Below are 265,563 nucleotides of genomic sequence, written 5' to 3'. Positions count from 1 at the left end.
AATAACTCATCTGACATAACTTTAATTAATACAAAACTCGAAAAAATCCACCACTGGTTAAACAATAACCGACTTGCATTAAACATCAATAAATCCAATATGTTGCTCTTTCCCTGGAAAGATAATCCTAAACTTATCCTACCAATCTCTATTAATGGGCTTCCTTTACAAGTTGTACAAAAAACCAAAATACTCGGAGTAATTTTGGATTACAAACTCTCCTTTCATGACCATATCAGTAGCGTCATTAAGTCCTCATTCTTTAGACTTAGACAAATACGTTCTATCTCACAATTACTCAGTACCGACTCTCTGAAAATTCTCATTCATTCTCTCGTTATTTCGAAATTAGATTACTGCAACGCTTTGTTTAAGGGAATAGCACAAAAAGAAATTAAACGTCTACAGATTATACAAAACACAGCCATTAGGCTTATTTCAAAAGCTAAAAAATTCGAGCATATAACTCCTCTTCTTAAGGAAGCCCATTGGCTTCCAGTGGCCCACAGAATAATATACAAACTTAGCTTACTCACATTTAAATCTCTTCTTTTCAAAACTCCGGCTTTTATTCATAAATTATTAATCCCTTACTCTTCTAATAGAACTTTAAGATCAGATGAACAGCATTTATTAACGATCCCCTCGCTAAAAATAATAAATTCGCGCCGGCAGTATATCTTTTCAGTCACAGCGCCCCAAACCTGGAATTCTCTCCCCAGTTATCTACGAGAAGAAATCAACTTAGAAAAATTCAAAAGTAAACTGAAAACTTTCCTTTTTAACGATGCCTTCGCAATTTAACACTATTGATTTCTTTTAATAATATTTTATAAGTCTTGGAAATAACCTTTTCTTTTCTCCACAACCTTTATTTAATCATCTTTATTTTTATCCCTTCCATATGTGTTTTCCATTTTTGTCTCCCACTCTGCTATAATATATTGTAATTTCTTCCCCCACCTATCCCTTCGTTTCCAGTTCGTGTTGTAATTGTTTGTGTCCCGTTAGCCCTTATCTATTTTAAAATTTCTTTTATATTGTAATTTTAATTACGTGTAAATCGCTTTGAATAATGACAAAGCGATTAATCAAATACATATTAAACTTGAAACTTGAAACTTGTCATACTGGGACAGACTGAAGGTCCATCAAGCCCAATATCCTATTTCCAACAGTGGTCAACCCAGGTCTCAAGTAGTAAACCAGATTTTATGCTGCTTATCCTAGAAATAAGCATGGATTTCCCAAAGTCACCTCAATAATAGCCTATGGACTTCTCTTTTAGGAAATTATCCAAGCCTCTTTTAAACTCCGCTAAACTAACTGATTTCACCACATTCTCCAGCAATGAATTCCAGAGTTTAATTATATGTGTGAAGAAATATTTTCTCGGGTTTGTTTTAAATGTACTATAAGAATAGCCTTTCTGGGTTAGACCAATGGTTTATCAAGCCCGGTAGCCCATTCTCATGATGGCCAATCAAGGTCCCTAGAACCTGGCCAAAACCCAAGGAGTAGCAACATTCCATGCTACTAATCCAGGGCAAGCAGTGGCTTCCCCCATGTCTTTCTCAATAACAGACTATGGACTATTTAGTAGCTTCATTGCATGCCCCCTAGTCCTAGTATTTTTGGAAAGAGTGAACAAACAGTTCACATTTACCCTTTCCACTCCACTCTGTATTTTATAGACCTTTATCATATCTCCAACTGAACCATCTCTTCTTCAAGCTGAAGAGCCTTAGCCTTTCCTTATAGGGAAGTCATCCCAAACCTTTTATCATTTTCATCACCTTTCTCTGTTGTGGTGTGGGTTGGACTTGAGGAAGGTAAGGAAAGAGAATTACTTATTGCCAATGTGCTATTTAGAGTCGGAGAGGAAAATCACTTGCCTTAGTACATATTGGGGGGAGTAGAAGCATAATCCTCAGTAATTGGGAAGAAAAACACTGCCACTGTGCCATAGAATAGCCTCTTATAGGGATGGGCAGCAGGAGCCATTATTAATTTTTTTAAAAAGCTGTTTGTAAAAGGTAATAATAATAATAATTTATTCTTATATACCGCCAGACCATGAATGGTTCTAGGAGGCGGTTCACAGCAAATAAGGCTGAACATCCAAGCATCCAGGGCTCAGTGCTTGGACCCGTGCTCTTTAACATCTTTATAAATGATCTGGACATAGGTACGACGAGTGAGGTGATTAAATTTGCAGACGATACAAAGTTATTCAGCGAAGTGAAGATGCAGGGGGATTGCGAAGATCTGCAATGCAACATAATCAGGCTCGAGGAATGGGCATCGACATGGCAGATGAGGTTCAGTGTGGATAAGTGTAAAGTGATGCATGTCGGTAACAAAAATCTCATGCACAAATACAGGATGTCCAGGGCGGTACTTGGAGAGACCTCCCAGGAAAGGTACTTGGGAGTTCTGATCGACAAGTCGATGAAGCCGTCCACGCAATGTACGACAGCGGCAAAAAGGGCAAACAGAATGCTAGGAATGATAAAGAAGGGGATCACGAACAGATCAGAGAAGGTTATCATGCCGCTGTACCGGGCCATGGTGCGCTCTCACCTGGAGTACTGCGTCCAGCACTGGTCGTCGTACATGAAGAAGGACACGGTACTACTCAAAAAGGTCCAGAGAAGAGCGACTAAGATGGTTAAGGGGTTGGAGGAGCTGCCGTCAGTGGTGAGCAAGGGGGGAGCAGGGGGGTGGTCCGCCCCGGGTGCAAGCCCTGAGGGGGTGCTCCCTGTCTGGTCCCACCCCCCCCGACGTCCGGGTCTCCTGTCTGGCGTCCGTATTTCCCCCCCCCCCCGCGCACCATTTACCTAGAGAAGCAGCCTGCAGCAAGATCGCAATGCCAGTGATCTTTGCGCTGCTTCGGCGCTGTTTCCTCCGCCGCGGTCTCACCCCTCCTCTGACAGGCTGCTTCTCTAGGTAAATGGTGCGGGGAGGCCAGGGGGATGAGCGGTCCTTCGAGGTGGCGGGGGGGTGGGCGAGCGGTCCTTCGAGGTGGGGGTTGAGTGGTTCTTCGGGGTGAGGGTGGGGCAGCAGGCCTTCAGGGTGGGGTGGGCAGGCAGGCCTTCAGGGGGGAGACAGGCCTTCAGGGGGGACAAGCCTTCAAGGGAGAGACAGGCCTTTAAGGGGGGACAGACCTTCAAGGGGGACAGGCCTTCAAGGGGGGGGGACAGGCCTTCAAGGGGGACAAGCAGGCAGGCCTTCAAGGGGGACAAGCAGGCAGGCCTTCAAGGGGGGGACAGGCCTTCAAGGGGGGGGCAGACCGGGGGGATGCAGACCTGTAAGGGGGGACAGGCTTTCAGGGGAGGGGGGCCTGGTGTAGAAGTACACAGAGGGAAGGGGGGTTCAAAAAGACGCGCATATGCTGGACTTTGGGTGGGTAGAAATAATGGGTCTGAAAATAGAGGAAAGGGAGAGAGATTGATGGACCATGGGTTTTAGGGAGGGAAGGAACAGAAAAGGAGAGAAATTGGCCACAAGGGATGGTGTGGAGGGGGGGGATAGAGATACTGGATAGGAGGGTAGTTGGGAAAAGAAAGGGAGAGATGTGGACCCTGGGGTGGTGGGGAAGGAGGGAGAGATGCTGGATGAAAGGGTAGTTAAGAAAAGGTTGATCTGTGGAGGGAGACGAAAAAAAGGAAAGATGCCAGACATCCGGAGGAGGGAAGGGAAAAGGAAGGGGAGGACAGAGATGGCAGATGGATGGTTAGCATGCAGAAAGAAGAAAGAAGGAGACCCTGGCAAGTTATCAGAAGACAACCAGAGCCTTGGACCAACAAGATTTGAAAAATAACCAGACAACAAAAGGTAGTAAAACTAATTTTATTTTCTGTTTTGTGATTACGATATGTCAGATTTGAAATGTGTATCCTGCCAGAGCTGGTGTTAGACTGCAAACGTGAGCTAGGATTTAACAGAGAGAGGAAAAGTCCTTTTTGTTTCTTTATTTTATTTACACTACAGCGCCAGTGTGGTTAGCAGAAGCTAAGGGGTGTGTGTGAAAAGCTATAAAATAAACCCACCAGGATGTTTAAAAAAATACACCCAATTGGGCAGGAAAATCAAATCAAAAAACCAATTCATTAGGCTGAATCGAATCGAAAATTTTTTTCCTGAATCGGGCAGCACTAGTTTGCGCTACTATCTTAGACTTTAGGACCTGGGATTGGGGAGAGATGGCATTCTCAGTACTTTATAATGCAAGTGAAACGAGGATTTGGTCAGACTTTTGAAGGGTCTGCAGAAGAAAAATATTGTATAGGTCGGGGACATGAGACAGCAGGAAATGGGAACTTTTCTTCCTTCTATTTTTGTGAGTGGAAAGGCTGAGGATATCAGAGAGTTCAGTTAAAATATGTGCTTTATAAGAAAAAATAATATGTTTTATAAAGATTATAAGCATTGCTGGCCTACCCGGTGAGGTGTTCCTAGTGGTGTTGGTGGTGGCAGCGTGTCAATGTGTTGAGAGGAAGAGGTGGTCTGGGAAATTCTGCTGAGCAAACTCCGGGCCCATTTCCACCACCCAGTTAGTCCACTCCACTCAACTGGTTCACACACTGAGTGGGTCTTTGGGTGTTGTGCCTGGGTAGTTGTTTTGGGATCTCTTCCAGTGGTTTGTCAGTATCTCCTTCTGGTCCAAGGAAGGAAACTTTGTTAACCTTAGCATTGACCTTCAGAATATGTTTGTAACAGCGCTGCTTGTGTGGCATTAGGCTATGTAGTGATCGAAAGAAAAAACAAGACCTTTGCACATTTTTGCACTATATGGTAGGTGTATGAGGAGATTCACATTTCCTGCACAGCTAAGTCCATGTGAAGTTACCTTGTGCTGTATTTGACATCTAGCAAGGTCTCTGTTTGGAAGGAAAGATCTAAGCTTAAAAATGAAGTGGCCAGAAGTTATGGTAAAAGCAGATAGCGTAGCTGGTTTTAAGAAAGATTTGGACAAATTCCTGGAGGAAAAGTCCATAGTCTGTTATTAAGACATGGGGGAAGTGTCTGCTTGCCCTGGATCGGTAGCATGGAATGTTGCTACTCTTTGGGTTTTGACCAGGTACTAGTGACCTGGATTGGCTACCATGAGAATGGGCTACTGGGCATGATGGACCTTTGGTCTGACCCAGTTAGGCTATTCTTATGTTATGTTCTCATCTGTAGGGGCCTTTGTTTTCACTTCTTATTTTAATGTATTTTTTTTCTGGGAACTTATCAGTGTTTTTTATAATGGGAACAAAAATGGAAGAGAATTAATGTGTGTGGAATGGGGGGGGGGTAACAAATTTCTTCAGCTAAATAATTCAATCCACCTCAACCAGACATAGAACTCGCGCACCATTCACACATCCTCCAACCAAAAACGTCAAAAAAAGAAAAAAACTGTTCGACAACCTCCTAGCCATTCGAGCTGCAACACTCGACCCCCAACTCTACAACCTATTGACCTCGACCACAGACTACAAAACCTTCAAAAAAGAAATAAAAACCCTTCTATTCAAATAACACATAAAATCGAACTAGCACAATCAGAACTGTCCCAAGCATCACCTGCAACTACTCCATATGTACTTCTGATGTCATGACAATTCAGACATAATTTATGTTATGTTATGTTTGGAATAATGGTTACATATATGAGGTTCAATAAAATAAAATTTTCACTGCCTGTTTCTATTCTGACCATTTATTCCGTTTCATGGTCATTACAAAAATATTTTTTTACATGGAGGGTGTCACAAAATGATGGGCCCCGGGTGCCACATACCATAGGTACGCCACTGGCTGCCGTACAGCAAAAGATTAGAGAAACTGGGCCTCTTCTCCCTCGAACAGAGGAGATTGAGAGGGGACATGATCGAAACATTCAAGGTACTGAAGGGGATAGACTTAGTAGATAAGGGCAGGTTGTTCACCCTCTCCAAGGTAGGGAGAACGAGAGGGCACTCTCTAAAGCTGAAAGGGGATAGATTCCGTACAAACGTAAGGAAGTTCTTCTTCACCCAGAGAGTAGTAGAAAGCTGGAATGCTCTTCCGAAGGCTGTTATAGGGGAAAGCATCTTCCAGGGATTCAAGACAAAGTTAGACAAGTTCCTGCTGAACAAGAACGGGCGCTGGTAGGGCTAGTCTCAGTTAGGGTGCTGATTTTTGACCAGAGGGCCATGACGTGAGCGGACTGCTGGGCATGATGGACCACTGGTCTGACCCAGCAGCGGCAATTGTTATGTTCTTATGTTCAAAAAGATACATCAATTTCTAGAATGTAAGGCAATGTAAACAATTTCCATATACTTTGTGACTTGCTGGAGCATACAACTCCAAGCAACTGGGGCCCCAGTGCTAGGGTTACCAGAAGTCTGGATTTCCCTGGACATGTCCTCTTTTTCAAGGAGATGTCCGGGGGACTGGATGGCTTTTCAAAACCTGGCACTTTGTCATTGCATCACGTCCATGCATGCACAGATGCCGTCTGGGGGCGGGGCTGGGTTGGCAGAACAGATGGAACTGGGCGGGCCTGGGGCATGGCCATAGGTCTGGATTTTCCATATCCAGTGCTCAAAAGCTTTCCATGCTGGCAAGACTTGTTAATTTCAGTATACAAAAACCCGAGCAGAAGAACAGTTAGTAAATCACCAAACAGATTCTTCAATAGACCAAAAGGTATAAATGTTATCTCTGGGAGAAAGAATCACAACGCCTATTTGGCAATTGCCCCAAAGAATATGCGATGATTACGACTGGTGCAAAATGCAGCAATTAAACTGATTTTCGGACTGAAGAAGTCCGATCACGATTGAGTTGCGTGTGAAGTTTAAGTTTGGTTGTTTTTGCTTTAAGGCACTATTCGGTCTAGCCCCTAAATATATAACTGACCTTTTCTCTTTCTCAGCCAACAGACATAAGAGAAGCTCACACTTGAAGCTTGTTTCTCCACCGGTTAGAGGATGTAAACTTAAAAGACATCATCAACACCTTCTCTCACATCAGGCAGCATTATGGGGTAAAGACCTAGATCAATTGCTTACGCTTACTATGTATGGGAAATTTAGCAAACGCCTAAAAACATATCTGTACCTGAAGTATTTAGGCAGCTGACCTGTACAATTCTTACTCCAAAATAACTGTTAATCAATACCTGTTAATCACTAGCTCTTAACTCTGTTTATTCCACTCAAGTTGTACCATCTTTTAATCATTGTAAACCGCAAAGAACCTCACGGTCCTGCGGTATATAAACTATTATTATTATTATTAATAATGGAGTGAAGGAGTGGCTTAGTGGTTAGGAATGCAGCCTCAGCACCCTGAGGTTGCAGGTTTAAATCCAGCACTGCTCCTTGTGACCCTGGGCAAGTCACTTAAACACTCCATTGCCCCAGGTATGATAGTCAGATTGACCAGGACAGAAATGGAGACAGCAGTGACATGCAGTGAGGGCTTTCAGGGGATTCAGTGATTCCCCAGCTATACAGCCCTGCTTTTTTTTTGTTTACTTTTTGCTTCAAGCAGTTTGATTTGTTGAGTAGGCAGTCTGTTCAACCAGTCAAACTGCACCAAACAAACAAAAAAAGTAGGGCTCATGGGCTGAGGATTCTCCAAATCCCCCTGAAGGGCCAGATAGTACAGATCTGAATTTGATTGGCTGAGCAGCATCTGCCTGTTGCTTGCTCAACCAATAAAATTCAGAGCAGTACCCTCAGGACCTTTAGGGGGTGGGGCAAATCCTCTAAAGGCCCTGACAACATGCCACTAGAAGATATACTTAAGTACCTGAATGTATACCACTTAAATTATAAGCAGTGTATAAATAACAAAAAATATACTGTATATAAATAAATATACTCTCTTTCTCTCTCTCTCTCTCTCTCTCTCTCTATATATATATATATTTATATAAATATACAGTTCTCCCCCGATATTTGCGGGGGTTCCGTTCCAGGAACCCCGCGAATATAGAAAAACCGCAAATACGGTTTTTAGGTAAGGGAGACAGGAGAGGGCAGCCAGAGTGCCGGCAAGTGAAGGAAATCACTCGCTGTATGCTCCAACCGCCTCTTCCTGTACTAAAGTCGGGCCTCACCAATCAGGAGCTGCTTCGACATGCAGCTCCTGATTGGTGAGGCCCGACTGTAGTACAGGAAGAGGCAGTCAGAGCATACAGCGAGTGATTTCCTTTACTCGCTGGCGCTCTGGCTGCCCTCTCCTGCCTCTCCAGCTGCCCTCCCCTTCGTGGTCAGAAAATACTGCGAATGACCGGGACCACAAAGCCATAAGCTATCAAGTGCACTCTCCTACTTAAGAGTCAGCTCTAATGCTTGAAAATAGCCTAGATACTGTTAGTGGCTCCTTTTTGCCACTATTTTAAATGCCATCATTGAATTACACATGTGTGTCAATTAGTGCATTTTAACCACAACAACGAAAAAAGAAAATGTGATATGTGCTCCCAAAGAAAACACAGACATGAAATCAGAGGGTAGACAATGAGAAAAACAATGAAAATCTTCAACTTATCACATAAAGAAACGTGAAAATGAATGTCGTACAGGTCGATTCTATTGAGCTCAGTTTGCATTCAATACGGCACTCCCATATCATCTAATAATAACTATTGTATTTTCTGAGGGTTTATAAGCACAAACAACCATTATTAAATACTGGCTCAGCACACCTTAGCATCCTTTGCAGAACTGTCTCTTTTATGGACTGAATTCTCTAAATGGCAGCCGAAAATCTGTGCCAATTAAAAAATGTGCTAATAATTGTATAAATGGCGCTCAAAGAAAGGCGCTATTTCTAGAATAGAACTGCGCTTGGCTGTAGGTGCCAGGATATATGCCAACTAGAACCTGGTGTAAGTTCTCATTCCTAAATTAGGTGTGGATTCCAGTTCTGTAGCAGCGCGCATAAATTACTGAAATGTCCCTGGTCCGCCCATGACCCTCCCTTGGCCATGCCTCCTTTTTGGAACCATGCGTAAAATTTGACAGGTGAATTCCAGCACCTAAAAATAGGTGTGTAGATTTTAATTGAGTGCACTTAATTATCGGCACCCAATTATCAGCACTAATTGGCTTGATCAATTAAATTGCATGCACACCCAAATTTCCATTTGCCTTTTTTAGCATCATTTATAGAATAGGTCACATGCGTGCAAACCTTGTGGAATGGTGAGAAAAGCTAGTGCCATTATACATCATGAAACAGTGGTTATACAGTAAAATGTAACCACTGGTGGACCAGGTACCTATTATGTTTATATGTGGATATCTCTGAAAGTTTTTCTTAAATGTTTATTACCATTTAAAAAAAAATCTAATTATAATATATGCTTGATTCTTTCTACAATGGTGTAACACTGGCATCTCTTTCATAGGGAATTTTTTTTACCATAATGTATCACACAAACACAAGGATGGATGACTGGCTGCATTCAACAGCTAAAATGTTCCTTCACTGTAGATATAGAAGGGCAAATTTTGCAGAAGACGCACAAAAATCCTATAGCGAACATGGCTTTTTTCAAAACTGCAAGACGTCTATCTTGTTTTTTTTGTTTTTTTTTTCAAAAATGGCCATTTTTCAGATGTGTGACTCTCTTTTTGAACCATTTTCAGAAAAAGAAAGAAAACCCAACAAAAAACGTCCAAAGGAAAAATGCACAAAACAAGCCATTGGGATGTAGGAAGGGCCAGCATTTTTAGTAAACTGGCCACACAGACATCCCAACAGAGCAGTGGGGCACTGCAGTGAACTTCATGTAAAAGGCCCAGGTACACATCTCACCATGACTTCCTTATATTGTGTGGTGAGTCCTCCAAAACCCACCCACAACCAACTGGACCCAACTGTACACCACAATAGCCCTTATTGCTGCAAGTGTCACCTATATAATGGTCCAGTAGGTTTTGGTGGGTTCACATGCTCTACCCCAAGTGTAGTAGTTAGAATGGGATATGGGCCTGGGTCCCTGTACTGACCACCAGGCTAAGCCAGAGATCTGCTTGCTGAAGCTGCCATTACATCTGAAGCTCTCATGCAGGTGGGTATGTACTATTTCATTTACATTTTTGGGAGTAGGAGGGGGGGGGGGGTCAGTGAACACTGGAGGAGAGTGTGTGTGTGTGTGGGGGGGGGGATGCCTACAACCCTCCAGTGGTCATTTGGTCAATTTGGGTACCTTTTTGGCACTTATTCGTTGTTAAAACAGATTTAGTCCCAAATGTCCAAACTGTGCCCTGGACATATCTAATATAATAAAATGCTAAGCCGCGCATGCGCACTCCCATCGCGTGGGTCCGTTTTCCGTGAGCTGTAGCGACCCATAGGAAGTGCGCATGCGCGGCTTACAGTTCTTTGAAAGACGCAGCGGTGGCTACTCTCACGATCCCTGCTTGCATCGGACTTTCGACGCAGGTGGGGATCATGAGAGGAGCCACCGCCACGTCTTTCAACTAAAAAAAAAAAATACGGCAAGGCGGATGTCGGCCCCCGCAGCTGTCGGCGGCTGCAGACCGCGGCACCTGTAGCCCGCCGCGGCCAAGCATGGAGATGGGCCGAAGTTTTTTTCAACTTCTCAAAGACGCTGCAGCGGCTCCTCTCACGAGCCGCTCCTGCGTCGGAGAAGGCGACGATCATGAGAGGAGCCGCAGGGAAGTTACACTGCTGGGGGCTCGGGCTGTTAGGTCCGTGCAGGCTCCTCTCGCGGTAAATAGAGGGAGAGGGAATGCTGCGGCTGCTGGACAGGGAAGTAGGGAAGGAGATAGGAAGAAAGACACAGGGGCAGGGAGAGAGACAGAAAGACAGACAGACAAAGAGGGCCAGGGAGGGAGAGAGACAGAAAGAAAGACAGCGGGAGGAAGAGAGACAGAAAGAAAAAGACAGGGGCATGGAGAGAAACAGAAAGAAAGACAGACATATATTCTACCACCAGGGGGAGGAAGGGAGACAGAAAGAAAAGAAGAAAGACACAGGGACAGGGAGAGACACAGAAAGACAGACAGACAAAGGGGGCCAGGGACAGAGACAAACAGAAAGAAAGACAGCAGGACAGAGAGAGAGAGAGAGAGAGAGATGGAAATAAAGACAGACAGACAGACATATATTCTAGCACCCGTTAATGTAATGGGCTAAAATACTAGTAGTATAATGTTCAATTATGGTAGAAAAATGTCCAGCTCATAAGCCTGCCCTAGTCCCGCCCAAACAATGCCTCTAGCCAGTGGTGTATTAAAGGGAGTATGGGGGCGTGGTCTGCCTTGGGTGCAGTCTTCCTAAGAGTGTGGCACCCCTTCTTCTCTCTGTCTCCCGCTCCCCTCCTTGCCCCTTGCCTTCCCCCATACCTGTTTTTACTTCCCTGGTGTGAGGTTGCTGCCCGCATCGGCATCAGTGCTCTCTCTCTATCACTTCTAGCACCCACGCCTAAGAAGTGCGGTCAAAAGGCGAGCCGACATCGACATGGGCATGCGGCTGATGCTGAAGAAGTTAAAAAGGTACGAGAGAAGGCAAGGGGGCACACGCGGAGCAGGGGGGTGAGGAGGGGCACCATTGCCCTGGGTGCAGCTCTTACTACTGCCTCTAACACACCCCTTAAGATTCAGATGAACTGTGGATGAGCAGCATAAAAATCTGTCTAGAAAATAGGTTTCAAAAATAGCAAATTGGAAGGGTTTGGCATCCATCTGCCCCATTATGCCATCTTTTGGGTGTTTGTCTTTTTTTTTTAAACGAGTCCCACATTGATGAGAGAGGAACTGAACCAAAAACAGGATGTCAGCCCTTGAAAAGCAAAGCATTCAGTTTTACTGGTTGGAAAATGTTGATATAAATACAGTTGGTGGTTAGGTGGGATTGCAAAGATTAGATTTAGTAATACCTATTGGAGTTTGAACACATTTAATACTACTGAACAAATAGGTCAGCTTCTTTTTGGAAATGACTTTTGATTCTAGCCACCCCCATAACTTCCCTGAGTCTTACTGTTCTTTTATTCTGGCAGTGATCATGCTTTACATGTATTCACGTGATGTCTGCATGGTGCTCTGATGAAGATCTATTTTGCATCTGTCTGTGCTGTATTCATGCTTTGTGTGTATCTGCATCACCTGCACTAGGACCTCCCAACCACAATTTATTTAAACTTTTATAACCATTGGAATGGTTTAACAGATGAAATTTACAAAACAAAACTCCTGTTAACTTATTTTATTACATTTGATTGATAAGTGAGTTTAAGTTTAAAAATGAAATGGTGGGGGTTTTTTTTTTTCTTTTTTCACATTACTCTGACTAGCCAGGATCTCCAGTCCTTTACAAACCACAGTGTCCGTGCCTCTCCTTCCTTTTAAGGTGGTCAAAAATAGGAGTGAGATGTTGCCCCTTCTTGATGCTGGTAGTAATGTTCAGGCCCAGATTTCAGCAAAAGCACTTGTCTTTGCTGCCAAAGTTTTGAAGGCACCATTCAATCTCCCCCATAACTGTTATTCACTGTTGCAGTTTTTCCCTTTCAGGTGGAGGGGATATGGGGGGGGGAGAGAGAGCCTGGAGAAAGAGGCATAGCCACTAGTTTCTGCGTTGCACTGCCTGATCCAACCTCACCCTTTTTCCTTGGGTCCCAAAGTAGAGAATGACACGGTGACAAAATTCATCACCGTTCCCGTCCCCGCAGATAACCGTGGGAAATAATCCCATGTCATTTTCTAGTGTCTATTTCAACCTCGGTCCTTCTACACCAGCATTCTTCAAAGCAAAGCTTGCGGGTCAGTGGTTGTGGCCATTCATACTCTGATTCTTCCCTCTCTCCTTAAAGAATGACATGAAGATGGTTTCCCGCGGTTATCCGCGGGGATGGGAACGGTGATGAATTTTGTCACCGTGTCATTCTCTAAGCACATGTAAGGAGAAACAGTAGAAGAGGGACTGAAACAGACAGAATTCAGTCTGCATTTTTATAACCTCAGGAGTTGGGACTCAGCCGAGTGCAGAGGAGGGAAACATTTTTGGTACCCAAGTCAGGAGAGCTGCAGATATGCCAAGTTGCCCAGTTCCAGGCTGGAGATTTTGGTACAGTCCAGGATTTCTGACCATGCCATACTGGTGCATTATGAGACCCACACCATTGAATTTAGTGGGCAGGATCAGGCACTACAAATCCCACACTGCCTTGGACTGGCCCCAAATCTCCAGCCTGGAATTTGGTAGCTTGGTATCTCAGGAGCTGCGATTGATTTATGGGGCATGGGAAGGAAGGAGTACACTAGGCAAGGTAAGAACTTTGGGGTTAGGATTATCAGACATCTGGATTTACACAGACATGTCCTCTTTTTTAGAGGACATGTCCGGGCCTCTGGACGTCTTTTCAAAACCCGGCACTTTGTCCGGGTTTTGAAAAGTTTCCATCTTGGGACCGCATCGGGAGAGCATCTGCGCATGGGTGGATGGAACGTGGTGATGTCACATGCATGCGTGTGTGCATGTGATGTCATCGCATCACACCTGCACATGCGCAGATGCCCTCCTGATGCAGATCTGAGCATGAGAACAGGTTGAAGAGGTGGAACGGGGCAGACCATGGGTCCAGATTGTACAATAGTAAAAAACTGGTAACCCTATTTGGGATCAGTCCTGAAAAAGGGGAAAGTGTTGGTAGTGTTGGGAAGGGGGAAGAAGGGGAGAAACTGTGGCCTACTAGGGTTACAATATGGATCTAGAGCAGACATGGGCAACTCCGGTCCTCAAGGGCCGGAATCCAATCAGGTTTTCAGGATTTCCCCAATAAATATGCATAAACAAAATACCCAAATAAGAGCTTTATTTCACACTACTTCTTATGCTTATAAGTAATTCAGCATTTATTATAATAATATAGCACCATCAAAACCTTTAAAACATATTATAACATCATTTCATATTAAACATACAAGAGTGAAGCCCTCCCAATCTATCCGACACATAGAAAAAGTTAATTTCAATAAAACACTGTATTCAGTGCCTCATCTTCTTATCTTTATCAGTTCTCAATTGTTTATCTTCTGCATGCTGTTGTTTACTGGATTTGTCTCCACTTTCATTCAATCAAACTTGATCTTGATCTAAAATGTTTTCAAAGATCAAGTTTGATTGAATGAAGGGATGAACTTTTCATGACTTTTAACTTTTTCTATGTGTCGGATAGATTGGGAGGGCTTCACTGTTGGGGAGAACAATTGTGTGTATGTTCATAGTAACATAGTAGATGACGGCAGATAAAGACCCGAATGGTCCATCCAGTCTGCCCAACCTGATTCAATTTAAATTTTTTTTTTTTTTCTTCTTAGCTATTTCTGGGCAAGAATCCAAAGCTTTACCCAGTACTGGGCTTGGGTTTCAACTGCCAAAATCTCTGTTAAGACTTACTCCAGCCCATCTACACCCTCCCAGCCATTGAAGCCCTCCCCAGCCCATCCTCCACCAAACGGCCATACACAGACACAGACCGTGCAAGTCTGCCCAGTAACTGGCCTAGTTCAATATTTAATATTATTTTCTGATTCTAAATCTTCTGTGTTCATCCCACGCTTCTTTGAACTCAGTCACAATTTTACTCACCACCACCTCTCTCGGGAGCGCATTCCAGGCATCCACTACCCTCTCCGTAAAGTAGAATTTCCTAATTTCAGTATGAAATGATGTTATAATATGTTTTAAAGGTTTTGATGGTGCTATATTATTATAATAAATGATGAATTACTTATAAGCATAAGAAGTAGTGTGAAATATAGCTCTTATTGGGGTATTTTGTTTATGTAATAAGTAGCGCTATTAAAAAGTCTTATAAGTCCCAGTGGGTTAATTAACAATGAATATGCATGAGATCTATTTGCATGCACTGCTTTCAATGCATATTCACTGGGGAAATCCTGAAAACCCCATTGGATTCTGGCCCTCAAGGGTGGATTACGACATTCGGGTTTTACTGTCATTGCTTTCAATGGAAGTAAAACCCAGATGCTTCAATCTGTCATTCTTATTGTGATGTTACTCTCCCCACCCTCAAACACATGTTTTCTCAGTAACAAGAAGCCCTTGTGGAAAAGAAGTTGGGGTTGCTATAAGACCTTTGAGCATGATAGCAGAGTTCTCAAAAGAGTGGACTATGGCAATGATACCTCAACCCAGTCCTTGGGACATACCCAGCCAGTGGGGGGTTTCAGGATAACCACAGTGAATATTATATGAGTTGCATGTACTGCTTCCCTGATATGCAAATTTAGCTTATGCATATGCATTGTGAATATCCCTACAACCTAACTGGTGAGGATTGGGTTGAGAAGCACTGGACTATGGTGACAGATACACGCTCCAGATTAGTCAGGTTTTTAAAGATGTCCACAATTTATGCAAATAGATCTAAAGCATATTAAATGAAGCAGTGCATGCAAATCAATCTCAGTGTATTCATTGTAACAATCATGAAAATCCGTCTGGGTTTTGGCCCTCAAAGACTGGGGTTCCTGCCCTATCAAAGTGATGGACTTGTTCTAATTTCCACATGAAAAGCAGGAACCAGAAGTCCATCTATGCACTGGAAGCAAAACATGTTCTGGATCATCCCGTTAAACTATTTGGTATCCCATATATACACAGACATACGCACTATTTCCCCCCCCCCCCCCCATTGTCAGAGTTTTTTAAAAGCTTAAAATTGCTGGCTGAATTAGTCCCCAATATTCAGATTTGGACCAAGTCCAGGCACCAGCACTGAATATTGAGGGCTAAGTGTAGGCGGACAGGCTGCAGAGCTTATGTGGGCTTGGCCAATATTCAGCCAGACCGGCATAAGCAAGTGATGAGGGCCCTGACTGAATATCGGGTCAGGACCTATATAACTGTTAAAAAAAAGACAATTCATCCCCATAGGGCTTCTCTAATACCCCCTACCCCAGGGGTGTTAAAGTCCCTCCTCGAGGGCCGCAAACTAGTTGGGTTTTCAGGATTTCCCCAATGAATATGCATGAGATCTATTTGCATGCACTGCTTTCATTGTATGCTAATAGATCTCATGCATATTCATTGGGGAAATCCTGAAAACCTGACTGGATTGCGGCCCTTGAGGAGGGACTTTGATACCCCTACCCCCATGATGTACTAAGTCCCTCCCCCTCCCCCAGGCCTACCTGTTTACCTGGTGGTTCATCAGCGTCTTTGGGGCAGGAGCATAGCCCCCTTTCTCCTCCCCCTTTGTGGTTGCCTTTCAAAATGGTGAACATTGTGGGGAGGGGATGTGGGTTCATTTGGAGAGGGAGAAGGGGGTTACTGGAGAGGACCTATGGGGATTGGGAGATGTTTCTTTAAAAAAAAAAAAAGTGGATCCGATATTCAGTGCCAGCACTCGCATAGCTGAGTGGCTTAATTTAGGACAGCTTTTGAGCACTGAATATGCCAACACCTGCATAACTCTGGGCTCCTTCCCTGTGTCACCCCCAGCACAGCCCCTGCCCTGCCCACTTTTTAGTTAGGCGGTCTGTGGAAATATGCAGTGGCACTCTCCAGTTAACTGCCGCTAAATATCCCCATTTAGGCAGCGGGAAGTGATTTAAGCATGGAGGAGAAGCTCTTGCCCGTTTAAATCACTTTGAATATCAGACCTTATAAATTTATTCAGCTTAGTCATGCTTCGTTATTGATTATTAGCAGAGCAAGGTCAGGCGTGGGAGCTAGAAATTTGGAAACTCAAACACAAAGACTCATACTCTGAACTTTGGAATCTTAACCAGCAAAGCTAGTGTGAAAAGTCAAGCATGCCTGAGCCAGACAGAGAGGGCAGAGAGGGAGCAGGGTCTATTGCTTCCACATGGGAGCAGCTATGATAGATCTCCTATTCTAGTGATACCCAAGAAAAGCCTACTCCAAGGTGCTCTGAAAGCAGAAACAATTGATCATATGTAGTTTTAGATAGTGTGATGTTCCCTCTTTTCACAACTCTAGCAATCAGCCTTTACTAGCATTACCCTGCCCTCAGGAACAATGCTGGGCATTAGCAAAGCCTCCAAAATCCTGGGAGTCATACTTAATTCCACCTCTCCTATGAACCCCAAGTCTCCAACTTAAGAAAAATAATCTACCAGAGCATGAGACTACAAAGACTAATCAGGCCTTTCTTCCATGAGCAGCATTTCACTGTTCTGGTAGAAATGCTAATACTTTCTCAATTAGATTACTGCAACTCTCTCTATGCAGACTTAAATGCTACATTCACCTGGAAACTGCACATGGCACAAAATACTGCAATAAGACTAATTTTCAAACTGCATAAATTTGAGCCAATCTCTTCTTACTTTAGAAGACTACACTGGCTACCCATCAATGCAGGTGTCACCTTTAAACTATCAAGCATATTGTTTCATATCCTACATGCTAATTTTGCTGAGCCCCTCATAAACGTTTTCTCCAATTCCTGGTAGATCTCAACTAGAAATCTCAAGAAACTTTTACTGATTCTTCCTTCACCCAAAAACTTGGAATGACCTCCCAACAACCATCAAGACTTAACCCAACTAGCTTAGATCTCGAAAAAAAAATAAAAACCCTACTCTTTGACACAACAAACACCATTGACACATGAAAAAGATACCTGAAAACAAAGAACTTCATACCATCCCGCAGCCATATACAGCCTGACTCAATCACCAAACATTTTTTCTTAATGCTCCATTTCCTATCACTCTGAAAACAAACCATGAAGTGTGTCTACTGTCTCTGCTATATTCCCCTCTATAACAGTCTTAACTCCACCTTTGTCTATAACCCATGTTGACTTCTGCCTCATTCTTGTACATTTCCTAAACACACAGTAAGTTATTTAGGCATAGTATGACCCAGAAATCCTAGATAATATTGCTCCCAGTTTCTGTCCTTGAAGTGAGATGGAATTTTTTTGTGGTGTATGAACTTAAAGTCCAGGGCTATCTGCCTTTCTTTGAGACAGGGAAGGATGAACCTCCTTCAACCTGAGTCAGGTGAGATATTAGAGTAGATCCAATTTTACTTTCACCTTTGACTTTGTTTCAATCTGACTCCAGCATTTTTCTGTGTATTCCTTTCCCCTCAAATATCTGAATTTACTCTAATTTGTTCAGATTTGTGCAAATGTTTTAAAACTTTTAAAGCATCAAGAGAATATTTCCAGTCTGTGCTGGCTGGAAAGTAACCAAGTCAGACGCACAGGGAGATCTAGATCAAGCAATGAATAGCTCAGATTTATCTAACCCAATTCCTGACCTCTTATCCAGCTTCATTTTCAGGATATCCACAATTGCTATATATGAGAAGGTTGTATGTAAATATAGTTTCTGCAGATTTATTATGGATATCCTGGTTCAGAAGAGCAAGTGTGGGAAGACCAACCTAACTTTCATAGGCCAAAACACACACCAGCTCTGCACAGACTCTGGTTTGATTCAAGCAGTTCCCTCCTCCTGCCAGGCACTCACATAACCCATAATTAGTCTAAGCCCCAGTGCACCAGTTTGAGATAATTCCAGTTATTATCAGGTAGTGGAATTGCTGATCCTTTGTTCTTTAGGAAATTTGTGACTTTAGCAATGGACATCAGGAGTTGAGTTCATACTATATATAAGAAAATTTTGATGTTTTACAATTTGGATGGCATCATAGCTTTTCAAGAAAGGGGGATTTGACACAATTTTTTCTACTACAGTTAATGTATTTTGTTGGCATGGACTACCTATAATGTCCACTGTGGCTTACCTCTACTGTTGATGGATGGGGCTTTTGAAACAGCATTGGATCTTCTGTCCCACTGGATTCTTGAATTGAAGGTATCGTATCAGACACAGTGCTACCACCCTCCTCATCCTCCCAGCTTACAGAATCCTGGGGGGAGTGCTGCCGTAATGGAATTAAATTCACAAAGGTGGTGTCAGACTTGAAAGGGCGAGGGATCTTGCGTTGCTTGGTCCCATAGCGATTCCCATAGTAAACAAGTATGGGTTCCCTCCAGTGTTCTTGGAGTGAGCGGTTAACCTGGTAAGGTGGGATGTGGAGATAGGCATGATCAGGATAAGCAGAAGAATTCTCCATGGATGTTGAGGGTTGATGACCTCTCACCATGGCCCCTTCCCCCCACAAGTTCATACTGACTTCCTTCATTGGTTCTTCAATGGTTAAATCATCCATTTGGTCAATGGTCCTTTGTACAGAGATCACAGTAGGAATAGCCTGCCCTTTCTCATCCTTGAAGCGGTCCTGTCCTTCCTGATTATAGTAACTTTCACCTATGATGTTGTAGTACTGGGCACCCTCCATGATCCTGTTGTCCCTTATGCAGTCATGGATACATTGTAGCGACTGCTGATAGTACTTGGTGGGCTCATAGTTCATCTTCAGCTGCTGCATAGAAATGAAGGGATGCTTCATAGCAGCATTGGGGTTGATCCTCTCATGGGAGTCCCATGTCAACATCCTCTTGATCAGTTCTACCATGTTCTTTAAATCATAGTACTCAGCCATGACTTCATTGTCTGGGAAGACAGATCTATTGTTGTTCACAAACTCAATCTGGTCTAGGCACTTGAGGATGTACTTCCTTCTCTCCAGGGGCTTCACCTTGGTTTCAACTTGGTACTCTGCCATTGATTTCAGTTGCCACTGATGCACAAGCTGAGGGTGTGGGTTCCTCTTGAAGAAGTGGTGGGTTTTGCTGGCTGCATTCAGGAGTTGGATTTTGGGCATTCCTTGAGTCTCACAGATGTATCTGATTTGATCATATTCATTACTTCCTGGGTAAAGGGGCCACCCAAGCTGCAGCTCAGCCATCACGCAGCCCAGAGACCACATGTCCACCTTCTCACAGAAAGGCAAACCAAGCAGGATCTCGGGGGATCTGTAGAAACGTGACTGGATGTAGGGCTCCTTGACAAAACGTACTTCATTGAAAATGCTGGCAGATCCAAAGTCAATGACCTTAACTCTGAAAGGAAACTTGGTTTGGTTGACGATCATTATGTTTTCTGGCTTCAGGTCAGCATGGATAATGGACAGCTCCTTCAGTTTAGACAAAGCCTTTAGCACCTGGGTGGTAATAGTCCTAATGTGCCTAATGGGAAGGGGAGAGAAATTGTTCTCCTTTTGATACTCAAATAAATTTTCTTCCAGGAGCTCAAAAACCAGGTAGAACTTGGTTTCATCATGGAAGAACTCATAAAACTGGACAATATGGGACTCCTCGGGATCTATCCCTTGCATGGCTTTCAACAGCTTCAGTTCATTCTTGATGATCCTGCTCCGGTAAGCATCATTTTTGAGGATTTTGATGGCTACCATTTCACCACTACCTCTTTTCCAGCTTTTAGCAACTTCTCCAAAAGTGCCTTTCCCCAGGACTTCAATAACATCATAGCAGTCTGTTTCTGATTGGAGGATCTCCATTTTCACCTGATCTCTTATGGATCTTTATAAGGAGCCCCACCCCCACCCCCCACCGGGAAATTAAATTGCCAAGTGGTTTTAAGGAAGTGTGATCTTATCTGATAGACAAAGATTCTGTGCGTCTATAGAACTATGGATTATGTAATAATTGGTAAAATTCCACTGTTTCCAAGCTGGGAGGATTCTATTATGGATGCCAGATATCCTGTTAACTTCTTTCCCACCACCCAACATAGGTAGTAAAGGCAAGTAACAGTATACTTTCTTTATAATTCAGAGAGTTTCACTGATGGAGATCACAGGCGAGTGAACTGATTGTACTTTCTTGTATGATTCAAGCTTTTTCATCTTATCAGTTTCCACAGGACAACTGAGTTGAGTCCACAGGGCCAAGTTTTGAGCCTATGAACTGCAAGTTTATACAAAATATATAGCTTAACAATTTTATATAGCTTAACATAGCTGCCTTTTTCCATGTCCCTAAAACTTTTCCTCTGTTTCCCTCTTTTTCTGTGTCTCCGTTGTGCTTATCTTTATCTTTCACACTTTTCTCTCTCTCCAATTTATCATTCTTGATTATCCATAGGATTTACAAAAGTGCCTTTATAAAAAGCATAAACGTCTCTCTTTTTTTTTTCTTATTATTATTTGTAGATAATAAACCTTGATAACACTACTCTTTTATTTATTTGGTTTTATATCCCATCCTCTCAGGAGAGCTCAGAACGGTAAAACATAACATGATAAACATGGTATGGTGAGACATAGAATGACAAACATAGTATAAGTGTGGCTAACACAGCATGGCAACCATAGTTTTATATATACAGCATAGCATGGCAAACATAGCATGGAAGACATAGTAGAGAAGTGTGGCTAACTTAAGATAATTCTACAGCTGGGTTTATGAAGGAGCACAGGACCAGAGAAGCTGAGGTTCAAATACCACAGCAGCTCCTTGTGATTTGAGTAAGTCAATTAACTCTCCATAGCCTCAGGTAGAAATGTGGACGGTAAGCCCTCTGGGGAAAAGAAAAGACTGTTCCAACTGAAGGTTGCGCCTCCTCTCTTATATGTACAAAATGCAGGGAAGCAAGTAATATATTTTCACTTGATTTCTGGCTATGTAATGCTATTCAATGCTTCTGGACAAGCATTCTTTCATTATTATTCAGAATTTTAAAAAGAACACTCATAGCCTCTCCTATGGGCTTATTATTTGGCAAATTAGATCTTTATGGGTCTGTCGGGAGGTGGAGGTCATACTTTATTGGGTAAGATGAGTAGAGTTGGGAAAAATCATGTGTGCTTCAATACTGGCTTCTAGAAACACCACCCTCATTGGCTTTATGCTTATGCTATTGGAAGCTCGTGATGCTGGTCTTCCGGAGAAAAGGAAGAAACAATTTTGGATGATTTATGAACCTTGTATACAAAATCTGTCCCCCAAAGTGAGAAGCCTGGTATGAAATATTTTAGCTTTATAGTGCTACGGAATATATCATCCAAGTACAACTTGTAGAGAAGCAGGGAGGTTTACTGGGGGGTGGGGGGGGGGGGGGAGATCACAGAAAGGAGAGGGTAGTGGAATTTCCCCTTTGTTTTTGATAAGATTGCGGGAGGATATGAGAACTAAGGCCTCTTGCAAAATCTTATTATCTCTTGTACAATTTGTACAATGGAGATGGAGGAAAAATTTGATACTTTCACTTGAGAATTCAATGGCACTCTTTTGCTTTTATTCCCATTTGTATTATTCCATTTGCAAATAAAACAGAGTTAAACATAAGACTTTTCCAACTGTATTTGAATGTAACTTATATTGAGCTACTGTTTAAAAGGTATGTCAAATCCAAATTTCCCAACCCTCAATCACTCAAGAACATTTGGGTAAATGATGTAGGTTAGTGGTTCTAAAACCTGTCCTGGGGGAGCAAGAGCCCATCACTCAGGTTTTCAGGATATGCTCAATGAATGTGCATGAGACATAGATGTATGTGATAGAGAAGCAATGTATGCTAATGCATATTTATGGTCAATATCCTGAAAACCTAATTGGATGGTATTGTCCCAGGGCACTGAGTATGTTAAGGATAGCTTAGATCAGGGTTTCCCAAACCTGACCTAGGGACCCTACACCTATGTAGGTTTTCAGGAGGGTCTAGGATGATACATTGCAGTCGTTTAAGAGCAGCCAGTACAGCGTGGCCCTTTCGTTGCAGGTCTGTTCAGCGCTGCTCTTTAATCATGGGACTGTTCAGTGTGACCTGGGTCTCCAGCATCAGCACTCCCCGATGCAGTATGCGGCCATTATGCCCTCCAATTAGCACACCCGATGTCTGTGATGCATGTGGTGCCATGCCCCCCTCCCCCATTTGTATTTATCTGTGGTGTATGTAATGGGGGCAATGTCTCTCAAGCTCCCTCATTAGCACTCATCCGTTTTCCATACAGGGTCTGGTTTGCTGGAATGCTCTTCCTTTGGAGTTAAGGCAGGCTCCTACTTTGATTCAGTTCAGGAAAGGTGTGAAAACAGACTTATTTTGCACGTCGATTTATGAGGTTATAAATTTGCCTGAGGTGGGTTTAAAAAAAAATAAATTTATTATCCAGTTTTTATGATGTTTTCAATTTGTTGATTTTGTTATATAGATTTTGTACTTTCTTGTGATGTTGTCTTGTTTTGTTTTATGATTATGTATGTACTTTTGGAACCCGCTCAGCATTGTTGGATTTGCAGGATATAAATATTTTAAATAAATAAATAAATAAAGATGTGGTAGGAGGGATATTGCCCCCCAACAACCCTCCATCAGCACTCCACCATGATTAGGCAATACCCCTAACACTCCTGATCCAGTACTCCACCTTGATTCGGCAATGCCCGCCGACACATCAGCACTCCACCTCGATCGAGCATGAAGGGCAGTGCTCAACAGTCCCGCGATGAAAGGGCCATGCTGAATGGTCCCAGTCCGTTCAGGATATCCATAATGAATATGCATTTAATACATATAACTAGACAGGTTTTTTATTTAAATATACTGTATTTTTATTACATAACACAAATCTTAACATTATATTATGCATTAAACATAAATGAATCCATATTGCACTTCCAGTTACTAAAATCTGTATTATCCCACAATACAGTGGAAGAAAACCTGGAGCTTGTACTCAGTCCATTCACAAGCCTTTTCTGATGAAAATAAAGCTGTTCCACATCATAGTCTGTGTATTATTTCATTTATCCAGTATTCTCCAACGTTCCAACAAACGTGTATTGATTCTTAGACAATACTGTTATAATACCTTCTCAGAAAACATAAGAACATAAGCAGTGCCTCTGCTGGGTCAGACCAGAGGTCCATCATGCCCAGCAGTCTGCTCACGCGGAGGCCCATCAGATCTAGGACCTGTATAGTAATTCTCTATCTATACCCTTCTATCCCCTTTTCCTTCAGGAAATTGTCTAATCCCTTCTTGAACCCCCATACCGTACTCTGTCCTATCACATCCTCTGGAAGCGCATTCCAGGTGTCCACCACCCTCTGGGTAAAGAAGAACTGACTAGCATTGGTTCTGAATCTGTCCCCTCTTAACTTTTCCGAATGCCCTCTTGTTCATGTAGTTTTCAAAAGTTTGAAGAATCTGTCCCTCTCCACTTTCTCTATGCCCTTCGTGATCTTGTAAGTCTCTATCATGTCCCTTCTAAGTCTCCGCTTTTCTAGGGAAAAAAGCCCCAGTTTCTCTAATCTTTCAGCATATGAAAGGATTTCCATACCTTTTATCAATCGTGCCGCTCTTTTCTGAACCCTCTTGAGTATTGCCATATCCTTCTTAAGGTACGGCGACCAATATTGGACGCAGTACTCCAGATGTGAGTGCACCATCGCCCGATACAACGGCAGGATAACTTCTTTCGTTCTGGTTGTAATACCTTTCTTGATAGTACCTAGCATTCTATTTGCCTTCTTAAAGGCCACTGCGCACTGTGCTGATGGCTTCATTGCCTTGTCCACTATTACCCCCAAGTCCTTTTCTTGGGTACTTTCACCCATTACCAGCCCTCCCATCGTATAGCTGTACCTAGGGTTTCTGTTTCCTACATGCAAGACTTTACATTTCTCTACATTAAACTTCATCTGCCATCTCGTCGCCCACTCTCCTAGTTTGTTCAGGTCCTTTTGTAAATCTTCGCAGTCCTCTTTAGTCCTAACTCCACTAAATAGTTTGGTGTCGTCTGCGAATTTTATTATTTCACACTTCGTCCCTGTTTCTAGATCATTTATAAATACATTGAACAGCAGCGGTCCGAACACCACTCGTGACCCTCCTCCAGTCCGATTAGTGGCTTGTGAATGGATTGAATACAGATTTTAGTAACTGGAAGTGCAATATAGATTCATTTATGTTTAATGTATAATATAATGTTAAGATTTGTGTTATTTAATAAAAATACAGTATATTTAAATAAAAAACCTGTCTAGTTATATTATGGGGTCATTTTACAAAGGTGCGCTAGGATTTTTAGTGGAATAGCGCGCGCTAAAATGCTAGCGTGCTAGCCGCTACCGCCTCCTCTTGAGCAGGCGGTAGTTTTTTGGGTAGCATGCGCTATAGCGTGCGCTAATCCGCGTGTTAAAGCCCTAATGCACCTTTGTAAAAGGAGCCCTATATGTATTAAATACTTTTTGAGATAGGTAATTTGATTAATTGTACACTGCTTTGTAGTAATGAATAAGCATGAGAGATTTGGTTACACTGAGACCCAGTACTTGCAGGTTTCTGTTACAAAATGTTTGGGGTGTTTTTTTAACTCAGCAAATAAGTAAAGGGCAGTGGCAAAGGGTGTATGAAATTAACATTAATAAAAAAGAAATAAGCATTTTTACACGAGTGTCTTTAGTACACCATTTATTCTTAATAAATGTTTGAAAAAAAATAAAAAGAAATGAAAATTTTTTAAAAAAATACAAGATAAGTCCATTGCTTGTTATTTAGACAGGATTACATTCTGTCTTATGGCTTTGTTATTAAATATCCAAAAATAGAACAGGAACAACCAATATCAAAACTACCCAGTATGCTCAAAAAATCCAGAAATAGTCCCCATTAAGGGTAGAAAACATTGTTACAAAAGTAATACTCAAAAATATAAAGGGTTATAACACACATATATCATATGGCAAACTAAATAAACCATCTCTGATGATCGAACACTTAAAAAGAGAACCAGGAGAGAATCATCAGACCTGAATAATATAAAGGATCATTAGGCTATTTCAGGTCTGTAGATTCAAGTATTTAATCATCTCAAGCTCTCTTGAGGCCCTTAATCCAAGTATTATTTTTGTAACAATGTTTTCTACCCTATATTGTAATGTGGACTTTGTTATTAAATATGGCACGCATATGAACTTCCTCCTTAGACAGGGATCACTGAATTTCAACTAAGTCTACAACAAGTTTCCATAATCAAAACCTCTTTTCCTTCCCTGGCATCTCTTATGCCACAGGATTTTTTTTTTTTAATGCATGTAAAACTAATACATACTTCCGATTGAATTGTGATTTATTATAAACATCTAACATGGGCATTTGGATGATGAGTACCCTAGCAGAGTTCGCCTTATATTTGTCTATTGCAATCATATTTTATTTATTTGAGATATGCTGTATCCTACCCTCAATGAACATTTACTAGGATCACACTCCTAGGTGAGATCCTACAGCCACAGGATGACCAAATGGTGATAGGACATCAGAAGGGGAATGACCCAGCCCTGGTTTGAACAACCCTCCTGCTGGAATTTAAATGTCAAATCAAATTAAAGAAAATTATGGCTTCCTTTAAGAAAATTAGTAGCCACATCCCAAGCATACTATGGTATAAAGCCAAACCTGTGAGCTCATCCAGCACCTGCTGATCATCCTTTTCATGTATTCCTCCTTCTGCTATTATGGGCCATAAAAAATTATATGCACTATAAACATTAAATTACATTTTATTATTTATTGAAAGCTTCTATACCACTAGGGAGTCAATTCAGAGTGGTTTACATGAGCTTCTGTAATGATGTTACAATACAGAGTTAGAGTGGCTTCTGTAATGATGTTACAATACATTTACATATCTTTTACATTAGTCTATGATTGTGTATACATTTTAGCCGTGGATGCATACATCTGAATAGAAAAAAAAAAATCAACTGCATTGTCTTGTCCATATCAACATCATGCCAGTACCAACCCTAAAACAGAGCCAGGTTTTGGTTGGCCCAAGCATCAAGCTTGTTTGCAAATTATTTCAACTGTGAGTGACATCAAGGCCATGACAAACCAACCAGATGCCAACAAATCTATTGCCTTTTTTCTTTCCTGCAAGATTCTTAGTCAATATGGCCGCTCCCTATGCAGTAGGAGCAGCTGCAGTTTGAAAAATGGCCAAAGAAACTAAACTATAAGATTTATTTAATTTTGTAAATTGATCTGATGTTTTTCCTTCAAGGAACGGTATATTGAGTCTAATAAATCATAAACCATATTCACTCGCACAAGAGTAGGCAATAGGATTAATTCTCGCCAGGTGTGCTACAATATTATAGTTTATTTAACAACAGTTTGATGTAAAAAGAAACCAAGTTTTATAGTGCTAGATTGCTCCACACATGAAGCTACCAGGACATCCCAAATCCTGCTGTTTTTTAGCCTCAGGGCAGGGTTCAGCTGATCCTAATCTGAAATTCCAGCCACTACCAATATAAAAAAACAGCAAAACCATGGGCCAACAAAGCAGCCCTCTTAAAGCATCTTGATTTCCCCTCAATTCTGGGTAGGGTGTTTTATTTATTACAGCGCAGACTCATCTGATTCTGGTCTCTTCCCCGGTACATGTAGGGACTTATGGTTCCCTGTGTTTCATCAGGCAAAAATCAGAAATCTACCTTCAGGTAACATTGGAACTGGATCTGCCTGTCCAGCAGAAATTCAGTCAGCCAGTCATTTGGTTCTAAACATGCTGATTTAAAGTCTCTGCTTCTTATAAGGAAACCAAAAATTACAAGTCCTTCTTGTGCTTTCCCATTGTTTAATTTGAGTTTTGCTTGGCTTTGGAATAAATCTCAGACTGCCACGTTTACTCCATTAAGGGCACAATAGACAGTATTCATCCACGTGGCATTGTGCCATCAGTCCATGGGTGCCTGACACAAGAATTTGGAAAGCAGGTATGAAGCAAACATCCATTGAACACCTCCCACATAAACCCTCCTCTTGCTTCCCACCCCTAATCAGAAAAAAAGACAATGTTGACATTTCTATAGTGGTCAGTGTGTTTTGGAAAAGATGCCTTTGTTTTATCCCTGATCTGTTAATGACATGGAATACTGAACAGCCTTGGGTGTGGCGAACACAGCTGAACCAAAGGAAAAATATGTAACGCTAACAAAGAGTTTCAAAGGCAAACAAGCAAATTGAAATAAGCTTTCTAATTTCTCTTTGACCTTTTTTTTCAGATTCTTTAATGTTGCTGCCTTCCGGAATGAGGATTTTGGTAGAAGAGTAACCTAATTGTTAAAGCAGTGGGTTGAAAACCAAGGAAGTCCAGTTCCGATCTCACTGCAGCTGCTTATGATCTTGGGCAAGTCACTTAACCCTCTCCTTTGCCTCAGGAAATTTAGGGACCAATATTCAGTGCTACTTAACCAGGTAGGCAAAACACTAGAAACAAGGTGGTAAGTTGCAGTAAAATGCAGCAAATAAAATCTAGAGCATCTTTTTAGGAGCATCCTGTACTTTACGCTGGGTTTTTAGCATGGGCCAGAGAGGAAATGCTCCAACACTCATAGGAATACTATGAGTGTCGGAGCATTTACCTCACTGGCCCGTGCAAAAAATCTCTAGCGCCGTTTAGTAAAAGTAACCCTTAGCTTGTCTGCTGTGCTCTGGCTTGTGCAATCTAACATAGAGCAGAGAGGATCGAGAACAGAATCACAGTAAAATTAACAATCGCTACACAAGCTGGTCATATTCCACTTGTGTGCTATGTGTATCCAGGAAATACAGCAGAGTACATGATCCATACAGTTTTCTTTTAAGCACATGTAAATAAAAGCAGGTAATTCAACAAATCCAAAATTATTTAAAAAAAATAAGTATAGTGTAAGTCAGCTAGTTATTCACATCATTTCTTTTTGGGGAATCTGGAAACGGGTGCTTAAAAAAAATACACTGTTCACCAAAAATTCAAAGGGCCCTTTACAGCTGTAAGTATTAAGATTAAAATTTATGAAAGAAATTTGACAGTGTTTATCACTTGTTTCTGGTGCCAGTGCTTCACTTAAGCCACACTTGCCAAAGCTCTTGTCTGTTTCATAGGCATAAATGTGACAATGATACGAGTGCCTCCCTTATAAAAAAAACATACTTCAGATGGAAGGAAAATGAGAAAGGGATACCTCTGTCTTCATGCCACCTCCTTTCCAGGCTAAACTGAAGGCTACCAAAGTTTGGTACCAATACTTAGCCAAAATAGTTTGGAGAAAAATCATCCAGTGATGGCAGGGCAGTTACTTTCTGTGACACGGTTTTAAAGTCTTTCAGAAGGCCCTCAGATAGAAGTAGATTTTTCAGTCACTGTTTCTGTCTTATATATTCTCAGGATGCTCCCTCCCTCCTTCTCAGTGATTTGCTCTTCAAAGGCATGTTCTTCTGTTGTAAACCCTACTTGGGGAACACTGATCATGAAACCACCTGAAGGCCTTTCCTCCTCCAGCTCTTGAAAGCAGCCTCTCTTTTCTTGTTCCTCTTGCTCATTCCTTATCTCCAGCTTCCCTTTAGATTTGGGGCTCAGTGATAACTTGGGTAGTTTGAATTTGGCTGACTTGTCTTTGCCCTCTATTTCACTTTGGCCAACACCCTTGACTTTGGTGACTTCCCTGCTAGTTCCAGACTCCAAAGGGATTCCACTATTGTCTACTGTGTATTCCCCTTTGGATTTGCTGGGGATAAACCCAAGGGATATCTTAGGTCTTCCTATCTTGTTGTCTCCATCCCCTCCTTTCTCCAATGAGGCCATTTCAGTTCTTGCGGATGATGCTACCAGATTTCCAGATGCATCCAACTCTTCACCCTTCTCTGCCTTCTTTTTGAAATTGGAGAAAGTTAATTTGGGGGCCTTAAATTTTGGGGCTTTGAAGGTACTAAAAAAAGCTTCATCTTCTGTTTTGACCAGGTTTTGACTCATTTCAGTATCTGCCTCTTTGGTTTTGTAAGGAGAAGAGAACTCTACATTGGGAAGCTTGAGTTTCCCAAGTTTCACTTTGCTATCCTGAAATGATGAGTCATGTTCTCCATTGATTTGTGTAGAAGAACTAGAGGGACCAGTGCCGTTCACATTTATATCAAGGGATTCTGGTTTGGAAGTGGAGAAACCCAACTTTGGAAGTTTTAATTTTGACACTTTCCCCTTGTCATCAGGGCTTAATTCTGCATTGCCCTCTTCTTTGAGAGAGACGTCATACTCGCCATTTACATGAGTGCCTTTTGGCTTGGATCGAGATATGCCAAATGATGGCTTCATCTTTATCTTTGGCATTTTTATTTTAACTTCTGAGATATGCACCTCACCTTCCACAGAACCTGCTGCAACATCACCGTCAGGCTCTAGAAGACCAGAAGAGGCTTCTGCTCCCTTCTTCTTGGGTTTTGCCAGAACAAACATTGCTTTCTTCACTTTGGGTACCTTTGATTTTCCTTCTTGGTTTTTGATTTCATGCTTGGCACTGACAGTCTTTAAAACATGATCACCATGAGCTGTGGCTTCAGCCACTTTAGTCTCCACACTGAATACTGGTGATGAAATATCTAGGTCAACTTCAGGCAAGTCAATTTCTAAATTTGGCATCTTAACTTTATATTGTTGCCCCATCTCATCACTAGGAACTTCTTCTTGATGATCTTTGCCAGCCACTTTAACTTTTCCACTCACTTTAGATATTTCTGATTCACTGGAAACTCTGGCATCAAACTTGGCCCCATCCACTGAATATTCCGCTTCAGTTTTCATTTTAGGGGCGGAGATTTCTATGTCTGGCATTTTCAATAAAGGTGCCTTTACCTTCAGATTTTCCATATGAAATTCCTTTTTACTCTCCAGAGCTACTCCCATGTCATCGTCTGTCTTATCCTTCCATCCTGAAATCCCAATGGCAGGCATTTTTATTTTAGGCATTTTCAGCTTTGCATCAGGCACTCCTACAGCCACCCCTAGATCCTCACCACTTGCTGATTTCTCCAGTTCCACCTTGAGACCCCTGAACTTAGCATCTGAACCATAACTAGTTTTAGCTTGGCCTCTTTCCAAAGCTACCTCATCCTCTCCTCCCTCACCTGCTGAAAACCCAATATCAGGAACGGAAATTTGGGGTAGTTTTAATTTGAATTCGCTCTCACCTGTGATTGAACGAAGAGGCTGCATACCTGCTTCCACATCCCTGGCATCTACACTGCCCCTTGAAATGCCAAATGTGGGCATTTTTATTTTAAATTTTCTGCTCTCACCATGAGCTTCTACTTCATGTGGTTTCGCATCGGCTGCTACTAAAACATTAGCTTCATCTTCCATGCCCAACAGAACATCCTCTTCCACTGTTTCTTTGGAAGAACCAATCTGAAGCTTAGGCATTTTTATTTTAATGCCTTTTATTCCCCCTTCAGCACTTGGTGCTTCAAATCTTCCTTCCACCTTGGAAGGTTTAATGTCCATTCTTTCTGTTTTGGGGAGATCCAAGTTGATATCTCCTTCCACACCTTTCACTTGCAAACTAGGAAGACCAAATTTGGGCATTTTAATTTTGTGCATCTTAAGTTCGAGCTCAGGCTCTTCAATGTTTGGGCCACTCTTTTCAATTTGTTGTGTCTTCATATGAACATCTGGTCTGCCATAATCAGTATCAAGTGAAAGGTCTTTTTCTGTGCCTAGGCTAATGTCCAGTTCTATGTCAGGAGCTCTGAGTTTAGGAGTAGATATCTTGGGTAACTGCACTGATGGTAGTGAAAATTTACCCTCCATATCCTCCCCTTTAAATCCTAACCCTTCTAATCCTATCTCTCTTTCTGCAAATGGTAAATCTGAATCTGATGTCCTGACTATAGGCAAAGAAATGTCAAGTTTAGGCATCCTAATTTTAGCTCCTTTCAAAGCTTCATCTGTGTCTTCAGTTCCATACAAGGGCCCTTTAATATCCAAAGATATCTTTGGACCTGTCATAGCAATGGCAGGGGTTTTAATCTTTTTGCCACTCACTTCCATCTTAGCTTCTTGGTCCTTAAGTTTTAACTTTGGCAGTTCCACTTCTGGCATCTTGAGTTTCATGTCTGACCTGCTTGAATCGATCTTATCCCCAACTCCAACCTCCATTAAAGTGTCCGCTTTAGTTTGGGGCAAGCTGATGTCGAGTTCCACCCTTGGGGAAGAGAGGTTAATGGAAGGCATGTGGGGAATTTGTAAGTCTCCTCCAGTGCCTTTAATGTCTCCAGCAGACATATCTGCTATTGATTTTGGCACTGAAACTGCACTACCTAGCTGAACACTTGGCACAGATATCTGTAGTGAAGGCACTGTGTGGGGTGCAGAAACTTCTAATGCTGGTATATCAACTTTGCCTGCTTTTATTTTCCCTTGGAACTTCTCTAGCTCCCCTTCAATCTTAGGCATAGAAATGTCAGTCCCTAAATCAATATGGGCATCTTTCATTCCAAACTTGGGCAATGCAACAGTAGGAATTTTTATTTGAACGTCTGGCTCCCGGATATCCACATCAGCATCCACTTTCACTCCATCTTCATAAACTTTGTCCTTAGTTGAGGGCATTTTAAACTTTGGCATTTTAATGAAGGGTGTCTTAAGTTTTCTATCTGGACTTTCAGAACTCACCTCTGCTCCTTCTCTATTTACTGTCACATCAATTGATGGAACACTAATGCCAGTGTCTACTCTACGTACAGAAACATCAACATCCTTCTTTGACATTCCAAATGAAGGCATCTTAAATTTTGGCATCTTCATTTTAACCTCTTTACCTTTGGCTTTGCCATCTATTAGGCTAACATCAAGGTCTCTGGAGTCAGCTTCAAGACTACCTCCTTTCTTGGGTGAAGTAACTCTGGCAGATGTATGAAGACCTTCCAGATCTATTGCTAGTTCATTCTCCTTACTCCGTGTCCCAGATTTTAGCAATGAAAACTTTGGCATTTTTAGCTTCACATCTGGAATCTCAATGTTTATTTCAGATGGTTTGTCAATAACAGCCCTGGGCAAGTCTTTATCTCCAACTGCTGAAATATCTATCTTGTTGATTGGCTGGCTAATGTCTATCTCAGCTTTGGGTGCTGAGATGTCAACTTTGGGAAGTATAACTGCTGGGAGTGCTGCTTTTGCATTAGATAAATCTATTTCTATGGGAGATCCTGCCACTTCAATCTTTCCTTTAGGTGCCTTCACCTCTGGTCTAGAAATAACTACTGCACCCTCTGAGTCAGTCTCATGCTTAGTTTTGGGGAGAGATATTCCAAACTTTGACATTTTTAATTTTGGCCCTTTTATCACACTATCAGCACCATCTGCTTCTACTTCCACATCCAAGTTTTTTGTTTTAGGTCCAGAAATTCCAAATTTGGGGAGCAAAAACTTTGGTGTTTTCCACTTGGCCTCAGCATCTACTTTCCCTGATAGTTTTCCAGAATCTAGGGGTGCATGGGCATCAATATCAACATCTGGAACCTTAGGTGCAGAAATGTCAACAGAAGGAAGTTGAACAGTAGGTAGTTTGGCTTCCAAGCTTGATGCTAAATTAGGGGTTTCTAACTCAACTTGAGTAATCACATTATTTATTTTGGCCTTTAGTTCCTGCCCACTTATTGTTCTTTCTTCTTTACCTATGAGCTCTTTTTTCCCTACTGTACTAACTGGCTTAGGCATGGAGATCTTTAGACCCTTGCCAGTCATATCTGGAGCTTGAGCATCTGTTCTCGTAAGATGTGTCTCAATATGTGGTGCCTTGACATCAACCATAAGCCTTGGAGATGGCACGTCAATTTCAAAGTCCATGTCCTTCCCACTAAGTTTTGGGAGAGGTATTTTTGGCATCTTCAGTTTTACATTAGGCTCCTCAAAACCAGAAGCAAAGACTTCAGTTTTTGGCAGGTTAAGATCAACTTCAACTTTGGGTAATCCAACTTCAAGGGAAGGCATCTTGGCAGAAGGAAGATTCAACTTCGTTTCAGAGCTTTCCAGTTCCAATTTAGGCCCTTTTACATTATCGTCGCCTTTGGGGATTCTTATATCAACTGCTGGTTTCCCCACAGAAATTTCCAACTCAGTTTTTTGTGAGACATCTGGTTCAACAGGTTTCCTTCCAGGCAAAGAAAGAGCTATCTTTGGGACAGATATTTTACCATCTTTTAGATCCAGATCCCCTCCTTTAAGTTCCATTTCTAGTTTTGATAATGCAGCTTTGGGAGGAGACACTTGGATATCTAGATCAGGCTTCTCTGCTTTGACTGAGATGTCAACTTCAGGCAGAGACACTTTGGGCATCTTTAATTTATAGTCTGAACTTTCAACACCTCCTGTTTCAGGTGTTTTAATATCCCCAGCAAATGCAGGTCCTGAAATCTCTAGTTTGGCCTGTGGTAATTGAACATCTGGTACTTTGGGGATAGAAATATCAATTGATGGCATTTTAACTTCTGGAAATTGTAATTCCCCTTTGGTACTGACTTCAGGTTTTTCTGTCTTTACATCCACCTTAGGTATGGGCACATCATGCTTATCTTTGGTTAACAAGATGCCAAAGGATGGCAGTTTAATCTTGGGACCTTTTGCTTTGACACCAGGGCTTTCAATTTTATCATCTTTGATTTCAGTCTGGGAAACTTTTACCTGCCCCTGAACCTTAGGAGGCACCAAATGAGCATTCACATTGTTTTCTTTGTCTTTGGTTCCAAATTTTGGGAGCTTTATTTTTGGCATTTTCATAGTCACATCGGGAATTTCAATGTTGGCTTCAGGAGGGTATCCAACAATATCCTTGGAGATCTGACTACTGACTTCCATCTGTCCCTTAGGGATTGTTATGTCAAAATCTGCTGAAGGTATTGCTATGTCAAAAGAAGGCATTTTGAGTCCAGGCTTGTATTTTCCATCTGGGCTTTTAACATGCAACTTGGCCTGGTCCAGTGAAACATCCATCTCTCCTTCTGCTTTGTCTTTGGATAGTGAAATTCCAATATCTGGGGTCTTCATTTTGGGGAATTTTAACTTTACTTCTGGACTCTCCATTTTAACTTCTCCTAAAGCCTGAGGTCGAGGTACATCCAAATTAATATCAGGTACTTGGGCAGAGATGTCTAATGTTGGCATTTGCATTTTAAAACCTTCCCCTTTCAAGCTGGTGCCTGGAGCTTCCAAACCTGCTTTCATTTCAGTGTCTCCTTCAATTTTTGGCAAACTTATATCAACATCTACTTTTGGAATGTTGATATCAACAGATGGAAGTTGTATTCCAGGTTTGGGTAACCCTTCAAAGCCACCTACTTCTATGTTACTGTCTATTTCAGATCTGCTTATTTCCCTTTCTATTTTTGGTACAGAAATGTGAACTTTGGGAATTTGGTCTATCTTTAGCATGCTTTCTGGGCCCTCCACTTCAACATCAGCCATATTTTTGCCATCCATCCTTGGTTTCAGTACAGTGCCTTCTGCCTTCCGTGTTGTAAGTGATAAATCAAATTCAACTTCAGGGGGCTTGAACTTAACATCCTTTTGAATTTCTGTGCCCATCTCAGGAACAGAAACTTCCACTTTTCTCTTTGCCAATGTCACATCCACTTTGGGCTTCTTGGTTCTTGGAAATATTCCAAATTTGGGAGTTTTAATTTTAGCCTTTTCTTCAGCCTCAGGAACTTGTATTTCCAGACTAACTTCTGGCTCATGAACCTCCACATTAAGGCTTTTCACAGCTGCTGCTTCTTTCACTCTCAGCCGTGGTAACTTCAACTTCATGTGTTTCTTTTCTGTTGCAGAGAGACCTACTGAGGGATCTAGACCTTCCACTGTAGCTCCCGCTCCTGCCTCACCTTTAGCTTTCATGAGTTTGGGGAACCATGGTAGAGCAAACTCAACGTCAACTGGTGGAATTTCCATCATACCAGGGGAGATCTCTACATTTAAGTCTTTTCTGCTTTCAAGAGACCCTTCTCGTGAAATATCTCCAGGGCTTTTCACCTCCTTTTTTTTCTTTTTCGAAGGTTTGAGACTTTGGATAGTCTGAAAATAGACCAAAAAGTAACTTAGTCTTGCCAATGTCACAGAAATATAAGAAACAAGTATCAAATGTTCATAACTTATGTCCTCTGTGTCCCCTAAAGAAACAGCCACCCAAAAGGCTAGTACAGTAGAAGATTCTCTGTTAACTGGAACTCAAGCAACCAGAAAAAAAAAAAAATCAAAGAAATACTGTAATACTTTAAATGACAATAAAATCCATTTCTGGCAGACATTTAAGTGTAAACTTGGCATGCCACATCTGAGTACACCTATGCTTTCCCTACTACGTGTCCAGTAGTTTTTCTGGAACAGTTTATGATATGGTATGACATAATATGGGGTATAGTATTATATACCTAGTAAAATACATAGTAAATGACGGCAGATAAAGACCTGAATGGTCCATCTAGTCTGCCCATTAGTTATTCTCATTATAAATACATGATTAAATTAACTTTTCTCTTCTTTTATATATCTGGGCCATAGACTAAAGTCCACCTGGTATTGTCCTAGGTTCCTGGGCCTATTTTTAATAGTAACTCTCAAGTAACCAGAAACTACATTTATCAAGCATCTATTAATTCCCATGGGTGCCGGTTAACTGAGAGTCTACTGTAATTTCATTTGTATCTCTAGCTATATCTACACATGCAGATATGTTCATATTTTCTTAGTTGCTATGTGGATTTAGAACAGTGGTTCTCCTCCAGTGCGCTGGGACACACTGATGCATCTCCAAAAAGTAGGAAGTGTGTCACAAAAATATTTGTTGTAGAAAGCAAGTCTGTGTTTCCTTAACAACCATCAATGCCTGAAATCTTGAGAGTCAAGTTCTTGAAATCCACATAATTGGTCCCTATTTCCGCTTCCCCTCTACCTTCAACAATAATTGCTGCCTCCAGCCCCAACTAAAAATGTTGCAGGTCTGCTGTCCATAGATTATGTTAGCTGTATAGAGGGTATTTTGATAGTACATCTAACTCTGACTTTGGACGTATCGCACAAGAAGTCCAAATACTGGGGCAGGGAAACATCCATTTTTTTAAACTGCTAGATGTCCAAATAAAAAAAAAAAAAGGAAGACCTATTTGGATGTCTTGTCCCTTAGGACATCTAACTTTTTTGACCATTTTCAAATACAAAAACATCCATATTCAAAACGTTCAAATTAAGCCCATTTTGATGTGGGAGGGGCCATCATCTTAATGGACTGGCCATGCAGACATCCCAACAGAGCAGTGAGGCACCTTAGAGAGCTATGCTGTGAACTTCACATAAAGGGTGCCAGGTACATATTTCACCAGAACCCCCTTTTTAGTGTATGGTGAGCCCTCCAAAACTCCTCCAAAACCTTCAGTATCCATCTGTCTACCATCCCAATAGCCCTTATGGTTGCAGGTGGCACCTATGGCAGTACAGCAGGTTTTGGGTGGGTTTTGTAGGGCTCATACTTTCCACCATTAATGTAGTGGCTAGCGTGGCTTATGGGACTTGCTACTGCTCTCTATGGTTCACTAGCCTACCCACCAGGCTATTTAAGACACCTGTGTGTACGTCTACTAGGCTTTGCTATACCAGGTGCTGTTGTTCTGGAGACAGGTATGTACTTTTGTATTCTGATCTTTGTGGGGTATGAAGGGGGTCATTGAGCACTGGGGAAATGTGTGTGGGTCTTTACTTTACCTCCGCAGTGGTTTTCTGGTCACTTTGGGTACCTATTTAAAACTTATACCCTTTTAAAACAGGTCTAATTCAAAATGTATAAGTTCTATCCAGGACATCTGCCAAAACATTTGATAATCCCTGCAGGAAGTCTAAGTCTAAACCTGCCCAGAGCTTTCCCAAACACCACCCATAACACTCCTACCAACACGCCCCTTTGAGCTCCGGACACACAGCAGGTGAAACGTTTCACGAGACGGCCAGGAAAAGGGTTTTGATTATCAGCACATGGACATTCTGTCAATTAGGACATCCAAGTGGCAATTTAGGTGAGGTTTTGAAAATATGGATGTTTTGTGAGCCCCATAGTTTCTGAGTAGCATATTTGCAGGTTTTCGTGTTGCTTCATGGTATCTGGCAGTGGAGAGGTTTTGTGTCGCTGTTACTTAGATTACACTAGAATTTGAGTATATATTTGTTTTGTTGTGTGGAAAGATAGAAATCTGAGACTGATGTGTTACCGTATATACTCAAATATAAGTCGAGAACCCCATTTCTCCCCCCCCAAAAAAAAGGAGGAAAAATGACAAATATAAGTCGGGTAGCTTAATATTCAAGTGCCCTGCCCTTCCCTCCATCCCCTGTCAGGCTCTGCACCCAGCCCCCTTCCCTCCCTCCACTGTAAGGCTCTGCACCCAGCCCCCTTCCTTCACTTCCTCTCCTGTCAGACTCTGCACCCAGCCCCCCTCCCTCCCAGGCTCTGCACCCTGTCCCCCCTCCCTGCCCTGTCTGTCATACCTCCTCTGCCGATCCCTGGTGGTCCAGAAGTGAAATGGGTAGGAGCAAGCTTTCTGTGCTCCTGTCCCACTGCTAACCGAGTCAGTCAGTGGCTGCTTTGAGTTCTGGTTTCTTCAGCTGCTGAGCGGCACCGAGCAAGAGTGAGCTTTGGCACTGCTGCTCGGCAGTGAGCCAGTCAGGGAGCTGCTCAGTGCCAAGCAGCAGTGCCAAAGCGCGCTCCTGCTCAGTGCCCACTCAGTGGCTGAAGAAACCAGAACTCACGGGGGAAGGGGTAAAACGCGGACCTCACGGACCTGACGGACCTCGCGGATCTAAACCCGTACGGCCTTAAAAATCTGAGGTCCGTGTCGGTCCGTGTCCGTGGCGCTTGTAGTTTCTGTCGCTGACAGACCTTGATGAGATTTTTGCACTGACGGATCCATCTCAGCATAGGGAGGGAAAAGTGTTAGGATCCGTCAGCGCTAAAATCTCTTTGAGGTCTGTCAGAGCCAGAGACTAGTGCTGGAGTTTGGAGACTTGTTTTCCTTAACGCACGTCCAAAACCTATGTCCCCGCTCTCTTGGCTTCTGCTCTGCCGCTCCAGCACTAGTCTCTGGCTCTGACAGACCTCAAAGAGATTTTAGCGCTGACGGATCCTAACACTTTTCCCTCCCTATGCTGAGACGGATCCGTCAGTGCAAAAATCTCATCAAGGTCTGTCAGCGACAGAAACTACAAGCGCCACGGACACGGACCTCAGATTTTTAAGGCCGTACGGGTTTAGATCCGCGAGGTCCGTCAGGTCCATGAGATCCGCGTTTTACCCCTTCCCAACTCACGGCAGTCACCAACCTGGAAGCCACTGTCACGTCTGATAATAGGTATGGAAAACCTGTCATATTCTGAGAGATTGGAGAAGCTGGGTCTCTTTTCCCTGGAGAAGAGGAGACTTAGAGGGGATATGATAGAGACTTACAAGATCATGAAGGGCATAGAGAGAGTAGAGAGGGACAGATTCTTCAAACTTTCGAAAAATAAGAGAACAAGAGGGCATTCGGAAAAGTTGAAAGGGGACAGATTCAAAACAAATGCTAGGAAGTTCTTCTTTACCCAATGTGTGGTGGACACCTGGAATGCGCTTCCAGAGGACGTTATAAGGCAGAGTACGGTACTGGGGTTCAAGAAAGGATTGGACAAATTCCTACTGGAAATGGGGATAGAGGGGTATAGATAGAAGATTACTGCACAGGTCCTGGACCTGTTGGGCCACCGCGTGAGCGGACTGCTGGGCACGATGGACCTCGGGTCTGACCCAGCAGAGGCATTTCTTATGTTCTTATGTTATGTTCCTGCCCACTGCACCTCTGGACCACCAGGGATTGGCAGAGGAGGTATGATAGACAGGGCAAGAATGGGTGCAGAGTGCAGTGCCTGGTGGCGGCCTGCAATAAGTCTGAGAGGGAGGCGCTGGCCCGAATATAAACTGGGACCCCAAAATCCCAGTCTATATTCGAGTATATACAGCACATGCATCTTTTTGATACTGGATAGGCAAATTCATGCTAAACTTACAGTTAAATAATGAAATATTTAGGTGTGCTTTGTTTAGCTGTGAATTTTACCCCCTCTTCTACAAAGCCATGCAGTAATGGCCCCGAAGCCCATAGAGATTTAAAGGGCTTCGGGGCTGTTGCCACGCGGCTTTGTAGAAGAGGGGGTTAGTGTTCGGTATGTCACATACATGAACCGTTTCTATCAGATGTGTCACAACAGAAGAAAGGTTGGGAACCACTGACATACAGCATGAAACTCAAGATGTGTTCTCGACTCACACTGACTGAGCTCAGATCACTAAAGCACATCCAGAGCTCTGTATTCCACTTTCATTCTCCAGTAATTAGGCATTTAATTTTATAAGGAGCCGAGAACACAAGTAAACAGGGGTATTTCAATCATTGAGAAATGTAACCGAGCACATATATTACTGAACAGTGACAAAGTAAGTGCATTGTTTAAATGATGTGCACTTTCACTGTGGCATGCATATGGACAGTTAGAGCACTGTGAGAAAGTATGTAAATTAATTATGAAGTATGAATATTTGTGCATTTACAGCAGCTCTAGGGATGGTGCAAACAATCATGGCTTAAATGAAGGCTCAATTTTGGCCATTTATGCTATTTTTCTTCATAAAAGTGAGAGAGAGAGAAAGTGTGTGTGTGTGTGTATGAAGCTTGAACAAGCTAGCCCTCAGGTTGCCATCTCTTTTGAGACAAAGGTGATGAGCCCTTTCTATGCAAAGGAGCCCTGCATATGAAGGCAGATTAAGGCACTGCAGCATGCAACTCTCCAGAAAGTCATGGAGTTCTGATTCTGTCATAGACTCAGCGCCACCGGATCTTGCTGGAGGAGGGGAGTTGAAGGGAGGGAGAGAGAAGGGGAAAAAGAGAAAAGCACCTGTGGGAGGAGGGGTTGGAGGAAGGGAGAGAGGGAGAAGCACCCACGGGGGAGATTGGAGGGAAGGAGACAGAAAGAGAAGCATCTGGGGGGGGGTGAAGGCAGGATGGAGCGGGGTTGGAGAGGGGCGAGGGCAGAGCTGGGGTGAGGGCACGGTCATGTGTCCTCTTTTTTTCACTTCTTAAATATGGTAACCCTACGCTAACGCCAACCAAACAGTGGCTCAAAACAGATAACAAAATAAAAAGAGGAAAGGGAAAACAACAATTCTGGAGAGAAATTAAAGAAGAAATGTTCTAAACAGATAACTTTTCAAGTTTTTACGGAAAAAGTAGAGAAGCTCGTAAATCAAGAGACATAAAATGCAGATTTTCATAACAAACTGGCAAGAAATAAAAGTGTACCATTTTTGGCATTTTGGCTTTGGGTCCTTTAAGTTCAAGACCACCAACCCGAGGCGAAACACTGATATCCGAGGCTTGGACTGTCCTCTTGAGGCAGAAGGAGACTTTGTGAGCTTCCGCACACTGCAGCAACTTCAACGCATCCTCACACTTCACGTTCTCAAAATACACTCTGGCACTCAGCAGCTGATCCCCTGTAACGGTGTAACAGAAGCTCAGAAGGACAGACCTTAAACATTTCAAACTGCACCTTTCATTCCAGAGGAATCCAAACTATATAACAAATAACCATTTTCTCCAGAATAAAACTCTGCCTGGCTGTTCGTTTAAAACTATGCAACTCAGACCATAAGAAGTGGTGATATGCCTCAGACTTTAGAGCAGTGTCCCCAATTAAGGGTTTTCTAAACTTGCCACGCTCATAATGACATCATAGGCTACCAACCACCTTCCTACTCCAGAGGAAAACACAAGGTCTAATAATTTTAGTGCTTGAAGTGTATGAGATTTTCCAGTGAGAAGAGGAAAAGACAGGGCCAATGCTCGGAACTCCGGCGTTTTAAGGAACAGCACCAGAAAGTACCACCAGAGCGGCGCTGAAAAAACTTCCCGGTTCTTAATGCTAATAGCATGCAAATGATATGTTCGCTACTAACATTGACAACTGGGAATTTAAGAGGAAGAAGCGTGCATAGTGCATGCACACAGTGGTGTAGAAAGTGGGGGGCGGTCCACCCTGGGCACCGTCTTGGTGGGGGCATCAGCACTTGTCCTCCTCCCCCTGCTTCTTCTGTCTTGGTGGGGGCACCGGCACCCACCCTCCCCCTGCTCCTTCAAGTTTAATAAAATTTGATATACCGCTTAAAAATTGTCTAAGCGGTGTACCTTACATTTAAAAAATAAAAATATAAAAACTTTGGGGGTATATAATTAAGACAAGAACCAGAACAAGATGCACTGAAACAAGTAGGAGAGGGGGATAGAACTACAGTCGTAATAGAAAAGAAAGGCAGAGATGGGCGACACAATAGGGAGGGGAAGCTATGCTCTTCCTTATTTAGTTTTTGAGGGGAGTTGGTGGTCTAGGAGGGACAGGATATCACGTGTCGTAAGCGTCCCTAAATAAAAAAGTTTTAAAGTTTGTTTTATCTGTTTTCTTCCTCTCTTAAGTAGAGTGGTAGTACTCCCTTTAATCTAGCTCCAGGCTGGGGGTTTGGAGCCCAGTTGGCGTGGGAGAGTCTAGGGTGCGTGAGAGGATTTTTTTTCCCTTTTTCTTCTCTTTCTCCTTATCTGTGGTTTGGTTGGTTGGCCTTCCTTGTAGGTCACCCTTCCTAGTTGTGCGTGTAGAGGGGGGGGTCTTTATTCTTTTGCAGTGGGCTATAAGAGTCCAAGTCTACTGCAACGTGGTTTACGCTTTGTTTCTGCATCTGGGGAGAGGGGTGATGGGTGGGGCGTGGCTGGGGGGATTGAGGCTGTTGTTTTGTATCAGGGTTTCTTTTGTTGTCGGTCCAAAATTGATTGTAATTTGTTGGTTGGATTTTATTATTGAAAAATAAAAATTTTTTACACATAAGTAGAGTGGTAGTGAGTTCCAGGGTGTGGGTGCGGTAACAGGTGCGGCCCTCCCCCACCCACTACCGCACGCGCGCGCCCCTTTCCTTCCCTCGTGCATCTTTAATGTTCACAGTGCGAGCAGCAACCCCAACCTGCTGCTTGCGCCAGCGTCGGCTCGTCCTCTGACATCACAACCTGGACCCGCACCTAGGAAGTAGCGTCGGAGGAAGACTGGGGACATTAAAGAGGTGCGGAAAAGGGGAAGTACGTGACAAGAGGGGGGGGCAGGGAAGGAGCCGATGGAGGTGTTGGGGGGCGAAGAAGGCAGGGGAGGGGCACCACCACCACCACCCTGGGCGCCGTTCATCCTCACTACCCCACTGCATGGACAGAAGAATTTTGTGTAACGTTTGTGGGCATGCTTGGCGGAAGAACTTATGCAGTTGGCCACCAACTCCTCACTCTCTGCCACAGTGCAAATGGAATTGTTCCACGCAGAGGGGGGATTTTGTGATCAACCTCGTGTTCCCGGTGGACTGAGGAAGGGGTGGAAAAGGGACTTCGGCTGCAGACGGGTCGTTTGGCACCTCCCACCTGTAGCCAGCAGCATCAACAACAACACTGGCTGTGGCTATTACACTTCAACGCCAGTGGTAAGTTTTCTACATCAGGGGGCAGGGATTTTGTGCACTCTTCCTCTGGGCATTGGGATGGAATGCCTAATGGATCTCTTTTACATCCATATGGCTACATTTAAATATGATTCGCAGTAATTTTGGGTGGGTGAGTTGTTTCCTGCGTTACTGCCCTCTGAACATTGAGCATAGCTTAATGCTTTGTGCTAGTCCGGCGCTAATTGGCTCTAGCGCCTGCGTTAGATAACGAACACCGGCCTGACAGAGAATAACAAAAATAGTTAGGGCTAGTGAGGCAGAAATATAGGGTGATAAACTCGCTTTTTCAAAAGTCTGACAGTGAGTGGAGAGCAGAACCAGATTTCAGCTTTCAGTTATCAACATTCACTGTTAAGAGCTCCAAAATCCATCACTCTTCTTCCCACTGGAGAATACTACAGACTGCTTAGATACAAACTTCTTTTTAATTGTATTTTTGGGCCTAGCAGTTTCCTCCTGCTGTATTTGGCCTTTTAGCTCAATCAGAACCAGCCTCCAGTTTTGTAACTTTCCCTAGGTGAATCCTTCCCTGGGGAGGCACACAATAATTCTCTGGCAAATGTACACCTTACTTCCAGCCAGAAGGTATCACCATTGAGCGATGTTTGGGGCTTCCTTCTTCCAGAAGCCTTGGACACTGCTACTGCTGTATCCCATGGCTTCAGAGGTTCAGAAATCAAAAGTCAGACCTAGGAATCAAACATAGGTCTTTGGTATGATACTGCACAGTGTTTGCTATTATATTTCGGGCTATAAATGGATATTCACAGAGAAAATAGCAGATGTCCTCACAAAAGAAGCACTTTGTCCACCTACTTGTACCTGCTTATTGTGCTGTCACAGATCCAGGTCTTATTTGATCTGTGACATTTTCCTCCATCTTTCTGCCACTGAGTTTCTGTCTCTGTGTATGCTTGGATTCTGCCGTTGTTTTGGTTCCTCTAAGGATTACCAGATTTGTTTGTGCAAAAAAGAGGCCACTTGGCCCTTCCCCGTCCCGCCTCCAGCCCCACCTGTTCCACCACCACCTCAGCCCCTTTCTGCTCTACTTCCAACCACACTCCATTCTGCCTCCCAGCTCCGTCCCACACAAAGCTCATTTCTTGTTCCCTGAGTCTGGGCTGTGTCTGGAGGCGGGCATCCGAGCATGCACAGATGTGATGCTGGGTTTTGGATATCCGTCTGGGCACCTAAAAAGAGGACATCTTGTAACCCTACTCTAACTTATTCTAGAAGTCTGTTCTATAAGTGCACCAACCTCTCAGTGAAAAAGCATTTTATTTACACTGATTTATTAATTGCTTCTTATTTCTCCTTGAAGAGATTTATAACATTCAATAAAATATCTGAAATACAGATAATCCCAACATAAAAAATGTTCATATGTACATCAAATAATATCTCCTATCATTGCTTTCCTATATACCTATTTCTACAACCATATAGATGAAATTTACAGTGGACAAATGCAAAGTGATGCACATTTGGAAGAATAATCCAAATCATAGTTACCTGATTCTAAAGTTCACCTTAGGATTCAGCACATAAGAAAGAGATCTATGTGCTATTGTAGAGAGAAGGCGTTCGACAAGGTCCCGCATGAACGACTACTTCGAAAAATTGCGAGCCATGGAATCGAGGGTAAAATACTCATATGGATTAAAAACTGGTTGGCGGATAGGAAACAGAGAGTGGGGTAAATGGACAATACTCAGACTGGAAAAGCGTCTCTTCAACATATTTATAAACGACCTGGAAATTGGTACGACGAGTGAGGTGATTAAATTTGCAGACGATACAAAGTTATTCACAGTAGTAAAGACACAGAAGGATTGCGAAGACCTGCAATGTGACATAAACACGCTCGAGAAATGGGCTGCGACATGGCAAATGAGGTTTAACGTGTACAAGTGTAAGGTGATGCATATCGGTAACAAAAATCTTATACACGAATACAGGATGTCCGGTGCAGTACTCGGAGAGACCACCCAGGAAAGAGACTTGGGAATACTGGTAGACAAGTCAATGAAGCTGTCCATGCAATGTGTGGTGGCGGCGAAAAGGGCAAACAGAATGCTAGGAATGATTAAGAAGGGGATCACAAACAGATCGGAGGTTATCATGCCACTGTACCGGGTCATGGTATGCACCCACCTGGAATACTGCATCCAGCACTGGTCACTGTACATGAAGAAGGACATAGTACTACTCGAAAGGGTCCAGAGAAGAGTGACTAAAATGGTTAAGGGGTTGGAGGAGTTACCATACAGTAAGAGATTAGAGAAACTGGGCCTCTTGTCCCTTGAAAAGAGGAGAATGAGAGGGGACATGATCGAAACATTCAAGATAAAGACAAGTTGTTCACCCTCTCCAAGGCAGAGAGAATGAGAGGGCACTCTCTAAAGTTAGAAGGAGATAGATTCCGTACAAATGTAAGGAAGTTCTTCTTCACCCAGAGAGTGGTAGAAATCTGGTACGCTCTTCCGGAGGCTGTTATAGGGGTAAACACCCTCCAGGGATTCAAGACAAAGTTAGACAAGTTCCTGCTGAACCAGAACGTACGCAGGTAAGGCTAGACTCAGTTAGGACACTGGTCTTTGACCTTAGGGCCGCCGCAGGAGCGGACCTCTGGGCACGATGGACCACTGGTCTGACCCAGCAATTCTTATATTCTTATACTAAAATCACTAATACCCTAAATCTCTCACTCAAACACTATAGGGGTCTTTTACTAAGGCACACTATCCATTTTAGTGTGCGTTAAATGCTAACGCACCCTTTATATTCTATGGGCGCTAAATCGATTTGCGCTCGCTAAATCAGCTAGTGTGCCTTAGTAAAAGACCCCTTATACCAATACAATCTAAGAACCTCCATTCTATTTTCTATTATCCAAACCATAATTCTGACCGCCTCAAACTACTTAAAGTAGTATTTTAATTCAGTAATTCAAAATAGTATAAGTCGCCTTGAACCTGTTTAGGCATAGCGTGACTCAAATACCAGATTAGATTAGATTAGTATTGTGTTCAGTTCTGGTCGCTGTATCTCAAAAAAAAGATATAGGCCCTCTTCTATCAAACTGTGATCGTTTTTAGCGAGATGAGCCGCGCTGAATGGCCCGCGCTGCTCCCGACGCTCATAGAGTTCCTATGAGCGTCGGGAGCAGAGTGGGCCATTCAGCGCGGCTCCCTGCGCTAAAAAATTGCTATCGCTGTTTGATAGAAGAGGCCCATAGTGGAATTAGAAAATGTTCAAAGAAGAGTGACCACAATGATAAAAGGGATGAACTCTTCAAGTATGAAATTTACAAAATTCGGAGTGGTGTAGAACAGTTAAAAGTGAATCGATTTTTTACTCTTTCAAAAAGAACACTCAATGAACACTCAATGAAATTACATGGAATTACTTTTAAAACAACTAAAAGGAAATTTTTTGTCACTCAAAGAATAGTTATACACTGGAACTCATTGCCATTGATCACTACTCCCTGTCGCCTTCCACTCAACCAGTTCTTGACCCAGCCTGTCACTTTGGGACCCATCCCGAGGGCACTCAGTTTATTTATTAGACGTCTGTGTGGAACACTGTCAAAGGCTTTGCTAAAATCTAAATACACCACATCTAGCTCACATCCTCTATCCAATTCTCTGGTCACCCAGTAAAAGGAATTGATCAGATTTGTCTGACAAGACCTACCTCTAGTGAATCCATGTTGTCTCTGGTCCTGTAATCCACAGGTTTCCAGAAACTTGACCATTCTCTGTTTTAAAAGTGTTTCCACAAATTTGGTCTTGATAAATCACAAAATTATGAATGGTTACAACTGAAACAGGCCATTCAGGCAGGGTTCCCTGAATGGAAAAATCTTAATAATCAATATAGTTTAGAGCAGTGTTCTTCAACCTTTTTACACCCGTGAACCGGCAGAAAAAAAAGAATTATTTTGTGGACCGGCAAACTACTAGGACTAAAATTTAAAAAACCCATTTCCGCCCCATCTCCGCGAGCTCAGTCCCCACAAATCATCTGATCCCATCCACACAAGCCTCAGTTATGATTTTATATTGAATGTATTTTATTAAAGTATAAAAAGAAACAATATTCTGTATAATTGTCATTTTATAAATACAAATAATTCAGAGCAGGATCAACAAAACCCCTGTTTCCCCTCCTCTTCACATATATCCCCTCTACTATCAAGAAAACTGAACAAGCCAAATTATTACAGAATGCTACACAGAAATATTATGCTAACAGAATACTGCAGTCACACATGACAGGAATAGTTTTAGGGGAGTGCAACTAGGGCAACTGCCCCCTGGTCAGAGAGCGCCCTAAGCCAGCTGGAAGCTAAAGAAGCACTGCCTGGGTTTTGCAGTCCCCAGTTATGTCTAACACCAGCTCTAGCAGGATATATATTTCAAATCTGATATATTCTAATCACAAAATAGAAATGGAATTATTTTTTTCTACCTTTTGTCTTCTCTGGTTTCTGCTTTCAATCTTCTTTTCACTCTCTTCCTTCCAGCGTCTGCCCTCTCTGTCTCTTCAATCCAGCATCTGCCCCTTCCATCCACTGTCTGTCCTCTCCCCCTTCCATATGGTATCTGTCTTCTTTCTATGCCCCTCTCCCCTTTCCATCCAGCTTGTGCCCCCTCTCTCCTTTTTACATGATTCATTCCAGCTTCACTGCTCTTCATTTTTATCTCTCCTACACCAGATCTATCATCGTTGTCCCTCTCTGCTTATTTTTCTGCTGACCCCTTCCTATCATCAATCTCTCTACTTTCTCATGCCTGTGTCTCCCCTTCCCCTCCTCTAATCTCTCTGCCAGCTGTTTCCTTCCTTTTTTCATTCTCCCTTCCCTTCTCCTCCTGTCCAGCAGTAACTCTCTTCCCTTTCTCCCCTCCCAGCAGCATCTCTCCTTATCCCTCTCCAGTAGCAGCTGTCCCTTTTTTTCCTTGCCCAGGAGCTTCCCAGATTCCTTTCCCTCCTCCCCTCCCAGAAGCATCTCTCCTTCTCCTTCTCCCTCTGCAGTAGCAGCTGTCCCTTTTTTTTCCTTGCCCAGCAGCTTCCCAGATCCCTTTCCCTCCTCCCTTCTCAGAAGCATCTCTCCTTCTCCTTTTCCCTCTCCAGTAGCAGCTGTCCCTTTTTTCCTTGCCCAGCAGCTTCCCAGATTCCTTTCTCTCCTCCCCTCCCAGAAGCATCTCTCCTTCTCCTTCTCCCTCTGCAGTAGCAGCTGTCCCTTTTTTTTCCTTGCCCAGCAGCTTCCCAGATCCCTTTCCCTCCTCCCCTCCCAGAAGCATCTCTCCTTCTCCCTCTCCAGTAGCAGCTGTCCCTTTTTCCCCCCTGCCCAGCAGCTTCCCAGACTCTGATAGTGGTTTTCTCCCCTCCCAACAGCTCTTCTTACTTCCCAGCACAGCGATTCACGAAGGCAGCCTCGGGTCCTTTGTTGTGTCGCGCCGCCTCTGAGGAAAGAGGAAGTTGCATCATCAGAGGCAGCCGCGACTCAGCAAAAGCCCCGAGGCTGCCTTCGTGAATCGCTGCGCTGGGAAGTAAAGGAGAGCTGCAGAGAGGGGAGAAAGCCACTGTCGGAGGCTCCCCAAGATCTCTCCGTCCCAGCGCAGACTTCGGATGTTGATCTTTCCGGCCCTGCGCGGACCGGCAGGAAGTTGAAGTCAGTCGGTCTTGCCGGCCCTGTGCGGACCGGCAAAAATTTCCTGCGGACCGACACCGGTCCGCGGACCGGCGGTTGAAGAACTGTGGTTTAGAGTTTTTATGCTTTCAGACGGACTTCCAGGGACACCAGGCTGCGCAGTGGTACAAATTAATATCTGGATTCATGAATAAAAAACCAAAGACAGGTCTTAGAGACATTTGGAGCATTGAGATTAAGCATCAAATTTCTGCTTCTCAATGGCCATGTATTTGGTCTTGGAGGATGAGATGTACAATGTCTGCATCTATGAGACAAACACGGTTCTTCCTGTTGCATCGAGCATTCTGGACCCCTGTTCGTTTAAAAAAATTGGATAGCTCTAAGTCTGATAGATGTTGGCATTGTCATCTTGAAGTAGGGACTTTAGACCATTTATTATTCTATTGTCCATTTATTATTGAATTTTGGAAATCAATTTGGAGTCAAATAAATTGTTTATTAAAAAATCATGTGGCATTATCCTATGATACAATATTATTTGGCATTGAGATGAGAGCTAAGAGTCAAATATCCTCTACAAATAATAAATTATTGCTCATACAACAAATAACACTTAATTGGAAAAGTTGGAATAGATTGAACTTTAGTTTTTGGTGGAATTCAGTATGCTGTATTTATAAAATGGAAAGAACATTAGCCATTCAAAAAGGGAACTTTAATAAATTTCAGGATGTGTGGAGGCCATTATCAGATTATTGTAAAGAATGAGTATATATTTTTCTTCCCTGATTAGTACAAATGGAAATTGGGCGGGTGGGGGGGGGTATTTATTATTGGAAAATGTTTTTATGAAATATAAAAGGATGGGAGGGAAGGGGATAAATTTAATTTGATAAGATTAATTGTAGAATTTCAAGTGATATATCTATGTTAAAATGTTAATACCAATGTTGATGTACTTGATGTAAGTTATAAAATGAATAAAGAATTATTTAAAAAAAAAAGTGTTTCCATTAATTTGCTTACCACAGAAGTCTGACTTACCGACTTGTAATTCCCTACTTCTTCCTTACTTCCACTTTTGTGGAGAGGGACCACATCTGCCCTTCTCCAGTACCACTCCCAACTCTAGAGACTCGTTGAAAAGGTCAGTCAGCGGAGCTACCAGAACTTCCCTAAGTTCCTTCAGCACCCTCGGATGTACATCACTTTGTCTACCTTTATTTTAGTTAACTCCTAACGAACACAATCCTCTGAAAATCGATCAGGGTCTATTACTCCTCCATCCCTATTCACGTTTGTCTTCTGCGGTCCAACTCCCAGCGCTTCAGCCGTGAACACAGAACAGAAATATTTGTTAAGCAATTTGGCTTTTTCTTTATCAGCTTCTATATATTCCTCCCCTTCACCTTTGAGTTTCACAATGCTACTTTTGCACTTCTTCCTATCACTAATATATCTAAAAAAATGTTTTGTCTCCCCGTTTTACCGTGTCAGCTATTTTTTCTTCTATTTGCATCACCTCATCTATTGCTGACACCAACAATATTTCAGTATTACAAAGGGGCTCATTTTCAATACAGAAACATTTCCAAAAACTGGCATAAAGGGGCAGCTAGACATTTTTACTTGCCAAACCTTTTCAATTTACTATTTTCAAAACAGATTTATATGCTAAACTAAACTAAAGCTTAACTTTGTATACCGAGTCATCATTCTGAGATGGCTCGACTCGATTTACAGCAATTAAATAAACAGGGAATGATCTACAAATGATAAATAGAAGATATTAGCAAAATTTCAAAATAATTAATTTTCAAAATGTTTGGCAAATAGAGTAGTTTTTAAATATTTACGGAATGTCTGGGGGAGGGGATTGTTTTGTGCATATATATAAGAAATGTGTTGTTGCCTTTTGTCTATTTTGTTGGCACTTCTTTGAAAACTTTGATAAATATATTTAAACATAAAGATTTATGGAAAAATTGAAACGAACTGGAACTCCTTAAAAAAAAAAAAAAAGGGGGAGATCATTCCAGAATTGGGATAATTTAAAAACCAAAGATTGACTGAAGATCTTGACTCCTTTAAGTCTCAAGGGGGGGTGTTAGAGGTATGGTGTGGGCAGGACTTAAGCCCTTGACATTTTCTAAAATGTTTGATTATGGCAGAAAAACGTCCAGGGATATACCACTGAGTGATGTAAACATGACCTCCCAACAATCCCCCAGTGGTCACTGACCTCCTCCCACCTCTCAAAGATATCAATGAAACAGTACATACCAGCCTGTATAATAGTTTCAGATGTTTTGGCCAGTCCTAGTAGAGCAGCGAGCAGGTCTCTGAAGTAGCCTAGTGGGTGATGTAGTCAACCGCAGAGATGGGGATTCGGGTCCACACCCCACTCTAACTACTACACTTGAGGTAGAGAATGTGAGCCTACCAAAATCCACCCAAAACCTACTGTATCCACCTGTACACCACACCAATAGCCCTTATGCCTGCAGGTGTCACCTATATGTAGCTACAGTAGGTTTTGGGTGGGTTTTGGAGGGCTCATCATATACTCTAAGGGGGTTATGGTGAAATGTATATCTGGGCCTTTTTATGTGAAGTTCACTGCAGTGCCCCCTGAGGTGCCCCACTGCTCTACCAGGATATCTGTGTGGCCAGTCTACTAAAACTGTTGGCCCCCTCCTATATCCCAATGGCTTCTTTTAAGCATATTTTTTTTGGACGTGGATTTTTATTTTCCAAAAATGTTTCCGAAAGATAAATGCACCTTTGAAAAATATCCTTTTTTTTTTTTTTGGGGGGGGGGGGGGATATTCATATGTACTTTATTGGAAAGAGCAAATAGAAAGATATTTTAAGAGTTAGCATTGGGCCCCTTCTTTTTGCCAAAGGTTGGAACCACATTGACAAAGTGAGGTTGTACTGCATGCGCCGCTTGGCACACCCCGTCTTTTTTTTCTTCTTCTCTTGCTTGGCAACTTTGGGAGTTTGACCTCTGACTTTCCCAGCACGGGCTAAAGACCCATGAACTTTACCTCCCAGTATACGGCCAGCACCTTCCAGGGTGGCTAGGGTGCTGATGCCACATTGCTCAAGAGTTGCCTTATCTTCTACGGGTGTTCCGCCCAGCAACAGCACCTGGTCTTCAGCAGCAAGGCCCTCAAGAGACTCAACGCAAGCCTTTAACTGGGCTACAGTTTCCTGTCCAGACACCTCAAGGGTGTGCAGGCTCTGTGCATGCACACATAGCTGCATGGTTTTCACAGCTCTGCTGATTATTTAGTTTGAGACGGAAAAGATGGTCTCCTCCCCTCATGATGTGAAGGTTTCGTAACCCAATACCGCCAGCACCATGAGAAAAGAAGAATTCCTCCTATACTGTTCTAAAAGCAAGATAAACATTTTACAGTTTTGAAAATGGGCATGTTTGGTACTGGATTTTGTGTGCCTTCTGCAAAACGTCCATTCGGATTTGGACGTCGTATTGAAAACGCCCCTCCATGTGCCCCTAAAACCTGACTGACTTCACAATTTTTTTGTAAGTTTTATTAGATTTTTTTTTAAAAAAAGAAACATCTATACATTTTGTTTTCCCCCATATGAGAGTGATCTTAACTTGTCATGATCACTATGGACTGAAATAGATATCTGTCCATATGTTTCTTACCCATACCAATGCAAAAAGACAATCTCGGGGAAACTATAATAAGGCAATGGTGAAAGATGAAATCCAGGGTGCCTCAAAGCAAGGCTGGAACACGTCCTTCCGTGTTCACAGCATCATGTGACCTCTGAAAACTCCATTTTTATCCCCTCCATATCTTCCCTTCTCCTAAAACTATCCAATCAATTAGATATTCTCATATGCATAAGATGTTATCCTCATAAGAGGTAGCAAATTCCTCAGCCTATAACCCCTTTTCATCCTTATTTTAACTCATCAATCCTCTCCTATTTTCTCACAAGCTTTTTCAGCTTCCTACAATGACCTTAGTATCCTTGGGCTTCTAATTCTATGGAAAATGCTAGTTTCTGGCCCTCGGTTGAGGCCTGTCATATATTTTGAATGTTTCATGTCTCTCCTTTCTTAGAACAGACTTTTAGTTCTTCAGTAATCTGGGATCTAGCCCATCAGGTCGTATAGCCTGGTCTATTTTCAGATGTATCCCTATAAATATTCTCACCCCAATCTCTTATGTTTTTTCCTTTGGTCAATCACCCTCTGAACATGGAAACAGAGAGGCAAACAATCTGTTTTACTACTTGGGATCCAGCTAGGTACTTGGGATCAGGGTTGGCCACTATTGGAAACATGATATTGGGCTTAATGGACCTTCAGTCTGTCCCAGTATGAAAGGTCTTATGTTCTTAAGTGAGCCAAGTATAGGATAATCAAGCCATTGTGACATCACTGATGAGGTTGGCTCTTAGGAATTGTTGGAATGAGGCATTATGACATCACATTATCAGCTCTGGAATGTTGTTACTCTTTGGGTTTCTTTCAGGTACTTGGGACCAGGGTTGGCCACTGTTGGAAACAGAATACTGGGCTTGATGGAACTTCGGTCTGTCCCAGTATGGCAGTTCTTATTTTCGTATGTTCTAAACTTTCCAAAGATGCCTATTCTAGCTCCGAAAATTAAGTAGGCTGTGCAATGAATTCAAGAAAGCTTGGGATAAGAACACGAGATCTCTAAGAGGGAGGAAAGGATAGCAGATGGTATGGATGGGCAGACTAGACAGGCCATCTGGTCTTTATCTGCCTTCATTTTTCTTAGCTTCTATGTAATGTGCACGTTAAAAGCCTTTGGGAATGTTAATTTTTAATTATATTAATTTTTTCAATACTATTCTCCCAAGGGAGCTCAGAACGGTCTACATTAATTTATTCGGGTACTCAAGCATTTTTCCCTATCTGTCCCGGTGGACTCACAATCTCTCTAATGTACTTGGGGCAATGGGGGATTAAGTGACTTATCCAGGGTCACAAGGAGCAGCGTGGGTTTGAACCCACAACCTCAGGGTGCTAAGGCTGTAGCTTTAACCACTGTGCCACACTCTAATACATTGTGCAATATGTTATGCTATGTTAATCAGGTTTTCTCTTCTGCCTTTACCCTGTGGCAAAGTAAGGGGGGAGCGCCAACACCCATCCTCCTCTCCGCCCCCCTGCTCCTTCCCTGCCCTCCACTACCCCACATTGTGACGCTTCCTTTCCCCCGTACCTCTTTAACGTTTGTGACATGAGCCACAATCCCAGCCTGCTGCTCATGCCAGCGGCGGCTCTTCTTCTGACATCACTTTCTGGACCCACACCTAGGAAGTGACGTTAGAGGAAAAGCCAACTCTGGTTGGGGTTGCTGCTCGCGCTACGAACATTAAAGAGGTCTGGGGAAGGGGTGCATGCACGCATCATGAGGGGGCGGGGTAGGAGCGGTGGGGTTGGGGGAGGGGCACCCCCGACCCGGGCTCCTCTCGCCCTCACTACATTACTGCCTTTACCTATTCAGTTCAATGTTGGATTATGTACATTACAAGAGGTTGGGTCAGTTACCTAGGAAGTTACAATGGACTGTTTGACATGGACATTTAATAGTTGCTAGAACAGGTAGATCAGTACAGTTAGGTCATAGTTACAAATACATAGTTACAATTTCAAGTAGGTCATCATTGGCTCATCATTATGCCCCAGGAGTTGCATTAGACAGTTTAGAAATGGGCTTTTACAATTATCATTTCAGTTACATCAGGGTTAGCTCTCTGTCTTGGTATAGAAATGCTTTTAAAAGTTTTCTAAATGTGACATAGTGGTCACATGATCGTAGTGGTTCCAGCGTTGTACTAATTGATATTGGATGGATAAGGTAATTTTCCTGGTAGACTTTATACTGTTGCATGTTGGGAATTTTAAGTGGAAAAGATTTCTGGTGGAATATCTGTTAGACTGCAGGGATCTCAAAGTCCCTCCTTGAGGGCCGCAATCCAGTCGGGTTTTCAGGATTTCCCCAATGAATATGCACTGAAAGCAGTGCATGCACATAGATCTCATGCATATTCATTGCGGAAATCCTGAAAACCCGACTGGATTGCGGCCCTCAAGGAGGACTTTGAGACCCCAGTGTTAGAGGCACCCAGGAGTAGGTTGGCCAACTCTGGTAGGTAGTTAGAGGATTGACTGTCAGGATCTTAAAGGCAGTGGTGCCTAATTTAAAAAATAACAATTGTTCATTTTCAGATCATTCAGTTTTAATGACTGGCTCACTTTCTTCTTTTAAGAGGATTGATTTGGACAAATGTGGATGCCAGTTTGAAGGGTACCCTGCACGCTGCTGGTTATTTTTTGTTTTTGAGTGTTTCACTCCCGTTCCCCCATTTTCTTTGGAATGTGTATGACGTATTAATTCTCCTCCCCTTTTACTAAACCACAATAGTGGTTATTAGTGCACGGAGCCATACTGAATGCTCCGCGCTGCTCTTGACGCTCATAAGAACTCTATGAGCGTCGGAAGCAGCGCGGCGCGTTCAGCGCGGATCCCTGCACTAATAACTGCTATCGAGGTTTAGTAAAAGGTGGAGGTCTATTTGTATAGGATACATTTATAAACACATGATAATTGAAGTACATTCCCTTTGTGGCAACAATTTGTACCTCCCTGAAGAAGCCAACTGTGAACATGGTACATGTCAAGAGCTGCATATTATAATAATAATAATAACTTTATTTTTCTATACCGCCATAATCTTGCGACTTCTAGGCGGTTCACAATGAAGAAAAGCTGTACAAGCAGCGAATTACAGAGTATAGGTAGATAAGAGAACATTGAATGGTCAGTGAATTACAAGATGAGTTACAAGGTCAGTGAATTACAAGGTTTACAATGAAGTAAAGCTGGACAATCAGCGAATTACAGAGTAAAAATAGATAAGAGAACATTGAGCAGTCTGTGAGTTACAAGGTGCAAAATGGTTAGAAGAAAAATATACATAGTTTATTGAAAAGAATTAACTTATTTTCATATTACATTAAAAATGATCGGGCACCAGCGGGAAGCTGGGTCCGATTGAGAGGAGGACGTAATGGCAGACAGAGAATAAAGGGTTCCTATTATGAAGAATGAAGGAATTCGGGTGAGGTGTGGTAGCTTTGATTGTGGGGAAAAAAGTCTGGCTAGGGTATGAATTTCTTAAACAAGGTGGTTTTTAATTCTTTCCAAAAGACACTGTGGGTCAATCTAGCGACATCAATGAAGTAGCCTAGCCAAGTTTGCTGTCTACCAGCTTGAATGTTCTGTCTAGGAAGGTTCGAGATCTGCAGCCTGTGATTTTCGGGTATGAAAAGAGGTTGCGGTTTCTGGTAGACCTAGTGGAGGAGTAGAATTCGAAGTGAAGTAGCAGGTAGTTGGGGGCCATTCCAGATTAGTTTGTAGTAAAAGCAGGAGAATTTGAATAGAATTTGTGCCTCAATTGGTAGCCAGTGCAACAGTTTGTAGATGGGACTAACATGATCACTTTTCTTTAGTCCGAATATTAAGCGGAAGGCCATGTTTTGAACTATTCTCAATTTTCTCACGTTTTTTTTTAGGTATCCCCAAGTAAATAATGTTACAGTAGTGCAGGGAGGATAGAATCAATGACTGTACCAGTATTCTGAAGGATAGAAGGTCGAAGTATTTTTTTATGGTTTTCAGTTTCCAAAGAGTGAAGAAGCATTTTTTTTGTCACCGAATTTATGTGATCGGTCAAGGTCAAGTGGGTATCCAAGGTGACTCCCAGTATTTTTATAGTTTTTAGTATTGGGTGGTCGTGACCGTTTACATGTATTGTAGTTGTAGTGATTTTTTCATTTGGGCTTGCCAGGAAAATTTTAGTCTTTTCTGAGTTTAGTTTCATTCTGCAAATGACAAGATCTATAATATTTTTTGAAAATTAAGAAAAACTATTTTTCCAATGATGCAATAGAGGTTTGTCTAAGATGAAGTCACAGCATAACTAAATTGGTCATATATGAGCCCACAGAATTTTTATAAACATATTCAATTTAAGAATTATTTTGTACTGAATTGTAAAGAATTTTTTTTTTGGGGGGGGGGGACATGCAATTGAAATATACATTTTAAACAAATACAGTATTCTCTTTGTTAAGTAGAACTCAAGCAACCAGAACTCTCAAGCAACCAGCAAAAAAAATCTAAGAAATACTGTAATACTTTAAATAAAAGTAAAAATAAAATCAATTTCTGGCAAAAATTTAAGTGTAAACTTGGCACGCCACACCTGAGTAGGCCCACACTTTGCCTACCACATGTCCGGTATTTATTCATTCATTCATTTTTCTATACCATTTTCCCAAGGGAGCTCAGAACAGTTTACATGAATTTATTCAGGTACTCAAATATGTTTCCCTGTCTGTCCTGGCGGGCTCACAATCTAATGTACCTGGGGCAATGGGGAGATTAAGTGACTTGCCAAGGTCACAAGGAGCAGTGCGGGTTTGAACCCACAACTGCAGGATGCTGAGGCTGTAGCTTTAACCACTGCACACTGGTATGGCATAGTATGGGATATAGTATTAGTTGGGCTTATTTTTAATAGCAACTCTCAAGCAATCAGAAACTATATTTATTCAGCATCTATCAATCCCCATGGGTGCCGGTTAACTGAGAGTCTACTGTAATAAAGTTCCTTTTATTCAGGCTTTATTTTGTCCCTTTAGAGCAGGGGTCTCAAAGTCCCTCCTTGAGGGCCGCAATCCAGTCGGGTTTTCAGGATTTCCGCATTGAATATGCATGAGATCTATGTGCATGCACTGCTTTCAATGCATATTCATTGGGGAAATCCTGAAAACCCGACAGGATTGCGGCCCTCATGGAGGGACTTTGAGATCCCTGCTTTAGAGATATTAAGCTTTCTTGCTTAGTGAAATTGTTGTGTAATAGTATGTTAGCCAGATATCTTAATACTGCTGCTACACAGGGATGTGGGTTTGCGTCACTGTTCAGATCTTCTATTCCCCAGTTCCCTCTATGTCGGTGTGTCTCAAACTGTGTGCCACGGCACAGTGGTGTGTCCCAAAGAAACTCTGGGTGTGCCATGAGAGATACCAGAATTTTACTTTATTTTTAAAAATTTCCTTCATAAGTATACACCAGAATACTGTAGATGACATGCACATCGCGTTCACAAGAGTCAATGTTATGAGCATCTGTGTTCGTAAGGATACAACCACCCAGAACAAGCATCATTCTTTGATGTGACTGGTCCTTGTAAACTAACAGAAAGTAATTTTATTTTTAATTTTCCATGCAGTAGTTATCCTAATTTGAGCAACAAAGCAATCTAGACTTTGTAGCCATTTGGATCTTCTTATCTTTGCGAAATCGGATTTTCAGCCCTGACAGAAATTAAATTGAAAAAAAAAGAGAACGACTGCAGATGGCAGATGATGAAATGTGCATTTGCTTGTCGACTATTGAGCCGTGTTTTGAGCTAATTTGCACTCAAAAACAAGCATATCCATCGCATTGACTAGCAATTCTATTCTATCTACTTTAGTTTCACCGTTGTCACAGTTACCCATACATAGCTTAAAGAACTTTAAATAAATAGCTCAGAAATTTAATTTTTTCTTGGTTTTCCAATTTTATTATTTCAATTATAATGTATTGCAAAAAATATTTGCTCTGTTTAGTTTGCCGGAGCTAAAAAAGGCTGAGAGACACTGTTCAAAGTTGAGAGGGAATCCATCTACAGTCCTGCCAGTGGAGGGTGCTGTTTACACATTTTCAATAGTGAGGAACAGGCAAACTGCAAAATTCCAAGAAACCTTCCTGCCCCTAGCAATTGAAAATATGATAGTGAAACTCCACGTCCCACTGATAGAACTGCAGTTGGAAGATTCTCATTAAATTTAGAGGGAACAGAGCTGGCTGCAGCTGTGGAACAGAGGTGGGCACTAGAGAGTTGTGCGGGGACAGAAATCCCACCCATCCCCGCGAAGAATCCCCTCCATCCCCACCCATCCCTATAAACTACAGAAATAGTTATTTCATTTAATTATGCTACTGAATTAAAGGCTCTGGTAGAAACCCATTTACAAATACGCAAAAAGACTTTATTAATTTGGAAATATTAATTGGGAAGAATACATACTTTGTAAACGGGTTTCTACCAGAGCCTCTAATGTTTATAAATTTTTATCAACACAACTAATATACTACTTTATCCTAAAGCAAAAAAAAAACAAAAAAAAGAAATAGAATTTTTTCCCTACCTTTGTTGCCTGGTTTCTGCTTTACTCATGTTCTCATTCAATTCCTTCCATCCACTATCTCTCTTCTCTCTGCGTCTTCCATTTGCTCTGTTACTGTGCCTCTCCCTTTCTCTCCCCTTCCAAATTGGTCTGGCACCCATCTTCTTCCCTCCGCTCCCCCCATAGTCTGGCATCTCTGTCTTCTTCCCTGCCAGCGTCTTCTCCCCACTCTCTCTTCCCCATTTCCTTTCAGCGTCCTTCTCCCCTCATCTTCTCCATGTCCTGTCAGCCTCCTTCTCCCCCCTCTGTCTTCCCCATGTGCTTTCAGTGTCCTTCTCCCCCCTCTGTCTTTCCCATGTGCTTTCAGTGTCCTTCTCCCCCTCTGTCTTCCCCATGTCCTTTCAGCGTCCTTCTCTCTCCCTCTTCTTCCCCATGTCCTTTCAGCATCCTTCTCCCCCCGTCTTCCCCATGTCCTTTCAACGTCCTTCTCCCCCTCCGTCTTCCCCATGTCCTTTCAACGTCCTTCTCCCCCTCCGTCTTCCCCATGTCCTTTCAGCGTCCTTCTTCCCCCCCCGTCTTCCCCATGTCCTTTCAGCGTCCTTCTCCACCCCTTTGTCTTCCCCAGTGCTTTCAGCGTCCTTCTCCCCCCTCAGTTTTACCTTAAGCGTCTTTTCCTCTCCACTCCACCTTTCCTCCCTTTCTCCCTCCCTGCCCCTTACCTTTGTGGTGCTTCCCTGCCCGACTGACAACAGAACAGGCCCGGTCTGACAAACCTCCCTGCCCTGTAGCCGCGAATCTAAATTACCTTCTTACAGCAGCTGGAGTATTGAAGCTGCTGTAAGAAAGTAATTTAGATTTGCGGCTACAGGGCAGGGAGGTTTGTCGGACCGGGCCTGTTGCCAGTTGGTCGGAGGAAGCGCCACAAAGGTAAGGGGACCTGGCCGGCTGTGCACCCCCCTCCCTATGGCTGCACCCGGGGCGGACCGCCCTCCCCGCTCCCCCTTGGTACGCCACTACCGATCGCAGCACACAGCCAATCGGAACGGAAGCCCTCCCTCTGATGTCAGCACTGACATCTTGGAAGACTTCCGTTCCGATCGGCTGTGTGCTGCGGCAGGGCAGGTAGGGAGAAGACGAGCCTCGCATCTAACCCCGCAGGAATCCCGCGACCATCGGGAGCGTCCCCACGGATTCCCCGCGACCCTAGGGCGCGTCCCCATGGGATCCCCGCGACCCGTAGGGGGAACCCGTGGGATCCCCGTCATCCCCGTTCCCATGCAGCTCTCTAGTGTGCATGGGGTTAGGCACAACGGAAAACCCACAGTGCAGTGTTTTTGACAAAACAGTCAATAATAACCATGGGGATGGGAGAGGATGGATCAGAAGTGAATGGGGATGGGATGTGGTGTAACGAGGGTGAGAGGTGCCCGATGAAGTGGCACCCCTCCCCTCCCTCTTTTCCACCCCACTCTCATCCACTCCTTTCCTGCCCCCTCCTGCCATGCACATGCGCCCCTTCCCTTCCCCGTACCTCTTTCAATGCTCCCAGCGCAAGCAGCAACCCCAACCTACTTTTCGCGCTAGCGTTTGCTCTTCCTCTGATGCCACTTCCTAGGCACGGGTCCAGGAAGTGACATCGGAGGAAGAGCCAACGCTGGCATGAGTAGCAGTTTGGGGATTGCTGCTCACACTGCGAAAATTAAAGAGGTACGAGGGAAGGGAAGCAGCGCGCACACGCGTGGTAGTAGAGACGTGGTGAGGAAGGAGCCATTGGGGATGGGAACCAACTGATTTGTTCCCTTGCACACCCTGACTCAGAATCTTGAAACACTAACACCTCAGCTTGGAGCTCCTGCTACCAGAACATCATCAGAATCCCCCTCTTTTGATTTAGTGCATGCTAAATATTAGCGTAAGCTAAACGCTAATGAGTCCATTATATTCTATGGATGCGTTAGCATTTAGCGCGCGTTAAATCGGCTTGGGCGTCTTGGTAAAAGGACCCCAATGTTCTTTGTCAGCTGTGGGACAAACAGTCAAGGACTGTACAATGGGACTGAGCTCTTTCGTTATAGATAGTTTATTATTTTTACATATTAACAATAAGAATGTTTTTCTTGCATATTTAACAAAGTAATGCCTATTGTTTTGTCTTAAATTTTAACAAGTTGTATCATATATTTTATGTATCATTTAAATCTATAAGATCTTTTACATGTGGGTTGGGTATGGGAAAGAAAATTGTAGGGATGGTGAAGAGATGGTACCAATCTGATAGGGATGCAGGTGAGGACAAAAAGATTTGACTGGGGAGATGGGGACCAGATGCCAAAAAAAAATTTTTTAAAAAAATATATATATATAAATAAATAAATACAGAGAAACTAATGAGAAAAAAAAATCAAGAAAATCAAAAAATAATTCCCACTATTATCGCATGTGGTGAACTGGGCATCTGTGATGTAAACAAATTTGTAAAGAAAAGGTGCGAACCATTGTAGCAAAATGTTGTATATGAGAATGCTCCCATTCATCACTAGCCAAAAAAATCCTTAACCCATATTGCAGCTGTCCAGGTCTTGCTGCATCTGGGTAGGTAGAACCGACGTTTCAGCCATCATGCTGTGGCTTTTTTCAGGGTGTGCTGTGAGGGCTGCAGTTTGTCTTTATATAAAGTGGGTCCTCAAACCTGATTGGCTGAGGCTTGAGGTGACTGAAGCAGACACAGCAAGACTTGGACAACTGCAGCAATCATGATGCCAGCCATGGAAGCCTATGAGAACATATAACCCAGCTTTAAAGGGAGATCATCTTTAAAATTTCAAATCTGTGACTAACAGACTTTCCCGTCAAAATTCAAATTTGTGACCAACGGACTTTCCTGCCTCAGTTACCTCAAGCCCCAGCCAATCATGTTTGAGAAGCACAATGGTTGAAACGTTGGTTCTACCTACCCAGACGCGGTGAGACCCGGACAACTGCCACAATCATGAACCTATGTTCAAAAATGTCAAACCATTGATTCATCTAATGCAGAAATATTAGTTCAACACATGAAGTAATTAGTAAAACCAGTTAGAATATAATATCAAGCGAATGTGATGTCACATTTGTAAGGACATTTGCTTTGATATTCTATTCTATCTGGTCTTACTGATTATTTTATGTGCTGAACTGATAATTCTGCATTAGATAAATCAATGGTTTTGATACTGAAGATGCTTGAACATTTTTGAACACTGTGAATATAGGTTGAGTTTTTTTGACCAGTGATGAATGGGAGCATTCCTGTTCCATGCTTACATATATTAATTGTATCTGTATCTGCTGATTGTACCCATTCGCTGATTGTCCAGCCCTTCTTTATTGTAAACCGCCTCGAACTATTATGGCTTTGGCGGCAGTGTTCCCGCTAAGGTGCGCTGGCCTGCGCGCGCGCACAAAATATTACATCGCAGCGCAAAGTTTCTCTTCACAGCGCACACACGCGTCGCAAAGGTAAGGGGAGGTAAGGTAAGGGGACGCATTGGGGGGATTGCACTTCCCCACAATTGCCATGCTTCGGTTCCTCTTCTTCCTTCCTTCCTCCCCCCCCCCTCCCCGCGGGACCCTGCGGCACCATCAACTCTTACTCCCTCTAATGTCGGCCCTGCAGCTCCAGACTTCCTCGCACCTTCTCCCCTCCCCCTTTGGATCGCTATTATTTTAAATGTTATAGCCGCGGAGCTGTATCCATCAGTGGAGATGTCTAACCTCGGCCTGCCCCGGAACTCTTACTGCAACAGTGACTTCCTGTTCCTGCCTAGACGGGCGGCTGCTGCAGTAAGAGTTCCGGGGCAGGCCGAGGTTAGACATCTCCACTGATGGATACAGCTCCGCGGCTATAACATTTAAAATAATAGCGATCCAAAGGGGGAGGGGAGAAGGTGCGAGGAAGTCTGGAGCTGCAGGGCCGACATTAGAGGGAGTAAGAGTTGATGGTGCCGCAGGGTCCCGCGGGGGGGGGGGAGGAAGGAAGGAAGAAGAGGAACCGAAGCATGGCAATTGTGGGGAAGTGCAGAGCTGCAGGGAAGAGTGTTGCGGTACCCAGCTGGAGGGAGAAGGAAGATGAGGGAGGGAATTAAAGGAGATGCCAGGGCTTGGAGCATAGGAGGAAGGTATGCCAGTCTAAGGGAAAAGGAAGGGGGAGATGTGAGAGCATGGAGGGGGAACGAAAGATGGAAGAAAAGGAAAGGAGAGAGATGCCAGAGAATCAGGGAAGGGGAGATACCAGACTATGAGGAGAGGTGTGGGAGAGGGAAGGCGAGGAGAGAGATGCCAGACCAATGGGGTGAAAGGAGAGATGGAAGGGGGAGGCATACAGTTTCTGGAAGGGGCATAGAAGGAGAGAAGATGCCATATAGGGGAAGAGAGACGGCAGACAGTGAATGGAAGGAAGAGAGTTACAAGAAGATGAGGAAAGGAGAAACCACAGAAGACAAAGGTAGAAAAAAATTTCTATTTATTTATTGCTTTAGGAGACATGTGTCACTGTTTCTGTGAAGCATTGTATGCAGAGTCCAGCTTCTTGCTGGTTCAATTTAACCTTTGTCTATGTATTTTTATTTTATCCCCCCTTTTACAAAACTGTGAAGCGTTTTTAGCACCAGCCTTGGTGTTAGCAGCTCTGATGCTCAGAATTTTATGAGCATCAGAGCTGTTACCTCCGTAGCTAAAATCCACACTACAGTTTTGTAAAAGAGGGAGGGGTTAGTTTGTGATTACATATTCCTTACTAGGCGAAGGTGTTTTCTGTGTTCTGTGTGTTCGAAAGACATGGTTTTCTGTTAGGATTGACGGTGTAGGATTGATCTGTGCTGGTCTGGCTTGTTTAGTTTTACAATGGGTGTATTGATGTACTGCTCACTGCAATATGTAAGATGCTGCCTTTTCCTAGGTACTCATGTGTGACGTGTGGTTTGTTACTAAAAATCATGTTTTTCTTACAGATGGGGGGGGGTGCCAAAAAATGATGGGCCCCGGATGTTACATATGCTAGGTACGCCACTGTATGTAAAGATACCAGAAAGCTGGCGTAGCAAAAACTTCTAAGTTTTGAGTATTTAACCCTCCCACAATCTCACGGGCACTCGTTTCAAGTTTATTGAGATTTTGATTTAAACGCAATATCAAATATTTTCAATGCGTATAACAAAAATAAATTTGGGGAAATAAATAAAACCATTTGAACCAGTGTTCCCGCTAAGCTGCGCTGGCGTGCGCTGGCGCACAAAATATTACATCGCAGCGCACACGTTTCTCGTCACAGCGCACGATCGGAAGAGGCGTACGGCAGATGGCAGGGCGGCGAGAGGAGAATCGGGCGAGTTGGCTCATAACTTGCTGGCGCCCGATATTTTTGGCTCACGGTGAAAAAAGTTTGCTCACAACACCCGCCCGCTTAGAGGGAACACTGTTTGGCGGTATATATAAGAAATAAAATTATTATTATTATTATTAGTCTTCATGCAATGGTGACATCTAGAGGCTTAACTTAGTGTCCACAATTCCAGGACACTAAAGGATGTCCTCTTATGTGGCCTCTGGCTGAATTTATATGTACTCAAAACATTAAAAGAAGGCCAACAGTAAAGCAAAAAGGTCCCAACTTGCTCATAAATAGAGATGAAGACTCTATATCTCAAGTGCCCGAAACCAATAACCAGAGCAAATCATAGTTATTAGGCTTATACCAGTGAGCAGTAAATGAATAGTATACGTATTAACTTATGCTGTATGGTACTTAGCTCGGGTCAAATGTCACGCCCGGCTTTCCTCAGATCAGAAAATCAAAGATGCCTTATAGTACCATCGTACCGTGAAATAATTCATGAACACATTAGAGCCCTAACTTTTCCCCCATCTCTGGAATGGTATACCGTTAACAAATAGACTGTTAGGGAATTTAGATAAATTTAAAACAGATTTTAAAACATTTCTTTTTTTCTGACCTATATGAGAATGATTAACAGCAGACTGGTATGGAGAGAACACTGTAGATATTAGAAATCCACCCCCTCCCTTTTTACTAAACCACAATAGTGGTTATTAGCATAGGGAGCCACGCTGAATGCTCCGCGCTGCTCCCGACGCTCCAAGGAACTCTATGAGGACATGTCCAGTGGTCTGGATGGCTTTTCAAAACCTGGCACTTTGTCTGGGTTTTAAAAAGCTTCCAACAAATCTCCATTGGGCAGGACAGCAGTAGGCAATGGAGGGCAGGGCTGAGGCGGGACTGGGGCATAATGGGGTAGGGATGGGTGGAACTGGGCGGATCTAGGGGGTCCGGATTTTCCGTTTGGAAAATCTGGTAACCCTAAACAACAGCACAGAAAAATAAGCAATGCTCAAAGGAAATGATATGCAAATAATATACGCTAACGAACCAAAAACAAGGAAAGAAATGTGCCTGGCACAGGTGCACAAGGGTAGGGTTACCAAATTTTAGGCCCGTAAAATCCGGGCACGTTGCTCCACCCCCAGGCTCGCCCAGTTCTACCCAGCTCTGTCTTGTTCCACCCATGTCACACCCCATTTCACCCAGCTCCTCAACCCCAGAACCTCTTCTCCTCGAGCTCATTGCCATGTTTGGAGGGCCTCCGAGCATGTGCAGGTGTGACACTATGACATCACATGCATGCATGTGACATCGCCGCATTGCATCTGCGCATGGGCAGATGCCTTCCCAATGCGGCCATGAACTTGAAACTTTTCAAAACTAAACTAAACTAAACCTTCACGTTTATATACCGCATCATCTCCATTGATGTGGAGCTTGGCACGGTTTACAAGAACTTAAAATATAGGAAGAGAAGGAAAAAAAAAAGGTTTACATGAACTTATATATAGAAGAGAAGAGTAAGGGGGGATAGAATGACATTTTAGTGAAAAGCCACGTTTTCAGTTGCTTGTGGAATAATTGGAGGGAGCCCAGGTTCCGCAGCAGGGTAGTAAGGTCATTCCAAAGACCTGTGATTCTGAAGAGAAGGGATTTTCCCAGTTTGCCTGCATAGCGAATACCGTGTAGAGAGGGGAAGGATAGTTTATACCTTTGGGCGGGTCTGGTAGAGTCAGGACTCGAGGAGTTATAAAATAGTGGGATTAAAGGTGGAAGGATGCCGTGAATGATCTTAAAAGCCAGGCAGGAGCATTTGAAGTGCTCCTGGAAATCACTGGGAGCCAGTGAAGTTTGGCTAGGAGTGGGGAGACCGAGCTCAACAAACGTGGAGAAGATGCGGTATACAAACCTAAAGATTAGATTAGATTAGATTATTCTGGATTAGCTGGAGTCTTTGCAGACTTTTTTTTGATAGGCTTAAGTAGATGGCATTGCAGTAGTCTAGTGTGGAGAGGATGATGGATTGGACAAGGACGGCGAAATGTTGTTGGGTTTTGAAAAGCTGTCCGGACGCCTCAACAGTCCTCTAAAAAGAGGACATATCCGAGTAAATTTGGACATCTGGTAACCAGTGTTCCCGCTAAGCTGCGCTGGGGTGCGCTCACGCACAAAATATTACCTCGCAGCGCACAAGTTTCTCGTCACAGCGCACACAGTGTAGAGCACAGTTCTTCAACCGCCGGTCCGCAAACAAAATCTTGCCGGTCCGCGAAGGATTCGGTCCCCGCCGCAACGAAAGGCCGGCGTCAGCTGACTTGCAACTTCCTGTTGCAGTCGCTGTGCCGGGACTCCTGCCTTCGCCGGGACTCCTGCCTTCCACCGCGTTTGCCTCCTGCCTTGTCTCCGCACCTCCAGACCAGCAGCGGCAGCTGTGTATGCTTTTAACTTCGGCACAGAGCTGCCCCTAATCAATAGTTTAGCGCGGTTTCATAAGGCAGCCTCGGGGCCTTTGCTAGGCCGGCCCACATCGCATCATCGAAGCGGGCCGGCTATCAAAGGCCCCGAGGCTGCCTCATGAAACCGCGCTAAACTATTGATTAGGGGCAGCTCTGTGCCGAAGTTAAAAGCATACAGAGCTGCCGCTGCTGGTCTGAACTCTTGGGCCGCTGAAGGAGGGCAAAAAGCAGCTGTCCTGGAGGTTTCCCTTCCTCTCGCCTTTACAGGTTCTTTTTTTCCACCTTTTTTTTTTTTCCTTCAAACGGCAACGGGCCCCAGCATCGACATCAATCAAGTAAGTTCCACTGTCAATCAAGCGGTTCTGCTCGGCCAAAGCTTCCCCTGTGACATGAGCCACCCTCAGGGGAAAGAAAGTGACCCACAAAGGTGAGGGGAAGGGGGGCAGATGATGGAAGTTGGGGGGGGGGAGAGAGAGAGAGAGAGAGAGAAGGGGCAGATGATGGAATGGAGGAGATGAGAGAGAGAGAGAAGGGGACAGATGATGGAAGTGAGAAGAAGGGAGAGAGAGCAGAAGGCAGATGGATGTCAGTTGAGAAGGGAGAGCAGATGCTGAATGGAAGTGGGTAAAGAACACATACTGGATGGAAGGAGGAGATAAATAAAGGGGGAAGAAAATAGTAAGATAATGGAGGGGTGAGGGAAAGGGGTGACAAGCTGTGTGTAGACACAGTGAAAAGAGGGAAACGGGACTAAATAGTAAGAAAGAATTTAATTTAGATGGAGGCAGAAAATAGAGAAGGAAGACCAGAGAAGAAAAGGGAAGAGAGAGCAGAGAATGATCAGATCTGAGTGGAGGAAATGAGAAGAGAGATATGCTAAAAACCACAGGGGGGAGGGAAGGATAGAGATGCCAGACCATGAGGGGAACAGAAGGAAGATGATGGATGCTAGACCAAATTGGGGGGTGGGGGGGGGCAGGAGGAGAGATGGCAGGGAAAGACAGACAGTGAATGGAAGGGGCAGATGCTGGACTGAAGAGACAGAGAAGGTTATCATGCTGCTGTACCGGGCCATGGTACGCCCTCACCTGGAGTACTGCGTCCAGCACTGGTACTTTAAGAAGGACACGGTACTACTCGAAAGGATCCAGAGAAGAGCAACTAAAATGGTTAAGGGGCTGGAGGAGTTGCCGTACAGCGAAAGATTAGAGAAACTGGGCCTCTTCTCCCTTGAGCAGAGGAGATTGAGAGGGGACATGATAGAAACATTCAAGGTACTGAAGGGAATAGACTTAGTAGCTAAGGCAGGGAGAACGAGAGGGCACTCTCTAAAGTTGAAAGGGGATAGATTCCATACAAACGTAAGGAAGTTCTGTGGTAGAAAGCAACATATTTATTTGGCTCATAACTTGCTGGCGCCCGATATTTTTAGCTCACAGTGAAAAAAGTTTGCTCACAACACCCGCCCGCTTAGAGGGAACACTGCTGGTAACCCTACACAAGGGTTTTGCATCAAGTGTGGCTCTTGTGTGCATATCCCTACAAACCTGGAAATGCAAGCACACATCAGCGCAGTTCTGCGTTTTAAAAATATAAGACTTTCAAAAATTGTTTGCATTTAAATTTTTCGAAAGGCTCATATTTATGTGCAGAAAAATAGGCACCAATGTGTGCTTTCACTTTTGGTTTTCCTCAGACTTGGTTATGTTTGTTTCTCACTATCAGCATTTAACAGTTGCATTGGCTTCCTTCGGCTTGCAAAAGACACAACCCACAATTTAATGTGAGAAATTGACAAAAAATTTCCTGAAAACCTTCTATGCTGTCCCTGACCTGTGAGCTGATGCTCAAAGGTTTGTGGTAGAATCGTCATTGGTTCTTTACTCATTAAAATCATTGCCGCCATCTTAGTCTGGAAAGGGAGTAGGCTGGATAGTGTCGGCAATGCTGGTAAGAGATGTTGGTTTTAAAGTATAAAACTTGTTTGAAGGGGTTTAAGTTGTAGGGATATTAATATATTATCTCTTTGTAGGGAAGAGTCCTTGAAAAAGCATTTAGCGAAACATGTTGGCTATGACTTCCCAGATTACAAATTGCTAAGCTAAGTAATTTAAGTATATTTTTGAAAAGTTATTGAAATGTTGGAAATATAAAAGAAATATATGAATATCGAAAGAAAAATTTAATGAGTAAAGAACCAATGACAATTAGACACGTGGAAGGGCATAATAAAAAAAAACGTCTAAGTCCCCTTTTGGCCTAAGGCCGTAAATGTTGAAAGCAGAAGCAGGGAAAATGTCCATTATCAAAAAAACGTCCAAAAGGAGGTTTTTTTTTGATAATGGCCTGCCTCTACATTCAGCTGTTTAAACGCCCAGACCACCACTATGTCTAAACTTATACCATATAATCAACCTAAAAAAAGCCTAAGCCCCGAACGTCCAAAACAAGGGCTTTTAGGTGAAGGAGGAGCCAGTTCTTCGCCTAAAAGCTGGATTCTGTAACCGGTTACAGAATCCACCACCACCACCACGACATCAGGGCAAGAGGGAGCCCAAGCCCTCTTGCCCCGTGGCACCCAAACCTTCCCCGACTTGATGAGGCAAGAGGGAGCCCAAGCCCTCTTGCCCCGCGATTCCCAAACCCCCCCCGGGCCGAATCCGTTGGGGCCAGGAGGGAGCCCAAGCCCTCCTAGCCTAGCGATCTCCCCCCCACCACACGATCCAGCCAGGAGGGAGCCCAAGCCCTCCTGGCCCGGTGATCTGCCCCCTCCCCCCTCAACCACACAATCCGGCCAGGAGGGAGCCCAAGTCCTCCTGGCCTGGTGATCTCCCCCCCTCCCCCTCCCAACCACACAATCCGGCCAGGAGGGAGCCCAAGTCCTCCTGGCCCGTGACCCCCTCTAATCCCCACCCCCCACTTAAATACAGGCAGGAGGGATCCCAGGCCCTCCTGCCCTCGACGCAACTCCCCCCAACGATCGCTCCCCCAAACCCCCAACTGGCCCCCCCCCACCGACCCCCCTGCTGACCTCACGACCCCCCACCCCCACCCCCCTTCCCCGTACCTCAAAAAATGTTGGCCGGACGTACGGGTGCCAAGCCCACCCGTCCGGCAGGCCAGCCAGCGCAGGAATGGAGCCGGATTGGCCCTGGCGGCTCAAACACCGCCCACAGGTGGGGCCTGAGGCACCTGGGCCAACCAGAATAGGCCCGGGAGCCTTAGGCTCCTCCTGTGGGCGGGGTCTTAAGCACATGGGCCGGGTTGGGTCCATGTGCCTAAGGCCCCGCTTGGCACCCGTCCGTCCAACATTTTTTGAGGTTCGGGGAAGGGGGTGGGGGTAGGAGGGGTCGTGAGGTCGGCGGGGGGTTGGTCGGTGGGGGGGGCGGTCAGGGGTTCGGGGGAGGTCATTGGGAGGGTTGCGTCGAGGGCAGGAGGGCGTGGGATCCCTCCTGGCTGTATTTTAGTGGGGGGTGGGGGTTAGAGGGGGTCGCAGGCCAGTAGGGCTTGGGCTCCCTCCTGGCCGGATTGTGTGGTGGGAGGGAGGGGGGATATCGCCGGGCCAGGAGGGCTTGGGCTCCCTCCTGGCCCCAATGGATTCGGCCCGGGGGGGGTTTGGGGATCGCGGGGCAAGAGGGCTTGGGCTCTCCATCGAGTCGGAGAAGATTGGGGTGCTGCAGGGCAAGAGGGCTTGGGCAACCTCTCGCCCCGTTCGTACTCGGCGGGGCCAGGAGGGCTTGGGCTCTCTCCTGGCTCGATTGGAGGGGTGGATCACTGCAGGAGAGATGGGTAATCTCTCCTGCCGCTTTAGCGATCCCAAGTGCCGCGTTTGGTGGCACTTGGTGGTATCGCTATTGCGGCAGGGGAGATGACCTATCTCTCCTGCCCCGATGGTTATGGTGGGGGGGTAGGTAGGTTGCCGTGCCACTGAGCTGATCATGCCAGCCGCCATCAGCTCAGCAGCCCCTTTTTCGGCACTTATACCTGTTTTGACTTGGTCTAAGTCAAAACGTATAAGTGCCGACTAGGCAACCTGTCAAATGTTTTGGTTATACGTGTTGTACGCCTAGGTGTAGGTCGGCCCACCTCCCGCCCACCGCCCTTTCCCCTCTTCTAAAAATGCCTCTTTTCTCTCTGTGCTTTTAGAGGCAGGGGAAAGGTTTTAGATAAGTCTAAAACCAGCTTTGATTATGGGTAATTGGACGATCAGGCTTTTTGATCGTCCAAGTAGCCATTTAGGCCACTTTTTAGACGTTTTTTATTTTTTATTATGAGCTTAGGGCAATGAAGGTTTGACCCCGGAGTGGTGTCACTGAGGTTCTATAGTTGGAAAAAAAATACTTGGGATGATTTCATGGAATTACTGTTTAAATACCTCTGTGGCATAAATGCACAGGAGGTGAGTCTCTTAATTGAAAGGAAACTCCAGGATGAGGGGGCATAGGATGGCACAATTTATTCTATCCTGCCGATTGTAAAAATCCTGGGAATCTATTTTGATCATAGATTCTCTTTTGATTTCCACATTAATTACTCTAGAAACTAAGAACAATTAAGTTGTATTTTGACTTTTTTTTTCATTTAGATTGCTGGTTCAATCTCTTATCTGGGTAACAAGAAAGCTGGACTTGGGAGAGTCCCTGGACGTCGTGTACTTGGACTTCAGTAAAGCTTTTGATAGCGTCCCCTACCACAGGTTATTAAGCAAGAAGAATTCAATGGGATTAGGTGTAACACTAACTGCATGGGTCAATGACTGGCTAAGTGGTAGACTTCAGAGGGTGTTGATTAACGGTACCCTCTCAAAAACGTCGGAGGTGACCAGTGGAGTGCCGCAGGGCTCGGTCCTGGGTCCGATCCTTTTCAACATATTCATAGGTGACCTGACTCAGGGGCTTCAAGGTAAAATAACATTATTCGCTGACGATGACAAATTATGTAACACTGTAAATAAAAGTGTTTTGTCTGACAGCATGAAACAGGATCTGCTTTTACTGGAACATTGGTCCTCGATCTGGCAGCTGGGCTTCAATGCAAGAAAATGCAAGGTCATGCACCATGGCAACAATAATCCGTGCAGAACGTATACACTGAATGGTGAGACCTTGGCTAGGACTGCAGCAGAACGGGATTTAGGGGTGATCGTTAGTGAAGACATGAAAACTGCCAATCAAGTGGAGAAGGCTTCATCCAAGGCTAGACAAATGCTGGGTTGTATCCGTAGAAGTTTTGTTAGCCGGAAGTCGGAGGTCATAATGTCACTGTACAGAACCATGGTGAGACCTCATCTGGAGTACTGTGTACAATTCTGGAGGCCACATTACCGTAAGGATGTGCTGAGAGTAGAGTCGGTTCAGCGAATGGCCACCAGGATGGTCTCGGGGCTCAAGGATCTCTCATACGAGGAAAGGCTGAACAAATTGCGGCTATACTCTCTCGAAGAACGTAGGGAGAGGGGAGACATGATTGAGGCATTTAAGTATACCACTGGTCGTATCGAGGTGGAAGATGATATTTTCTTTCTCAAGAGTCCCTCAGCCACAAGAGGGCATATGCTTAAACTCAGGGGCAGGAAGTTTCATGGCGACATCAGGAAGTATTTCTTCACAGAAAGAGTGGTTGACCATTGGAACAAGCTCCCAGTGCAAGTGATCGCGACCAGCAGTGTGCGAGATTTCAAGAAAAAGTGGGATGCCCACGTCGGATCTCTACGAGGGTAGTGTAAAGGGGATGCCATCAGAGTGTGTCCCCTAGGAGGGTAGTTGGGGGGAGGGTTAATAGAGTGGGCAGACTTGATGGGTTATGGCCCTTTTCTGCCATCATTTTCTATGTTTCTACATTGGATTATTGTAATATGCGCTATCTTTCAATATCCAAGAAAAATCTAAAAAGGTTGCAGATTATTCAGAACATTGCTGTGTGTTTGATTTTTAGACTGAAAAGATCTGATCACATGACACGGTATTACCATAAACTGCACTTGTTGCCAATAGAGGCAAGAGTGATTTTTAAGTTCGGCTGTATCTGTTTCAAGGCTCTCAGTGGGTTATTACCCAGTTATCTCATGGATCATTTTAAATTTGCCAATAGAGAACATTACGCGATCTTCGGCTCTGATTTTCCTTCTGTAAAAGGATGTGTGTATAAACGCTTCTTTAGTAAGATCTTGGCGTATCAGGCAGCACTATGAGATAAACAAATTAGTATGCATCTTTCTATCTCTACTTCTTATTTGGCATTAAAAAAATCTATGAAGACAGATTTGGTAAATGTTTTAATTAATTAATTGTGTTTATACCGTGTATATTTGTATTTTAATTTTTGTTAACCGCAAGGTAGCAGCGGTTTATAAGAAATTTTGTTATGCTATGTTTAATAGGACAGGCTCAGAAATAACCTGAAGTACTTCTGCAAGGAAAGGGTGGTGAATCTGTGGAACAACCTCTCAGTGGAGGTGGTGAAGGCGGTGAAGGCAAAGACTGTAGCTGAGTTCAAGAAAATTTGGGACAAGTACCATAGCATCTCTAAGGGAGAGGAAGGGATAGTAGTAGATAGTAACATAGTAACATAGTAGATGACGGCAGATAAAGACCCGAATGGTCCATCCAGTCTGCCCAACCTGATTCAATTTAAATTTTTTTTTTTTTTCTTCTTAGCTATTTCTGGGCGAGAATCCAAAGCTTTACCCGGTACTGTGCTTGGGTTCCAACTGCCGAAATCTCTGTTAAGACTTACTCCAGCCCATCTACACCCTCCCAGCCATTGAAGCCCTCCCCTGCCCATCCTCCTCCAAACGGCCATACATAGACGCAGACCATACAAGTCTGCCCAGTAACTGGCCTAGTTCAATCTTTAATATTATTTTCTGATTCTAAATCTTCTGTGTTCATCCCACGCTTCTTTGAACTCAGTCACAGTTTTACTCTCCACCACCTCTCTCGGGAGAGCATTCCAGGCATCCACCACCCTCTCCGTAAAGTATGAATGGTCTGGATAGGCCATACGGTCGTTATCTAATGCCATTTTTCTCGTATGTTTCTAAGCATAACGGAGGCAATTCAATAGGGCGGCTCCATTTAGGCGTCCCAATAACACAGAATATCACTGGTCAATATTTAAACCAATTTAACTGGCCAGAAACGGCTACTGACCGGTTAACCCTTTAATTGGCAGATGGTGAAACGGCCGCTTTACGTAACCTGACGTTGAACGAGAGCAACAGTGCCAAGGTAAACAGGCATTTGGAGATGCAGATCTCTCATAAGAGCCATAGAAACGCATGTTGCTTTTGAGCAACAATGCCAAATAAAGGGTGAAATTGCTTGTTTTAGGGCTATCTACTCATTTTTAGCCCTCGAGTGAAATCTGGCTATTCTGAGAACGGAGTCAGCACTCGGCCGGTTAAGTGCCAATATCCCGCACTTAACTAGCCAGGGTAACCACATAAATGGAACTGCACAAAACACAGTCCTATTTTTAGATCGCAACCCGTGGCCGGTTAAGTTCCGCATAAATCAGTATTCAGTGCTCAAGCCCAGATATGGCCTGGCGCTGCATATCAGGGAATAACATTGCTGCCGGCTGAATATTTACCCCTTAGTGTAAGTTTAGGTGTCCTCTACTGACCTGGTATAATTCAGGGGGGCCAATATTCAGACCCTGGGAGGCAGCCCAGCTAAGTCCCACAGTCAGTGGTGAGCCCGAATACTCAATGCCAGGTCAATTCCGGTGACCAGCACTGAATATCTGGGGGGGAGGGGGAGGAGAGTTGGCCAGCACAAGTTTAACCAGCTAAATCAATATTCAGCGCTGGCTAGTTAAGTTAATAGTGGCCAAAGATAGGGTGCTATTTATGCGGCCCAATTTGGCTACTGAACTTGGCTGGCAGGGGGGGGGGCAAAATACCCCAGGCGCTGCCTTGGTGAGGGCCAGCACCTTTCCGCCCCCCTGCGATGCTCGCACCCTCTTTTCCTTACCTCCCCTCCCCCTCGGTACCTCTTTAAATCTTCACCAGCGCAAGCAACTTCTCTAGCCTGGCTCCCCTCTGAAGTCACTTCTGGGTTGTGGGGCCAGAAAGTGACATTAGAGCAGTGGTCTCAAACTCGCAGCCGCTAGGTACTATTTTGAGGCCTTCGGTATGTTTATCGTAATCACAAAAGTAAAATAAAACTGTTTCTTAAGACTTAGCCAAAAGGAAAAATTTATAAACTATAAAGAGTTTTACCTCATGCAAAATAATCATTTCTTTAATAAGACATTAACTATTTTTTTCTGAGGCTCTCCAAGTACCTACAAATCCAAAATGTGGCCCCGCAAAGGGTTTGAGTTTGAGACCACTGCATTAGAGGAAAAGCCAATGCCGGCACAAGCAGCTGGCTGGAGAAGTTGCTCGCGCTGGTGAAGATTTAAAGAGGTACAATGGGGCAGAGAGAAGGGTGTAGAGGGTGCCAGAGCCCTGGGCACCTCCTACCCTTGCTACGCCACTGGCAGTGAGCACTCAATATTGGCAGTTATTGCAAGATATAGCTGACTAGGTTTTAGCCACAAACTGTGAATAGTCAGCAGAGATAACCGGCTATCTCATGCTGAATATCTGTGGTTAGCCAGTTAAATACTATTTAACCAGTCAGCAGCCATTTCTGGCCATTTCAATAGCTTTGAATTTCGGGGGGGGAGGGGGGGAGGTGCCTAAATGTGGGAGGTATAGGGGCAATGTCACTCATTCGCCAAAGTGTGCACTTGGGGGGGAGGATTTATGAGCATGAGCTAAGATGGGTTATTGTACTGCTAACCTGGGTTATTAGTAACTAGGGGGTCCTTTTACAAAGGCACGTTAACCGATTTAGCGTGCACTAAATCGGTTAACGCGCCTTAGTAAAAGGACCCCCTAGGTCTCATTGTTAAAATAATAATAAAAATAATAATCAGTTTATATCCCGCAAGGCCGTAAAGTTCTATGCGGTTTACAATAGTTTTTTTAAAAAAACCCAATACAAGAAGTTGAATAGAACTAAAAAAGTTAAAAGCCAATAATTAGAGACACTTAAAATGATCAAAATAGTGCATAATAAAATTTTTACGAATTAGCTGCTTAAATACTTTGAAAAAATATGTTTTTAGATGTCTCCTAAATTCTCCAATAAGTGTCAGTAAGCAAAAGCAATTGTCCCCAAAGTCCCTCCCTGAGGGCGGAATCCAGTCGGGTTTTCAGGATTTCCCCAATGAATATGCATTGAAAGCAGCGCATTCACATAGATCTCATGCATATTCATTGGAGAAATCCTGAAAACCCGACTGGATTCGGCCCTCAAGGAAGGACTTTGGGAACCCCTGTTCTAAATCCTTACCCCATAACGCTGCTTGAAATGAAAAAAGATTTTGATGATGTATTTTTTAAGTTTACATCCTCTAACAGGTGGAAAAACAAAATTCAGATGTGAGTTTCTCTTATGTCTGCTGGTTGCAAAAGAGAAAAGCTCAATTATATATTTGAGAAATAATGATAACACCCACAAAGAAGTGTACACACTAACTGAACTGGGATGAATAATTCTTTATTCTGTAAGAGACTCGACACTGCCAGTGTTTCGGCTCTTGGTCTGCCTCAGGGGTCTTTTTAATTGTCTGTCATACGATTTCCTTATCAAAAATAATTGTCCCAATATTGAATTAGACTGGCATTCAGCACTAAGGGCTCCTTTTACGAAGGTGCGCTAGCATTTTTAGTGCACATGCACAAAAAACTATCGCCTGCTTACAAGAAGGCGGTAGTGACTAGCGCGTGCACTAAAACCGCTAGCACACCTTTGTAAAAGGCGCCTTAAGCTTTCTTCTAAGAAGAATTATTCATTCCAGTTCTTTTGGCGTGTACATGTCTTTGTGGGTGTTATTGACTTTTTGTGTATTTTGATCCCTTTCTTTGTGTTGTACTTGAAATAATGGAAACCCGTGTTTATAATTTCCCCCCTAAAAGTCAGTATTCTATTGTGCAAAGTTGGTGCATAAATGCAACATCAGTGGAGCAGCCACTGGTGGGCTTAGGTAAGCCCAGGCCCACCCAACAGCGGAACGCTGTGCAGTAGCTGGTGGGGATCCCCAAGCCCTGCCAGCTGACAATCTCCCCACAGGTACCCAGAAACTCCTGTAGGCAGCTGCTTCCTGAGCTGCCGATGCCAGCACTCTGCTCATGCCAGCAGCAGCTGCAGTTCAGGAAGCAGCTGCCAACTGCTGAGCTGTGCACAGGAGTTTCTGGGCACCTTTGGGGAGATCTTCAGCTGGCAGGGCTTGTGGATTCCTGCCAGCTCAGGTGTGTGTGTATGTAGGGGGAAGAGGACAGCTAGTGCCCACCATTTCCCCCTTAAGTCCACCCAAAATCTCTGGCTATGGTGTCGAGTGACATGTTATACAAAGGTCCTTCAAATGGAATTTTCAGTAAGTACTATGCTCAGTGACACACACAGTATAATTTAGTACCCCTAGTACTCAGGTTGTAAGCTCTCTGGGGCAGGAAAAAAACCTACTGTACCAGAAATGTAACTCACATTGAGCTGCTAATGAAAAGATGTGAGCTAAATCCAAATGTATAGAAATAAGGGAAAACCCTGTCATAGATCAGAGGAGACTATAAATTCAAGTTCATTTTAATATACCAGAAATCCATCTACAAACTAAGCGGTTTTTAAAGTCAGATAATAAGTGTAGGCTATACTGATTGAGCTGGAGGAAACTGCATGGAAATGCGCTCAAAACATGGTGCAGGGCGTGAAATGAATACAGTATTGTATTAAACCAAAGACATAAGTCTAGGCTGAAATGGGCCGCCTACCTTCCTGCAGGCTCAGGGATTTGGCAGCCAGTGAATCCTTGGATAGGTCTTTGATAAAAATGCCTTTTCTTCCGCCGCCCTCCACATTGATCCCACTGACTCCAGCTTCCGCTTCCGTCTCCACAATGACCTCCACCATCTCCGACTTCTTCTTTTCCTCCTGGGAAGTCCAAAAAGGAGCAGTTTAGCCATTGAATGGAGAGCTTAAGAGGCAGCCGGTTAAGAGTTTCAGGCTAAATAACCAACTTGGATTGGATTATGAAGAAGAACTCTCTTTTTTTTTTAACTATGAAATTTTATTGAAAAGAACTTTCTAACTGAAAAGGGCAGTCAAGAGCTGGAAAGACTTACCAGAGGGATTTGTAATTGGGCCTTTCCAAGAGCAGGTCAGATACACATCAGTCTAGGATGGTTTAGGGCAGTGGTCTCAAACTCAAACCCTTTGCAGGGCCACATTTTAGATTTGTAGGTACTTGGAGGGTCTCAGGAAAAAATAGTTAATGTCTTAATAAAGAAATGACAATTTTGCATGAGGTAAACCTCTTTATAGTTTGTAAATCTTTCCTTTTGGCTAAGTCTTAATAATAATATTGTAATTTATAGTTAAAGAGACATATGATCACGCAACTGTTTTATTTTACCTGGGCCACAAGTTTGAGACGGTTCATAGACAAAAGACAAAGGCGCGCGCCGACAACTGAGCTCAAGATGGAAGTGCGCGCCGAAGAAAAAGAGTGTTTTTAGAGGCTCCGACGGGGGTTTTTGTTGGGGAACCCCCTCCCCCACTTTACTTAATACAGATCGCGGCGGCGTTGTGGGGGGTTTGGGGGGTTGTAACCGCCCTCATTATACTGGAAACTTAACTGTTTCCCTGTTTTTTAGGGAAAAAGTGAAGTTTTCAGTAAAAACCCTCCACAACGCCCCCACAACGCAGCACGATCTGTATAAAGTAAAGTGGGGGAGTTACCACCCATACCCCCCGTCGGAGCCCTTTAAAACAGTCATTTTCTTCGGCGCGCACCTCCACGTTGCGCTCAGTTGTCTGCGTGCGCCTTTGTCCCAGCACGCTTTTGACCTGACATCGTTTGAGACCACTGGTTTAGGTAGAGCAGACCCTGCCTGTAGTCAGGAAGGATGGATTAGAGGAGCCATGCGGTTTTTCTGGAATACCAAATGACCCCTTCCAGCCTTGCATTTCTCTGATTCTACTGCAGGTGGCCTGTGGAGATCCCTCCTAGTTGTTTTATTAGAAATACTTGAAGATGCATTGCAAATGCTCTGCTTGGGGAACAGGAATTTCCAAATATTCACCTCAACCAATTCAGAAAGAACCAGGTGAAAAGAACCACAAACAGCATATAAATATAAATTATAGCTTGTCCCAGCTATATTCTAATTACAAAATACAGCAGTTAGAATTTTATGTAATGCTAGAAGATTTGATCATGCAAAGCCTCTACTGAAACAATTACACTGGCTTCTGGTACATTATATATATACAGGATGTAGAATATGTATAAAGTATATACTGTATATAAAAGATTTTTGTGTGTGTATATATGTACTGTTTGTATATATTTACCGTGTTTTTTTTGTTTGTGTATATATATCATGTTTCCCCAAAAATAAGACTTACGCCGAAAATAAGCCCTAGCGTGATTTTCGAGGTAAGTCTTAATATAAGCCCTACCCCCGAAAATAAGCCCTTGTTGCCGGCAGCAGGACTTCCCCCGCCTCTCCACCTGCCACCGCGTATCCCCCCCCCTGACTCTTCCATCTCTCCCTCGCCAACCGCAAGACCGAAATACCTTGTAAGAAACGCAACATCAGCAGCAATCTAGTCAGGCTGCTTTGCGGTTGTTCCTCTGCTGCATCACTGATGATGTCATCAGCAATGTGGCACATGAACGCCCCGACGAGAGAAGGCTGTGAAGCATGAAGCAGCCTGTCTTAGATTGCCACCGACGTTGCGTTTGTTACATGGTGTTTTGGTCTCGTGGTTGGCAGGGGAAAGATGGAAGGGTCAGCGGGGGGGAGGGGGGGTGCGGAGGGGGGGTGAACACGCGGGGGGATGGGGAGGGGGGATAGAAGCTACAAGGGTTCTACTGCGCAAGTGATGGGAGGGAGAGATAGAAAGATACTGCACAAGGGATGGGTGAAAGGGGAGGAAAGATGCACATGTGGGAGACAGAAAGGAAATAGGAAGAATTGGGGTGGAGGAGAGGAAGGCAGAGATGATCATTGTACATGAAAAAAAATAAGCCGTACCCCAAAAATAAGACCTAGTGCCTTTTAGGGGCCCAAAATTAATATAAGACAGTGCCTTATTTTCGGGGAAATACGGTATATATACACACACACAAAAAAAATCTGTATATAAAAGACTCATTCCCACAGGAATCAAGCAGAGGATTGTGACTCCCATGGAGAAATAATTAAAGTCAAACCTCTGGAAGTCTAGTTGCCTAATAAGAGATGTGATCTCAGATCTGATTATTTGATTGCTCTGTGTTCATAATATTTACATTGTTTGATTCTTATCATTTGTTTTATGTTTATGTTTTATTTTGATTTTTAATGCAATGTTTACATTGTAATTTGCTTTCAGCAAAGAAAAGGAAAGATAGGAGATTCATTCAGATAAAAAACACCTACAGACAGACAGAAGCAAATATTTAGCATTTCCAAACCCCACACTATCATAACTAGGGAAAGGCTCAGAAATAAACTGAAGTACTGCAAGGAAAGGGTGGTGAATCTGTGGAACAACCTCTCAGTGGAGGTGGTGAAGGCAAAGACTGTAGCTGAGTTCAAGAAAATTTGGGAGAAGTACCATAGCATCTCTAAGGAAGAGGAAGGGATAGTAGTAGATGGCATGAATGGTCTGGATAGGCCATACGGTCGTTATCTAATGCCATTTTTCTCATATGTTTCTAAGCATAACGGGGGCAATTCAATAGGGCGGCTCCATTTAGGCGTCCCAATAACACAGAATATTACTGGTCAATATTTAAACCAATTTAACTGGCCAGAAACGGCCGCTTTACATAACTTGACGTTGAACGAGAGGAACAATGCCAAATAAAGGGTGAAATTGCTTGTTTTAGGGCTATCTACTCATTTTTAGCCCTCAAGTGAAATCTGGCTATTCTGAGAACGGAGTCAGCATTCGGCCGGTTAAGTGCCAATATCCCGCACTTAACTAGCCAGGGTAACCACATAAATGGAACTGCACAAAACACAGTCCTATTTTTAGATCGCAACCCGTGGCCGGTTAAGTTCCGAATAAATCAGTATTCAGTGCTCAAGCCCAGATATGGCCTGGCGCTGAATATCGGTGAATAACATTGCTGCCGGCTGAATATTTACCCCTTAGTGTACGTTTAGGTGTCCTCCACTGACCTGGTATAATTCAGGGGGGCCGATATTCAGACCCTGGGAGGCAGCCCAGCTAAGTCCCACAGTCAGTGGTGAGCCCGAATACTCAATGCCAGGTCAATTCCGGTGACCAGCACTGAATATCTGGGGGGGAGGGGGAGGAGAGTTGTCCAGCACAAGTTTAACCAGCTAAATCAATATTCAGCGCTGGCTAGTTAAGTTAATAGTGGCCAAAGATAGGATGCTATTTATGCGGCCCAATTTGGCTGCTGAACTTGGCTGGCAGGGGGGGGGGGCAAAATACCCCAGGCGCTGCCTTGGTGAGGGCCAGCACCTCTCCGCCCCCCTGCGATGCTCGCACCCTCTTTTCCTTACCTCCCCTCCCCCTCGGTACCTCTTTAAATCTTCACCAGCGCAAGCAACTTCTCTGGCCTGGCTCCCCTCTGAAGTCACTTCTGGGTTGTGGGGCCAGGAAGTGATATTAGAGCAGTGGTTTGATTCTTTTCATTTGTTTTATGTTTATGTTTTATTTTGAGACCACGATGGGAGCTCACGGCAGTCATTTCCTCTTGGCGATCTACACGGGGCAGGAGCGTAGGAAGTTCGTTCCTGCCCCAAAAGCCAGCTAGACCAGTGGTTCCCAACCCTGTCCTGGAAGACCACCAGGCCAATCGGGTTTTCAAGCTAGCCCTAATAAATATGCATGAAAGAAATTAGCATATAATGGAACTGACAGGCATGCAAATCTTCTCCATGCATATTCATTAGGGCTATCCTGAAAACCTGATTGGCCTGGTGGTCTTCCAGGACAGGGTTGGGAACCACTGGTCTAGCTGGCTTTTGGGGCAGGAGCGAACTTCCTACGCTCCTGCCCCGTGTAGATCGCCAATAGGAAATGACTGCAGTGAGCTCCCATCGTGGTCTCAAAAAATGTTTGTACAGAATCTATCCCCTTTCAATTTTGGAGAGTGCCCTCTCGTTCTCCCTACTTTAGTACACAATTAACAGTGGTCTGTAAGTTACATATGTAAATGTTGGAGCTGCCCATGCCCCTCCCCCATGGATACCCCCTACATTTATGCACATAAGTTGCAGAACACTGCTGAATGCGCGGCTAGCGTTATCCGCTGGATTCCATATGTGGTGCTCAAAACTGCACGCACAAGTTTGGGCCTGAGCCCAGTTTGCACATGCATTTAATTAGTGAGCCAATTAGCGCCTATAATTGGGAGCTGACTTTGGAATTTCAGGAAGGCCGTGAAAACCCTCCTCTTTAATAACCCAGCGCCTTAAAGTCATTCACCCTGAAATGCCACCCAGTCAACGCACCTATATCACTTAATCTCACCAGATGCTACTTAGTACATATGTTTTATTGTCACGTCTATATTGTAATTTATGTAAACTGTCATTTCTGCTCTGTCTGGATTATTATGGATGTACTTTGTAACCCGTTCTGGGCTCCTTTGGGAGGACGGGCTAAAAATCAAATAAATAAATAAATAAATAAATTGTCTGCACTAATTGGGAACAATTTGGATTTGCTTGCGCATTTTGCTAGGGGCTATTACCAGATTTTCCTTTGGGAAAATCCGTACCCATGGCCACGCCCCCAGGCCTGCCCAGTTCTGCCTTTCCTGCCCTGCCCCCAGATGGCATCCGCACATGTGCAGACTTTAAAACCTTCAAAAGAAAAACAAAAACCCTACTATTCAAAAAAAAGACATTAAACACAACCAGACTTGACCCAAGCACCACCTGCAACACTCCCTGATCCTTACCATCTTAGTAAATTTCAAGACTACTTCTTATGTATCTCCAAAAGACCTAATACCTCATATGTAATATGTAATGCTGTAATAATGTAATCCATCTTGAACCACAAGGTAATGATGGAATAGAAATCACTAATGAAATGTAATAATGCAATGACATCACATGCATGTGATGTCACCATGTTGCATCCACGCATGCGTGGATACCCCTTCCTGATGCGATTATGTCGGGAAGCTTTTCAAAACCTGGACAAAGTGCCAGGTTTTGAAAATCCATCCGGAACCCCCCCCCTCCCCCCCGGACATGATTTTAAAAGGAGGACATGTCTGGGAAAATCCGGATGTCTGATAACCCTAACTCTACTTATTATTATCACAGCTCTTATGGATAAATACTAATAAATATAATATTATTTTTATAGTGAAGTGTTCAGACCAATACCCGTGAATTCTGTGTTCTCACCGAACTGGGGTACTTTGGGACCATCATAACACTTCTCTTGTCCCTTTGCCAGCCTCCTTTATATATTTATATCTCTTTCAATGAATCTTATAGTTTATACTTATATAGAACATCAAAATACACTTATCTTGATGATTACTTCTTAAGGTCTGGCCTCTTTCTCCTTAGTATCCAGCTTCGGTGAGATTAAAGTGCTTTATTCTTAAAGTGCTTGTGCAAATAGTGCTTAAAATTGAACTAAAGCCCGGCCCCCCGACTCGAGTTTCGGGTCCTTCGTCAGGAGGGGTCCCTGTTAAAAACACAAGTTTAATTAAAACCTAATTAAAACTTATAAATCTACACGGTACTCAATCTATATACATTAATTTGAAATTCTCTTTACTTGTCTCTTGGACTTAACTTGTTAAATTCACACTTTTTAACGTACCTATTCGGCTTACTTCTTCTGGGTGACCTACGAAAAGAACACGCTAAGGATTTACTTTTTGCTTGTCTTTTATATCCTCCATATTGTTTTTTAGTCCCTCCCCCCTATAGTCGCTGAATTCCAACCGGAAGTGACGTATCGATCTTATTCTACGATTACAAATTTAGCCATTCTGTTTCTGAATTAAGACCATATGGATGCATAGTATTTTTATTGAAGATGAGTCGTTGTTCTTTCTGCAGCAAGCTCTTTGTGATATCTCCTTCTTGAATATCTAAATGTATTAAGGCCTATAGTCCAATATTATCCAGCTTTAACAGAAAAACCGAAATTTGCTTTTTCAAGAGCCCAGAACCTGGGGGAAATGTTGAAATACAAGAAGGGTAATAAGAAATTCAAAAACAACTCTTTGCCTCCACATAAACCATGTGGACATTGTCGCTTATGTAAATATGTTCTGCAGCAAACCTTTGTGTTATTTCCAGCCTCCAAAGAAAAATTCGTATTATCAACAGATACGAATTGTGAGTCAAAGGGAGTAGTGTATTACATAGTGTGTCCATGTGGCCTCCCATATATTGGTCAGACCAGTCGAATGATAAAAACAAGAATAATTGAACATCTGAGTAATATTAGAAAAGAAAGAATTACAGCCCCATTAGTAGCCCATTGGCTACAAAAATCGCACTCTCTGGAGGACCTAAAATATACGGTCTTAATACATTTAGATATTCAAGAAGGAGATATCACAAAGAGCTTGCTGCAGAAAGAACAACGACTCATCTTCAATAAAAATACTATGCATCCATATGGTCTTAATTCAGAAACAGAATGGCTAAATTTGTAATCGTAGAATAAGATCGATACGTCACTTCCGGTTGGAATTCAGCGACTATAGGGGGGAGGGACTAAAAAACAATATGGAGGATATAAAAGACAAGCAAAAAGTAAATCCTTAGCGTGTTCTTTTCGTAGGTCACCCAGAAGAAGTAAGCCGAATAGGTACGTTAAAAAGTGTGAATTTAACAAGTTAAGTCCAAGAGACAAGTAAAGAGAATTTCAAATTAATGTATATAGATTGAGTACCGTGTAGATTTATAAGTTTTAATTAGGTTTTAATTAAACTTGTGTTTTTAACAGGGACCCCTCCTGACGAAGGACCCGAAACTCGAGTCGGGGGGCCGGGCTTTAGTTCAATTTTAAGCACTATTTGCACAAGCACTTTAAGAATAAAGCACTTTAATCTCACCGAAGCTGGATACTAAGGAGAAAGAGGCCAGACCTTAAGAAGTAATCATCAAGATAAGTGTATTTTGATGTTCTATATAAGTATACACTATAAGATTCATTGAAAGAGATATAAATATATAAAGGAGGCTGGCAAAGGGACAAGAGAAGTGTTATGATGGTCCCAAAGTACCCCAGTTCGGTGAGAACACAGAATTCACGGGTATTGGTCTGAACACTTCACTATAAAAATAATATTATATTTATTAGTATTTATCCATAAGAGCTGTGATAATAATAAGTAGAGATATATTGATCATCACAGAATAACATTGTATATCTCCCCAAAAGTAGGCAAAAAAATGATAACCCTAACTACCACCCCCAAAAAATATTCAAATTTGATACACTAATTACAACTCCCCATACGGAGGAAGGAAAAGACTTCTAGTGTTCGCAGGAGTCAGGCTATTGAGTGTTTCATGCCGAAGCTCTACTCCACTGAGCCATCATTAAGAAAAACCTTCCTTTGGACATCGCATTACATTTAAACATCTTCCAATGTCCAACATGCTAATGGTTTTTACATCATACGAACAGTTTTTAAAAGTTCTAATTGCGTGTGGAAGATCCAGCTTGATTTGGGTGTCCAACGTTCTACTGGCCTTGCCTGTTTCACCTTTGCTTCGTCAGGCACAGGCACCCTGCTGGAAGACTTGCCAGTTTCTCGAAGCTCAATAACACGAGTTTTGTCACATTTGGATACTAAGAAAAGTGGCCCTGGTCAATGGAGGAAATTCCGAGCGGTTTGGGCTCCGGTCTGGGACAATTTGTCTCCAGGTGCCCGAAGTGCTCTTCTGAATTTCTGACACTGGAGTGCTTGGGGGGTGAGGGGTGGGGTTGGGGGGGTTGGGGGGGTGGGTTATTCTTGGCTTTTGATGAGTATCTTTTGTCTCCGCGCAGAAACCACGCGAAAGACCCTTTTGTCTTGTGTTTTGATTTGTTCCTGGTTCTTTGTATTCAGATTGTGGTTTACTTCTTTGTATTCTTCTTTTCTTAATAAAAGAAAATTTAAACCAAAAAAAAAAAAAATTGTTGTCACCAGTTTCACCTTTGCAAACATTTTGGCTCGGATTCTCGAACTGGTGCCAATATGGGTGGCCGCCTTAAAAGCGGCTGTCGATCGTGTGCCAATCACGCATCAGCACCGGTTTCAGAACTGCGCCAGTGTGAAAGACAGGTGTCAGAATTGTGGGCCAGGATTTTCTGGGTCTACATTTTTGGTGCCTATCTTCGCATGAATCGCACCTCCAAGGGTGCTTTAGGCTGCCTAATACTACTTCTAGGAACGGTGTGCGCTGTCTTGCAGCTGCTTTTGCCATTGCCACCTCTGCTGCAGCGCTGAGAAGGAGTGGCAATGGGAGAGAGGAAAAATTCAGGTTGGGGCTGGGGAAGCTCAGTGGGTGACTTATCCACTTTGGTGAGACCATGGGAGACTTAACTGGCTAAGTGATGACTCCCCCCCCCCTCAATGTAGTTGGTTTCAACTTAGGCATCAACCAGACATTTTCAGTGGCACTATCTAAACTAAACTAAACTAAACTAAACCTTGGGTTTATATACCGCACCATCTCCACGAATGCGGAGCTCGGCAAGGTTTACAGTAAGAAAGACGAGAGAGGAACTACAGTGGAGAGATTAAAGAGTTAGGTGTAAAGGGGGAAGGTGAGAGGCCTAAGAGGGGGGAAGTGTTACAGTTTTGAGAATAGCCAGGTTTTTAGGTGTTTGCGGAAGAGTTGGAGGGAGCTTATATATATATATATATATATATATACATATATACCACTGAATATGCCCAGTTAGCCTCAGATCAGTGAGTTAAGTGGCCATTTCTAGTCATTTACATCACTTTGAATACTGACATCTTAGACTATAAGCCCTCCAGGGACCAGGCAATGCCTACATTACCTGAATGTAACTCACCTTGGAAAGGTGTGAGCTAAATCCAATACAATACCTGTCCATATGTGTCCAATGTACACATATGATCCTGGTCTGTTTGTTGCTTAGATGCAATAATTGGCCCCTTTGCATACCTCACTTATCTTGACCAGTGTCTCCATCATGGCCTCAGCTCCCTTGAAGCAATGTCTGTGATGCGCTCCTTCCCACAGTAACACCTGCTTTTAACCGTGCCTAAAGTTTCTCTTTTTGAGCCTGGGGGTGACAGTGAAAGGAAGACAACATAACATAAAATGGAATTCATGGAACACAGATACCTCGCAGTTCTTTGCGATTTCCAAAAGATGAAAACTGAACATAACAGTGAAGTTACGCAATTAGCAAACTAACAAATTTCACTTTCCAAATTTACTCTACAAAAGTTTTTAATAATCTTCTAACATGCATATAAGAAGAAGAAGTTAAAATTAATGGTTGAAATGTTGAAGCCCATGAGGCAGCTCAATATGAAACTAAACATGTAATAAATGTCTTGTACTTGCATTCCTTGACAGAAGGAAAACCAAAGTAAGAAGCTCCACACAAAGAATGATTCGACAAAGAAAAAGAAAAATGATCATAAAAGTAAGGAGGGACTAACCCAAACATGGCTTTTAGTAATGAATGCAACCCAGTTTGAATACAATTCTCCCTCCGTATTCGCGGTTTCAGCAATCGCGGTTTCAATTATTCACGGTTTTTAGCTTGCTGGCTCCTCCCCCCAAATGACATCAGCTTGCATAGAGAAATCACTGATTACAAGCATTTACAGAGAAAATCACTGATTCCCTGCACTTTCTTCACCGTGTTTTGCCTCTCCTTCAGGAACAGGCCATCATGTTATTCACGATTTCACCATATTCATGATGGTTTTTAATAGAAACAACGAATAGCATATGAAAAAGTTATTTGCGGTTTTTCTGTATTCACGGGTCTGTTAATCCCCTATCACAGCGAATACGGAGGGAGAAGTGTAATACCCTACCTTGGACTGGAAGCCAGTGAAGCTTTTCGTAATATGAAGAAAGACACTCATTTTTTTTTAAATTAAATATCAAGTGTACTGCTGTGTTTTGAATTATCTGCATTTTTTTTGAAAATCTGAGAGGCTGTTAAATATACAACATTGCAATAATTAAAAATGCTGAAAACAAGGGACTATGCTAATATAATTGATAAGAGTAGGAATCAAAATATGAACGTAGTGACTTCAGCTTCCATAACATTGCAAACCCTTTTCATACCACTAGGTTCACTTGAGAGGACATGGATAAGTTCTGGTTTAACTGTACTCCTAAAATGTAGTGGTAGAAACGGAGTAATTAATTTTCAGATTGAAGAAGAGTGATAGGATCACACCTTATTAAAAATATAAAATATACCAGAATTTTTTTAAAGGAGTTCCAGTTCATTCCAATTTTTCCGTAACTCTTTAAAAACTACTCTATTTGCCAAACATTTTGAAAACTAATTCTTTTGAAATTTTGCTATTATCTTCTATTTATCATTTGTAAATCATTCTGTTTATTTAATTGCTTTAAACCGAGTTGAGCCTTCTCAGAATGATGACTCGGTATACAAAGTTAAGCTTTAGTTTAGTTTTAACCTGGGCTTATCAAGCGGTTAAACTATGGAAAACTCTACCTATTCAGATGATTCCATAAATTAACTTTAAGAGTTTTAAAAAAGACATGAAGACCTATTATTTTGAGGAATTTGTACTTACGAAGTTATAATTGTAGGATAACCAATTCACAATTTTTGTATTAACTCATTTGTTTTATGTAAACTGCTGTGAACTTCCTTGAGGTATTGGCGGTATATAAATAAAGATTGTATTGCATTGTATTTAAAGATAGTTTTTCATCTTTAAAATTACTGTTTGAGGCTAAGAAAATTCAAGTTTTTTCTGTTTAGTTTTAATTTAAAATTTATCATCCACTCATCTATGATTAGCAAGATCTTTTCTATCTTTGAAACATTGAATGGAGAAACAGAGGTCAGAGGAAATACCATGGTAATATCAGGGTTTCCCTGGGAGACTCCATATTTCACAGTACATCCCCCAACTTTAACTTGAAAAGTACGAAGTTGTAAAAATTTCCTAAACCAGTGTGTCGCAAACTTTTTAAATTATGGCACACTAATCTCGGAGCTGCAGCTGGAGGGCACCCAGAAATGCTTTGCTTAAGTAATGTATTATTAAACTTATTTTGGCCTTAATATCAACCTGGAGTCCTCTACACCCCAAAAATAAAAGCCCCGTTTACCTATAAACAAACGCCTATGGCACGCCTATGTGACGTCCAAGTCGCATCTACCTAACTCTCATCCACCTAACACCCAAAAGTAGACACATTAGCATGCTCAACGGCATGCAATTCTGTAAATGGATGTCCACATCGAAGCCACTCCCATGCCATGCCTACGTCATGCCCACAACTATTTTTAGGTGCAGCTTTTTCCGATGGATGTCCATGAAATTGTGGACGTCGATTTGTAGAATTGCATCCAGTGTTTGGATGTCAAAGTTCCAATTACTGCTTGTTAAAACTAATAATTGGGCTTATTATCCACTTTATTTGGACACCTAAGTCACTGGACGGTCCACAGTTAGATGCCCTTTACAGAATTTGCCCCTAAATGTGCCATGCTAGGGCTGGATCCTCTACCCCACCAAGAACTACATATGATATCCTTTCAGAGCACCTCTAACCCAGATCAACCCAGGGACTGAATCCAGGTGCTTCTGTGTCTCTGCTACTTTACCGACCTACCAGTCTGGTTCAGCTTTCTTCATCCTGTTTAGTGTGATATTAGAAATAGCAGAGGGTGAAGGACAGATTCAATTCCCAGGTTAGGTCTTCTGTTCCCCAGGCCACTTGGGGATCCTGTGGAAGATGTGCTCACAGTCCCATAGGTGGTGGGAGAGGGGGGAGGAAGAGAGGACCCCAGTTATCATGCGGTAGCTGAATGGGAAGGGAAGTGGCCTAGTGGTTAAAGCAAAGGGCTGAGACTAACAAAGCCAGGGTTCAATCTTCCCTTCTGCCAGTAACAAACACACTTTGGACAACTCATTGTTCTCCATTGCCTCAGGCACCCACAGACTATTAGTTCATCATGGCAGGTATATTCTGTGAATAGGGCTGGCCTTAATCAAGGGTTATGGGGTGGGGGGCTGCAAAGGGCCCTGTACTTCTAGGCACTCCTCCCTTGTATGTCTATATCTCCAACACCCCCTTCCCACTTTAGAACAGTGATTCCTCTGTAGAGGGCTCAAAGCAGCTGCAGCAATTCACAAAGGCCATCTGCTGCCAACCTCAGAGCCTGTTCTCTTCCTTGTGGAAGCAGGCAGTTATTTTATGCATTCATTAATTTGGATTTCACCCACACCTTTTTCAATGGTAGCACCAAGTAAGTTACATTCAGACGCATTATATATTTCTGTCAGAAGGGGGCGGGATGTAAGCAGAGAACATGCTTTGGGGTCGGCAGCAGACAGCCATTGCAGATCACTGCGGCGGCTCTGAGCCCTCTGTGGAGAAATGCTGTTTTATGGTTGGTGGTGGATTCAGAGACAGGGGGATCTATAATATTATTGGAGTTAGACCTATGACTGCAGGAGTTTGAATCAGCTCTGGTATACGGCCCTCAGCTGAAGATCATTGCAGGGCTGGACAATTAAAATGTGATATAGATATATAAATATATAGATAAAACACAGAGATGTCAAGTTACCCAGCTGGAGACCTTATGGCCATTTCTGATTTTGAACTTAAATTCCATTGCAGTGTGGGATTTGTAGTGCCCAATTTTGCCCACTGAAATCAGAGCAGCAGGTCCCATAATGCACCAGCATGGGATAGTCAGAAATCCAGGACTGTCCCAAAAGCTCCATCCTAGAACTGGGTGACTTGGCATCTCTGAGAACAGGGAGGAAAAATCTCCAGGTACTTGTGAATGAAGGCTCCTGCTGCCAGATCCCAGCCTTGGTCCCAGTCGAGCTAGAATCCCAAAGAAACACTAACCCCCCTCTTCTATTAAACTGCGCTAGCAGTTTCTAGCGCAGGGAGCCACACTGAATGGCCTGCGCTGCTCCCGGTGCTCTTAGGAACTCTAGGAGCGTCTGGAGCAGCGCAGGCCATTCAGCGCGGCTCACCATGCTAAAAACTGCTAGCGCAGTTTAATACAAGAGGGCCTAAGTCAAATATTGGACTGGGTCCCAAACCAAAACATTTCCTTTTTTAAAATCTCTTGTGCCTCACTCCTGCCTCATTTCTCCTTGTGATAGGATTAAAGCCTGGAGCTGCTGCCAGTCCTAGAGAGCTCCAGCACAGAAATAGCTGACATCTGTGGCCTTTTTCCTTCAAAGTTTCCTCTCCTGCGTACGCACAGGATGCAGGCTCCCATACACATATTCTACTGCCTAATTTCCTGGCTCCCCCGTTCAGAGTGTGTCAGAGGAAGCGGCCCATCCTTACAGCTCTTTCTGTGCTCCCCTTTGCCGATAAGCGCTGCTGGCTGGGTCTGCTACTCCAAGTGGCTTTCCTCTTCCTTTCTTTCTGCAAATAAAGAAACGCAAATTTATTTATTTATTCATTTTTATAGCCCGTCCTCCCCAGGAGCCCAGAACGGGTTGCAAGGATACATACACAAAGTTTTCAGGAACAGAAATACGTACATTACAGAGTCAATAACATACTACAGGATCAAAACACAAAGCTCTAGAATCAATAACTTACAATTTATAGAGAATGTGACTAAGAACACATGCTTTGCAGAATCTAAGAAAATGAAACCATAGAGTCACGAATGGGTATTAACATATCTGCAGTGAACGGTAGAAGAGCTGGTTCGCAGGCACAGGTGTTCTGGGGTAAAATATGTTGAAGCAAGGTCTGTCAAAGTTTGAGACCAGAATTGATCTGGTCCATGAAAAGACTGCTTCTGGAAGGTCAGTAGGTTATCATTTGCCCTAATGTCAGGAGTGAGTTGATTCCAAAATGAAGGCTATGCTACAAGGCTTCAAAGAGGGTCTGGACAGGTACCTGGAGGACAAAGGGATTGAGGGGTACAGATAGAAGTAGAGGTAGGTATTAGGGATAGGATTAGAGGCAGTTACAAAATTAGTCAGGGACACTGTTCAGGCAATTAGGCCTGATGGGCCACCGCGAGAGCGGACCACTGGGCAGGATGGACCTCTGGTCTGCCCCAGCGGAGGCAACTTCTTATGTTCTTATGTTCTTTAAACAGGGTCTGAATTGAGGGGGATTTCCTCCCCCCTTGCAATGCTTTCCCAGGCCGTGACAATATCTTTCTAATCCACCCAGAGTCCCAAGCTGAAACCCTAATTCAAGGAATGAAAGCAGAGAGTATGGTGTGATCGTAGCCTAAGAAACAGACAAGTCTTGGTTTTAGTTCACTGCATGTACCCATTTCTATTTCAGATTTCCTTAAGAAAATCTCGATAAGGCTGCACATAGGCAGTGCTCTACAATGATAAGTGTTCAAGCACATAAGGTCCCTTCCCAGAAGAGCTTACAAGCTAACCCCAAATTCTATTACTGGCATTCAAAGGTAGGCATGCAATTTGGGCGTAGTTTTAAAATAGGACCAGTTGCACAGTTAACATAATTAACTACCGTATTTTCACGCATATAACGCGCACACGGGTGCAACGTGCACACGGGTATAGCGCGCGGGAACAAGGAATATATGTAAGAAAATTTTGGTATAGCGCGCCCACGCGTATACCGCGCATGCTCCTCATTTTGTTTCCCAGGTTTTCTATTGTAATGCCTATTCTATTGTGATGCGGTGTTTTCTGTCTTGCTGGCGCCCTCCTCCATCTTCCTGCATTGTTCGCTGAAAGCCGCGGGCAGCGGATCCTATGTGCCTCTTGCGGCTGACCCAGAAGTGTTCCTCTGATGTCACGAACGCTTCCCAGCCGCAGGAGGCGCATGGAAGCCGCTACTGCGGCTTTCAGCGAACGCTGCAGGAAGATGGAGGAGGGCACCAGCAAGACAGAAAACAATTGTATAACGCGCTCACGCATATAACGCGCATGGTTATGCGCGGTTTGTAAAATCTTGTATAACGCGCGCGTTATATGCGTGAAAATACGGTAATTGGCAGTAAATGCCAATAATTGATACTAACAAGTGCTAATTAGCAGTTACGTGGGTAACAGATTTATTACGCCCCCTATTCTATAAATTGACTGGTAAAAACCCAATCAAGTACTTCACAAAATATCTCTCAAAAGAGTACTTCAGAAAGGTTGAGGTCCCCTGGAGATATATACCACATATCCAACAATGAATCACTACTACTTAATAAATGAGTGTGTGTATCCTCAGTGTGATTGTTAAGCTATAGTGGCAACTGCTGCAGCAGAAGTCCAAGCTTAAATCAATCGGCAGGTTGTTTTGCAAGCCACGCCCACACCATCACAGGCAAATACATGTGTAAAGTGCAATAACGCAAAAGTGCTTTAAGTGAATTTCATACATATAAATACAGTGCTCCCCTGCGAATTTGCGGTCCCAGTCATTCGTGGTATTTTCTGACCACAAATGACCGGGCTGGAGAGGGCAGCCGGAGCGCCGGCGAGTGAAAGAAATCACTCGCTGTATGCTCCGTCCGCCTCTTCCTGTACTAAAGTTAGGCCTTACCAATCAGGAGCTGCTCCCCATACCCACTCCCCCAAAAAGAGAGCAGCTGTATTCAGAAGGGAGCAGCAAGTCAGAGAGTGGGGGAGATAGTGTAGATCCAGTTTTACAATATCAGTGGTGCAGCTGATGAGAGAAACTCATACTATCCAAACCAAAAAGACCTCAACTATTTGATCAGAAATCTTGGCTCACCAAGACCAGTGCCGAGCTTTTGACGTCTAGTCTCAAGCAGTGGAACTTGATGGATGAAAATGTGCACGTCACAGATCAAAGGAAGCCTCACCAGGCTTTTTCCACCTTCTTCACCCATCGAGATGGATTCTGCTTCTGCCACAATGTGACCAGTCTGAGGCAATTGGAATCGCCTGTAATCCGAAAGAGTGGCATCTCTTCACAGCTCATCCAGGAGCATCAAAGCTGTGCTGCTCCATAATGGGAACAAGTACCCATCTCTTCTATTGGCCTACTCAGTGTGCTTCAAAGAGGATTACAATAACATCAAGACCTTACCAGGCACCTTGAAATATGAAGAGTATAACCGGGAGGTCATCAGAGACTTCAAAATGGTATCATTCCTAATGGGTTTCCAAGGCGGTTTTACCTAGTTTCCCTGCTATCTGTGCCTTTGGGACAGCAAGTACACAAAGGGACACTACCAAAGGCACAGTGGAACAAATTCTCTGTGCAATAGACTCCCACTAGAGGTGGTGAAGATAAAAGACTGTCTGAATGTGAGATCTCTTAGGGAGAGGAGGGGATAGTGGATGCCGCGGATGGGCAGACTGGATGGGCCATTTGGTCTTTATTTGCCATCATGTTTCTATGCAACCACTGGTGGGCCCCTAAAAGGTGCTGATGCCACCACTGCACATCAAATTGAGCTCTAGATAAGGATTCAGCAGTCTTCAAGTACCTTCAAGAATCTTCCCTAATCTATCTGAGGCAAAGATCAAGGCTGGTGTCTTCGTCAGACCACAGTTAAAGAAAATCTTGGAGTGCAAAGAGTTTCCCACGAAGCTAACTAGGAAGGAGAAAGCGGCTTGGAACAGCTTTGTTGCAGTGGTTCGAGGTTTCCTGGGCAATCACAAGGTCAAAAACTACATGAAGATAATTGAGAATCTGGTGAAGAATAACAGTAAAATGGTCTATAGAATGACTCTCAAAGTCCATGCCCTTGATGCTCATCTTGAGACATTCAAGGAGAACATGGGAGTATACTCAGAAAAGCAAGGTGAGCACTTCCACTAGGATATACTGGATTTTGAACACCGCTACCAAGGACAATAAACAAAGAACATGATGGGAGACTACATCTGGGGGCTGATTTGTGAGATTGAGAGGGGACATGATCAAGGTACTGAATGGAATAGACTTAGTAGATAAGAGCAGGTTGTTTACTCTCTCCAAGGTAGGGAGAATGGGCACCCTCTAAAATTGAAAGGGGATAGATTCTGTACGAACATAAGGAAGTTCTTCTTCACCCAGAGAGTGGTGGAAAACTGGAACGCTCTTCCGGTGTGTGTCATAGGGGAAAACACCCTCCAAAGATTCAAGACAAAGTAAGACAAGTTTCTGCTGAACCAGAACGAATGCAGGTAGGGCTAGTCTCAGTTACGGCACTGGTCTTTGACCAGAGGCCGCCACGTGAGCGCACTGCTGGGCACAATGGACCACGGGTCTGACCCAGCAGTGGCAATTCTTATGTTCTTAAGTGACTTACAGTGTAATCGCAAGTCTCAAAAAACTACTCACTTCTAAATCTTCTGTGGTCATCTTTGTATAACTTCAATAGAAATACATGTTAATTGTGATTGATATGTTGCTTTTTATGACTTTATAAGAATGAAAAGATGAAAATTCAGTGTTTTCACATTTTAAATAAGTGCATTGCAAAATCTGAATATCCTGGTCAAAAAAAGCAAATCTTTATGGAAATAACAGACATTTTCTAAAGATTAGCGCACGCTAAATGATAAGGCATCCGTAGAATATCATGAGTGCCTTAGCATTTTAGCGCATGCTAATCTTTAGTAAAGTGTGATAGCGATACTTGAGTCGAGGGGTGCTAAATGGGACAAACGTCAGGATTTTGATAAAGTTCAGGCATGGGATCAGTGGCGTAGTAAGGGGGAGGCAAGGGGCAGTCCTCCCCAGGTGTCATGTTAGAGGGGTGCCAGCCCCCCTCCTCCTCTCCATCCTCTCCGCCTCATCCCACTCCTCCCCTCGCCACACGTGCATCCCCCTTCTCTTCCCCGTAGCTCTAGTTGCTCACTGCTGTGAGCAACAACTTCAACGTGTTCCTCGCGCCCGCGTAAGCTCTCCCGTTGACATCACTTCAGGGTGCCATGCACAGAAAGTGATGTCATGAGGATCATATTGGAGTTGTTACTCACGGCGGTGAACAACTAGAGGTATGGGGGAAAGGAAGGAGGGCATGCATGTGGCAGGGGGAATTGTGAAAGGAGCAGGGGGGTGTGGAGATGAGGGGAGGGGTGCCTCTGCCCCAGGCGCCTCTCACCTTTGCTATGCCACTGCATGGGAGAACCTATAAATTGAATTACTGCCAAGCGAGAAGTCAACAAAGATAAGTGTTGCTTATGCAAAATAGTTTTTAAAAATTTCAAGTACAGTAGACCCCCGCGAATTCACAGTTCATGAATCGTGAAGTTAGTCATTCGCGGTATTTTCTGACTGCCCCTTCCGGACAGAAAATACAGGAAATGACTGAGTCCGCAAATCAGCCTTCTGCACAGCCGTCAATTCCAATCAGCCTTCTGCACAGCTGATTCCTCCTCCTCTCCCCCCCCCCAGTCAGCCAATCAGCCTTCTGCACAGCCAATTCCTCCTCCTCTCCCCCCCGGTCCGCCAATCAGCCTTCTGCACAGCCGATTCCTCCCTCTCTCCTCCGCGTCAGCCAATCAGCCTTCTGCACAGCCGATTCCTCCTCCTTTCCCACCCCCCACCCACCCCCGTCAGCCTTCTGCACAGCCAAACCGCCTGCCAGCCTAAATATTGTTTTTTTAGCACCTGCTGCCACCCCTGCAGCTCTCGCCCGCCTCCAGTCCGCTCCTAAACTGCATTCGTGGTTTTTCTAAATTCGCGGGTGCTCCTGGAACGGAACTCCCGCGAATTTCGGGGGAGTACTGTATTATATTTGTGAACCTGGCGGTTAGGGTCTGTGAGTGTGCTATGTGACAACCTATGCTTTTGAATGTATAAGCACTTCGGTTGGTGGGTACTTCACATGACATTATTTAAATATTTTTGTTAAAATTTTTATAATATATTGCATCTCATGATTATTACCGGCTGCTTTGTCATCTTCCGATTACCCATCCATCTCTCCCTGTTTCTCAACCGAGCCCCACCTCTACCTTTCTCCCTGAGACATCCACAGAAATTGTCTTTATATATTTCACCTATATATTCTGATATTGAAATCTTTTTCTCACACTATCCTGGTCTGAGGAAGGAGGTTTGTCTTCTATAAGCTAGACAAAAATGTATCCAGATGGTGCAATAAAAAGGCTATCGCCTTATTTTCCATTTTTTATTCATCTTTAAAGTGGACTAACACAGCATTGATATTACTTTAGCTATGAAAAACAGGCTTTACAGGTTAATAGATGGGGGAGGGGAAAGGACTTCACTTGTCTCCGAGGACCAGTAATTGTCTGACACTCAAGGGGATGCTGACCTTTCTCCAAGAGCTGAAGGTTCCTGCTCACTGGTACTTCATTTCCTCCGGGTAAAAGGGCTACTTTCCTGCCATTCTTTTTGTGCGCCTGTGAATCAGAAAATAATAAATAGCGTGTCAGGTCATCACTGGAAGGAAATGGTGAGCTGCTGAGGAAGGATGGCGGTCCAGGGCTTCTTCTCCACCGTCGCACAGGCCACCAACAAAAAGAAGGACGGGGCTGGTCCTGGCTCTCTCCAGAATCCGCTCTTATCTTGCACTTACCACCCAAAACAAACTTTCAGGAAAATACTTTACAGCCAAATAAATTCCACTTTGTGGGAAAAGGGTCGCCGCAAACTTCTGCAGTTCAAATGCTTTACAAACATTTTACTTTCCAGATTCATAACGTTATATCTATATCTAGAGAGAACTGCTTTATGCTCCAGCTCAAAACCCTTTGAGGCAAATTTCCCCAAGCAAGGACTAACTTTTAAGCAAATAGCTGCTATTTGTTAGTGTAGGGGGGGGAGGAAGGGGGTGATATACAGCTCAATTGTAAGTTTTTTTCAAGCAGGGACAGTCTTTTATATGTACATGTACAGTGTTGCATATGATTAGTAGCACAATAGCAGTAGTAGAAATAACAGACAACAGTAATACAGTAGACTTTCAGTTAGAGAATGACACGGTGACAAAATTCATCACCGTCCCTGTGGATAACGGCGGGAAACAAACCCGTGTCATTCTTTAGTGTCTATCTCAACCTCAGTCCTTCTACACCAGCATTCTTCAGTGCAAGGCTTGAGGGTCAGTGGCTGAGCCCATTCATACTCTGATTCTTATATGAGCCAATTATAAGATAACTAGTGTTTAAGCCCGTTACATTAACGGGTGCTAGAATATAGCAGCATTTCCCACCCTTCCCTGTGCAACAGCAGCATTTTCTGGCCTTCCCTGTCCAGAAACAGCAATTCCCCCCCCCCCCACACACACTTCCCAGTGCAGAAGCAGCATTTCCCGCCGCCCCCTTCCCAGCCGCCGCGTTTAAATTGAGAGAAAAGCGCTGCACCGCGCTACCACTGGCTTCAGCGTCTTCTATCCACTGCAGCCAACCCTAGCGGAAACAGGAAGTAGTCAGAGAGGGCGGGCCGCAGTGGACAGAAAACGGCAAAGCCAGCGTTAGCGCGGTGCAGCGCTTTTCTCAATTTAAATGCAGGTGAGCCGGCGAGAAGGAGGAGGCTTCGGCGGTGGTGGTTTTGGCGGTGAGTGAGGGCGGGAGGGGGGAGTCGCCGGCTGTGCTTTCCTGATCTGGCCGCCGCATACGCATTCTGACCGCCGCATACGCATTCTGACCATGGACCTACGGATCACAGATCAGGGATCACAGATCACGCAGGTCTGAGTGTGCATGCACGGCTAGCGTTTTATTATATAGGATGAAGCCATTGTGAAATCACTGATAAGCTTGGCTCTTATTGGTGGAATGAGACATTATGACATCACAATATCTGCTCTGGATACCAGAGACTGTCATTCTCTAGTAGGGTACCTCATGTGTAGGGAACTCCGGTCCTCGAGAGCCGTATTCCAGTCGGGTTTTCAGGATTTCCCCAATGAATATGCATTGAAAGCAGTGCATGCAAATAGATCTCATGCATGTTCATTGGGGAAATCCTGAAAACCCGACTGGAGTTCCCTACCCCTGGTCTACCTCAACCTCAGTCCTTCTACACCAGCATTCTTCAATGCAAAGCTTGAAGGTCAGTGGCTTTGCCCATTCATACAGTACTCTAATTCTTATGTGTGCCAAGTATAGGATAATGACGCCATTGTGACATCACTGATGAGTTTGGCACTTAGACATTGGTGGAATGAGACATTATGACATCACAATCTCAGCTCTGGAATGTTGCTACTCTTTGGGTTTCTGCCTAGGACCTGGGTTGGCTGTGCCCATTCATATTCTGATTCTTATGTGAGCCAAGTATAGGATAATAAAGCTATTGTGACATCATTGATATGATTGGTTCTTAGGCATCGGTGGAATGAGGCATTATGACATCACAATATCTGCTCTGGTTACCAGAGACTGTCATTCTCTAGTGTCTATCTCAACCTCAGTCCTTCTACACCAGCATTCTTCAGTGCAAGGCTCATTCATACTCTGATTCTAAACTCTCTCCTTAAATAATGACATGGAGAAGGTTTCCGCGGGGACGGGAATGGTGATGAATTTTGTCACCATGTCATTCTCTACTCTTGGTTAACTGGCACCCATGGGGATTGGTAGATGCCAGATAAATGTAGTTTCTGGTTGCTTGAGAGTTACTATTAAAAATAAGTCTAACTAATACTATACCCCATACTATGCCATACCGTAAACTGTTCCAGACAAACTACCGGACATGTGGCAGGCAAAGCGTGGGCGTACTCATAACAAATCATTTCCATACCCCATCTGTCTTATATTCTGTGCGGTTCACAGTGCTAAGACACTGTACATTCACAGCGATATACAATTTAGCCTATTTAAATACTTTCTCGAATGAGTAGGTCTTTAAAGATTTCCTAAAACTTAGGTACAACTCGGATCTTAGAATCAATGTGCCAAAATTACAATCCCAAAGGGCCGCCTGATAGGACAAAATTCGATTCAAAAATCTTTTATATTGACATCCTTTTACTATGGAAATTCAAATAATTTGGAACCTCGAATGGAACACAATCTGCCTACAAACTGAAAGTGATCAGGAAAATAATTTGGAATGAAACCATTCGTCATCTTATAACATATCAGCCAAACTCAAACAAAATTCTGGCCTCAGCCTGCAACCAACGTAAACGTTGATAATAGTCCAAAATAGAATCAGATTTCTTTAGATTAAATATCAACCTGACAGCTGTGTTTTGGATGATCTGCATCTTCATCTCAGGTGCAATTAAGTTGTGCCCTCAAATTGGGCATGCGCAACTCATAGCACCATACATAGAATTTGGGGGTTAGTGAGTACTTTTACCAGCATGGTTCAAACTGAATATGGTCAAGACTAATCTTCTTTCCTCCTAAACAGTGCCGATGTAAGGGTGAGCAGCGCCCGGGACAGTGGCACCCCTGCCCCCCCTGCTGTGCGTGTCCCGCCCTTCCCTTTCCCCACACCTTTTAAACTTCTTCAGCGTGAGCAGCATACTGTCCATGTTGGTATTGGCTCCCTTTGAGTCACTTCCTGGGTAAGGATCCAGGAAGTGACATCAGAGAGAGCGCCAGAAATGTATGGGGGACAGCAAGGGCCTGCGTGGCAAGGAGAGGAGTGGGGAGTGAGTGGGCTGGCAGGCGAGTGAGCGAGCGAGCGGGGGTGGGGGGGTGCAGAGAGGAGGAGGGGTGCCGCCATGCCCTTAGGAAGACTGTGCCCAGGGCAGACCGTACCCCACACACCCTCTTTACTATGCCACTGCCCCTGAACCCACCTCTCCTCTCCCCCCATTCTCTTTCTGTCTTGTCAGCTCGCAACCTTGGGGTGTTCTTTGGCTTCTCATTATTCTTTCTGTGCACAAATCCAACAGACTCCTAAAGCCTTTTGTTTCTTTCTGTATAATATCACCAAAATCTGACTTTTTCTTTCTGAGGATACTATCAAAACCCTTATCCACACTCTTATCACCTCTCGTCTAGATTACTGCGACTTTCTTCTTACTGGTCTTCCACTAAACCGTCTCTCTCCCCTTCAATCTGTTCAAAATTCTGTTGCACGACTTATATTCCGCCAAGGAATGCTATGCTCACATGACCCCTCTCCAAGTCACTTCCTTGGCTCCCTATTCATTTCTGCATACAGTTCAAACTCCTCTTATTGGCTTATAAGTGCATTCACCCTGCAGCTCCTCAGTCTCTTTCCTCTCTTATTGCTCCTTATACTCTTCCCCGGGAACTCCATTCATCGGGTAAGTCTCTCTTATCTGTACTCTTCTCCTTTACTGCCGCCAGACTCCGTCCCTTCTGTCTTGCTGCACCGCATACCTGGAACAGACTGCTTGAGTCAGTATATCAAGCTCGGTCTCTGGAATATTCAAATCAAGATTAAAAGCCCACTTTTTTGAGGCTGGTTTTAACTCCTAACTGTTACTCACTTGTAAAGTACCCATGTCTGTTTTATCATTCCTCTGTGAAAAATTCCCCAAACCCTATTTGTCCTGTTATTTTGATTAGATCAAGCAGGGATAGTCTCTTACATCTTTTTATTTTTTTAATATCTTTATTCATTTTGAAGCCCAAAATAAGTGCAACAATATTATACAATCATATTACACTATAATAGCACCTAAATTCAATCAAAATTGTAATCCATGACAAATACATATATCACCCCCATCTTCATATTCAAAAATTGCACTCAAATTAAAAATTAAAAATATTTTCCAGCCCCCCCCTCCCACCCACCCACCCTAGACGTGCATGATCAAGGGCCAGATTCAACAATCACTCTTTGCAAAATTTTGTCAATGGCTCCCAAATATCCAGAAACTTCTTATAATGCCCAAAGTTTGCCCAAAGTTTCCCTTTGACGCAGCTTCCTGAATCCGCCTGGGCGCGTCAGAGGGAAGCTTTGGGCAAGCAGCACCACTTGCAAAATTACAGTTCCTGTTGCCTTTCTTACCCGTGCTTGTTTGTCTTACTTTCCGTCGATGGGGGGGGTCTCATTGATGATCGGGGGGGGGCCCGTGTTGATGATCGGGGGGCCCCATGTTGATGATCGATGCTTGAAAAATCTGAGTGAAAGGTGAGTGGTGAGACGGCTCTGGGGTGGAGGGAGCGAGATAAGGGGGCAAGGAAGAGCAGGGCAGTTGATGGATGAGGGAAGAAAGGGGCAGGGCAGGACAGATGATAGAAGTGGGGGGAAGGGAGACAGAAGGGAGCAGGGCAGATGATGGAAGTGGGGAGAACTTGTGCCCAACCCTCACCTCCTCACCACTGCTACTGCTTTCCCGCATGGTGGATGGGGGGAAGAAGATAGTGAAAAGAGGGAAACTGAGGGCTGAATAGTAAGAAAGAATTTAATTTAGACAGAGGCATAAAATAGAGAAGGAAGACCAGAGAAGAAAAGGAAAGGGAAGAGAGAGGAGAGAGATGCCAAAGAATAGGGAAGGACACAGAGATATCACATTCAAGTGAAGGAAATGAGAAGAGAGATGCTAAAAACTACAGGGGGGGGGAGGGAAGCAGAGAGATGCCAGACTATGAGGGGAACAGAGGGAAGGTGATGGATGCCAGACCAAGGGGGGGAAGGGGCAGGAGCAGAGATGGCAGAGGGAGACAAACATTTTCTGGAAGGGGCAGACAGTGGATGGAAGGAAGAGAATGATGAGAAGATGAGGAAAGCAGAAACCAGACAATATAGGTAGAAAAACATTTCTATTTGTTTTATTTATTTATTTTTGCTTTAGGATAATGTATTATTGTAGCTGTGTTGATAATTGTTTATTAATAGAAAATGGAAATAAGATGATACTGTTTATTGAACTAATTTTAATACATTTTTTACAAATTCAGAGACCATAACTCCTTTCCTCAGGTCAGGGATACTGTAACAGCAGTATAGTTTACTGATCTGAAGAAAGAGGTTTTAACCTCTGAAAGCTAAGTAAGAAATGTATTAGTCCAATAAAATGATGGGCACTAAATTTTCTTCCCGCTATGCCCCATGCTTCCTACCCAAATGCAAAATATAAATTGATGGGCTTCCCAAAGCCCTGCCAGCTGAAGATCTCTTCCTCTAGGAAGGAAGGGGAGTTTTGTTCAGAGATGTTTGGAGGTTGCATAGAAGAAAAACTGTACACTGGCACTGGTATGGTAATCTTTGTTTTGAAGTTTAAAATAAAAGAAATAAAGTGGAAATAAAGAAGTAAATACATGGGGCGGGGCATGGTGGGGTGGGGGCGGGGCAAGGGGCCCAGTGTACTTGTGTGCCTAGGGGCCCTCGACGAATTAATCCTGCCCTGGGGAAGGATGGTGTTGAGATGAACATGATTGTTCAATTTCTCAAAAATGTTTTTGCGGGAGGGGGAGCTCTAGGATTCTAAAAGTTAATTCAGAGGGGCACAAAGCTGTAGGTTCATCTAAGGTACCCCACAGGCCCTGGCTCCCTCCAGGTCAAGTGGATGGCAAAATCCACTCTACTTCAAACCCAGCAGCAGAGGTTACTGGCCGGGGTAACATCATTGCAACAGACCTGCTTTTCTGCAAGAAACCTTGGCCAGAGCAAATTGGGATCTTAACCTCAAAATGATTCTTGTACACTGTTTATCATTTCAATAACATATTCTCTTTCTAAAGAAGGAAAAACGAAAAGACTTTTTCCTGGCTGAGGGACAACCTCATTTCTCATCAGTAGAGAGCTGCGGCTGGTGGGTTTAATAGAGCAAAGACCAAAGCATAACACACCACTGAAAGCAACCCACACTAAGAGGAAATTAAAAAAAAAAAAAAAAAAAAAAAATTATTTGGCTTCCTGTCAACTTTAAACACAATTTCATGCTGAAACACATCATTATAATTTATTTATTCAGTTTCCTATACTGTTCTCCCAGGGGAGCTCAGAACTGTTTACATTAATTTATTCAGGTACTTAAGCATTTTTCCCTGTCTGTCCCGGCAGGCTCACAATCGATCTAATATTGCACTTTCTGGTTAGAAGACACATTAATGTTATAGGGAATTTAAGACTTGAAAGTATCCTTTTTTAAACAGAATTTGAAAAAAATCATCATTAAATTTTAAAACAGATGTTAACATTAAAAAATAACAACATAAAAGAGGTTAAAACAACAATTCAGCGTTGAGCATCAAGTAAAAGGTACAGTTAAAGCATTTGATATTAGAGAATGAAACGGTGAGCAAACCCTGAGGGAAGCCGCAGTGGGCCGCGGTTTGCCCGTGGCGCACAGAGACGCTACTGCCCGAATCGCCACAGACACAGGAACAAAACTTTTCACCGCTCGCAGTTGTGTGCTAGGTCAGTTGTACACTAAGGACCTTACACAGGACTTTCCCGCTTGCACAGTCCATTTTTAGCTTGGCTTTCAAAAAAGGCTTTTTTCTGTTTGTTGAATATATGACCATGGGCCACAGGTGCACAGCCAGGGGCATAGCTACCTCTGAGCGAGCCCAGCAAAAAGCTCAGGGATGCCCAGCGCATCCCTGCAATGCCATTGAAAAAAATTACAGCAGGGGCACTTATAGGTAAATTCTATTTAGTCTGCTTAACCCATACATAAGAAGATAAGAACTGCCATCTCCGGATCAGACCTTCGGTCCATCAAGTCCGGCGAACCGCACATGCGGAGGCCCAGCCAGGTGTACACCTGGCGTAATTTTAGTCACCCATATCCCTCTATGCCTCTCGTAAGGAGATGTGCATCTAGTTTGCTTTTAAATCCTAGAACGGTGGATTCCGCAATAACCTCCTCTGGGAGAGCATTCCAGGTGCCCACCACTCGTTGCGTGAAGCAGAACTTCCTGATGTTTGTCCTGGACTTGACCCCCCTTAGCTTCAGTCCATGTCCTCTTGTCCGTGTCACATTGGACATTGTAAATAATTTTTTTGACTGCTCTATTTTGTCGATTCTTTTCAGTATTTTGAAAGTCTCGATCATATCCCCTCGCAGTCTCCTTTTCTCAAGGGAGAACAATCCCAGTCTCTTAAGTCATTCCTCGTATTCCAAGTTCTCCATACCTTTTATTAGCTTCGTTGCTCGTTTCTGCACCCTCTCCAGCAGTTTTATATCCTTCTTTAGGTCGGGAGACCAATGTTGGACGCAGAATTCCAAGTGTGGTCTGACCATTGCCCTATAAAGCGGCATTATGACTTTCTCCGATCTACTCGTGATTCCTTTCTTTATCATGCCTAACATTCTATTTGCTTTCTTTGCCACTGCCGCGCATTGTGCCGACGGTTTCAGGGTCCTGTCTATCAGTACACCCAGGTCCTTTTCTTCTTCGCTCTTACCCAGAGTAGCGGTTTTTACTGCCGGCCTTGGCAGTAACAGCTTTGACAGGAATTCTATGAGTGTCGGAGCTGTTACCGCCGCGACCAGTGCTACAAACGCTAGCGTGGTTTTGTAAAAGGGGGGGAAAGATAGGCAGCTACATTGGTGCACCTAGCCAACGTAAACACCTAACTTAATTGTTTTATAGACTTAATCAGCGCCCAATAATTGACAATTAGCACCTCGCACGTAATTGATGTAAATTGCACTTAACCTAAATTGGTGGGCGCCTACCATTTTGGTGGCTAATGCTGGAAGTGGCGTTGGGCGCCGTAAAGTGCCTATGTAATCACGGATTCATGTCAAAGGGAGGCATCAGAAACGTAGGCCTAGAAAACCCTGGCCTATATTTTCAGTGCCTAGCTTTGCTGGAGGCGCAGTTCTCTAAATTACCCCATCGCACGATTGAGACGTGATTGGCGGCCACCGACAACGGCGCCGTTCAGAGCATCTGGCGGTTAGTGTCTAATCCAGCCCCTATCGCTAGAAAGTAAGTGTTTCTGCAGATCATGAACTGGGGCTTGTGCTGTTCTTCATTCTTTGCATCATACACTCTCTCGAGCCGGGCCTCCCTTCATTCCACAGTCCTGTTGCATCACACGGGGGGAGGGGGAGAAGCAGGGGCAGGCCTGCTTCAAAGCGTGACTGGCTAAATTAAGAAAACTTTCTAAATCATTTGAAGAACCCAATACTGGACAGCCTAGCGATCTACAGAAGCAAAATACACAGCTGCTCCCCTCACTCTTTCAGCCAAAGATTTGCTGGGCACAGGGGCAGGACCAGGGCTATTTTTGGGACGATGCAGGGGAGGTATAGAATACTTTCTCTCTAGTTAAAAAACATGTTCCAACCATGCAGTTAGTAAGGTTTAAATGGGAGGCTCCTTTGTAGCCAGCTACAGACTGGACCCACCATCTCCAATATGTCCATTGGAATAGTAAAGGGGGGAAGCGGGCCGCCCCTGAATGCCATCTTTGCGGGGGGCGCTGGCGCCTCTCTTCCTCTCTGCCCCTGCATACCTCTTTAAATATGGTAGTTGCCAGCACGAGCAGCATCTTCCATTTGCTGCTCGTGCAGGCGTTGGCTTCATGATGATGTCACTCCCCTGTAGTGATAACGCCAACTAACGCGGGATATGGAATGCAGAATAAGCACAGGCCAATCTCAGAATGGGTCAGCTGGTATGGAGACTTTCAGTAATCACACCGGTAGTCTAATTTCCAAAAGTCACAGGCTCTGGGCAGAGTGAAAGTGAAAAATGGTTAAATCATAACTCGCCAATAATTAGAAGTAGTGTTAGTGATATTTAACCATGTCTGCCGGTGACAGAGTTCAAAAAAGCGTGGGATGAACACAGAGGATCTCTAATCAGAAAATAATGGTATTTATTGAAGAACTAAGGCCAGTACTGGGCAGACTTGCACGGTCTTGTCCCATATATGGCCATACAGTTGAGGATGGGCTGGGGAGGGCTTAGACAGCAGCGATGGTTTAGCTGGGCTGAAGTGAGCTTTGATGGAGACTTCAGTAAATGGAAGCTATGCACAGTACCGGGCAGAGCTTTGGGTTTCAGACCCAGAAATAGCTAGGAAAAAGGACAATTTAAATTAAATTATAAAAACATAAGAACATAAGAAGTTGCCTCCGCTGGGTCAGACCAGAGGTCCATCCTGCCCAGCGGTCCGCTCCCGCGGCGACCCATCAGGCCTATCATCTGTGCAGTGGTCCCTGACTATTCCTATAACCTACCTCTACTATCTGTACCCCTCAATTCCCTTATCTTCTAGGAACCTATCCAAACCTTCTTTGAAGCCCTGTAACGTGCTCTGGCCTATCACAGCCTCCGGAAGCGCGTTCCATGTGTCCACCACCCTTTAATTTAAAGAGAGGGTACGGTTGGGACGACTGGACAGACCATTCGGATCTTTATCTGCTGTCATTTAATACGTTAATAGGTTACTACTTCCTGGTTGTGGGACCAGGATATGGCATCAGAAGGGAGCCGAGGCTGGCGTGAGTGGCGGGTGGAAGATGTTCTTTGCGCCAGAGAACATTTCAAGAGGTACACAGGGGCCAAGGCAGCACTCAAACCACGGGGTACATGGCACAGCGATGCCATGGCATCACCACCCCAGATGACAATCTTCCTCGCTACACCACTGATTATGTCCATCCTTTAAATCCCTTTATTCAATATAGACTGCTTGCCTCTAAGTAGTTCTCAGCACAAAATACGTAAAGCACAATAAAACAATGCAACATTGCAGTAAGAGGTAAAAATTAATGATTAATCATAAATTAATTTAAATAGCCAGGACTTACAGGAGTAGATTCAAGAAACAATACCAAAATTTAGGTGCAGTGATGATGTGCACTAAAGCCCCGATTCTATAAATGACGCTTACATTTAGGTGCCTTTATCAGCACGCCTTAGCCGATCTAGGCGCCTAACTAAATTTATCTATTTTTAAAAAATTTATACCACCTAGAATCTAAGAGGTTTCCAATAACAAACATTCCTAAAATAAAACCATGGCAGCGCATAAACATTACATGATCATTGTTTAAAAAGCTTAATTGGCACTAAATAATTGGCAATTAACTCATAACTGAGATTAATTGCACTTAATTGGATGGACAGTTTGGATTTAACAAACTTGGAAAAAACAGAGGCGGAAGTAGTGGCCTCGGCTACACTATTCATTCAGTTAGCATTGGACTCGGATAGAGAATGGTTAAACATCAGGCTAAACTATTTATGAATCAAAAAATTAGAATGTACCCGGATGTGTCAAAAACTACCCAGAAGAAGAGGAAACAATTTTTACTTCTGCGACCCCCAGGTGTTAAAATGAGGGGCTATATTTAGGGTTGCCAGATTTTCCAATTGGAAAATCCGGACCCCCCCTAGACCCGCCCATCCCCATCCTGTAACGCCCTAATCCCGCCCTAGCCCCACCCCCCAATGCCTGCTCTTGTCATGCAGGGAGGAAGTCCACACATGCGCGGACTTCCTCTCTGCCCGACATGATTTGAGGAGGCTTTTCAAAACCCAAAGTGCCGGTTTTGAAAAGCCATCCGGACCCCCGGACATGTCCTCAAAAGGAGGACATGCCCGGGGAAATCCGGACGTCTGGTAACATACTTAGATATCCTTGTAAATGTATGGTTAATCTTCAGGGTGTTAAATATGTCTTTTTTGAAGCCTCACAGTTAATTAAATTTATAGCTGGTAAAGTGGTTGTTTCTGCTAGTACCGCACTAGATTTGCAGGCATATTCTTCGCAAGAGGAAAGCTAGTCCGTTAAGCAGGATTAGCCATCTTTTCTTTTCCTTTAAAATTTAAGCGATGTAATCTCCGTTATTGGTATCACCGCCTCCCTATATAATTGGGGTCTAACTAACAGTGCGAGATAAATAATTTATTTCCTTTAATTTTTAATTCATAACTTTTGTTTTATTTTTTCTATTGGACTGTTAATATTCAGTGATTTATTTGATCATGGAAAAATTTGAAACTTTAATAAAGAAATATATTAAAAGTGTGCTGTTGAAGTTTGCACCTGTTGAACATAGTAACAGAACATGGCTAAACGCTCCAGGCTCCAGGCTTACTGTGACAGCACCAGGGCCATGGTCAAGCCCTGCTATGGCTCACCCCCTCCCGGAGGGAGCAGGATGCAGAAGTGCTGGAGCATGGATCTGGGATGGAAGCCCGATGCTGTGCTAACTTGTTCCAGGTCCAGGTCCAGGAGGAGGTGAGATGGTTGTAGCGGTGGTGGGAGGCCCATCAAGGGGGAGGAAGGAGTAATGAGAACTAGGGAGCGATGGAAGCCCTTGCTCTGAGAATCCCTTTACAGCAGCATCTCGCAAACTTTGCGAAGCCGTGGCCCACTAAACTGGTGGCCACGGCTCGAGGGTATCCAGAAGTGTGCAGATGTCAATGTGATGATGTCATGTGCATACGTGACATCATCACATCGTCGTCCATGCATGCGTGAAGGCCCTACAGATGGGGCCCTGAGCCGCCAGTGGGGAATACTGGAAAGGAAGAGGCGCCGAACGGGAGAAGAGGTGCTGGCGCACTGCCTACAGAATGTGCCCCTTGCCATGAGAGGCATATCCTGTAGGCAGTCAGCCGGCATTTATTCTTCCCGGGTGTCGGGTGGCACACCATTTGCGATACACTGTTCTAGAGGAAGGTCAGTTGCAGGTACCTCTCATCAGTTGGTTGAAGGAAGGAAGGGAGAGCATCGGGTGGTTAGGGGAGAGAATGGGGGAAGAGTATTAAGTGATTGGGTGGGTAATCTCTGGTAGGGGGAAGGCAGTCTCTAGTAAGGCTGGAATAAAGAGAAGGGGGGGAACAAAAAACATAGAGGGAGGAGCTTGTTTTAGTTTGTAAACTACTCTGTAATATATATAATGAAAGGCTGTATGTCAAATTTAATAAACATAATCGAGGAGCAAAGTAATAAGTGCCTGGCTTCCTGTAGATAATTCTGAGGTCCCTCAATATGGCCACAAATAATGAACGTTCCAAAGATAGAAAACACACACTTGCACTGTTGAACTAATCTGGCTTTGCATAGGTAAAAACAACTTTAACCTTATCCGACCTTATCCCTTGAATTTTAATCTCAGACCTAGAAGAAAGTACTAAATCATCTGATTTTATCTCTGGACAAATAAACTACATAGACGCTCTTTGTAGCCACAGCATTTCAGATTTATCCTAACTTCATCTGAGCTGTCACCCTCGGTACAAAAATGTAAATTTAATTTAAATAGTTACAGCCACTTCTATCAAGAAGATTTGAAAAGGACTCTAAAAGATGATCAGTACAAAAACTGCATCTATATAAAATCTACAAAATTGTAAAATATTCAAACTGTACATCAAAATTCTAGCTAACGTTCTCCCAGTTCCTTAATTCTCACAAACATGTAACAGCATTAGACTTGACCTCAAAAACCTTAAGTTGGAAAAACTATGTGAATTGAAGTTTTTCCCATGAATTTGATTGTTCTTGATCAGAAAATAACTGCAGTGCCGTGTAAGGCTTTGTTGCAATGAGTTGAACAGAATCGCAGGCTTTATCCTGACTATCTCAAGAAGTCATTGAATGCTTGAGGGTTTTGAACGCCATTGGTAGATGACTACACCAAAGTATACATGTTTAGCTATGGGTGCCAGACTCATGCCTATGTAGGTGCTTTAGGCCGACGAACACCACTTCGGGCGTGGCTAACGCCAGAAGTGGCGTTAGGCACCCTAAAGCATCTATGTAGGCGTGCATCTACGTAGGCGTGATTCACGACAAAAGACAGGCACCAGAAATATAGGTCTGGAAAATCCTGGCCTACATTTCTGGCACCTACCTTTCGCGGAGGCGTGATTCTCTATAGGGCGCCATTGCGTGATTGACACATGATTGGCGCTGCTGTTATTGGCGCCCTACAGAGAAGCCGGGCCATAATGTTATTCATCTCTTAGAGGTCTTTTTCTAAAGCATATTAAAATAGTCTGCTGCAGAAACACGTTAAAGCATTTTGTGGTACAGTGGTGCCTCACACAACGAACTTAATTCGTTCCAGGAGCAAGTTTGTTATGCGAAAAGTTCGTTATGTGAAACGCGTTTTCCCATAACAATACATGTTAAAAAAATAATTCGTTCTGCAGCATAAAATATGCTAAGATGACATAAAAAAAGATAAATTTGTCAAAATGGTGAAAATGGTGGTCTTGCTGAGGCCAAACTCTTTGACGAGGTCACACTGTTTTACCCCACATTCACTCCTTCTAATTATTTCCCGTTTCATTTCAACAGAAATCACCTTCCTGCTTCATGATATATAAAAAATATTGAGTTTATCTTAAAAGGACGACTGTATACAGTGAGAGAGGGCAGTTAAGCACAGTGACTAACGACTGCCTGCAGTGCCTGCGCGGAAGGATGCAATACATCGGCAGCTCGGGCGACTTTGTTGTGTGAAACGAAGTTCGTTGTGTGAAACGAAGTTCGTTGTGTGAAGTTCGTTGTGTGAAACGAAGTTCGTTGTGTGAAACGAAGTTCGTTGTGTGAAACGAAGTTCGTTGTGTGAAGATCGTTGTGTGAAACGAAGTTCGTTGTGTGAATCAAGACATGAAGTTCGTTGTGTGCAGCGTTCGTTGTGCGAGGCGTTCGTTATGCGAGGCACCACTGTATTTTGCCTGTTTGTCATGTTATGGATTTTCAAAATATTTTTGGGAGGGGGTGTTTAACGGGCATTCCTGTATTTTCCAGCTAGCATGTTATGAATAATATGCACTAAGGCCCTGATTCCATCAATGGTGCCTACCGATGCCTACACTGAGGCACCTATGCGTGATTACCTGCACCTGCCCACAAATTGGGTGTGGTTAGGGGTGGAGTTTGGGCATGGAATGACTTAGACCAGTGTCTCTCAAACGTTTTTAGTTCCGGCACGCTACACGAAGCAAACACTTTTCAAGGCACACTAAATGGAGCAAATGTTTCTCATGGCACATTATAATTGAAATTATAAAATTGCAAAACCAACAAAATATTAAATTTGAGAGTTATTTATTTAAAGTTCTTTAAATTATGTATGGGTAATGTAACAACAGTGAAACTAAAGCAGATAGAATAGAATTGCTAGTCAATGCAATGGAGGTGCTTGTTTTTGAGTGCAAATGAACTCAAAACGTGGCTCGTAGGTCGACAAACAAACACACATTTCATCATCCATAACGTGACCATTTATTTTTTTCATCAAAAGGGGACATCTATTAATTGTCAGTCCCGCCCCCAATCCTGCCCTAGCCCTGCCCCAATCCCACCCTAGCCCCACCCCATCCCACCCCAATTTCTTCCATTCGTTTTTCATGTACACATATCTTATTAATTCATAATGGTAACCATAAAATTTAAAAAAAAACTACAAAGCACACTATACGCAGAGAAAATGTTAATTATCATTTATATTTTGGGGGTTTTCAAAGATGTCAAGGCAAATGACTTTAAAATTTGCAATGTCACCTCAGTAACTATAGAAAAATAGACAAATATAGTGCAAAATATAGACAGCAGATATAAATTCTCAAAACTGACATATTTTGATCACTAAATTGAAAATAAAATCATTTTTCCTACCTTTGCTGTCTGTTGATTTCATGAGTCTGGTTTTCTTTCCTTCTGTCTGTGTATCCTTTCTTTCATTTCTTTCTTTCTGCACTCAGGCCCAACAATTGTCCCTTTCTATTCCCTCCCTCCCTCCTTCCTTCCTTCCTTCCTATGTCCTTAGTGCCCCCAGTGCCTCCTTCCCATGTCCTTAGTGCCCCCAGTGCCTCCTTCGCGTGTCCTTAGTGCCCCCAGTGCCTCTGTCCTGTGTCCTTAGTGCCCCCAGTGCTTCCTTCCTATGTCCATAGTGCTCCCCAGTACCTCTGTCCTGTGTCCATAGTGCCCCCCAGTGCCTCCATCCTGGGTCCTTAGTGCCCCCAGTGCCTCCTTCCCATGTCCTTAGTGCCCCCAGTGCCTCTGTCCCGTGTCCTTAGTGCCCCCAGTGCCTCCTTCCCACGTCCTTAGTGCCTCCTTCCTTAGTGCCCCAGTACCTCCTTCCCATATCCTTAGTGCCCCCAGTTCCTATGTCTTGCCTTCCAGCCTTTATCCCACCCCCTCCCCCAAAGCTAGCCTGCCTGCCTATCTCCTTCCCTCCCTCCCTCCATTGCCTGATTCAATCCCCCCACTGATTCAACCCCCATCCGCCCGCCTGCCCGTCTGTCTGTGTACCACCGCTGCCTGCCAGCCTGCTGTGCCGATTCAAGCTCCAACCCACTGCCGCTGCCGCCCAGGCAGCAATTGGCTGGTCCGGAACTTCCACTCCAATGTCAAAATTGACGTTGGGAAGAAGTCAAGAAGCAGCGGCAGCGGACCAGGGTTTGAATCGGCGCAGCAGGTAGGGAAAGTGATCGCCCATCTTGGTGTCCAAGCGCACAGCTTTGGGACGCTGTCCCTGAAAATGGGACATTTTCGTGTCCTGAAGCGGTGGGTTGGGCAACGGGATGGTCAGTCCAAAATCGGGACTGTCCCGTTGAAAACGGGACGTATGGTCACCTTAATCATCCATCATCTACAGTTGTTCTACAAAAATCATATGCACGAATACAGGATGTTCGGTGCTGTACTCGGAGAGAGCCCCCAGGAAAGAGACTTGGGAGTATTTGTAGACAAGTCAATGAAGCCGTCTGCTCAATGCATGGTGGCGGCAAAAAGCGTGAACAGAATGCAAGGAATGACTAAGAAGGTGATCACAAACAGATCGGAGGTTATCGTGCCACTGTACCGGGCCATGGTAAGCCCCCACCTGGAATACTGCAATCAACACTGGTCGCCGTACATGAAAAAGGACATATTACTACTCGAAAGGGTCCAGAGAAGAGCGACAAAAATGGTTAAGGGACTGGAGGAATTGCCGTACAATGTGAGGCTAGAGAAACTGAGCCTCTTCTCCCTTGAAAAAAGGAGGCAGAGAGGGAACATGATCGAAACATTCAAGATATTGAAGGGAATAGACTTAGTAGAGAAAGAGAGATTGTTCACCCTCCCCAAGGTGGAGAGAATGAGAGGGCACTCGCTAAAGTTAGAAGAGAAAAGATTCCGTACAAACATAAGGAAGTAGTTCTTCACCCAGAGAGTGGTAGAAATCTGGAACGCTCTTCCAGAGGCTGTTATAGGGGAAAGCACCCTTCAGGGATTCAAGAAAAGGTTGGATAAGTTTCTGCTGAACCAGAACGTATGCAGTTAAGGCTAGACTCAAATAGGGCACTGGTCTTTGACCTAAGGGCCGCCGTGTGAGCGGACAGCTAGGCACGATGGACCACTGGTCTGACCCAGCAGTGGCAATTCTTATGTTATCTTTTTTTATTTAATTTCTGTCAGAACTGAAAATCCAAGTTTGCAAAGATAAGATCCAAACAGTAACAAAGCCTTGATTGCTTTGTTGCTCAAATTAGGATAACTACTATATATAAAATAAAGCTAAAATTACTTGCCATTCGTTTTCAAGAACCAATCACATCAAAGAATGATGCTTCTCTGGGGCAGTTGTATCCTTACGCACACAGACGCTCAAAACATTGACAGACTCTTGCGTATGCGACGTACATGTCATCTATTCTAGTGTATATTTATGATGAGAATTAAAAAAAAAAAAATAAAGTAAAATTCTGGAATCTCTCATGGCACACGTTGACTTAGACATTGGTAGGCATCTAAGTTAGGCACCAGTAAATTAGGCCAAACATTTTGATGCCTACTGGTGCCTAAGCTGAGTCAAGTGCCACTAGGTGCGATCCTATAAAAGATGCCTAGTGGTTGATTGACAACCATGCTGAATGGCGCCATTTATATTATAGAATCAAGGCCTAAGTGGATAATGCACAGTTAACATGGGAGTACTCAGCGTCTCCTAAATAGGTCTGTTATGTGCGTCTGTATTCATTTTACAGGTACAGCACACTAATGGGAGAGTGTGGCACAGTGGTTAAAGCTTCAGCCTCAGCACTCTGAGGTTGTGGGTTCAAACCCATGCTGTTCCTTGCGACCCTTAATCCCTCCATTGCCCCATGTACATTAGATAGATTGTGAGCCTGCCAGGACAGACAGGGAAAAATGCTTGAATACCTGAATAAATTCATATAAACTGTTCTGAGCTCCCCTGGGAGAACGGTATAAAAAACTGAATAAATAAATAATGGGAACATTAGTGCATAATCTGTAAATTAAAAAAAGCAGCCCTAAAAAAGGGCTGCATTAAATCTGGGTTAAGCACATGAGAAAGTCCTGCTGGACCTTTATGGGAGGGAGGAGAAGAAGAGAGGCTGGTCATGATGGGGGAGATGCACTACCATTAGTCCCCACTATCCTCTCCCAACTATCATCAGCAGTATGTCTGTTCACAAGCTCCGCGTCACTATCTCCACCAATATGTTCACAAGGTCCCATACTGTATTTTGCATTAGCATTATCCCTTAAAATATCAACAATAACTTCACAAACTCCCCTACCAACATCTACAACCACCATCACCATAAACTCCACTACCAACTCTACATCACCATCATCGCCACCTTCTGCACAAGTTTCACACCAACATCTACACCACCATTAACACCACCATATTGGGAAGAATAATCCAAATCATAGTTACTGTATGCTAGAATCCACCTTGAGGGTCGGTGCTCAAGAAAAAGATCTAGGTATCATCATGGACGATACACTGAAACCTTCTGCCCAATGTGTGGTGGTGGCCAAAAAAGCAAAAAGATGCTAGGAATTATTAGAAAAGGGATGGTACACAAGACAGATACAGACAGATGCCTCTGTATCGCTCCATAGTGCGACCTCACCTTGAGTACTGCATTCAGTTCTGGTCTCCTTATTTCAAAAAAGATATAGCGGCATTAGAAAAGGTTCAAAGAAGAACGACCAAGATAAGAAGAGCGACCAAGATGATAAGAAGAGCGACCATGATGATAAAGGGGATGGAACTCCTCTTGTATGAGGAAATACTAAAGAGGTTAGGGCTCTTCAGCTTGGAAAAGAGATGACTGAGGGGAGATATGATTGAAGCCTACAGAATCCTGAGTGGTGTAGAACAGGTACAAGCGGATCGATTGTTTACTGCATCATGATTTACAAAGACTAGGGGACCCTAAATGAAGTTACAGAGCAATACTTTTAAAACAAGTAGGAGGAAATATTTTTTCACTCAGAGAATAGTTAAGTTCTGGAACACATTGCCAAAGGATGTGGTAAAAGCGGTTAAAGTAGCTGGTTTCAAAAAAGATTTGGACAGGTGCCTGCAGGAAAAGTCCATTGTCTGCTGTTGAGACAAACATGGAAGAAGCCACTTCTTGTCCTGGCTTGGTGGCATGTAATGCTGCTACTATTTGGATTTTTGCCAGGTACTTGTGACTTGGATTGTTCTCTGCAAAGACAAGATGCTGAGCTAGATGGACTATTGGTCTGATCCAGTGAGGCTATTCTTATGTTCTTATGCTCATATGCATAGGCTTCCCTAGTAACATTTACAACCACCCTCTGCATAAGCTCCACTACCAACTGTGCATCACCATTATTGTTAACTTCTGTGTAAGCCCCCAACCATCTACACTACCATTACTACCACCATCTGCATAAGCTTCCCGATCAACTCTACAACCATCATCTGTATAAACTCCACCAATTCTACATCACCAACACCTTCTGCATAAACTCCTTACCAACATCTATAATCACCACCTGCATAAACTCTACATCACCATCATTGCCATCTTCTGAGTAAATTTCTCACCAATATCTATATCACCATTACCACTACCATCTGCATAAGCTCCTTGACCAACATCTACAACCACCATCACTAGCGCCATCTGCATAAACTCCACTACCAAATCTTCATCACCATCACTGCCACCTTCTGCGTAAGTTCCCCACCAGCATCTACAACCATCATCGGCATAAACTCTACTACCAACTCTACATCACCATCATTGCCACTTTCTGTGTAAGCTCCCCTACCAACATTTATACCACTGTCAGCACCATCATCTGCATAAGCTCCCTTATCAGATTTACCCCTTCTATCTCACCAAACTATTACCAGCACAAGTTCCCCCACCTTCATCACCTCCACAATCATCACCACCAGCATCTCCATATTTTCCCCTAACCACCTTCACCTGTCATTTCATTGGAATGAATACCAGGATCTCCATAAGCTCTGCTACCTAAGGGATTCAGAAAGAAGATTTCACAGGCCAGAGAAGCACAGTTTCCACTGTGAGAATTAGAAATAAAAACACAGCAAACAAATAACTTGGCCACCAACACAGCAAACAAATAACTTGGCCACCAGCAAGCACAATGCTCTATCTTGTAGCACTACAGAACTGATGTTTATTTGACCCTCATGAAAAGTTGCTTAGGTTTGCAGTGGAAGGAGATCTGGTGAAAAAGCACAAAATGAAAATACAAAAATGGTTAGATGTTTCAGGCTAAGCGCACAGGGAATGCTGGCAACTATAGAGCAGAAGGAAACAAGCTTGTATTCTTTTATGAAGTTCGCAAAGGGCAAGAGTTTGCCTTTTGCTTTCCACAGCAGGCAGAGCACAGCACAGCTATGCAGCTCCCACACTAACAGATATGTACCCACACACCCAACCTCCCAGAAAAGGTCAGACTTGAATATTCGGCATTCTCGGGTCCAGAGACACAATGGGTCCTGATTCTCACAGCCCCTCAAATGCATTTCTGAAATTCCTAAAAATGTTTCCCCAGCACAGAACAGCTCTCAAACAATGAGGCCTCAGTGGCCATAACCCTCACAATCTATTCCGAAGGTTCTGCAGATCCTTGCAAAAACACGCTCGAGATTTTGATGGCACTGTTGTATATTTTTGTGGAGGGGATGTATGTGTGTTTGTTTTTCCTTTTGCCAGTGTCATGCAAGAGTGGTTCTCAAATCTAAACACGAAGACACGGAGACATCCCCAAATGGGCAAACAAGTCTAATTCTAAGGGTAACAAAATATGCAAATACTCCCAGAAGATATCCAAAGTGACCAGATAACTACTGCAGGGACAAAGTAAAGACCCCCGCACACTCCCCCAGTGATCACTGACCACCTCCCCCCCTCCCCCCCCCCCACACACCGCCATAAAAATCAGAATAAAAAAGTACATACCTGCCTCCAAAACATCAGCATAGGAAAGCTGGCATAGGAAAGCCTAGAAGAGCTGCAAGAGGTGGCTTAAGTAGTCTGGGGGGTGGGCTAGAGAACCATAGAGAGTAGGACACTGACCAATAAGCCACTCTAACTACTGCATTCATGATGGAACATGTGCATCCCCCAAAACCCTACTCTACTGTCATACAGGTGGCACCTGCAGTCATAAGGGCTATTAGGGTATAGTGTGTTTTGGTGGGCTCACCATAACCTATAAGGGAGTTCTGGTGAGATGTTTATGTGGCACCCTTTTTGTGAAGTTCACAGCAGTGCTCTATAAGGTGCCCCAGTGCTCTGTTGCCATGTCTGGGTGGCCAGTCCATCACTTTGCTGATCCCTCCCACGTCCAAAAGGTCTTTTTCTAGCCATTTTGGGCTTGGACGATTTTTGGGGCGAGAATGGGATATAAAGATAGATGACTTAGCAGTCTGGACGATCAAACAGCTGGACGTAGAAGATGATTCTCGAAAAAAAAATATTTTGGACGTATTTTCGAGAATGGACTTTGGACGCTGCTGACTTTGGATGACTAGCGCCTGAGGCCCAAAACGGACTTAGATGTGGGGTGTTTTTTGTTTTTTTTTATTATGCTGCTCCACATGTAAGTTGTTTGCTTACATGGGTTTCTAGGAGTTTGGTGAATATGGAGTGGAGAGATAAGAACATAAGCAATGCCTCTGCTGGGTCAGACCTGAGGTCCATCGTGCCCAGCAGTCCACTTACGCGGCGGCCCAACAGGTCCAGGACCTGTGCAGTAATCCTCTATCCATACCCCTCTATCCCCTTTTCCAGCAGGAAATTGTCCAATCCTTTCTTGAACCCAAGTACCGTACTCTGTTCTATTATGCCCTCGGGAAGCGCATTCCAGGTGTCCACCACACGTTGGGTAAAGAAGAACTTCCTAGCATTCGTTTTGAATCTGTCCCCTTTCAACTTTTCCGAATGCCCTCTTGTTCTTTTATTTTTCGAAAGTTTGAAGAATCTGTCCCTTTCTACTCTCTCTATGCCCTTCATGATCTTGTAAATCTCTATCATATCTCCTCTAAGTCTCCTCTTCTCCAGGGAAAAGAATCCCAGTTTCTCCAATATCTCAGCGTATGAAAGGTTTTCCATACCATCACCCGATACAACGGCAGGATCACTTCTTTCATTCTGGTAGTAATACCCTTCTTGATTATACCTAGCATTCTATTTGCTCTCTTAGCGGCCGCTGCGCACTGTGCCGTCGGCTTCATTGTCATGTCCACCATTACCCCCAAGTCCCTTTCTTGAGTACTCTCATTCAATAACATCCCTCCCATCATATAGTTGTACCTCGGGTTTCTGCTTCCCACATGTAAATACTTTACATTTCTCAATGTTGAACTTCATCTGCCATCTCGTTGCCCATTCCCCTAGTTTGTTCAAGTCCCTTTGCAATTCTTTGCAGTCCTCTTTAGTCCGAGCTCCACTAAATAGTTTGGTGTCATCTGTAAATTTTATTATTTCACACTTCGTCCCTGTTTCTAAATCATTTATGAATATATTAAATAGCAGTGGCCCGAGCACCAAGCCCTGCAGGACACCACTCATGACCCTCCTCCAGTCAGAGTAGTGGCCCTTTACTCCTACCCTCTATTTCCTGCCTGCCAACCAGTTACTGATCTATCTATGTACATCTCCATCCACCCCATGGTTCTTCAGTTTCCGAAGTAGGCATTCTTGTCTGTATTCATTGATTTTGGTATTGATGTGTTATTTTTCTCATTTCTTCCGATAGTTGACCTTGGTTTAGAATGTTATTTAGGAGCTTCGTAATCCATGTAATGATTTCTTCACATGCGGAGCTGAGCTGCAGCTGGAGGGTATCCGAAAATACACAGATGTCGGTGAGATGACATCACACGCATGCTCCTTTTATTAAATGGCGCTAGAGATTTTTAGCGCAGGCCAGCGAGGTAAATGCTCTAGTGCTCCTTAGTAAAACACAGTGATAATCTTTCCTCGTCATCTCCATAGGCAAGTAGTACTTCAGAAAACAATACAGTCCCTTCCAAAGACTTTAACCCCTCCCCCAGTTTTTGGAAAGCTCTCTATGCTACAAGTGTGCTATGTTTGGCCAGGTCATTTGTCCTTAGGTGGATTGAAACATCAACTTTAAAATCCTTACCCTTTTCTCTAATCACATATGATATTTGTTTTTTATTCCTGCTAACCAAGAATCTTGAAAAGCATTTCACCTTGTTTGGACCATGGATTGTGTTCTCAAGTTAATGCCTCTGTAATGGAGTCCCCTACCAATAAGAACTTTAGGGTTACCATATTTGTGAAGACAAAAAAGAGGACACATGACCCTGCTCAAACTCCACCAACAGTCCCACCCACACTGCACCTACAGCCCCACCCATTTCCTTGGTGCCCCTTCCCATTCTCTGTATTCTTTTAGTGCTTTTCTCTTTTTCTCCCTTCCTCCAACCCTCCTCCTCCCCCACTCTCTCTCTCCTTCTAACCCCTCTTTCCTGGGAGTGCTTCTTTTTTTTTCTTACTCTCTCTCTCTCTGTCCTTCCAACCCCCAAACCTCTTCCCCCAGGTGCCCCTCTCTTTTTCTTCCAACCTCTTCTTCTGCTGTTTCGGTCTCTCCCCTCCCATCCAGCACTAACCTACTCCATGCTCTTTTCTCCAGCACTCTCTTCTTTCCATAATGTTTCTTCAGACCTCCTTCCCTCCATGAAGTTTCTCCAACCTCCTCCCTGCCTTCCTCTGATGCTGCTTCCTGTTATGATGACTAAAGTTACTAGGTGTCTGGCAAAACCTGGACATGTCCTCTTTTTAGACAATTTGGCCAGGTTTTGGAAAGCCCCGAGCTTGGACTCCCCCATTTAAAAAAACAAACAAACCATATCGGCACTTGGACAGTCCTCTAAAAAGAGGACATGTCTAGGTTTTCCCGAAAGTCTGGTAACCCTATGTTTTGAGCTGTTTTGTCAGTGTTTTGGAGATATCTTTTGCATAATAAGATATCTGGTATGAGCAAGAGGAATGAGTTGTTGCCAGCAAAGACCTAAACGATTTAAAGATACCTGGGTGTGGGGTCAGAGGAGGAGAGTTGAGTGACCTCTGGGGAGGAGAGGGAGAGATGTGGGGGGTGAGGCAGGGGGGCGGAGTTATTGTGCCCAACCACTTTTGGCTCAGGTCTACCCATAATTGGATGTCTGGCTACACCCTTGCTGCAAATGAGGGCCTTTCTATTCTCCTACCCCGGAAGGATTGTTCCCCTGTTGGCAAGAAGCACTTCTTCTCTGCTGCTTCCTCCATTGCCAGTTTCCTTGTGCAGTCAGAACAATGACGGAATTCAAAAATGGATAAACACAGAGGATCCCTATCAGAAAGAGAATGGAATCAAAACAAAGTTTAAATGACCTCATGGCTGTTCATGTGTTATGATAGGCAGGAATAGTGCTTTGATGGCAACTCAAGAAGTTGGGAAGTGGCCAGAGCCAGGAACACTTTTATGGTCTGTGTCCTGAAAATGGCAAAAGACAGATCAGGATCAAGAATTCGTATTTTATATCATATTCATATCATAGACTATGAGTGTGGGTGCTGTATATCTCAGTAAGGGAGGGGAACACACCTTAAGGTTGATATTAGCAATGTTGTTAGTAATATTGTTGGATTAATCAAGTATTGATAATTAATGTGAATATGCAGGAGCTATTGATAACAAAATCACCCTTTAGACTAGACGTTCTCAACCCAATCCTTCAGACATACCTAGCCAGTCAAGTTTTCAGGTTACCCACAATGAATATGCATGAAATAGATTTGCATAGAACGGAGGTTGTATATACAAATTTATCTTAGGAAGAATAGGAAGTCGCTGCAGAAAGGCAATTTCTGGGGCAGGCTGGCAGCAGAAGGCTCACCTTGTTGCTGCTACTGGCTGCCTGAAGATTAAATTACAGCAGCTGGGCTCAGGAAGGAGATAGGTGGGAGAGTCGGGAGCTAGAGAGATTGTGAAGGGAAGCAGCATCGGAGGTTGGAGGAGGGAAGGGAGGAGAGGGGTTGGAGAAACAGAATGGGGGAGCCAGAGAAACAGTATGAAGAGAGAGAGCGATGGTGGCTGGAGAAACAGTATGGAGGGAAGCTGGAGAAACAGCATAGATGAAGGGAGGAAGGGAAGGAGAAACAGCATGGATGGATGGAAGGAGGGAGAAACAACATGGAGAGGGGCTGGAGAAACAGCATGAAGGGAGGGAGGGCTAGAGAAACAGCATGGAAGGAGGGAGGGCTGGAGAAACAACATGGAGGGAGGGCTGAAGAAAAGAGCTTGGAGTTGGGTAGTGCTGGATGGGAGGGGAGAGACAGAAATAGCAGGAGAGGTGGTTGGAAGGATAGAGAGAGGCACCTGCAATGGGGGGGGGGGGAAGGTTGGAGGTTAGAAGATGAGAGACAGAGAGAGAGAGAAGCACCCACAGGAGAGGGGTGTTGGAAGGAGAGAGAAAGAGAGAGAGAACACCCATGGGGGAGGAGGGTTTGAGGAAGGGAGAGAGAGAAGCACTAAAAGGGTACAGAGGATGAAAATAGGGACCAAAGAAATGGGTGGAGTGTTGGCAGGGCTGTGGTTGGGGTCATGTGTCCTCTTTTTTTAATTTGTCTTCACAAATATGGTAACTCTTCCCAGGTACAAAATAAATATCTATCTAAAATATGTAAACTACTTTGAGTGTAACCACACAGAAAAAGCAGTATAGTGTTCCCCTGCGAATTTGCGGTTCACGGACTCAGTTATTTGCAGTATTTTGTGACTGCCTCTTCCGGTTAGAAAATACAGGGAATGAGTCCTCCTCTCCCCCCCTGGTCAGCCAATCAGCCTTCTGCACAGCTGATTCTGCCTCCTCTCCCTCCTGGTCAGCCAATCAGTCTTCTGCACAGCTGATCCCTCCTCCTCTTCCCCCCTGGTCAGCCAATCAGCCTTCTGCACAGCCGATTCCTCCTCCTCCTCTCCCCTCCGGAGCATACCGGGTATGATTTACTACACCCTGCCTTTTTACAGAACAAACAGGATTTTCTACACAGATCAATAGAATACAGTACTTCAACCAGAAATTAGATACTACATGAGTTTAAGACACCAATATACACCAGAAGTATAATAACAAGAGCCATTTGCTGCTACATCCTGGCAAGGAATGCATCTGGGCAATGGTGTAGCGAGGGTGAGAGGCATCCTCTTCTCTGCTCCTTCCCCGCTCCCTCCTGCCACGTGTGCCCCTCCCTTTCCCGCACCACTTTAATATTCCCAGCGCCAGCAGCAACCCTAACCTGCTGTTCACGCCAGCGTCGGTTCTTCCTCTGACATCACTTCCTAGGCGTGGGTCCAGGAAGTGATGTCAGAGGAAGAGCCGACGCTGGCGTGAGCAGCAGGTTGGGGTTGCTGCTGGCTCCAGGAGCGTTAAAGAGGTACGGGGAGGAAAGGAAGGGGCATGCATGGTAGTGGGGGAGGGGGGAGCGGGGAAAAAGTGGGGGGTGGAGAGGAGGATGGGAGCTGGTGCCCCCACCAAGATGGTACCAGGAGTGGACAGTCCCCCCTCCCTTACTATGCCACTGCAGCTGGGACCAAATTAATGAAATAAAAAAAGCAAATCTATCTGACAGATTTGAGTCACTCATTCAAGGGCAGGCTGATGCAGTCCAGATTTTTACCCTCATTGCATGCAGTGTCGTTCCTCTGCACAAAAAGGGTTGCAGAGCAGAGGCTGCGAACTACAGACCAGTGAGTCTCACATCAATAGTGTGCAAACTCATGGAAACACTACTTAAAGGTAAATTAGAGAAGATTTTGGATGAGGGGAATCTAAGGGATCCCAGTCAACATGGATTCACTAAGGGTAGGTCATGCCAATCCAATCTCATCAGCTTCTTTGATTGGGTAACAGGAAAGCTAGACTCGGGAGAGTCTCTGGACATAGTGTACTTGGATTTCAGTAAAGCTTTGATAGCGTCCCACACCGCAGACTATTAAGCAAGATGAAATCGATGGGGTTAGGTGAGACACTAATTGCATGGGTCAATGATTGGCTGAGTGGAACATAAGAAGCGCCATCTCCGGAACAGACCCTAGGTCCATCAAGTCCGGCGATCCGCACACGCGGAGGCCCCGCCAGGTGTACCCTGGCATAGTTTTGGTCCCCATATCGCTCCAAGCTTCTCGTAAAGAGAAGTGCATCTAGCCTACCCCTACCCATGTCACTCATAAGGAGATGTACATCTAACTTACCCTTAAATCCTAGATCCCTACGAGGGTCGAGTTAAGGAACTAGGTCACTAGCACTCAGACTTAATGGGGTGGGTCAGTAGAGTGGGCAAACTTGATGGGCTATAGCCCTTTTCTGCCGTCATCTTTCTATGTTTCTATGTTTCTATGGGAGTAAAACCAGAACTGGTTCAGATTGTTCCGATGACCTGCAGCTGCCTAATATTTCAAAACATAGAAGCTACAGCTGAAAGCAAGTAAATTGTTAAGAGCGGTGGGGTCATTTAGTCCAGAACGACTGGCAAAACCTTCCAAGGCACAAGATGTGTTTGTAGTCTATTGAGCAGAGACTGGGAATTACACCGAAAGAGCTCCGGGAACATAACACTACAGTAAAACTCCTATCAAAAGCCAAAAAAACATGATTGCATCGTCCCACTTTTAATTTTGGCTCACTGACATTCAAAAATTGTGCTCCTTATGTTTAAAGTTAGGCAAGCTCTCAGAGAAACAGGAGACAATAACTTCCCAAAGAAAGAGCAAAGGTGACTCTGGCGTCCAATCGATTTTATTGTATCACAATTCTCAACACGATCGTGTTTCGGCCCCAACTGAGCTTGCCTCAGGAGTCTAAACAAACATCTATAATAAAATCTGAAAAACTTACATCTCAAAATGATAAAGGACATTTACATAAAAAGAATCCATATATAATTTTTTTAAAAAGCAAAGGGTCATATGTATGGATTCTCCTTTGCTGTTTGTTCTTTCTTAAAGTTAGGCAAGACCATACGTCAGCATTTATAAACACACTACTTATTCCTTATGTTCCTACATGGACACTGTTCTAGCCAACAAAATCTCCTAATTGTACACATCACCTATGATACAATTTATTCATTTCATTTTCTATCCCATTCTCCCCAAAGAGCTCAGAACGGGTTACAGGTAAAACATACATAATGTATAGTTAACAGGTTACAATTTTCTATAGTTACAGTGCAAGACTTTTAATACAAGTTTTTATCCTAATGTGACACATACCGTGATCTAGGACCATTATACATTTCTTTGTAATCCATCGGTCATGGGCAGGGAAGTTAGGCGAAGAGGTATGTTTTTATTGCTTTCCTAAAGTTGAGGAGTCCTTCAAGGGATCTGATCCGCGGGGGTGGGGGGGGGAGGGCACTTAATTCCAGTGGCTCGGTATGAAGTGGGAGCAGGAACGTCGTTTGGTGGTTTGCATTTGAAGGGCACGACCAGGGGGCGTTTTGAGGCGTATGTTATCCTGGGAGCGGAGGGACCTGTTCGGCAAGTACGGAGGAACTTTGGTTGTTATGTAGCCCGGCGCCATGTCGTGCAAGGATTTGAACACTAGCATCAGGCCCTTGAAGATATGTTTGGCTAAAGGCAGTCAGTGAGTCAACAAAGGAGCCTGGGAGACACTACTCGTGAATCTATATTTTCTGTTAACAGCCTCCAGGGGTGTCAAAGTCCCTTATTGAGGGCCGCAATCCAGTTGGATTTTCAGGATTTCCTTGATGAATATGCATGAGATCTATTTGCATGCACTGCTTTCATTGTATGCTAATAGATCTTATGCATATTCATTGGGGAAATCCTGAAAACCCGACTGGATTGCTGCCCTCAAGGACTTGACTTTGACACCTGTGCTTCTATGCTATGGAATGCCCTTGCCATGAAACCTCTCTAGTTAAATTCAAATCCAGCCTCAAAGCCTTTCTATTCAAAGACGCATATGATATGCTATGGAATTGTCTATATTAACCCCTTGCTCTCTTCCCTTATGTTATTTCCCTTTTGCTTCCTTTCCTATCAAGGCATTGTAGTTCCTTCTCACTTCACTCTTTTATTCTGCCTTACTCTGCCATAGGCCATGCCTTAGGCCTTACTCTGCCTTACTGCCTTACTCTGCCATGGGCCAACCGGAATCTTAGGTTGGCCTATGTGCCCAAGGCCCCGCCCATAGGAGGGGCCTTAGATGCCTGGGTCAATCAGGTCTTAGGCCCCTCCCCGGTACATCCCACAATGCACCGGGAAGGGGCAGGCCCGCCTCATTTCGACGGAGGCGGGCCTACTGGACAGATGTGGGAACACCCGGCTGACTAGCCATCATTAAAGATTAGCGGGGGGGAGGTCCGGGGAGGGGGGAGGGGCTTAGGAGGGGTGGTGTCCACACATGGCGGGGTCATAGCGATATCTATGGTGGGGGTTTCCAGCAGGAGAGATTAGGTACCCTCCTGCCTGTTTCGTTTGGGGGAGTGGAGGGTGAGGGTGTTCTGGCAGGAGGGATTGCCACCCTCCTGCCAGTGATCTTCAGGGAAGATAGGGGGTGTTCCGGCAGGAGGGATTGGGCACTTTCCTGCCAGCGATATTCAGGGGGGTGAGGGGTGTTCCGGCAGGAGGGATTGGGCACTTTCCTGCCAGCAATCTTTAGGGGGGTGGGGAGTGTTCCGGGCAGGAGTGATTGGGCATCCCTCCTGACACGTTTATTTGGGGCAGGTGAGGGGGACTGGTGGCCGCAGCTGCGGCCGCTAAACTTATCATAGCAGGGAGATCCCTTGCCACGATAAGCTTAGCGGCTGCATCTATAATAACCCGATTCTCTAACCAGCGTCTGTAACATGGACATCGGTTAGAGCAGTGGTTCCCAACCCTGTCCTGGAGGACCACCAGGCCAGTCAAGTTTTCAGGATAGCCCTAATAAATATGCATGAGAGAGATCTGCATATAATGGAGGTGTCAGGCATGCAAATCTGCTCCATACATATTCATTAGAGCTATCCTGAAAACCCGACTGGCCTAGTGGTCCTCCAGGACAGGATTGGGAACCACCGGGTTAGAGAATCGGGTTTATTTTAGGCGGCCTTAGGCCCAATTCTATATAAGACGCTCATCGGCTTCTGAGACCGGGCATTCTATACAGAATCCGGGCCTTAGTGTCTATCTAAACCTCAGTCCTTCTACACCAGCATTCTTCAATGCAAGGCTTGAGGGTCAGTGGCTGAACCCATTCATACTCTGATTCTTATGTGAGCCAAGTGTAAGATAATGAAGCCATTGTGACATCACTGATAAGCTTGACTCTTATTGGTGGAATGAGACATTATGACATCACAATATCTGCTCTGGATACTAGAGACTGTCATTTTGTAGTGTCTATCTCAACCTCAGTCTTCAATGCAAGGCTTGAGGATCAGTGGCTGTGCCCATTCATACTCTCATTCCTCCCTCTCTCCTTAAAGAATGACACGGGGATGGTGACAAATTCTGTCACTGTGCCATTCTCTAGAAAGGTTCAAGGCTGGCTTGTGCATGAACAGAAAGAAGAAAATGCTACAAGGGTTTGAATGAAGTATCTAATTGGAGCGGCAGAGCATTTTTATGAAGGCAAGGGAAACCAAAGGTGCTGGAACTGTAGTGCATAGCGGGTTATTTATTAGCATCTGTTTATCACCTTTATGAAGGAATTCATTCAAGGAGGTCTACAACAAGAATAAGTCATATAGAAGCAACAGAAAATTACAGCAGTAAACCCTTTATATGGCATAGTATGCTACATTACAATGACAACACAGTACGCAATAAGACATTTTAATAGACAGCACAGGATGTAAGCAATGATGGAACCAATAAGAGAGTAACAGGAGTAAGAAAGTAAGGGGGCTAATTTAAATAATGTTGCACAGGAGGTCAAATAGTTGAGTCATTATTATCTTAGGTAGGATAGAATAAATAAGTCCTGCTATATAGTATCACAGTCTTTGTCACTTCTTGTGGGCATATGACCAGCAAGTTAGTAACTTCTTCCCAGTTGAACAAAAAGTCCTGCTTAAGACCCACTAAAAAACAAAAAACAAAACTCTCCTGCCTGTTTCTATGTCCAGAACAAATTTCATTAGTTTTTTCCAGCATGCATGCTAGCACCATCTTAGGCCAGAACTCTCCTGACATCTGGCTCTTCCTGTCCCTAGAGAATCGTCAGTCTTCCTCTTCCTCCATCAATTTGGGTATTTAGAGTGCAGGGCGTTTTCTCGCTCTCTAGCAATGTAAGGATCACATCCTCTGACCATCAGAGATAAGCCAGGCCTGGCAGCAACACATTCTTCCGGCTGATGACAAACAGGAAAGGGCTGCCCTGGCCCATCTATGTTAAAGCACTGCTGCAAAGATCAGACAACCATAGCATCAATATAGCAAAAATGAACTGAGGGCTGTTAATAGCTGCTTCTGCTGTATTTTGAAAAACATGAACCCAAGAGACCTGGGAAGGAAGTTCTGACTGTGCCCTGGATTCTGCAGTTGACACTCAAAAAGCATTTCTGGATTTGGAGTTCCTGCTGCTGCTGCCATCTGGAAGTACCAGAATGCATCAGGAGAAGAATCGGAAAGCCAGAACCAGTGTAGTCTTCCTCCAGGAACAGCGTTCATTGACAGTTCATTAACTGGGTCACCAACAAATCCCTTGTCAATAGGGAACAGATTGACTCATCCTGTTCCTGCTGACATGGAAGGGTGAAGGGATTTAGATTTGGCAAATGCCTTTTTATAGTTGTACCTCAAAGTGAGTTATGAAAAATTAAAGCAGATATATAGCCTGCTTATCCATGCCATCTACTGCCCCTTCCTTTTCCTTAAAGATCCAACGTACTTGTCCCAAGCTTTCTTGAATTCAGATACAATTTCACGCATTAACCACTCTTTATGTGAAAAAGTATTTTCTGAGGTTACTTCTGAGTCTATCCCCTTTCACCTTCATCCTATCCCACCTCATTCAAAATTTTATTTTCAATTGAGACTCACCTCATGCACATTTATGCCAAGTAGGTATTTAAATATCTCTATCATATCTCCCCTCTCCCGCTTTTCCTCCAATATATACATATTGAGATCTTTAAGTCTGTCTCCATACGCCTTATGACGAAGACCACCAACTATTTTAGTAGCCCTCCTATGGACCAACTCCATCCTTTTTATATCTTTTTGAAGGTGTGGACTCCAGAATTGTACACAATATTCTCAATGTGGTCTTACTAAAGTCTTATACAGGGGTATCATTACCTCTTTTTTCCTTCTGACCATACCTCTCCTTAGGCACCCAAGCCGCCTTCTAGCTTTTGCCATCTACTGATTCTGATCTCTTTCCACATACCCCTCCCAATCTTTGTCCCCACCTGGGAGAGATGATGTTATAGGAATCCATCTTAATATTTCTGCCTGTGCTCATTCAATCCTATACCACTGGTTTTAACCAAGTCCTGATTCTCTTTAGTGCACAAAAGTCCTTCACCCCCCCCCCCAAAATGTACTGTTCCCTCAAGTTTTTTGCAGCCCAAATGCATGACCCTTCAAGCTCAAAATCTTAATCATTTTCCATGTTCTTGATCTTCGTCTTGTTCATGTTCAGTTCTAATCCCATGTTATGACTTTCGGCTTTGACTTTTCTCAGTAGATAACCAGGGCTTAAATTGTGCCACATTAGGGTGGAATGGCATTCTGGCACTTCAAGGATCAAGAAAGGGACATCATTGTTCCACTCCTAAATAGTCAGAACAGAGGTACTTGCCATGTCATTCAGAATTCAGCTGGGTCACACAACAAGTGCAACTTGTTTATGCAGAGGGAGCTAAGCATAACTCTAACCTCCTTCTCCCCTCCTGAGCTAAGCTGACTAGATGCCTGCAGAAAGTCAATACCAAAAGGAACTAATAATCTTGACAGTGAAGCACATCACAACATATTAAATATATATTTTCTAATTTTCCTAAATCTATCTTAAAGTGAGATTTTTAGGATCTTCTGATAGCTACTAGAGTATATTACTCGAACGCAGCTGCACTCTTCATAGATCCACTATTTTTCTCTTTATTTTTAACTTTTGTGTTATATTTAGACATTCATCTTTCCATTCATTTTGAAGGTATTTCGTATACAAGTCTATAACTTATCTTGCACGTAGCTGAGCTAAGACGGCACCATGGAATTGCAGAAAATCAATGGCATATTGTATGCATACATTTTAACAATAAAAGTTATACCCAGATTGCTTAACCCATCTCCCTTGCTTTTTTGTGTGTGTTCTGTTTGCTGCTCTCTCACGAGACAAGTACTCTCTGTTTGCTCTGTATGCATACACCATCACCTGGTCTACTGGCCTATGTATATGGCAACCAAAGGCAGCTGGGCGGCTTGGCCCAGTATGAGAGGAGAAGGTTAGCATACGTTGCTTCATTGAGGCATGCTCTGCCCAGCACAAATTGCACTTGGTGTGTGACCCAGCCAAACAACACTCTGGTGAGTGGCATCACTTGATCCTATGCCAACAGGCAGCAGCTGATGACTCAGTTCAGGCCTGTACAGTTTGCGCTGCTACTGTGGTGTGCTGTGGCCTGGCTCTGGAAACTGGGCAGCCCAAGCTTGATACAATCATATCCAAAAAGTTCCAAAGCTGGATCAGATCCGATCCATCATTCTTCAACAGTCACAACTCAGCAGTGACATATAAAGACATAGAGGGGGAGGAGAATAGGGAGATGGAGGAGATGCTAGACAAGGTGGCAGAGAGACAAGCCTATTGTGGGTGGGAAAGAGGGACAAGGGGGAGAGCCTCACGTGAGAGAGAGAACGAAGGGGTGAGAAGAGGTTAAGTGAATCTGAAGTAGGCATAGAGAGATGGTGTGAAGCATCAGGAGAGGAGGGTCCTAAAGGCACATAGAATATGGAAATGGGACTGGAGAAAAGTTGAAGAGGAGGAATGGGAAGCTGCATAGGGCAGGAAGAAAAAAAAAATGGTATAGATGTAAGGAAGGGTTTAATTACAGAAAAGGAGCTGGGGCTGAGGGAAAGAGTCAGAGAAAGATAGATGAGGGCTTGGGAGGGGTTGAGGACAGAGGATGGAAATGAGCGACTAGGGAGTGAGTGAAAGGCAAAGGGAGAAAAGGCTGAGAAAGAAAGGAGAGAAGATATGGAAAAAATAATTTAGGGGAAGAATTACACTAACTAAGAAAGTGGAAAAGACTCGAACCAACCCAGTTAGAAAAATAAAATGCAAAGACAACAAAGGAAGAAAAGAAAGAAAAAAATGTATTTTATTTTTGGGAACCGGAATGCATCATTTTGGGGAAGTGTACAGACTGCGTTTTACGCAGTGCAGGAAGAAATGCATTTCTCTGTCTCCGGTGTTTGAATGCACGCACACAAAATCTGGCTTCATGACGTTTCCATTTCTGTTTCTAATATGTGGACCCTTATTTAGAATTTAATGAGGGGTTGGGTTCTCTGTGTATAACAGAGATGAAGGATTTTGGTAGTGTGGACCTATAGCAGTTGGCTTGTTCTATTTTTCCAAGAAGCAAGCTGGTGTTAACAGCACTTGATGTGATATTTGTAATGCTGGCATTTAAGTCTTAGTAATTAGTGTTTTTCCGGTATAGCAGGTTTGTTATAAAGGTTCTCTATGTGTGTTTGCCAGATTTTCATTACTGTAATTCTTTTTGTAGCAACTGGATAGGACTTAGGCTTGAGGGGCTTTCTCCTCAAAGCAAAGGGCCAACGGCAATGATGCTGGCGTTTTTTTGCTATTTCAGCTTGTCTGCAGTGTTCTTTACTCACAGGTTTAAAGACAATAGACTGTTTTCAGTCCAATTCTTTATATGTGAGTTTGCAAACCATTGGACCCCCTGAGGAAGGCGTGTTCACCGAAACACAGACTGTGGAGGGTCCGGTTGGATTTTTATCATAGTATTTTTTATCATTGTACTTTTTTAATTGAATTTTCATGGTTTTATATGTCAGTGTTTAATAAATTATCTCCAGAACATCTGTATCCACGGTTTTTGTTTACTGAATATGGGAAGGTAATTTATACTCTCCAGGAGTTCCCTCCAAAATCCATCTCCTCCTCTAGTTAACATACTTCACTCTGATCACATCTATATTCTGGAAAGTACAGGAAAGAGCAAGACCACTGCAGATCTTCTTCCTGACTAAAATTGATGAAACATTGTAGTGAAATTACGTTGATTAAAACCAGTGGTGTAGCTAGGACTGAATGAGCCAGGCAGAAATATTAAAATGGGTCCCTAGAACATCATCTCTTCCAGGTGAGAACAGAGATGGGGAGGGGGGTATAGGGGGAGACCAGGGATTAGTAATGGAAATAAAAAGACAAAACCAAACTGGGAACCACAAGAAGTCAGACTCTGCATGTACAGCAAAGATAGAGTCAGAGAAACTGAAATGTAAGATATCAGAAATGCAGATTTCCCAAAGCTGATATCTGAATTAATAAATTTAGAATAATATTCCTTTTTTAAAACTTTTGTTGTCTGAGCATTTTACTTTTTCCATTTGCTTTGAGCCCAGTGTTCTTTTCTGCTTTTCTCTAGGGTTTTTCCCTAACTTTCTTTCCAAGGTATCCAGTCCATTTGGCATTTCTTCTTTTACCGTATCCACCATCCATATTCCCTGCAGGGCTGGTGTTAGGGGAGAGTAAACAGGGCAACCACAGCTCTGGAGCCCTGTGGGCTGGCATGCCTTCCCTCTTCTTTTGGCGCCAATCCGACATCACCCCCGCCTTCCCCATCCCGCTGACAAACTGACCACAGCAACGATTCTGAAGTGCTGTTTGCGGCCTTCTCCGTGCTTTCCTTCTGCCACAGTCCACCCCCAATGATGCAACTTCCTGTTTAATACTGAGCAAACCACAGCAGAAAGAAAGCATGGAGGAGGCCGCAGGTAGTGCTTCAGAATCACTGCCACCGTCAGTTTGTCAGCGGGACAGGAAGGCAAGGGCGATGTTGGAGTGGCATTGAAAGAAGGGGAAAGGCATGCTGGCCTGAGGAAGTCCTCTGACCAACTGACTTTTAAAAAAGTAGAACAGGGGAGGAGTTTAAAGAAGTGCCAGACTGGGAATGGGAGGAGACCAAATGAAGGGAAAGAACTTGTGGAGCCCGGAAACAGAGGAGATTTAGAAACATAAATGGGAAAAGGTCTGGAGGAAGAGAAGAGAAAAGGAGAGAAGTTGGGCATGGCATGGTATGGAGGGAGCGGGAGATACTTGAAGGGAGGACAGCTGGGAAGAGAAAGGGAGAGATGGTGGACCTAGGAGAGGGAGGGAAAGAAAGATATAGGATGGGAAGGTAAGGTAGTTGGGAAGAGAAAGGGAGAGATGGTAGACCAGGGAGGAAGGGAGGTAGACATATGGGATGGGAGGGCAGTTAAGAAGAGAAAGGGAGAGAAGTTGGACCTGGGGGATGTAAGGAAAGGAGGGAGGGAGGGAGAAATATTAGGTCTGGGGTGAAAAGGAGAGAAAGAGATGCAGCTTCTCTTTTTATGTTCAGCATCAAGAGGGAGGGAAGAAGAATAGAAAAGCAGGAGAAATTATGGGGGAGGAGAGAGAAGGAGAGATGGACCTATGGGAGGGCAGGAGGGAGGAGAGGTGGGATAAGAAAATGCTAGGCTCTAGGCAGGGGATGGTGAGAAAGGGACAAGGAGATATAAACTGACAAGAGTGGAGGGGGATTCTGGAAATGGTGGAGCCACGTGGAAGAGGTCAAAAGGGGAATGACAAGAAGATGAGTAAGACAACAGTGAGAGAAGTGAGTTCAGTGATAAAAATGTGGAAATAGGGAGCAGATAGAAGGAAACAGGAGGTTGAGAAAGGAGTAAGATGGGAAATGAATGAGACAACAGTGAGAGAGAAGTGAGTACAGTGGTAGAAATGTGGTAATAGGGAGCAGACAGAAGGAAACAGGAGGTTGGGAAAGGAGTGAGATGGGAAATAAGTGAGACAACAGTGAGAGATAAGTGAATACAGTGGTAGAAATATGATCATGGGAATAGATAGAGGGTAATAGGGGTCTGGGAATGGAGTGAAATGGGAAATAGGAGAGCTAGAATATGAGAAAGGGAGATGGAAAGTTGGTAGGCAGCTGAAAGTAAAAAGAAGGGTGAAATATAAATGGATGGGGAGGTAAAAAAGGAAAAATCAGTATATCAAAAACAGGTGTAGAGGGAATGAAATAAGACAGGAGAGAGGATAAAAGACATATGGACAGCAACCACTAGAATGAGACTCATCAGAAGACACAGGAAAGCAGAAGTGACAACATGGGTCCAACATGATGGAAAAATAAAATGTCCAGACAACAAAGGTAGAAAAAGTGTTTTATTTTAAATTTATTAACCAGAAAATGTTAGCTTTGGGATATGTTTATGATAGATCTTTGTATTGTGTTCAGTGGTTTCACAAACAGCTGATTGGGGGGAGGAGGGGGAGTGGGCAGTGGCCCTGAGCCCAAATTGGATGAGCACTAAATATTCTCCCTGCCCCTTGCCCAAAATACCAAAGTTGATGGGTAATCCCAAAGCACTGTCAACTGAAGACCTCTTCCTCCAGTCCATTAGCCAGAACTCTCCAAGCTCTGCAGCTGGTGGCAGCTTGAAGACACTTCTGCTAGCTGCAGAGCTTGGAGATTTCTGCTTGCCATACCAGAGGAGGTGGCCTTCAACTGACAGACTTCTTCGGGATCCATACCAGCAATGGAGATGGCTAACTTTAGAAGATCCTGGGCCTAGGACCCCTGTGTAGGGTTACCAGACATCCGGATTTTGAGGACATGTCCAGGGGTCCAGATGGCTTTTCAAAACCCGGCACTTTGTACGAGTTTTGGAAAACCTCCCTCAAAATCACCATAAGGCAGGAGGGCAACGCGATGATGTCACGTGAATGTCGCATCCTCCTGCCTGACCAGAGCAGGCAGCAGGGGGCGGGGATAGGGTGGAATTGGGTGGGCCTGGGAGCAGGCCTAAGGGGTCCGGATTTTCCGAACGGAAAATCTGATAACCCTACCCCTGTGTGTTCAGTACAAGAAGTACAAATCTGTTTTTATTTCTCTTGCCGAGTTTAATTTCTTGGGGTTCCCAGTTCAGTATTTAGTAAAGGTCTGTGTGTGAAGAAGTCATCTAAAGTTGTTTTATGTACGGTAGTAATGCCAGGAGGGGAGATTAGAGGGATGGGGTAGGGAGGAGAAGGGATCAGAAGCCCCTTCCTTAATTTCTGCCCTGGGCCATAGCATGTCTAAAACCAGCCCTGCTTCCCTGTGTGTCTCCCCCCGGTCTCCCTGTTCTGCCCCCATGCTCAGCATCTTCCCTCTCCATATCCATATCCACCTATCATATTCAGCATCTCCCATCTGTGTTCCTATCTTGTCCTGTCCAGCATCACCCTCTATGCCCCTGTCCCTATGCTCCCTCCATGCCCTGCACCTTATACGTACATAAGCATCGCCATACTGTGACAGACCGAAGGTCCATCAAGCCCAGTATCCTGTTTCCAATAGTGGTCAATCCAGGTCATAAGTCCTGGCAGGATCCCAAAAGAGTAAAATAGATTTCATGCTGTCTATCCTAGGAATAAGCAGTAGTTTTTTCAAAGTACACCTTAATAATGATTTATGGACTTTTCTTTTAGGAATCTTTTTAAACCCTGCTATGCTAATGCCTTTTACTACACTCTCTAGCAACAAATTCCAGAGTTTAATTACACATTAAGTGAAGAAATATTTGATTTGATTTGTTTTAAATGTACTACTTAGGAACTTTATTGCATGCCCCTTAGTCCTTGTACTTTTGGAAAGAGTGAGCAAGTGATTTCCTCAGAAGTCATTCATATCAAATGTCTGTTGAAAATCCAGACACATAATATCAACCAGCTCACCTTTATCCACATGTTTATTCATCCCTTTAAAAAAATGTAGTAGATTAGTCAAGATTTCCCTAGACTAAATCCATGTTTGCTTTGTCTCTACCATTTCATCTGGCACTTACATCAAGCTCACCAATCTATAATTTCCTGAGTCACCTCTGGAATACTTTTTTAAAATTGATCATGTTGGCCACCCTCCAATCGTTTGGTATCATGCTTGATTTTAAAGATACACTACAATTATTAATAATAGATCTGAAATTTCAAATTTTAATTTTTCTAGCACTCTGGAATGTATATCAACTGGTCCAGGTGATTTGCCTCATTTTAGTTTGTCATATGGCCCTATTACATCTTCCAGGTTTACGGAGATTTGTTTTAGTTCCTCCAGCTCATCACCATTAAATACTATTTCTGGCATGGGTGTCTCCCCTATCTCTTCCTCAGTGACGACCAAAGGAAAGAATTAATTTAGCCTCTCCACTATGGCCTTGTTCTCTTTGAGTGACCCTTTTACTTCTTAAATCATTAGCAGTTTAAATGATTCTTTTACTGGCTTCTTGCTTTGAATGCACCTAAAAAAAGTTTTTATTATGTGCTTTTGCCTCCAAGAAGGCAAGGTTCTTTTCAAAGTCTCTCTTTGACTTCCTTAACAGTGTTTTGCATTTGACTTGCCATTCTTATGCTGTTTCCTATTATCTCCAGTTTTCTGAAGGGTGTTCTTTTAGATTTGATAGGCTCCTTCAACTCACTTTTTAACTGTGCTGACTATCTGGCCTCCTTTCACCTTTTTAAATCCCCTCTCTCTTTTCTTCCTCTGACACCCCCTACCCCCAGGTCAGCCAATCAGCTAGTGGCTCTGCACGGGCAAGAGTGACCTTCCTTTGCTCCTGCCCATGCAGAGCTTCTAGCTCAGGGGTAGGGAACTCCGGTCCTCGAGAGCCGTATTCCAGTCGGGTTTTCAGGATTTCCCCAATGAATATGCATTGAAAGCAGTGCATGCAAATAGATCTCATGCATATTCATTGGGGAAATTCTAAAAACCCGATTGGAATACGGCTCTTGAGGACCGGAGTTCCCTACCCCTGCTCTAGCTGATTGGCTGCTGCGAGTTCTCGCGGTCCTGCGAGAATTCATGGCAGCCAATTAGTTAGTGATTCTGCACAGGTAGGAATGAAGGAAGGTCGCACCTACTGCGATTTACCGCTGGACCACCTTAAGGTACATGGGGGAGGCAGGAGGGAGATAAAAATAATTATAATCAGGCTGGGACAGGAGGCGGGAGGGATCCCTCCTGTCCCGGCCACCACTGGCCCACCAGGTCTCATAGTAGGCCTGGCAGAGGTCTGCAAACAGGTTCAGGAGGGAGGTGGGTCCGTGCTGACCCAAATATAAACCGAGACCCCCATTTTTGGGCCATTTTTTTGGCCCAAAAATCTCAGTTGTATATTTGAGTATATACGGTACGTAAAGCAGTTGTTTCACCATCTGCCAATTAAAGGGTTAACTGAACATATATGGAAGTTTCAAGTTTTATTTAGACTACCTCGAGAAACTCGATTCTATATAAAGCAGACGCCTAGTCCACAGCGCCTACGCTACAAGCATAAGTAGGCGTGGTTAGGGGGCAGATCATGGGCGGGTTTTGGAGTTAGGCACCTCTCTGTGAACTAAGTGCCATTAGGCCACGATATCGGTGCTTAACTTTAGGCAACGAAAACCTTGGCTTAAATATGGTGCGCCTAAATGTTAGGATGCTGAGCACCGCCTAGGCACGCTTAGGCAGCGCTAAGCGTGATTCTTAAACAGGTGCCTAACTTTTACAGAATCGGTGCTGTCTGATATCGGCACCCAACTTTAGGCAGACTTTACGGTTCATAGACAACAACGCGGAAGACAAAGGCGCGCGCCGACAACTGAACGCAAGACGGAGGCGCGCGCTGAAGAAAATTACTATTTTTAGAGGCTCCGACGGGGGTTTTTGTTGGGGAGCACACCCAGTTTACTTAATACAAATCGCGCCGGCGTTGTGGGGGGTTGTAACCCCCTACATTTTACTGTAAACTTAACTTTTTCCCTAAAAACAGGGAAAAAGTGAAGTTTTCAGTAAAATGTGGGGGGTTACAACCCCCCAAACCCCCCACAACGCCCCCACAACGCAGCGCGATCTGTATTAAGTAAAGTGTGGGGGGGTTTCCCCCCACACTCCCCCGTCGGAGCCCTAAAAACAGTAATTTTCTTCAGCGCGCGCCTCCGCGCTGCGCTCAATTGTCTGCTCGCACCTTTGTCCCGGCGCGCTTTTGACCTGACACCAGACTTTACAGAATCAGGGCCATTGAGGCCATAGGAATAAGTTCACTTCGGGCTCTGGCCCCACCCCTACAGTTCCACTTCCATTTTGTCAACAAATTAAGGTGCCCTTTTACTAAGCTAGGTTAAGCACTAACATGCACTTAATGTGGGAAAAATGGGCAATGCAGGCCACGGTAACGCAGCTGCATTCGTTTTGTCATTAGCAAGTTATGTTTTTTATATTTTGGGGGGGCTGAGGCACAGGGCTGCCAAGGGGGCTGACCTACTCAGCAAAAGATTCAGGGTCGCCCGCAGACCACCCAGCTCCGCCCATTGATCCACCCCTGGCACAGCCTATTGGCGGCCAGAAGGAATTGCCTCCCCATGCCACAGCAACAGGAAAGGCCTTCATTCAGTGGCATGCGGGGAATTCAGGAGATGAGCTAAACCAGGGGTGACCAACCTCGGCCCTCGCCGTCAGATTTTCAGGATTTCCACAATGAATATGCATGAGATCTATTTGCATACAATGGAGGCAGTGGATGCAAATAATCTCATGCATATTCATTGGAGAAATTCTGAAAACCTGACCAGATTGAGGTTCTCAAGGACAGAGGTTGGGATCTCCTGTGCTGAACATTAGTTAACTACGTACCCGTAACCGCGGTAAAGTTGCTCACGGTGCTGAATGATGTCATGTCTTGGTCTCTTTCTGAGAGTCACCTATAACATTTGCTACTTCTCTTTTTGACTTCTGTACTGATGTAAAGAAACTTAAGTTCTGTATCCCTGCCACCTTTCCAAAATCTATCCTTCAGAGTTATTCATTTATTTATTTTTTAAAATTTATGAATCGCTTAAATCCAAGCGATGTACAAAACATTTACATCCACAGTTTCAAGCACAAACAAACATTATAAAATGCAATAAGCAAATAAGTCAGTCTTCCCCATAAAATTTCCTTAATACAGAATTCTTTAAATCTAAAACAAATACCACAAAGTAGAGAATAACATGGTGGCAGTTACCTGCGGGTAGCTGCGGATAACCCGCCGAAATGGGGGGGGGAGGAAGTGCTCACTGCGGGCACGGGGACAAGGCCATCCACCACCCCGTGGAGCGGTAAATGGCCTTGAGGAAGGTGCACGGTCACCGATCGCGTGCGGTGCCCTCCCTCCCTCCAGCCAAATCTATCTCCCTCCCCCTTACCTTCACGGCACTTTAGAAAAGAAACTGAAGCCGGCGAAGCCTGCCTGTGCCGCCCTGCAGCCCTGCAACCTCCGGTTGCATCAGAGAAGAAGTTTCTGCCCACACACACGCGCGACTGCAGGGCGGCACAGGCAGGCTTCGCCGGCTTCATTTTATTTTCTAAAGCACCGCGAAGGTAAGGGAGAGGGAGATAGATTTGCCCGGAGGGAGGGAGGGAGGGAAGGGGTTGCGTGCGTGCGATCAGTGACCGTGCACATTCCCTCCCTTAAGTTTCTTTACACCGCAAAGGTAAGGGGGAGGGAGGGAGATTCTCGGGCCGCTGAAGGGCGGTGTGGTGGCGAGAGGGAAGGATGGATACTGCAGGGATGGGGCGGTGAAGGGGATGGCGGGGACGGGGCGGTGAAGGGGACGGTGGTCTGGTGACGGGGACAGATTTTTTTCCCCGTGTCATTCTCTACCACAGAGTTAGAGAAAGGTGTCCACAACAACTGTGTTTTTAACAATTTCTTGAAAGACGTATGATCTTTGCATAATCTCATTATACCTGGAATTGAATTCCAGAGATTCTTACTGGCAATTGAGAAAGTAGATATTCTAGATTTTAAATAGCAAATCCCATTTTCTTTTAAACTGATGAGCAGCATCCCTCCCTCAGATCTCAAACATCTTGCGGGTTGATATATTTCCCACAAGCTTTGAAAACAAGTAGGAGTGCAATATTTGATGAACAACTGACAGAGCTTTATAGCAAATTCTCTGATGAACAGGAAAACCTGTGGAGAGCTTTTAAGATCGGAGTAATATGGGCAATCCTAGGAATACCCATTATCAATCTAGCCGCTGAATTAATTAGAAGTTGCACAGGGTTGCATGTTTTCTTTGACAATCCAAGATACAAAGAGATTGCAGTAATCAATTCGAGACAGCAATAACTCTTGAACGACAGAGCAAAAATCCACAGGCACGGACTGACACTGTGATGCAGAGCTGCAAATTCCAACAAAAAAATACTTTGAGCAATATAGACTTTGTGATATTTTGAGGCTGAAAAAGCAATTTATTGTGGACCCACAAACAAGAGGCAAAAGCAGAATGCAGCAAACACCTGACCTGCAACAAAATAAAATAAACTTTGCCGTGTCGCCCATTTCTTCTTCAGGTCATACTCCAATGGAACGGACAATAGACAATGTAAAGTCATTGTCACTATGAGGTAAACTGATGGTACAATTCCCTGAAACATCCATGAAAATATCCTTAACACTGGAAACAGAATCAGTCAACAACAATGAAGACCCTGTGGCTTTGGGCTGAACTTATGGTACATCTGCTTTCAACATCTATGAAAATTTCCTTATCGCATGAAACAGAACCAGCGAACACAGTGGCGTAGCAAGAGTGAGTAGCACACGGGGCGGTGGAGCCCCTCCCCGCCCTTTTCTCCACCAAACCTGCCCCGCGCACCCCTTCCCTTCCCCCGTACCACTTTAATTTTTCTGGCACGAGCAGCATCACAAACTTGCTGGGATGTACTGGAAAGGAGGCCTAAGACTATGGGAGGGGCCTTAGGCACCTGGACCAATCAGGGCCTTAGACCCCTGTCTGGTGCATCCCAGGATGCACTGGGAAAGGGAAGGCCCGCCATTGTGAGGAGACAGGCCAGTCGGCAGGAGGAAGTAAGCATCACTCCAGCTGGCTGTACTAGAAAAGGTATGGGGGGAGGTTGTGCTCTGGGGGGTGCTGGCATGGGGGGTACTGACAATTGGGGGTGTTATGAGTTATGCCCCTCTAGTACAGCATTGGCAGGCTACCTCACATCAGTTACAGGATCTACAATTTACAGTACTTGAAGTGGCACACAGTAAAAGAGGGGGCAATTCTCAGGCTTGGCTCTGGAAACATGAGCAAAAGTGGATCTTCCACTGGCAGACAGTAACACCCTCAGGTTTAAACAAAGAAGTGGAGTGGTGGGCGTTCCTCCACTAAGTGATTGACATCTCTTCCAGTGTTTAAATATCGGGCGCTCAGCTGAGCGCTTACGTCACAGGAAACGGAAAATTCAATGATGTAAACCAGGTACCCTACCGACAGCGTCAAGAGTTTGGTAAAGCTATTGCAATAGTTCTCTACAGTTTACAATATATTTGTATTTATCTGCATCATATTTGTTCTTTCATCAGAACAAGTTTTGAACACAACTTTGCTATTCACTGACGTTAATTAGGACAAGCTTTGAATACGAGTTTGCATGCGGGTCTTCTGAGGAAGCCAAGGCGGCTAAACGCGTCAGGACCCAGCAAAACCAACGCTTCCTGTATTCTACAGCTAAGTCTTTTTTTTCAAGTTTATTCACTTTCAAGTTCAGCTATTTTGAAGTTGTTTAAACAAGAGACCAGTAAATATTTTGAGTCAACTACCAACAAGTACTCTAAAAAATCTTCACGGTGCAATGATAGATACCACAAGAGTCTCTATAGGGGTTAAGTCCCCACATTGAGGTCTTGATTTCCATCTAGGAATCTGAGCACCACCTAAGGCTTAAAGATTTTTTTGAAGTAGCATTGTTCCTTTATTAGTTTGTTTCTCGATATGGACATTTAGGAACATTTCTGTTTTTTGAATTTACCCAGTCGTTTATATTGAAATGCAGATATACAGCAGGAAATGCAAAGAATTACTCCCAGAACTATATTTGGATCAAGCTCGGATACATGAATGGTTAAGAAGAAGAAGAAACATAGAAACATGATGGCAGATAAAGGCCAAATGGCCCATCTAGTCTGCCCATCCACAGTAACCATTATCTCTTTCTCTCTCCGAGAGATCCCATGTGCCTGTCCCAGGCCCTTTTGAATTCAGACACAGTCATAGAGAGTGGTAGTTACAGCTCAAGACAACAAAATACAGATGAGATGATTCACAGCGAGCACAGAATAAACTGGCACAATCGACATTTTAGATTATGAAAGAACTAGTCTTTAAGCCCGTTACATTAACGGGTGCTAGAAAGCAGCCCCTTTCCCTCTCCCCCTCCAGTTCCTCCCTGTCTCTCCGTAGCCCCCCTTCTGTCTTCCCCCCCTAAGCAAAATGATCTGCCTCCCAGCACACCCCTCCCCCCCCGAAGCAGCTCCCTTTCCCTCTACCCCTCCAATTCCTCCCTGACAGTGTCTCCGTGGTCCCCCTTCTGTCTCCCCTCCCAAGCAAAGCTGTCTGCCTCCCAGCACACCCCTCCCCCCCAAAGCAGACCCCTTTCCCTCTGGCCCTCCAGTTCCTCCCTGACTGTGTCTCCGTGGCCCCCCCTTCTGTCTCCCCCCCCAAGCAAAGCTGTCTGCCTCCAAACACACCCCTCCCCCAAAGCAGGCCCCTTTCCCTCTCCCGCTCCAGTTCCTCCCTGTCTCTCTGTGGTCCCCCTTCTGTCTCCCCCCCAAGCAAAGCTGTCTGCCTCCAAGCACAGCCCTTCCCCAAAGCAGGCCCCTTTCCCTCTCCAGCTCCAGTTCCTCCCTGTCTCTCCGTGGCCCCCCTTCTGTCTCCCCCCCAAGCAAAGCTGTGTGCCTCCAAGCACACCCTTACCCCAAAGCAGGCCCCTTTCCCTCTTCCTTCTTCCCAGTTCCTCCCTGTCTCTTCGTGGCCCACGCGATTTTCTCTTCTCGCGGTCTGGCCAGCTCCCCTAGTCCCTTGCCACCGCCCCCTTGCCCCCTTCCTTTCCCGCGGTCAACAAACCTCTTGCCTCCAGCAGCCGCAGCAGCACTGTAAACACGTTGCTTCGCGGCCTCTACTGCCCCGATTTGCTCTTCCATGTCCCTGATGACGTCATCAGAGAAACGGAAGAGCAAATAAAGGCAGTAGAGGCCGCGAAGCAGCGTGTTTACAGTGCTGCGGCGGCTGCTGGAGGCAAGAGTTTTGTTGACCGCGGGTAGGGAAGGGAAGGGGGTGGCGGCGGCGGCAAAGATAGCCGGCCAGACCGCGAGAAGGGTAGGCTGAGAGGAACCCGGGACCGTGGCAGAGGCTCGTTGCACAGTGTAAATACAGTTGCTCAGTGTGAGGCTTCCTTCGCTCTTCCGGGTCTGCATTCCGACTCCTCAACGCGCCAGCCTGAGCCGGCATAGGCGGTTGAGGGTGGAAGGTTGTGGTCGGAGTTGCTAGGCTGCAGCGGATGTGTGAGTTGCGAGTGTGGGGCCTGCAGCGGCGCGAGGTGGAGACGGAGAGCAGGCTGTGGTGACGTTGTAGGCGCGCATGCGCACTCGTATTTTCCCGACGGACCAGGGAACACATTTTTTTTAGTGCGCATGCGCGGCCTATCATTTTATTATATTAGAAGAGCTAAAAATGGTTCCTCATCCCTTAGCTTGCTGTGAAGCACTGATGGTAGAAAAAATTTTATATTGAAACTCTGTGAACAGTACAATATTGTGAAAAATGAAGAGGTTATAATCCCCCATTCTGACAGATAAAAAGCTTGATGCAAAAAAAAAAAAAAAAAATCTCCTGGCACAATGAGTATTGGCAGTTAATTTGAGAGACTGAGATCATATTCCACATATCCTAGTTTAAGGGCAAGTTTCATTCCTGTTATGGTATGCATCTCTCCCCTTCTTCAGCATCTCTTCCCTCTTCCTTTCTACCTGACACCTCCCCAAAAACACTCTTCCTCCACAGGAGCCAAAGAAATACAAGCTTTAGGGGGAATGGTGGCACAGTGCCAGCACAGCTGCAAAGGTAGCAGCAGGGTAGCATTTAAAAAACACAGATGTTCAAAGTTCTGCTGCCGATGGCAGCTTTAAAGGGCTTCTCTACCTCTACCTTTGCTGGCCTGCACTGCTGCTCCTGAAGCCTGCTGTCCTAGGCAGATGCTTAGACTGCCTAGCTGTAGGGCCATCCCTAGATACCAAAAGAGATTTTGAGATCCAGTACTGGCTACAGAATCCCTATTTCACTTGCATTCAGACAGTTTGTTGCTTTGTTGGTTATTCTTGAGTTGCTAGGCAGACAGTCAATTTACTGAAAGTGGGTATGAATAACTGTACTTTGGTGTAAATATAGAATCTTGTGTCCATCAACTGAAACAGTTCAGCTAGTGGCCCAATGTGATTGTTTTTAAGGCCAAATGGGATAGACACGTGGGATCTATTCACAGCGAAAGGTAGGGGAGGGTCATTAGGGTGGGCAGACTAGATGGGCCGTGGCCCTTATCTGCCGTCTATTTCTATGTTTCTATGTTTTCCGTCTAACAAATAGTACTTGAACCAGGCATATACTGTGCCACTATTTCCTGTTCCTGTTTCTGCCAGCAATACAAGCATGATATTGTGGCAAAAACACAGAGCAGACCAATGATATCAAAAGACTTCAATTTATTAGATAAACCAAACCTGACATGGCCACGTTTCGCCCTCAGGCTGCGTCAGGGGAAATTTGCTAGAAGGGGGGGGGGGGGAATCACTCCTCCTCCCTTTTGAGGCAAATCACTCTCTCATCCACAAAAACAAGCAGGATTGAAAATCTAAAGAGGCACCTCTTCTTTTTTTTTTAAACAAACTCTTTCACCAAATCAAGCAGGATTCAAAAAGCCAAGTTGGCACCTCTTCTCTTATTGCAAGAACTAGTAGAGCTCTTTAGATTTTTTTGATCCTGCTTGTTTTTGTGGATGAGAGAGTGATTTGCCTCAAAAGGGGGGGGGGGGGGGTGATTTATTTTTTTCCCCTTCTAGCAAATTTCCCCTGACGCAGCCTGAGGGCGAAACGTGGCCACGTCGGGTTTGGTTTATCTAATAAATTGCAGTCTTCTTGATATCATTGGTCTGCTCTCTGTTTCTGCCTGTGAGAATATTCGCAGATCATCTCCTCTTTGTGTTGTGCAGCATGATTTTGCGGTCCACAGTACTAAAGGCTGCAGAGAAATCCAGCAACCTTAATAACAAGGTGGATCCCCTGGCATGGTTTCTATGGAACTCATCAAGCAGGGATACAAGAACTATCTCTGTTCCATGTCAGTCTGGCTTCAGAGCCGGGTATAGATCTAACTAGGTTCTCTTTTCTCTAGCAAATCACTACATTTAATGCAAACTGTCTGATCTCCTAAGTTTTCCAAGAAAAGGAATGTTATGAGATACCAGCTGGTACTTTTCCAACTTGTCCTGGTTAAAGGAACTCTTTTTTTTTTTTTTTTTTTTTTTTTTTTTAGTAGGGGACGCACCACAGACATTTATAGTGGTATTGGCAAAAACAGAGGAATTCCTAATTTTAGAAATGGCCATTTCTAGCCAGCTGGACTCTCTTTCATTGGCAGGGCAGATGTTGGCCTTGGTTGAATGAGTCCCAGATGGCCATGGATGGATGGAAAGGACAAGAAAAATGGGTTCTGTTCATTATATGGCAAAAGGCTCAGTGGAACCGCCTACAGAACCTAATGGACGCCATTAATTTTGTCAGGAAAACAGGTGGCAAAATTATTGCTGCTTCTGTTGTGTTATGATCTATGGCTAACGATTTAGGACCTTTGTGGCCTGCCTCTGAGTACATTTCTGTTTGGTTCAATCCAGAAATCAAAATTCAAGGACTATTAATTGGGCTGAATAGCAATGGAGGGGGATCTGGTTTGTCAATCAATTATATCAGGGTAATCACTTTAAAATATTTGAGGATCTGTGTGCTGACTATCATTTATCTGCTACACAATTTTTTAAATGGTTGTATTTAAAACATTGTTTGGCAAAGCCATTTTACAAAGTTCTCATAAATACCAGGGATGTGGGCTTACAGAATTTTTGTGTAGGTCTCATTAAGCAATTAAAAAGAGCCTCTTCAGTTTAACGAAAAGTTAAATTTAAGAGATTAAAGCAGGGGTGTCCAACCTGCAGCCCAAGGGCCACATGCGGCCCTGTGAAGTATTTTGTGCGGCCCCGGTCAAGGGCGATGCAGTGTTTTCCTCTGCTGCCCCTGGGTGTTTACCATCTTGCCGGCTCCCTCTGTCTTGCTGCAGAGTTTGCGCATTTGTGCAGCCCCAGAAACATTTTTTTCGGCCAATGCGGCCCAGGGAAGCCAAAAGGATTAAAGCATGTATTACTCTACAGCAGTTGTGGGAACATGATTTCCAAATGGAAATCGACGATGTTATATGGACAGTTTTCTGGACAAAGATATGTTGACCTACTCTGTCAGCATAATTAACACAATCTTTAGTCTATGTTGCTCACCGAGCATATTGGACATCTTATAGCAGTAGTCTCAAACTTGCGGGAACACATGCGACCCACCAGGTACTATTTTGAGGCCCTCGGTATGTTTATCATAATCACAAAAGTAAAATAAAACAGTTTCTTGATCCTTTCTTGGGCCTAGCACCTTCCTACCTGCAAACCCACTTCACTCTGCACAACACCACACGAACAACCAGAAACAAAAACATCTTTGCATACCCAAAGATCATATGCTGCAATTACAAATCCTTCCTAGACAGAACCTTCATGTTCCAAGCAAACAGACAGCAATCTTGGCTGGGAAACCACATAAATAAAGCCAGACAGACCTAAAACACATTCCGAAAATCAATTAAAACCGCTCTATTTGACAAATTCCTTGCCTAATCAGATGACCTCTCTCAGGTATTCTTTCCCCTTATAACCCCAATGCATTATGTAACATCTTTCTTCTCTCATGTATTCTTTCCCCTTGTTTCTCCAATTTATTATGTAACATCCTTCTTCTTGCATTTTGTAATTCACTGATTGTCCAGCCTTCTTTCTATGTGAACCGCCTAGAAGTCACTTTGACTATGGCAGTATAGAAAAATAAAGTTACTATTATTATTATTATCATATGTCTCTTTAGCTATAACTTACAATATTAATATTAAAACTCAGCCAAAAGGAAAGATTTATAAACTATAAAGAGTTTACCTCATGCAAAATTGTCATTTCTTTAATAGGACATTAACTATTTTTTCTGAGGCCCTCCAAGTACCTACAAATCCAAAATTGGCCCTGCAAAGGGTTTGAGTTTGAGACCACTGGCTATAGCAGGGGTGTCCGATGTCGGTCCTCGAGGTCCGCAATCCAGTCGGGTTTTCAGGATTTCCCCAATGAATATGCATGAGATCTATTAGCATACAATGAAAGCAGTGCATGCAAATAGACCTCATGTATATTCATTGGGGAAATCCTGAAAATCCGACTGGACTGCGGCCTTCGAGGACCGACATTGGACACCCCTGGGCTATAGAGTCTCTAGACCAGTGGTTCCCAAACCTGTCCTGGGGGACCCCCAGCCAGTCAGGTTTTCAAGATATCCCTAATGAATATGCATGAGAGAGATTTGCATACCTGTCACTTCCATTATATGCAAATCTCTCTCATGCATATTCATTAGGGATATCTTGAAAACCTGACTGGCTGGAGGTCCCCCAGGACAGGTTTGGGAACCACTGCTCTAGACTGTCGGCACATGGATCTAATTTATGCTGGACTTGTAAAACTGATATAGGCATATTTTATCATACGTTGTTGTTTGGATGCCATGATGTTAAAATGTTTTGGGATGAAGTCTGGCAACAAATGGAAGAAATCTTTCGATTCTGTATAGAGCTGACTTATGAAATTGTCATTTTACGTTCTGCTATCTTATCACATTTAGTTAAAAAAATAGAAGGCCAAATTATTTGATGTTCTTACGGGTCTAGCAATTCAGCATGTTTTATCAGAATGGAAAAATAGTACAGATCTTTCTTTTCCTGCATGGTGGGTGGGAGTCTGTCTTACACGTAAATATGAAGAAATAGCTGCTGTTAGGCGATGTTCAGTTTGATATTTTAAGAGGGTTTGGACTCTTTTAGATGACTACTATAGAATACATGTTAACTGATTTGTCTTTACAAGGAAAAACAAAGAAGAACTGCAGACATACGTGCCCAGCAGTCTGCTCACGCGGCAGCCCTTTGGTCAAAGACCAGGGCCCTATTTGTACTCCCAATTCATCTACTTTTACAATTTTGCTGGGGGGGAGGGGGGAAGGGCTTATATGTCATTAGATTTTTGTGTTGAATAATTGTATTTTATGAAATTCAATAAACTTGCATTGAAAAATCTTGCACTGTAACTATGGCAAATCTAACCTGTAAACTGTATACTTTGGGGCTCATAATCAAAACTTAAACACGTCTAAAAACCTGCCCAAGTCAGTACTTGGTCGTCCTAAAAGACAAGTTATTCAAGTGCCGATAATCAAAATAGCTTTTGGGAGGTATCCAGTGACTTTTTAGGCCTCTGAATCCCGCTGTGCACCCAGAGCTGAAAGGGGCATTTCTGGAGGAGTGGTTAGGGCGGGATGTGGGCAGTTGATGGACCAACCTATAATTAGTCATCCTGCAGGGATAATCGAATGTTTACATAAGAACATAAGAATCGCCTTACTGGGTCAGACCAATGGTCCATCAAGCCAGTAGCCTGTTCTCACGGTAGCCAATCCAGGTCACTAGTACCTGGCCAAAACACAAGGAGTAGCAATATTCCGTGCTACCGATCCAGAGCAAGTAGTGGCTTCCCCCATGTTTTTCTCAATAACAGACTATGGACTTTTCCTCCTGGAAATTGTCCAAACCTTTCTTAAAACCAGCTACGCTAGCCGCTCTTACCACAACCTCTGGCCATGCATTCCAGAGCTTAACTATTCTCTGAGTGAAAAAAAATTTCCCCCTACTGGTTTTAAAAGTATTTATCTTGTAACTTCATCAAGTGTTCACTAGTCTTTGTAATTTTTGACAGAGTGAAAAATCAATCCATTTCTACCCATTCTACTCCACTCAGGATTTGACGAGACTTCCTAGGTGAAACTTAGACGTTGTGAGTTAGATGATGTAAAAGAAGGTATAAGTGCCAAAAAGGTATTCAAAGTGACCATGTAACTACAGTAGGGACAAAGTAAAGACCCCCCATACAATCCCCCCCATGTTCACTGACCCCATTGCACCCCCACAAAGTTCAGAATAAAAACGTACATACCTACCTCTGGAACATCAGCACCTGCTATAGGAAAACCTAGTAGAGCTGCACAGAGGTGGCTTAAGTAGTCTGAGGAGTGGTCTACTGAACCATAGAGAGGAGGACCCAGGCCCATAAGTCACTCTAACCACTACATTAATGGTGGGAAATGTGAGCCCCACTGAAACCTCCCAAAACCCTACTATATTGCCATATAGGCACCACCTGCAGCTATAATGGGTTTAGGGGCTGTAGACAGTTGGGTATAGTAGGTTTTGGGGGGGCTCACTATAAGGAAGTTCTGGTGAGATGTTTATTTGGCACCCTTTTTGTGACGTTCACAGCAGTGCCCTATAAGAAGTCCATCTGCTCTGGGTGGCCAGTCCATCACAATGCTGGCCCCTCCCATGTCCAAAAAGACTTGTTCTGGGCATTTAGGACTTGGATGAATTTTTGGTCGAGAATGTGGTATAAAGATAGAGGTAGTGGCGGTCTGGACGATCAAACGCCTGGACGTACAGAGATGATTTTTGAAAAAACAAACCGACCATATTTTAGACGTACTTTTCAAGAACTGACATTTTTCCGCTGCTGACTTTGGGCGACTAGTGCCCTACATCCAAATCGGACCTAGACGTATGTTTTGATTATGACCCTCCACATATATTGGTATTAGATCCTAAGTATGTGTTGAGTTAGGATAAAAACTTGTATTGAACTACTACTAATTATTTCTATAGTGCTATCAGACATACGCAGCACTTTACAGAGTCACAAAGAAGACAGTCCCTGCTCAAAAGAGCTTACATTCTAAACAGACAAAACAGACAAACAGGATGTCATGGAAACAGTTAAGGGGAATGCTGAATCAACTGGCTGGGTTGGTGGGCAGAGGGAGTACAGGACAATCTAACCATTGTGACATCACTGATGAGGTTGACTCTTATTGGTGGAATGAGGCATTATGACATCACAATCTCAGCTCTGCTTCCCAAAGACAAACAGAATAAGAACATAAGCGTCGCCTCTGCTGAGTCAGACCATGGGTCCATCATGCCCAGCAGTCTGCTCCTGCAGCGGCCCCCCCCCCCAGGTCCATGACCAGTAAGTGATCTTTTACCTAAAACATTTTATTCCCTAATCATTTAATATCCTGTATAGTAGCCCTTTAATAGTTAAGGGGAACGGTTAATCAGTGGGCTGGGTTGTAGGGCAGAGGAGAAGGGTTAAGGATTGAAAGCTATATCAAAAAAGTGGGTTTTCAGTCTGATTTTAAACAAGGAAAGGGATGGGGCTTGGCGGACAAACTCGGGTAATTTATTCCAGGCATAGGGGACAGCTAGATGAAAGGAACGAAGTCTGGAATTGGCAGTGGAGGAGAAGGGTACAGCTAAGAGCAACTTTTCTGAGGAACGGAGTTCTCTGGGAAGTGTATAAAAGAGAAACCAAGAAACAAGGCAGGAAAGGAAAAATGCTAAGTATAGCTTCCAATCTGCATTCTGGCAGCAGACCTTTACTATCAACAAAATAGACTGGGCTCAGTCTCTGGATGTAGGCCATTTCCAGATGTGGAGTCAGCGTAACATGCAGTATGGCATATCGTGGTACTGCAGGCCATTTCCAGATGTGGAGTTAGGTAGTTAGGGACAACAAAGAAAAATGGGGAGACCCAATGATCCACAGTGAAAACAATCCACCGATGAAAACAAAAACTGTGGATACAGATGTTCTGGAGATAATTTATTAAACACTGACATATAAAACCATGAAAATTAGGGAGTTAGGGCACATTATCTCACTGGGGCCTAGGCAATAAAGGAACCTTTTTGTTAATAGCATGGCTTTCGGTCCTTCTAAATTCTTTTCTATATGCTGGTAATCTGTTTGCCTCTAGTCCCACTGCTGCCTCCAGTACAAATGATTTTTTGTAGACCTATATAAGCACATAGATATTTCTCATGGGACCTGGAGATGAGGAACTCCTGACCTTAGATCTTCTCTTCTAACCCACTGCTCACAACAGCACCCTTTCTCAGCCTGTTGGGGTTTTTCCCCCCAGTTGAGGTTCCTTGGATTTGAGCCTGTAACTCTGCTAATATGACATCCCTCATTATTTCATCCTGGGTGGTCTTTGCTTTGTCCTGTTTGTTCATTTGCTGTAACAACCAGCTCAAGGAGTGCTGAAATGAGAGGAAACGAAAGATAATTCTGGAAGGAGAGGACATAGGATGAAGTTAAGAGGTGATAAGCTCAGGAGTAATGTAAGAAAATCCTTCTTTACAGAGAGGGTGGTAGTAGATGCGTGGAATAGTTTCCCAGTGGAGGTGGTAGAGATGAAGACTGTTTCTGAATTTAAGATAACGTGGGACAGGCATGTGGGATCTTTTAGGAAGAAGAGGAGATAGTGGATGGCGTGGAAAGGCAGACTGGATGGGCCATTTGGCCTTTATCTGCCATCATGTTTCTATCCATTGTGATGATTTATCAGTATGAGTGACCTGTCTTAGCACAGAGGGTGAAAAGATGATAAGAAAAGTTGTCATACATATACAGAAGAAAGGCAAGAAGATAAAACATGTGGAGCATGGCTCATGGAATTCTTTCCAACTACCCCACACAGGTGTGTGCAGATATGCTGTCTCTCTGTGTGTTTTCCATTTAGAGGAAAGAAAAGAAGAGGAAGCTTTGTTTATGGCTTTTCTTCTCTATTTCATCTTTTCAGAAGTTGCCCAGGGAAGGCAGGCTTACTTAAGAACATAAGAAGTTGCCTCCGCTGAGGCAGACCAGAGGTCCATCTCTCCCAGTGGTCCGCTCCCGCGGCGGCCCATCAGGCCTATTGCCTGAGCGGTGGTCCCTGACTATCCCTATAACCTACCTCTACTCCTATCTGTACCCCTCAATCCCTTTATCCTCTAGGAACCTATCCAATCCTTGTTTGAAGCCCTGTAACGTGCTCTGGCCTATCACAGCCTCCGGAAGCTCGTTCCATGTCCACCACCCTCTGGGTGAAAAAGAACTTCCTAGCGTTTGTCTAAACCTGTCCCCTTTTAATTTCTCCAAGTGCCCCCTTGTACTTGTGGTTCCCCATAATCTGAAAAATCTGTCCCTCTCTACCTTTTCTATGCCCTTCAGGATTTTCAAGGTTTCTATCATGTCTCCTCTGAGTCTCTGCTTTTCCATGGAGAACAGCCCCAGCTTTTTCAGTCTGTCAGTATATGAGAGGTTTTCCATACCCTTTATCAGTTTAGTTGCTCTTCTCTGGACTCCCTCAAGTACTGCCATGTCCTTCTTGAGGTACGGCGACCTGCTGATAGAGGAGGAGTGGGGTGTTGGTGGAGGACTGTTGGGAGTAGGTGGGGATGAGGAATAGAAGCAATTCCCTCACTGATATTATCCACTGAATCTAAATTTTTATGCTTCTCTTATAGAAATGCATTGGGAGAGCTTATTCCCATGGAACTTCCAGTCTAATCTGGCCCATTTTCAAAGAAGGGTCACCTAACAAGTTTAATCTAATGTTAGGCCTCTGCGAGTGCTTGAAATCTCCCCCCCCCCCAAAAAAAAAAAATATATATTTTTAATGCTTACATAAATACAGAGAGGCAACACAACAGTGATATTCATCAGTTTTATACGGGAGGGCCCATTTTCAAACTCAACATGTCTTTTCACTGGGTTTCCTCCAAAATACATTTTCATCCCAGTTTGTTAAATTTTTGGACAGTTATTTTTTCCCCACACAAACAGGTAGGCATTCTTGACTCTGCAAGTATAATTCTTCCGTTGGGTTAGAACAGTGTATCTCAAACTGTGTGCCTCCTGAGATTCCAAGTGTGCCACGGCACACTGAGGAGAAAGAGAGGCACCTGCCAGCGCTGCCCGATTTGATGAAGGCCTGCATGTTTCCCCCTTCTCTCTAGCATCCTCTGGCTTCCCCCCCTTGCCTCCCGGTCTCACCTTTAAAGCTAATTACAGCAGCCTGCAGAGGATTGCCGGTAGGTAAAATGATTTTATTTTCAATATAGTAATTGAAATGTGTCAGTTTTAAGAATTTATATCTGCTGTGTGTATTGCGTGCATATGAAAAATGAATGGAAAAAATTGCATTACAATTAGTAAAGGGGATGGGATCTGGGGCAGAGCTTGGGTGGGCCTAGGGAGGTCTGGGGTTGGGGTACTCAGTTGATATTTGTTAGACTTAGGGGGTACTTAGCTTGAAGTAGTTGAGAAACACTGCTGTAGGCAATCAGCTGGCGCCAGTGCCTCTCCTCTCCGGCCCTCTTTCCTGCTGGCACCCCCTACTGGCGACTCAGGGCCCATCTGGAGGGCCTCTGCACATGCGTGGATGTCAATGTGATGATATCACGCATATGCGTGATGTAATCACAGTGACATCCGAACACTTCTGGGTGCCTCAAGCCGTGGCCACTACCTTTAGTGTTCCCCAGCTCAAGAAAGTTTGAGACACACTAGGTTAGAAGAATGAAAATCTCAGTTCTCCAAACAACGCTGGTTCAAGTTGCTGCTTCGCCTTAGAAAATGCATGGGACTTTAGGTTTGCAAGTGACTCATGAGAAAAGAAGCATAGTGGCCGGCTCCCCAGGACTGGATTAAGGCCAACTGATGCCCTAAACACAGCCCAACAATGGTGCCCTCGGCTCTTCTATCGCTTAACTGTCAATATATGAAGACTCAATAAGGGGTATATTTTATCATCAGCGCTGAACCTTAGGCGCTGGTAGGCTAGGGTTATCAGATGTCCGGATTTGACCGGACATGTTCTTCTTTTCGAGGACATGTTTGGGGGTCTGGATGGCTTTTCAAAACCTCAAAATCGTGTCCGGGGGTCCAGATTTTACTAAAATAAAATCTGATAACTCTATGGTAGGCGTCCTACCAGTGCTTATGTTAAGTGAGAAACGTCATTTAAAATGGTAAAAAACAGGAAAATTAAAGCACCTACCAGCGCCTAAATCAAAGGGGCTGGAATCATGCCTATGGCACTTAACGCCACTATGGGCATGGCTAATGCTGGAAGTGGTGTTAGGCACCATATAGAATCTATGTAGATGCAATTCATAGCATAGATAGGCACTGGACATGTAGGCCTGGAAAACCCTGCCTGTATTTCTGGCACTTATCCAGTAGTAAAGGAGGTGCAGGCCGCCCTGGGTGCCAAGTCGGTGAGAGCACTGGCTCCTCTCCGCCATGCTCGCATCATCCCTCTCCCCTCCCCCTGTACCTCTGTATTATCTTCGCTAGCGTGAGCAACTTCTGCCTGTAGCACGTGCCAGCCTGGTTCCCCTCTGAATTACTTCCAGGTCAAGGGGCCAGGAAGTGACGTCAGAGGGAAATCCAACACTGGCACGAGGAGCATGGGGGTGGGGAGGGAGAGCACAATTGTGGAATGGGGGGGGGGCAGGAAGGAGTGGGAGGGGGTGCAGAAGGACTGGGGGCGCGAGGGGTACACCACTGCCCTGGGCGCCTCCTACTCTTACTATGCCACTGCACCTATCTTTCACGGAGGCACAATTCTCTATAGGACACTGTTGAATGATTGACATGCAATCGGCAGCTGCTTTTTAGGTGGCCACTAATAGGTGCTGAGAAATATCACTATTGTATGAAACAAAACATCATCTATGATTAGAAAAACTCTGAAATTCACGAGGAATAATGGGTGTGGCAGATGGCACTGAAAGAGTTAAGAGCATAACAACTAGGGGGAAAAAACTCCACGATTCCACCCCCCTTTTCTCTTGCTGCCCTAAGCATGTTCTTCATTTTGCTTAGTGGTTAATCCAGGGCTGGCCAACCCCCAAGGATCCCTTCAACGTATTCTCTCCAGACACTCAATATGATTAAAATAACAAACAAAGCCAAGCAAAATGAATGATAAGGAATGTTTTGGAAAAGGAAAGGAAATGGAAAATGAGAGCTGTCCTTTCCACATCACATCTACTACATTTACGTATTAGAATTCTTTTCTTTAAGAGTCCCTTTTACTAGGCTGTGCTAAGTGCTAACTCACACTTTTAATGTAGAAAAAAATCTAATCTAATCCTTAGGTTTGTATACCGCATCATCTCCTGGCCTAATACAGTACAAGCTACAATGTGATGGAGGCCAAAAAAGCAAATAGGATGCTAGGAATTATTAGGAAAGGGGATGGTAAGACCAAGTATATTATAATGCCTCTATATCATTCCACGGTGCAACTTCACCTTGAATATTGCATTCAGTTCTGGTCACTCTATCTCAAAAAAAATATACAGCGGTATTAGAAAATGTTCAAAGAGCAACCACGATGATAAAGGGGATGGAATTCCTGTCATATCAGGAAAGGCTAAAGAGGTTAGGGCTTTTCACTTTGGAAAAGAGATGGCTAGAGAGGATAAGATTGAGGTCTACAAAATCCTGAGTGGTGTACAGCGGGTAAAAGTGAATCCATTTTTCAAAAATTATGAAAACTAGTGGACACACAATGAAGTTACTCGGAAATACCTTCAAAATAAATAGGAGATATTTTTTCACTGAACAAACAGAAGCTCCAGAACTTGTTGCCAGAAGATGTTATAAAAGCAGTTAGCATAGCTGGCTTTAAAAAAAGGTTTGGACAAGTTCTTGGAGGAAAAGTCCATAGTCTGCTATTGAGACAGACCTGGGGAAAGCCACTGGGATCAGCAGCATGAAATCTTGCTACTCTTTGGGATTCCGGAAAGTTGCTTCTATTTGGGTTTCTGCCAGGTACTTGTGACCTAGATTAGCCACCTCTGGAAACAGAAAGCTAAGCTAAATGGATCATTGGTCTGATCCAGTATGGTTATTCTGCCTTCGTTTTGTCATCTGTATGTGCTACAGGACAGTATTTATTTTATTCAGGGGGAAGGAGGGGGCATTCGGGTACAGAAAATAGGCAAAGATGCGTTAAAAACCTGGCGCACACACATTACTGCTACAGTAACTGATTAGTGCATCCATAACACAGGAGCTTTAAGAGCTACCTAAATAGGAGGTGGTAAGTGCTACCATATTAATTTTTTAAATGGCTGCTCACTAACATTAATTCATGGCCAGATATTCAACAAATAGAAAAATGTCTCTTTTGCGGCCATGCTGGAAATGGGCCTAGTGTGTGGGAAAAGCTCTGTGTTAGTAGGGCTACCAGACGTCTGGGAAAACCGTACATATCGTCTTTTTAGAGGACCATCTAGGTGCCTGGATGGACTTTTCAAAACATGGTGGTTTGTCCAGGTTTTGGAAAGCCCCAATCTCCCGGCCGCGTCTAGAGGACCTCTGAGCATCCGTAGATGATGTCACATGTATTCATGCATGCTCGGAGGCCCTCCAGATGCTGCCCAGAGGTCGGAAAAAGAAAGACAAGGCTTTGTGGGGGTGGGGCTAGAGACAGAACAGGGCGGGACTGGAAGCAGAATGGGGTGGGGCTGGGGGTATGTGAACGGGTTTCTCCATGGAAAAATCTAGTAACCCTATGTGTTAGGCCATGCTAAGCAAGTTTACCAGCGCAGCTTAGTAAAAGAAACTCTAAGACAGTCACTTCAGCACTCAACCTGGGTTAGTCCTGTAGCAACTTTCAAAATACTGACAGAAACCCCCCCCCCCCCACACACACACACACATTTTTGTTGATGAAAACTTCCAGAGGAGTAGCCATGTTAGCGTGGAGTAGCAAAAATGACAGAGGCTGGTGGCATCTTATAAACAAACTCATTTATTGCCCATTTGACAAAATGGACTCTTGCCCTCTAAAGCTCATGCCTCAAATTGATTGGTAGAGAAAGCAAAAAAAACAGTGAAACATGACAGCAGATAAAGGCCAAATAGAAAATCCAGTCTGCCATTCCGCAGCATCTACTATCTTTTCTATGAGATTCCAAGCGCCTATCCCGTGCTTTCTTGAATTCAAAAACAGTCTTTGTCTACACCACCTCTACCAGGAGACAATTCCACGCATCTACCACCCTTTCTGTAAACAAGTATACCCCCGAGCCTATCACCTCTGAACTTCATCCTATGCCCTCTCATTCTGGAGTTTTCCTTTATTTGAGAAAGACTCGCCTCCTGTACATTAAAGCCATGGAGATATTTAAACGTCTCTATCATATCCTCTCTCTCCCGTCTTTCTTCCAGAGTATACATATTGGGGTCTTTAAGTCTATGACAAAGATCATTAACCAATTTATTAGCGGCCCTCTGGACCGACTCTATCCTGTTTATATCTTTTTGAAGGTGCGGTTTCCAGACTTGTACACAATATTCCAAATAGGGCATCATCAGAGACTTATACAATGACATTATCACCTCCCTTTTCCTACTGGCCATTCCTCTCCTTATGCACCCAAGCATCCTTCTGGCTTTGACCGTCACCTTTTCTACCAGTTTTGCCACCTTAAGATCATCAGACACAATCACTCCAAAGTCCTGCTCTTCTTCTGTACACAGATGTACTTTCCCCCTATTCTATATTGTCTGTAACGTACCACCACTTTGTCATATTGTTCTGGTTGGTTTCAGTTGTTCTTCATGAGACATCTGTGGACCCTCCATGGAATCCAGTGATCAGAAATCAAGAAATGAGATTCTAATCTCAGGGGAAATGTTTCCAAATAGATTATTTTTGCACGTACCATGACAAGGATGAACTCTTAAGCCAGGATGTGTGGAGTATGATCTCAGCCTCTCAAATTTACTGCAAACAGTCACTGTATCATGCCAAAGATAGCTTCCTTCTAGAGTTCATAAGATGTAAGGTGCATAGGGGTAACCTATCCAAGCACACTTGGAAATTCAAGTTTCAAGTTATATTTAAAATTTGATTAAACGTGTCTAAGTATTTTTAAGCGGTATGCATCAATTAAAATGGGGGATACGTAAAAAATGTACATAGTAACATAGTAAATGACGGCAGATAAAGACCTTAACAGTCCATCCAGTCTGCCTATAAGTTATACCCTTTAAAAAATACATGATTAAATTAACTTGTCTCTTCTTTGATATTTCTGGGCAGTAGACTGTAAAATCTGGTATTGTCCTAGGTTCCAAATGCTGAAGTTGCCATTCAAGCTCACTCCTGCCTATCCAATCATCCCAGGACATCTACCGTAAAGTCTGGCCAGTAACATCCTCATGTTCCATATTAGTGGAGTTCACATCAATGCCCACCCCAGCCCATCCTACACCAAATCACCATATATGGAACACAGACTGTGCAGGTCTGTCCAATACTGGCCTTAGTTCTTTCATTTACAAAAACTAGACTAACTAGAAACAAGCTGGAAAAGAGGGAAAAACTACCATTTTAATCAAACCTGTGGCACCCAAAAGAATGATTGTCCCTTCTGAGTGCTGACTCAATCTTTGGTCCTTTAGGTACATTAGGTAGAGTGTGAGCCTACCAGGACAGATAGGGAAATGCTTGAGTACTTGAATGTAATCCACTTAGGCTAGAAGTGGTATATAAATACTAAAAATAAATATCTTGGCTGCAGTGATGTAGTAAGGAGGTGGGGTGGGGGTGGGGCAGACCGCCTTGGGCGCCGTCTTAGTGGGGGTGCCTCTCCTTCTCTCCCCTATTACATCAGGCAGCACAGATGATATGAAATCCCTGTATGATATGTCAAAACCTTAGACACCAATGAACCCCAATTCATAAACAAATTACTTATCCCCTATAATTCCTCACGTTCTTTACGTTCAAACAACCACAAACTTCTAACTATTCCTTCTTTAAAAATCATTGGAACCCGCCGTCAGGATATGTTTTCTGTAGTAGCACCTCAACTCTGGAACTCTTTACCTTTACACTTAAGAGAAATAAATAACTTAAACGATTTCAAAAAGAATTTAAAATGCTTTTTATTTAAAGACGCTTTTAACATTTAAAATTAATCATGTGCTCTTTTTAAATGTCAAGATCCGTTATATTATTGGATTCTTATTTTAGTATATAATTGTTAAGTTAAAATTTCTGTAATTTTATGTTCTTTGTACCTCATAATATATAATTCGTAATTTTATATTTTACTAACATGTTTTATCCTCTTTTTTTTTTTTTAATGTATAAATTGTTAAATTTTCAATATTTTATATTATTTACTGTTTTAATATCATGTTTATTTACAAACTGTAACTCGCTTAGAAATAATTTAATTAAGCGATTAATCAAATATAAATAAAACTTGAAACTTGAAATCTTATCCATGAATCAAGAAAACAGAGTCTTCCTCTTAGCCAATCACCAAGCTTCTAAACTACAGGCAAACATCTCGGTTTTCTGCATTAAGATAGATCCTGATACACTCTTAAGAAGTGGGATTGACAGTAAGACCTGTTGCCTGTTTCAGTACACTGCAAGATCAGTCACAACAATCGATCAAACAAAGTCAGCGTTACAGTGGCAGACGGAGAACCAGGGTGATCATGAGTAGAGAATGACACAGGGACAAATTTGTCCCCGTCCCCACAGGAACTCAATTTCCCTGTACCGTCCCCGTGAGTTTTGTCGCTGTCCCTGCCCCGTTCCTGTAAGCTCTGCCTTAACCACACAAGCCTCGAACACTTATGATTTTAAAGTGTTTGAGGCTTGTACAAATGAGGATGGAGCTTGCAGGAATCGGGCAGGGACAGGAAAAGAATTTACCGGGACGGGATGGGAAAATGAGTTCCCATGGGCACAGGGAGAAATTTGTCTCTGTGTCATTCTCTACTCATGAGCTCACTCTACATAATTTTTTGCACTGTCACCAGTGACCTGTCAGATGTGTGAAGAAATAATGTGGAAAGGAAGAAGTAAATTTGACCACATCACCACTGCCTACCTAGACTCACACTGGTTACCTATATAAGCATGAATTCAATTCAGACTATACTGTCTACTATTCAAAGCAATAAATGGCACAGCCCCTGTTTACCTAAACAATCGCCTGAACCATAACCTCTCTACTAGACAAAGAAGAACTCAGACCCCATTTACCTACCCTCCACTCAAAGGCACTCAGCGCAAGAAGATGTTTGACAACCTACTAGCGACGCAAGCAGCGAAACTTGACCAGGCCATCTCCAACCTGCTGATAACAACGAGCGTCTTCAAATCTTTTTGAAAAGAAATCAAAACCCTACTATTCAAAAAATGGATCCAGATATCTTAACTATAACCATGGCCTTCCCCTCCGTATAATTCCCCCCTAACCTCTCCTCTTCTCCAGCTATCCTTTCTCGTCAAAACCTCAAGCATGTCAACTGCCTCCCAATTTGTACATTTACAGGAATTGCACTATCTCCTAATTGAACTTCTCCCCAAATTGTAAATCTACTGGAATATCCCAGTCATCTTTTCTGTATCCTATTCACTAAATTGTAATTCTCCGATCTTCATGTAATTCTAAACTAAACTAAACCTTAGGTTTGTATACCGCGCCATCTCCACAAGCGTAGAGCTCGGCACGGTTTACAGGGTTAGGTTGAAAAGGAACTACAATGAAGGGTTATAGGAAAGGAGCTAGGAAGATAAAGAGGGACAGGGAACCAAAAAGCGGGAGGTGTTAGATTTTTGAAAAGAGCCAAGTTTTCAGGTGTTTGCGGAAGGATTGGAGGGAACTTGAAACTCTGAGCGGGGATGTGAGGTTATTCCAGAGTTCTGTGGTTCTAAAGGGGAGGGATGTTCCTAATTTTCCAACGCGGGATATACCTTTTGTAGAGGGGAATGATAGTCCAGCTGTTTCCTTTGTAATCCGCCCAGAACTGCAAGCCATTAATGTAATGTAAGTATCCTTAATATTAAAACCAAGTGTAAAAACAGAACTGCAAACACAAAGGTATTTTACAGGAATCTTAAACTGATTGTAGAATATCTTACAAGCATCTGCTTTCAAAATGGAAGACATAGATGACAGGTTAGCAATGGGAATATTATAGGGAAAGGGATTTGATATGCCGCCTTTCTATAAGTTATAATAAAAGTGACTTACATATTTTATACAGGTACTTATTTTGCACCTGGAACAATGGAGGGTAAATTGACTTGTCCAGGGTAACAAGGAGCTCCACTGGGAATCGAACCCAGTTTCCCTGGCTTGCAGGCTGCTGCACTAACCATCAGGATAGCCCTCCACTACTTTTCTGTGGGGTTTTTTCTGCTTCTCATCACCTAGTGTAACACAGCAGAAATCTGAATCACAAGCTTTGATTTGCACGGGAAAATCAAGTATCAGAAAACTCTCTGTAGCTTTGGGACCTCTTTTACGATGTGGTACTTGTATATTGCCAAATCTCCCATTATGGGGGTTGAAGCAGTTAACAGATTAAGGGCTCCTTCTACAAAGCCGCAGATTTCTACTGCGGGCCGGTGAAGTAAATGCTCCACCACTCAGGAATTCTATGAGCATCAGAGCAAATACCTTGTCGGCCCATGGTAGAAATCTCTACCGCAGCTTTGTAAAAGCCAGCGTAAATAAGCCACGAATTCTAGAAAAATAGCAGTTATTTTAAGTCCAATAAATGCTATTCTCCCCTTTATAATCTTGCACACCCAATTTTACCCTTAAGGGCTCATTTTCAAAACAGAAAAATGTCCAAAAAATGGCACAAAGCAGCAGGTGGACTTTTTTGTTTTTGCAAAAACTCATTTAAGACATTTTGCTATGCAGCCTTCATCTAAATCTCAAGGAGGCATCTTGGAGGCGTGCTTTGGGTGGGACTAGGGAATATTTATGATTTGGACATTTTTCTGTGATAATGGAACATTGTAAAATTGACCAGGGCAGAAATAATAGAATGTTTTTGGTCTTCCACTCAGAGATGATCCAGTATATAAACCAAAGATTAGATTAAACCTGTTTTAATAATGACTAAGCGCCAAAAGGTGCCTAAACTAACCAGATATCCACTGGAGGGATAAAGAAATGACCCCTCTTAACCCTCCCACCCCCCTAAAAATTAAAGTTGTACAACAGCTGCCTAACAGCTGCAGATATAATGGCAGGTCTCTGGTATAGCCTATGAGTGTGGTCAATGCAGTGGATTGTAGAGAAGGGGACCCAAGGCCCATATCCTACTTTAACTGGTACACTTGTGGTGGAAAGTGTGAGTGCCCCAATAACCACAAAATACCTCCTGAACCCACATATAAGTGATACCTGCAGACATAAGAGTGGTGTACATTGTACAGTACATTTTTTGCCAATTTTGAAGGGCTCACCCTATAAGTAGTCATCACTTAGGACCACATCTAGTTCCGGCCGACCGGTCGTAAGTCAAAAAATGGATGCCTTGAGTTCCCACGGCAACCTCACAGTCTTGCGAGGTTGCTGCGGGAACTCACGGCAGCCATTTTTTTTTTCAGCAAGACTGTATGGGCAGGAGCGTAAGAGGATCACTCTTGTCCCAACTCACCCTTCTGGACCACTAGAGTTTAAGATAGGCCCAAAGGAAGACCTATGTTGGCTCCAGAGGGAGGGAGGGAGAGTGACTGCTGTGGTCAGGTCTAATTGTAACGTGAAACAGTCATAAGTCGGGCAGGTTATAAGCTGACGACTGCCTGTATAAGAGGGTTATGATATGATGTGTACCTGAGAACTTTTATGTGAAATTTACTATAGTGCCCCCAAGGCTGCCCCACTTTTCTACTGGGATGTCTGCGTGGCCAGTCTAGTAAGATTGCTAACCTCCCCAGACATCCCAATGGCGTGGACATTTTTTTGTTTGAAAATAGCCCTTAAAGAAAGAGACACTGAGCACAAAACCATGTAAAAATCGAGCGATTTTCAAACCAAAAAGATAGATGTTTTTCTAGTTCAAAAATGACCATATGAATAATTTGATAACAATTGGATAACTTTATGTAGCATGTATAATTCATTGTAACATATTTAACTCTATATAAAATTCCATATAGCAATATGTTGCCTATAACCTGCCTAGAACTCTAATTAATGAGGATTCAGCAGGATATAAGATTGCACATATCATGTTTGGCACTGGATTTTTGGACTTCTTTTTTTTTTTTTTTTTTTGCACAATGCCCAAAATCAGATTTGGATATCTTATCAAAAATGTCCCTCCATAAGTGCAAAATTGTGCATGCAGGTTATGGACTACCGACAATACATCCAGAACTTGACAAATTAGCAACTGATTATTGGACATAATTTGGTGTTACTTGTAATTGGCACAAACTAATTTGAAATTACATGCATAACTGCACTTAGCAGGTTTTCTGTAACATTAGCATGCAAATTCTACAGTGTGTAATTGCTAGGAGATATGGATGTTGGGGGGCAGAGCATGTAAGCTTATGCTGTCAGTAAGCCTGTCATATACATGCATTACTGACAGCATTTAGGTGCATTTATGAGGGGCTGCTGAAAAGTTCTCAGCCCAACCAAGAAGAGAATGATGTGGAGCCATGAAAGTAACAAGTTATTGCACACTTTTCTTTTCAATGAGGCAAATGCATCTAGTAAACCATTGTGACATCATCGATGAGGTTGGCACTTAGGCATTGGTGGATTGAGGCATTATGACATCACAATACGAGGGGCCATTGAAAAGTTCTCAGCCCAAACAAGAAGAGAATGATGTGGAGCCATGAAACTTAGAAGTTATTCCACACTTTTCCTTTCAATGATATGAAATGAAAAGATAAGAGTCAAGAAAAGTGTGGAATAACTCGTAAGTTTCATGGCTCCACAACATTCTCTTCTTGATTGGGCTGAGAACTTTTAAGTGGCCCCTCGTACACCAGCCTTTGACATGGCATAAGCAGTTATGCTTAAAGTTGTATACAGGTTACAGGTTTATTGTTACTAATGGTGATCCGTCAAAAGCATGCCAGACATTGGCGTGCTGACAATCACATGGTGCGCTGACAGAACAAATGCGCGCCACCATCTGTGACCGCTCTCAAGCCTTCCTCTTTGTGCTCTGAGGAGGTGTGTGTGGGGGGGGGGGGGAACACCCCACTACATTTTCAACTTCTTGCCCTCCCATTCAAGAGGGTGTGGGGGGGAAACCCCCCCACTACACTTAAAAGTCCTGCTCTCCTCCCGAAACCCCGCTCTTCGGCTCTAAGGGTGTGTGTGAGGGGATGAGGAGGGGGTATCGAGAGGGTGAGCAGTTGTAAGTGTAGTGGGGGGTTCCCCCCCCCCACACACACACCCCTCAGCGCTACCGGGAAGGCCTGAGAGCGTCAGAGCGGTGGCACGCATTTGTCCTGCATACAAATGTCAGGGCGTGATTGTTGGAGCGCCAATGTCTGGCGCGCTTTTGACGGTGTACCGTTCCTAATATACTGCCTAACTGCCAAGGCAAACCCAGCAGTCTACAATTACAATATATAAAATAAATATAATCAGAAAAAAAAACTCCATTCTGTGATAGGACAGACCCCTAAAAGAACTAGCCCCCACAAACTCAAAAGATCAAATTAAAACACAAAAGTAATTCAACCTATGCTCCACATCTTCCCCTTCCCCCGAATGCTGACCTTCGAATAGAGAGACCCCAAAAGCCTTCAACTGTTTCCTAAACTGGGACAATGAGTGTTCCTCACGCAAATGATGCCTCCAAGCGTATATGTCAAACTGGTGGAACCTGGAGCAACAGGGCCAAACTTCACCACATAAGGCATAATCAGTTTGCTCAATGCTATTGGCTGCCTTGTGTAAATTAACTTATGGGTCATAACCAAAATATTAAAATGTATTCTATAATACATTGGCAACCAATGATGTCTAATATAGGGGTCCTTTTACTAAGGTGCATTAACTGATTTAACACGCGCTAATCGATTTGGCGTGTACTAAAGATTAGCGCGTGCTAAATCGGTTCACGCACCTTAGTAAAAGGACCCCATAAAGAGGCGTAAAATGTTCATTACGACCTACTGCACGCAACAGTTGAATTGCTATATTTCGTACTGGCTGCAACTTGCGAGTATTTCTTCCCATAAGTCCTGCCAGCACCGCATTAGCGCACAGCCATCCCAGCGCCTATCTTTAGGAGACTTGTAAAGAATCAATAATAATAAAAGGCTAAGCGCGCATGCGCTTTTCAAAGATCGTGATTCCTGGTGGCGTGAGGTGTGCTTCTGTGTCACACCTCATGGCGCCTGCGCTATCTGGAGGCGCGTGTTCCAGGGACTCCTCCCTCCCGCTGCCGCTGCTCTTCAAAGCGGCCTGCTGAGGGAGAGAGAGAGAGGGCGGGTCAGAGGGCGGAGTAACTCAGGGCAACGCCCCCTATTTCCCGGTGCCCGGGCTGCTGCTACTGGTGCTCCAGTCTCCCCGGTAACCGTCTCCAGGGGCAGTAAGCAGAGCTAGAGAAAGATCCCGGAGCGCTGCTGCTCAGGTACCGGGGAGGGGGCCGAGAGGGGGGAGGGGGGGGTCGCAATAACCACCGAAGCCCGGGATCGGCTGAACCGGGCAGTTGCAGGGTGCGGTTGGGGCTCGGTCTGTCTCGCTGGCGGAGCTTCAGACCCTTCCCGATGCGATGTAAGAAACAAAAAAGAGCAAATCCAGGTAGGCAAAGGCAGGACGGAGGCTGCAATCGGCAGCGGCTGCTGCTACTCCTCCAGCCGCCTAGCTCCTCTCCACCGGCCCCGGCCAACAGCCCCCTCCACCCCGTCCTCTCTGCTCCGGTGGCCCGCACAGGAGAAGGAGCGGATGAAGCATGATCACAAGGGAGACCGTGCAAAGGGAAGTGCAAGGGGGTTGAAAAAGCGAAAGGTGGGACGGGAAGGGAAAAGGGAGGGGGGAGGAAGCCTAAAATGAAAAAAAAAAACCCAACTTTATACAGGAAGAGGAGTCTCTAGCACCCGTTAATGTAACGGGCTTAAAGACTAGTTATCTCTATATTTCCAAAGAATAATATCAATCAATCAGTCATTTGCCATTTCCAAAATACATGCTGAATAAAAGTTTCAATTCATAATGACAGTGAAAATAAAGCACAGTGGAAGATGATTTCACTCACAAGTTAGTATAAAAGCAAAAGACTAAATTAAACTAAAACTTAGTTTTATAAACCGAGTCATCAACCAAGAGGAGCTTGACTCGGTTTACAATAATGTAAAACATAATAATAATAACTTTAATAATAATAATAACTTTATTCTTATATACCGCCATACCCATCGAGTTCTAGGCGGTTTACAACAATTAACAAATGATCTGCCTTGACAAGCTTATTTACAACATGTTACAAGCAGATTTACAAACAAATTACCTGTAGATTTACAGTAAATTACAACAATTTACAATTTACAACAGTCAGCAATGAAGTTACCACAATTTACAGTAGTCTGCAATGAAAGGAAGATGTATAACAGTTTAACTGAAAATTGTGGATTAGATCGGACTAGACAAGGGAAGTGGAGAGAGGGTCAAGGGGGAATCAGGTGTGGGAGGAAGGGGTTGGGGGTGGGGCCGGGGTTATGTGAGGTGAAGGGATTAAATAGGGGTCGTGATTGTTGAATAGGTAAGTTTTTAGTAGTTTTCTGAAGGCAAGGAAATTAGGGGCCTCGAGTATCATCTGGGCCAGCCATGGGTTCAACTTGGCTGCTTGGAATGCGAAAGTACTTTCGAGGGATCTTCTGAGAAGGCAGTGTTTTGGCGAGGGGAAGGCGAACAGTTGAATTCTGCGTGGTGTCCTGTTGTTGCAGTAAAGGTTGAAGTGGGTATTTATGTAACTTGGGGAAGAACCGTTAACCGATTTGTAACAAAAGCATGCAAATTTAAAGAGAACTCTAGATTCTACTGGCAGCCAGTGCAGTTGGTGATAGAATGGAGTGACATGTTCCCATTTCTTTAGGCCAAAAATGAGGCGCACTGCGGTATTTTGAATTATTTTTAATCTCCTGGTAGTTTTCTTTGTAGCGTTAAGGAAGATGATGTTGCAGTAGTCGAGAGTGCTGAGGTTGAAGGATTGTACGAGTAGGCGGAATAATACATAGGGCTCCTTTCACTAAGGTGCGTTAGGGCATTAAAGCGCGGAATAGCACGCGCTGAATTGCCCCGCACGCTAGACCTTAATGCCAGTTCTAGCCGCGTAGCGCGCGGTAATATCCTGCGTTGCACTAAAAACACTAGCGCACCTTAGTAAAAGGAGGCCATAAATTTGACAAGAAAAAGTAGACTGAAATAGTTAATTTCCACAATGTTTAGCAAACAAAAAAGTTTTCAGAACTTTCCTCCTTAAATTTGAAGAGTACACCCTTAACTTCTAGAAAATAGAAAAGCAATCTTTTGGCAGCGTGCAGGGTTCTACTTAAAGACGGAGAAGAGAACAAAAGAAACCATACAGTGAAGTGCCAGGCTATGTAAGATTTTAAACATAAAACAAAATTTTCAATTTTTTTCCCTAACTTTTATCAGTCACCAATGTAGTCAGTAAAGAATATGAGAAGAATGGTCATATTTTATGAGCTCTGATTATGAATTTGGTTGCCCTTTTTTGCAAGATCTGTACCCTAGAACTCTAATCTTTCCAAAACATCAAGATAAAGGGAGACTTCAATAATCTAATTATGACAAGTGCATGCACTAGTAATTCTACTGTCCCAAAATATATGCCAAAAACAGCAGGAATAAAAATAACTAGATGTGTTATTAAGAACATCCCTCAGGCACTTCTTCAATCTATCACACCATGCCAGGAATAAAGAAGCAAAAAAAAAAAAAAAAAAAAAGTCAGGGTTTTTCAGCCTTAGAGAATCAACATCGGGTGGAACAAGAAAACAGAACTTGGTTATCTTGTCATATATTACTTGAACTAAGGGACAGCCCCCTGGGACGTAGCAGGTAGCAGTTCAAAACAAATTGGAAAAAGTTATTTGTTCACTCAGGCACAGACTGTGAATTTTGCTGCTGCAGGATGTGGTAAAAGTGTACTGTATATAGTACAGCTGGAGTTGAAAGGTTTAGACCAATTCCTAGAAGACAAAGACCTTAACCAATTCAGGAAAGCAACAAGGAATGAAACGTCTGAATACTTCTAGTGATCCGGACTGGCTCTTGAGAGAAACAGGTTGGTCTGACGTAGCCATGACCTATCTGATGTAATAATAATAATTTATTTCTTATATACCGCTATACCGTGAAGTTCGAAGCGGTTTACAATAAAGATACATTTGACAGTACATGGGATAGAAACGGTTTACAATAAAGATACATTTAGTCAGTACATGGGATGCAAGTGGTTTACATTAAAGATTCATTTTGTCAGTACATGGGATACAAGTGGATTACAATAAAGATATATAGCTAGATTGTGAGCCTTCGGGACAGCTAGGGAAATCCAAAGTACCATTTTTATTTATTTTACTTTAATGTATCTTTAATCTATCTTCATTGTAAACCGCTTTGAACCTCACGGTATAGCGGTATATAAGAAATCAAATCAAATCAAATCAAAATATATTTTGTCAGTACAGGTGGGTTACCATAAAGATACATTTAGTCAGTACATGGGTTACAATAAAGATACGTTTTGTCAGTACATGGGGTGCAGGTGGGTTACCATAAAGATACATTATGTCAGTACATGAGATTCAAGGTGGAAAGTATAATTAGTTTCGGGCCTTGGAATTAGGGGGCGAGGTACACTATCCACAGATGTATTTATTCCTTGTGTCTCATTATATCACACCTTGTAGGGAATGATGATCTTACCCAGATATTATTATTCTAGTTCACTGTGCCTCATAGTCACAGAACAGAGCCCATCCTCAGATGAATCTCAACGTATCATACCCTCCAGGAAGGGATAAAGCGTACCACACACCATCTCCAAATATTTCTAGCTCACTGTATCATAGGGCGTTGGGATATAAGAATTATTCCCAAAGATGTTTCTGTGTTTCTTTCCGTATAAAGGGAGTTTTGTCTTCACAACTTGGAATATGAAAACACAGAGATGATTCTTTTATAATCCTGAACTATCTGGCGACTCTTTCCCGCTATGTCAGGAGACCTGTGTCCCTGTTGCAAGTGCTTAAAAACCATTGCCTTGAGCCAGGAACCCAGATCCCTGCCAGGGCTGTGTAAGGAGGGCAATCTGCCTTAGAGAGCAGCGCATGCACGCATCGCCTACAAACTTCTAGCAAAAGTGCAATGGGAGGCAAAACTCTCCTCCTTACCGAAATCTCAGCAGCTGGTCTTCTAGCCCTTTTCGATGCTTGCGCAAAGACTTCAGCTCAGGCTGAGCCCTTCCTTGGTGGTGTTGGGGGGGGGGGGTCGTCTATAAACTTGAATTTGCGCAGTGAAAGTTCCCCAGCCCGGCGAGCTGCAGCTCAGGAGCCCATCTGAGTGCCTGGAAGCAGAGCGCGAGCAGGCACTTCCAGGGAAGCCGGAGGAAGCCACAGCTCTCCGCCCATTGGCCGCAGAGCGCCTGACGTCACAGAACGGAGGGAGCTTTTTCCCTTTTTTTTTCTTCTGGCGCTGCGGCCTCTTAAGGCACCGCGACAGTATTATTTACAGTGGCAGCATCGGCTTTAAAGGAGCAGCGCCCGGGGGAGCGTGGAAGAGGTTGGAAAGCTGTGGCTGGTGTGGGGGGGGGGGGGGGGGGGGGGGATAAGATCTGCCGTTCCTGGATTGCTGTCAAACGGGACAGTGACGTCTGACGGGATCTGGCTGCAGCCAGTGGGCTAGACTCAGAGAAAGAATGTAATGTAATGTAATTTATTTCTTATATACCGCTACATCCGTTAGGTTCTAAGCGGTTTACAGAAAATATACATTAAGATTAGAAATAAGAAAGGTACTTGAAAAATTCCCTTACTGTCCCGAAGGCTCACAATCTAACTAAAGTACCTGGAGGGTAATAGAGAAGTGAAAAGTAGAGTTAGAGGAAAAATACATCCTGAGCTTCAGTATTGTGATTCCACGATTTGGCCAATCGTGCTTATATGGCCGAGTTTTAGATAGATGAGAGCAGCTAAATAATCATGACGACTTTTGAAACCTCACACATTATTCCCCTGAAAAATGCAAACTTTTTAACATAGGCTGCACAAACTGCTGGCTGAGATCAGTTGCATGCTCCTTTTCTGATTGCATCTACAATGTTTCTTCGAATTAGTCACCTTTATTCTCTGTCTAAACTCCTAAGAACATGGGAACACAAACATTGCCAGACTGAGACAAACTGAAGGTCCATCAGATCGCCAATATTTCAAAGGTGATATTATGGAGGAAATAAAAGATAGCTGAACCAAATCGACAAAGAGTAGAAAATCACCTGGAAGTACTGAAAGAACTCAAACATGAAATTGCTTATTTACTGTTAGTGATTTGTAACCTGTAATTAAAATCATCTATTGTAAGTGAAGATTGAAAAGTAACCAATGTAATGCCAATTTTTAAAAAGAATTCCAGGAGTAATCTGGGAAATTACAGACCAATAAACCTAATGTCAATGCCAGGCTAAATAGTGGAGACTATTATTCCCCCCTTTTACAAAACCGCACTGCTCCTGACACTCATTCCTCATTCTTATGCGTGTCAAGACCAGCGCAGACCATTCAGCACACTGACCTGCACTAAAAAAAAATCCCATTTGTGGTTTTGTATAAGGGGGGGGGGTTAAAGAATAAATGCCTTCCTTTACAAAACTGTGCTAGCATTCCTATGAGCGTCCAAGCTGTTACCACTGCGGCCGGCGCTAAAATTGCTAGAAAATGTATTGGGACAGACTCAACATGTGACGGACTTTTTTTTTAATATAAAGTTATACTGGTTGACGGTAAAGGACAGGATACGTCACAAGTTATTGGTAAACGTCTTCATGTGCCTTCAGAAGTTGGCCCCCAAACATCTGGTCCAGAGTATTGTGTCACATGAGTCGGTCTGCTGAGCATTTGGACTTGTCTATCTCATCTGTGCGGGACTTGAGGCTTTCAACATCTAGGAATAGTATTTTTCACTGCATTGGCCCCAGGGAATGGAACAACCTTCCAGAATATATCCACCATCAGCAGAATTTACAGAACTTTAAGAAAATATTGAAAATACATTTTTTCTGTATGATGAAATATGGGGTATGAGAGTGCTCAAGGGAGCAGTAGTGGTGACTGTTGAGTACAGAGTGCGGGTCACTTTATTGATTTTAATGATATTCATCATGGTAGTGACTTGTATATCATAGGCATTTTTATACTCTGATGTATTCCGATGTTTGCTGTTGAAGCAATTTGTATGTTACTTGTATTTTTATAATGCCCCTGTATTGCTCCATGGTGCGACCTCATCTGGAGTATTGCGTTCAATTCTGGTCTCCTTATCTCAAGAAAGATATAGTGGCGCTAGAAAAGGTTCAAAGAAGAGCAACCAAGATGGTAAAGGGGATGGAACTCCTCTCGTATGAGGAAAGATTAAAACGGTTAGGGCTCTTCAGCTGAGGGGAGATATGATTGAAGTCAACAAAATCCTGAGTGGAGTAGAACAGGTACAAGTGGATTGGCCAGGTACTAGTGACCTGGATTGGCCACCAAAAGAATGGGCTACTGGGCTTGATGGACCATTGGTCTGACCCAGTAAGGCTATTTTTTTTTTTTTTTTTAGTCAAGGTATTTTTATTGAAAAAGTTTTTTAAAAAGAAAGAGATACACAAACAGATGAATGAAAAAACAAGAGTTATACAAGGTACTCAAATAGATACAAGTATAACCACCAGTGAAGCAGAACAACCTTATCATGTCAAATGGTATCTAATATAATAAAAGCACATGCGCACTCAAAAGTCATGTTCCCTGATCCGTCGCGACGACACAAGTGCGCATGCGCGCCAGACAAGCTTCCCTGCTCTCCACCTCACAATACGGAAGTTTCTTTACACGCTGACGATCGCCTCCACAAGCCTGGACTGGGGTACAAAGAGTGCCTCCCCCCCCCCCGGGATGAACCGAAAAACTGACCCCGCCGCCCGGGACCCGAGTCCTTTGCCACCCCACCCTTCCCTTCCCGCAGACCCGACTACGAACCTTGCGATTCCAGCGTGTGCAGCAGTCTTCACACGTTGCTTCGGGCCCTTCTACTGCCCTGATTTGCTCTGCCGCGTCTCTGATGATGTCATCAGGGACGTGCCAGAGTAAATCAGGGCAGTAGAAGGGCCCGAAGCAGCGTGTGAAGACTGCTGCACACGCTGCTGCAATCACCAGCTTTGTAGTCGGGACCACGGGAAGGGAAAGGGGGTAGAGGAAACGCTAATGCTGCTGCACAGGGCACCCATTAATGTAACGGGCTTGCTTTCAGGAGGGGGTAGGGAGTCAGAAGGGGGCCACGGAGAGACAGTCAGGCATGGAACAACAGATAAATACAGGTAGGCAGGGGGCCAGGGAGAAAGACAGAGAGACATACAGAAAGAAAGGCAGGGGGCCAGGGAGAGAGACAGACATAAAGAAAGACAAACAGACAGAGGGCCAGAGAGACAACAGATAAAGCACAGTTACTTACCGTAACAGGTGTTATCCAGGGACAGCAGGCAGATATTCTTGACTGATGGGTGACGGCACCGACGGAGCCCCGGTATGGACAATTTTAGAGTGATTGCACTCTAAGAACTTAGAAAGTTCTAGCTAGGCCGCACCGCGTGTGCGCGAGTGCCTTCCCGCCCGACGAAGGCGCGCGGTCCCCAGTTAGTATAAGCCAGCTAAGAAGCCAACCCGGGGAGGTGGGAGGGACGCAAGAATATCTGCCTGCTGTCCCTGGATAACACCTGTTACGGTAAGTAACTGTGCTTTAACCCAGGACAAGCAGGCAGCATATTCTTGACTGATGGGTGACCTCCAAGCTAACAAAAAGAGGGATGGAGGGAAGGTTGGCCATTAGGAAAATAAATTTTGTAAAACAGATTGGCCGAAGTGTCCATCCCGTCTAGAGAATGCATCCAGACAATAGTGAGATGTAAAAGTATGAACTGAGGACCAAGTAGCAGCCTTGCAGATTTCCTCAATGGAAGTGGAGCGGAGGAAAGCTACAGATGCTGCCATAGCTCTAACTTTGTGGCCCGTGACAGAACCTTCCAGTGTCAGGCCCGACTGAGCATATCAGAATGAAACGCAAGCAGCAAGCCAATTGGATAGAGTGCGTTTAGATACAGGATGACCCAACTTGTTAGGATCAAAGGACAAAAACAGTTGAGGAGATGATCTGTGAGGCTTAGTGCGGTCAAGATAGTAAGCCAGAGCACTTTTACAGTCCAAGGTATGCAAAGCCTGTTCACCTGGATGAAAATGAGGCTTTGGAAAAAAACAGGTAGGACTATGGACTGATTAAGATGAAAGTCAGACACAACCTTAGGGAGAAACTTTGGATGTGTACGGAGAACCACCTTATCATGGTGAAAAACAGTGAAAGGTGGATCGGCCACTAGTGCGTGAATCTCACTGACCCTCCTGGCAGAAGTGAGAGCTATAAGAAAGACCACTTTCCAAGTAAGAAATTTGAAATGCGCTGTGGCCAAAGGTTCGAAAGGAGGCTTCATTAAAGCAGACAGAACCACATTGAGATCCCAGACCACAGGAGGGGGCTTGAGAGGTGGTTTCACATTAAAAAGTCCCCTCATGAACCTAGAAACTAAAGGATGAGCCGAGAGGGGTTTTCCATGAATTGGCTCATGAAAAGCAGCAATGGCACTAAGGTGAACTCTGATAGAAGAAGATTTGAGACCAGAGTCGGACAAGTAAAGAAGATAGTCCAACACCAATCCTACTGCTAAAGACATGGGATTATGGTGATGTAAGAGGCACCAGGAAGAAAACCGAGACCACTTCTGTTGATAACACTGGAGCGTGGCCGGTTTCCTGAAAGCATCAATGATAGAGCGGACAGGCTGAGAAAGGAGTGAGTGAGCCGAAGTCAGCCCGAGAGATACCAAGCTGTCAGGTGCAGAGACTGTAGGTTGGGATGCAGTAGGGTCTGCTGATGCTGAGAAAGCAGAGAAGGAAACAGTGGAAGAATTATAGGTTCCCTGGAACTGAGTTGAAGTAGAAGGGAATACCAATGTTGCCTGGGCCACCGTGGAGCGATGAGAATCATGGTGGCTCGTTCCCTCCGGAGCTTGAACAATGTCCGCAGCATGAGCGGTAGAGGAGGAAATGCATATAGGAAGAGATTGGTCCAATCCAGGAGAAATGCATCGGGAGCCAGACGGTGAGGAGAGGAGAGTCTGGAGCAAAACAGGGGCAGCTGATGATTGTGAGGAGCTGCAAAGAGGTCCACCTGAGGAGTGCCCCATTGAGCGAAAATGGACTGGAGAGTCAAGGGGTCGAGAGTCCATTCGTGAGGTTGGAGAATTCTGCTGAGATTGTCTGCCAAGGAATTCTGCTCCCCTTGAATGTAGACAGCCTTCAGGAATAAATGACGAGCTGTCACCCAAGACCAAATCCGTTGGGCTTCCTGACACAACAGGAGAGAGCCCGTCCCTCCCTGTTTGTTGATGTAGTACATTGCAACTTGATTGTCTGTGCAAATGAGAAGTACTTGAGGAAAGAGAAAATGTTGAAAGGCCTTGAGGGCATAAAACATTGCTCGGAGTTCCAAGAAATTGATGTGGTGTTTCTTTTCCTGAGCAGTCCAAAACCCCTGAGTTTGGAATTCGTTCAAGTGAGCTCCCCAGGCATAAGGGGATGCATCTGTGGTGATGACGAGATGATGATGAGGTAAATGGAACAGTAGACCTCTGGATAGATTTGAAGATGTCAACCACCAAAGAAGCGACTGTCGAAGAGACGAGGTCACAGATATGTGTTGTGAGCAAGGATCCGTCGCTTGTGACCACTGAGTCGCTAGGGTCCATTGAGGAGTACGCAGGTGGAGACGTGCGAAGGGGGTGACATGTACTGTGGAAGCCATGTGCCCCAAGAGCACCATCATGTGATTCGCAGAGATTGTAATCTGTTGAAACACCTGCTGACAGAGATGAAGGATGGTCTGAAGGCGGTTGGATGGAAGAAACGCCCTCATCAGAACAGTGTCCAGAATGGCTCCAATGAATTGAAGCCACTGGGTTGGAATGAGGTGCGACTTGGGTAGATTGATTTCGAACCCCAACAGTCGAAGGAAGTGAATGGTCTGATTGGTGGCAAGCAGAACCGCCTGAGGTGAATGAGCCTTGATCAGCCAGTCGTCCAAATAAGGGAAGACTTGAAAATTGTGAGAGCGGAGATAGGCCGCTACCACAATCAGACACTTGGTGAACACCCTGGGAGAGGAGGCCAGACCGAAGGGTAGCACCTTGTACTGATAATGATGTTGATTGATGAGAAAGCGGAGGTATTGCCTGGATGTCAGATGGATAGGAATATGTGTGTAAGCCTCTTTGAGATCGAGGGAGCATAGCCAGTCGCCCTGAGTGAGAAGAGGGTAGAGGGTGGCAAGAGAGAGCATTTTGAACCGCTCTTTGACCAAACATTTGTTGAGATCTCTGAGATCTAAGATGGGTCTGAGGTCTCCGGTCTTTTTGGGAACTAGAAAGTACCTGGAGTAAAATCCCTGACCTCGCTGATCTGGAGGAACTTCTTCGATGGCATTGAGAAGAAGGAGGGATTGAACCTCTTGAGCGAGAAGGAGGGACTGAGACTTGCTGGAAGCAGACTCTTTTGGCAGGCCTAATGGCGGAGGAGTCTGAAAATTGAGGGAGTAGCCGTGGGCTATGATCGAGAGCACCCACTGGTCGGTGGTGATTACTTCCCATCGAGAGTAAAAAATGTTTAATCGACCTCCTATGGGCTGTGGAAGAGGACAGGAGGGAGGAAGACTGGCAATGCCCTGGAGAAGGGAGTCAAAAGGGCTGAGTCAGCTTAGTCTAAGTGACAGGCTTGATGGCAGGCTGCTGTTGCTGACGAGCCTGTTGATGCTGTTGCCGTTGCCTTCGAGGTTGAGGAGGATGAGGCTGAACCGGCCGAGCAGAAAACCGCCTCTGATATGAAGGTTGCTGTCTGAAAGGATGAGGAGGAGGAGGCTTCTTCTTATTTTTCAATAAGGTATCCCACCTCGTCTCATGGGCAGAGAGCTTTTGAGTGGTGGTATCCATAGACTCTCCAAACAGCTCGTCACCCAGGCAGGGAGCATTGGCAAGGTGGTCCTGGTGGTTCACATCAAGGTCTGAGACTCGAAGCCATGCTAATCGTCTCATCGCCACAGACATAGCCGTGGCTCGGAATGTGAGTTCAAAAGTATCATAGATGGAAAGGACCATAAACTTCCTGAGATGCAGGAGATTGGAAGTGCATTGTTGAAATGCAGGAAGTTTACGGTCAGGAAGATACTTTTGAAAAGAGGCCACTTGTTGAATCAGATGTTTCAGGTAAAAAGAGAAGTGAAACGCATAATTACCTGAACGGTTGGCCAACATTGCATTTTGGTAAAGCCTTTTGCCAAATTTATCCATGGCCTTGCCCTCTCTACCAGGAGGGACAGAGGCATACACACTAGAGCCTGCCGATTTTTTGAGGGTTGACTCCACCAGCAGAGATTCATGGGGCAGCTGGGGTTTGTCAAACCCTGGAATAGGAATTACTTTATAAAGCGATTCCAGCTTCCTAGGGGCTGCTGGAACGGTTAGAGGGGTTTCTAAATTTTTGTAAAAAGTCTCCCTCAAGATTTCATGGAGGGGCAACTTTAAAAATTCTTTAGGAGGCTGGTCAAAATCCAAAGCATCAAGAAATGCCTTGGATTTTTTAGAGTCAGACTCTAGAGGGATGGAGAGGGTGTCTGACATCTCCTTAAGAAATTTGGTGAAGGACGAGTGCTCTGGCTTGCTAGCAGGATCCTGCACCGATGGATCATCCTCATCCGAGGAATAATCTGCCTCGGTACCGAGAGGGTCGTCAGAATCATCCCACAAATCAGGGTCCCGTACCGATGAAAGACGGCCCTGAGAAAGGGGAGTAGAAGGTTCGATATGCTTGGTCTTGCGTACCGATTTACCTAATCGCATGGACACCGTACCGGGTGACTGTACAGTGGTACGGGTGACAGAGAACGGTATCGGCTCAGAAGTCGAGTAAGCAGTGCGTCGAAGAGACTTCGGTTCCGCCGAGAGAACAGGCATAGAGACAGATTTTTGCGGTGCCGATAACGTCGATGCCGACAAAATAGGCTGTTCGACAATCGGCACCGAAGGCTCAGTAGGTACCGACACTGGAAGGTGTGGAGTTAGTAGAGCCGGGAGCAAGTGTTGTAATTGCTCCTTAAGCTGGACCTGAAAGATGGATGCTATTCTCTCATCCAAAGACGGTCCCGATGGCATCGGTACCGTTTTTTTCTTGCTTGGTACCTGCAGTGCAGCTCGACGCTCAGGCGAAGTCGATGCCGATGAAGAGGCAGTGACTTCAATGGGAGCGGAGTGTTTGCGGGGCCGGCGCGCAGTCTGCAGGACTTGATTCACTGCTTGTTCGACTGGCGGGCCAAGGACAGTAGGGGATGGCTTCTTAGCTGGCTTACCTACAGGGTGCGACACCGAGGATGGATCTTGCAGCGTCGAAGTCACCGGTGCCGATTTGGAGGAAGTTTGCGGTGTCGATGTCGGGGGAACTTCCATGGCGGCACCGAAAAGAATCCGCTGTTGAATTTGGCGATTCTTTAGAGTTCTCTTTTGAAGAGAACTGCAGCGGGTGCACGTTTCAGCCCTATGGTCCGGACCCAGACACTGAAGGCACCACTTGTGCGGGTCGGAAAGGGAAATAGGACGTGCACACCGCTGACACTTCTTAAAACCCGGTGAAGGGGGCATGAAGGGAAAAACGGCCATAGCAAAATCGAAGCCCGAGGCTTCGATGAAACATAGAAACATAGAAAGTGACGGCAGAAAAGGGCCAAGGCCCATCGAGTCTGCCCACTCCATTGACCCACCCCCCTAGTTAATTGCTCTCTGATGACCTTTTCCCTCGAAGAGATCCGACATGAGCATCCCAAATGATCTTAAAAACTTGCACGCTGCTGGCTTCAACCACCTGTACTGGGAGCCTATTCCAGCTGTCCACCACTCTTTCAGTGAAGAAGTACTTCCTGGTGTCGCCATGAAACTTCCCGCCCTTTATTTTCAGCGGGTGTCCTCTTGTAGCTGAGGGTCCCCTAAGAAGGAAAACATTATCTTCTACCTTGATGCGACCAGTGACATACTTAAACGTCTCAATTATGTCCCCTCTCTCTCTACGTTCCTCGAGAGAGTATAGCTGCAATTCGTTCAGCCTTTCTTCGTATGATAGATCTTTGAGCCCCGAGACCATCTTGGTGGCCATTCGTTGTACCGACTCAATTCTCAGCACATCTTTGCGGTAATGTGGCCTCCAGAATTGTACGCAGTACTCCAGATGAGGCCTCACCATGGTTCTGTACAAAGGCATTAGGACGTCAGGCTTCCGACTAACAAAACTTCTCCGGATACAACCCAGCATTTGCCTAGCCTTAGATGAAGCCTTCTCCACTTGTTTGGCTGTTTTCATGTCATCGCTGATGATCACCCCCAAATCCTGTTCTGCGGCAGACCTTGCTAAGGTTTCTCCATTCAATGTGTACGTTCTGCATGGATTATTGTTGCCAAGGTGCATGACCTTGCATTTGTTAGCGTTGAAGCTAAGCTGCCATGTCGAGGACCACTGTTCCAACAAAAGCAGGTCTTGCGTCATGCTGTCGGACAGATTGCCGTTACTCACAATATTACATAGTTTGGCATCATCAGCGAATAATGTTATTTTACCTTGAAGTCCTTGAGTCATGTCTCTTACAAATATGTTGAACAGGATCGGGCCCAAGACCGAGCCCTGCGGCACCCCACTGGCTACCTCCGATGTTTTAGAGATGGTACCATTAACAACCACCCTCTGAAGTCTACCACTCAGCCAATCGTGAAGCCATGCTGTAAGTGTTTCACCTAATCCCATCGATTTCATTTTGCTCAATAGCCTGCGATGGGGGACGCTATCAAAAGCTTTGCTGAAGTCCAAGTACACGACGTCTAGGGACTCTCCCAAATCCAGTTTCCTTGTTACCCAGTCAAAGAAACTGATGAGATTGGATTGACAGGACCTACCCTTGGTGAATCCATGCTGGTGGGGATCGCGTAGTTCCTCCTCGTCTAGTATCATGTCCAACTTGCGTTTGATGAGTGTCTCCATGAGTTTACTCACTACCGATGTGAGACTTACCGGTCTGTAATTCGCAGCCTCTGTCCTGCAACCTTTTTTGTGCAGAGGAACGACGTTAGCTGTTTTCCAGTCCAAGGGGACTATTCCCGCTCTCAGGGACAGATTGAAGAGTACGGATAAAGGTTCTGCCAGGACGTCCCTGAGCTCACTGAGCACCCTGGGATGTAGATTGTCCCGGCCCATGGCTTTGTTCACCTTGAGTCTTGATAATTCGTGGTAGACGTCTCCGGAATTAAACTCAAAATCCCGAAATGGGTCTTCTGAACTTTGCTTTACCTGCAACAGTGGACCAGACCCCGGTGCCTCACAGGTGAAGACCGAGCAGAAGTATTCATTTAGTAGTTCGGCTTTATCTGAATCTGATTCTACAAACCTCCCATCTGATTTCCTAAGGCGCACTATCCCATCAGTGTTTCTTTGTCTGTCGCTAATATACCTGAAGAAAGATTTGTCACCCTTCTTAATGTTCCTTGCCACGTTTACTTCAGCTTAATTTAACGGGCTTAAAGACTAGTAAGCAATAATCGCATAACTCATCGCATACAAAGAAAGATAATACAGCACAACAGCATGAATCCAATAAAAATAGGGGAGGGCGAAAGAAGGAAAGAAATAAAAAGGGGCCAGAGAACTCAAGAAACAGGAATATGAAGGAACAGTCTTAATGAGTTCCATCAGAGTTGAAAGCGAGGGAAACTAAATAAGCTTCAGTTCGATAGGTAAGACAGACTTATGTTCTTATGTGCCATTGAAAATTAGTGGATAGTCCCAAACAAGTGATTTAACTAGTAAGTGGCCGTTTCTGGCCAGTTAAATCATTTTGAGTATATTTTTTATGTCCGCTAAATGTTACTTTGTAAATTACTTAGATTTCTCTTACAATTTGTGGAATGTAAAAGATAATGAACCTAGAAGTAAGAGATTGGACTCTATCCAATTAGCAAAAGAATTCCCAGGCAACAAAAGTGAGTTTTCTTTTCAGTTTTTAGTTCTGTGAATATCATCTTTGGGGATATGCATCTTTATATTTTGCAATTCGACAGACAAAGAGGAGTCTTCCTTTGCCCAGCACAGTGAGAAACAAAACAAAAGAAAGGCAAAGCCGATGTCACAAGCTGAAATGCATTTATGTTTCTGTTTTTCCATTGCTGGACTACAAGCAGAGCCTGGTTTCTCGAGGTTTCCATTTCAGTTTGTCTGCATGTCTTTCTAATTTATGGTCCCTGCATGTGTGACCCATATAAGATATTTTATTACTGTTCTAGTTTTCCAATAGGAGGTAATTTACTCCAGCAGGAATTCTGTATAAAAAAAAAAAGAAATTCTGCAAAATGCTGCACGTTTTATTTGCAATTTTCTTGTGCAGAATTCCTCGCATTATAAGGGCTACCATCTTCCCCTAGGCATCAACTACCCTCCCTCCACCACTACCACAGCAGCTTCCCTTGAACCTTCCTACAGACCTCCACCCCATTCGATGACACACACTAACACAAGTACTTCATTCACCTCCCTTCATCATTTCTAGCCCCTCCCACAACTCCATCCACTTTTTGAGGCCCCTCCCCAACTCCAGCCACCTTTTCCAGTCTCTTCCCTGTACACATTCACACAGCAGCCACCTTTTCCCAGCCACCCCACATGCCTTATCCACCTTGTTCGCAGCCCCCCCCTCCCCCGGTACTAAGGGCAGGTGTCCACCCCAGGTGCAAGCAGTGGGGGTTGCATGGAGCATTCATTGGGCCTAGGTTCCCATGCGTGTGGCTGTCGGCTTCACCAGCCCCCGCCCCCTCTGACATCGATTTCCTGTCCAGAGGCAAGGGTTCGGCAGAGCCAATAGCTGCACGCATGGGGAGTATGGCACGGCGAATGCTCCACTCACCCACACCCACTTCCTGGAGGAGTCTGGGGCAGGGGACAGGTAGATCTGATGGCTGCACACATGCGAAACGTGGTATTGTGACTGCTCCACACAGCCTGCCCACTACCTGGAGGGGGGAGTGCTCCACCACAGGTGGTTGCCATGCCAGGTACACCACTGGCCCCTCATATTCTAGGCCAGGGATAGGCAATTTCGGTCCTCGAAAACCAGAGCCAGATCAGGTTTTCAGGATATGCACAATGAATATGTACGAGATGGATCTGCATGCACTGCATCCTTGAGATGCAAATCTATCTCATGCACATTTATTGTGGCTATCCTGAAACCCTGACCTGGCTCCGGCTCTCGAGGACCAGAATTGCCTACCCCTGCTCTAGGCCCCTCATTCCCTTCACCCTCACTCGCTTCAGCAGGCATGAGGAGCTGCCTAGCTGCATATTGGGCTGCTTTCTGTCTTCTGCCATCCTGGGCCCAACTGTGTCTTTGAGTTGCGTGGACTAGAGAGTTGCACGGGGACAGAAATCCCACCCATCTCCGTCAGGATCCTCTCCGTCCCCACCCATCCCTGTCAGGATCCTCTCCGTCCCCACCCGTTCCCGCAAGGAATTATCTCCATCCCCGCCTGTCCCCATAAAAAGGAGCAATTACTTCTGACAGGATCATCAATTCCAGTTTCTTTTGTGTTTGCGCTGCTGTTTTCCTTGTGGAATCTCTTTGGTGGAGCCCTTTTTTTGTTTTTTGTTCAGGTAATTAACTTATAAACCCCCTCTTTTACTAAGGCTGACGTGTCAATTATATTATATGGACAAACCCTGCTTCCAAAGCCTTCCATCCCCGTGGGAGTCCCGTTGGCTAGAGGGGGGTCCCTGTGGGAGTCCCGTGGGCCAGAGGGGGTTTCCCGTGGGAGTCCCGTGGGTTTGGGGGGATTCCCGCGGCACCCATGGGATTCCCGCGATCCCCGTTCCCGTGCAGATCTCTAGCGTGGACTTCTGTGCAGCCATGCGGCAGGATCTCCTGGGGACCAAGGCGGCTCCTCCTCGTGCTGCACTGAAGCCGCTGAACGTGCAGGCAGGGAAGCAGGTTGCCAGAAAGCAGACTACACAAAATTCAACACTGTGTAGTATTCCCCCCAGAAGTAATAATTGTAGTGTTGCGCTTTCATAGGTAGGGATTATGGTCAGTTTGCAGAATGAACTGTTGTGGTATGATAGGTTTTCTTCATAAGTTCTCATGTCTTTTTTTTTTTTGGTTTGCTTGTTTTTTGCATGTTTTTGAGTTACTTCACAGACTAAATTTAAACACATTTTTACAGGTAAAAATCATGTTTTATTTAACCCTTTATTTGGCATTGTTGCTCAGAAGCAACATGTGCTTTCTGCGGCACTTATGGGAGATCTGCATCTCTAAATGCCTGTTCTTTGGCAAAGTCACTCTCATTCAACATCAAGTTATGTAAAGCAGCCGTTTCAGCATCTGCCAACTAAAGGGTTAAAGAAATAGCTTTTTAGAAAGTTGTCTGGTCTGTAAGGGGGTAATTATATAATTGGGTGCCTATAATCAGTTGGGTACTCTCCTCAATAGAATACTAGCATAACAGGGTATAAATATACGTGCATATACTTAGGTGTGAGCACTTACACAATCCATAGTGTTTGAAACCAAGGGCCTCTTCTATTAATCCGTGCTAGCAGTTTTCTAGCGCGGGGAGCCGCACTGAATGGCCTGTGCTGCTCCCGACGCTCATAGAGTTTCTATGAACATTGGGAGCAGCACGGGCCATTCAGCGTGGCTCTCTGCACTAAAAACTGCTAACGCAGTTTAACAGAAGAGGGGGCACATTTCCAAAGATACGCACGTAACATATGGCATTTTGTAAGCTACATGTGCAAATATTCACCTTGCCCATGCTTCATCGAGACTGCAGAAGAGACACAGAACAAGTACATTCCACGAAGGACAGTGACAGCAAAAAGTGGAGATGACCAGGGGGAGAATGATGTCACTGGAGCCACACTCAGGTTAGTTTCCAAGTTTTATTTAGAATTTGATTAATCGCTTAATCTTACTTCAAAGCGATGCACATTGTTAAAAACTTTACAACTTTCAGGGGGAACAAACACGCAAACAATACTCAACGAACATGACATACATTACACAAAGGGAAAAAAGGATAAGAAATACAATAATTAATAGAAGAGAAACAAATGAGTTAAACAACAGGAGGGGATAAATAAAAACAATGGAGTATAAAATTCAAAAGGGCAGACTAAATTTTTAAAAATAAAACTATTCAGTCAAAAGGCATCTTTCAAAAGAAAGCACTTTAACTTGCTCTTAAATCTGTTTATAAGACGTTGTTCTCTTAGATAAATGGGCAAGGAATTCCACGTTTGTGGTGTTGTGATGGAAAAAATATATTGTCGACGTGCACTAAGAATTTTAAGAGAGGGACCTGTTAATAAGTGTTGATCACTAGATTTGAGCGTTCTGGTAGAAACATAGGGAACCAAGAGTCTATCAGTAAACGCTGGCACAGCTGTGTTTCGACAAGTGCATGAAATACAGTCATGGCTCAATAAAAATTATTTTAGTTTTTTACCATTATAAAATATTTGATATTTATTTATTTACCTACCCATGTACTTGAGTGGGGCTCCAGTGCCATCATTGCTCTGGCCATCTTTACAGTTTTCATCCAGACTGTACCCATGTGTCTGCCCACCTGCAAACTACATGCTATCAAAGATATGTGCAGAGTCCCAGAATAGGCTTTTCTAACCATTTCTAAATGTAACCGTTATGCAAGTGCAGTGGCATAGCGAGGGTGAATGGCACCCCTCCTCATCCTTTTCGACCTCCCGCTCCTTCCCGACCCCCCCCACCGCACACACACGCCCCTTCCCTTCGTCCATACCTCTTTCATTTTCCCGGTGTAAGCAACATCCCAAATGTGCTGCCTGTGTTGGCGTCGGCTCTCCCTCTGTTGTCACTTCCTAAATGCAGGACTCGGAAGTGATGTCAGAGAGAGAGATAGCGCCGACATCGACGCGGGCAGCAAGTTCATGATGCTGCTCGCACTGTAAAAAATTAAAGAGGTATGGGGGAAGGGAAGCGGCGTGTGGCAGGGGGGTCATGAAGAAGCAGGGGGGGCAGAGAGTTGGATGGGTGCCGGTGTCCCCCACCAAGATGGCAGCTGGGGTGGACTACCCTCCCTTACTATGCCACTGTGTAAGTATTAACACCTATAGAAAATTACCACATATGGATAAATTAAGCTCCTAATTGCAGTGTATGAGCACTAATTCTATAATTACATCTGGGCAATAAGATTCCTTTATAGAATACTAGCATAAATCAAAATCAACATGCTGGCATTCAGACACATTCACTTGGGACATGTCAATAGCAGGCTTAAATGTGCACACCTAAATACATTTTAGTATATAACTTACAATATTTTATATGTTACACATTTACATGTTGGCCTAAAGGCTGACCAAATTTCAGTTTCTCTTTCAGTACTGAAACCAGCCCAAAATCCATGGGAACTCATGGCAGCCATTTTTGATCACTGCTCTGCATGGGGCAGGAGTGTAAGAGGATCGCTCCTTCCCCATTTCACCCCTAGACCACCAGGCTTTAAATGTAAGGTGGGGAGAGGTCCAGGAGGTAGGAGGGAGGCAGGGTGGTTTAGAGACTTGCGAATAACTTGGTAAGCTTTCTGTATCATTATTACAGTTTAAGGGTGATGTAAACGATGTGGTATTTGGTTAATGTTTGTTTGTTCAATTGATTATGAATGTTTTATTGTAAGCCTTCTAGGTTTTAGGTGGATAATAAAAATATTTAAAAAAAAATAAAAATAAACCCGTGAATACGGAGGAGCAGTGTATAGAAAGATAGAGAATGAGACCACTTTTTGAGTAAGAGGATTCAGGAATAGATGATTTTATTTGTATCTTGGATTTTAAACCGAGATAATTGTTATGTTTTATGTATATATTGTCTTTGATAATTTACTGTGTATACAATTTATGTAAATTGCTTAGAGCTCTAGATTATGAAGTGTATAAGTATGTAAATAAATAAATGGGTTAAAACATACCCACAATTCCCCCAACCTAGGGTTAATCTGTCCTCCTTTTTCTGGAGCCATATGGTAACCCTACCCCCCCCAATCTCTCCCTCCCAAAACTCCCTCACCCCCATGCACACACATTTAAAGTTTATGCTCATTCCACATTGATTCCTTTCCCATTTACAAAAAAAAGCAGAGATGTCAAGTTGCTTGGTTCCAGGCTAGATATATTTTGGCTAGTTCTGGTTTTGAACTTCTATCCCAAAGCAGTGTGGGATTTGTAGTGCCTGATCCTACCCATCAAAATCAGTGTTGCAAGCACTGTAATGCACCAGGATGGGATGGTCAGAAATCCAGCACTGTTCCAAAACCTTCATCCTGGAACCGGATAACTTGGCATCTCTGCATAGTGTTCTCAGATCTTTATGAAAGACTCTACTCTGTTACAACATAAAGCTGTCAATTAGGTCATTGATAACATGATCCAATTTAGCTGCTACTCGCTGTAGGGTGGGAGTGGAGAGGGTTACCTAAATTGGATCATGTTTATCATCAAAGACCTAATTGACAGCTTTATGTTGTAACAGTAAAGCACCATTGCTATTTGAGAATTGGTGTAACTTATATGCATACTCACTGCCAGGTTGGAGAGGAGGGTGCAACCGGTACGCCTATAAAGCTCAAGGGGGCCCAATGAAGCCCAAGGTTATGGCAACGCAGCCAACATGTCAGAAAAATATAAAGGTGCACAAGCAAGAATACTTGAGCAATGTCCAACAGCTACATTTTTCTCCATGTGGATGCCACACACTCAGTTTGTGTGGAAATGATGCTGCAGAATGTATTCCTGAAACCATTACATACTTTGAAATTATACAAACTGTTTATAACTTGTTTAGCTCTAGCCCACATCGATGGAAAATTTTGCAAAATCATATTGGCTATTCTCTTCATGGCATGTCTAGCAAACAGTGGTCAGACCATGTTGAAAGTGTAAAGCCCTTTGTAGCCCATCTGCCTGGCATCAAATTAGCATTAGAAGACCTCTTGAAGCTGAACCCAACTGCCAAAACAAGAACAGAGATTAATGGAGCTTTGTCTACAGGGCCACGTGCTGTAAATGACATTGCTTCCCCCTCCCATTGCATCTTGGGATGCAGTGGGAGGGTGACCTGTCAAAACTGCGCTGGATAAAAACACGTCAACCATCGCACACAGGACTTATGCGCTCTGCCTTAAAACAGTTCCTTTTAGCGCTCTGAGGGGGGGGGGGAACAAACATGTTATAATGCCCTTGTATCACTCTATTATATAATATAACGATGATTGTTATACTTTGTTAATCGCTTAGTTTGTAATAAGCGATACATCAAATAAAATTAAACTTGAAACTTGAAACTTATGGTTCAGTCACCCCTTGAATAATATATGTAGTTCTGATCTGATTAAAATGATAAAAGGGATGGGATGACTTCCCTATGAGAAAAGGTTAAAGTGGCTAGGACTCTTCAGCTTAGAGAAGAGACAGCTCAGGGGTAATATGATAGAGGTCTATAAAATACTGAGTGCAGTGGAAGGGATGGATGCGAGTCACTTGTTTACTCTTTCCAAAAATACTAAGACTAGGGGGCATGCGATGAAGCGACTAAGCAATAGATTTAAAACAGACAGGAGAAAATATTTTTTTCACACAACATATAATTAAACTCTGGAATTCATTGCCAGAGAATGTGGTGAAAACAGTTAGCTTAGCAGGATTAAAAAAAAAAGATTTGGATAATTTCCTAAAAGAGATGTTCATAGGCTATTATTGAGATGGCTTGTGGAAATCCACTGCATATTCCTAGGATAAGCAGCATAAAATCTACCTCGATAATCTTCTTTCTGGAATAAGGGCATATTAGTCCTGATACCCCGCCCTTTCAGTCTGGTGTTTACCTGCCTACTGTTAGACCAGTGTCTTTCAAACTATGTGCCGTGGCACAGTGGTGTGCCCCAAAGAGATTCCGGGTATGCCATGAGAGATACCAGAATTTTATTTTTAAAATTCCCTTCATAAGTATACACCTGAATAGATGACATGTATGTCACGTACACAAGAGTCTGTCAATGCCATGAGCGTCTGCGTGTGTAAGGATACAACTGCCCAGATAAGCATCATTCTTTGACATGATTGGTCCTTGAAAATTAACAGCAAGTAATTTTAGCAATCAAGGCTTTGTTACCATTTGGATATTCTTATCTTTGCAAACTTGGATTTTAAGCTCTGACAGAAATTTATTAAAAAATAAAAAATAACTGCAGATGGTGGATGATGAAATGCATGTTAGCTTGGTGATTGTCGAGCAAATAAGCTCAATAAGAAGCTCGCCCATTGCATTGATTAGCAATTCTGTTCTATCTACTGTAGTTTCACCATGTTACAATTACCCATACATAGCTTAAAGAGCTTTAAATAAATAACTCTTAAATTTAATTTTTTGTTGGTTTTGCAATTTTATAATTTCAATTATAATGTGCTGTGAAAAACATTTCCTCTGTTTAGTGTGCCAGAGCTAAATAAGTTTGAGAGACACTGGTTTAGACAGAGATGCCCAGAGCTGGAGATTTTCTCCTGTCAGTTAGATGATTAAAAAAAAAAAAAGAAAAAGGAGAAAAAGATCATAAAGCGGTAAGTGAGACTGTATGAGCTCCATAAGTGTAATGCATTTTGATGGGTGGTTGCTGTTTACGGTGTTGTTTAATCTTGTTAATTATTTCTTACAGAGGTGAACAGAAATGTTTTAGTGGGGAGATTCCCCATTCCCCCTCCTTCTTATTTTTCTGTTTTAATACTGTTCAATTGCTTTGGTGCAAACTGAAAGGGGTTCTACAGCACTGGAAGAGGCAGAGCTTAAGAATGTAAATTTCAGCCTTCTGCAATCAACTGGTCAGTATGGGAATATCACCTACTGTCAGGACTCATATGCCCTTATTCCAGAAAGATTATCATTGAGGTAAGTACCTAATCTTCCCTACCTGTATACAGTAAAACCTTGGTTTGCGAGCATAATTCGTTCCAGAAGCATGCTTATAATCCAAAGCACTCATATAGCAAAGCGAATTTCCCCACAGGAAATAATGGAAACTCAGAGAATTAATTCCACAACCCCAAAACTTTAATACAAAACACTATATGTACCTCGCTCATGTAGAACAGTCACTACACTCCTGCAGCATCAGAGAGAGAAGAACCATCAGCTCAGTTGTGATGATGTGATGCGTGTATACTATATGTACTTATATTGCAAGACCTTGCTTGTATATCAAGTTAAAATTTAATAAAATGTTTTGCTTGTCTTGCAAAACACTTGCAATCCAAGGTTTTACTGTATATGTAAACTGCTTTGAATGTGTAACCACCATAAAAGTGGTAGACAAGTCCCATTCGCCGCATAATGAAAAGGGCTAAAGCATTTGCTTTAATTAAAAATTGGCTTTATGCTCGTATTTTATCTTTATAGTTTTCTGAAACCTCCATACAGAGCATCTAAGAAGCCCCTGTCATTTGCTTTTTTTTATGCACGAGCAAGCTGTGCAGCCCCTGAAAAAGTTAGAGATCTGTATTCTACTTGTTAAAATGCTCTTTCGTATAATCTGCTGGGTGTAGGGTTGTGTCAGTATCCTTGAACAGAGAGGTGGGTTACAGTGGATTGGCATTCTTAAAGGGCAGGCTGGTCTGGCTAGCAGGTGCCAATACCAGAATAATTGGAGCGCAGTGGGAGGCATGTCACAAGCTGCTGCACAAGGGTTTGGAAAATGTTCCCACCTCACTCTGTGTACAGTATAAACAGCTAGTGGGTCATCTCCAGCAGTGGAGGAATAAAGCAAATCTTGGAAGCGCTTGTAAAACCATCATGGTAGGCAATGGCTACTGGATCTCGTGTCCTCTCCTTCTTGAGCTGCTGTTGGGAGCTTGCTTTCCAATAATTGGATGGTTATCAGAAGATCAGCACTAGCAAAAATGATAGCGAGCCTGAGTAGTCCTTCACTTCAGGCTGCCTTTTCCTGTTCATTATACAGTTTTCTTTAATATTCTGGCCAGAATTAGTTGATAATGGTATATAGGGTATAGATCCTAGGTCTATTGGTTATTTTACTTAATTTTAACCAACTTGGAGTGACACTTACTGCACCTGTTTTTCCAGTCCTACCCTCGATGAGATTAAAGGTGCACATGAGGTCAGACTGCTGATTGAAAATTGAGTTAAGTGGCTCCTTTATTTTCTAACCTATTTATATAGTATATACTCCTTTGACTACACTCTTATGCTATTAAAATGTTTTATTACACATTGTATTGACATTCATAGGTTACATTACAATGCCATACTTTGTATTGTAATCTGATTTTTTTTTTCACTGCTCTAATTGTGGCACAGTGGTTAAAGCTACAGCCTCAGCACCCTAGGGGTTGTGGGTTCAAACCCACGCTACTCCTTGTGACCATAGGCAAGTCATCTAAACCCTCTCATTGCCAGAGGTAGATTAGATCGTTTGTGAGCCCACTGGGACAGTCAGGGAAAAATGCTTGAGGACCTGAATAAATTCATGTAAACTGTTCTGAGTTCTCCTGGGAGAACAGTATAGAAAAATAAATAAATAAACAATTGAATTTTGCTGTACAGCACCTTGAATGAACTCCTTCAAAAAGGTAGTCTAACGCCTAATAAATAATTTTTCGTTTTGATATTAATATACTGGTAAAGTACCTAGCTACAGCACCTATTAGATTGATGTCATTAGAATTGTCCCAGTTCCCTGCTTCACTCTATTTCATTCACTTATTTTTTTTTTTTTTTTTTAATTAGGGCCAATTGGGTTCCATTGAACTGAAGGAGAGCCACCATCTATCTTCCCATATAGGGCTGCAACACTGTTGACTAGCATGTGTCAATGACATCCATACCTTACAGCCCCCCTCTTCAAACCTTTCATTGAAGATATCCTCAAAGAGATGGTCATGTCATAATGCATTTTCTTCCACTGAAAAAATTATTGTGCTTTCAAAATGTAAGGCCCTACTACCCATCCACCAGCTTGGGTTTTGACTCGAGCCTTGTACTGAAGAACACTGACCTAAAGATTAAAGTCTTTTACCATCAAATGCACACAAGGGGGGAAATTATATATAGAACACCAGTCTCAGCAGCCACCTACAAAGTAGCTGAGAATTGCAGACTGGCGTCCTATACAGAATCACGTCTGCCCCAACAGACAGATGCCTAACACTCCTTGATTCTCCAAATGGCAACCATGGCACAGGTGCCGGATAGAGAAGCAGGTTGCCATCAGCTGATTGTGGCAAAGGAAACACCCTGCTGCCATCAGCTGAGCGGGAGTGTACCCCTGAACACCTCATGAATTCCCCCGGCAGAAAGGATGCCTACTCGCTCCTGTTGGAACCTCCACACCCCCTCGCAAATTCACCCAGCAGGAGGAATGACCACTCCCTCCCAATGGAAACCCCCCACCACCAACCTGAACTTTCCACCCCCACGACACCGCCCCTGGGACTGGCTTAAGGCTCTGATTGGCAGAGGGGTCTTAAGCATCGAACCAATCCAAGCATCTAGAATATGTACCAGGAAGGGGAAGGCCTGCCATTTTGGTGTGGCAAGTCTGGCAGCCAGAGAGTGTAAGCATCCCTCGGGCCAGACTTTCTACAAAGAAATATGTGGTGGGGGGGGGGGGGGAGTCCTGGCGGGCGGGAGTTGGCATCCCTCCTGCTGTGTGAATTTGCAGGGAAGGTCGGAGGTGGATATCCCTGCTGCAGCTACTCAGCTGATCACAGCAGGGGATTCCCTTGCTGCCGTCAGCTCAGCAGCCGTGTCTATTTGAAATGTAGGCCAGTATGTTGATGGCCTACATTTCAGGCGTCTGTCGTGGCCCTAGAGTGACACCTAAGGCTGTTTAAGCTCATCCAAAGCCACTTCCAGGTGAAACCACCCCCCACCCTTGGGCAAGCTTAAGTGTCCCAACCCGTTTCCCTCAACTGCAAGACAAGCACCTACAATGTAGACAGCCTGCCTTTTTTTTTTTTTTTAAGAAAACATGCATCCCGATTGGCTGGTTAGACAGCGGTAGGACACCTACTACTGCCACTTATAATCAGCATGTTTATAGAATCTGCGCCAAGCTCTATATTCATGCACTGTTTACATTTTTTGGTATATGAATTCCATTAACCCATTCATAATGTCGCAAGAATGATTTAAATCAAGTCTTTCTGAGTAGAGATTAAAAATCATGAATTAAATCAATTTAATTTACCGTAAATCAGATCGATACTGCTTCTCACATAGAAATGCAGCTTATCTTTATTTTATCCAAATGTTGTAACCGTGTTTCATTTATACTCTTCTACCTCTGCATTTTCTGACCTTGAACAATCTCAAAAACAAGCAGCTTCTGTACTTACTTGAATGGTGTTAAATACCATTCAGGTAACTTCAGAGCATAGCAATTTACAAGCATTGATTGTTTCAGCTCTTTCGCCCCACCGTGCATGTTCTGAATCTCATGATGAAGAACAGACTAAATGTCTGTCCAACCTTCCCATTCCACCCATATTTAGGAGACCAAGGCTACGCACAAAAACTTTTAAAACCATTTAATGGAAGGTGCAGCATTACATAAAGGCAGGGGCATAATCCAGTCGGGTTTTCAGGATTTCCACAATGACTATGCATGAGATCTATTAGCCTACAATGAAAGCAGTGCCTGCAAATAGATCTCATGCATATTCATGGTGGAAATCCTGAAAACCCGACTGGATTGCAGCCCTCGAGGAGGGACTTTGACACCCCTGACATAAGGCATCAGCTTAAGAAAAAGCTTTCTTTTTTAAAAAAAAATCTTTATTCAATTTCAAATCTTACAACAAGTGTATAATAATCAATCAGAAAAATTTTTAACAAATCACTTGACAATCTTACTTATAATCCTTAAAATATAAAATATATAAATATAAAAGAATCACTTCCCACCCACCCATTTATTAATAATAACACAATTAGCAATTATTATCTTTCAAAATCCCACCCCCCTATATCTTATCTAATACCAAGCTTTTTCTTTTAATTAAAATAAATATTCCAAAACCTTCCTTTTTATACACAGAAACATGTACACAGAGCTGCTCCTTCAGCAGTCTGACATTTTCAAATGATAGAAACTGCTTCCACAGTGTATATCCAGCCCAAAGCATCTCAGGAATAACCTGTGCCATAATCAGTCCTTGTGGATATAAAGATGAGAATAAAAAGGTATTAACTGAGAAGAGGTGCAAGTGCTCCATTTCACAGCATGTGTTTTTCCAGCCTTTTAGCTCGACATTAAATTTTGGCTGAAGAGCTTCCCCAGGTGAGAGATGGTCCTTCCTATGACAAGAAACTCCTGAACCATTCTTCCTGTAGTGTCCATATCCAGGTTCAGAGCTCGTAACACAGAGGAGGAGGGAATTTAAAAACAAAACAAAAAAAACAACAAATTTTAAATTTTTGAGGGGTATGAAAGCACCACATTGTATCAGCAGAGCCCTGAACCACAGCAAAAAGTTAAGAGTTCCTTTGTAAATTTATTGCCTACAATAAAATCTTATATCCTACGGTGGCTCTAGTCTACCATTTCACATTTCAATATCCCTGATGAAGCATTGAAATGTGAAACAGTAGAGCCACTGTAGAATAGAAGCTAAGTGATTTTTTCATCTTCAAATTGCTGATGGTGAAGTTGAATTTTCACATATCGTTAGAAAATTTAGAAAAACGTTTAAAAATAACACAAGATTTTTTTGTACTAATAATATTCATATCCCATTAAAGATACTAAGCTGTTGGTGGTATCGGGTGTTTGAAGTTCTTTTCCTTGTGGTTTTGAAACAATTATTGCATTTTAGGAACTTATGCTTCACTTTCCTCTTTGTAGAAATTTGCTTTGTATAGTTAAGTGAGCAATTTTTCTCCCTTTGCTATATACAAGAAAAATTTTCCCCATTCCATATATTCATATTGCTCTGGGATGAGGAAGGGGAATGCTACCACTTCTGCACCTATATTTCTTGCTAAAGTTCCTTTATTTTCAAAAACAGTTCTAGCTACAGCAGAGCTTAACACAATGAGGATAAGAAAGAAAGAGCATGCGTGCTGTGGAAAGGAATTCCACATGGCACCTTATCAGTCAAGAGGATATCTTGAGCATTAGCACGACAGAAGTGGCCCATAAAGGAGCCTCATTACCGAGAAAGAGGGACTCAGCCTTTTTTGGTAGGGGTAATGGAAAAATATCTTACCTGATAATTTTTGCCTCTCCCTCTCACAACAATCCTGAGCTACCGTCCGTCCTGCTCCCCCACCCACCTATAGTCTTTGAATAATTTTAAATCCAATAAAAAAAGGAAATACTTTGTTTTCCCCCTCTATTTACTACTTTTTATTTCTATAGCACTGCTAGACATACACAGTGCTATACATTAAACTTGAAAGAGGCAATCCCTGCTCCTTACAAGCTCTATTTGCTATATTAAAGTAAACTAACATGGCAACCACGCAGCTTGATTCAACAAATATTTCGTATCACATCATACCTTATGCTACAAGTTTAGTATTTTCACAGTTACAGATTAATGTATTGTTTGGCCTCTTTGGTATAGTCCTACTTCCTGTAAAAAACAAACGCTATACTATCCCTATTCGCCTAAGTCCTCAGCACACCTCTGACCCACCCACATCTACACCCCCTAGAAGTTGGTCATGATGGACTCTGAGCATTAAATTTCTAGAATTGCAACTAAGGTCAGTTGTACACACAACTGCCAATAGGTGTCAATTAGCACTGACATCATCAATTGAAGCTGTTAATTGGAATTAGGTGGCATGCACAACTGTCCTTATTCTATAAATTGTGCACGCAAATTTGCATGGTAGGCATAAAACATAGGTATGTAAGTTTATAGAATCCAGGGGGAACCCATAGTTGGGCTTTCCACAGGTACATCATTATTCTGCACAACTTTATTTGGTCACTATCATGGAGTCACAGCCACTACAAGATTGATAAGCACTGCTCTAGTGCAGGGGTAGACAATTCCAGTCCTCGAGAGCCACAGGCAGGTCAGGTTTTCAGGATATCCACAATATATATGAATGAGATAGATTTGCATCTCAAGGAGGCAGTGCATGCAAATCCATCTCATACATATTCATTGTGGATATCCTGAAAACCTGACCTGCCCATGGCTCTCGAGGAGACGAATTGCCTATCCCTGCTCCAGTTCATTCCACCCAAGTATAAAAGGTAGAGGAGGAAGGGTTGTCAAAAGTGGGGAATAAGCAGGGAAACTGCCTGAGGCATCAACAGATGAGCCAAAACCAGCATGCATGCCCCAAAGGGCAACCCTGACACACGGTAACATGCTGGACAAAATGCCACTGTTACTGCCTTGCTTAGGGTTACATAACACAACTTTAACTTTACTAAAGGTAAATTGAATGTATTATGTTACCAAGATGGCACTTTTTCATATTCCAGCATTTTGAGTTGGTGTCTCAATGCTTGGAACGGCATTTGCTGAAAGTATCATTTAAATATACACTTCTCCCTCGTCATTCGTGGCGGATACGGGCAGAGCCGGACTGCGAATGCCGAAAAACCGCGATTATCCGGCTCTGACCCACCCCCACCTCCCTGCCGCCTTCCCGGCCTTACCTGGTGGTCTAGAGGGCTTTCGGGGCAGGAGCGATCTTACCTACGCTCCTGCCCCATGCAGATCGCCATCAGGAAATGGCTGTAGGGAGTTCCCGACGTAGTCTCAAGAGACAATAGGAACTCCCAGCAGCCATTTCCTCATGGCGATCTGCATGGGGCAGGAGCGTAGGAAGATCGCTCCTGCCCCGAAAGCCCTCTAGACCACCAGGTAAGGCCGGGAAGGCGGCAGGGAGGAAAAAGATGGATTTTTGTTACATTTTTTTATTTTCCCCCTCCCCAGAAAAAAAAATCGCGATTATATGAAACCACGAGTGCAGAAACCGCGAATGGGGAGGGGGAAGTATACAACCTATAGAGGAGGGAAGACAAATGTTGAAATATGAGATGAATGTCTAAAATTTGAGAAGCTAAATGATCAACAAGATAATTAGGTGCAAGACCATGTGAAACATCCACAGCTGTCACCCAATGACCTCCCCCCCCAAAAAAAAAAAACACCTGAATTCCTCCATATATATCTTTCCTGCATTCTTTCTCTTCTACCTGCACATAACTCCCAACTTTTGCATACAGGGCTGTATTCTATAAATGGCGTCCCGACTGTAGGTGCCTTACCACTGTCTAACCAGCCAATCAGGAAACACATCTTCTAAAAAAAAAAAAAAACCAAAAACACAAAAAAAACCCCCACAACTGCCTACACTGTAGGCATCTGTCGCAGTTGAGGGAGACATATAGGGATGCTTAAGCTCGCACAAGGCTGGGGGTGGGCATGGTTTTGGCCAGAAGTAGCCTTAGGTGAGCTTAAGTGGCCCTAGCTGTCTCCTTGGCCCTAGCTGTCTCCTTAGTGCTGCGATACTGAAATGTAGGCCATTGAAATGCTGGCCTACATTTCAATTATACGCGGCTGCTAAACTGATCGCAGCAAGGAAATCTCCCTGCTGCGATCAGCTGAGCGACCCCAGCAGAGAACCCCCTACTCTACTGCAAGTCGGCAAGCAGGAGGGCTTCCCGTCCTCCCCCCCCACTGTGTCCATAGCATGAGGAATATCCACTCCTTCCTGCCAGCACACCCCCCACAACATCCCCGGCAGGAGTAATGCTCACTCCCTCCTTCCGGCACCCCCCCATACCTTGTAAGATATGAAAGAATCCAGCTATTAAGACCATCCCAGCTTTTGAAGATACAAATACATTTTGAAACACCTAGACCAAAAAATATTTTGGGCAAAAAAAAAACACACCAGACCCACTAAATGTAGCAAATGTGGAGCTCTCTTTTCCTTCAACCCCTCCATAATATGAAGTATTCATTGGAGTGCTATAGGATAGAGACACCTCCTTTTCTCTATGCACCCTCGTCACCACCTTATAAATGGATTACTCACAAGATGGTAATTAAAAGTGCAAGGGTTCTTCTACAAATTGGGAGGGAATAATGGCCTCCAAGAAGTAGTACTTAACTAAGGCCCCCTTTTATCATCAGGCCCAAGTGGTTCATACTTACCTATCTCCCAGTTTTGTCTTCTTATCTTTTGGTCTTCCATATCAGTTCCTTTAATTTGTCCTCACATAAAATTTTCTAAGATTTAAAGAAAGCAATTTCATTTAAAAATTATCCACAAATAAAAGTATCTAGAACAAGTTTTAGAAAAAAATAGTATTTTTATTCATTTATTTTTAATTATACTAACTAGGCCTAGATCAGTGGTCTCAAACTCATAGCCCAGGGGCCACATGTGTCCTGCCAGGTACTATTTTGAGGCTCTCGGTATGTTTATCATAATCACAAAAGTAAAATAAAACAGTTTCTTGATCATATGTCTCTTTAGCTATAAATTACAATATTATTAAGACTTAGCCAAAAGGAAAGATTTAAACTATAAAGAGTTTTACCTCATGCAAAATTGTCATTTCTTTAATAAGACATTAACTATTTTTTCTGAGGCCCTCCAAGTACCTACAAATCCAAAATGTGGCCCTGCAAAGGGTTTTGAGTTTGAGACCACTGGTCTAGATGTACCTGTTTAATATACAGTACTCCCCCCGATATTCACGGGGGTTCTATTCCAGGGTTGCAAGGCTGAGGCTGCGAACTATAGACCGGTAAGCCTCACCTCAATAGTGTGTAAACTCATGGAGACACTGGTTAAGTATAGATTGGATACGATCCTAAACGAGGAAAATCTCCGGGATCCCAGTCAACATGGATTCACCAAGGGTAGGTCATGCCAGTCCAATCTTATCAGCTTCTTTGACTGGGTAACAAAAAAACTGTACTCAGGCGAGTCCTTGGACGTCGTGTACCTGGACTTCAGCAAAGCGTTTGACAGCGTCCCACACCGCAGGCTGCTGAACAAGATGAAATCGATGGGGTTGGGAGAGACTCTAACAACATGGGTCAAAGATTGGCTTAGTGGCAGACTTCAGAGGGTGGTGGTTAATGGTACCCTCTCTAAAATGTCGGAAGTGACTAGCGGAGTGCCACAGGGTTCAGTCCTGGGCCCTCTCCTCTTCAACATATTCATTGGGGATCTGACTCAAGGGCTTCAAGGCAAGGTAACCTTATTCGCTGATGATGCCAAACTATGCAATATAGTAAACGACTATAATCTAAAGGATGCTATGGAGCAAGACCTGCGTACTTTAGAAAGCTGGTCCTCGATCTGGCAACTGGGCTTCAACGCCAAGAAATGTAAGGTCATGCATCTCGGAAACAGAAATCCTTGCAGAACTTACACCCTGAATGGAGAAACTTTAACCAGAACTACGGCAGAACGAGACTTAGGAGTAATCATCAGTGCTGATATGAAAGCTGCCACTCAAGTGGAGAAGGCTTCATCTAAAGCACGGCAGATGATAGGTTGTTATCAGGAGAAGCTTCGTCAGCAGGAAGCCTGAAGTCATGATGCCATTGTACAGAGCCATGGTGAGACCTCATCTGGAATACTGTGTGCAATTTTGGAGGCCACATTACTGTAAAGATGTGCTCAGAGTTGAATCGGTTCAGCGGATGGCCACCAGGATGGTCTCGGGGCTAAAGGGTCTCCCGTACGAGGAAAGACTGAGCAAGTTGCAGCTCTACTCTCTCGAGGAGCGTAGGGAGAGGGGAGACATGATTGAGACATTTAAGTACATCACGGGACGGGTTGAGGTGGAAGATGATATCTTTCTCCTGAAGGGACCCTCGACCACAAAAGGTCATCCGCTCAAACTCAGGGGAGGGAAGTTTCGTGGAGACGCCAGGAAGTACTTCTTCACGGAGAGAGTGATTGAGCATTGGAACAAGCTTCCAATGCAGGTGATAGAGGCACACAGCGTCCCAGACTTCAAGAATAAATGGGATACCTATGTAGGATCCCTACGAGGGTCAGCCAAAGGATAGGATTACTAGGGTATAGACTTGAAAGAGCGGGTCAGTAGAATGGCATTATTACAATTCTACTTAAAGCGGACATTAGACTTAAAAGGGAGGGTCGATGGTGTGGGCAAACTTGATGGGCTGTAGCCCTTATCTGCCGTCATCTTTCTATGTTTCTATGAACCCCCGCAAATCTTGAAAAACCATGAATACAGTTTTTCGTGAGGGAGACTGGAGAGGGCAGCGGGAGAGGCAGGAGAGAGAAGCAGGAGCGCAAAGGACATTACTCGCTGTATGCTCTGACCGCCTCTTCCTGCACTAAAGTCGGGCCTTACCAATCAAGAGCTGCGTGTCAAAGCAGCTCTTGATTGGTAAGGCCCGACTTTAGTGCAGGAAGAGGCGGTTGGAGCATACAGCGAGTAATTTCCTTCACTCGCCGGCGCTCCGGCTGCTCTCTCCAGCTGTCCTCTCCTGGTCGGTGGTTCACGGTCGGAAAATACCATGAATGACCGGGACCGCCGACCGCGAATGACTTGGGGAACACTGTATATCATACAGACCAGTTTTGGAGTAAGGCTGAAATTGATAAACAGCCCACCATGTTCCCCTCTCTGGTCTTAGACCTCTGTAGTTCTTTTAAAGTAATCTCAGACCTCAGAGACCTTCAGCAATCTCCTTAACCTGTGACTACTTTGGATAAATGTGGGTTTCATGTTTCAGTTTTAATAAATAAAACAAAGGAATAAAGGTAATAACCTTATTTTATGTTTCAGTTTTGAATGATAAACCCAACAGTCTGACAGCTATAAAAACTGATATTCTCAAATCTTTCCCCTATCTCTGCTTTCTTCCGATACCTCCATGTTTGGCAGGTTTAAAATTTTGCTTCCCAGCCCTTTTTTAAGCTCAAAACTAGTTTGTTTCATGTACAGATTATTCATGTCATACAATAATTCTTCATATAAATTGTTTTAATCAGCTCTGTGACCAACACGAATAGGGGTCTAATAACTTATGGGCTTTAAGGAGGGTTTTTTTCCCCTTTTGAAAGAGTTAATTTGGATTTGTCATGATTAAACGTGGACAAACATGTCAGGGTTTTTTTTTTTTTTAACTCAAAATTGTTCTCACCTATAAGCTATGATGCACAGATCAGTGAAAACCTATTCTAATGCATGTCGAATTTTGTTTTAAATATTCAGTCTAAAATAACAGGAGACAGAAGGCAGTGTGCCCATCCATCCATACTTTTTTGTAGTTGCAGGCGAGATAGGCCGCCACAACTTGAAATAAGTTCCTAAAACCTAACCAGCAGGAGGAAGAGCTGAACTTACTGTAACCTAAACTGAAGGGCTGACGGAGGTGCGAGAGAGGAAGATGTCGACTCCTGTCTTGCTTGACTCACTCAGTGAAATCTCTGCCCAACACTTGAGTACATGCTTCTCAATTTGTAAATTTAAAATATGCACATATTACAATATCCCAAAAAGGATTACAAGGAGTTACACTAGATTCAAATTTAATCTTTTAACACACATATCACCTGTCTAGTGAAAAAATTATTTTTAAGATCGACTCTAACCCAGACCAGTTTTAGGACATAATCGGTCCTAATACCATACTTGGACTATTGTAATTCATTGTACTGTGACATTACAGAGAAAGAACTCAAGAGACTACAAGTAGTACAAAATGCTGCCGCCAGACTAATTTGGAGGGCAAGACTGGTGCTAGAACAACTGCATTGGCTGCCCATGAAAAAATGAATCCAAATTTAAGATAGATTGCTTTGCTTTGTGCATCGTGCAGGCTATGGAGAACACTCAGATTGACTAACTTTTGGATATCAAAGTCCCACACTCCTTCGTCAATTCGCAAATAACGCAACGCTACAAGATACCCAGCCCATCACCTAAACAAGCTCAGTGGAAGATGTTTGAGGCTACCTTTGAATACCAAGGATCCCATATCTGGAACAAGCTACAAACATCTTTTTTTTAAAAAAATTCTTTATTCATTTTTGCATATTACAAGTGTATTAGATAAAATCATATGAACTTATAAATACACACTTGATTAACTCTCATATAACACATTAAATATAACATTTCATTACATATTTATATTCTAATATCTTGAATATTATGTATTACACCTGATATCTGAACAATTATTATTAAATAGAAACCCTCCCATCCCCTCCCGTAACAGTATTTCATACAATACAGTGAGACTATTAACATATTCATATGCGTTATGAGATAAATAAAAATAAAACCCACCCTTTTCCCTTCTATCAAATATCTTACCTTGGGAAACTTATCATTCATTACAAAAGTCTGTTAATGGTCTCCATATTTTCTGAAATTTACCAAAATATCTTTTGTGTTGCTATTGTACATTCTATTTTATATATGGCATACAGAATTCCACCAAAAGTTATAATTTAATCTGTCATAATTTTTCCAATTGTATGTTATTTGTTGAATTGCTACTCCAGTCAAAATAAGTTTGTTGTTATTTGACGAAATTTGACTCTTTGCTCTCATTGCTGTGCCAAATAAAATAGTATCATATGTCAAGGCTACCGGATTTTCCAACATCCTATTTATTTGAGGCCAAATTGACTTCCAAAACAATAATATGAATGGACAATAGAATAAAAGATGATCTAATGTCCCAACTTCAAGATGACAATGCCAACATCTATTAGACCTAGAGCTATCTAGTTTTTGCAAACGAACAGGGGTCCAAAAAGCTCTATGCAAAAGAAAAAAACATGTTTGTCTCATAGATGCTGATCTTAACCTCCAAGACCAAAGTCGTGGCCATTGAGATGCATTAATTTGATGCTTAATCTCAATGCTCCAAATGTCCCTAAGACCATTTTTTGTTTTTTTTATTTACAAATCCAGATAATTTATACCACTGCACGGCCTGATGTCCCATAGAATCCATCTGAAAGCATAAGAATTCCAGGCTATGATAATTATTAAGATTTTTCCATTCAGGGAACCCTACCTGAATAGCCTGCTTCAATTGCAACCATCTAAAATATTGCGATTTATGAAGACCAAATTTATGTTGCAATTGCGAAAACTCAAGCAGCTTACCTTTATTTATTACATCCTCCAAAGTACGGATTCCTGCCAACATCCAATACTTCCAGATGATTTTAAAACCGCCAATTTTGATCTTGGGGTTTAGCCAAATAGTTTGAGTTGTTGATTTAATTATTGGAATACGAGTTAGACTACTTATATACCTTAAATTTTTCCATGTATCAACAAATATTTTATGCTCCTGGGCTCCGGGAGGATCCAATACATACCTTGACGCAAAATATAGGCTTGATGATACCTATAAAAGTTAGGAAAATTTACTCCACTCTCCACAATTGGCCTTTGCAAAGACCCAATCAACACATCTAAGACAACCCCACCACTTACCTCGACTTCCGGAAGAAACTTAAGACATACCTCTTTTCTCTTTAACCAACCAACCTTCTATCCTTCATCAAATGTTATGTCAAGAACATGATCTAATTCTTATTGTAGACTGCATAGATTCCTTGCAGGGAATTGCGGTATATAAAAGACCTCCCCCATGCACTTTAGTGTTCATGATGCATTCACACATTAGGTCTTACTCAAAACCAGATTTGTTTTCTATTATGTGCCCAAGTTAGAAGTATTGAACATGGCCCTTGAAGTGTTGCATTTGTTCAAGAGTGATGAATGGTAAAAGCAAGTCTCAAACACTTTAAATGAGGGTTGCCACGCCCCTCCTAGCCACTTTTGATAAAAGGTTGGCAGCTTTCTGTGTTCAGCTTTCCCCTTTTGCCCTCCATCATTCCTTCCAGCATCTTTCACAGAATACCAAAGTATGTGTCCTTGTTGTGCTTGGAGAAAGATACAATCTTGTTTCATTGCCCTTGTTACGGGGAAGAAGATGGGATTCAAAAAAATAAAAACAAGGCAGCATGCACTGGCTGGGTCAGAGCAAAGACATTGGGAGGAAGAGGATCCTAAAATCACAAAGATCCCCTGTGGCTATAGCATGGAGCAGACCACAGTGAAAGGAATCTTGTGTGGGCCAGTAAGAGGGGGCAGGAAATGTTTCCATTCTAATTTAATATTCTGTACTAAACAGCTTAATGCTGTACAGAAAAACAAAAGGAGCACAATAAGGCTGACAACTGCTACAATATTGACTTTGAACTCACATTTTAAGCTTGTTTTTCTAATAAACCCCCTCCCCAAAAAAAACCCCAAACAAAACAAAAACAAAACCTACCAGTACTCCTAGTTCTTAAAAGTGAGAGGGGATGATTTCAAAATCAACAACAGTGATTTATGCAGTCTTACATCACACCCAAGTGCCCTACAATAGCATATACCAGGGGAGGCAACTCCGGTCCTCGAGAGCTGGAGCCAGGTCAGGTTTTCAGGATAGCCACAATAAATATGTACGAGATAGATTTGCATCTCAAGGAGGCAGTGCATGCAAATCCATTTCATACCAATTCATTGTGTATATCCTGAAAACCTGACCTGGCTTTGGCTCTCGAGGACCGGAATTGCCTACCCCTGGCATATGCCATCCAAGGGCTTATGCTCATTTTCTTTTTTCAGTTTGGCTGGGGCAGAGGAGAAAGTAGAACAACAGCTTCTTTCTGCTCTTTTGGGCATCCGCTCAAACCTGACCATGGCTAGGATTTAGCATCATGAATCTTCACTTGCAAGGGTTTGGGGTACCTGCCGGAGCCCCGCAATCATGAAACCTAAATATGGCCACAACTACCTCTTCGTTCTCCCCCCAGGAGCTATAAGCATTGCCTCTGCAACACCCACATCTCTAAATCAACCCAGGGAATAAAGACATGACCCCCCTCCCCACAAGTCTCCATATAGCAGTGCACAGAGACAAACTGCTAATCTATTCCTCAACATGATAGTTTACTGGTTAGAGCAGTGGGCTGAGAACAAATGAAGCTACTGTTCTTGTGATCTTGGCCAAATCACTTAACTCTCCACTGTCCTAAGGACAAACAATGTGATGCCCTGTCCCCAGAGGGCTTATACTGTACCTAAATTGCCTTGGATTTTGCTCCTCTCCAAACTTGTCCTGCCTTTTCCATTTTACATCAACTGTTTTGTAATAGCTCGTGGGACAGTAACGTAGCACAACACAGAATTTAAAGGCTACTACAGTTCTCTTTAAAGCATGATCTTGACGGACCTAACATCAAAACTACAGAAGCAGCCTGAACTGGACAGTAAGAAAAGGTTGAAAGCCTTGGTGCTTGTGCTGCCAGCACATTTTAAACTCATCCCAAACTGACCTTGAGTTTGTCTAAGATACACTGTATGAGAAGGGACAGTAAACCCACTGAACTTGTGCTGCCACCTACTGGCAAGCTGACATCCATGCAAGTCTAAAGACATCCACTGCTCAAAAACGTCACCGAAGCACAGATTCCACGAGACTGCCCAGATCTGTCTATAGCAGTTTGTCAAGATTACTGTATTTATAAACTTACATGCTATCTACTCCTCACAAGTGGCTTCCAAATTATATACCCTTGCTGTCTTTTTACCACACCGAACTACCTCCAAATCTTCCCTTTGCCCTCTGGCTAGACAAGTGTCTCTCAAACATTTTTTAGCTCTGGCACACTAAACGAAGCAAATGTTTTATGCGGTACAATAAACAGAGCAAATATTTTTTGTGGCACATAACTGAAATTATAAAATTGCAAAGCCAACAAAAAATTAAATTTGAGTGTTATTTATTTAAAGTTCTTTAAGCTATGTACGGATAATTGTAACAATGGTAAAACTAAGCTGATAGAATAGAATTGCTAATCAATGAGATGGATGTGCTGTCCCGAGTGCAAATTGACAAGCAAACATGCATTTATCATCCACTATCTGCAGTTCTTTTCCAATTTAATTTCCAACACAGCTGAAAATCCAAGTTCAAAGATAAGAAGATCAAAATGGTAACAAAGCCTTGATTGCTCTGTTGCTCGAGTTAGATAACTATTGCATAAAAAATAAAAATAAAACTACTTGCCGTTAGTCTTTGTGAACCAATCACGTCAAAGAATGATGCTTGTCTGGGCGGTTGTATCCTTGCAGTTGTATCCTTACGCATATAGATGCTCATAACATTGACAGACTCTTGTGTATGTGATGCACATGTCATCTATTCTAGTGTATACTAATGAAGGGAATTTTAAAAATAAAGTAAAATTCTGGAATCTCATGGCACACAGTTTGAGAGACATGGCACATGTGTCAAACACAAGGCCCGTCTGGCCTTTTTATGTGGCCCACGGCAATGCTCCTGAACTTCCCCTTCTCAAAGCTCAGCGTGTCCTCCCTCCCACGCCGGTCTGATGTCTGTCATGCTGGAAAGTCTGCCGGCTTATGCAGGGATTCAGCAGTGTTGTCTGTGGCTCCCCTTCTGTCCGCTGCGGTCCATTCGGGCAGAAACTGGAAGTTGTGCGTCATTGGAGACCAGACCGTGGCAGGCGAAAAGCAGAAGGAGGAGCCACGTACAATGCTTCCGAATCGCTGAGGCCGGCAGATTCCTCGGCTTGGTGGCGACATCGGACTGGCACTAGAGGGAAAGGCAAGCTGGGCTGTAAGGAGAAAGGGACCGGCGCTGGAGGAAAAGGCATGCTGGGCTATAAGGGGAGAGGGACCGGCACTAGAGGGAAAGGCAAGCTGGGCTATAAGGGGAGCAAGATGAAGGGAGAGAGGTTGGACCTGGGGTAGTGTGGAGAAAGAGGGAAAAAGATACTTGAAGGGAGAACCACTGGGAAAAGAAAGGGAGAAATGGTGGACCTGGGGGAGGGAGGCAGGCAGACAGGGAGAGAGATGGGATGGGGGCAGTTGGGAAGAACAACAGAAAAGAGAGGGAGCAAAATGTTGGACAAAGAGGAGGAGAGACAGAAGGAAATAGGAGACTGGGAAAGGAGTGAGATGGGAAATGGGAGAGCTACAGAATAAGAGAGGATGGAAAATTGATAGGTAGCTTAAAATGTAAAAAGGAGAAGGATGAGAAAGAGGGAAAGATTTGAGTGGACAGAGGCAGAAGAGAAAAAAGGAGAAAAGTTGAAAGGGAAAAATCAATATATTGGAGACAGGGACTGGAGCAAGTGAGAAGGAGGAAAAAAATGGACAGCAGACACTGGAAAGAAAATTAGAAGATAGACAAAATCAGAAAGAGAAACTGGGACTAAAAGCAAAATGACCAGACAACAAAAGGTAGAAAAAATAAAATTTTAATTTTCTATTTTGTGATTACAATATGTCAAATTTGAAATGTGTATCCTGCCAGAGCTGGTGTTAAGACAGCAAGCATGAACTTGGACCTAAGAGAGGAAAAGTCTTTTTTTTATTTATTTTGTAGCTGGTGTGGGGTTGGAGATGTTGTATCCCTATACTTCTACTAAGACTAACACTTTCCTTTGCTGGCATGCAGCATGGGTTTTGGCGGTGGAGGCGACAGCGATTGATCCGACGCTCACAGAAGTCCTGTGAGCATCGGAGCTGCCACCAGCACTGGGGCCCACGAAGGGGTAAATGGTCCACGACTTATCCTGTGTTTTAGATTTCGGCCCCTTATGTGATTTGAATTCAACACCCCTTGCCTAGACAGTAGTAGAGTACTTCCAAAGTTTACAAGATTATTTTTAAGTTTTCCACCAAACAATCTCTTTACTTCCTCCATTTTGACATCCTTCAACCCATCACCCTTTCATCCTTTTCTAAGATCAGAAGAGGAAACAAACCTCTCCTCCTCCAAACTTTTACTCCGATCCTATTCCCACCCAACCATTCAGCTCTATCTCCCTTATCTTCCCTTCTAGCCATCATATCCTCATTTAATACTTTTTGCTGTGTGTGTTACTGTATGACTAATCCTGATGCTTTCAAACTTGCTGTCATTACACCAAATTCACTGGACCAACCTCCCCCCACCATCTTCCTTCTCCCTTTTATATCCAAGCTTCTTGAATATGCTGTTCACCAACACCATCATCTGAAGTCATTCTTGGATCCATTCCAATCTAGCTTTTCTCCTCTACAGAAACGGCCTTTACCAAAAGTCTCCAGTGATCTGCTCGTGGCCAATCTAAAGGGCCCACAATACAAATGAACCCCCCCAAACCCCCCCCAAAAAAAATCCCAAACACAACCTCACGGAATGTTCAGCTTGAGCATCCGAGGACAGAGTGTTACCTTTGTCCCCCCTCCATAAACAAACGCAAACTTTTTGTACAGAATGAAGGTTAACAGAGTTTGACTTTAAAAAGCAGCTTGCTTTGGCTCGTTCGGTGACATCACGCTATGAGTGGAACAGAAAATCACCAATCACAGAGCACAGTTCCCCAGAGGGCTTGGCTAATGAATATGGCTTCATTCATACACCTCTGAAGAAGGCTTCTTTAGCTGAAACATGAACCTTATTGCGGTACAATGAAAATGGATTGAAAGATTGACTTAGTAGAGAAAGAGAGACTGTTCACCCTCTCCGAGGTGCAGAGAAGGAGTTGGCACTCGCTGAAGTTAGAAGGGAAAAGATTCTGTATAAACATAAGGAAGTTTTTCTTCACTCAGAGAGTGGTAGAAACCTGGAATGCTCTTCCGGAGGCTGTTATAGGGGAAAACACCCTTCAGGGATTCAAGACAAGGTTGGATAAGTTCCTACTGGAACAGAACATACGCAAGTAAGGCTAGACTCTTAATAGGGCACTGGTCTTTGACCTAAGCGCCGCCGTGTGAGCAGACTGCTGGGCATGATGGACCACTGTTTTGACCCAGCAGCGGCAATTCTTATGTTGTTATGCCTACTTTGTTTTATGAAGATGTTATTATCAGTGATTTATATTGTTTAAATAAATTGATTGTCCCTGAAGTTGATTGCCAAAAAAGAAGTGGGGAAAGGGACACAGTCATTCTAAGGGCCATCATTCACCCCTCATCCTTTACCTATCCACTGCTTTTGACACTCAATAAGCTGTCCTTAAATGGACTTCAGGGCTCGGTTCTGTTTCTTCTCTCTTTTAGTGAATGTTCTGGTGGTTCACTGGTATCCTATCCTATCAGTTGGTGTAACTGAGGGCTGTTGTGCTGAGATCTATGGAAGGAGATCAATGTACCTTCTTTTACGCTGACTCTCCAGATTTACGCCTCTACATCTGAGATTTCATCAGGAATCTAGGCCCAAGTTTGAGCCTCGATGTCCTACTATGGCCAACAAGTTTATCATCTTCCCCCGTTCTCTATTTCTGTGGATAACTTCCTCCGTTTCCTCGAACTGTTACCTTCCTCTTTTTCTGGACATATCTAACAGACTACTAATACCTGTCTTTCTTTATAAATGATCAGAAGAGGAAGGAATGCCTTTTAGTTGAAGGCTACCAAAATCCTCATTTACACTCATCTCTCACTTAAGACTACCACATCCTGCTCTTCATAGATTTCCTACTGAGCCATCTTTCTACACAATCAAAAAATTTGTACTGCACATCTTATCTTCTGCCAACCTCACTACACTCACATAATCTCTCTTCTCAAGTTACTTTGATTCCCTCTGTTTGTGCATACAATTAAAACCTTATTGGATCTATAAGTACATTCATTCTGCAACTCCAAGGTGATAAAGGGGATGGAACTCCTCTCGTATGAAGAAAGACTGAAAAGGTTAGGGCTCTTCAGCTTGGAAAAGAGACGGCTGAGAGGAGATATGATTGAAGTCTACAAAATCCTGAGTGGAGTAGAATGGGTATAAGTGGATCAATTTTTCACTCTGTCAAAAATTACAAAGACTAGGGGACACTCGATAAAGTTACAGGGAAATACTTTAAAACCAATAGGAGGAAATATTTTTTCACTCAGAGAATAGTCAAGCTCTGGAATACATTGCCAGAGTTTGTGGTAAAAGCGGCAGATAGCATAGCTTGTTTTAAGAAAGGTTTGGACAAATTCCTCAAGGAAAAGTCCATAGTCTGTTATTAAGACATTGGGGAAGCCTCTGCTTACCATGGATCTGTAGCATGGAATATTGCTTCTCTTTGGGTTTTGGCCAGGTACTAGTGACCTGGATTGGCCACTGTGAGAATGGGCTACTGGGCTTAATGGACCATTGGTCTGACCCAGAAGGCTATTCTTATGTTTTTAATCAGCAGGTAAGTTACTTATCTGTAACCATCTCACCACAAACTCTAGACTTCTCTCTTCTCATCTTGCTGCACCATATGTCCGAAGAGTGGCTCTCAAAACTGTCCTGGAGTACCTTTAAATAGCAATGTAAAAAAAAAAACCACACCATATAAAACAAAAAACCTTGAATAGCTTACAATAAAACCAAATATAAACATATAAAAACATATATATAGAAAGTACTGCTAGACACTGAAGAGGGAGTGGAAAATATGAAAGAGGATCTGTAAAAATTAGAGGAATTGTCTATTGCCCAGCAACTAAAAAATTCAATGCAAAGAAATGCAGAGTAATGCATTTGGGGATAAATAATCAGAAGGAACCGTATATGTTGGGAGGTGAGAAGCTGATAGGCACGGACGGGGAGAGGGACCTTGGGGTGATAGTGTCCGAAGATCTAAAGGCGAAAAAACAGTGTGACAAGGCAGTGGCTGCTGCCAGAAGGATGCTGGGCTGTATAAAGAGAGGCGTAGTCAGTAGAAGGAAGAAGGTGTTGATGCCCCTGTACAGGTCATTGGTGAGGCCCCACTTGGAGTATTGTGTTCAGTTTTGGAGACCTTATTTGGCAAATGACGCAAGAAGACTTAAAGCGGTCCAGAGGAGGGCGACGAAAATGATAGGAGGCTTGTGCCAGAAGACGTATGAGGAGAGACTGGAAGCCCTGAATATGTATACCCTAGAGGAAAGGAGAGACAGGGGAGATATGATTCAGACATTCAAATACTTGAAGGCTATTAACGTAGAACATAATCTTTTCCAGCGGCACCGGCACCAGCATGTCCTGTGCGTGGTGCCGGTGCCTGAAGATCTGCTTCCTGTGCTGGGCCTTGAGAGTTCACGTTCAACGTGAGAGTTCACGTTCGATGTGAACTCTCAGGCCTTGAGCATGCGCACATGCTCAAGGCCCAGCACAGGAAGCAGATCTTCAGACACCGGCACCACGCACAGGACATGCTGGTGCCGGTGTGGAGGCTACAGCAAAGTAAGAAGAGGGTTTGAGTGGGTTGGGGGGACCTCAGGTCACGGCGAGGGGGTGCCCGATGGCGGCGGGGGGGGGGGGGCTTGCAAATCGAAGCGCGCTCGGTTTCCGAGGCGCCGATTTTACGAATGTTTTGCTCGTCTTGCAAAGCACTCGCAAACCGGTGCACTCGTAAACCGAGGTAGTCATGCCTACAGTGAGAAGATAAGCAGCAAATCTGTTCTTCAAGCTATGTTATACAGTGAAGAGGAACAGGAAACAAGAGATGCACTGGAGAAGATATTGAAGAAGATCAGAGGTGAGAGACAGCAGGGTGAGAGCCAGGAAAACACCATCCAGCAACAATGAGGCAACTACACACCCCCAATTGCTTAACTGGAGGTCCAGAGTCTCTGAGCCTCCTCCTACCTGTACATTGACAACAGCAGAGATCAAGGCACTTCTGAGCAAACCCGAGGTGGTTTCATTTGGGGATTAATAATCCCCATCACATACAGAATCCATAGAAAGGTGTGTAAAAATGACAACCGAGGGCTGCTGTTCATGTGAGAGGAGGCAACATTATATTAGATGGTCAAGCCAAAACAGAAGCATTTAGTATTTAGCTTTTATATACCATTTATAATCTAAGTGGTTTACATTCAGGTACTCAAGCATTTTTTCCTATCCTTCCCAGTGGGCTCATACTCTACCTAATGTACTTGGGGCAATGGGGGGGATTAAGTGATTTGCCCAGGGTCACAAGGAGCAGCATAGGATTTGAACCCACAACTTCAGGGTGCTGGGGCTGTAGCTCTAACCACTGCACCACAAAATCCCTAGAAGCAAACAAGATATGGCATCTTTGCTGAACTTTGTTACCTTAACATTAAATTAATTGCATAAATGACATTTTAAAGACAATTATATGGCTACAAAACATTTAAATAAATATAACTTAATTTCTATATATTTCAACTGTGATTTGCCCCCTCTTTTACGAAACCGCGCTAGTGGTTTTTAGCACAGAGAGCCGCGCTGCTCTCGAAACTCATAGGAACTCAATGACCGTCGGAAGCAGCGCAGGCCATTCAGCGCAGTTCTGCGCTAAAAAACACTAGCGCGGTTTCATAGAAGAGAGGGTTGATGTACGTAAGTCTCACTTTAAGTAGCTTCTGAAGATAGCTTCAAATTCAGCATGCAAAACCGCATAATTTGGGCCCCCTTTATCAAGCTGCAGGTTTTGGGGTTGTTGTTTTTTTTAAAATCGCAAGTCGCTGCAGTAAAAAGCTCCAGTGCTCATAGAAACCCTAATACAGCTTGATAAGAGGGGGCCTTGGTAGTTCATAATGTTTGGAAAAAAAGAAAAAGTAAAAAAAATACAAAGACAATCCTGTCTTATAACTCTACAAATTACTCTTTAAAAATCAGAAAATAAAAGTCTCTAGACTGTTTTCTTTCATAATTCAGGAAGGATTTTCTTTATTCAACGTTTGTGGGGGGGTTTTTTTTGTGCCTTACTACATATAAGCATCTATACATTTCTTGTTCTCTTTATGTTCATATTTATGAATCTTTTGTATAAAAACAATTTAAAATTTCAATAAACATTTGAAAACAAAAAAAATAAAGAAAAAAAATCTATCCCTAAAATTGTCTTAATGTGCACGAGCCCCCCAATGATCTCTTCCATTAATCTGTTGTGTCCTGAATACTGTAAGCTCTGTGACCGTCTATTGCACTTATTTTATTTATTTTTAGCAATACCTTGTTTCTCTCTCCTCCTGTTGCAGGTCTGCTCTCTAGTTTTCTCCTCCTGCTGCTGCTGCATAACTGCAGCTCGCCGACCCGACTCTACTACCGGAAATTACCTAGTCGGTCTACTCCCTGGCTCTCCTCTGCTCTGCTTTATGGCTCTCCCCTACCGCCTCATAGCTACGGCTCTCTAACCCCGCCCCCGGAAGTGACCTCATTGGTATGTAATTCAACACGCTTTCCGTGTGTACCTAATATAGCCGGTGTGCTATATTTATTACTGACACCTTATCTCCCTATGTGCTTCTACACCCTCCCTTGCCGTGTTATAGGGGCGTCGAGTCTCTCCTAGCGTCCACCAATATAGTAGGCCAGCTAGGAGGTGCCTGGTACTTATTTCAACATCTGTTTCTAAGGGACCGACTAATCAATATGTGCTCTTTATGCAATAAACTGTATTTAGTTAAGGACCTTATATTATCTCATCACTTCGAATTGTGTATCGCTGAAACCTAGCTCTCCCATGGGGACCAGGCTTATCTCAACCTCGCCTGTCCCCCAAGTTTCAGACTGTCTCCATTGTGTCAGCCGGGAAGGAAAGGCTGTGACAGCCTGGACATTATTTTTTGCCACGCTTCTTCAGCCCCCATCTCCTTTCCTTCTGGAGTCACTCTCATTTCATCTTTTTCTCCCATGCCCCCGCCCCTGAACTTCCCTCTGTTGTACCATTCCCCTACCCCACACACATACTCCCTCTCTTTTTTTATCAGGGATTATAGATAACGTGACCATTTATTTTTTCATCAAAACGGGACACCTATTAATATTCAGTCCCGCTCCCAATCCCGCCCTAGCCCCACCCCAATCCCTCCCTAGCCCCGCCCCCAATTTCTTCCATTCATTTTTCATGTACACACAATATCTTATTATTTCATAATGGTAACCATAAAATTTTTTAAAACTACAAAGCACACTATACGCAGAGAAAATGTTAATTATCATTTATATTTGGGGGTTTCAAAGATGTCAAGGCAGATGACTTTAAAATATGCAATGTCCCCTCAGTAACTAAAAAAAAATAGACAAATATAGTGCAAAATATAGACAGCAGATATAAATTCTCAAAACTGACACATTTTGATCACTAAATAGAAAATAAAATAATTTTTCCTATCTTTGCTGTCTGGTAATTTCATGAGTCTCTGGTTGTGTTTCCATCTCACTGTGTATTCTTTCTTTCATTTTTTCTGCACTCAGGCCCAACAATTGTCCCTTTCTATTCCCTCCCTCCTTCCTTCCCATGTCTTTAGTGCCCCCAGTGCCTCCTTCCCATATCCTTAGTGCCCCCAGTGCCTCATTCCCATGTCCTTAGGGCTCTCAGTGCCTCCTTCCTATGTCCTTAGTGCCCTCAGTGCCTCATTCCCATATCCTTAGTGCTCTCAGTGCCTCCTTCCCACGTCCTTAGTGCCCTCAGTGCCTCATTCCCATGTCCTTAGTGCCTCCTTCCTTAGTGCCCCAGTACCTTCTTCCCATGTCCTTAGTGCCCTCAGTGCCTCCTTCCCATATCCTTAGTGCCCCCAGTGCCTCATTCCCACGTCCTTAGGGCTCTCAGTGCCTCCTTCCCACGTCCTTAGTGCCTCCTTCCTTAGTGCCCCAGTACCTCCTTCCCATATCCTTAGTGCCCCCAGTTCCTCATTACCACATCCTTAGGGCTCTCAGTGCCTCCTTCCCACATCCTTAATGCCCTCAGTGCCTCCTTCCCATGGCTTAGGGCCCCCAGTGCCTCATTCCTTAGTGCCCCCAGTATCTCCTTCCCATGTCCCCCTCACTGTCTTCCAGACTTTGTCCCACCCCCACCCCCAAAGCCAGCCTGCCTCCTTCCCAACCTGCTGCAAAAAAATAAAAAAGGCCTCCCTCCAGCGCCCCCCCCCCCCCCTGCTACTCTCCTTCTTACCTGCCTGCTGCTGCTGGCAATCGCTGCCCAGAAGCCTTCTTCAGAGACGTTCTGGGCAGGCCAATCGCTGCCTGGCTGGCCCAGAACGTCCTCTTCGACATCAGAATTGACGTCGGAAAGAAGGCTTCTGAGCGGTGATTACCAGCAGTAGCAAGGAGATAAGAAGGAGAACAGTGGCGGTGGCGGCAGCGGCTGACGGGGTGAGGGTGTGGGGGTAAATCGGTCGCCCATCTTCTCAGCTGCATGTCCAGCCCTGGCTCCTCCTCCCGCCCTAGCTATGTATAGCAGAAGGAGCTGAGAGTAACTTGTTTTCTCTTCTCCCCCAATCAGAGCTAGAGGACGGACCCTTCTATGACTCTACCCGCCCCAGGAACCGTTCTGACCAATCAGCACTGAAAGGGATTGAAGACCGTGGTTACTCAGCCCTCGTCTCTGCCCTTCTCTCCCTCCCTCCAGCGCTGCAAGAGTTCAGTAAAACAGGCTTTTTTTATTTTTTTTGAGAGAGAGAGAGAGACAGGAAGTGATGGCCTGTCCCGTTGTCCCCGCGCACAGCTTTGGGACGCTGTCCCTCAAAACGGGACATTTCAGCGGGACAGGGGATCCCGTTCAAAACCTTATCTATAGAGTTTCTGCTTAGCAGCCAGTCATATTAGGCTAGGTTACCATATGACTCCAGAAAAAAAGAGGACAGATTGAGATATTCGGGTTTTACTGCCATTGAAAGTAATGGAAGTAAAACACGGATTTCTTAATCCATCCTCTTTTTTCTGGAGCCATATGGTAACCCTATAAATAGGTGACTAATCTCCACTTTGACGATGCAACCTCACCCATAGTTTATGACCTCATGATTTTTCTCACCGATTTCCACTTCATGCCAGCAGCAGTTACATGGCCTACCACTCTACTGGCACAGACTGAACATGGCCTTAATTCCTCTTCCTCCCTCCTGACCTCACTGGCCAGCACTGATCTTCCATGGTCAGTCATACTTTCATCACCCTCTCACTTAAAATCAAAGACACTCCCTTCCTAAGGCTTTCACTACTTTGACCTTCAGATATAACCTCTGCCTTGCCTCCATCTCTGATCAATTTACCTTATCTCTTGACTCAGTCAGCTCCCTCTAGAAAAACAGATCCTTCAGTGGGATACACTTCTCCCTCCGTATTCACTGTGATAGGGGATTAACAGAACCACAAATACAGAAAAACCGCAAATTACTTTTTCATATGTTATTCGCTGTTTTCTATTAGAAACCATCGTGAATATGATGAAACCGTGAATAACATGGTGGGAGACCTGGCCTGTTCCTGAAGGAGAGGCAAAACACGGTGAAGAAAGTGCTTGGAATCAGCGATTTCTCTTTGCAAGCTGATATAATTTTTTTTTGGGGGGGGAGGAGCCAGCGAGCTAAAAACTATGAATAATCGATACCATGAATACTGAAACCGCGAATACGGAGGGAGAAGTGTACTTCACTTTGTGCTCTACTAAACAAGCTTGTCCCCTTATCTGCCTCTCCCTCCTCTAACAAATGAAAGGACCCCTATAGAAAATGACACAGTGACAAAATTCATCACCAGTCCCGACCCCACAGATAACCTCAGGAAACAATCCCGTTGGAGAATGACACGGGGACCATTTACCACGGTAAACTGTGGTCACTGCAGTAAATCTGCAGGAATGGAGATATTTGCAACTGGTTTACCACAGGAATGGGGACAAGACCTTTTACCGCCCCATGGAAGCAGTGAAAAGTCTTGCTCCTGTGGTAAAAAAAAAAATTGTGCCCATGTCAGACTCTGCATCTCCTCCCCAGCTCCTCTTGTGCCTATTTTACCTTCAGGAGCCAACCATGCCACGATGAAGACAGAAGGAACCTAAAACCAAAGCCTGAGACCAATATGTTTGAAGAATAAAATTACCGGACAACAAAAGGTAGAAAAAAATAAATGTACTTTATATTTTGTGATTAGAATATTTCAGATTTTAAATATGTATCCTGCTAGAGATGGTATTAAACATAACTGGGGACCGCAAAGGCTCACTCTCTCTGACCAGGGGGCAAGTACCCTAGATGCACTCCCCTAACACTATTTCTGCCATGTGTGACTGAAGTATTCTGTTAGCTTGATTTTTCTATGTAGCATTCTGTAGTAATTTGGTTTGCTCAGTTTTCACAACAGTGAAGGGGATGTTTGTGAAAGGGAGGGGAGACAGGGGTTTTGTTGATCCTTGCTCTGTATTATTTGTGTTTATAAAATGACAATTGTAAGAATATTGTCTCTTTTTATACTTTAATAAAATAAGTTCAGTATAAAATCATAACTATTTGAGGCTTGTGTGAATGGGATCTGACAGTTTGCAAGGTGGGGATGGAGACCGAGCTCGCAGGGATCGGGCAGGGACAGGGACTGAGCTCACAGGGACAGGGACCAAGCTTGCGGGGATGGGGCAGGGATGGGGACCAAGCTCACGGGGATGGGACGGGGTGGGAACGGTGATAATTTTTTTCCCCGTGTCATTCTCTAAATCCCATGTTATTCTTTAGTGTCTACCTCAACCTCAGTCCTATACCAGCATTCTTCACTGCAAGGCTTGAAAGGTCAGCAGTTGTGGCCATTCATACTCTTGATTTTTCCCCTCTCTCCTTAAAGAATGACATGGGGATGGTTTCCCGCAGAGACAGGAACGGTGATGAATTTTGTCACTGTGTCATTAGAACTACAGTTGTTAAAGAGCTACTTACACTCAGCAGAGCACCATTGGAGATGACATCACTCCCTCTCAACTCTTCTGTACTGTATTCCATTCTTCGATCCTAGATACCATTATCTCCCCTCCCACAGTCCAGGCACTGGCAGCTTCATTTGCAGACAAGATTACCACTGTCCATTGTATGTTACCCTCCCCTAATGGTTCTAATAGTCTCCTCTCCCCTGACAGGGAGGTCCTCTTCCCTTGTCGGTACTTTTTCAGCGTTTAATATGCCCTCTCTCTCAGAAGTAGTTATAGCCATCTCTACCATGAAACGAACTAATGCTGCACATGGTCCTATCCCTGTTTCAGTCTTTAAATGCTTTCTCCAGGGTTTCAGTCCACATCTTCACTCTGATACTGAACAGCCTACCAAAGGCATAGTCCCCACAACCTGGAAATACTCCATCATTCAGCCAAAGCTAAAAAAACATTCAACAACTAGTCAGCTCTTGTTCCAACTACCACCCCATTGCAAACATCACCTGTCATGATAAAATTGCAGAAAGGATGATCTTCTCTCACCTCTCTGATTTTCTTAATAAAACCAATGTCCTACACCCTCACCAGACAGGATTTAGACAACAATACCAAACTTCCTCTAATCGGCCTCATCATATTTGTGTTTTACTGCCTTGATCATCCTAAGTCAGTACTTCTCCTCTTTCTTGATCTCACAACTGCTTTTCTAGTGTAATGTGTCTAGTGGTCCTGAACTGTAGGGTTTTGCATCTGAACCTGCAAGTTGTTTGCAGAAAACTGTCAATCATGTTTTCAACTCCATCACCTTCCCAGGGAGAACTGCTCCTGGCTCCTCAGTCTCTGGAAAGCAAGGCAGTCAGGGTCTTCTTGGATAGTGCGACAGTAGTGGTCTATGTCAACAGACAGGGAGGCACCAGAAGTGCCCCATTGCACCTAGAAGCTCAACTCCTCTTCCAGTAGGCGGAAGCTCATTTGCAGACTCTCTTTGTTGCACATGTAGTGGGAGTAGAAAATGTGCATGCCGACTTTCTCAGTCAACAGACACTTGACCCAGGGGAATGGTCTCTGTCTCTCCGGGCATTCAACGCCATAGTTTGGCAGTGAGGGCCTCCGCAGATGGATCTGATGGCCTCAGCAGTAAACGCAACTTTAGATGATTCACTTCTACAGCCGGAGAAATTAGCCCAGAAGCAAGGGGTTGGATGCATTGGTTCAACCATAGCTGAAGAAAGAGCTCTTATATGGGTTTCCACCATGGCCCATGCTCAGTTGAGTCATTTGCAGAATTGTGAAGCATCTGGGGTTGGTCGTCTTAATGGTGCCCAATTGGCCCTGCAGGTCATGATATGCAGACCTAATTCGTTTCCAGAAGGCCTCGGGCTGCTAGTTCAAACGAACCTTCTCAGGATCCAGTTTCTATCGAGAATCTGGAAAACTTTGGGCTTATAACATGACTCTTGAGCAGGTGACCCTGACAAGCAAGGGGTGAATCTCTTCATGAAAAGATAGTCAATTTTCAAGTTCAGCATACCTCTCTGATATTATTGACTATATCAGAGAGGTATGCTGAACTTGAAAATTGTACCCCCAAGTTACAGTTTCTACACTATCATTACAATCTTCTCCAATAGTCTAATTAGAACATTCTATTCCACTTAACCAATCAGCTCAAGGCAGGTTACAATACACATTTTCAAAAATAGAAATTTTCATTCAAAAACCAACATAATATTGTACGATAAGATGGCAAATTAACCTACCCCCCGCCCCCCGCACTTGTGGCTGCTGCATGGCAAAAACCCTAAAGCCCTTTAAATCCCTATGGGCTTTAGGGCAGTTGCCACAGCGGCAGCCACTAGCGCGGCTTTGTAAAAAGGTGGGTAAGTTACTTTACAGGTAAATATAGTGTAAAAAGATAGCTTTTAACTGCCTTTTACGGCCTCTTTTACAAAGCCGCGCTAGTGGCTGCACTGGTCTAACGGCCCCAAAGCCCATAGAGATTTAAAGGGCTTCGGGGCTGTTGCTGTGCGGCTTTGTAAAAGAGACTGTTAATGTCCCTAATTTCACAAGGCAATTGATTCCAAAATTGCAGACCAATGCCACCTAACAACCACCTACGTGTGGTCATTTTACAATTGGAGATGGCTGAGGGAACCATTAATCTAATTTTCCATGGCGATCTTAGCTTTTTCAAAGTCAAATGTGAACTAATCATTATCCCAGGACAAGCAGGCAGCATATTCTCAACATGTGGGTGACGTCATCCACGGAGCCCTGTAGTGGACAGCCTCACAAGCAGGCTTGCTTGTAGAACTTTCAAAGAGTTTGCGAGTGCTGCATCGCCAGACCAGGGATGGTTCTAGGTGGTTCACAACAAGTAAAGCTGAATATGCAGCGAAAAATGGTTCATAGACAACGGCGCGAAAGATAAAGGCGCACCCGGACAATTGAGCACAGCGCGGAGGCACGCACCGCTCTAAATTACTGTTTTTAGGGCTCCGACGGGGGGCGTGGGGAGCCACTTTACTTAATAGACATTGCGCCGGCGTTATGGGGGGTTTGGGGGGTTGTAACCCTCCACATTTTACTGTAAACTTAACTTTTTCCCTAAAAACAGGGGAAAAGTGAAGTTTTCAGTAAAATGTGGGGGGTTACAACCCCCCACAACGCCCCCACAACGCAGCGCGATGTCTATTAAGTAAAGTGGGGGGTTCCCCCACGCCCCCCGTCAGAGTCCTAAAAACAGTAATTTAGAGCGGCGCGCACCTCCGCGCTGCGCTCAATTGTCTGGGCGCGCCTTTGTCCCGGCGCTTTTGACCTGACACCACGAAAAATACAATTCATAGTGGAAATACATCAGATAGTAAAGCATAAAAAATAAAAAAAAAAAGCTATTGTTACTATTAATTATTTCTATAGCGCTACCAGACGCACACAGCGCTGCACAGTCACAAAGAATAAGAAAACAGTTCCTTCTCGAAAGAGCTTACAATCTAAACAGGCAAGACAAACAGGATATCAAGGATACAGTTAAGAGGAACGGTTAATCAGCTGACTGTGTTGGAGGGCAGAGGAATAGGGTTAAGGATTGAAAGCTATATCAAAATGTGGGTTTTCAGTCTGCTTTTAAACAAGGGAAGGGAAGGGGCTTGATGGACAAACTCAGGTAATTTATTCCAGGCATAGGGGGCAGCTAGATGAAAGGAATGAAGACTGGAATTGGCAGTGGAGGAAAAGGGTATTTTTCTTCTTCCCTTTCTTCCGTCTTATGTTCTGGTATCTCCTCTTCTCTCCTTCCCTCCTCCTCCTCCTCCCTACCATGGTCTGGCATCTCTATCCTCCTCTTCCCTTTCTATTCTCTCTCCCTGAGTTCTGGCATCTCTTTCTTCTCTCCTTCCCATTGGTCCAGCATTTCTCAAATAACCACTCTACTCCGTGATCCCCCATGACCCCCTTGCATTCCTTCCCTCCACGGGATCCGATAAGACAGCTACTCATGCACCCTTTGGGCCACCGGCAGCATAAATTAAGTAAACATGCTGCCTTGTGTGGCCTGGAAGCTTTCCCTCTGCTACTGCTTCCCGCCTAAGTGGGGACATGAAGCAGTAGCAGAGGGAAAGCTTCCGGGCTGCTGAAGGCAGTGTGTTTACTTCACTCGCGCTGCTGGTAGCCAGAAGAGTGAAAGAGCAGCTGTAGCTATGGATTCCAGGGGCTTGAACCACCCAAAAGGTCTCTGCAGGCCACCATTGGCTAGAGGGCCCTGCAATGAAGACCACTTTTCTACAGAATTGCCTTATAGAAAGAGGATATCCAGCTATAGCAGTGCGTAAGGCTTATTGAGGGTTGAGTTTGCATAGACATATTTACTTAAAAAACCAAATGAAATCTACAGATGATAAATTAGTATGTGTTTTATCTTACACAAAAAGGGCTTCACAATTAAAACAAATAATCCAGAAACATTGGCAAATGTTACGGCTTTTGTCCACAGATTTTATAGAACCCTCTATAATAGCATATTAGAGGAGCAGGAATATTGGAGAGTTGGTGACAAAAAACCAGGGGTCAGATGAAATAAATGTACATGATAGATGTGGCACATGCCAATGGTGTGATAGCACCATAGTGGGTACAGAATGGAGAGTACCTGGAAGAGATAGAGTGATTAAATCTAGACAACAATGAATTGTAAGAGAAAAAAAAATATTGTGCATATGATTGAATATCCCTGTAGAGCAGCAGTAGAGCAATACATATCAGTCTCAATGAACACAAGTCCAGAATTAACACCCAGACTTTACAAGCTCCATTGGTCCAACATTGGCAGCAATTAAACCACCAAGTCAGTGAAATTAAATGGAGAGTGATCAGGTAACTGAAGGGCAGGAGGGTGGTAATTCTGAGAGCATTTTGAACTTTAAAGAACAGCAATGGATATTTACACTGAATACAGTAACTCTTGAAATAGACTGGATGGTCGTGATATGAAAACATAGTGTTCTTTTTTTAATATTGTTTTTCAAAAAATCTTTGGAATGAGAGCAATTGCGATTGAGAGTTTCATTGATGCAAGATCTGGTTCCTATGAGGTCATTGGAAGTATATATATGAATTGAAAAAGATGCCGCTGCAATCTTGAAAGGGGGGGTCCTGGTGGGGGTGGGGGCGACCTTTTGGGAGGGGTTTCGGCAGGAGACATTGGGGGGGTTGGTTCTGGCAAGAGAGATTGGGCATCTCTCCTGCCGCGATCGTTGGGGGAGTTCGTAGCGGGTGTCGGCAGGAGGGACTGGGCATCCCTCCTGCCGGTGATGTAAGAGGGAAGGGGGACAGGCGGCTGCTAAACTTATCGCAGTTTAAGCGGGGTATACATTTTTTAATCATTCCCTCTATAGTCCCCCTACCTACCTAGCTACCTCATCACTTCCTTTGTAATTCATGCTACCTGAGCAGCGTGTCCTGGTTGTCATAATTAGATTGTAAGCTCTTCCAAGCAGGGACTGTCTGTTTCGTGTTTAATGTACAGAGCTGCGAGCATCTGATAGCACTATAGAAATAATAAATAGTAATTGTAGTAGTATACAGTAGAGCAGCGGCATAGCCACAGGTTAGCCCAGGCCCACCCAGTTGATAAACACCTATGATGTAACTAGCAAGGATCCCCAAGTCCTGCCAGCTGAAAATTCCCTGTATCCCTCCCCTCATATACCTTTTAAACGCAACTTCATTGCCAGTGAGCAGTGGCCGATGCAAGCTGCTAAGCGCTGGCTCATTGCCTTCCCTCTGATGCAACTTCCTGTTTCCGCATAGGTGGGCCTACATAAGAGGGAAGACTGTGAGCTGGTACCAAGCAGCTTGCATTAGTCATTGCTCGCTGCCAACAAAGTGACATTTAAAAGTTACATGGATGGGAAAGAGTTGAGAGCCTGGATTGCCTGCTAGGGGGAAGGGGTGGAAGTTGACAGCCAGATCAGCTGGGGCAGATGTTGAGTGCCTGGACTGTATGCAGAGTGCAGGGAATTGAGAGCCCGGATTGCCTGTGGAATGGAGGGAGAGATGCAGGCAGAGAGCAGTGGCTTCCGGTTCAGGCACAGGATGCACTGAATCAGTTAGGAAGAGGAGCTGGCTCGAAGATAACGCTGCATCGATCACACCGTGGACCGGTGGTTGAAGAACACTGTTTTGGGCCTGATGCACGTGCTGGCCCTGTGGACCGGCAGGAAATTTCTGTGGACTGGCACTGGTCCATGGACCAGTGGTTGAAGAACACTGTTGTAGAGTGAGCAAAAGTGTACAAACTGGTCCTTCACCCAGAGGGCTACTAATGCTGGATTAAATACATATGAGTGGAATTTTGAAAGACAGTTCCAGGACAAGGTTTGAACATAAGCAGAATCAGTGTTCACATTCCATCCCCAGAGAAAAGGGAAGGGGCATTGCATCATATAAAAGAAAGGAAAAATGGAATGACGTTAGATTAACTAATCTAAAAGCGAATGCTATATTAAGTAGTTTGGGGGTGGGGCAGGTGGCAGAAGAGCCTCTGTGTGTGAGAACAGTCCATCAGTCAAAAAGGCTTCTAGAGCTGCCAGTGAGCAGCAACAGGATGTCAGCAGAGGGTGAGGGGCACCTTTATAATAAAGTGCCAAGGCAAGGTGGTGCTGTGAATGTGGCACCACAGTGGTGACGAGCTCACAGCCTGGCCCTTGTGCTCATAAGAGCGTCTTATGCTTGTCTTGCTCAGTCACCCCTGCTTGAGATGGAAAAATCTGGTAACCATGGCAACTGTCACAGCCGGGACTGCATCTGCTGAAGATCTTGCGTGTTTATATGGCGAGGGGTATGCTGCAGTGCGAAGCAGTATGAAGACCGAGGCCGAAGCCAACGAAGGCTTTGGTGCGTTCGAGGCAGCTGGAGATAATGTACAGTGGGGTGAGTTTCTGGCATCCAGTGGCCAAATGCCTCTTGATGAGGGCCAAAGGGATGAGGCAAACGAAGGCAGCGATGCACAGCTACCAGACGCATGGGGCAGCCAAGACTGGTCCTTGGCAGGTGAGTGCTCCATCATCAGAAAATAATTTAGGAAAAAAGGAGACGGGGTTTGCTTTACAGCCAAGCATATCAGCTTCATACTGTGATTACAAACCTGGGTTAGTCTTTGCAAGCTTCACCTTTGAAATTTATTGGGGTTGTTTTTGTGGGGGGGGGTGGGGTTTGTGAATGGCAGACATATTTAAAACACAGAAAGCATTGTCTATTTTCCCATTACTTCTCCTCCCCATTCAAAATAAAATATCTCTAAATTTATTTTGTGTGATTTCTCTTTGTTCTTGACAGCAGTGACTGTGTGACTAATAGCAGGGTGGTTTCATATGCATCTGTAGTAACCCATTACTGTTCAAGAGAGTACATTTCCTCAAATTATAGCTATAAGTGGACTTTTGATTTATAACTTTTACCTGTCAGACAGCCCTACATCATGTATGAGTTTTGATTCTTAAGCTCCTGTTTCTTAAAAGTATTTGACAACTCAGTTATTTCACTGTTCCTGTTCTCAAGGCAGGTGGAACCAGGTGGCCTAAATTATATCTAAATTGGTCCAAATTGGCATAAACTTTCCAAAGTCACTGTTTTACAACACATACATTACTTACTTACTTATTTAATTAAAACATTTGTATTTTGCTTTTAGCCAAAGCGGCTCGCAATTAACATATACAAACTTTGAGTACATGAAAAACCTTTAAAATTCATGTTACAGACAAGAGTGAAGCAATGAAAAAAAAACCCTAAAATTTCAAAAAAGAATACCTTTTAGATCAGTCATTATGTTTTTCATAAAGATCTCAATCTTTATACTTTGGAGAAAAGGCGGGAGAGGGGAGATATTTTTTTATTTTAAAAATTTCTATACCGTTTACAACTAAACGGTTTACATAATTTACATACATAGTTTTATAACAAAAACATGATTAAATAAACATTCAAACAAACCTTAAAAATCATGGCTACAAAATAATACCATCATTTTGCGTATGATAGAGATGTTTAAATACCTACGTAACATAAATGCGCTTGAGTCGAGTCTCTTTCATTTGAAAGGAAACTTTGCAATGAGAGGGCATAGGATGAAGTTAAGAGGTGATAGGCTGCGGAGTAAAGGGTAGTAGATGCATGGAACAGTCTCCCGGAAAAGGTGGTGGAGACAGAGACTGTGTCTGAATTCAAGCGGGCCTGGGATAGGCACGTGAGATCTCTCAGAGAGAGAAAGAGATCATGGTTACTGTGGATGGGCAGACTAAGGTACTAGCCTTTGACCTAAGGGCCGCCGCGTGAGCAGACCTCTAGGCATGAAGGACCACTGCTCTGACCCAGTAGTGACAATTCTTATGTTCTTATGGCCATTTGGCCTTTATCTGCTGTCATGTTTCTATTTAATAAAAGGGACATGCTGAAGAGTGGTGACTGTTACAAGATGATCTTAAAAGTCAAACGAAATATGTGAGAAAAGTGAATGATAGTATATCCTTAGGAATGGTGTCTCCATAAGAACAATTTGTTTTCATTCAGTACCTCTCATGCAGTCAGCAATATCCCTGAGTACATCTACAATATATGGGGGATATTTTACAAGTGTCTTGGCTTTGCAGAACAGCATTTTATGTGCTCACGCAAATTCTTATAAAATTGGGTATCCAGAAAACATTGCGTCACATGTATAAGGCATTTCTGAGCGGATGGGGGTAGGGCAGAATCAGCGTATTTTAGGTAGCTGTTCAATCAGTATTTGTAATCACAATTAATTGGTCAACTTAAAAATGTTTAATTGCAATTAACTTATTAAATTAATGAATAACACTCCAGTAAAGAATAGCATACATCCACTTTTTTAAATCATTTTTTTTGAAAGAGAAAGAAAAAAGCATCAGATGGTACAAGGAAAATCCCATGTACCAATGTAGTGGGCTATGATTGCATTAGCATCGCTCCGAACCATCCAATATACTTCTTTAAGCACTAGTCAATAATCAATACATGCATTAAATAATGAATAAACCGCTTTTCTGAGCAGTAAGGACAACGTCATGATCGCCACAGAAGCCATCGTTTCACGGTTCAAATCGCCGCTGCTTCAGGGCATAAGATCAGAGGCACAAACAGCGCTTACAGCTAAAAACCCGAGTCATGTTGTAATGGCGCCGCAGCGTTCAAAAGGCTGGCTCGGTCACAAAACACCTAAGGGCTCCTTTTAGAAAGGCGCGCTAGCGTTTTTAGCACGCACACCAGAATAGCGCGCGCTACCCAAAAAACTACCACCTGCTCAAGAGCCCTAAGTCTGTTTGATTATGGTATTTGTAAAGATGTACTATTGTTATTTTATTCTGGATTTATGTATGCGATTATTGTAATCTACTTATGTTATTAATGAATTAGAAAATTTTAAAATAAATATTCAAAGAAGTACATTTAAAGGTTTTTTTTGCTGGTGATGGATGGTTCGAAGCGGTGCTAATGCAATCATTGCCCTCTCCATTGGTACATGGGATTTTCCTTGCACCATTTGAGGCTTTTTTCCTTCTCTTTCAAAAAAAAAAACAAAAACCCAAAACGGTTTAAAAAAGTGGATGTATGCTATTATTTACTGGAGTGTTATTCATTAACCCCCCCCCCCCCCCTTTTACAAAACCATGGCAGCATAGGCTGGTGCGCTGAATGCTCTGCACTGCTCCCGACACTCATAGGACCCCTATGAGCTTTGGGAGCAGTGCAGATCATTCAGCTTGCCGGCCTGTGCTATAAACCGCTTTCGTGGTTTTGTAAAAGGAGGGATGTAATTTAATAAGTTTATCCTTTTTTTCCAGTCCTTCTTATGTTTGTTTGTTTTTTAATGTAATACATATAATTGCAATTAACTGCATGTTTAAAAATCATGGTCCTGAAGAACCACTTCAGAACCGGGTAGAGCTTTGGATTCTTGCCCAGAAATAGCTAAGAAGAAAAAATTTAAATTGAATCAGGTTGGGCAGACTGGATGGACCATTCGGGTCTTTATCTGCTGTCATGTTACTAAGCACCCCAGAGCACTCACAGTACTGCCCCTCCTAGAGCCACCAGAGCATCCACCCACTCCAGAAGCATCTCAAAGACTCCCATAAATGTATCCACACCCTCCAGAGGAGGCCTCTCCACCCTCCCCCACCCCCATCGCTCCATAAGACCTCCCCAGACTACCTGAAAGATGGTTGACTGGAGTAGGGCTAAAAGTAGTGATCCCCAGTTGATCCCCATGCGTCTCCAGATTCAAAATGGCAGCCACAGGCTGCATTTGTGTATTAATCACACACATTAACAGCTATTAATCAACGGCACTAATATGTGTGTATGTACATATATACATAGATATGTACTGTATATACTGTACTATATAAGAGCTGTTAATCACAGTAAATAATATTAATTGCCATTAATATGTTTGAGTTAAACATGATAGTTGACTGTGATTAATCAACAGCACTATCAGAAGCATAGGCAGTAGCCCATTTTTTTTTTTGGGGGGGAGGGGAATCAGAGATGGACTGAGAGCACATATTTTCTCTGTTCTCCTCCCTCAGTGGCGCAAACCAATTAATATTGGCAGTCCCAGAAAACAACAAGGCAATCAGCTGGCAGGATCCAACATGGAAAATTAAAACCAGCAAGCCGATGAGAAGATAAAAGCACACTTTTATTCACTTATTAATTGCTATTTTATTATGCTCCTGACGCAGCCCTAGGCGAAACATAGCCATGTGGGACATCTGCTTTTAGAACCCAGTGTGAGATAAATGAATAGAAGTTTGCTTTTATCTTCTCATCAGCTTACTGTTTGTACTGAATATTGGTGGCCAGCTCACTCAGTGGGGTTTAATTAGGCAGGAGCTTTGCCTACCCTGCTAAACTCTTATTAATATCAACCCCAATATTCTTATAACTAGTGTATGGTTTATTGCAGGGGTCTCAAAGTCCCTCCTTGAGGGCCGCAATCCAGTCAGGTTTTCAGGATTTCCCCAATTAATATGCATGAGATCTATGTGCATGCACTGCTTTCAATGCATATTCATTGGGGAAATCCTGAAAACCCGACTGGATTGCGGCCCTCAAGGAGGGACTTTGAGATCCCTGGTCAAGACCATTATAAAACACAGAAACCAGCTTCTTGGGTGCTGAGCACCTTCAATACCCAGCAAACTCCTTCAGAGTGTCCAGGGAGGGGTAGTTTGTATTGTGTCTGACACCCCAAATCATTTTGAGATGTTGGTACCTATGTTTACTAACTGGGAATTTAATGAAAGGGGCAAAATACAATTAAAAAACCAAAACAAACAAACCCAAGAGAGCATCTAACACAGGGGTGTCAAAGTCCCTCCTCAAGAGCAGCAATCCAGTCGCAATATGCATGAGATCTATGTGCATGCACTGCTTTCAATTCATATTCATTGAAGAAATCCTGAAAACCCAACTGGATTGCGGCTCTCAAGGAGGGACTTTGAGATCCCTGGTTTATTGGGATGAATTGCATAGGTGGATGTTTGTAGGGGGCTTATATATGTTTCCTGGACCTGTTTCCCCCACAGTCTGTTGTATGGTTTTCTACCAACCTATCTTGTGGACCACTTTAACTTGCTGATAAAAAACCAACTTTGCATAAACTTAACCTATTTTCATTTCCAACAGTAAAGCCTAATTCTAATAGAGCCTCTCTTTCTAAAATCAAATCCACTAACGCTTTATGTCTTTTAACAGACAGCTGGCGACCCTTTTCTGATGAAGAGGATGACACTAATAGCGGACCTTCTTTGATGGGTGGATGCAAAGATTCTTTCCATAGTGGACAAAGAAGACACAGCACACAAGGCCCATGGTGGTTGGGCAGTGTCGGAAAGGATGAGCAGCTGGAGGCGTCAGAAAGTGTTAACAGCCATGTATGTTTAATATACCTTGGCAGATCTTTGATATCCGTGGTTTTGAAGAAATGGTCCTTCGTGCAGGATTGCTAGAATAGCATATGGACTGTTGTATAACAAACTTTGCTTCAGTCATGTGCATGTAACCATTGTACAGGTAGACCCCAAGGTAGTGCAGACCCTACAGGTGGGGATAATACCCATGGGGCAGCACGCAGTAGGCCACAGTGAACCGGTTCATGGACCAACTGCTAGAGAGTGACACGGGGACAAATTTATTCCCGTCCCCGCAGGAACTCAATTTCTCTGTCCTGTCCCCGCAAATTTTGTCCCTGCCCCATTCCTGCAAGCTCTGCCTTAAATGCACAAGCCTCAAACACTTATGATTTTAAAATGTTTGAGTCTTGTGCAGATGAGGACAGAGCTTGCAGGATTGGAGAAGGGACAGGAAAAGAACGGGATGGGACGGGAAAATGAGTTCCTGCAGGGACGGGAAAAAGTTTGTCTCCGTGTCATTCTCTACCTACTGCATCAGAAGACAGAGCACAGACACTAATGACAAAACTAAGAGGACTAGACACCCCCCCCCCCTTTTATAAAACCATAATGTGGTTTTTAGCGCCAGCTCCGGCAGTAACAGCCCTGACGTTCATAGGAATTCTATGAGCGTCGGAGCTGTTACAGCTGTGGCCGGCGCTATAAAAACCGTATTATGGTTTTGTAAAAAGGGAGGGGGAGTAAGTGGGCCCCTGAAGATAAAATGGAGATTACATACTGCTATTTATATACCACAAACTGCAAAGAGAGCTCACTGAGAAAAGAGTGCTACTAATGAGATTAGAAAGAGCTTCCAAGTGCACTTTTTTATTCCACAATCCCCTGAATTACTGGTTCTATGCAGTTTACAGAAAAAGAAGCTAGGCAATCCAAGGAGATACAATTATAATGGTTATACAACTAAAAACTTTATAAATAAAAAAGGTTTTCATTTTTTTTCCTGAAATGTCATGTAATTGGTTTCATGTCTGATATCCAAGGAGAGGGAGTTCCACCAGTGTGCAGCTAAATAAGGCATTGAAGAAAATAAAAATTTTTATTTAATTTTGATGAGTATTATTGTTAGCAAGAGCAAATTCCTACAATTTCACTAAAACAAAAGTGCATAGTTTAAAAATATTCCTAGCCTCTACTGGTCACCAATGTCAAAATTTTCTGGCTCTCATATTTTCTTACATCACAGGCTATATTCTGTAGTGTTTGCAAAATTTTTCAATGTTTAACTGAGCAACCTAAGTATAAAATATTGCAATAATCTAGTTGAATCAAGATTAATGCTTGTGAAAGAAGTCTGAATTAGTCAAAAAGCACTATTTTTAAATCCTTCCAAAAAGAAACATGTTGCCTGTACATATTACTGTGAACTTTAGAATTGCGTTCTCTTTGGCCCAATGAAATTTCTAAGGCAAACATTAAGGGCTCCTTTTACTAAGCTGCGATAGTGGTTTTAGTGCTAAAATTCTGCACGCGCTAAAAACGCTATCGCCCTAACAGTCAGTCTGTGAGATCATACTTACCATACCCTGGTTTAGGAATGAAATTAATTTTTGTCGGTCTGTGCCAAACTAATCTGTTTAGAGAAATTACAAGAAAACTGTAACCCGTTCTGAGCTCCCTGGGGAAAACAGGATAGAAGATGAAATGAATAAAATAATCTCAGGTTTTTGTTTTTTTTACTAGTTTTTTCCCTTACATTTTTGCATAAATAGTAAATTTGTTACTAACTTTCAGAGCTATAGTCTAATTAATCCAGTAAAAAGGGATCAGCTTGTTTGCTGACCTTTATTCCTATAAATCCAAATCCAAGAGGATTAACACCTTGCTTTATTTTCCTTACAGAATAACATGGAGGGTCTGTTTCAGAAATGTTTCCCTATTCCTTCTTTCATCAGTTCCAGGCCTTACTTCAAAGGGGAGGACCAAACACTTGAAAAATTACTATCCACAGGAAGCCATGAGAATCAAGCACTCACAAGGTAGGACATGAAGGGCCAAATTCAGTAAATGGTGTTCAAAATTAGATGCGGTTATGATTTGCACTAAGATAATACAGTAGAATTTCAGTTAACAGGTATTCAACTAACTGGCACTCTCAACCAACTGGCAAAAAAAAAAAAGTCTCCCGCACTGATCAGACAGCATCCAAAGTCGTGCTCCTGATTCAACAACCCCCCTCCTGCCCTCCCTCCAGCCCCAGAGGCATCAGCAGCAGCCACAAATCTCCTTCCCTCCCTCCAGCTCCCAAAGCATCGTGGCAGCCACAAAAATCTCCCTCCCTTCATTCCTGAAGCAGGAGAGCCCTCTGACAACCCCTCCTCCCTCCCTCCTTCCATTCTCCGAAGCAGTAGACAACCACCCTCCCTCCCTCCCTTCCTCCACTGACCCAAAGCAATAGCAGCAGCAGAGGAAGTGCCAGTAAACAGGCTGCTTCCAGCTGCCGCTACTGCTTTGGGTGGGTGAGGGAGGGAGGGGGGTTGTCAGACCGGTTCTGCTGCTTCTGGTATGGGAGGAAGAGAGTGAGGGGAGAAGGGGAGGGGGGGGAGAGAGAAAGTGAACAGATGCTGGACCTACAGTTGGGGGTGGAGGGATGATAGAGTGAGGTGGGAAGGGAGACAAAACTATTTTTATAGAAACTCTCAAGCAACCAGAAACCACAGTTATCTGGCATCCATCAATCTCCATGGGTGCCAGATAATTGAGAATCTACTGTATTCTGCAAAGGTCACTCTGCACAGAACACCCTAAACAAAATACTAGCTTAGTGCAAATGTCATGCCTAACTTTGGGTGACAGGCAGACAGAAGTACACCTCGCCTGACTAACTTTGGGCAACACTACTTCCTGATGAATTTTACTGCTCAAAAGATGTGATTTATATGAAAATCCCTATTTGCCTTTGATTTTTTCAGTTATTATACTATAGATTGTGATGCTTTTAATTGTCAATCTCATGCCTACATTACCTTGCTTGGGTACATCAAGGAAGATAACAAATCGCAGACAAACTAAATTCCTTCTTTGCGTCCGTCTTTACGAAGGAGGACACCTCAACAATACCTGAAGCGGAGAAACTGTTTACAGGAGAAATAGAGGACAGCCTCACCACAGTGGAAGTGAACTTAGATCAGATATACTACCAGATCGACAAACTTAAAAGTGACAAATCCCCTGGACCGGATGAAATTCACCCGAGAGTTTTGAGGGAATTGAAGGTTGAAATCGGAGAGTTATTGCAAAAACTTGCAAACCTGTCAATCAGAACTGGTCAGATACCAGATGACTGGAGGAAAGCGAACGTCACGCCAATTTTCAAAAAAGGATCGAGAGGAGAACCGGGCAACTATAGACCTGTGAGTCTTACGTCTGTCCCCAGCAAGATGATTGAATCACTGATCAAGGATAGCATAGTTCAGCACTTGGACACACACGACTTGATGAAACCCAGTCAACATGGATTCAGGAAAGGGAAATCGTGTTTGACGAATTTACTCCAATTCTTTGAGACCGTGAACAAGCAAATTGATAGTGGAAAGCCGGTGGACATAATATACTTGGACTTCCAGAAAGCATTTGACAAAGTTCCACACGAAAAACTTCTCAGGAAACTACAAAGCCATGGCATAGAGGGAGATATACAAAGATGGATAGGCAAATGGCTGGAAAACAGGAAGCAGAGAGTAGGCATAAATGGGAAGTTCTCAGACTGGGAGAAAGTGACTAGTGGTGTACCCCAGGGCTCGGTACTTGGGCCGATCCTTTTTAATATTTATATCAATGACCTGGAAAACGGAACATCCAGTGAGATCATCAAATTTGCAGACGACACAAAACTCTGCCGGGCAATCAGATCGCAGGAGGACAGTGAGGAACTCCAGAGCGATTTGTGTCGGTTAGAAAAATGGGCGGAGAAATGGCAGATGAAGTTCAATGTGGAGAAATGCAAGGTGCATTTAGGCAGTAAAAATAAGGAATACGAGTACAGAATGTCAGGTGCAACTCTGGGAAAAAGTGAACAGGAAAGGGATTTGGGTGTACTGATAGATAGGACCCTGAAGCCGTCGGCACAATGCGCGGCAGCGGCAAATAAGGCAAATAGAATGTTGGGCATGATAAAGAAAGGAATCTCGAGTAGATCGGAGAAAGTTATAATGCCGCTTTATAGGGCAATGGTCAGACCCCACTTGGAATACTGCGTCCAACATTGGTCTCCCTACCTAAAGAAGGATATAAAACTGCTGGAGAGGGTGCAGAGACGAGCAACTAAACTAGTGAAGGGTATGGAGAAACTGGAATATGAGGATCGACTTAAAACACTGGGATTGTTCTCCCTTGAGAAAAGGAGACTGCGTGGGGATATGATCGAGACCTTCAAAATACTGAAAGGAATCGACAAAATAGAGCAGAGAAGATTATTTACATTGTCCAATTTGACACGGACAAGAGGACATGAAATGAAGCTAAGGGGGGGCAAGTTCAGGACTAATATCAGGAAGTTCTGCTTCACACAGAGAGTGGTTGACATCTGGAATACTCTCCCAGGGGAGATTATTGCGGAATCGACAGTCCTAGGCTTCAAAAGCAAACTAGATGCATATCTCCTTGAGAGAGGCATATAAAGATATGGTTGGATATAAAATAAATCACAAAAAATTGCACCCTCCAAAATACAGGACAAAAAAGTCACCTTTCTTTACAAAAAGGGAGAAAAGACCTCAGTGTCTAATAGGGGCTCTTTAAGCTTCCCATATAGACAGGCTAGTTTTAAACAGAATTTAATCCTAGCAGACACATCCTTGGTCAGAAAAACTTCCAATTAGTAAGTGAACCTCTATTCTAATTTTCTAATAGTTTTATATATTTTCTTATAGTTTTATATATTTTTTAAAACTTTTCTTCAAACAACAATTGTCAAAAATAGAAGTCACTTATCTGAGCACTTCGATATTCAGGTGTAGTCCTGGAGTAAAGCAAGCAGGAAAAACTGCTCAATGGAAAAAAGCTATCAGTCAAAACATTCTTCCAAAATATCCAACAGGGGCCCCTGTTTCGCAACAAAATGCTTCGTCAGGGATTTGAGCGATCACACACCCGCTTCCACTCCTGTCAGAAGCGGGTGTGTGATCGCTCAAATCCCTGACGAAGCATTTTGTTGCGAAACAGGGGCCCCTGTTGGATATTTTGGAAGAATGTTTTGACTGATAGTTTAAAAGTGACAAATCTCCTGGACCGGATGGAATTCATCCGAGAGTCTTAAAAGAACTGAAAGTTGAAATCGGAGAACTACTGCAAAAACTGTCAATTAGAACAGGGCAGATACCGGATGACTGGAAGATAGCGAACGTCACGCCGATATTTTAAAAACTATCATGAGAAGTGCCAGGAAACTACAGACTTGTGAGCCTCACGTCTGTCCCTGGAAAGATGGTTGAAGCGCTGATTAAAGATAGCATAGTCTGGCACATAGACACACATGACTTGATGAGAGCCGGTCAACATAGATTCAGGAAAGGGAAATCATGTTTGATGAATTTACTTCAATTTTTTGAGACAGTGAACAGACAAATTGATACTGGAGAACCGATGGATATTATATACTTGGACTTCCAGAAAGCGTTCAACAAGGTTCCACATTTAAGACTTCTCAGGAAACTATAAAGCCATGGAATAGAGGGAGATATACTAAGATGGATAGGCAAATGGCTAGAGAACAGAACATCAGGGCTTGGTACTTGGGCCCATATTATTTAATATTTTCATCAATGACCTAGAAGAGGAAACATCCAGTGAAATCATCAAGTTTGCAGACGACACAAAGCTATGCCGAGCAATCAGATTGCAGAAGGATAGCAAGGAACTCCAGAGCGACTTGAGTCGATTGGAGAAATGGGCAGAGAAATGGCAGATGAAGTTTAATGTGGAAAAATGCAAAGTGATGCATTTAGGCAGAAAGAATAAGGAACACAAGTATAGAATGTCAGGTGCAATTCTGGGAAAGACCGAACAAGAAAGGGACCTGGGCGTACTGATAGATAGGACCCTGAAACCGTCGGCGCAATGTTTGGCGGTGGCGAAAAAGGCAAATAGAATACTAGGCATGATAAAGAAGGGAATCACAAGTAGATCAGAGAAAGTTATAATCCCGTTTTATAGAGCAATGGTCAGACCACACTTGGAATACTGCTGGAGAGGGTGCAGAGACGAGCAACAAAGCTAGTGAAAGGTATGGAGAACCTGGATTACCAGGAACGGCTTAGGAGACTGGGGCTGTTCTCCCTTGGGAAGAGGAGACTGCGAGGGGATCTGATCGAGACTTTCAAAATACTGAAAGGAATCGATAAAATAGAGCAGGAAAAACAGTTATTTACAATGTCCAATGTGACACGGACAAGAGGGCATGGACTAAAGCTGAGGAGGGACAAGTTCAGGACAAATATCAGGAAATTCTGTTTCACGCAGCGAGTGGTAGACACCTGGAATACTCTTTCAGAGGAGGTAATTGCGGAATCAACCATTCTAGGATTTAAGGGTAAACTAGATGCACATCTCCTTATGAGTGGCATAGAGTGATATGGGGACTAAATCTATGCCAGGGTACACCTGGCGGGGCCTCCGCGTGTGCGGATCGCCGGACTTGATAGACCTAAGGTCTGATCTGGAGTTGGCATTTCTTATGTTCTTATGATGGTGTGGATAACATGAGGAAGCTAGTGAAGCTTGAGGAATGGTCTGAAATCTGACAGGTAAGATTTAATGCTAATAAATATAAGGTCATGCATTTGGTCTGCCAAATAGGTTGAAAAGGCAATGGCAAAACCTAAAAGGATGCTTGGGTGCATAGGAAGAGGTATGGTCAGTAGCCAAAAGGAGGTATTGATGCCCCTGTATAAGACTCTGATGAGACCTCATTTAGAATATTGTGTGGAGACAGCACTTTCAAAAAGATATAAACAGGATGGAGTCATTTCAGATGAAAGCTAGTAAAATGGTTGGTAGTCTATGTCATAAAGCATATGGGGACAGAATTAAAGATCTCAATATGTATACTTTGGAGAAAAGATGGGAAAGGGGAGATATGATAGAGATGTTCAAATAGCTACGTGGCATAAATATACATGAGGCCAGTGTCTTTCAATTGAAAGTAAACTTCGGAATGAGAGAGCGTAGGGTAAAGTTAAGAGGTGATGGGTTCAGGAGTAATCTAAGGAAATACTTTTTTACATTAAGGGTGGTAGATGCATAGAATAGTCTCCAACAGGAGCGGCCCTATAATGAAGCCAACAGAGGCGGCAGCCTCAGGTGGCACTGTTGAGAGAATGGCATCTTGCTGCCGGCCCTCTCTGCCTCTCTCCTTCCCAACATCTAAGGCTTTCACCCTTCTCTCCACAATGGACATTTGGTAGAGGGGAAAAATGGGGAGAGAGAGAGAGTTGGTGGAGGGGAAAAATGTGTGGGGGGAGAGAGAGATGGACTTGGTGGAGGGGAAAAATGGGGAGGGAGAGAGATGGAAATAGAAGGCTGGGGAAGGGGCATGATGGGAAATGGGAGAACTAGGGAGTAAGAGGAGATAAAGTTGATAGGTGAAAAGTAGAAAGGAGTAGGGTGAAATTTGAGTTGACAGGAGCAAAAAAAAAAAAAAAAAGGAAGGAAAAATCAGTTTGTCAGAGACAGATACTATATATTGAGGGAACAAGACAGGAGGAGAGAGGAGAATTGAAAAAGAGACAACAGCCACTGGAAACAGAAGAAAGATAGGAAAGCAGACAAGTAACTGGAACCAGCATAACAGAACATGAAACTGTACAGAAAACAAAGGTAGAATGTATTAATTGAAATATGTTCACTTTGTGAAATATTAATTGCAGATGTCTTTATACTGTATTCATTACAAAACATGGAGCCCCTTTTCAGGTTTTGTATTTCACAATGTGCCTGGTGGTGGAGAGCTTTGTGTTGCTCAGATAACGTGAAAATCAAGGTGACTTCCATGGAGAAATGTTCTAGTTCTGATCTGCACATTCTGAGGAGTTAGAATTTTATTATGGTAGTAGAATTTTATTATGGTATGTTACACTGAGCTTTTCTTTTGCTTGCTTTCTCATTTTTTTCCCTTGCTGTTTGAGCATTATATGTCTCCTTTGTGTTTTTGCTGAAAAACCGATTAAAATATGTGTGGTGAGAAACATGGTTCTTTGAGTTTGTCTGGCAGGATCTATTGTTTTGCTTTAAACATGAGTGACCTGGACCTAAAAGAAGTGGAGTGTGAGGCCCTGCTGTCATTTACTGTTTTACTGAAGCTAATATCCTCTAAGAAGCCGCTAGCTAGCCAGTCTTGCCTAATAGCTGGGGCAGTCCTTGACCCACCCCCATTTTGGATGCTCAAGGGTGGAGGGTGCCAGCTTATCTCTCGCCTCAGGCAGCAGATTGCCTTGAGCTGCCCCTGGTCTCCCGGTAGAACTGGTAGAGACAAAGACTGTGTCTAAATTCAAGAAAAGCGTGGATCAGGTACGTGGGATCTCTTAGAACAGGGGTGTCAAAAGTCCCTCCTCGAGGACTGCAATCCAGTCAGGTTTTCTGGATTGCCCCAATGAATATGCATGAGATCTATTTGCATGCACTGCTTTCATTGTGTACTAATAGATCTCATGCATATTCATTGGGGAAATCCTGAAAACCCAACTGGATTGCGGCCCTCGAGGAAGGACTTTGACACCCCTGTTAGAAGGAAAAGGAGATAGTGGATGCTGAGGATGGGCAGACTGGATGGGCCATTTGACCTTTATCTGCTGTCATATTTCTATTTTTTTTGCTTAGTGTGGTAGCAGCTAAAAAATTAACTGAATGTTTGGAATAATTAAGAAAATAATAATAAAATAAAGAATATCATAATGCTTCAGTATCGGTCCATGGTAAAACCACACTTTGAGTATTATGTGTGATTCAGGTTGCTATGTCTCAAAAAAGATATAGGAAGGAATTCATCAGTGGGAGCTAACTTTGTTAGCACGCTATAACGATTAGCACAAGCTAAATGCTACAGACGCCCATTATATTCCTATGGGCATCTGTAGCGTTTAGTGCATGCTAATTGTTAGAATGTGCAAATGCAGTTAGCAGCTGTTGATGAATTCCCCCCATAGTGGAATTAGAAAAAGTATATAGCAGGGATGGAACAACAAGAGATGGGAGTTCTTTAGTTTGGAGAAGAGATTGCTGAGGGGAGATTTGATAGAGGTCTATAAAATTCTGAGTGGAGTGAAATGGGTACATGCAAATTGACTGTTTATACTTCTAAAAAAAAAAAGTACAAAGACTAAGGAGAAGGCCAGAAAAATTGCTAGAGTATGTTTGAAACAAATAGGCAAAAATATTGAGGTTGATATTCAGCTGGTGGTCTCAGCATTTTGTTGACTGCTTCCAGCATTAACTCTCATGCATACTCATTGTGGATATCATAGAAACATAGAAGCATAGAAATTGACGGCAGATAAGGGCCACGGCCCATCCAGTCTGCCCACCCTAATGACCCTCCCCTGCCTTTACTTTGCGAATAGACCCACGTGTCGATCCCATTTGGCCTTAAAATCAGGCACGCTGCTGGCCTCAGTCACCTGAAGTGGAAGACCATTCCAGCGATCAACCACCCTTTCGGTGAAAAAGAATTTCCTGGTGTCACTACGCAGTTTCCCGCCTCTGATTTTCCACGGATGTCCTCTTGTTGCCTTGGGACCCTTGAAAAAGAAGATATCCTCCTCTGCATCGATGCGGCCCGTGAGATACTTGAACGTCTCGATCATGTCTCCCCTCTCGCTGCGCTCCTGAAAATTCGACTGGCTGATTGTGTCCTGGGGACTGGGTTGAGAAGTACTGCCCCGCGCTTGCCCCTGCTCTTCTCTCTGATGGACAGCAGCTGGATTGTGGAGTCAAAAGTCTAATATCACAGTGATTGGGAGCTACTAAATTAGCCCATCTAGCCAGACCTCCTAAATATTCATATCCTAGGCATTTGCCAAGTTTGATGATGTGAAAGTTAGCCCTTCTACTGGCTTTAAAATCTATGGCCTATAATAATTTCAGCTGCCCAATGGAGGAGAGGATGTTGGAACTTGTCCTGATATATCCCCTTAATTGTTACCAATACACACTTACACAACAGGACTTGTCAATTAATTAAATAGCTTCAAAGTGATCAATATCTCAATAAGTAGAAAAAGCCATTGCCTCATATTAAAACATGTATTACAAACTTTTAATATACCGTAATCTTATTCCATTGTATCTATTAATATTCAAATATTTCTTCCAACAAACATACAAACAAAGAAAACCCTTCCTGTCTATATAAATACAAATTCACCCTAAAGTGTCCATATGAATATTACATTACATTAGAGATTTCTATTCCACTATTGCCTTGCGGTTCAAGGCAGATTACAAAAGAATTACAAAAAACGTATTACATGAACAAGATATCTGGTAATTTCTAGTGGAGATCAGGAGTAGATGAGGTTGCTTTGGGGAATCAGGAAGGTATTGGGAAGTGGGAAGGAGCTAGTGGAATATCCAATCTAATTTCCACTTGGCGTAGCATCGATTATTTTAAATTCTCAATATTGCTCCACAGATCTCACTGTTCTTCATACAAGTTGTTGGCTTCTGTAGCTCTCCCACTCGATATTATACTGCAATCAGCCAAGCCCGACACAAGTCTGTGTTTCACTAATAAGCGTCTTCAAGAGCTTTGACTGGAAAGGGCTCCACTTTCTGGCTTGGTTTAAATATCATATCTATCAAAGGCAGCTTCAGGAATGGAATCCCCAAACCCGGATCTTCAACCAGCCATCCCCAATTCAAAAAAGGACTGTCCGGGTGACTGGACGGACTTTCCAAAACCTGGCAATTTGTCTGGGTTTTGGAAAGCTCTGGGCGCGACTGGAAGACCTCTGAAAATGTGTGGATGATGTCACTCGGAGGTCCTCAGATGCAGCCCAGAAGTTAGAAATGAAAAGATGAGTTTTCTGGGGCGGGGCTAGAGGCAGAACGGGGTGGGGCTAGAGGTGGAATGAGGAAGAGCTAGAGGTGGAATAGGATGGGGTTGGGGCAGGGTGGGGTGTGGTGTAGTGTGGCCATGAGTCCGGGATTTTACACAGCAAAATATGGTAACCCTAGGAGAGGGGTAATGTGAGCATAGTGACACTGGCGGAATATAAGTCATGCAGCAGAATTTGAATGGACTGGAAGAGAGAGATGGTTTAGTGGAAGACCTGTGAGAAGTAAGTTGCAGTAATCTAGGTGACAGGTGATAAGAGTATGGATAAGGGTTTTGGTAGTATCCTCATAAAGGAAAGGTTGGATTTTGATGATATTATAGAGGAAGAAACAACATGTGCTGAGAGTAGAGTCGGTGCAACGGATGGCCACCAGGATGGTCTCGGGGCTCAAGGATCTATCGTACGAGGAAAGGCTGAAAAATTTGCGGCTGTACTCACTCGAGGAACGTAGGGAGAGAGGAGACATGATCGAGATGTTTAAGTATATTATCGGCCGTATCAAGATGGAAAAAGAGATTCTCTTTCTCAAAGGACCCTCAGCTACAAGAGGGCATCCACTCAAACTCAGGGGCGGGAAATTTCATGGCGACACCAGGAAATATTTCTTCACCGAGAGAATGGTTGATCCTTGGAACGAGCTCCAGGTGCAGGTGATCGAGGCAAACAGGGTGCAATAATTTAAGAGCAAATGGGATGCCCAGTGGGATCCCTTAGAGGGTTAAGCCAAGGGAACCTGTCACCAGGAGTGGGATCCCTAGGATAATAGACTTGGGGGTGGGTCAGTAGAGTGGGCAAACCTGATGGGCTATGGCCCTTATCTGCCGTCATCGTCTATGTTTCTATGTAACATGCTTTAGCAGTCTGTTGGATTTGTGGAGAGAAAGAGAGAGCGAAGTCAAAGATAACCCTGATGTTGCGAGCTGACAAGACATGAAGGATGAGAGAGTTATCCACAGAAATAGAGAATACAAGACGGAAAGATACTGTAAAAAGCCTTAGATCAGTAGCATGGAATGTTGCTACTATTTTGGATTTTGCCAGGTGCTTGTAATCTGGATGGCTATCATGGGAACAGGATGCTGGGCTAGATGGACCATTGTCCTGACCAAGTAAGGCTATTCTTATGTTTTCAGTCTTGGCCATGTTCAATTTTAAATGATGGTGAAACATCCAGGTAGCAATATTGGATAGGCAGGCTGAAACTTGGGCCTGGATTCTTGAGCCTGCAGTTGTCACCTATATGTAGATACAGTGGGATTTGGGTGGAACGTAGTAGTTAGAGTGAGATATGGGCCTGACACCCATCTCTATGGTTGATTATACTGCCCTCTAGGCAACTCCAGGAACCTGCTTGCTGCTCTACTAGGACTCACCAAGCATCTAAAGCTTTCATACAGGCAAGTATGTACGGTTTCATTCACATCTTTGGGAGGTGGGAGGGGGATCATGCCTTCATCCTTACAGAACCGGCAGGAGAGTTTGCAGTGCCTACAGAAGCGTTGCCTGACACAGGGGGGTTGTTGTCTGCTTGCAAAACGAAGGCCGCGTCGGATGGATGAAAAAAAGTATAATAAGCAACTGCTTTGGTTATATAGAGCAGGAATTAAAGCACTTTAAGAGGCACAGATGATTGGTATGAACTGAAGCACTTTAAAGCACCATTTCACTTTTCAATGTAGCACTTTAGAGCATCGGTGCACTTTTCAAGATAAGTACAATTTATATTAATCTGTTGGTTCTGCTCTGAAATGAACAGTTAGGTTAATCATTTTCAGTAAAGAGTTCATGAAGTTTATTAAGTCCATAGTAGGTTCGTAAATAATGAATTAAAGAGGCTTTTTTTTAAAGAATGATTTTATTATATCAACAGGAGATTTAATAAAGATAGAAAAAAATATAACTTTAGTGAAAGGTAGGTAGGTTGGGTTCAAGCCAGTGATATAAAGAGGAGCAGGAGAATTGGAATTTCTTCTTAAGAAAACCCGAAGTGGGTGAAGCTCCATAATCTGAAGCTTGTTCCTTTATAGATAAAATACCTTCAGTGTCATTTTGGTTTTTACCAGTGGTTCTGGGTGTTTGATTTAACAATTGGGTAACCACAAGTTTTTTCATTGTATTGTAAAATCTAAGAACACACATTTATACCCCAGAAGAAAACATAGGATGAGGCATGGTACCAAGTCAAGTATTTCTTGCTGTTTCAATAAAGGACATCAGATTTGTTGGTGCAACTTGCTGTTTTGTTTCCTGGATAACTTTGTTTGATTTTATTTGTTTTACTGAATTATGTATGTAAAGATATGTAAACCATTTAGGTTTAAATGGTTTAGAAATTTTTTTACTAAATAAATATATGTCCTTTTAGATCCTGTCCTAACCAGTCTAATTTATTAGGCAGGCCATTCAATTCTGGAGATCCTTATGGGACTCAACGAGTACTGTTAAGGTGGGGAGCAGCCAGCCTGGATTACAATTCTTACAAGCATACCATACATCACTGGATATAAATCCCATAGACACAGTGAGTATATGATCCTACAAAATGCTCTGAATAAAATGTAAAATTGAGCCCCCCCAAATCTTCATTTAATTATTATATTTACTGTATAGCCCGCCTATTAACTAAGCAGGTAACAAAAAACATTCACATTGCATTTACAGTATTCCCCCAATATTCACGGGGGTTCCGTTCCAGGAAAACCCACGAATCTTGAAAAACCGCAAATACGGTTTTTAGTGGGGGAGACTGGAGAGGGCAGCCGGAGAGAGCAGCCGGAGCGCCAGCGAGTGAAGGAAATCACTCGCAGTATGCTCCGACCGCCTCTTCCTGCACTAAAGTCGGGCCTCACCAATCGGGAGCTGCGTGTCAAAGCAGCTCCTGATTGGCGAGGCTCGACTTTAGTGCAGGAAGAGGTGGTCGGAGCATACCGCGAGTGATTTTGTTTACTCGCCGGCGCTCCAGCTGCTCTCTCCTGCCTCTCCGGCTGCCCTCTCATTCGCAGTCGGAAAATATCGCGAATGACCGGGACCGTGAATCGCCGACCACGAATGACTGGGGGAGCACTGTATTGACTTCTTTTTCACATAAGAACATAAGAACATAAGCAGTGCCTCTGCTGGGTCAGACCACAGGTCCATCCTGCTCAGCAGTCCGCTCCCGCGGTGGCCAAAAACAGGTCAAGGCCTGTCTGAATCATCAGAAGGGCTCCCCTGCCACCTTGGTTTCCCATTTAAGTTCTGCCCTCCTATCGAAGTCCTAGCCCTCCGGTCTTGCACATGCACGACCAGGTTGGTTTACTCAGTACCCCACGATCCCTCTATCCCTCAGGAATCCATCCAATCCCTGCTTGAATCCCTGTACCGTACTCTGCCTGATCACTTCCTCCGGTAGCGCATTCCAAGTGTCCACTATCCTTTGGGTGAAAAAGAACTTCCTTGCATTTGTTTTGAACCTGTCTCCCTTCAGTTTCTCAGAATGCCCCCTCGTATTTGATGTCCCCTTCAGTCTGAAGAATCTGTCCCTATCCACCCTCTCTATGCCCCTCATGATCTTGAAGGTCTCTATCATATCTCCCCTGAGTCTCCTTTTCTCCAGAGAGAAGAGCCCCAGCCTATCCAGCCTCTCGGCGTACGAGCAGTGTTCCAGCCCTTTTACCATTTTTGTTGCTCTCCTTTGGACTCTCTCAAGTACCGCCATGTCCTTCTTGAGGTGCGGTGACCAATACTGGACGCAGTATTCCAGATGCGGACGTACCATCGCTCGATACAATGGCATGATGACTTCCCGTGTTCTGGTTGTTATGCCCCTCTTTATGATGCCCAGCATCCTGTTGGCTTTTTTCGAGGCTGCTGCGCACTGTGCAGATGGCTTCAGTGATGCATCCACCAGCACACCCAAGTCTCTCTCGAGTCTGCTGTCTCCCAACAATACCCCCCCCAATTTGTAGTTGAACAACGGGTTCTTTTTCCCTATATGCATGACCTTCACCTTAACCTTTCAGTTCTAGGCGGATTACAACAAGAGGTATCTGGACATCTCTAAGGAATTACATTTCAAAGCTTATTATTAGACAGACATCGGATTAACATTGCAAGACAAACTTCCTAAATAGCATTGTTTTTATTTTTTTCCGGAATATTCTATAATCCAACATGACACCTAAGATTCTGACAACATCTTTATCTAGTTTTACTGCTTGGAATAACTTTTTTAGCCTTTTTGTTTTTTTGTTTGAGGGGTAAATAAAGGGATTCATGTTTCTCCGAGGCCTTTTTGCTTCTTTCAGTGCGAGTTTAATGTTCAAATAAATTGGGGCATAGCCATGTAGTATTTTAAACAACAGCCAATAGAATTTGAATAAGATTCAGCCTTTCACTGGCAGCCAGTGTGTATTTTTAGGTAGGCTAGTGTTCTGCGGTCATTTTTGTTCATGGAAAAGATTAATCTTAGTGCTGTATTTTGTATAGTTTACAACTGTTTTATCATTGACGTCAGACATGGTAGGTACAAGAGTTTGAAAACACAAACAAGGTCCACCGAGGTAGTGCCACAAAGTCAACCACAGAACAAAAAATGAAAAACGTGGAACAAATGATCTTGACATACAATTTATTTGAATAATGGTGCAGAGATGGGTACAATAAAATGTACACTAAATTGTACAACACAAGGGACTCAATGTAGATGAGCAATAATCCAGCATTCCCAAGATTAGGGATTGTACATAAAATTATGCAGACAAACATACATAACAAATCATAATTTAAAAAACAGCAGGGTATGGGCAGAGTATTGTTTGCTCAATGTTTGCCCAGTAGGGATTCGCCCTAGGGTACATAAATTGGTCTCTTATATCTTTGTGGCAGGTAGACTGGTCTGAACTAGAGGTCTGCACGGGAACGGGGATCGCGGGAATCCCGCAGGTCCCGCGGGTTCCTGCAGGAATCTCCCCCTAACCCACAGGACTCCCACGGGGACCCCCCTCTGGCCCATGGGACTCCCACGGGGACCCCCCTCTAGCCAATGGGACTCCCACAAGGATGAAAGGCTTTGGAAGCAGGGTTCGGCCATATAATATAATGGACACGTCAGCCTTAGTAAAAGAGGGGGTTTATAAGTTAATTACCTGAACAGAAAACAAGAAAAGGGTTCCACCAAAGAGATTCCACAAGGAAAACAGCAGCGCAAACACAAAAGAAATTGTGGAACTGATGATCCTGTCAGAAGTAATTGCTGCTTTTTATGGGGACGGGCGGGGATGGAGGTAATTCCTTGCGGGAATGGGTGGGGATGGAGAGGATCCTGGTGGGGACGGAGAGGATCCTGACGGGGACAGGTGGGGATGGAGAGGATCCTGGCGGGGACGGGTGGGGATGGAGAGGATCCTGGCAGGGACGGGTGGGGACGGAGAGGATCCTGATGGGGACGGAGAGGATCCTGGCGGGGACGGGCGGGGATGGGTGGGATTTTTGTCCCCGCGCAACTCTCTAGTCCGAACTCGGGAATGGAGGAAGCCCTCACTCCCTGGTTTAAAGGCTGTTTGTCAAAAACTGGATTATATATTTTTGATGACTAAATTCGGTTCATAGTTAAAACTGTGCGAGACAATCTTGCGCAGACAAAGCCGGGCCAACAATCGCTCGCAGGACATCAGCGCGCCGGATTTAAACTCAATTTGAAAGCGCTCCGAGGGGGGTTTGGGGGGTGTTGTGGGGGGAGTAGTGTTGGCGCTGCCATTGGGGGGGGTGTTGTGGGGGGAACCCCCATTATAGAGGAAACAAGAGGGTTGGTCAGAGATTTATGTACTTTTGGTAAAAACATAAAAAGTAGGTGTCACAGGATGTTTTACATTTAAAAACTAATTTTCCTTAGATGTAAAATAACTGACATTGAATGCAAAATCAATTAATTGATTAATTTCTTCTTGCAGTTCTGGAGTGGGATCTGAATCTAGAGTAATATAATATTGACAATCATTCAGTTACCTATGAATCTCATGTACATAATCTTAAGGTTAAACATTTTTATTGATAATAAAAAAAAGAAAGCAGACAATATAAATGCGGTCATCTATACAATGGTAAAAACTATATAAACAGAGTCTTAACTAACTAATTATGAAAGTATTATCATCAGTTTTCAAACACAGTGACTAGTAAGCACAACTACAGATAAGAAAGCAGTCATATCAGTCTCAGGGCCCTGTACTCTTATGGGCCCCAAGGATCAAGGGCACAACCCCCACCCCCAACCTCCAACTTATTTAATGGAAAACTGCTTTTTTTTTTTAATTAGAGACAGGCAAACACACAGAGCATCAAAAGATAAAGATGATAAAAAGGACCAACAAGTCAATAAACATGATAGGAAAAAGTACAAAGCGTAGCACCTGCAAGCTGGTTAACATGTGTACTAAAAACAATCAGTGTACAGAGCACATTAAAGCAGAAAAAGCAATGAGTACAACAAAAAATACACTGGTGCACCAAATGCGAAATAGCAAAGATATCCCAAACCCCAGACCCCCCCCCCCCCCCCCAACCAGCCTCCTACCCAGTCCCCTCGGGTCTGCAGTTTGATTGTTAATACTCTACCTATTTGATTCCTGAGTGGTAGGGGGTTTGCGGCCTTGGGGTGGCCTCCTACCAGCTTTTCTCCTCCTTTTTTTTTTTATTTTTTTATCAGGAGGTTCATTTCTGATTTTTCGGGCCCAGGGCCCTGATTGTTCTGCTTCTGTTTAGTGCTTGTTTTGCCCTCCCACCTTGGCTGTGCTAGCTTTTTTTTTTTTTTTCTTTTTCCCCTTCTCTTTCTCTGTTCATGTACATAATCTTGACGATTGAGTATACCACCCCCTTTATTGACCGGCTTAATAACAATCTGAGAAATACTGGAAAGGCAACATATTGCTTTAAATTCTTCCCTTTCTAAGTTGAAATAACGTTGCTGCTGCTTCTTCTCTAGTCTTTCGAGATCATGTAAGACACATTTATGAAAAGTATCAATAACAGTGTCGGGTCCTGCAGGAATCCACTTAGATGGATTCTTAACTATAGAAATATCCTTATTATAGTGTGAATTTTTAGGAAAAAAAAATCCATTATCTGTAATTTTCTGGTGAAATAAAACAGGTCTATTCACGTTTGTAATGCATTATATTTCTGTGTGAGGACAAAACTAAGATCTTTCTAAAAACGTTATTTTCTATAGGAGTGAGACTGTAATCTGTTAAATTGATAATAGGAACGTTCATCGCCAACTGTCCTTCCATTGTTGATATCTGCTCGGTACTTGGACTCTGACTTGGCTGTAATTCCGCTGATATGAATGTGTTCTGTTCATCCCTCTGCCCCTGTCTCTCCAAATGTTGGTCACAAACTGGGGACCAGGGTGGTGTGTGATTCTGGGAGGAACATTGGCTTGCCAGGGATGATCTAAAATAACAGGGGACCCTGCCTCAGTTGGGAGGACCTCTATCTGCCAGCCTTGTTCACCTACTGGGCTGCTTAAGGGTGATATTAAAAGATTTCCAGGTTTGCTTCTAATCTGATAGCGGCTTCTAGCCTCATGATTATCCTCTCTACAGTAATCTGTAAATCATCTGTCATAGTATGGTTAGGGCAAGAGGGAATCATAGATCTTTCTATTGGTTTCATGGTCCCATTACTCTTAAGTATATTAGTGTTAAAAGTTTTAGCCTTTGAGTAAGAGTAAATGTATCCATGTCTGTAATCCGTTTCATCTCTTTAAAATCTTTTGTTTTTAAGTTCTTGTTTAAACTTTTTGTAACATTCAGGGCTTTTTTTAGACGTTTGGAGCTAGACCTGTTTTAAAAGGAAGGAGTGGGGGGTGGAGATGTGCTGGCGCCCCCCCACCAAGATGGCACCAGGGGCAGTCTGCCAAGTTTCAAGTTTATTATTGATTTGATATAACATATATTGTAAAGTCTAAGCCAGTGGTCTCAAACTCAAACCCTTTGCAGGGCCACATTTTGGATTTGTAGGTACTTGGAGGGCCTCAGAAAAAAATAGTTAATGGCCTATTAAAGAAATGACAATTTTGCATGAGGTAAAACTCTTTATAGTTTATAAATCTTTCATTTTAGCTGAGTCTTAATAATAATATTGTAATTTATAGCTAAAGAGACATATGATAAGAAACTTTTATTTTACTTTTGTGATTATGATAAACATACTGAGGGCCTCAATATAATACCTGGCAGGCCGCGAGTTTGAGACCACTGGTCTAAGCGGTTTACAAAATATGGTTAAAAATATATATTAAAACAAAGAGGGATAAAAACAGAAGCAAATATAAACCACAAAGACATAAACATGACCCCCACCTCTTATTACACCACTGAATGGAGAGTTGCATAAGATACCAAGGAATGTCAGTGGGATATGAACTTGGCTTCCTTGGCTCTCAGCCTATTGCTTTCACTGTTTGGTTACTCCTCTACTCTGCCTTTACACTTGGGCAATTTTATAAGTGCATGATTGAGAACAGGAGAAAAAAATGAATATTTAGCTTCTTTCAGAGTCTCTGTAGCATCCAATGAGGTGTCTTCTGTGAGCTGGTCCTTGCCTGGAGAACATATGAACATAAGAACTGCCATCTCCGGATCAGACCCTGGGTCCATCAAGTCCGGGGATCCGGTCCCGCGGAGGCCCAGCCAGGTGTAACCTGGTGAAAACCTAGTCACCCGTATCCCTCTATGCACCTTTCGAGGAGATGTGCATCTAACTTGCCCTTAAATCCTAGAGCGTTCCAGGTGTCCACCACTTGCTGTGTGAAGTAGAACTTCCTGGCATTTGTCCTGGGCCTGTCCCCCCTCAGCTTCAGTCCATGACCTCTTGTCCTAGTCACATTTGACATCGTAAATAACTTTTTTGTTCTGCTTTATCTTGTCGATTCCTTTTATTATTTTAAAAGTCTCAATCAGATCCCCTCGCAATCTCCTCTTCTCAAGGGAGAACAGTCCCAGTTTTCTAAGTCGTTCTTTGTAGTTCAAGTTCTCCATACCTTTTACCAGCTTCGTTGCTCGCCTCTGCACCCTCTCGAGCAGTTTTATATCCTTCTTTAGGTAGAGAGGCCAGTGTTGGACACAGTATTCCAAGTGTGGTCTGACCATTGCTCTATAAAGCGGCATTATGACCCTCTCTGATCTACTCGTGATTCCCTTCTTTATCATGCCCAACATTCTATTTGCTTTCTTTGCCACCGCCGCACATTGTGCTGAAGGTTTTAGGGTCCTATCTATCAGTACCCCCAGGTCTTTTTCTTGTTCACTCTTACCCAGAGTTGCACCAGACATGCTGTACTCGTGCTCCTTGTTCTTTCTGCCCAAATGCATTACCTTGCATTTTTCCACATTAAACTTCATCTGCCATATCTCTGCCCATCTCTCTAACTGGATCAAGTCTCTATGTAGTTCCTCGTTGTCCTTTTGTGATCTGATTGTCCGACATAGCTTTGTGTCGTCTGCAAACTTGATGATTTCACTGGACGTTCCTTCTTCTAGATCGTTGATGAAAATATTAAATAAGATGGGCCCAAGAACCGAGCCCTGGGGCACACCGCTAGTCACTTTTTCCCAGTCTGAGAGCTTCCCATTTATGCCTACCCTCTGCATTCTGTTTTCCAGCCATTTGCCTATCCACCTTAGTATGTCTCCCTCTATTCCGTGACTTTGTCATTTCCTGAGAAGTCTTTCGTGTGGAACTTTGTCAAACACTTTGTGGAAGTCCAAGTATATTATGTCCACTGGTTCCCCGTTATCGATTTGTTTGTTTACTGTTTCAAAGAATTGTAGTAAATTCGTCAAGCATGACTTCCCTTTCCTGAAGCCATGCTGACTGGCTCTCATCGGGTTGTGAATAAACAGCTTTGGAGTCAGAAATGACATTTATTTCCTTTGAGCGATCTATACAATCTTCTGCACTCACCCACGTAGATCTTATATCCTGCTTAGCAGACACTGTTGTGTATTCCAAAACGGTGACAGGTCTTAAGCGCGCGAGACAGACGCGTGCCAACAAACGAGCGCTGACAATTCAGCGCAAGACTTCAGCGTGCCGCAGAAAAACCTTCTTTTAAAGGGCTCTGACAAGGGGTGTGGGGGGAGAACCCCCCCACTCTACTTAATAGGGATCGTGCTGCAGTGTTGGGGAGTGTAACCCCCACATTATACTGAAAACTTAACTTTTTCCCTAAAAAATAGAGAAAAAGTTACGTTTCCAGTATAATGTGGGGTTACAACCTCCCAAACCCCCCCCCCCCCGCCAACGCCAGCGCGATCACTATTAAGTAAAGTGGGAAGGGGGTTCCCCACCAACACCCCCCGTCGGAGCCCTTTAAAAGAAGGTTTTTCTGCGGTGTGCTGAAGTCTTGCGCTGAATTGTTGGTGCTCATTTGTCGGCGCGCGTCTGTCTCGCGCGCTTAACACTATGAACCCACACAACAGCTAAAACACACATGGAAACAAAGAAAGGCATATGATTGCTCTGTGATGACCTGACAATTGCATACATGCTGAATAAATAATGAATAAAATCTGATGTATTCATGCACTTCTTTCTTTTAAAGGATCATGCAGAACCAGTAGTGGATGTGCCTAGCAAAGCACAAAAAAAGGACAAATCCATTGTACTATCCTCTGTCTCTAGGTGTGATCAGGAATTAAAGCTAAGCAAGGTAAGGAAAGGTGGATTGTCAATTGTCAGCCAGACTGCATTAAATGAAAAACATAGCGGCCAGCCCTGTGGCTTGTGCAATTGCTGAGCACTGCCATGGAGAAGGTCACTAGTTGGATCCCTGAATTGGATCATCTGCTCTCCAGATCAGCCAGAGTTGGGGATGTTTAGAGGTAAGGATCATGGTCCCCTAGAGAAAAAGAACCCTTACGCTCAATGAAGAATTTGTGCAGAATTTAGCTGTACAAAACAGTGGTGTAGCCACGGGGGAATCTTGGAGGCCTGGGCTCCCTCACTTTGGGCTCAGGCCCCCTCCAAACCTGCAGAACCCTCTTATACAGTTGGCGGGGTGGTCGAAGCCCTGCCAGCTACAGAAATGCAATGCCCCCTGCTGCCAGTGCTAGGATTTCTCATGCATGCTCAGTTTGCGCAAAAACTGACCATACTCTGGGAGTCCTGGAGTCGGCAGCTAGAAGCAAGTCACCAAATTCTGCATTACAGAAGCAGAGAAAGGTGTTGTGAAGCGGCTCAAGCACTGCATTTCTTTGACTGGCGGGGCTTCAGCATCCCCACCGACAAAGATATGTTTAATATGTGCATGGGGGGGGGGTTAATAGGAGAAAGGAAGAATACATTACCTCTCAAATTCACCCCTGGGCCCCCTCACAATTGGAAGGCTGGCTACATCCATGGTGTCTATACTCCCAGATTGGCAGGGTATGGAGTCCTGACTGAAAAGAAACAGGTGCCACCTGTGTGTGTAGGGGAGAGGAAAAAAGAAGTACGCATTGCCCCTCCAGTCCACCCCTGAACCCCCCTGATTGGAGGGTTGGCAACGCCTGTGGTGCATATACTCCCAGGTTGGCAGGGTGTGCAGTCTTGACTGAAAAGAAACAGGTGCCATCCTCTTCCAACATTAAAGTTCCTGCATTGCCAACATTCTAGGCTCTTCTTGCTTCACATGAGTACCCAAAAATCTGCAAAAAGAGCCAAATGATGGCTGCTATGGTCCGGCAGAGATGCTTGGTGTGTAGGGAAGGCTTGGAGATGTAGTGCTTAGAAAGAGATTGGGAGTAAGAGGATGTGTGTGAGAGAGGGAGGTGGGTTAAGGGAAGGTGCAATGGCATGGTGGAGGGGGAAGGAAATGAGCTAGCACAGTAGTATTCAACCCAGGAACCAACAGGCCAGTTGGGTTTTCAGGATTTCTGCAATAAATGTGCATAAGATAGATTTGCACACACCGCCTTCTTGGTACATAAATCTCCATTATGCCTATTCATTATAGATATGCCGCGCGAGCGGACTGCTGGGCACGATGGACCTCTGGTCTCACCCAGCAGAGGCACTTCTTATATCTTGAAAATCTGACTAGCCCTAAGGACTGGATAGAAAACCACTGAGCTAAGAGAAGCCTCAACAGGGGGAAATGAGATAGGGGAACATATATTAGGGAAGGAACTGGGAGAAACAACAGGTAAGGGGATGAGTGTGGTGAGCAATTGATCAGAGGGAGCATAAGGATGGGAACATGTGGGTGGGGGGAGAGATTGGGGGGAATTAACTGAAAGAAACATGAAGCAAAAGATGTGTGGTGCAAGGAGCTGGGAGAGATGTGGGGGATGGGAATATGGTGCGCCCGCATCTGGAGTACTGTGTCCAGTACTGGTCGCCATACCTCAAGAAGGACATGGCAGTACTTGAGGGAGTCCAGAGAAGAGCGACTAAACTGATAAAGGGTATGGAAAACTTCTCATATGTTGATAGATTGAAAAAGCTGGGGCTATTCTCCCTGGAAAAGCAGAGACTTAGAGGAGACATGATAGAAACCTTCAAAATCCTGAAGGGCATAGAAAAGGTAGACAGGGACAGATTCTTCACAATGTGGGGAACCACAAGTACAAGGAGGCACTCAGAGAAATTAAAAGGGGACAGGTTTAGAACAAAAGCTAGGAAGTTCTTTTATAACCAGAGGGTGGTGGACACATGGATCCTGCTTCCAGAGGCCGTGATAGGCCAGAGCATGTTAAAGGGCTTCAAAGAAGGTTTAGATAGGTTCCTAGAGGATAAAGGGATTGAGGGGTACAAATAGGAGTTGAGCTAGGTTATAGGAATAGTCAGGGACCACTGCACAGGTAATAGGCCTGAGGGGCTGCCGTGGGAGCGGACCGCTGGGCGGGATGGACCTCTGGTCTGACCCAGCGGAGGCAAATTCTTATGTTCTTATGTGCAGTGAAGAGATAAACTAGGGAAAGCAGGATGGGTGTGGGGTGCGGAGATGAGTGATGGAGTAAGAGTTCATATGTTTGGTGGGGGTGGGGGGGTGGGGAGAAGCTGGGAGAGTGTTGGAAGATGAGATGGGGGAGAAGGAAAAAATATTGAAGGGGTAGTGAGGTAAGAGAGAGGGGCAGTATGTGTGTACATGTATGTGTAGGGAAGAGTGATTTACTGCTTTATGGTTAGGGCTTTTGTTTTCAGAGATTTTAATTTGGTAATCTGTAGAGTCCAAAATAGATTCCAGGTAGCACTGAGATTTTGTCATGTGCTGATGTTTGTAGCTTTAAGTACTGCAATATTGCTTATTTGGCAGTATCTCAGAGAAATATGCAGCAATTACGTATGATTCAAAACTCAGCGGTTAGATTGATTTTTGGACTGAAGAAGTATGATCATATAAAACCTTTAAAATTTTGCATCTGTAAGAAATTCTGTCTGTTTTGAAGTTTAGATTTATTTGCCACTCAAAGATAATGGTTATATTGTATTATTTTAATAAATATAGTATGCAAACTTTTGCAGAATTCTAAATTTATTTATTTTTTTGCAGAAGTCCCCCAGAAGTAAATTATGGCCTTACTCAAGGGTCCAATAAACCAAAAGTACTAGCTTTAAAATATCTAGATGCTGGATTTCTAAGCTAATTTTGCTTTTTTTTTTTTTAAACCACTCCATAAATTGAGTAGTTTTTTAATATGGATCTTCAGAACGTAGTCAGGAACAACATACTTCCGATTGCTTAGGTCTACATCGAACCAATTTTTAATGATACCTAGTGGCAAATTTAGGTCATATGATTGTAACATTTTGGAAGGAGCCTTAGTGTAGTGTTTCTCAACTCAGTTCTAGAGGACACCCCTTGCATGGGCATCGGAACAGGAGAGGCCACAGGGACCACAGTCTCCCTAAGGATTGGTGGTCACCGATCAGTAATGGCTCTACTCCCTCACCTACCTCCTCCTGGTGCTGTACTTTAAAATCTTTGGGCAGTCGCCGCACAGTGTCAACAAGCAGACCTGCCCCGGAACCCTTCATTCTACTTCTGGGTGCAGGCCTGCTTGTTGACGCTGTGCAGCGACCGATTAAAGATTTAAAAGTATAGCGCTGGGAGGAGGTGGGTGGGGGAGTTGGGAGCTGGTGAGAGGTCATGCCGCAAGACTCCACTGGGGCCTGGACCCCTCCCCCCCAAACAAAACAGCGTTCTGCTGCTTATGCCCCCTTACCAGTCAGGTTTTCAGGATATCTACAATGAATATGCATAAACTTGATTTGCCTACACTGCCTCCAATATATGCAAATTTCTTTCATGCATATTCATTGTGGACATCCTGAAAACCTGACTGGCAAGGAGGTACTCCAAGATGAGAAACACTGCCCTAGTTCATGGCCCTGAGCCCAGGACCATCATTGCAATGGGCAGATTAGATTCTTTGGGAGATGAGGGCAAGATATAAAAATAAGTGAAAAAAAATCCATGAGTAATTGTGAGTGAAGGCTTAGGGCACCAGAAACTGCAAGGAAGAAGGAAAGAAAAGAAATATTAAAATCCTGGAATTATTCATTTGGAATCTGCAAAGAACACTAAAAGAGGTGGTTTAGGACTGAAAGTTTTAATCTGTTTTGCTGTTCTTGGTTGGTTGTTTTTAGAAACAGAAACATTACAGCAGATAAAGGGCAAATGGCCCATCCAGTCTGTCCATCTGCAGCATCCACTATCTCCTCTTCTCCCAAAGAGATCCCACGTGCCTGTCCCATGCTTTCTTGAGTTCAAACACAGTCTTTGTTTCCACCACCTGTACTGGGAGACTATTCCATACATTTACCACTCTTTCTGTAAAAAAGTATTTCCTTAGATTACTCCTGAGCCTATCACCTTTTAACCTCATTCTATGCCCTCATGCCTATCAACTAAAAGAGACTTGCCTCGTGGGGGCGGGATTGGGGGCAGGACTGACAATTAATAGATGTCCTGTTTTGATGAAAAAAATAAATGGTCACGGTAAGTGAGGAGGACCTGTGGTTCATGGCAGAACAACGTTAACACACTAACCCAGCAGGCAAAATAGGAGGAGAGTCAGAATGGAGACTGAGGGATCTGCAGCAGGCTTCTTATTGGAAAAAAAAGCAACAAATGGAAAGGAACAAAAGGTAGGTGGTAGGTAGGGGTGTTGTTAGCAGGGGAACAGAGGTCCTGTGAGCAGAGCCAGGGGTCTTGTTTGCTCCCTGGCCCAGGGCCCAGTTTTGTCTCTTGGTGGCCCTGCATTTTAGAAGTGGAGCAGGAAGGTGAGGGAGACCTTGGACAGGATTGGAAATAAGGGAAGGACATGCCAATTCATGGGGTCCCCTAGAGCAGCTGATTTTTAAAGTAGACCCGGGAGGTTCAAAGAGAGGGAAAATGCCAGATGAAGGGGCAGAAATGATGGGTCTGGAAACAGAGGAGAGGGAGATAACTGATTGGAGATCTGTAGATGAGGAGGGGGCAGATGGAGCAGACTGGATTAGATTTATTTCATTTGATATACCACTTAGACAAGGTGTATTAAGTAGTTTACAATGACAAAATTTTCCAAGAATTACAGTTCAAGGTTTGTTCAGAAGTGACAGTGTAGATGATTAAATGAACGTAACCATTTACAAACGACAAATATGTTTAAAAATTACAGTATATAGTCAGATGAGAACATATGACAAGTGTGCAAACCTGATGATCGTAAAATTGATCATTTATAGTGGCTGGCCAATGGCCCCAGAGCATTGGAATTGGGGACGATTCCATATATGAAAGGGTGATTATCATGGATGAAAAAGAAGTCAAAGGAAAATTTAATAAACATCTCAACAAAACAAGGGATTAAAAATGAGATATACAAATAGAGTAGAAAATGGAATAATTAAGTCAGTAATCATAGGTGCCCAATAAGCACATCCTGCTCCTTGGTCTTGCTACTTTGCAGCGGCATAGCGAGGGTGAGTGGCACCCCCCCCCCCGCCCTCTTCCCCTCCCCTATTTCCTGTGCGCGCGCGTGCCCCTTCTCTGTACCTTTTTAACTTTGGCACAAGTAGCCACCAACTTACTGCTCGCATCTGCTTCAGCACTCTCTCTGATGTCACTTCCTAGGCATGGGTCCTGGAAGTGACATCAGAGAGAGCACCGAAGCCAACATGGGCAGCAAGTTTGTGGCTTGCACCAAAGTTTTAAAAAAGTACGGGGGAAGGGAAGGGGCATGCGCACGGCAGGGGGAGGAGTGGGAAAGGGGGGAGGAGAGGAGGGGGATGCTGGTGCCCTGAGGAAGATGGCAACCAGGGTGAACCACCCCCTCGCCACCCCACTTACTATGCCATTGCTCTTTTAGCATGTGCTGCTGTAGTACAAACACTGCTAGTCAAATTTTTTCCATAGAAGCACTTAGGCCTAGATTCACTAAGCAAACCGATTGTTTGCGACCCCTTTGCGACCCGATTTCCCTCCAACCCGATTCACTAACCTCTGTCCCGAGCATCCTCCGATCTGCGCATTCAAATGTACGCAGGCAGCAATTCACTTAAAAAAAAAAACTGCAACACCGACTGGGCTGGCCAATCAACAAACAAACGACTGCTGGGGACCCTGCTTCTGCCCCAGCCTTCCCCTGCAGTGCAAGCCCATGGTTTTAACCCACAGGTTTAAAGCGGGTTAAAACCACGGGTTGCTAAAATGTTAAAAGTAAAGTTTAAAAAAAGGTCGCTGCTCTTCGATACATGCGCAGACCATCTACAGATGGCCTGTGCATGCGTGGGGATCGCTATAGAGCGATCCGGGCGGTCAGTTGGGGGGCATAATTCTGATTGCCCTCATTTGCATGAGGGCGATTCATGAATCAGCCCCCCCGGACACAGATCGGATCGGATCGCTCACGGAACGGATTGGATCCATGCCCTTAGTGAATCTTGGCCTTAGTCAAGTATAATGTCAAAAGAAGAAAAATGTATGATAACCTACTGGCCACCAGAGCAGCGAAACTAGACCGACAGCTCACCAATCTGCTGACTTCGACCACAGACTACAAAACCTTCAAGAAAGAAACAAAAACCCTACTCTTCAAAAAAATACATAAAACCAATATAACACAACCAAACAGGCTCTGAACTCCTCCTGCAATTACCAACTACTCCTTAACAAATTAGAAAATGCTCAAACTTTTCCTTAAGTACTTCTTAATATCTTAACAATATGTTCTTCCTATTATCATAACAACTCTTATGTAATCCGCCTTGAACCGCAAGGTAAAGGCGAAATAGAAATCACTAATGTAATGTAATGTATAATGCCGCCTTTGGGAACAGAGACAATGGTAAGCTGAACAAAGCAGAGAAAGCTCTGGTTGGGTAATGATGGGATTTCTGGAAACAGAGACACTGGTAATCAAAGTGGAGAAGAGGGTACTGCAGTGGAAGAGAACAAAGCAAAATTAAGCAAATTCTCACAACCTCAGTAGAACAGTAAGTCACTCTTACAGCCTTATAACATCAGTCTCTTTATATTGTGACTAGTTAGATAATTACAATGTAGGATTCCACCAAAAGAAAGGAGATTAAAGTTCTAACACAATATACAATTTTATCTCCAGGGGGCAGGAATCTTTGTCCACATGAATGGCTTCAGTCCTTCCCATCACCTCCAGGCACTTTTCCAACAGTGGACCCAATCCAGCGGGAAGAAAAAGTTGAAATTGGCCTATGAATTTAACAGAAGCTTGTTAGTTTGAATGGCAAAATAAGAATTTTGGAGGAAATACTTATTTTAAACAATTACTTTATGGGTTTTTCAAAGAAGTATATTTTCAAAAATAAACAATACCCTATGCAGCATGGTGATTTAGAACAATTACAGTTTCTCCTTTTTATACATAAGAAAGCAAACAGTCGCTGGATAGAGTGACTGAAACTGTTTCCAGTTATCTACTTGGTGCATTTTTGCAGGTGAGAGTGACCTGATGATTACCTGAAAGATTGTTTTATGTGACCCTATATGGCTCTTTTCTTTATGTTCCCTTTTGCACCAGAGCATTCTGGGAGTTGTAGTCATGCATTCTTTAGTTAGCAGAAGGGCTGTAGATGACAGAATGCCTTGAATACTGAAAGGGAATATATTGCTATAAATAAAACAGATTTATTATATAATAATTTTCATGTCTTACTCTCTCTCTTTGGTCTAGATCTGCAAAAAGGTGCTATTGTGTTAATGTGCATTAACATGCTTAAGACTAAGAGCTTCTTTTATCAAACCGTGGTAGAGCTTTATACCGCAGGCCGGCAAGGCAAATGCTCCAATGCTTATTCAATTCCTACTAGGGAGTGCTGAAATGTTCTTAGCCCAACCAAGAAGAGAATAATGTGGATATGGTTCCATCAATGATCTGAACAATGTAAAAACTTAGAATTTAATTTCTGTGAATTGGCACTTAACGAGATAACATAAAGCACAGTTACTTACCGTAACAGGTGTTATCCAGAGACAGCAGGCAGATATTCTTAACGCATGGGTGACGTCACCGACGGAGCCCCGGTACGGACACTTTTAACTAGAAAGTTCTAGTTGGCCAAACCGCGCATGCGCGCGTGCCTTCCCGCCCGACGGAGGAGTGCGTGGTCCCCAGTTAAGATAAGCCAGCTAAGAAGCCAACCCGGGGAGGAGGGTGGGACGTAAGAATATCTGCCTGCTGTCCCTGGATAACACCTGTTACGGTAAGTAACTGTGCTTTATCCCAGGACAAGCAGGCAGCATATTCTTAACGCATGGGTGACCTCTAAGCTAACAGAGAGGGAGGAGGGATGGTTGGCCATTAGGAAAATAAATTATGTAACACAGATTGGCCGAAGTGTCCATCCCGTCTGGAGAAGTTATCCAGACAGTAGTGAGTAGTGAACGTGTGAACTGAGGACCAAGTGGCAGCCTTGCAGATTTCCTCGATGGGCGTGGAATGGAGGAAAGCCACAGAAGCAGCCATAGCTCTGACTCTGTGGGCCGTGACAGCACCTTCCAGTGAGAGACCGGCCCGAGCATAACAGAACGCAACGCAATGTTGGTTTAGAGACAGGACGACCTAAGCGGTTAGGGTCGAAGGACAAAAAGAGCTGAGGGGACGAGCGGTGAGCCCTGGTACGGTCAAGGTAGTATGCAAGGGCACGCTTACAGTCCAGCGTGTGCAACGCCTGTTCCCCCCGGATGAGAATGGGGTTTCGGGAAAAAGACAGGCAACACAATGGACTGGTTGAGGTGAAATTCCGAGACCACCTTGGGAAGGAATTTAGGATGGGTACGCAGAACCACCTTGTCATGGTGAAAAACAGTGAAAGGTGGGTCGGCAACCAGTGCATGCAGTTCACTAACCCTCCTGGCAGAGGTGATGGCAATGAGGAAAAGCACCTTCCATGTAAGAAATTTGAGTGAAGTTGTGGCAAGAGGCTCAAACGGAGGTTTCATGAGGGCTGAGAAAACCACATTCAGGTCCCAGACGACTGGAGGAGGCTTCAGAGGCGGTTTGACATTGAAGAGGCCTCTCATGAACCGGGAAACCAGGGGATGAGCCGTAAGAGGTTTTCCGAGGATAGGCTCATGAAACGCAGTGATGGCACTGAGGTGGACTCTGATTGAGGTAGACTTGAGGCCAGCATCGGACAGAGAGAGCAAATAGTCCAGTACAGTTTCCACCGCCAATGATGTGGGATCGTGGTGATGTAGTAGACACCAAGAGGAGAACTTCTGATGGTAACATTGGAGGGTGGCCGGTTTCCTGGAGGCATCCAAAATGCGACGGATAGGCTGAGACAGATTGTCTGGAGAGGTCAGCCCGAGAGAAACCAAGCTGTCAGGTGGAGCGAGGACAGATTGGGATGCAGGAGAGACTGATGCTGCTGTGTAAGTAGAGTAGGAAACACAGGGAGAGGAATGGGCTCTCTGAAGCTGAGCTGGAGCAGGAGGGAGAACCAGTGTTGGCGAGGCCACCGAGGGGTGATGAGAATCATGGTGGCTCTGTCCCTGCGGAGTTTGAATAACGTCCGCAACATCAGAGGCAGTGGAGGAAAGGTATAGAGGAACCGATCCGTCCAGTTGAGCAGGAATGCATCCGGGGCCAGACGATGAGGAGAGAAGAGTCTGGAACAGAAATGGGGCAGCTGATGGTTGTGAGGAGCTGCAAAGAGGTCCACCTGAGGAGTGCCCCACCGAGCGAAGATGGAGCGGAGTGTGGGAGGATCCAGAGTCCACTCGTGAGGTTGAAGGATGCGGCTGAGATTGTCGGCCAGGGAGTTCTGTTCGCCCTGGATATAGACAGCCTTGAGGAAGAGACTGTGGGCCGTGGCCCAGGTCCAGATGCGGATGGCCTCCTGACAGAGGAGGGGAGATCCGGTGCTGCCTTGCTTGTTTATGTAGTACATGGCGACTTGGTTGTCTGTGCACAGGAGAAGAACCTAAGGATAGAGAAGGTGCTGGAAGGCCTTGAGAGCATAGAACATGGCCCTGAGTTCCAGGAAATTGATGTGGTGATGACGTTCCTGAGGGGTCCAGAGCCCCTGGGTGCGAAGATCTCCCAGGTGAGCTCCCCATGCATAGGGGGAGGCATCCGTTGTTATAATCAGGGAGTGAGGGGGTAGATGAAAGAGTAGACCCCTGGAAAGATTGGAGGAGTTCAACCACCATTGAAGAGATTGCTGGAGACGATGTCACAGAGATGGGATGAGAAAGAGGATCCGTGGTCTGCGACCATTGGTTGGCCAGAGTCCATTGAGGTGTCCTGAGGTGGAGTCACGCCAGAGGAAGCACATGGACCGTCGAGGCCATGTGGCCCAGGAGGACCATCATTTGCCGAGCTGGAATGGAGCGACGAAGGAGCACCTGACGGCAGAGGTGGAGCAGGGTCCGTTGGCGGTCTGAGGGGAGAAACGCCCTCATCAGAGTGGTGTCGAGAACGGCTCCAATGAACTGAAGTCGATGTGTGGGAAGCAGATGCGACTTGGGGTAGTTGATCTCGAACCCCAGGAGATGGAGGAAGGAGATGGTGTGCTGAGTGGCTTGAAGCACAAGTGGAGACGTAGGTGCTTTCATCAACCAATCGTCCAAGTAGGGGAACACCTGGAGGTTGTGAGACCTGAGAAAAGCCGCCACCACAATAAGGCACTTGGTGAACACCCTGGGCGATGATGCCAGGCCAAAGAGTAGCACTTTGTACTGATAGTGACGGTGCTGTATCTGAAATCGGAGGTAGCGACGTGAAGTCAGATTGATTGGAATGTGAGTGTAGGCCTCTTTGAGGTCTAGAGAACATAGCCAGTCGTGTTGAAAGAGAAGCGGGTAAAGCGTGGCAAGGGAGAGCATTCTGAACTTTTCCTTGACCAGACACTTGTTGAGGTCCCGGAGATCGAGGATGGGACGGAGGTCTCCTGTCTTCTTGGGAACCAGGAAGTAGCGGGAGTAGAATCCCTGACCCCTTTGGTCTGAGGGTACCTCTTCGATGGCGTTGAGAAGAAGGAGGGAGTGGACCTCCCTCAGGAGGAGGGGGGATTGGGAGGAGTGGGAAGCAGACTCTATGGGAGGATTGTCTGGTGGAAGAGTCTGAAAATTCAGAGAGTAGCCGTGGCGAATGATGTTGAGGACCCATTGGTCTGATGTGATGACCTCCCAACGGCTGAGGAAGAGTTGGAGGCGTCCTCCGATAGGCTGAGGAAGAGGCAATGATGGTGGGAGACTTGCTATGCCCTGGAGAAAAGAGTCAAAAGGGTTGAGACGGTTTTGACGGAGGGAGAGGCTTGGCAGGTTGATGAGACTGGGAGCGAGCCTGAGTTTGATGCTGGTGACGAGGACGGCGAGGTTGCTGTTGAGGCGGGTTGAGAGGTCTGGCCGAGAACCTGCGCTGGTAGGAGGACTGCTGTCTGTAGGGGTGAGCAGGCGGAGTCTTCTTTTTAGGTTTCACCAGAGTATCCCACCTGGTCTCGTGCGCTGAGAGTTTCTGGGTTGTTGAGTCCAGGGACTCCCCGAAGAGCTCATCACCAAGACAAGGTGCGTTAGCCAGGCGGTCTTGGTGGTTAATGTCAAGGTCAGAAACTCTCAGCCAGGCCAAACGCCGCATGGCAACAGCCATGGCAGATGCTCGAGAGGTCAGCTCAAATGAGTCATAAATGGAGCGCACCATGAATTTCCGGAGTTGGAGTAGACTGAAAATTTGCTGTTGGAAGAGGGGGACCTTACGTTCTGGAATGTATTTCTGTAAGGAGGAGAGTTGTTGCACCAGATGCTTCATGTAGAAGGAGAAGTGAAAGGTGTAATTATTTGCCCTGTTGGCCAGCATTGCATTCTGGAAAAGGCATTTGCCAAACTTATCCATAGTTTTTTCCCTCTCTGCCAGGAGGGGTGGAGGCATAGACACTGAAGTCCTGAGTTTTCTTCAAGGTGGACTCTACCAGGAGAGATTCATGGGGCAATTGAGGTTTGTCAAACCCTGGGATTGGAATGACCCGGTACAAGCTATCCAGTTTGCGAGGGGCCCCGGGGACAGTGAGGGGGTTCTCCCAATTTTTGTAAAAAGTTTCCCATAGGATGTCGTGGACGGGTAACTTAAGAAATTCTTTGGGAGGTTGCTCAAAGTCTAGGGCATCGAGAAAAGCCTGGGACTTTTTAGAGTCGGACTCTAAGGGAATGGAAAGAGCTGTTGACATCTCCCTGAGGAATTTGGTGAAAAAGGACTGTTCAGGTTTTGAAAAGGTATCAGCCACCGAGGGTTCCTCGTCCGTCGGCGAAGCATCTTCCTCGGTACCGTGCGGGGATTCTTCCCATAAGTCCGGGTCCCTGATGTCAGGGTGCGCACGGCGGGACATCGGTGTGGAGGGCTCGGCATGGCGGGTCTTGGAGAGAGACTTGCCAGAGCGTACCGAGGCGGTATCGGGAGAGGAAGACCGGTGCCGTTCCTGGTACCGGGAAGGGTCGGTATCAGAACGGGCCTGCACCGTAGGTTGGGAACGGTGTGGTTCAGCCGAGAGCACCGGCATGGAAGTGTTAAGCGGTACCGAGGGGGTCGACACCGATGGGATCGTGCGAGGCTCGGACCGGTCCTGTACCGAAAGGTGTGGGGCCAGCATCGCCGGCAACAGTTGTTGGAGTTGCTGCTGCAGCTGCTCTTGTAATTGGGCTTGGAGTATGGCCGCGATGCGGTCATCCAGGGGAGGCACCGGTACCGCTTTTTTCTTCTTCGGTACCATAGGTGCCACTCTACGCTCCGGCGATGAGGAGGCCGATGACGAGGCACTCACCGATATCGGAGCGGAGCGTTTGCGGGTCGGTGCGGTGCCGGGAGGACCGGCGTCGCAGCCGTGCCAGGAGGGCGCTCGAGGGAAGTGGAAGGCTTCTTAGCCAGCTTACCTGGGGCCAGCGACCCCGAAGAAGGATCCGTCGTCATCGACGTAGTCGGTGCCGACTTTTGAGGTGCCGTCGACGTCGCGGCAGATTCCATGGCAGATCCAGTGCCGAAAATAATATTTTGTTGGATCTGCCTATTTTTCAATGTGCGCTTTTTAAGAGTAGCACAGCGGGTGCAGGTGTCAGCCCGATGCTCCGGACCCAAGCACTGCAGGCACCAATTGTGCGGGTCGGTGAGAGAGATCGGGCGTGCACACCGCTGGCACTTCTTAATGCCTGGTTGAGAGGGCATGAAGGGAAACACGGCCTCCGCAAAATCGAAGCCGGAGGCCTGTATGATGGCAACAGGCCCCGCCGGGGCCGGCCTGAAAAAAGAAGGAAAACTCAACGAGTTGGTTTTTTTTTTAAAGTAAAAAATAAAGTAATCCGATGAAAAAATAGACGAAAAACGAAAAAAATACGTGAGCGGGAAGGCAGAAACTAGTTTTTCAACGGCTGTTGAAAACACATGCGTCTTCTTCGCTCCGCAGAAACGAAGAAACTGGGGACCACGCACTCCTCCGTTGGGTGAGAAGGCACGCGCGCATGCGCGGTGCGGCCAACTAGAACTTTCTAGTTAAAAGTGTCCGTACCGGGGCTCCGTCGGTGACGTCACCCATGCGTTAAGAATATGCTGCCTGCTTGTCCTGGGATTTTTCAGCTACAGTGGCAAAATAACAATCAGATTTTAGGAAGTTGGTTGGTTGGGCTGAGAACTTTTCAGCACCCTCTCATATGAAAGTTGGCGCGTTTACCACACTGGCCCACAGTAAAGCCCTACCGCAATTTCATAAAAGCCAGCATAAATTCAGTAAATGGCAGCCAAATTTGGGCTCCAAAAGAAATCCACACTCCAAACTGTGCGCCATTTATAGAATAGCGCTTAAAGCAATGGTGTAGTAAGGGGTGCGTGTCAAAGCAGCTCCTGATTGGTGAGGCCCGACTTTAGTGCAGGAAGAGGCGGTCGGAGCATACCGTGAGTGATTTCCTTCACTCGCCGGCGCTCCGGCTGTCCTCTCCTGCCTCTCCGGTTGCCCACTCCTGCCCGGTCATGCGCGGTCGGAAAATACCGTGAATGACTGGGACTGCGAATCGCCGCCCGTGAATTAGCGGGGGAGCACTGTATATTCTATGGACGCGTTAGCGTTTAGCATATGCCAATATTTAGCGTGCGCTAAAATGGCTGGTGCGCCTTAGTAAAAGAGGGGGACATTGAAGAGTGAATGACGAATGGCAGTAGCCTTTTTTTTTTTTTTTTGAAGATTGTTTGCATTTACAGTTTCATCTCAACTCGTGTATAAAAACACTGACCCTGAAGAAGCCTTTTGAGTGAAACAGTGAGTCACCGTTGGGTGAAAGCTAAGTGTTTCTTTATTCAGATACTGTTGGACTGTTATTATGCAAGCTGAGGTGCAGTTTGAGATAACTTATCGAAAAACTCTAAGGGTTCCTTTGATCAAGGCGCGCTATGGGGGTTAGCGCATTGGACATTTCATCACGCGCTAACCCCCGCGGCAGCCTAAAATCCTAACGCCTCGCCAATGGAGGCGTTAGGTACTAGCGCGGCAGGCGGTTTAACGTGCGATATTCTGCGCATTAAACCACTACCGCGCCTTTGTAAAAGGACCCCTAAATTTCAAGTTAAGAATTTCAACAATAAGGTTTGTTTTTTTAAGACCAGTGATAATTTTCATAACCCCAGCAATGACACAGAGATATTTGATCGTGTGTCTGGGTGTTTGAGGGCCTTTTTCCTCATTTGTTTAGATATCACATATGTTCACCTTTTGTATCACTGGGCTTGTGCTTTGATAGCTATATATTTTTGAGCATCAGTGTCATCAGTGGATGTTTATAGAATAGCACTTGGGGGTCCTTTTACTAAGGTGCACTAGCCGTATTAACGCGCGCTAACCGCTAATGCGTCCAAAGGATATAATGGACGCGTTAGCGTACGTGTCTTAGTACAAGGCATATGCAAATCCAAATTATTGCCAATTAATGTCAATATCTGGCTCGTTAGCCAATTTAGAGCCCCGTTTACAAAGCCACGGTAGCGATGCTGCCACGGTAAATGCACAGAAGCCCATAGGAATTGAATGGGCTTCGATATATTTATCGTGGCTTTGTAAAAAAAGGGTCCTTCGTTGTGCATGCATCTCAAATAGTGTGCAATTTTGCACTTGTAAATTAGTGTACCATTTATAGAAACTGGGGGTTAAAGTATGTTATTTACTGCAGGTCCTATTTTTGCCACGGACCTATTTATTAATAATGAGGTCCTTTTACTAAGCTGTGGTAGAAAGTGGCCTTGACAGGTCCTTATGCTTTTTCCTGCATACTAAGGCCATTTTTACCACAGCAGCAAAATGGACAATTTTCTATTATTTTTGTATTAATGTCCATGCGCTAATGTTGCCATTAGCGTGCGGCCATTAAAAACAATTATCGTATGAGCACTTACCACCACCCATTTTGTAGGTAACATAGTAACAGAGTAACATAGTAGATGACGGAAGATAAAGACCCGATTGGGCCAGCCAGTCTGCCCAACCTGATTCAATTTAAATTTTTTAATTTTTTCTTCTTAGCTATTTCTGGGCAAGAATCCAAAGCTCTACCCGGTACTGTGCTTGGGTTCCTACTGCCGAAATCTCCGTTAAAACTTACTCCAGCCCATCTACATCCTCCCAGCCATTGAAGCCCATCTATTCCAGCCCATCCCTGTAATCCTGCACTCATCAATTAGCGCATGGTAATGTAGATGTACTAGCTCAGTGGTTTCCAAACCTGGTCCTGGAGGCTCCCAGTCAGTCAGGTTTTCAGGATATCCACAATGAATATTCATGAGAGAGATTTGCATGCCCTGAAAAACTGGCTGGCTGGTGCTGCCTCCAGGACCAGGTTTGGGAACTACTGCGCTAATGCAAATGAGCGCCTTCAACCCAAAAATGAAAAATATTTCTAATGT

The 265,563-nt window shown here is 43.9% G+C and overlaps 3 protein-coding genes, 1 long non-coding RNA gene and 1 pseudogene across 7 annotated transcripts; 1 reads left to right on the top strand and 4 right to left on the bottom strand.

Annotated features, from left to right (window-relative positions):
• Positions 1 to 18,744: 18,744 nt before the first annotated feature.
• On the bottom strand, positions 18,745 to 20,451 carry HIPK4 (homeodomain interacting protein kinase 4). Its single transcript, XM_033955928.1, has one exon. The coding sequence runs from the start codon at positions 20,449 to 20,451 to the stop codon at positions 18,745 to 18,747; it is 1,707 nt and encodes a 568-aa protein (XP_033811819.1).
• Positions 20,452 to 25,351: 4,900 nt separating this feature from the next.
• Positions 25,352 to 170,118, bottom strand: PRX (periaxin). 3 transcript variants are annotated; one of them, XM_033954224.1, is made up of 7 exons: positions 169,932 to 170,118; positions 97,537 to 97,624; positions 91,647 to 91,727; positions 87,261 to 87,381; positions 77,895 to 78,054; positions 41,083 to 41,276; positions 25,352 to 35,782 (listed from the first exon to the last, which is right to left on the bottom strand). In XM_033954224.1, the coding sequence occupies exons 4-7, from the start codon at positions 87,288 to 87,290 to the stop codon at positions 29,063 to 29,065; spliced, it is 7,104 nt and encodes a 2,367-aa protein (XP_033810115.1). In that variant the 5' UTR covers positions 87,291 to 87,381; positions 91,647 to 91,727; positions 97,537 to 97,624; positions 169,932 to 170,118; the 3' UTR covers positions 25,352 to 29,062. The 3 variants fall into 3 exon arrangements, with proteins under 3 accessions (XP_033810115.1, XP_033810118.1, XP_033810117.1); XM_033954227.1 differs by having other exon boundaries at positions 91,647 to 91,723; XM_033954226.1 differs by lacking the exon at positions 97,537 to 97,624.
• LOC117364713 lies at positions 51,842 to 52,249 on the bottom strand (annotated as a pseudogene).
• Positions 170,119 to 192,938: 22,820 nt separating the features above from the next.
• On the bottom strand, positions 192,939 to 212,148 carry LOC117364428. The gene is made up of 3 exons (XR_004540245.1): positions 211,971 to 212,148; positions 197,154 to 197,228; positions 192,939 to 193,377 (listed from the first exon to the last, which is right to left on the bottom strand). It is a non-coding gene; the product is annotated as an uncharacterized LOC117364428 (long non-coding RNA).
• Positions 212,149 to 222,715: 10,567 nt separating this feature from the next.
• Positions 222,716 to 257,314, top strand: LOC117366068. 2 transcript variants are annotated; one of them, XM_033957149.1, is made up of 6 exons: positions 222,716 to 223,083; positions 227,935 to 228,113; positions 229,992 to 230,128; positions 241,595 to 241,721; positions 249,786 to 249,893; positions 256,774 to 257,314. In XM_033957149.1, the coding sequence occupies exons 1-6, from the start codon at positions 222,879 to 222,881 to the stop codon at positions 256,909 to 256,911; spliced, it is 894 nt and encodes a 297-aa protein (XP_033813040.1). In that variant the 5' UTR covers positions 222,716 to 222,878; the 3' UTR covers positions 256,912 to 257,314. The 2 variants fall into 2 exon arrangements, with proteins under 2 accessions (XP_033813040.1, XP_033813039.1); XM_033957148.1 differs by having other exon boundaries at positions 222,716 to 223,203.
• Positions 257,315 to 265,563: the final 8,249 nt, after the last annotated feature.

This window comes from Geotrypetes seraphini, chromosome 8 (assembly GCF_902459505.1).
Source record: "Geotrypetes seraphini chromosome 8, aGeoSer1.1, whole genome shotgun sequence".
NCBI lineage: Eukaryota > Metazoa > Chordata > Amphibia > Gymnophiona > Dermophiidae > Geotrypetes > Geotrypetes seraphini.
The sequence above is the reverse complement of the archived record's forward strand: the minus strand, read 5'-3'. Positions and strand labels throughout refer to the sequence as shown.

Excerpts from the sequence above, each read along its gene's own strand:
- PRX (XM_033954224.1), bottom strand. The coding sequence starts at position 87,290 with ATGATGGAGACACTGGTCAAGATAAGTGAG. Across the intron at positions 78,055-87,260 it reads CACTGGTCAAGATAAGTGAG|GAGGAAAAGAAGAAGTCGGA; the intron begins GTATGCAAAGGG and ends TGGACTTCCCAG. Across the intron at positions 41,277-77,894 it reads ATCCCTGAGCCTGCAGGAAG|GGGATCAGCTGCTGAGTGCC; the intron begins GTAGGCGGCCCA and ends ACACCGTTACAG.
- HIPK4 (XM_033955928.1), bottom strand. The coding sequence starts at position 20,451 with ATGGAGATCCTCCAATCAGAAACAGACTGCTATGATGTTATTGAAGTC.
- LOC117366068 (XM_033957148.1), top strand. The coding sequence starts at position 222,879 with ATGCTTGTCTTGCTCAGTCACCCCTGCTTGAGATGGAAAAATCTGGTA. Across the intron at positions 230,129-241,594 it reads GAGAATCAAGCACTCACAAG|GCAGGCCATTCAATTCTGGA; the intron begins GTAGGACATGAA and ends CTAATTTATTAG. Across the intron at positions 241,722-249,785 it reads ATATAAATCCCATAGACACA|GATCATGCAGAACCAGTAGT; the intron begins GTGAGTATATGA and ends TTTCTTTTAAAG.